At 39.1% G+C, this 288,358-nt stretch overlaps 9 protein-coding genes and 1 long non-coding RNA gene across 17 annotated transcripts in view; 3 read left to right on the plus strand and 7 right to left on the minus strand.

The window, feature by feature from the left end:
• Window positions 1-18,012: 18,012 nt before the first annotated feature.
• Window positions 18,013-29,200, plus strand: adgrf3b (adhesion G protein-coupled receptor F3b). Its single transcript, XM_017456664.3, has 18 exons — window positions 18,013-18,140; window positions 20,620-20,680; window positions 20,801-20,813; window positions 21,102-21,233; window positions 22,563-22,718; window positions 22,818-22,870; window positions 23,066-23,127; window positions 23,266-23,384; window positions 23,480-23,695; window positions 24,597-24,815; window positions 24,943-25,086; window positions 25,170-25,357; window positions 25,445-25,618; window positions 26,515-27,828; window positions 27,968-28,009; window positions 28,129-28,161; window positions 28,375-28,427; window positions 28,517-29,200. Exons 1-17 carry the CDS (start codon window positions 18,127-18,129, stop codon window positions 28,423-28,425), a joined length of 2,991 nt encoding a protein of 996 aa, XP_017312153.1. The 5' UTR covers window positions 18,013-18,126; the 3' UTR covers window positions 28,426-28,427; window positions 28,517-29,200.
• A 920-nt stretch (window positions 29,201-30,120) lies between these two features.
• LOC128629138 (uncharacterized) lies at window positions 30,121-30,906 on the minus strand. The gene is made up of 2 exons (XR_008393431.1): window positions 30,759-30,906; window positions 30,121-30,621 (listed from the first exon to the last, which is right to left on the minus strand). It is a non-coding gene; the product is annotated as an uncharacterized LOC128629138 (long non-coding RNA).
• On the plus strand, window positions 30,896-44,319 carry pla2g7 (phospholipase A2, group VII (platelet-activating factor acetylhydrolase, plasma)). Its single transcript, XM_017456279.3, has 11 exons — window positions 30,896-31,381; window positions 32,319-32,463; window positions 34,329-34,479; window positions 35,158-35,251; window positions 35,679-35,747; window positions 36,464-36,635; window positions 37,005-37,118; window positions 37,250-37,341; window positions 40,931-41,101; window positions 41,239-41,387; window positions 43,638-44,319. Exons 2-11 carry the CDS (start codon window positions 32,365-32,367, stop codon window positions 43,736-43,738), a joined length of 1,212 nt encoding a protein of 403 aa, XP_017311768.1. The 5' UTR covers window positions 30,896-31,381; window positions 32,319-32,364; the 3' UTR covers window positions 43,739-44,319.
• Window positions 44,320-44,522: 203 nt separating this feature from the next.
• On the minus strand, window positions 44,523-59,973 carry tdrd6 (tudor domain containing 6). 5 transcript variants are annotated; one of them, XM_017456275.3, is made up of 23 exons: window positions 59,874-59,973; window positions 59,271-59,367; window positions 52,985-58,318; window positions 52,770-52,873; window positions 51,914-51,971; window positions 51,732-51,808; window positions 51,576-51,630; window positions 51,164-51,225; window positions 51,031-51,073; window positions 50,861-50,931; window positions 50,722-50,781; window positions 49,212-49,274; window positions 48,492-48,546; window positions 48,334-48,395; window positions 48,176-48,215; window positions 46,624-46,691; window positions 46,506-46,560; window positions 46,338-46,408; window positions 46,198-46,257; window positions 45,516-45,564; window positions 45,309-45,367; window positions 45,152-45,206; window positions 44,523-45,054 (listed from the first exon to the last, which is right to left on the minus strand). In XM_017456275.3, the coding sequence occupies exons 3-23, from the start codon at window positions 58,248-58,250 to the stop codon at window positions 44,909-44,911; spliced, it is 6,579 nt and encodes a 2,192-aa protein (XP_017311764.1). In that variant the 5' UTR covers window positions 58,251-58,318; window positions 59,271-59,367; window positions 59,874-59,973; the 3' UTR covers window positions 44,523-44,908. The 5 variants fall into 5 exon arrangements, with proteins under 5 accessions (XP_017311764.1, XP_017311766.1, XP_017311765.1 ...); XM_017456277.3 differs by lacking the exon at window positions 59,874-59,973 and having other exon boundaries at window positions 51,756-51,808; window positions 59,271-59,546; XM_017456276.3 differs by lacking the exon at window positions 59,874-59,973 and having other exon boundaries at window positions 51,741-51,808; window positions 59,271-59,546.
• Window positions 59,974-62,155: 2,182 nt separating this feature from the next.
• sf3b6 (splicing factor 3b, subunit 6) lies at window positions 62,156-64,985 on the minus strand. The gene is made up of 4 exons (XM_017455372.3): window positions 64,826-64,985; window positions 64,356-64,474; window positions 62,668-62,806; window positions 62,156-62,530 (listed from the first exon to the last, which is right to left on the minus strand). The coding sequence occupies exons 1-4, from the start codon at window positions 64,853-64,855 to the stop codon at window positions 62,441-62,443; spliced, it is 378 nt and encodes a 125-aa protein (XP_017310861.1). The 5' UTR covers window positions 64,856-64,985; the 3' UTR covers window positions 62,156-62,440.
• Window positions 64,986-74,494: 9,509 nt separating this feature from the next.
• LOC108258163 (G-protein coupled receptor family C group 6 member A) lies at window positions 74,495-80,796 on the minus strand. Of its 2 annotated transcripts, none has more exons than XM_017456621.3 (6): window positions 80,522-80,796; window positions 80,103-80,394; window positions 78,622-79,398; window positions 77,764-77,970; window positions 77,500-77,617; window positions 74,495-76,743 (listed from the first exon to the last, which is right to left on the minus strand). In XM_017456621.3, exons 1-6 carry the CDS (start codon window positions 80,743-80,745, stop codon window positions 75,824-75,826), a joined length of 2,538 nt encoding a protein of 845 aa, XP_017312110.1. In that variant the 5' UTR covers window positions 80,746-80,796; the 3' UTR covers window positions 74,495-75,823. The 2 variants fall into 2 exon arrangements, with proteins under 2 accessions (XP_017312110.1, XP_047006901.1); XM_047150945.2 differs by having other exon boundaries at window positions 80,671-80,794.
• A 4,891-nt stretch (window positions 80,797-85,687) lies between these two features.
• On the minus strand, window positions 85,688-87,692 carry zgc:112001 (uncharacterized protein LOC550384 homolog). Its single transcript, XM_017456622.2, has 2 exons — window positions 87,607-87,692; window positions 85,688-87,513 (listed from the first exon to the last, which is right to left on the minus strand). Exon 2 carries the CDS (start codon window positions 87,502-87,504, stop codon window positions 86,668-86,670), a length of 837 nt encoding a protein of 278 aa, XP_017312111.1. The 5' UTR covers window positions 87,505-87,513; window positions 87,607-87,692; the 3' UTR covers window positions 85,688-86,667.
• An 11,400-nt stretch (window positions 87,693-99,092) lies between these two features.
• Window positions 99,093-240,697, minus strand: lrfn2b (leucine rich repeat and fibronectin type III domain containing 2b). The gene is made up of 6 exons (XM_017455439.3): window positions 240,132-240,697; window positions 226,858-226,914; window positions 153,791-153,888; window positions 142,058-142,159; window positions 111,116-112,512; window positions 99,093-106,234 (listed from the first exon to the last, which is right to left on the minus strand). Exons 5-6 carry the CDS (start codon window positions 112,489-112,491, stop codon window positions 105,310-105,312), a joined length of 2,301 nt encoding a protein of 766 aa, XP_017310928.1. The 5' UTR covers window positions 112,492-112,512; window positions 142,058-142,159; window positions 153,791-153,888; window positions 226,858-226,914; window positions 240,132-240,697; the 3' UTR covers window positions 99,093-105,309.
• A 38,416-nt stretch (window positions 240,698-279,113) lies between these two features.
• Window positions 279,114-283,046, minus strand: ileu (leukocyte elastase inhibitor). Its single transcript, NM_001200497.1, is given in 7 exon segments — window positions 279,114-279,601; window positions 279,960-280,127; window positions 280,235-280,377; window positions 280,499-280,616; window positions 281,499-281,636; window positions 282,450-282,638; window positions 283,012-283,046. Coding segments are annotated over 6 exon segments (1,143 nt in total). The 5' UTR covers window positions 282,618-282,638; window positions 283,012-283,046; the 3' UTR covers window positions 279,114-279,193.
• Window positions 283,047-287,864: 4,818 nt separating this feature from the next.
• The window catches only part of mylk4b (myosin light chain kinase family, member 4b), a 28,661-nt gene continuing 28,167 nt past the window's right edge, over window positions 287,865-288,358 (plus strand). For all 3 annotated transcript variants that reach the window (XR_006981078.2, XR_006981079.2, XM_017456028.3), the window contains exon 1: window positions 287,865-288,051. Coding sequence is in view for 1 of the 3 variants with exons in the window: in XM_017456028.3 (XP_017311517.1) it covers window positions 288,005-288,051 (47 nt within the window). In the remaining 2 variants the exon portion in view is untranslated. The remainder of the gene's footprint in view (window positions 288,052-288,358) is intronic.

The raw sequence follows: 288,358 nt of genomic DNA on the forward strand, positions 1-288,358 counted from the left end.
ACTGTTGTGTGTACACGTGTGTGCTGGTAGAAAGGGTTAAGGAAGATGATTTGTGTTGGACTCCGGTTGCAATAACATCGTTTTTTCCCTGTTTTTTTTTTCTTCATAAAAATGACTCATTTACATATATGCACCAGATTTTTTGCACCTGTTTTCCCAAGGATTTTTAAAAAAATAGGTCCCCCGTACCTCCCCTCCCCCCTCCCCTCCCCTTCAGGGGCTCTCAAGTTTAGCTTTCCTTGCCTACATACAGTGTAATACAGTACAGATGTATTTTATTATAATAGAGTGATGTTATCATTGGGGGGGGTTTCGATGGAGTTTAATAAAAAAGCAGGACAGGTGGGTGTGTCTCACAGATGGTGTGGCTTTCAATTCCAGTTGTAATAATAATAATAATAATAATAATAATAATAATAATAAAGCACAACGGATGGTTCATAAAGCTAAAACAGATAAAATAATGGCTTTTAGTTTTGGGAGAAGTAGGGGTGGTGTTAGAAGTCTTAAGGTCAGGAAAATAAAATGAAATGTAGTCCACATCTAAATATGGAACAAGATTTAACGTAGCGCATCCTTTATTTATTTATTTATTTATTTATTTATTTATCATTTTCGTATTTTAAACATTTGATGGAGAGAAACAATTAGTAAGCTGTATTTGTCCCAGGAAGTTTTGTATATATTTTGTATTTGTTTTGTATGCAGACCAGCAGTAGGGGTGGTTGGAGGGTGAAGCTTCAATCCCCAACCTATAGCAGGAGGATTAGTGTACGCTTTGGTTGTCTGGATGTTAGAGTCAAGGTAAGGCAAGAGTACTGGTTGTTTTGTTTTTTTTAATTGTAGAGGTATAGGTCAAAAGCTGAATGTTTTCAATATAAGCCTAATATTAAGAATTCATTTTTTAATCAATGTGACTTTTACATTGAAGTCTTTTGCTTGAAATTAATTTCATGTCTGTTTTTATGGATTCCTGCTGTCCCTGTTTAACTGAAGATGAATTGTTTTTTGCTTCGTACTCTCAAGACAATTTTATCATAGCATAGCATATCATTAGAGAACTACTCACTGAACCTGGACGTACAAGACAATCAGGGTATTTGTGCTTTTCATTTACATCTTGATATATATTACACATTAAGCTGATGTTTATGATTATTTTAGTCAACAATATTTGATCTGTTGATTTGTAGTTTTCTGTTTCTGATTATTAGATGAGTTTGGTCACTTTACATGCACAGTATTTTATGTGGACGTAAATATATATATATATATATATATATATATATATATATATATATATATATATATATATATATATATAGCATTTAAATGACACAAATTATTATATGTATGAATGTAATAAATATAATTAAGTATAAACATCTACAGTTTCAAAAAATACATTTATTTTAATAATTTGATTCCATACCTTGACTTTTGTGACAGGATCTGGGCTTTCTGGGTATCAGAGGAGTGCCATATCTAATTATTGTGTGTCTCCAAGTTATGATGTTTGACACAAACACTCACGGTCCCCTTTATTAGGTTTTATGATTTGTATGCATCGTGCAGCTGCCACGTGATTGGCTGATTTAGAGAACTGCATAATATTGCAGGTGTACAGGTGTTCTTATTCAAGTGTACCGTCCATATCACATCACATCACATCACATGATATATCATATCACATCACATCACATCACATCACATCATATCATATATCACATCATATCACATCACATCACATCACATCATATCATATATCACATCATATCACATCACGTCACATCATATCATATATCACATCACATCACATCACATCATATATCACATCACATCACATCACATCACATCATATATCATATCACATCACATCACATCACATCACATCATATCATATATCACATCATATCACGTCACATCATATCATATATCACATCACATCACATCACATCACATCATATCACACATCACATCATATCTCATATCACATCACACATCACATCACATCACATCACACATCACATCACATAACATCACACATCACATCACACATCACATCACATCATATCACATCACATCACATCATATCTCATATCACATCACACATCACACATCACATCACACATCACATCACATCACATCACACATCACATCACATCATATCACATCACATCACATCACATCATATATCATCTCATCTCATCACATCACATCACATCACATCACACATCACATCACATCATATCACATCATATCACATCATATCACATCATATAACATCATATCACATCACATCACATCACATCACATCACATCATATCATATCATATATCACATCATATCACATCACGTCACATCACATCACATCACATCATATCATATCACACATAACATCACATCACATCACATCACATCATCTCACATCACATCATCTCACATCACATCACATCATATCACATCACACATCACATCACATCTCACATCACATCACATCACATCATATCACATCATATATCATATCATATCATATCTCATATCACATCACATCACATCACATCATATCATATCACACATCACATCACATCACATCACATCACATCATCTCACATCACATCACATCACATCTCACATCACATCACATCTCACATCACATCACATCATATCATATCATATCATATATCATATCATATCATATCTCACATCACATCACATCATATCATATCATATCATATCATATCATATCATATCATATCATATATCACATCACATCACATCACATCACATCACATCATATCTCACATCACATCACATCACATCACATCACACATCACATCACATCACATCACATCACATCACATCACATCACACATCACATCACATCACATCACATCACATCACACATCACATCACATCACATCATATCTCACATCACATCACATCACATCATATCTCACATCACATCACATCACATCACATCACATCATATCATATCTCACATCACATCACATCACATCACATCACATCACACATCACATCACATCACATCACATCACATCATATCTCACATCACATCACATCACATCACATCATATCATATCATATCTCACATCACATCACATCGCATCACATCACATCATATCACATCATATCTCACATCACATCACATCACATCATATAATATCATATATCATATCATATCTCACATCACATCACATCACATCACATCACATCATATCATATCATATCACACATCACATCACATCACATCACATCACATCATCTCACATCACATCACATCACATCACATCACATCATATATCACATCACATCACATCACATCACATCATATATCATATCACATCACATCACATCACATCATATCATATATCACATCATATCACGTCACACCATATCATATATCACATCACATCACATCACATCACATCATATCACACATCACATCATATCTCATATCACATCACACATCACATCACATCACATCACACATCACATCACATAACATCACACATCACATCACACATCACATCACATCATATCATATCTCACATCACATCACATCACATCATATCTCACATCACATCACATCACACATCACATCACATCACATCACATCACATCATATCATATCATATCTCACATCACATCACATCACATCACATCACACATCACATCACATCACATCACATCATATCTCACATCACATCACATCACATCACATCATATCATATATCACATCATATCACGTCACATCATATCATATATCACATCACATCACATCACATCACATCATATCATATATCACATCATATCACATCACGTCACATCACATCACATCATATCACACATAACATCACATCACATCATCTCACATCACATCATCTCACATCACATCATATCACATCACACATCACATCACATCTCACATCACATCACATCACATCATATCACATCATATATCATATAATATCATATCTCATATCACATCACATCACATCATATCATATCACACATCACATCACATCACATCACATCACATCATCTCACATCACATCACATCACATCACATCACATCACACATCACATCACATCTCACATCACATCACATCATATCATATCATATCATATCATATCATATCTCACATCACATCACATCATATCATATCATATCATATCATATCATATATCACATCACATCACATCACATCACATCATATCTCACATCACATCACATCACATCACACATCACATCACATCACATCACATCACACATCACACATCACATCACATCACACATCACATCACATCACATCATATCTCACATCACATCACATCACATCACATCACATCACACATCACATCACATAACATCACATCACATCATATCATATCATATCTCACATCACATCACATCATATCATATCATATCATATCACATCATATCATATCATATCATATCATATCATATCTCACATCACATCACATCATATCATATCATATCATATCATATCATATCATATATCACATCACATCACATCACATCACATCATATCTCACATCACATCACATCACATCATATCATATCATATCATATCATATCATATCATATCATATCACACATAACATCACATCACATCATCTCACATCACATCACATCATATCACATCACACATCACATCACATCACATCACATCATATCATATCATATCATATATCACATCACATCACATCACATCACATCACATCATATCTCACATCACATCACATCACATCACATCACACATCACATCACATCACATCACATCACATCACACCACACATCACATCACATCACATCACATCACACATCACATCACATCACATCATATCTCACATCACATCACATCACATCATATCTCACATCACATCACATCACACATCACATCACATCACATCACATCACATCATATCATATCTCACATCACATCACATCACATCACATCACATCACATCACATCATATCTCACATCACATCACATCACACATCACATCACATCACATCACATCATATCATATCTCACATCACATCACATCACATCACATCACACATCACATCACATCACATCACATCATATCTCACATCACATCACATCACATCACATCATATCATATCATATCTCACATCACATCACATCGCATCACATCACATCACATCACATCACATCACATCATATATCATATCACATCACATCACATCACATCACATCATATCATATATCACATCATATCACGTCACATCATATCATATATCACATCACATCACATCACATCACATCACATCATATCACACATCACATCATATCTCATATCACATCACACATCACATCACATCACATCACACATCACATCACATAACATCACACATCACATCACACATCACATCACATCATATCATATCTCACATCACATCACATCACATCATATCTCACATCACATCACATCACACATCACATCACATCACATCACATCACATCATATCATATCATATCTCACATCACATCACATCACATCACACATCACATCACATCACATCACATCACATCACATCATATCTCACATCACATCACATCACATCACATCATATCATATATCACATCATATCACGTCACATCATATATCATATCACATCACATCACATCACATCACATCATATCATATATCACATCATATCACATCACGTCACATCACATCACATCACATCACATCATATCATATCACACATAACATCACATCACATCACATCACATCATCTCACATCACATCATCTCACATCACATCACATCATATCACATCACACATCACATCACATCTCACATCACATCACATCACATCATATCACATCATATATCATATCATATCATATCTCATATCACATCACATCACATCATATCATATCACACATCACATCACATCACATCACATCACATCACATCATCTCACATCACATCACATCACATCACATCACATCACACATCACATCACATCTCACATCACATCACATCATATCATATCATATCATATCATATCATATCATATCATATCTCACATCACATCACATCACATCATATCATATCATATCATATCATATCATATCATATATCACATCACATCACATCACATCACATCACATCATATCATATCTCACATCACATCACATCGCATCACATCACATCATATCACATCATATCTCACATCACATCACATCACATCATATAATATCATATATCATATCATATCTCACATCACATCACATCACATCACATCATATCATATCATATCACACATCACATCACATCACATCACATCACATCATCTCACATCACATCACATCACATCACATCACATCATATATCACATCACATCACATCACATCACATCACATCATATATCATATCACATCACATCACATCACATCACATCATATCATATATCACATCATATCACGTCACATCATATCATATATCACATCACATCACATCACATCACATCACATCATATCACACATCACATCATATCTCATATCACATCACACATCACATCACATCACATCACACATCACATCACATAACATCACACATCACATCACACATCACATCACATCATATCATATCTCACATCACATCACATCACATCATATCTCACATCACATCACATCACACATCACATCACATCACATCACATCACATCATATCATATATCACATCACATCACATCACATCACATCATATCATATCATATCATATATCACATCACATCACATCACATCACATCACATCATATCATATCTCACATCACATCACATCACATCACATCACATCACATCATATCATATCACATCACACATCACATCACATCACATCACATCATATCATATCTCACATCACATCACATCACATCACATCATATCATATCATATCATATCTCACATCACATCACATCATATCATATCATATCATATCATATCATATCATATCATATATCACATCACATCACATCACATCACATCATATCATATCTCACATCACATCATATCATATCACATCATATCTCACATCACATCACATCACATCACATCACATCATATCATATCACATCATATCTCACATCACATCACATCACATCATATCTCACATCACATCACATCACACATCACATCACATCACATCACATCACACATCACATCACATCACATCACATCACATCACATCATATCTCACATCACATCACATCACATCATATCATATCATATCATATCATATCTCACATCACATCACATCACATCATATCATATCATATCATATCATATATCACATCACATCACATCACATCACATCACATCACATCATATCTCACATCACATCACATCACATCACATCACATCACATCATATCTCACATCACATCACATCACATCACATCACATCACACATCACATCACATCACACATCACATCACATCACATCACATCATATCATATCATATCATATCTCACATCATATCACATCATATATCATATCATATCATATATCATATCACATCATATCTCATATCACATCACATCACATCACATCATATCATATCACACATCACATCACATCACATCACATCACATCATCTCACATCACATCACATCACATCACATCACATCACATCACACATCACATCACATCTCACATCACATCACATCACATCACATCATATCATATCATATCATATCTCACATCACATCACATCACATCATATCATATCATATCATATCATATATCACATCACATCACATCACATCACATCATATCTCACATCACATCACATCACATCACATCACACATCACATCACATCTCACATCACATCACATCACATCACACATCACATCACATCACATCACATCACATCACACACATCACATCACATCACATCACATCATATCATATCATATCATATCATATCATATATCACATCACATCACATCACATCACATCATATCTCACATCACATCACATCACATCACATCACATCACACATCATATCTCACATCACATCACATCACATCACATCATATCTCACATCACATCACATATGTCATTAAACGGATTATGTTTATATCATATCATTTTGTATAGCAAGTTATCTACCACATGAAATTAAGCAGATGGACATACCATCTTTCCTAAGCTACATTAAGCTAGCTTAATGATATCGGTGACATTGGAAAGTTGAAATGTTCTGCTCATTTTCTAATAGAAACTTCCACTTTATTACATATAAACTTTTAAGTCCATAAATAATATTGTGAATTCTTTATATTTATAGATTTCTTGAGTTAAAACTGATGTCTGGTGAAAATTCAAGGTGGCATGACATTCAAAAAGCGTACACAATAAGGATATAGTTTAAACTGTATGTGATTTTATATATATATATATATATATATATATATATATATATATATATATATATATATATACTGTAATATTACAGTGGAAATACTACTAAGTTTTGGAGGAGATGCTGAAGGGAAGGCAGGCGTATTAAGGATAAATGAATCATATCTGTGTCATTTTAGGAGCTCTTATGAGCATGTTTTATTGGGATCTGGCAGACTGCTTAGCACCGGTTGTGCTCTTTTTCCCCTCCATGTGCATTATCAGTGAGGCATGCAGCCTTTTCCCTCATGAAGATCATTAAGTCCAAATACCGTTCCACAATGACTGATCATCATTTGGAGGCCTGCTTGAGGCTGGCTACCAGCAGCTACTGTCCGGACTATGCAACCCTGGCTGATTCTATTCAGAGTAATGACCAAAAATGTACTGAATTGTAGTGTGCCATAAGGGCTCGTGTAGTTATCCAAGGTACATGAACATTATTGTGTGTGTGTATATATTTGAAGTATACTCAGTATATATATATAAGTAAATATATGTTTCGCATTTTTAGTGTAGGTAGATCTCTTTGACTGGTCCTGTTAAAAGTAGCTCGCAAGTCAAAAATGTGTGGGCACCCCTGGCCTAAAGTGTGTCAGGTCATTCACAGAGATGACAGAAAACTCATCCATTTGGTCATCTTCTATACAGTATGCACAGAAGTGGTCATCATAGTACATCGTTTTTACATTACAGGAAATTATGAAAGCACTCTCTTCATATATTATTATCTCGCAGATCTTTTTGAACACAGGGAGATCACAGGTACATCCAGCGCATATGAACACACCAACCTGATACTCAGTACTCTGTCTGACCCACTTTGTACTTGTAACACTCAGACAGGCTTCTAAATATAATGTCTGACCGAGTTCTTCCCCACCTTGCAAGTTACAGATGGGTTTTGATGTAGGACCAAATTCAAACCTTCTAAAACAATCATTTTCACAGTTAAATGCCAACTGACGTTGATGTTGCTCTACTAGTGATTTAATGAGATTCTTAAAATTTTTGCCACATCTTTTGAATATATGGTGCTGAGCTTCAAATCGCATGCACCACATATGGATAAGAGGGCCAATTTTTTTATGCATCTCTGGATAGAGTATCATCGAGTGGTGCTTGGGAATCGATCGCTTGTCAGGAAACAAGTCTTTGAATAGAGTATGGTGATCACAGATCATAGGTTTTAAGTAACACATCATCCCATCAGTTCTGGTGTAGGAGAACACTATATGGACAATCTGCATCAAAAGCAGGAGAAAGGTGCAGTGATTGTTATTCCTTTCAATGACATCACCAAATCAGTGGAGTGTTGTGCAGAAGACTCCATGACTGAATGGCATTCAAACCCAGGTGTTTGCTCTTATCATCCATTTTTAACCCACTTGGTTTGTTTTTACGGTCTGTGTAACCTGAATCAAAGCTCTGTATCCTGTTTAACAAGGTACTCAAAAACCAGTTTAAGTTCATACTGTACCACACCCTCTAGCAGATCATGCATGATGTCAACAGAATAGTTATCAGTACAATGGAAATACTGTAATGAATTGAGCACACATGACTTTTTGACACCATATATTGACCGCAGTTCAGGATTTTCATTTAGTGCCTTACAATGTTCAGTATGAACCTCTTTGGAACGGAAAATTAAGCCAGAACGATCTTCAGTAAATATAAATCGAACTTCTAATTAAACAACACCTACAGAAATTAGTTGCACTGTAAGATTCCCAGCAAGCCATTTAAAGCTAAATTATCTCCTGTTACTTGAATTACTGAGCCAAACAATGGTGGTTCAAAACAAGGAAGCTGTATGCCTTCGGGTTCTAAGATTTTCAGGTCATCAATAAGGGGCTTTAGTACCACATCAAAACCATATGTCTTAAGATCTTCCGTGTAGAATAGAGCTGAAGGATGTACATTAATCAGTACAGAGTTACACTTGGGTGGAAGATTCTTTTTTTTTTAAGAGTAAAATAGATACAACCAAGTTTGTGGATCCCCCTCTTGGGACCTAGAGGGTTAGCAGTTTCAAAATCGTCGTGATAGAGTAGAATCTGTAAACCGTGCTTGTGCTGCGAGAACAGTGCATGGTTTTGGAAATACAACCCATCATTAATGTCTTTGTAAACTCCAATTCCACTCTGTTTGTCCTGTAAAAAGCTCTCTCTAACTTGACCGTTTTTGAATATGGATTTCAGTGTACCCAGAATGGGTACGTACATGCACTTGTCCGTTACGGGAACCTGACTATAGACACCTGTAGTTCTATCTCTGCGCAAATCCATTCTCACCCCAAGAGCACATTCTTTAGGTTCAACTATTTCCCATTTCTCATCATAATATTTATGCCTCTTTGACTCAGTGTCTAATGCTGAAAAAGGATTACATAATTGATCAAAACAGTGTTCTACTCTTCTACAAGTGTCTGAACTTGTACTGTCAGGAGTAACAGTTTTAAGAACTGGAACTTTGTGAAGGATGTAAAGTGGCAACAGAATTTGGGCGATCGTTTGAACATTCCGCCTCATATTCTCCCTGAGTGGAAAGATCCTGATTAGTATCAATCTCTTGATCCATAGTGTGACTGTGTATCTTGCCGAGATGTTTTCGGAAGCCACTATAAGTACAAAATGATAACGGGCGACCTGGCTCTCTACATTTTAAACATAACTTTTTGCTAGGATATAATCCATGTTGAAATTTTAAATGTTGACGAAGAACCAAACAAGTTCTGAGGTGCGCTTTACATACAAAACACGTGAACATCTTCAAGGCTGTTAATCTCGCTGCAGCAATCGTGCTCGAAGTTCTTTAACACGCGGGCTCTACTTTGCTCTTCTGACATCGATGTTATAGATGGTGGTTTGGATCAATGTGTAAAAATAACAAAGAGCTTCATCATATGAGAGACTGAAGACATAGTGAACTTTGAACAGTTCATCAAAAGCTGCCACTGATGTGTGCGCCTTACATGGGATCGGTTTTGGGTCGATAATAACGTAGAACTTCTGGATGTCCTTCTTTCACTCACCGATGCAGAGGAGGAATGGTTGTCTTGTGTCAGCACTCTCAGTGAAGGTAGTCACACTGGCTCCTTCCTGAAGGTCAGCAAAGGGACATCAAATAAATATGAAAATAAAACTCTTTGCATGTTTTTTACATTATCACTAGCACCGTCACATCTTGTTTGCAAGTGGAGTAAGCAAAATGAGATGCAGGTCTCAGAATCCCACAATAATCTACACCTCAAGAATTCCTAAAAATTAAGATCTGATGTTTAAATATTAACTTTTGCATACCTTAAGATATCTCACAAGATGGCTGGTTGCTTGAGCTGAACTGATCTTGGATGTTTTTTTTCTGGCCTCTTGAGGTTAGAGGGAGCAGATGCAGCAGCAAAAGGATTGAGGACATGTCGCTGTCCCATCGTAAAGACATCACAAAATAATTAAATGATCTCTTTTTGATAATTTTTTTAAAGACTGGAACATTTTTAAAATACAAAACAGTTTATATTGACCATCGTAGTCCTCAGATTCAGGTTCAGTTCCTGACAGCAGCTCGCCCATATTCTTAAGAGTCTTGCAGTCTGCAATGATTTTTGACTTGAAGAATGTTGACGACTTTGCCAGGAACTTCTGAGACACTTCATCAGCAAACATCATGGAGAAATCCTGGTCGATCAATAAACAAGGTTTATACAGGTTTAAACATAACGGACATAAATGGATGAAAGGTCAAATACTAAAAATTAAGATCTGCTGTGTTATTTATGCATACATTTGGGATATAAAAGATTAGAACGTTGAATTTCTCAGTTTGGACCGGCCTGTTGGTGTTATGGTGATCGTTGAACAACTCCTTTCTCTACTGTACAGAGAAGGTCATTTCCTTTTCAAAACTACCTCCAAAGCTAAAGATTTTCTTACCAATCCAGGTACAGCAAGGAAACGAGGTTAGGGTTAGGGTTTCCTTTAGTATGCATGAAAAACCTCGTTGTGAATGAGTTCTTCAAATTTCACGCATTGGGTCATCTAATACAGTGGTTTTCAAAGTGGGGGCCGCAGCCCCCTTGGTGGCCGCCAGGGGGCGCCCGGGGGCCTCAACAATTTGGTGGAAAAATAAATAAATACATGATTTTATTTTTCTCACTCTCAGACACACACACACACACACACACACACACACACACACACACACACACACACACACACACACACACACACAATCAATTCCTAATGTAATGTAATGTAATGTAAAGATGTAAGATGTAAGTATTAATTTAAAAAAAGGGGGATATATTCAGAAGTCTGTATTATTAATGTGTTTTAAAGACATCTTGCAAAAGGGGCGCCTCGGTCAAATGTTTATGCCGTTGTGGGGGCCTTGCCCTGGAAAAGTTTGGGAACCCCTGATCTAATAAACTGTTACTTACCAACACAATGCGAAAAGTCTTCTTCCACAAAATATCCTTCCTTCAACCTGCTGTGCATTCCACTAGAGTTAAGGGAGGGGTCTATTAACCAAACTCCTGCCAGAAAGACGGACGGATCAGCGACCAGTCTGATCTAGGTCGGTCACTCCTAATGGTGCGTTCCACCATAGCGGTGACACTATCAGAGTTGATTTCTAGAAAACAGTTATAACACCCCATTTTGACACCAACTCTTTCATGGCACAGTGTGAACGCTAACAGATTAGACAACATACAGAGTTAGATCAACTCCAGGTAGAGATAGATTGACTCTCTGTTCATCAACAACAGAAATTTATCTCTGCTCAATTTGCTATCTGTGAGTGAGTGTGCTTTCAGTATGTGGTGTGACCCCCTTGTGCAGTAATAACTGCAGATAAGCGTTTGGTGTAAGTGTTGATCAGTCCTGCACATCGGCTCGGAGGAGTTTTATCCCGTTCCTCAGAACAGAACAGCTTCAACTCTGGGATGTTGGTGTGTTTCCTGAATGTGTGCAGAAATGGTGCCCTGCGATGGACACTGAAGGAGGCCATCTGTGGAGAATTCTTCCACCTTGCTGGATGTGCTTCAGATCCACCATGACAAGTTACTGAAGATGAACAAATGAATAATCAGTTGTCATGAGAAAAGGGTTTGGGAAGTGTTTACTGAGACAATTATCGCCTCAACTCGAGTTATTATTATTATTATTATTATTATTATTATTATTATTATTATTATTACGAGTGCAAATATAGTTCAGTTGAAATGATGTTTTGATACGTAACAAATTACTGAGTTTAACTCTGCTCCTAAGCCTTCTGGAGAAGCTTTCTTTAATGTTCTGTAGATTGAAACGCCTGCTTAAAAACACCTTTTAAACACAGCTCTTGTTTTTAGTGCTAAGAGTCGGAGTAACTTTTCTACACGTAATTTTTTGGGCATGTTTTTACTCCGAGCAGTCTAATATCTCACAGCCATGGCCCACTGTTGAATCCTCGATGTTTCTCAGCGCCCTCTGTTGGGAAATGCGAGCATATAACAGCTTTCAGAGGAAGAGCTGCTCTTCACCAGGTTGCCAGTGGTAACAAAAATGCGCACATTATGGCCAATGCCTTGTTCACTTTGTGTGTGTGTGTGTGTGTGTGTGTGTGTGTGTGTGTGTGTGTGTGTGTGTGTGTGTGTGTGTGTGTGTGTGTGTGTGGACTATATTGTGTAATTGTGAGCAAGGTTCAGTAGGATGCATTTGCAGCCTCTCTTTATTCAAAGCAGTGGCCAGCTCACAGGCAGTAATCCAAGGCAACCTGAGGTCAACACCAGACAGAATCTGAACGTATGAAGCACTACAGTATGCTACAAAACAAAGAGAATGATTTTAATAGTAGTAAATGCTGATTGGTGTGCTAGGGCATGGTGTGTAAACTTTGTCCAGTGTGGGTGCATTCCATCCAAGCAGGAGCCACACCTTAGTCTATTGAAAGCCAAGATCAACTGATTAACCAGAGGAATCAGGCGTGGCTCCTGCACCGGCCCTTTGCGGATAAGATTGGACACCCCTGTCCTACAGGCTTTATTCATACCCGTAATTCCTTTTTATCCATGCGTCTGGTCATTTCTCGTGAGCAAAACACTTTGCACGACACTGAACTGAGATTTCAGAGCACGCTTAAACTCAAACGATGCGCATGAACGAGAACTTTAACATTTAAGTGAAGACATTAAATACTAATAAATACCGAGCGTTGTAGAAGGATGAGCCGGGGGTTTTTGTCAGTAGATTGTACAGATTATGTGCAAAAACATGCATCTTTGGTTCGACAGCAAAACCGGCAGCCTCAGTTTGAATAAGCACACAAAGCAGGGAGGTTGCCATGGATACCAGTTTGACTAAGAAATGAATTTGAGGAACACTAGGGCAACTCATTTACAAATGACGCTCAGCACGATTCCTTTGGTGAAGGCAAAGTTTTGTTTTTTGGTTTTTTAGCTGCATTATAAACACCGAAAAAATTCTGTACATTTCCTGACTTCTGTGTTCTTGTGCTGCCTTTTAATATTTATCAGAACAATTAGCCATTTTACTTTTATTTTATTTGTGTGTGTGTATAATATATATGTATGCATACACACACACACACACACACACACACACACACACACACACACACACACACAGTGTCCTTCCTTGGTAAATATGAGGAATAGAAGGCTGTGAAAAAGTTGAACCTTTTGATCAAATATTTCACATAAAGACTCTGCTCTCATGGATATCAAACAACTGCAAACACAACACGGGTTTATCCAAAACATCTTTGTTAAATATAGGTGTGCAACAATTATTGGCACCCTATTAGTCAATACTGTCAAGATAACAGCTCTGAGTCTTCTCCTATAACACTGATGAGGTTGGAGAACACATGGTGAGGGATCTGAGAGCGTTCCTCCATACAGAACCTCTCCAGATCCTTCACATTTCGAGGTCCACGCTGGTGGACTCTCCTCTTCAGTTCACCCCACAGGTTTTCTGTTTCACATCGGTGTTCATTTCCACAACAAAAACATGTGTTGCTTTCATTTCATTTCATTTTTTTCATTTCGAGTTCTCTAGGGGATTTGTATTAGATGGAGACGTTGACTATTCCTTCCAGTATTTACAAGGTGCCCTGGGTGATCATGCCCACACTGGGGTCAACATGAAATGAAGCTTACAATTATGCCGCTCTATTTTCATAATCATAGCGTCTATATGTTTAAGCAAATGTTTGAGGAATACAGAGTGGTGCAAGGGGTAACCCTTACTTTGAGTACACTACCACATAGCAGCTGGTGTGGTGAGGACATGACTAACGGGGACCTGACCACAAAATAAAAACAGCAGCTTTTTCGTTCTTGGTTGCAGAACAACAATTATTCAGAGAGAAACTAATGACTCTTCTTTACTCTCATTCACTGTCTAACTATATTATTTATTTATTTATTTCTTTATTTGAGAGAGCATAATACATTAAAAAACCAGCAAACAGTAGTCTGTTTTAAATAGATCAGATTCATTCTGAGGTTCCAGACTGAGATTTTAACCTTATATCAGGAACAGAATTTCAACAATACTTCCGAATTATGTGAATTTCAAACAAAACAAAAAAAGATAAAAGATTTGTTCAATGGAATGTAGATTAAATGAATCTGCCCCTTAGTATAAGGCACTTTGCATTTATACTCTGCTAAATGACAAGAAAGGTGAATATAATTGAATCTAAAGAACAAACAAACAGATCCAATCCTGTGTGTTCTCATACACGTTATTAAATCCAACGTGTGTACTGTTTTTAATTGACCAAATTTCAGTTCTTGCTGTTATGGAGTGTTTACGCCCGATACAGCCATTGAAATCAAATCATCCTTACGTTTGCCTTGAATAGATTTGAAATGGTTTCAAACAAATAAACAAAAGAGACATTTGACAAAAGGATTAGTATATAGTATTTTTTTAAAAATTATTATTCTCTTCCAAGTGATCGTGACATGGCACCACTTTCTAAAACCCGTCTTCGTCACGATAACATGCAAATCACGTACATATTATGCAAAGAAAGCTTTTTTGTGGGGAATCATCTTAATCAAGATCATTTTTGTATTGTAAAATAATACGCCACACACTACATCAAATTGGTCTGCATGGCCAATCTGAAGACAAGCAGACTAAGGACATGGACTACTGGAACTATGTCCTGTGGTCTGATGAGACCAAGATAAACTTATTTGGTTCAGATGGTGTCAAGTGTGTGTGGTGGCAACCAGGTGAGGAGTACAAAGACAAGTGTGTCCTGCCTACAGTCAAGCATGGTGGTGGGAGTGTCATGGTCTGGGGCTGCATGAGTGCTGCCGGCACTGGGGAGCTACAGTTCATTGAGGGAACCATGAATGCCAACATGTACTGTGACATACTGAAGCAGAGCACATGCTGCCGCAGGGCAGTATTCCCGCATGATAACGACCCCAAACACACCTCCAAGACGACCACTGCCTTGCTGAAGAAGTTGAGGGTGAAGGTGATGGACTGGCCCAGCATGTCTCCAGATCTAAACCCTATTGAGCATCTGTGGGGCATCCTCAAACGGAAGGTGGAGGAGCACAATGTCTCTAACATCCACCAGCTCCGTGATGTGGTCATGGAGGAGTGGAAGAGGACTCCAGTGGAACCTGTGAAGCTCTGGTGAACTCCATGCCCAAGAGGGTTAAGGCAGTGCTGGAAAATAATGGTGGCCACGCAAAATATTGACACTTTGGTCCCAATGTGGACATTTTCACTTAGGGGTGTACTCACTTTTGTTGCCAACGGTTTAGACATTAATGGCTGTGTGTTGAGTTATTTTGAGGGGACGGCAAATTTACACTGTTACACAAGCTGTACACTCACTACTTTACATTGTAGCAAAGTGTCATTTCTTCAGTGTCGTCACATGAAAAGATATAATCAGATATTTACACAAATGTGAGGGGTATACTCACTTTTATGAGATACTGTACATACAGCAGGAGGAAATCTCGTCCTTCTGCTTAATCAATGCTGTTATACTATTTATAAGCATTAGTAAGAGCTATTGTTTACAATTAAACCATCATTTTAATCCATGTGTGTTCAGTTCACCTTAGTTCTGGTGTTAGGTTTATAATCTAAAAGAATAATGAACAGGAAAATGGCTGTCTGCTGCCTTACGTAAAGTCATGGTCCATGAGCAACAATACTTAGTGATAATGTAGTAATGATGCAGTGGAGTTTGGGGGTGTGGTAGTTTGGGGGTAGACACAATTCCTCTGCTAGCATTAAAAGTAGTCACTAACTGTAATTACTGCTCGTAATTAAAAGTACTTTCGTCATTCCATTAAAGTCACAGCAAATGTTCTTATCCTGTTCGTAAAGCCCTTCAAGTCCCAACAAGAAGGCAACTTTATTTGTTAACCAAATTACAATGGAAAGCTTGAACCAATAAATCTTGAGCAGATGGCATACGAAGCTCCAGCATGCGAAAATGCAAATGCAGGTGAGGTATTTGTAAATTTTGTTCACTCTGTCCTCTTACCTTCTCAAGTTGGCCAGGTTTCTTCATTACGGTTCCCTTTCACTCAGGGACAAGCTCAGCAAGGTTATGACATAGCAGCACGTTTCGAATTCACTTCAAAATGCAGATCATAAGGTCAGTATTGTTTCCTTTGTGTATTTATAAATTTTTCTGGGCAAGTATTTTTTTTAATGATCACATTTGAAACCCTGAAAAAAAAATAACACTGGCGCAACGGTCCTACGAGTAGCCTACTAGTTAATCAGTGGGGAAAAAAGCTTTGTTTTCATATGGTAGTTAATATATTGATGCACATGTGCTGCTGAATGAAGTTTTCTGTGTTGGGAAATGACTGTGTGTACGTTTACGTGTTTGATTATTACCTGGATAACACTGTAATCTGGACCACAGCTGTGGAATTGAGCATAAGTAAAGCCTGACCAATCCATGGACAAACTTATTACAAATTCTGGAAACGTAACCGATGTTGCTGTACTTGGAAAACATTCAGCTCTCGCTGACAGTAACAATCTGGATTTCCTGAAACCATGTTGTGGATCCGATCACAAAGGAACATCATTTTTTATGTTTCAGTATGTGACAGACTTCAGGGGTCTAGTGTGGCGCAGGTTAAAGAGAGACCAATGTTCTTAGTTTCCTATTTTGAATATTTATTTTTTATTGATAAGTTTCGAAAATAATAATTGTAATACAGTTACTCGCTGAAGTAACTTCTTTCTCTGATTAGATGATAGTCAAGAGACCAGTGATGTAAATATAAAATTCTTTAAAAAAAAAAAAAGTCTAAAATAAACAAAAACACAATATCTAAAGTGTAGCGATGATTCTTAACTAAAATCTGTGTCTCGGTTACCGCTACACGGAGCTCTGTAAATCTATGAACATATATTTAAAATCCGCGACCCGGAAAAAGGAGTAAGCGTTTGAAGATGGATGGATGGATATATTTAAAATTATATATATATATATATATATATATATATATATATATATATATATATATGCACAGCAAGATCTCAAATCTATCACATTTTTATCAAACAAACAAATAAAATAGATCATGACGTGAACATTGCTTGAATTTACCAAGATCAGGCCATTCAAATATTTTGGGATGACTGTGACCAGACATCTCGGACAACACAAACAAACTCGGACGTTTTAAACAAACAACAACAAACTATATATATTTATTATCAACATGCTAAATCCAGTCAATCTGTCATTTAGTGACCAAAGAAAAAAGCAGATCACGATTAAGAGCCTGTTAAACCATCATGTTAATATCTATTAAAACTGATTCCACAAGAAGCAACTTTTGTTTAAAACCAGCTCAAGAAATGTACATGGAGCTTCAGACTAACGGCTAACAAACATGACCAGATGTTCTGTCTGACAGTTGTGGATTGTTATGAAAAAAATTGATCAAATCAGATCGTAATGGCTTGAGGGCAGATTGTACTAATGGATTTCCCTGAACATTTAGAACCTTTTGAACTATGTGGACTTTGTTGTAAAAATGACAATAAAATAATAATAATAATGATAATAATAATAATAATAATAATAATGATAATAATAATAATAACGCTACTGTACATAAGTGAAATAGACCTTACAATGGACCAGTGTGGGAGTGCATTTAGAGCCCTTTCTTCATTTAACAATGAAACCGTTCTGAATACAGACATCACTGCTTCAACTCTTGGCTGCGTTCATGATAACATATGGCTGGTTACGATTTCCCTTTACAGCAGTCTGAGGTGATTATTCTCCTAAAAAACAAAACAAAAAAAGAAATCGAAGTAAACGTAACTAGCAACTTTTCTTGTTTTATAAGCTCGTTTCATTCGAATTTGATTTCATCCAAACGTTACCATTACATAACGGTTCCAACAGGAAGTTCCCCACACGAACTGGCAGAACTCCAGGATGAATAATTAACTGGCTGAGAAACGTAACGAAAACTTTACAGAAACACTTCACCTTTCAAAACTTTTCATAGTACAAATAGTCTTAGGCCTTAAAGCTGGCGCAAGATTAGATCAGTTCAAAGTCCTGTGAACACGTATGGAAATCAAAAACCACGCCCCACACTTAAATATGCAGTCAAGAGTTCAAGTAAACATTACATTTTCTTTTTCTTTTCTAGTTTTGTGAGCATTTGCAAATAATAATAATAATAATAATAATAGTAAAAGTAACCTGGTGAAGTAAAGTAAAATAAACCCTTTGGGTTTTAGCCACATATTCACATGAATTCATTTACTATAGAGCTTAAAGTATTTAAGCAATTCTAATTATTAGGTCTTTTTTGTGTAAAAAAAAAAAATCTGATTTGTTTTCATCATATTTACTGAACCACTCAGTGTTTGTTTCAGTGTATTTTAAATGTCTAGAAATAGGTTTAATAAGTTTGATAATTAGTAGATTTGACTATAATCAATATATTTTCACTTGCTAAGATTTGTCACTCATTTGTCTTCTCTCATATTGTTTCAGATTTTTTCATTTGCAAACAAAAAGAAACTTATAATCATACAGTAATCATATGTATTGATATGCCACTAAATCTCCCTCATATCATTCTCAGGAGCGAGACAATAAAATGCACAAGCATGCTTCTCTGTGGCTTACTGCTAATCTACTGCCAGGTAAAGCTCACCATGTTCTCACTAGTCCTGTACAACATCTACAGTAGTGGACCTGTACATTAGAGGTATAAATTCATCACCTTTTCTTTTCTGTTTTTTTTTCTTTCTTTAATTCAACAGATCACACATGTTGGTAAGTATAGTGCATCAGTCTGTGTTTATACTTCATTAATAGGTCACATGCAATATGGGTTCTTTCTACCCTTGAAAAAGGGCTTAATGTATTGATAAAGATTGATTGACTGATTTATATTAGTAAATTGACAACGGATCAATATTGAGCATAATTACAAACTTTTCTATATAACAACATTCGATTGTATGAGCATTATTTTGTTGTTGTTGTTGTTGTTGTTGTTGGAGGGTTGATTTTCTTTATTAAGAATGAAAACTCTCTATTGTATGCTTTTATTTCCAAAAGGGGCTCAAGACACATATGTGGCAGAGGTGATGATCGAAGGGAACGCAACCATGGATGTATCTGGATTCATATCTGAAATGATCATGGACATCACAACCACCACGTCCATCGTGGACGCTGAAATAATCGGCGGTAAGCATGACAAAGAAATGCGTTCTTCTTTTAGAAAAATGTTACACTTATAGATTTAAATATAGTTGTTTTTGTACCACCGGCATGTACCTGTCTATCGCTCAGGATACATATACATTGTAGAATACAGAAAGCTGTTCTAGCGGTTGTTAGACTCAAAGCGATTATTTATCATTATTTTGACCGGGAAGCTTTTAAGATGTTTTCTGAATGAAAAATGTTGATAGTAAAAAAATTGTCTTTTTATTTGCATATGAAAAATTTGACAATGTATAAGGTGTAATGCTTATGATGACGGTTATGGTGTCAAGAGAATTTCCGTGGTATGTAGTAATAGCAATAGTGGTGTTCGTAGTAATGATAATGAGTCTTTATTGGTCACATATACATTAGTGCACAGTGAAATTGTTTTCTTCGCATACCCCAGCCTGTCAGGAAGTTGGGGTCAGAGCACAGGGTCAGCCATGATACAGCGCCCCCTGGAGCAGAGAGGGTTAAGGGCCTTGCTCGAGGGCCCAACAGTGGCAGCTTGGCAGTGCTGGGGCTTGAACCCCTGACCTTCCGATCAGTAACCCAGAGACTTAACCGCTAAGCCTCCACTGCCCCACTTCTAATACTACATTTAGTAGAAGTAGTAGTAGTAATAGTAGTAATAGTTCCAATGAATAACATGTTTAGCAGCAAATAAAACATCTGATTCTTCCTCATGCAGGACTTAATTTTCTGCAAATTGTATTACAACTCCATCTAACCTAGCCACGCTTCTATTCTCCTACCAACATGATTATTTTATATATTTACAGCATCGATTTGACACTTTCTGTCCTTCAGACATCTTTCTCCTTAATATTTCTGTTCCTGATGTCCATGAGTAGGACATATTTTGAAAAAGAAAAGTTGTAAGCACATCAGGACATCTTTTGTCTGTCATTAGTTTGTTGTTTTGATCTTTCTTTCTTTAAAAACAAACAAACAAAAGAAAACAGGAATTTTGACTTCCCGGACTTATTGTTATTATGGTGTTTGCAGAATTCTGATTAAGATAAAGGAGGTAGTAAGTGGAAATTCTCAAGTTGGTTGGATTAATATTACTGATCCGGCTTCTTTCATTGTTCAGCTTGATTTAGAAAATGAACTGAATGCAAGGACTGTTTTTTTTCAAAAATGCAGAAATAGAATTACATTTACGTTTCGTAAACATTACATCTTCTAAGGACATCTTATTATCCTGGAAACAGATTGATAGAACTGAAGTAAGACGTATTAAGTAGTCACATGGCTTGCAGATGTGATTCAGTGATGTGATTGGATTCCTGTGTGTCGATGCAGAATGTGAGCTCGTTGGTGATGAGACAACATGCTGGTGTGAGCCTAATTACATTTGGAGTGACCTAGTGTGCGACACTTTCACTACCTGCTGCAACACTATACAGTGTGTGGCGAATGTCTCCGATTTCACGCCGATGTGTGTTCCCCAAGTGAACGGTAAGCTGACAGCTCGTGTATTTCCCAGCAAAAACAAAGTAATAAGGCCATTGTTGTCACGTTTCAAACATTCAATCCATCTCTTCTCTTTCTGTACAGTTACTCTTTATGGAGTCCTCACCATGTCCTCCGTAACCACCCTTCACACGCAGGTCATTAGGAAACTTTTCTTTGTCCATGTTGAAATGTTTGTGATTGAGACTCTTTCCAAAGGCAAACTGAATCATATCGAGTACCATTTACTTCTTGCTCAGATTTCATTCTGTCAGAAATACACATATATTTGATCCAAAACCTTCAAATATAAACAAATACTTATGCTATTATTTTTCTCTCATTTATTTCAGCTGGAAGCTGAGTTCAAGCTGCTGAATGGGTTCAACACGTTCACCAGTCTAATAATTACTGGGTACTGAAAATAACCCCATTATTATATCCATGCTATGCCTGGTTAAGACAATGATTATTATTTATTTTTTTATATCTTCACATCATTGCCACGTTCTCTGCACTAAAATGCATGTCCTGTGTTCTGACACACAAACAGCGGTCAGACTTTCACTGTGAGTCTCAATGCCACGTGTAAATCTGCGAAGCTTCAAAACATAATCTCATACATGATAACGACCTACACGTACATTACAAATTTCAACATTACAACGACAGGTAAGGAAAGCATGTCAGGTATTCGTAAAGTATTTTTAGACTAATGTTTAATATCTTTTAGAAGTGTTGTTAACTGTGTATTTGAACAACCACAGGAATGGCCAGTATCGAAATTCCTCAGGGGAAGGTGTGTTATAATTCACAGTACAAACTGAACTGCAGCACAGAGGAAACCATGGAGACGTGCACATGGATGATTGCTTATCCTAACCAGTACCCACAGATAATTGGGGTAGGGTCAGAAGTGGAACTACTGCCTTGTTCAAACCAATCATCAATCAACCTTCTGAACATAAAAGGGAATTGGGCAGGTGAATGTCTAAATCCTTGTCATTTTTACCAAAGAACTTACAATGAGAACGAGACGCTAAAACAAAGCATTGTTGTCTACAACAATTTTTCATGTTTTTGAAAGCACACCTACGTATATTATATCGGAATATTGGAAGATCCAGTTGCAAACTGAGCATAAGTCAGTTTTACACACCGTTAGATAAATGCACACAAGATTTGGATTAGTTCTTGCAAAAACAGCATTAAAGTACCTCCAAAATGTCATTCCATATAATTACAGATAATATACGTAGGATAAAAAAAAAAAATATATATATATATATATATATATATATATATATATATATATATATATATATATATATATATATATATATATATATATATTTACCCTTTTTAATAAAGCAGTGTCCTCCAAGTAAAATCTATTTAAGACTAACTTGTCATATATATATATATATATATATATATATATATATATATATATATATATATATATATATATATATACACACACACACACACACACACACACACATACCAAAACCCAAGACTTTAGTGCCGCTAGCTAACTTAGCAGGCTGGTTCTGTAGCTAAACGTTTCATACTTGGACCGTCACAAGTTCAAAGTTGTGCTGTGCTATTTCATGACATCACTAACTAAACTTGAATGAGGTATTCCACAGTAATAAGGAATCAGACTATAATAATTAGACCCAATCACCATTTATATATCACCGGAATCCGCTATCCCTCAAACAATCACAGTTTTGAGTCCATGGGTACATGGACATGGTGCTCATACATTCATTCCTGAGTGTAAAAGATTTCGTTGTGCGGTCCTGTCCTTTCTATCACTGCATCCTTCATGTTGTTGTTTTTTATTTGTAAACATTCTTTCTTTTTGCTGTATTTCAGGAACATACACCTGCCTGTTTACTAATGGGTCAGTGTCACATTCAGCCTCAGGACTTCTTGAGGTCGCCCTCTTACCAGATAAAATTAATATCACCAGCATGCCACCAACTGCAGATTGTTCTGTGGGTTCATCCACGTCAGTTATCGTGACATGTTCCATCTTTCCGAGTCAGGAAAATTACACAGTTATGATAAACAATTTACCAGTACAGACGACAGGTATCCGTGCCTTTATTGTGTCATTCTACATGTTAATTAACATATTAACATATAGCATATACATATGGTTTATACATCATCTTTATACTACTTAGTTGGTGTTTATATGATTCCAATTCTTTTTCAGTGACCCCCCTAATACAAAACTACACTCTAACTGTGCCCATCAACTGCGTGGCAGAACCGATACCATCAGCCAGTGCTCTGTGCCAGTTCACAAACTCTTTAAACCAGATAAAAATCACCAATACAACCATACCAATAATATACCGTGAGTACTGGTACAAATTTGTGATTTTTAGCACTACAACTATTATGCTGACGACCTGTATCTTAACTACAATGTTTATTCAGCTGGGGATCCATTTTGTCAAGAGAACGGCACATGGCCAAAAACCAAGGGTGCAGAAGTAGCAACTATACTCTGTACCGAAGCGGGTAGAGTAGGAAATATGGAGCGAATGTGCAACGGCACAGTATGGGCTGACCCAGTTGATCTTTGCACTAAAGAAACACTGAACCTATTACTCACTGCAGCATCGGTAAGACAAATATATTTCTCATACTGCTATCGGAAAGTAATATCTAGAAATGTGCGCAAATCTGTTATTTTCTCCGTCTTATTTCAGGATTTTGAACAAGGTATTGGGGCCACAACAGAGGGCGCAATTCTCATATTTGAAAGTCTAAAGAATGGTACTTCGACCACAAACTCCTACGGTGATGTAATGGCCACTGTTTCTATTTTTACATCAATGAGCCTTGCGTCCGGAAGAGTCACACTGACCGATTCCCTACTGCCAGTAAGCATTTTCTAACGAGCAGTTCTCATCTCTAGTTTGAGATGCAAGCAGTCCATTGACGATTAGCTAAGAAACTAATCAGTTAGGTGCACTGGGATTAGGAAACACTGTTAGCAGGTCAATGGTCAAAGCAATAGTTTTGAGAACCCATGTTCTGCAGATTTACTGCAGTGCCACAAACATATACGCTATAATAAACTTTATTTTTCAATTATATTTGAGGGAATTACTTTGTAATAGGGATGCAACCCATTTTTAAGAAACCTGCCCAGAACCTACAGCAGTACAACAAGTATCAGGATGTTTTACTTTCCTGTGGCGAGCAGCCGGATATAAAGTTCACAGGCTTTAGTTCATAAAACTAAATTTGTTAAATTTTGTTAAATATCACAGGCTGGTATTAACAAAAATAGTTGAGCAAATATAATAGCATATAATAGACCCGTTATGAACCTGTTTCCCAGGTGCAGAACTGTAGGGTTCAGATTTAACACCAGAACAAAAAAAACAAATAATGGTGATTTCAACAGCACCAAATAAACACATCATTTAATACTTCCTTAATTCATAAAACTCTATCATAGACTATGAATAATTAATTTGTTAAAATATTCCAATACTAGATCTAACAGGAATAATGAGTCTTGGTTTAGATCGGATTAACTTTTTAGTTTGTAAATACGAAATTATTTCATGTTTCATGTGTTTCGACTTATTTAATGAATTATTTATTTTTTAGATCCATTTAGATATTTAATAACGTAATCATCACCAACATAGCCACAAGCTGTTTAGTAGTGTTCTGAATAAATTATTCCACTTTACAAATAATTTTTTTTTTTAAAAAGAGTGATTTAATTATACCAACACATAACTTACTAAATACTGTCTTTCAGAATTTCATCGAGTCTGCAAGCAGTGTGCTGAACACGACCTGGACATCAGGAAATGTAAAGCGTGACTATAAAATCGCTACCACATATCTATCGTCTGTTGAGAACCTGGTGAAAAACATTCAAGTTAATGAGAGCGAGGGACATAATTCTTCAAACATCCAACTTCAATTCTGCCGGAACAACACCGTCTGCAATAAAACCCTTTTCAATGTAGAGCTTGAACTGAACTCAACTTCTTCTTTGGTGAAAACGATGGGAATTCAGAGCATGGCAGCACGTCTCCCAAGGGGCATTTATCAAGATGCAATATTTCCGTCCCTAGTTGTCAGTGCTGTAATCGAAAACAACGGCCCTGTAAACATCAGGATGGCTTATCCAATACCTGAAAATGATTCTGCTGGCAACTCACCATCCTGCATATTTTGGAACATGACAGAAAATCAATGGTCACAGGTCGGCTGTACCCTGGTACAAAGTTCTGAGAACATGAGCTACTGTGATTGCGATCACCTGACCTCCTTCTCTATGCTGTTGTCCAAGACCCCTGTTAACCTGCCTTTCCTAGACCAGTTAACTTACATTGGGTTGGGAATCTCCATCTGCTCCCTGATAGTCTTCCTCATCATTGAATTCTTGGTATGGAACGCAGTGGTCAAGTCCAACCTCTCTCACTTCCGTCACACTTCCCTGGTCAACATTTCTCTGTGTCTCCTCATAGCTGACTGCAGCTTCATTGCCTCGTCCTTCCCGAACATTCTGAATGACACTTTATGTCTTATGTTGACAATCGCGAAGCATTTCTTCTTCCTGGGCATGTTTTTCTGGATGCTCTGCTTGAGCATGATGCTCCTCCATCAGCTCATTTTCGTCTTCAATCCACTGAGAAAAAGCGTGTACATGCCTCTCGCCATCATTGTTGGGTACTTTTTCCCAACGGTGATCGTGGGAGTGACCTATGTGTACTACAACAACAGAAAAGATGTAACCTACTACAGCCGTGCTACCTGCTGGCTGACGTATGTATCATCAATGCAAGGGTCCCTCTACTCGTTTCTCCTCCCTATCGGCTTCGTTGTGTTCGCCAACTTATGCTCAATGGTGGTGGTCATTTCAACTGTCATGAAGCCTGCTGCAACCGAGAACACCAAAAAGGATGACAAAGAGGCAGCCAAGAGTGTCATCAAAGTGATCGTTTTTCTAACACCAGTTTTTGGAGGGACCTGGATTTTAGGGCTTTTTGTGTTTCTGATGAACGACAACAAGTTCACCAAGGTTTTAATCAATTATGCCTTCACCATTGTTAACTCCTTACAGGTAAACGTTGTCATTATAATTACGGTACAAACTTTTGTATTACATTTTATTCAAAGCATGAAAGGATCTCATTTTTATTTTTTTAAAAATTTTTTTAATTGTTTTTCCTCTCTCCACCGCCCCACCTCTTTCTTTTTAGGGATTGTTCATTTTGCTGACTGGATGTTTTGGAGAAAAAAGAGTATGTTTTTTCCTTTCTTCTTATTAATATCGGCTTAAGTGTAGCTGCTGAAGATGTTGTTATGGTGAATTGCAAAGCAGAACATTAATTTTTATTATTAATCTGCTGTTTTCCATCAGGTTCGAGATGAAATTGTGAAACTCATTTCATCTGTGAGTTAATCAATTTTTGAATTATAACAAAAAAAAAACCCCAAAACAACCATGTACATTAATTTCTTCTTTTTTAGAAATCACTGTTTTTTTAAAAAAAAATCCATGTCCAATTCTACACGAGTCCACAGATTCACGTAATTTATGACGACATATTATAAAATTCCAATACCGTATTGGTCATTTTAAACCATATCTATGTCTATTCTTCAGAAGGGATCCAAAAGCGAAAGCAAGACGAACCTGACTTCACGTCAAAAGTGAAGGTCGGTATGTGAAAATGGATTATCTTTACACTTCCTGCAGTTTGTTGACTTAAAGTACAAGTTACCATGTTTTCAATCTTACGTTGCAGGGATTAAACTAGAATAGATCGAGGGCTGAAGATGTACCAATTTTACAGCAGGAGTACACAATGCGACAGACACAATGGAGACACACACAATGGAGAGCAACAGACACAATGGACCTGCAGGATGCTGCACAGCACAATAAGTTCATCACAGAAGATAATAGAGACTCATTTAGCAAATATCCGACACCACTAGCATCCATGCTGCAGTAAACGCTTTGCATTAGCAGGTTCAGGTCAAGTGATTTGATGGAGTTCCCTTACTGACAGCAGATTTTAATTTAAATTAGATCTCTTTGTCAAAGAGCTGATACTGTGTGCTTTATATATACACACGTTTTCACCTTTTCATGCCTTTTACCTGTAGTTTTGCTTTGTGTTCTTTTGCTATTCTGAAAGCAGTCTCCCTGCAGTAATATAATTGTTCAAAGTATATATATATTGTACAAAGTATGTTTTTTTCTTCCTAAACATAGAATGGACACTTATACAGTTAATAAAATTGTCAATAATACCTAGCAAAATATTTTCCAGTTTGCACTTTCTGCATTTAGCGTATGGTAAAAATGTCAGCGAAAACATGTTTATGAAAAACATATGGGATTTGTTTGTGTTTATTTATGAACATAGAATATAATTGCACACAGAATTTCACAAATTACCAAATAAACCCATATTTCTGCCTCAGTACCTGTTCACTAGCCTGATTTTATTATTGGAAATGCAAATACCTTAAAAGAAATACCTACAGTTGCAATCAAAATTATTCAGTTTTGTCTAGTGAAATATAATATTTCAGGAATATTGGACTGTCTGTAAATCATTATAATAATGCTATATTATTATTATTATAATAATGCTCATTATAATAAATACTAAAGGTGAGCTACTTTGCCTGCAAAATCCTAGACAATCAAAATTGTCCTGATAATTAATTCTCAGCCCTATGATGGACCGGTATTCCCAGCTGGGGAGCAGATCCATCATGAGCCTGATCAAGATAAAGTGGTTACTGAAGACTAATTCAACTAAGAAAACTGTGGCATTTAGATACATTACAAGAAGACAAATCAATATATAATATAATAAATAGTATGCAGGTGGTCGCTAACTAATTAGCAGGTCCATCAAAAGTATCAAATCATTCTGATATGTTGACCAAGTAGAATGCTGATCTGTAAGAAACACACAACTTCAAATAAACAAAGAGAAGAGGTGTGATTGAACCAACAACCTACATATAACTTCTGCTTCGGGGGTTTCCTCCGGGCACTCAATTTTCCTTCCCCAGTCCAAAGACATACGTTGTAGGCTGATTGGCGTTTCCAAATTGTCTGTACTGTATGAATGTGTGTGTGTGATTGTGCCCTGAGATGGGTTGGCACCCGCACGTATGAATTCCCCTCCTCCTTTACATCTGCCACAATCTCAAACAAAATGTCCTTTGATGATGTGATGGAATTTAGTGTGAAATATGTTGAAATAATACTATGCTTACAATGAGTAATGATCCCTGCGTGTGTGGATATGCAACGCTGCACAAAAGATGCGATAGCTACGTATTGTTCATTAATTTGTTGTTGAATAACTCAGACATTTCACATACCATCAGTACATTTTGCTTTATTAAGAATGTTGTTATTAACCGAACTCCAAGAACAGCACATCAAAAAACAAAAACAAAAACAAGCGTAACGGTAGATCGCTGAAGCGCAGGGAGGTCATCCAGCTGAGCACGGTCAGCATTCACTGATGTCGCTTTGAAGTGACGCTTGAGACAGCGAGGATATTCGGTTCCTTTCTCCTCGCATCTCATCCTCGTGTCCTTCTCTCACATCCTAAGGGGGTGGAGCTAAGATGCAAGGAAAGGAAATGAGGATGGACAAATAAAACATGAGAAGCACCCAAGGTGTTGACTCGGCCTCCGAATTCCCCAGATCTCAATCCGATCGAGCGTCTGTGAGACGTTCTGGACAAACGAGTCCGATCCACGGAGGCCCCGCCTCACAACTTACAGGATGTAAAGGATCTGCTGCGAACATCTTGGTGCCAGATCCCACAGCACACCTTCAGAGGTCTTCTGGAGTCCATGCCTCGACATCTCAGAGCTGTTTTATTGCAACACACACGCACATTATTAGGCAGGTGGTTTTAATGTTATGGCTGATCGGAGTCCATGTATCATCCAGACTCTCAACCAAACAAACCCACAGCAATAAACTACTAAACTACTACTCACACAAACCTAAACAAGTGTCTCAAAGCTTCTTTCACGTGTGAGCTACTGCAGCCTTAGAAGAAAGAAACCCTCAACTCGAGAATTCCTCCTCAGAAACTTGGGATGGTCTTCTCGACTCTGAGTTCAGGAAGTGACGTCAAATCAACATGGCTGCGCGCAGCGTGGAGAATAAACACAGTCGCACGTCTTACCTTTAAATACATGTGCAGAGGTTCTCCTTAGACGAAGCAAACACACCGACGTTCTGAGACAGTACGGGCTACACGTCACGTCATGGTCGCGGTTAGCATGTTGCTAACAAAACACGAACTTTTGTCGCTCGCACTTTGTAGCTCGGATGCACGGAGGTCGAGGATGACGTCATTCCGAGCTACGATGTACCACTTCCGAGGTCTGCCGAACACAGCAGTGTCAGATGTGTGTGGAGCATGTAAAGGTGGATCAACGTGTTCATTCTTCTGACAATACCGCTGCTGTCTTCCCTACACCCACTTCCGTTGTGCAGAACCCGGAAGTTAAAAAAAAAAACCAACAGGTCTGCAGAACTGGATGTATAGGAAGCACCTGAGTTCCACACTGATTGTAATCCTGATCAAGAAGATACACGACTGGGTTCATTCCAGCAGCAGGTAAAGCTTTTTAAACACTGATCTTCCATGTCAGACTGTCTGGAGGATGAAGGATAAACCTTTGACTAAAAGTTGGTTAAGGGGAAACAGTTATTCTCTTACTTTTACACTAACTGTATGTGTGCTGAAAGTTAACAGTGTTAGTTTTAATGTTGTTGATATTATACTGTCACACAGTCTGGTGTTTCTCTTAAAGTAACTGAGGGACGTTAACATTTATGTACTTAAATAAACGTGGTGTGTAATCTGACTGGTGTGTTGAGCAATTGCCCCGAATCTGTACTGTATTATTCACCCTTCGGAGGGAATGGGTTGCCAGGTCTGTGTGAAACACGCGCTGTGTCTTTTATAAACGAGATTTAAAAAAAAAAAGTCACAACCAAAACTTAAAGTATATCTTTTCGATACATTACAAAATACACACACATACATACACACACACACACACACACACACACACAAATATATATATATATATATATATATATATATATATATATATATATATATATATATATATATATATATATATACACACACACACTCACACCAATGAGAAATTTAGCATACCGACTCCAATATGTATTTGGGACATGGGAGGAAACCAGAGAACCCATATGGGCAGAAGGGAGAAGGTATAACAGCACAGACAGTGATTGAACCAGGACCTCAGAGCTGTCCGGCACTAGCACTATCTGTTGCGTAACAGCGCCCCTAATCCTGTGTACTCAAACCTCAAAACTCCAACCTGCTACAGCATGAACCGTGTCCTTGTAACACTGCCGCTATATGAGACCGTTACACCAAGCAGCCATAAAAACAAGCACATGATGCTCAGTGTTTGAGCATTGATGAATGAACTGTGATAAAGGAAATAGCCTCAATATCTCAATATATTGACTGTTGTGTGATAAACTTTGTTTTCTTCTGATAATAGAAAATCACATTGGGGAGATTTGTGGAAACACCCAACATTTGCTTAAATGGGGAATTCAGTGGGGCAGAACAGCTTGGGAATTCCTCGAGGAAAAGGACCACACCAGGTGGGATCCACAGACTTAATGGTGGGCCACACAATACAGGTAAGTGAATAGCTCTGCAACACTTCCTGCTTTAAAATGCAAATGAGTTCTGAACAAGGATGGGCAGGCAGTCACGGGTTCCTTTATGAAACACCTCGTTCATTCACTCGTTCAGCTCTCCTTCGTTCTTTCATTCATTTGTTTGTTCATTTGATTTGAGACCGTGTGCACAACCATCTGACTTTCCCACCAAAATTCACTAATTCCTTTATGTATTGCATAGACAACATGACCAAAAGTTTGTGGACACCTGTCCATCACACCCATACGTGCTTCCAGTATTACATATCTGTGAGTGGCAAAAGTATGTCTACCCTACTTTTACTGATATACACATAACTGTGGCTAAACGTTACCGGTAACTGTTGATCAGTCCTGCACATCAGTTTGGAGGAACATAGAACATTTCTACTGGATTAAGGTCAGGACTTTGACTTGGACGTTCCAAAACATGAACTTTATTCTTCTTTAACTGTTCTTTGGTAGAACGACTCGTGTGTTTAGGATCGTTGTCTCGCTGCATGACCCACTTTCTCTTCAGATTCAGTTCATGGACTCATGTTCTGATATTCTCCTTTAGAATTCGCTGGTATAATTCAGAATCAATGAGTCCCAAACCCTGACACTACCACCACCATGTTTCACAGATGGGATAAGGTTCTTATGCTGGAATGCAGTGTTTTCCTTTCTCCAAACATAACGCTTCTCATTTAAACCAAAAAGTTCTATATTGTTCTCATCCTTCCACAAAACATTTTCCATTAGACTTCTGGCTCGTCCATGTGATCTTTAGCAAACTGCAGACAGGCAGCAGTGTTCTTTTTGGAGAGCAGTGACTTTCTCCTTGTAACCCTGCCATGCACACCGTTGTTGTTCAGTGTTCTCCTGATGGTGGACTCATGAACATTAACATCAGCCGATGTGAGAGAGGACTTTAGTTGGTTAGAAGTTACCTGCGTTCCTTTGTGACCTCGGAGACTATTACACGTCTTTCTCTTGGAGTGATCTTTGTTGGTCTCCACTCCTGGGGAGGGGAACAATGGTGGTAAATTTCCTCCATTTGTACACGATCTGTCTGACTGTGGATTGGTGGAGTCCAAACGCTTTAGAGATGGTTTTGTGACCTTTTCCACCACGATGAGCTTCAACAACTCTTTCTGATGATCAAAGGTTTTCTTGTCCAAATATGCCAGAAAAAGCCATCAGTTTCCATGGGGTGTACTTATTTTATCTTCAAATGTTATCATAGTCCTAAATTATAGGGTGTTCAAGGCTTGGGGTGGCAGAAAATTCCTAATGTTCATTTGGGGTTGTTTTCCCAAAACTGGGGGAACCCTATCAGAAGCATTATGAGAGATCTATTGTTGAACAAGTCCCTTAACCCTCAACCGCTTACCTACAGTATATTGCCAAAAGTACATGGACACCAGGTCATTGCCCCCACATGTGGATCTTCCCCAAACCGCTGCCACAAATCATCTAGAATGTTTTGTATGCTGTAAGATTTCCCTTCACTGAAACATTGACAATACCCCTGTGCATAAAGCGAGCTCCATGAAGACATGGTGTGTTAAGGTTGGAAGAAGGTGGAAGAACTCGAGCCCTGACCTCAACTCCACTGAACACCTTTTGGGATAAATTGGTGTGTACTATGCCTTCTTGTACGCCATCAGTGCCTGACCTCACTAATGCTTTCGTAGCTGAATGAACACCCCAAAATCTAGTGGAAAGCCTTCGCAGAACAGTCGATCTTATTATAAAAGAGTGACCAAGTCTGGGTATGATGGTCAGGGGTCCACATACTTTCGGCCATATAGTGTACATGACTGGATTACCTTTCAAAACAGATATTCATGCATTCACAGGGAACCTTCTTCAGACTTTACTACCCATGCCAAGCTGAAGAGGGTTCAGATGAGCTGAACTGGATCCCATGCAGAGAGTACTTCAACGGCCTCGCGGACTTCATGAAAATGAGCCGAGCATTGAGCGAACGGATTTTTAACTTCCTGTTTGGTAAGCTCCTTGTTCAGACACCGATAATTAACACGTTCATGTATTGAGAAGACTTGTTACTGACGTAGATCAGTTGCTGCGTATATTCAGCGTATAGATCATCATGTGTGTGTATATAAACTTACACATACACTCTATCTAGTCTGCTGATATACCTAGATTATGAGAGAGAGAGACTTTGACTCTGCCGGCCAAAGGTCTGGACACAAACTGCATATAAAAGGGGTTTCTTCATTGTACTGCATCAAAATGAATATCCATAATCCACTGCAGTTCTTTCATGAATTCTTATATACTGGCCACTTTAATAGGAACCCTGCGCATTCGATGCCGTTATCTAATCAGCCAATTATGTGTAATAACTTTTTATTTTGTGCTATACCGTTGCTCATAAAAGACCGTCATCATTACAGTTCCATATTTTACTGTCTCAGACATCAAACGATGAGGTATGGGAGAAGGACAAAGAAAGTTTATAAACGATAAATCGTCATTTTTTCCCCCCGTATTACTAGGATATTTATTATGACAAACTATTATTTCCGTCATGAAGAACTGTCATAAAGGTATTGCAATGTTATTAAGATGACATGAAATGAATTCCTGGCTATGCCACTGTATACATATCTAAGAAGTTCTTTAAAAATGATTGAACAACTTTTCTTCTTTCTTCAAAAGGGTCTTACAAAATCCCAGCAGCATGGAACGCCTCTTTTAAACCAGATGGAAAATACCCAGTCGTTATTTTCTCTCATGGTCTGGGAGCATTCAGGTACATTTAATTCACAGTAGTCCAAGCGAGGCATGTGCAGGTATAGTAATTCTTATGATAAAATGAGCATATTTTGCTAGAAGCTATATATAGGCTCCTCTAGATGTACTGAAACGGTTACGGTTGTTTAACATGTCTAGTAGTACGAAATCTGAGCTATTGTCTCGTATTCATGTTTTGATCTGAAACCCAGTGTATAACGTCAACAAACGAATTGGCCTCGCCGTTCCAATACGTTCAGAGGGGGACTGTATGTACCTGTCTTTTTGGGGCAGCATTTTACTTGTTAAAGGTCATCTTTAACATCTTGAAATGTCTTTAGTGTTAAAATTTAAAATGTTGCGCACAGAGACAAACGTCGACGTGTCCACGAGTGTCTGAACTGTGGTCTGCAGTCCCTTGTGATCTTCTGTGGTGTGTTTCACAGGACACTGTATTCAGCAATATGCGTCGAGTTGGCCTCACAGGGCTTTATTGTTGCCGCAGTGGAACACAGGTAGGGTTTGTTTTTGTTTTTTAAACCAGGACTTAAACACGGTCATTCACTCAGTGGGACGCTGTTGACACTACGGCATGTTGGGGTTCGTGAAGAATAGTTTTGTGTTCAGCGACGTCACAGGGTGTCCGGTGCAAGCGTTGAGGTCTCTGTGGGTGTGAGTTTGTGGGGAAATGTATTTTGTAACACGTTATAGACCATATATTAAATGGATTTCTAGAATTTTGCGCACCTTTTAAGCACTTCAAGAAGTTTAAAAAAAAAAAAACTGAATCAGGCACTACAAGCAGCTTCGGTTCATTTGAGACGTTATTACACAATTACCAGGGTACTTACTTTCTTTCATTCATTCATTCATCTTCAGTATCCACTATATCCTGGTCAGGGGCCTGGGAACACTGGGCACAAGGCGGGAATACGCACACTGGATGGGACACCATGTTTTTGGGAGGTGGGAGGAAACCGGAGGACCTGGAAGAAACCCGCATGGACGTGAGGAGAGCATGCGTAGAAACCCCACACAGATGGGATTCTCGTGACGTTTGAGCTAGCGGGTTGCCTCCTCCTTTAACTGAGGAATATTAGAACGTCAATATGACCCCCCCCCATTGAATGTGAATTTAAAATCGGCAAATGAATTATATTTATTAATTTCAGATTAAAGCAAACGTTCATCCTTTTCCAATTTCCCTTTTTAAATTTTTTTCTAAAATCAGAGATGAATCAGCTTCCGCAACCTTCTACTACAAAGAGAAGTCTGAAACGAAACAAAGCCATCACGCGCCACGGGAAACGTTCCGGCCTGTGTCCGATAATTTGGTGGAAGAGTGGATGTACTACAGACCACTAAAAACAGGCGAGAGTGAATTACTTCTAAGAAGCAATCAAGTGAGAGACTCCCCATATTATTGTTACTGTAAAAAATATATTAAAGGAGAAGACTCCGAGTTGTTATCTTGGCAAAGGGAGCTAGCACAAAGTATTGACTAAAAGGGTGCCAATAATTGTTGCATACCTATATTTACCAAAGATATTTTTTTGTTAAACCTGTGTTGTGTTTGTAATTGTTTGATATCGTGAGAGCAGACTATTTTTGTGACTTTAAAATTTATTTATTTTTTTTAAACAAAAGATCAAAAGGTTCAACAATAAAGACGCTTTTTCACAGCCTTCAATATTAGTTGTATTATAAGGGTGCCGATATTAGTGGACGGCACTGTAAGCTATAATATATTCGTTTTATTGAATTTTCTTCAGGTGAAACAAAGGGCAGATGAGTGCATCAGAGCTTTGGATCTTCTGATTGACATCAATTCAGGAAAGTCTGTGGAAAATGTCTTGCTGTCTGAATTTGACTGGTCAAAACTGAAGGTGATTACAGAGAAAAAGCCTTCATCTACAAACACGAGCGTGTCCTTCGATATGTTTACGTAATCAGAGCATAAATGATGAAAAATCCCCAACAGTTTTTACAGTACAGTGCTTTGTATGCTTCTTTACAGAACTGTATGGACATGTGTAGAATAGCAGTCATGGGCCACTCCTTTGGTGGGGCCACAGTGATCGAGTGTTTGTGTAAGGAAGTCAAATTTAAGTAAGTATTCCTAACGTAAGAGGGTCTTAACGTGTTCACCGGATCATCACACGTCATTAAATTCATAAGATAGATCATACACTCTAGTGTAGGACATTTCCAGCAGATAAATCAGTCACTTTTAGCATCATTTAAATCAGATTTAAATTAGATGTTAAGGTCTGGAAAAACCTTCACGTGGTCAAATCTCAACATTTCCTAATTTATATATATATATATATTAGTTCAAGTGGTTTTATTGTCATTTCAACCATATACAGCTGGTACAGTGAAATGAAACGACGTTCCTCCGGGATCACGGTGCTACATCGAACAACACTCTAACCACACGAGACGACACGGACGTAATCTCGTTCTGAAAACCACACGTGTTCCTGAACTGTAACTGGTGTCTTATTTGTACACATCTCACTCACAAATAAAGTTAAACATTTTAGCACCCGGTTGCCTCAAAAGCAGTGCTTAAAAAAAAAAAAAGTTTAAGGGTCCAAAAGTAATTGGACAAACTATCTATCACCAGACGCTGGGTTTATTCCCTGGTGATGCTCTGCCAGGTCTTTACTGCAGCGGTCTTCACGTCTTGCTTGTTCTTGGGGCGTTTTGTCTTCAGCAAGTGAAATGATATAGATTCAGGGCAGGTGACTGACACGGCCGCTGCAGAACATTGCACTTCTTTGCCTTAAAGAAGTCTTGGGTTGCTTTCCGAGTAAGCTTCAGGTCATTCGTCTGCACTCTGAAGCACCGTCTGGCCAGTCGTGAAGCGTTTGGCTGAACGTGAGCAGGTAATGTGGCCCTGGTACACGTCAGAATTCTTCCCGCCGCTTGCGTCAGCAGTCGCATCATCAATAAATACAAGTGAACCAGTTCCACCGTCACTACCACACTATAACATGAGGTGGCACGCTTCAGACCATGAGCACTTCCTTTCCTTCTACATGCTCTTCTCTTCCCGTCATCTGTCCACAGGGTGTTCTTCCAACACTGTACTGGCTTTTTGTTGTTGTTTTTGTCAAACTCTACCCATGGTCGAGGGTTACCAGTGAGTTACCTCGACTTCATTTTGTTTGAGGCTATGTCCTGACTAACGTTAGCCTTCACCGCTAAAACGTGTGGTCACGAGCTGCTGCTGGTTACCAGTGTCTTCCAGAATAGATTTCACAATGCTTTGACATGTTTTAAAGCTCTTAATGGCTTTAATGGCTTAGCACCCGTGTACCTCACTGAATGTTTTTCCATCTGTACCTCAGCACGTGACCCGAGAGCCGCTAATGTCAGCCTTCTTAAAACCCCCTGTGTAAAGTACAGACGCGGGGAGAGGCCCCCCTTTTGTTCCTACTTTGTTTCAAAACTGTGGAACTTGCCCCCGTTTTCATTACTCAGTTAAGATCAATACTTTTTTTTTTTTTAAAGTGGCTGAAAATGTCAAATTAATATCTTTATTAACTTGGCATTTGATTGAAAAGTTCATATTCTGGTATTCATGGTTACCTCGTTTGAATTGTTTATCGATTTATTTTTTATACATGGTTCATTTTTCATTTCTATGTTTGTGTTTCTGTATTTATGCACATTTTACCATAAAATGTCAACTATCTCTTGTATCAGTCAATAGTGTGTGTGTGGGGGGGGAAGTACACCCGATGGATATGGTGTTTTTTTTTTTTTTTTTTTTTTTTTACATAGTTGGACGAGTAAACATCTGATCCTCTTTGAAACAGTGCCTGTTAATGACGTCGATATACTTGAACAAAAGCACAAGGAAAATTCACTTTTTAAAATTATTTATTCAACAGAAATATCGATAGATGTGATTCTTCTGTGGAAAAGTAAGTACACCCTTGGCCTCAGAAGCTAGCATCCCTTTAGCAGAAATAACTTCTTCTAGGTGTTCTGTATAATTGTCCACCAGGCTTGCTGGAATTCTTGACCACTCTTACATGAAATTCTTCCAGTTGTAAGATCTTTGAGGGTTTTCTTGCATGTTCTGCACGTTTCACATCCCCCCACAACATCTCAATGGGATTCAAATCCGGGCTTTGACTCGGCCATTCAATAACGCTCCATTTCTTCTTCTTGAGCCGTTCCTTTGTGGATTTGCTCGTGTGCTTAGGATCATCATGCTGTTGAAAATCCACTTTCAGTTCAACTTTTGGATAGATGTCCTCACGTTAGCTTCACGCACTCTTTGATGTGATGCAGAATTCATAATTGAATCAATGAATGCAGCTTTTCAGTCCCTGAGGCAGCGAAGCAACCCCAAACCATAACATTTCCACCACCGTGCTTCACAGTTGGTATGAGGTGTTTCTCCTGAAAAGCTGTCTTTGGTCTGCACCAAACATGTCTGCTGTTAGTGTAGGAAAACAACTCTATCTTTAATTCGTCTGTCCAGAGCAAATTATTCCAAAAGGCCTGGTCTTTGTCTATATGCTCATTGATAAACTGTAGTCCTGCAAAAGCTTTTTCCTGACACGCCTCCCACGCAGGTCAAATCTGTGCAATCTCTTTCTGATTGTAGAAGCATGCACTTTCACCCCAACAGCTGTGAGACTCACTCGTAGATCCTGTGATGAAATTTTCTTGGTTCTTGGAGACTTCTTTTTGCATCAGACGGTCTGATCTTAGGCTGAATTTGCTGGGACGGTCAGTCCTGGAGCTTTTTAAAAAGTCCTTTGCCAGACTCGTAGGCATCCACAACCTTTTTTTTTTTCTCTCTCTCTTTTCTTCTCCTTTTCCTGAAGGTCTTACAGAACTCTTCTGTATGATGACACCAAACACCTCAATAACAAAGATTTGTTATATAAAATAACACAAGATACTAGATATGAGAGGGGTTTAAATAAGCAGGTTCTAATCACTGGCACCTAATCCTGAAAACCTGACACTTTACAGATTTGAAGGTGTGAACTAACTTTTTATGTGACTTTTTTAAAATTTAAATTGGGACAATTACTACAGGATAGTAATTTGATAGTGTATCCATCCATCCATCTTCAACCGCTTACTCCTTCTTCAGGGTCTCGGGGAACCTGGAGTCTATCCCAGGGAGCATGGGGCACAAGGCGGGGTACACCCTGGACAGGGTGCCAGTCCATCACAGGGCATAATCACATACACACTCACACCCATTCACACACTACAGACACTTTGGACACGCCAATCAGCCTATACCATGCATGTGTTTGGACTGGGGGAGGAAACCGGAGTACCAGGAGGAAACCCCCGCAGCACGGGGAGAACATGCAAACTCCACTAAGCCACCGTGCGCCCTTGATAGTGTATCAACTTTATTAATAGGCAGTGTTTCAAAGATGAGCAAATATTTGTGAACAAAAAACAAAACAAAAGCAGAAAAGCATCTCTGTATGCACAAACCACCAGACCTCGAGGTGGATGCGCTACAACAGCAGCAGACCACATCAAGTTACTCTCCTGGGCACAAACTTTTCATTTGTCCTGTGCATTCTATTACATTGTGTATCATTTAATTTTACTACTTTATTGCACTGCACTTTGAGGTGTTGTACATAAGAAAAGTGCTTTCTACATACTGTTTTTAAAATGATGATTATGCTCGTCTCTCCTACAGGTGTGGCATTGCGCTGGACGCGTGGATGTTTCCCCTTGAAGAGGAAATCTTTCCAAGTGTGAAACAGCCAATATTTTTCATTAACTCTGAGAAGTTCCAGTGGGCTGGGAATATAATTCGCATGAAGAAATTAGATTCTGCAGTCATTCCAAGAAAGATGATCACCGTCCTGTCAGTAATATGACTGTTTGGAGCGTAAATTATTCACAGTTCAGAGCTAGTTCTGCTAAGTATATTCTACAGTAGCAAAGAATTTTTTTATGCAAATGTATAGCTAAATTCATTTTTTTTTTACGTTTTCTCTGTAGGGGAGCTGTGCATCAGAGCTTCCCAGACTTCACCTTTCTCACAGGTCACTGGGTTGGGAAGATCCTGAAGCTGCACGGAGAAATCGATCCTCACATAGCAATGGATTTGTGCAACAGAGCCTCGTTAGCATTCCTTCAACAACACTTATGTAAGTTAGAAATGCTTTCGTAGAATATACTTTCAGCAGTTTAGTGTCTTTCGTGCTCTTTGCTTACACGTAGCTTTCATCATTAAGAATAAGGCAAATAATTGTACTTTTAGGGCACATTAACTTAATTCTTCTACCGTACCCCTACAACAAAAGTCAGGCTGCAGCACGCTCCTCACGATCTGGTAGATAAACAGGGGAGTGATTTATTTATTTATTTATTAACAAGTCAGAATTTGTTGTCTAAACTGTCGTGTTGTTGGCGTTTATGAACACTTTTCTGATTCTGATACCCTTCATTTTTTACCACACACACACTGTACAGTCAGACACCTTTCTAAGCCAACGGTTGTGGTTACAGGCATTTAGGGGGCATAACTGGTCTGTGTTTGCAGCACCCAGTTCAGTGACGTAGCGATCATACTAGTGAATTAAGAATTCAACAGCCTTAGCTTGCTCGTTATGTAACATACCTAATTTATACTGCTTTAACAAACCTACAACACTTATTTACAGTCCTCTCGGGAACTCTTGCAACGACAAGGCCAATTCATCATTTTTGCTGTAGAATGAAGACATTTGGGTTCGAGATCAAAAGATGATTATGAGACGAGTTTAGAATTTCAGCTTTTATTTCCTGGTGTTTATACGTAGGATAAAGGACACAGAACATAACACATTCTGTAGCAGACCAATTCGTAGGCTTGTATTTGAACAGGTGACTGACGGGTGTGTCCTGTTAGATTGATCATTAAAACGCACAGCTCTGAAAATCTACTCTTGGTTTGAGACTTCTGTTTCACCGGTGAAGACTGCATTTGTTGTTAAAAAGGATAAACCAACATGAAGATCAGAGAGCTGTCTATGGGAGAAAAGTAAGCCATAATCAGAGGCATTGCACAAACATTGGGTATAGACAATATAACGATTTGGAATGTCCTGAAAAAGTACATTCCACTGGTGTACTGAGCAACAGAAACATTGTGAGAGCTGTGAGGGAAAAACCCCAAAACAGTCAGTGACCAACAACCTCCACAGGGCAGGGGGAAGGTCTCACAATCCACCGTTCGAAGAAGACTTCGAGAGGAGAAATATAGAGACCGTACCACAAGATGCAGACCAGTCATCAGCAGTAAGAATCAGAAATCCAGACTGGAATCCACAATGAAATACACAGATGATCCACAAAAGTTCTGGAACCAAGATGAACCTCTACCAACGTGATGGAAAGGCCAACGTGTGGAGAAAGAAAGGATCTGCTCATGATCCAGAACATACAAGCTCATGTGTGGAACATGGTGGAGGTAGCGTCATGGCTTGGGCTTGCATGGCTGCTTCTGGAATATTCTCACTAATCTTTATTGATGATGGAACTCATGATGGTAGCAGCAGAATGAATTCAGAAGATAAATGCATCCAAATGAATCAGAAGGAACTTCATCATGCAGCAAGACAACGATCCGAAACACACTTCCACCTCAACACAGGACTTCATCAGGGGGAAAAGTAAACAAAAACAACAAAAACTGCAGTAAAATCCTGGAAAAGCAACAAAAGAAGAAACTAGCAGTTTGGTGTCAGTGAGTCAGACTTGATGCGGTTATTGCAAGAAAGGGATATGTACCCAAATATTAAAGTAAATAACAACATTCCTATACTTTTGCTCACATAAAAATCCGGTAGTATGACACAAAAGCTTCTGTGTTTTGTTATTCATCACATGTAGATGCAAACACCAGGAAATAAAAGCTGAAATCCTAAACTCTCGTCTCATCTCCATCTTCTGATCTCGAACACAGATGTATTTGGTGTACAGGACACACTAATAATAAACTGGCCTTGCAGTTCTGATAGTTTCAGAGCGGACTTTAAATTAACAAACGACCTAAAACCTATGTCGAGATACTAGCTAGCTACTGCTACATACTTGGGTTTCATTCTTATTGAGAAGTTGCCCATAATACACTTTAGCTATGTAAGGTCTTCAGTTCAGATCCACACAGCGCTAGGCTGTATTCTCCTAATTATTTAAAATGTGCTTCTGTGGGGCAGCATGACTTTAACCTACACTAAAGAACATTCTGGCTGAGGTTCTGTACCAGTAACTGCAAGGTTGTTGGTTCAAATCCCAGGATTGCTAGATTCTCACACACACAGAGCCATCACTTCACCAATTAGGTATGCACTTACATTTTAGTTTTACTTGTAAATCAGTTTTATCCAAAAGTAATCAGATGTATTGTTTCACAGCTCTGGAGAAAGACTTCAATCAGTGGAATCATTTAATTGATGGAAAAGATGTCCACTTGATTCCAGGCACCAACATCACTCTGCTTCAGTCCTCCATCTAATCCATCCGCTTGTTGTACTGCTTATCCTACACAGGGGCGCAGGGAGCCTGGAGCCTATCCCAGGGGGCTTGGGGTGCCACCAAACCCTCGCAGGGTACAGGGGAATCCCCGATTCACACACTACAGCTATCGAACTCTAACCACTAAGCCACGGTGCACCCAACCCCACCCTGATCTAAAAGTACATGCATCACGGCTCTGTTTGTAATAGTACAATCCCAACGTGCCAAACTAAATTTAATTTCAGCTGTATAGCTGAACTTTGTCTGCGGTGTATGAAAATCGAGCAGGTCGGACCAGATGAATCGTAAATATTTAAAATAAGAGCATTATTTAAATTGAGTGACGTGCAAATGCTTATACTTATTCCCTTAAAGGAAGTTTATTAACCACAGAACGAGAGTATTTTCTGAAGTTCTACAGCTTGGTGTCCCAGCTGGTCTCGTGCTTTGCTTCTACAGCGATGTTACACAGCACTGATCGGTTATAAGGAGGATCACAACCCCCATTGAATATTAATAACCTGCGACACCGCGGTTACAGCAAAATAAACAGATCACAGTTAGACTGGTTGGGACTGAGAAGAAAAATCACACAGTCTGAAGATTCAGCTTTAAAATGATCTATAAAGCCTTTACACTACAAAATGCCTACAGTCAGAATGAAATATTCCACGACGTCATTTTATATTTGAAACCATTTATAAGTTAATCCATGTATTTCAATTTGAAGTGTTTTGTCGCTTGTCTTGTGTGGGAATAAAAAATAAAAAATAAAAAAAATACTGACACAGGAGAAGCCTGACTTTAATAATTATTGTGTAATTTATATCCGTTTTACATATGGTTTATAACTGGGCAACAATAAAAAAAAGAATTGGAATGAAAGATGTTTTGTGTGCATTGTATAATCACAAAAGCACCAGTGAAACTTGCACCTTGTTGATTTTTTACTGAAATTCTGATGTGGAACCGTAAAGAACAAGAACCAGGTCCACCATTTTGTGCTATAAGAAATGAAAGAAAAAGTACGAGACACCACTAAACAAAATGGTGTTTCGATATTTTTCCTCCTCACAACACATGCACTTTTAAGCTCAACCGTCAAACTGAACAAACTGTTTTGAATACATCTTAAAAAAAAAAAAAAAAAAAAAAAGAGTAGCCGCAGCTACTCTTTACTACCGGGCTCACTCGCCCCGGCCGGGGAAACCTGCCACTCCGTCACGAAGATGATGTCATCGGACGTGTCCTCGATTTTAACGGACAGATGCGTGACCGTGGAAGCTCTTAACTCATCAGCTGGTTTCTGCAAGTCTGCAGAGCACATGACGGTCATCCGTATTAAAAAGCCACAGTGTATATATACACCTGCTGATGGGTCTGTGGTTCATAATCAAATGTAAGCACTTACCAGAAGAGGCCGTGTCAGCAGCAAGACGTTCAGTCTCCACCATACTGCCTTGAATCTAATATTCAAATTCAACACAAACACACAGCACGCGTATATAAAGAAATAAAAAAAATAAAGTTTAAGTGCATCAACACTAGTGGGAGTAAACGATCCTCACCGTGTCTGATGTGATATCTGAGCCCTGTTCGGTCTCACTCACAAAGTCAATAATGTTATCTGTAAAACCAAGAGCCAGATCAGCGAATGTTAGATTTCTTTAATAATAATTAAAAAAAAAAAAAAAGGAAACGCATCCTCAATGAAAAGGTACTGTTTTGCCGTTTGTCGTGTGCAAGTATGTTTTTTGCAAAGCAAGATAGCGTACCAATCACAGCAGGGAAATCAGGATCAGCAGCAAGGTCCACATCCAGAGCCTACAAAACATCAAATTACACCTGGGATTAACACGTGTCCTGGGCGATCCGAGCGCAAGTGGTCAGCGTGATGTACAGGGGCGAACGAGGTGTCCGACGTGTCTCACAGCGTGATCCGGGACACATACAGCCGCTTAACATCCGTAGAGTGGCCTCAAAAAAGCATCCGAATGTGTCTTGGAGAGTAACGAAGGACCGCCTAATCAACTGCTTCATTACAATCGCTGGAAAATAAATACGTGATCATTGTGACAGAGTTCTCCTCCTCTGGGCCAATGGAGAACGGTGACGCGGTAACAGCAGTGCTGAAAGCAGCCGCTTCTCTTTGCGATCTCATCTCCCGTTTATTTACAAGTTTTGTTAAGAAGCCACGCGATCGAAACGTTTTAAATGGAAGACCGGTGTAATAAACGTGCACGACACCCTTCCTCTAGCCGAAATCTGATCTCAAGTGCCTGCTGGAGACACGTTCAAAATGCCATGTATAAACACCAATGTGTTCTGGCTGTCCACTTGTGATCGGATCACTTGAGACAGATGTTAATACCAAGTATGAGCAGGGCCTTAGACAACCATATACATAGTTTATACTTACTGAAATAACTAAATTAAAATAAATTTAAAAAAGCGCACCTTCTCCGGTGACGTTACGCCGAAGGTATCCAGATCCGCTTCAGCTTCCGTCTCCTGGTCCTGTAAGATGTTAAAGCGTTATATCTCTGGTCCATGTGTGCACTCGGAGTACATATTAACTGGAATAAAGACAAAAGTACCTTCTCCAGTGGCATCGCAGGTATGAATCCCATCAGCTCATCTACCTGCTCACACGTCTTAGTCACACGTTCTAATGTTAGTGGACAAGATTAAAATGAGTATTAGTTCAGTTTCAGACCCTTTTCCAGATTAACATTAGATTATATGTTCATAAGACTAAAACAGACCTCTCTGTTCTTCTACTGGAGGACTCGTCTCCTCAGCTTCTTCCACAGGTTGTACCTGATGAGAAACGTCAGCGTGAGTTTATGCTTTTTAATTGAACCAAAGTCTACATTAATTTACCTGGACTTTCACAGCACAGCATAAATCTTCTGCTAATTCTAGTGTCGGATTCATTTCCATGGCAGGTTCTGCAGGAGAAAACAAACTAAAATCATACCACAGATTCTTTTCAAATAACGTGTTAACATTTTACACTGAGCAGTATGAGCATATGAAGTCATTTATAGTCATGTGGCTTTCACCTCATAACCAAATACCTATTTAAAAACGTATTCGGTTACAGTTACAAATTACTTCACCGGAAATGTAAATGGTGGAAATGTTATGGTTTGGGGTTGCTTCACTTCCTCAGGGACTGGACAGCTTGCATTCATTGATTCAACTATGAATTCTGCATCATATCAAAGAGTGTGAAGATAATGTGAGGCCATGTGTCCAAAAGTTGAACCTTTCAACAGGATAAATCACCTTAAACACACAAGCAAATCCACCAAGGAACATCTCAAGAAGAAGAAATGGAGGGCTATGGAACGATCGAGTCAAAGCCCGGATTTGAATCCCATTGAGATGTTGTGGGGGGATGTGAAACGGGCAGAACATGCAAGAAAACCCTCAAACATCTTGCAACTGAAAGAATATTGCATGGACGAGTGGTCAAGAATTCCAGCAAGCCTGGTGGACAATTATACAGAACACCTACAAGAAGATATTTCTGCTAAAGGGGGCAATACTAGCTTCTGAGGCCAAGGGTGTACTTACTTTTTCCACAGAAGAATATCACATTTCTATTGATATTTCTGTTAAATAAATGATTAAAAAAGCAAATTTTCCTTGTGCTTTTGTTCAAGTTAATCAACATCGTTAACACTACTGTACTGGTACTGTTTCAAAGATCATCAAATGTTTGCTCATCCAAATATGTCAAAAAAAACAACCCAACAACAATTTCCAATGGTCCATGGGGTGTACTTATTTTTTCACATGAGTGTATATTTCAAAAAAAAAAAAAAAAAAAAAAAAAAAAAGGCTTTTGCATACAGTTAACTAGTTTCAATTTCAATGCGTCAACACTACGCTAGTTCCGAGTAACATCGGATTTTTGCCATGCTGTTAAATTTGCCAGAGATTTTTCAGGCGAAAGTTTGGTTTGACCAATACTTTGTATCCTCTATTTTTCAATGTGCAAAGAGACCACAGTTCCACCTTCTTGCTTTCTATTGGCTCACAAGACAGCGGGTCTTCAATTCACTGCTCAAAGTGCACCAGAAAGCAAAAGGACACATTTTCCCCCTCTTTCAATGAATTGGCTTTTCCACGTTTTCACATGTCTTCGATATCGGTGTAGCAAGAGTTTAAATATGGCAAATGCTATGGTTAAACAGTAGATGTTGACAGGTGTGTCAGGAGCAGTGATTTATATTACACTTGTTGTGGTATTCCGTTTCGGCCTGGATCCACTTCAGAAGTGACATGACTGAAGGTATTAACGCATAGCCGAAACCCATTTGTAGTACTCCATGTTCTGGTGTAATGTGAATTCATTAAATGTCACGTGTTACATTAGAAGAACCATGCTTATACAGTGTTCTTGTAATGGAAGTGTTTATCTTACCACTTTGCTCAACTGAAATATCTGCAACAAACATTTTGCTCTGCAGAAAAACAACAAAATCCAACATTAGAAGCTGATGTTGCTGGGTTTTTTTTTTCCTTTTTTTAAAAAAAAAAAAACACCACATTTAATATGAAAAGGAATGAAATAAAGCCCACCGTTTCCTGAGGAGCATCGAGACCTGAATCTGGACCTGGAGTCACATCATCTTGCACAGGTTCTGTTCATTAAAACAAAATGGTTTCAGATAGGTATTCACACAGAAACGTATAAGATCTTCCCCTGAGAATGATCCAGATCAACCCATATTACTTACGTTCAGACTCTGCCACCAAGTCACCTAAGCAGCAGTCGTGCTCTTTATCTTGAGGCTGCAGTAACAAGTAAAAGTAGTATGTAAAGGGACCCTGACCAAAATTTAAAGTGTCGATGCATATAGTGTAAGCATGCCTACTCTGTGGTCCCAGTCTGAATACCGGGGAAACCCCTTCCTAAAGACGCATGCTGCCTTGAAAGCCTATAACAGTTATGGGTGGATATTTGGGGTGGGGAGGGGGCAGTCATCACTAGTTAATGGAACCAATCGTGAGGGGAATAGCTCAAGGTTCAAGAAAACTAGATATAGTGGATATAAAAAGTCTACACACCCCTGTTAAAATGGCAGGTTTTTGTGGTGTCTTTTTTTTTTTTAAATTGAGACAAAATCACGTCAGAACCTTTTCCTCCTTTATTGTGAAATTTTAAGCTACACATTAGCAAGCATCATGTTGAGGGCTGGGTGTCGATCACTAAAGGTGAAAAAGGATCTGATTTTTTTTTTACATCACAAAAACCTGCCATTTTAACAGGGGTGTGTAGACTTTTTATATCCATTGTAGCTAGCTGATTGGCTACTGGTAATGACTATGTACATAAAAGTACTGCAATAACAGGAATGGATTCCTTAAGCAACAGAAGTGAGAATTTTTAAGGGTTGCTTGTTATCACTAGAGGCAAGGACAAGCACTTGCTAGCAGACATTAACTCACTCTCATACCTCGGTGTGGCTCCTTCTGTCAGGTTGACCGGGTATGGGGTTTCTCTGGTCCCTTTTTTTGTGCTAAATACAAACAAAATTGCCGTTTTCTTTAGCATCTTCTTCAGCAAAAGACCCAGTAACACTTTCAAATCTATTTCATATTCTTCTGGTTGGAACTGCTGGCTGCACACTCGGAAATATCCACCATTTTTCTGTGGTGTAAAGACTAATTTAGCTCAACCTGATTTGCAAAATGACCCGATTACCATGATGCAACTTGGTTATCCCTCCTAATTATCTGTAACAACAACCATCTTGTTATTAAAACAGGTTTGTTTATCAACACGTTGCACATTCAGAAACTCAACAGTACATGACATTTTAGGAAACATTTTAGTTCACAAGGCGCAGGTTTTCCTTTTTTTTTTTTTTTTTTTAAATGTCAGAGTGACACGTCTCACTCGGGGAGGAGGATTGGTTGATTACAGCAGGGAATCCTGCTGTGGTTGGCTGAATTACATATTGGTGTACAGCATGCTGGGTATTGTACTTTCGCTACATGGATGTGTGAAACAGGAAACTGACGCAAAATCCTGAACTCCGTTAAAATGGTGACACTAAGTGACACAAACCTGTGCAACAGAACACTACATACCATGACGAATAATATACAGTGGTGCGTGAAAGTTTGTGAACCCTTCATAGTTTTAAATAATGAATAAAGTTAATGTTTTGGAACGTCCAAGTCAAAGTCCTGACCTTAATCCAGTAGAAATGTTGTGGAAGAACCTGAAGCGAGCAGTTCATGTGAGGAAACACACCAACACCCCAGAGCTGAAGCTGTTCTGTTCTGAGGAACGGGATAAAACTCCTCCGAGCCGATGTGCAGGACTGATCAACACTTACCCCAAACGCTTATCTGCAGTTATTACTGCACAAGGGGGTCACACCACATACTGAAAGCACACTCACTCACAGATGTGTCATATTAGATCATTTTCCTCCATAAATAAGTGATAATATTTTATAATATTATATATAATATTTTATAATATTATAGTATTTTTTGTCTCATTTGTTTAACTGGGTTCTCTTTATATACTTTTAGGACTTGTGTGAAAACCTGATGTTTTAGGTCATATTTATGCAGAAATGTAGACAATTGTAAAGGGTCCACAAACTTTCAAGCACCGCTGTATGAAACTAGCGTTATGCTGGAATGCTCCTTAATGCACTTTTCATGATCAGGAAAACGCAGGTATGAAGCAACACGGATTAAAATAAAACCTCTCGGATAATGTGACTGCTATAGGTAAGGTTCTACGTGAAGTAAAATATAGATGCGAGGAGTTTTCAGTTTTCAGTTAGGAAATATTAGGAATTATCAGAATTAGGAAATATCAAATTAAATTCAGATTTCGGCATGACTTAAATGCTGTCAAGTGAACAAAACGCACGTAAAGTAAAAGTTTCGATGTGTGTACGTATAGTATATATTTAATGAAACACACAGAATAAAAAAGCGCACCTTCTCCGGTGACGTTACGCCGAAGGTATCCAGATCCGCTTCAGCTTCCGTCTCCTGGTCCTGTAAGATGTTAAAGCGTTATATCTCTGGTCCATGTGTGCACTCAGAGTACATATTAACTGGAATAAAGACAAAGTACCTTCTCCAGTGGCATCGCAGGTATGAATCCCATCAGCTCATCTACCTGCTCACACGTCTTCGTCACACGTTCTAATGTTAGTGGACAAGATTAAAATGAGTATTAGTTCAGTTTCAGACAATATACAGTATATATTAAAACATACTGCCATTCAATTGTGCAAAACAGACCTCTCTGTTCCTCTGCTGGAGGACTCGTCTCCTCAGTTTGTACCTGATGTGATACGTACATGATTGGTTAGACTTGCGCGTAAATGCATTCTTTTATGACTACACAAAGACACAAACTGGGACGTTAATTTACCTGGACGGTCATAGCACTGCATACGTTCTGTTCTAGTTTTGGCTCAATCTCCATGGCTGTTTCTGCAGAAAGATAAAAATCGTACCACAGATCCTTTTCTCCCAACAATACTTTTTTTTTTTTTTTTTTAATGAAAAGTCTATGGACATAAAATCTTAAACAATACTTAGGACAGTAAGTGTTTTCTAGTCCCATGTTTCTTTCATAGAACAAAACCATTTTGAAGCTACAACATTGTTCTGCGACTAGTCGGCAGTCATTCTACAGTCTTCCCTAGGAATGAGATATATATATATATATATATATATATATATATATATATATATATATATATATATATATATATATATATATATATATATATATATATATATTTCCTCTGAGGATGATCCAAGTAGGCCCTATTACTTACTTTCAGATTCTGCCACCAAGTGACCTAAACAGGAGTCCAGCTCTTTGTCTCGAGTCTGTAGTGACAATTAAAAGACGTCATGAGGCAATGTACAAATCTTTGTTTAAACTCTCATAAACATCAAGACTGTTCTCGCTCAAATTCTTGAAACCTCACCAAGTTTACCTGTTCATCACTCACCAGATCCATCCCAGCACTAGGTTCTTCATCCATCTCTTCATAACTACCTATGACTTTAGATGATAAAGACTTTCAGAACATTCAAGCAAGCCAAACAATATTCTCAAGTTTAAAAGAAGAAAATTTCATAAATGCTGCAGTCACGTGATGAATCTTACCAGAACGATCTGGAGAAGCAGAACAGGTCACGGCTTCGTGCGCCGTTTCCTTTTCAGCCTGTGATGAATAAGGAATACGAGTAATGCAATACCGTCCTACCTTCAATTACACATTTTAGTTGAACCAGCGCGAGTAAACGTAGCGCTTCTTTCCTCAAACCTCATTTGCCTCCTCTATTAGATAAATGTTGCGGACTTATCAATAAATTAGATGAACAAATTCCATTAAGACTATTTTATATTTCAGTAGATAAATATACATTTAAATCCTCTTAAACATCAACACAAACATCGTCTAACCCTTCCACTGAGACGCGTGAGGCCAGCCAACTGCAGCTTTTCTGACTGCTGCATCACAGGGCATCGTAAAACACTTGGAGGAAATCCTCCGGCTATCTGCCCTCTTCTACATACATGAGCTCACAGATGCCTAGTGTAGCTGTGATTGACAAGGTAGAGAGAGAATGCCCCACCCAACAATTTTGTTCCCTTTTGACACCCAGCCACGGATGGCTGTGGCAACGTCGTGACTCGGGAGCCGGGAAACTCGTTCATCATCATCATCAATTACATAAAAAAATGATAATTGCTTAGATAACTGCTTTACATTTGAAGGATTTTTTACAGCGTTTTGCTCCCACCACTGCTACATTCCTACATATGCATAGTTCAACAATCAGAACAGCACTTCTACGGATGGTTCATACCTGCAACGATTCTTCTGGTACAGTTTCAAAAATGTTCACCGGATCCACCAGCATCACAAAACCACGGTCCAAATGCTGTACTTGTATGTTATTTTGAATTTAAAACATTGCTGTTCATGTGACATTCACAGTCGTGAAAACATGCTTACCGAGGTGGAATCATCAGAAATCTTTAAAGCTTGTTCTCGGGGCCAGATCGCACATTCTGACCTGACTGCACCACTTTCTGCAGCCCTTCTTACGTTTCCCAAGGCTTTGGAGAAACAAAGAATCTCCATCATGCATATAAACCGTCATGTATAAATAAATAAATAAATAAATAAATAAATAAATAAATAAATCCAGATTTTCACGTGACACTTACCTGATTTAATGATCTCATGATCAGACCCAGTCTTATTCTCATCGTGTTCTGAAACCAATCCATGCACTTTTTCGCAGACCTCATCACAAGACTGACCTTCTGGACATGCAGTTTCCACTTGGTTCTCATCAGTATACTCCACAGAACCTGTGAATGCTCCTTCACGCATAACGTCTGTGGAGTCTAACAGGCACTCCCTGAGAACATCCACAGGGTGAACTGGATGAATGCCTACATTTATATTTGTATCCTTTACACCGACACTTCTGCCATAATTCTCAGGCTTTTCCATGTCTGCTGACGTCAAGTAGCGATCTTCATCTAGAGAAAATCTCTCACTCACAGCAACATTTCTTTTATCCAGCATCTCTGTGGGTCCAGCTTGCTCCGCATGCTCAGTCAGACCATCGCATTCTACCTGCAATTTGGGAGGAGAAATGCAAGTGCCACTGTGCAGATTCTCCGTGGCTATAAAAAGGGGGTCCTTGGGCCCTTCTATAGGTTCAGCTACACATGGAGCAGACGTTTCAGGCACATTAGTCGAATCACAGACCGTTGCAGAAGTTGCTAGTTCAAATGATGTCCTCTTGCTATTCTGAGTCCAACATTTTTTCATTGCATCATTGATGATAAGATCGTCACATTCCAGCTGAACAAAATGAGGAGTCACCACATCGCATGAACTGGACAATTTCACAACTGTGACTTTCAAGAGTTGGTCATTGATTAGCTCATAGAACTGATCAGCTGCCTTGTCGTCCCAGGACCCATCCAAAACATTAAAACCATCGAGCTGACAAGCAAACGCCTGAGGAGGTAAATCGGATACCTCAAATGGCAGTGGTCTAATGTCGCACATTTTAACTTTTGATTCGTTTCCATAGTCAACAAACAGAACAGAGAGTGTGTCCTTTTCAGCTGAAGTCACCTTGGCGCGATACCATAGTCGGTCCTCATCGAAAAGGGCAATGCATCCGCTTTCAATCGGTAGGGTTTCTATACTCAAAGGGCCACTTCCCAAATTACTACCAATCTTTTGGATTATATCAGAAATCTCCTGCAGCTTTTCTGTCTCTGCATACTGACACCAGAAAAGCTGTGGCCCAGTAATGACTGAGGCATATACAGCAATTACCTGTCCAGTCCATATCTCAGGATTCTTATAAGCACACAGATTGAAGTCAGTATCTGGGCTCTTGGGTGCACCTGTTGCAGTTATGACATTTGTATCTTTGGAGAAAGCAGATCCCAACGGCTCACCATTGACCTCAAGTTTGACCTCCCATACAGAACCTGACTGCTGGATAAATTTACATAAAAATCCATCAGCATTTTTTTTAATTGCCATTTTGAAATTCGAGGCCGCGTCACGGTCGACTTTTACCACTCCAGTCAGTGAGCAATGAATGCTGTACCTTGGCTGGGAGAACACTTTGTCCAGAAAGCATATTTTTGAGAGTGAAACTTCAGCGGTGTTTCCGAAGTCAATGAATTCGACATCAGCCGTGACACCGACGGGCACATTTCTCACAACTGCACGGTACCAACAGTTATCTTCAGGGTACTCTGCACTAACCAAGTCACCTTCACAGAGATCACCAGGGTTAACAGGTATGTGCTTTGGCTGACCAGCATTCAACTTTTCCACCAGAGACCAAATTTCACTTTCATCCGTTACCAACTGGACAAAGAAGCTTAAAGGACTATTGCAATGTGAGATGAACACTTCAGCTTCCAGACCTGGCTCGACTACTTTAACAGGGAGCTCGGCTTGTTTAAGGACACCGGGTTTGGCATTTTCAAATTCACTAAGAGTTTCTCTGTGAAAAACACTGTGCTTCAACTTTATTGGGGCGATTCTTTTCGTGCCCCCGTCAGGAAATTTTCCTGCGCTTTCTTCCGAGTCAGCACTTTTCTGAGATCTCCAGTGTTTCTCTGGAATCCACTGCGCTACTTTTCGTCTTTCAGCACATGACTGAAATTGATCCTTGACTTCAAGTCCTTTTACAGTAATTTGCTCGTTTCTCTCGGCTTCAATGTGAAATTTCTCTCTGATTATTGCATTTACTGGAGTTTTCCCATCATATAGCTCAACAATTAATTTACCAGATGGTTCTTTGGATACTACCAAGGCTTTGAGCTGGCGATCTGTCACAAAACTTTCAAACCAGCTATTCACTTCACTTGGAACCTTTTCGGGCACATCAGAAAGCCCACACTCAACTGCTTGCACAGGTATCGCCATAATTTCAGCAACTTCAAGTGGAACTGGTAGGACATCTGATTTCTCAACTTGCTGTGTGTCACCATAATCCACAAAGTGGACTACAACCGAAGGCTTTTTAGATTTAAGTTGTCCTCTGTACCACAGTCCATCAGTATATTTTGCAAAGCAAACATTTCCAAAGATTTTGGGACAGTTAATGCTCTGTAACTGACTGCATAATCTGTTGACATTATCTGCAAGTGCATCAATCTGCACCAAGTTTCTTTGCGGATGACAAAAGAATTGGTTGACACTTTTCACACAGGTGATGCTTACAACTTCTTCGGACCCAGTTCTGATGCTGTGTGAAGAGTAGTAGTATGTATCTAGCCTTAAAGATGGCAGAGCTCCCTTTTTAGGTGCATGGTCAGCCAGACCTCTCTGGGCAAGAAGTCTGCAGATGCTTTGGAATGGACTCTCTAAATCCACTACATTAAACACCACATTCTGAGTGTCGCACATCATGGCATACACAGTACATTTCAACACCACACCCATTGAGGCTGCCTTGTCCACAAACTCTTGAAACTGCAACGTAGCATCCGGACTCCATACTAAAGTGGAACGAGAGACCGGAGAGTTCAAGTTATACAAGCAGCATCGGAAAGCTTGTCCTTTCAACTTAAGGAATTCTGGATCAATGCGGCGAAGGTCGTAAATGGGAACGCTCCTCGTTTCCCCATAATCGACAAAGAGTACGGTTACATTAGAAGCCTGGTGCTTTTGGACGACCAACGCTCGATACCACATTCTATTTTTAGGGTGACGAGCAACACAGGCAGCTTCCAAAGGAGGCTGAAATTCAGAGTTTGCATAGTACCTCTGAAGATCTTGCATTAGCAGTTTCAGGCATTTTGCATCATTAGCTTTCTGGCACCAAAAGTCATTCGGATTCTCGATGTAGGATACCGTAACGTCAAATGAGCTTCCAACTGGAATCAGGTACTCCGTGAAAGCAGACGTTACAGCAGGCGAATTGGATGACTGTGAAACAGCACTCGTCGTGAACACGTCAGAAGTCTGTACCGCTTTAGTGTGTGGTGTGATCACAGGTTTATCCATATCGGCAAAACCTGCACTACAGAGCAGCTTTGAAAAATCTTTTTCTCCATCAGACATAGAATCAATGACCTGGACAACATGTGTGTCTTGGGACTTTGCAAGTATATGTACATCAAGGACTTTGTCCACAACAGCTTTAGCAAAGAATAATGTGGCATTTAGATCCCATTCTTCACTTCTGGGTTGAACACCGTAAAGAGCACACTTAACTGCCAAGGCTGGTAGGTTTTGATAACTGAGGGGCAACTCGCGAAGGTTACTACAATCAACCAATTCTTTGTTTCCATAATCAAGGAAGAAAACCTCTGCCTTCGTCTCAAAGACTTCACAAATAGCAGCCCTGTAGAACACATCATCTTTGGCTTTGGCCACACAAAGTCGACCAGCTACAGGCTTTATAATCAGTCCTCTGGCTCTGGTCAGATCACTACACATCTCCGTCAGGCCATCCATTAGCAGGTCAAACTCAGCAGCATATTTCTGTGTCTGGATCCAAAACTTTGAGGGGCTATCAACATGCTGCACAACAGCCACATGATCGGTATTAGGTAAGAGACTTTCTGTGAAAATCCCTTTCAAATCCTGGGTTCCTTGTGTCTCACATTTAACTGAAGCCTGGCACCTCCGACTCATTCCAATCTTGTGCATGGTATCATCTTTAAGGCACCTCGAACCTATTAAGCACTTCTCTCTGGAGCCAAATAATTTGTTTAGATTTTTGTTTTCATGTCCATACAGTGTGACGTAGTGGACACCCTCCGAGAGGCTTTGATACTCGAATTTGGCTATAACGGTTCTGTTAAGCAGTAAGGATTTCAGATAATCAATCTGTGAAACTGTCCAACCATCTCCTCGATCAATAACTCCATGCAGAGAGCAAATATAAGTCACAACAGGCATTCTGACGAATTCTGGGGCCAGTGGTCGAACATGCTCTACTTGAACAAATTGTTTCTTCCCATAATCCACATGCAACACTTCAACTACACTGTTGGTGGACATGACCTGCAGCAAAACAGAGCGATACCACTTTCCATCATCTCCTCTTGATGCACAAGGAGCCCCCAAGTTCTCAGGTCTTGCAAAATGAGATTCAACTGTTCTTTCATAATGCTGAGTTATCTGCTCTCTCAGTTTCTTGAGTTCCTGGGAGAAAACCTTTAGCTGACAGAAGACACGTAGGGGATTTTTTACCTCTGTGACTAGCACAGTCTCGATGGTTTCAGCTTCTAGCTTCGGATACATGTAACACAGCTGTGTCTTGGTTTGTTCAAGTGGTTTACATCCGACGGATGCAGTCCTCAACGGCTCTACAGACCCAGCATCAGACTGTAAAGACCTTGAAACAAAGTCTTTGAACTCGTCATTTGACAATTTCTTTGCAAATCCCATCTCGTACATTTGCCTAGACAGACATGGAATATCAAGTAGAAATGCACACTGAGGGATGGAAAAATCCAGAACATAGGCAGTTACTGTTCTCCCACAGAATGATTTCATGTACTCCAAGGCCAATTCTGACCATCTATTTTCAAGAGACAATGGCAGGACATTGGAAAGAATGCACAATTCAACTTCAGGAGGTAGGCTGAAAAAGTCAGTTTGGCCCCATGCCAAAAGGCTGATATGAGCCTGAAGTGTTCTGCCTTCATCAATGAGAAATACTGTGTAGTAAGTATCATTTCTTGACACTATACGAGCTCTGTACCATGTTTCATAGACCCGTATAAGACAGAGATCACCAGGCTTCCCTTCTCCTTCATGAAATACTTCTTTGGGGTACTGAATCTCTTTTTTCATTTGTTGATATGCAAGTTTCTGATCCTGGACAAAATTACCCCAAAACTCTACCAGAACACAGAGACGGCTCACGTTTATTCTGGTAATGAACACGGTCACGTTTGAGCCAGGTGACGGGAGCCCAGGAATTGAACACATTGTTCTGTTGTCTAGGTTTCAGGTTTGGAAATAATTCAAGAGGTTTTCAACATCTGATGACATGGTACCTATAAAGAAAACGCAAAAGAACACATTTTTTAAACCATTTGATGTTGGAATATAATCAAGAACATACGAGTTTCATGTTTTAATCAGACAATAAAAGACCAGTGCAATATCTGGGGTTATGGTAGGGGCGTCCAAACTTTTCTGTGACCCCAAACCTTGACCTCGCTCATTCCATATTTTTATAATATGATTCTATTGTAATATTTGAAATTTTTGTCCAAGTGACTAAACTACATATTCCTTACACTGAACTACCATTTTAGTGGGATTTGTTGATAACTGAAACTTAATGATGACAGTGAACTTAATGATGATTGTGATTTCCAAATCTGGAAATCACAGATCTGCGAATCTGCGAATGTTCAGAGATCTGCGAATGTTCAGAGCGTCATCACAAACACAGCTTGAGGAGTCCTAAATGCATCGCAGTGCACACTGGGAATAATCTGGATGCTCAATCAGCTACACGGCAAACACTACGGTTGAGGATGTAATACCCATCAAAACGGTCAAAAACATGGGTTTAAATGCCTTTTAAAAATTCGTGATCCATGTTACCATGTACCCAAAAGTGCACAAATAAACCCCTGACATTGATCACTGCTCAGTCAGTTGCAGTTCACACTGCACGAGTCTGGCCTTTTCTAAACCAGTCTTTTTAATAGACAGTTGTATGTCAAGAAGCCAGAAGTACTGATCATCCTAAATTAATCTGCATCATTACTGACAGATTAGATTATTTTTAATCCCAGCATTATAAAAGGTCAAGTTTTCCCTCAAACTTCAGCTAGTGTAAACCACACTATCACTTAAACTGACTGCCTTACAGCCTTGTGCTTATAAACCACCACAAACTACTAGTTCAGACGATGTTTAAAAACCTCACAATTACCCAGTGAACACACACGCCAACACATTTTATTTTATTTGATTTTATTTGAAACATCTTACCTCAGGTGTTCTCTACAGAAGCACGAGCAGACGCTTCAACCGGTTGCTAGCTATCAGTTTACAGCTTCAAGACTTCGACACTTTCTCCACTCCTGGCCTTTGAGAATAGATCAGACTAGTTAATTTTAAGTGTTAATCGATTATTAAAGCACAGGTTTGAGTTACATTTTCTTTTTAAAGTTGTGTTAAGAATAATATCAGTCAGTTAACAGGTGCTAAACTAAATGGCGCCTCTCATTTGAAGCCCCGCCCCCCCGCCATTTTGTGTAAACTAACAGCTACTGATTGCTCATGGATTCATCTACTTGCTATATTTTGTATAGCAAAATACATGACTTTTTTTTTTTTTAATATTATTAATAAAAAACAACAACAACAACAAATAAAAACTAATAAATAGAGGCGTAGACAGTTTAAAACATATCATCCGGATAATTATTAGTTGGCGGTGAACGGATACACCGATTTTGCGCGTTAATTCCACTATAATCACGTCTATATTGTCTGTCTAATCACACTATATCGGCTATCAGCTGCTATGATGTGAAATTTATCAATCAGTTTAATTACTACAGATAAAACGCTGATTTTCTACTTCCTCACCTTTCCTCACTTTTATACTTCCTCACCGTTATATGCGCGGCTTTTACACACTTAGCGGTAATAACAGCGGCGCGGTTTTTACACACTTAGCGGTAATAACAGCGGCGCGGCTTTTACACACCTAGCGGTAATAACAGCGGCGCGGCTTTTACACACCTAGCGGTAATAACAGCGCCCAAAGCGGAACGCGAGCGTGCACGAGCTCCTACACAATTATCATTTTTAAATAAATAAATAAATATTAAAACCAACACACAACAATTCACAATATTTATGGGTACATTAAAAAATGGACAAAATCGAAGAGACGCAATAAAGCATTAAGCCCAATAAAAATACATTTATTATTATTATTATTTTATTATTATTATTAAAATACATCAAACCATACATTTTTTTTAGTGTAGATGGTTCATTTCACAGAGGAAGCTTCTGACACCAAAATATTAATAATTTAACCCACGAATTAGTTCACAGTGAGCTAATGTATGCTTTTACAATAGATTCATGGCGTGAGTTATACAATGATAAAAATAATAAGACAGTTGGGTTTTTTGTTTTTGTTGTTAAACGTGTTTAGTAAATGTATTTTATTTGGATTTAAAAATGCCATTTTACACCATAGGGTACAACTTGTAATTACAAAAAAACAACAACAACAACAACAACAAAAAAACAATGCCATGATATCCAAGATGTCCGACATAACTTCAGGAACATCTTTACAATCCTTCTATAAAATATCTTTTTTTAAAAATTATTATTATTATTATTATTTTTATAAAAGATGAACCATTAATTAATATTTATGTTCAGCTATTGATTTAAGGATTTTTGAAACCTATGATTAACCACTTGTCCACTAAAGAGGACATCATGCATTAGTCAAGTTATAGCACAGCTTTATTGGTGTGAACATACTTATTAATTTTTTATTTATTTATTTTTTACTCATATTTATTGATTTTTCAGTTAACTGATCTATCATTATAGTACAATTTAAGGATTTTTAAAAGCATTTTCTGTAGTTAGCTCTATTGTGTAATTAGTATCTTGATTTTTGTATTTCGTAGAGTTTGAGAGTAGCACGAAATAAAGAAGTGTACAGGACTGTAGATGAGATTCCAAGTCAGTCAAATGAGGATAGTGACAGTGATGATGATGATGATGATGATGGTGGTGATGACGAATGGCAGCCAGGTAAAGAAGGGTCAACAAGTGCTAGCAGTAATGAGAGTGGAGCTGAAGATTCGACAGCCATTTCCAGCATTCAAGAGCAAAATAAAAGAAGGAATATCTGGAAAACCAAAGATAAGCAGTTTAAAGGAAACCTGCCTCCTATGTTTAATTATTATTATTTTTTTAGGAAAGTGCCAACTGAATGTTGAGAGAACAGAACCAGTACTCATGTTCCCAAATGACCTGGTAAACAAAATAGTGCACAACCCCGATCTGTATGCACTCCAAAAAGGAAAAGAAAACCTGGCCCTAACAATTGAAGAACTCAAGACTTTTCTTGGAATAAATATGGTTATGTCATATGCTCATCAGATGAATGTCTTCATCTTGATTTGATAGAAAATGCCATGCCTGTTAACGTTAAGATCCTTAGGTACCTTAATTTTGTGGATAATTACTCATGAGTAAACAGACCAGTGTTAGATACTCTTAGATTTTATCACATAACATCACCACAATTCACTCATGCAGTCATTCTCTCTGTTGGTTTTTTTTTTTTTTTAAACTTATAAATAAAACTCTTGACTGAACGTGACATTTTTGTCATTTTTTTGCTGTTTAGAGGTGAAGTCCTGAATCCTGTCTTTGCAAAGACTTGGACAATCTGAATATAACGCCAGTTTAACTTGGTGCGGTGAATAATCGGTCTGGATCACTCACTGCGTGTGTGATGTGTGATATATATATATGTGACTGAACGTCATTACCAGCTCGTTTCAGAGGAAAGTAGCTAAAGCGTGCACTGGAAGCCACTAAAAGGAGTCACAAATAATTAACATGCAAATTAGTACACCATGATCATTGGCATATCAAATCCGGAAAGGAAGATATTCCCTTTGAATACAATATTTGGTTCCATTTGAAAGTTTCATCAGGGTAGAAACTAATTTCAGTTACATTCAACACCCAGTTTCTACGAAGAGCAACGTATCAAAACACTTAAATCTTAACCGGTAAAAGTTTCAGCCTAGGGTTAGGTTATTTAGGTGACATTTTAGATTGTTTTGTTAGGTGTGGTTAATAACACAGAAATGTAAAACATGTCTGTCTCATTGGTGGTAAATTTATTCACGAATTCACAATAAAACCCAATTACAAACCAGCCACTTTAATCCAAAAGTCAGAGTAAAAATCCTAAATAACCATCTGGTGGTACATCACTCGTACAAATAAAAAGCTTTATAGCAGGAGAAAAAAAACAAAAAACATCTTAACAGCTCAGTGTTTATTACATAAAAGTTAAGGTAAATTAGCTGTACAAAAAATGTGGTTTATTTGCGTCCTTGTTTAAAAGTGTTCACTTGGGGAGCAGAGGGATAATCATCGCGTTACTTCGGGGGATCCGTATTTATGCCATATTTCTCCTTGAGAAGTTTCAGCTGCTCTTCTTTTTTCTTCGTGTCCATTTTCTGGAATGCCTGAAAGGGGGAGAGAAAAAAAACAAACAAAATCAAATGTAACCAAAGTTTGCACACCCCTTACAAAAGCAGAGGATTAATACTAAACATTAGAGGACAAAAAGCCGTTTGTACTTCAAAGGTAAACTCAAACGTACTCTGTTCGCGTTGTAGTACAAAACAACCAGGTATCTGTTGCAAACGTTGAATCCGGAAAGGTGGTCACAGGCATTCTTGGCATCAAAGATGTCCTCATAGACTACGTAGGCAGTCCCCCTGGTCTCTGGTGTGTTCCCGCTGTATGCACACAGTTTATTATCGTTAAGACACGGATATCATTTTGTAAAAAGCATCTCCAGACATGAACTAGAACACTTAAGTACAGTTTATTAAAACCTTCATATAAACAAACATAGCTGAAAAACATCTGTCAGAGTGCCGAGCGCATGTTTATACTTTCAGCAGACGCTTTTATCCTTACAAATGAGGAAATACGAACAGAGCGATAGATCAAGCGGAGAACAATACTATTAAGTAAGTAGTGCTACTGTACAAGATTTATAATCGAGTTCTAGAGAAGCAAAGTGCACAGAGTAGAGGCGTAAGAGCCAGTCATTTATTTATTTATTTTTAAAGATAATGTGGGGCTGGTGTTTTTATAGGGGTTGGCTACGTGCTCAGTAGGTGGGTCTTCAGCTGTTTTTTGAATATAGTGACAGATTCTGCCGTCCGGATTGAGGTCAGAATTTCATTCCACCGCTGAGGAAGAGTTAGTCTGAAGGTTCTGGAAAGGGACCTTGAGCTACGTTGTAAGTAAATTGTAAAGCTGTACAATTACAGCATTAAATGTATGTGAATTTGTCCTGACAGAGTATTTAACGGTTCAGTATTTCAGGAGAAACACAACCCTACTCTGGATGATGTAGAAATGATGGAGGAGGCCATGAAGCTGCCCTCTAAGGATCAGGATCAAGGCTTCCAAGAAATGACTTTGACAACTCGGGTTACACATCTTGCCGTTACAAAACACACTTCCCAACTGTTATGGAAATTAAAATATGACAAGATGAGTACCCCTGAGGTGAAAGGTAACCTTGTACTAGCTATCATTCAGTTTCCATTGTGAGACTGGTCCACACATCAGCAATCTCCCTCACCACTCTGCCTCTAGATGCTAGACATACTGATGCCAATATTACAACAGGGACAAATGGCGAGACGCGATCATTAGCGTCCCTTTGACGAGTTGTGGGGGAGGCGACAGTATAAACTCTGTCCAGCAATAGACACTGAACATTAGAAATAGGCTTACATGGGAAACGGGTCTCTCACATGCTGAGAAAGGATGAGGAAAAGGAAAGAAACAAAGTGTCTCCCTTTTCCAATGCCCTGTATTCTGGGATAGTTCGGGTATTTTGTCCGGTAGGCGGGATGGAAATCTTGGTGAAGAAACCCGTCAACCCTGATCGATGATATTATAAGCACAGTTAAAGAAATATAAACGAAAAACCGCTCTAAATGTTATCGACTCTTACTTTTACTTTATTTGCTAGATAGCCGACCATCGTGTAACTCCGTCGGTTATTATTAATACCATCTCAGAAGGGTTGTGAAAACTTTTTCAGACCCACAGTAGGAGGTTTTACTTGCTTAATGCTTTTATGATGTTGTTCACTGCTTTTATTCAGCAGCAATACACTGATCTAGGACACTGGAGTGACTCATCAGCATGTTATCGAAAGGTGCCACGGGAAAGACTCAGGGACAGTGATTAACTGTGGACTGTAGAAAACCATCCTGCATAAACAAGACTACGAGTAAAACAAAACATGAACTGGGAACTTACACTCTAATCTGCCGGATTGGACCGTACTTCCCGAAGATATCGTACATCTCTTCTGCTGTGATCTTGTATGGAAGGTTACGTATGTACAGTATCCTGTTCACCTCTGGAGGTAAGCGAATCTGAGGGGAGAAAACAGGAGAAAGTTTATGACGTTATTTTTACAGTGAAGAATTAACGCATTGACCCTCTTTCTGGTACAGTCCGCTCTGAAACTAGTGGAAGTTTGTGGACACCTGTACTTATAAAGTGCTGGCTTCATGAATGATTCGTTTAGAATATTTATTCCTCCTTTGCTTTAAATTAGTCGTTCAGGACACTTCAGTTGTGTTGTAGCTTAACAACATCCCCTGTCTGAGTCTAAGACGTTACTCAAGCTAACAAGCTAACAAGCTAACTACACTGCTACGGTCTTGGATACAGCGGAAGTGCTCAAACAATTCGCAGAACTTGACGGATTAAACTGTACTTACATTCGCACGCTTGGCTGCTTGCATCGCCATGGCTGAAGCTCTTTTCCCGAAAAACACCTTATACTTTAAAACAAACCTTTAACACGTCGAGATTGTTTTCACCAGCGCCCCGTTCACGCAGTTTGTAACGTATTATGGCGCAGATCAATGACGTAGTTCCTGAAACAGGCCAGTGAGTTCCGGTTCCCCTTCAACGCGCATGCGCGAAATCACGACGCTTTTCTCCTGTGTTAGTTTGTAGTCTTATTACATATTTTCTATTAGCGTTAGGGGAATTTCACATTGTTTGTTAGCTCAATTGCAATTAAATAGATGCTTTAAAGTATTGCATTCTCTTGTTCGGACAGTCGCTCATATTTTAGTTGTTGTTGTTGTTGTTATTATTATTATTATTATTATTATTATTATTATTATTATTATTATTATTATAGTGTGTGTGTCGTTTTTGTCATACAACCTTGGGCTTTATTCCAGAAAGCAAGGTCAGTTTACCGTCACATAAACCCTGACCTCTGAAGTTTGATTAACCCAAACCTTGTTTACTCGGAGTATGTCTGCTCCAGAACACCTGTTAGTATAGAATCTATTGACAAAGTGTAATCAATATGTGTAACTAATATTTGGATATGTTAATAAAGTATAATCTAATATGTATAACCAACATTTTGAATTGTTACTTAGAGGCATAATATAAAACTATAAAAAACACTTTTTAATTAAGTTACATTCTAAGTGTGTAGATTGAGTTAGAAGAACCTTGTGTTTTGTCTAAAGCAGCTTTACTCTATGGCAATAAATTAGCAATTGGATATTCACCAGAACTGTGTTTCCAATCAAAGCCCTTTAAGCTTGCAAATGAGTGCCACAATTACAGTATTATATATAATAACACTATTGTGTTCTGTTACGCTGCTCATCTCAGTCTCTGCCGTGTCCAAACACGTTCTGAACATCTGAACAACGTATCTGCTTTTCACAAGCCGGTCCGGCCTTGCTTAGAGACTGCTAATAAACAAACCGATTCAGCAGCCCATCCATGGCTCTATAAAGCAACACAACCATAACTACAAGTGCTCTACAGATCTGTAAAGCATCAGACCAATCCAGCTGCTTCATATGGCTCTAAAACAGCAAACCCAGCAACAACTCTGTAGATCAGTAAAGCAAATAGGGTGAAGTCAGATAAAATGGGCCACTTTTTGGTAAATGATTTATAATACCATCAAATACCATCATGCGTGATATTGAATATTTTTTTTTATAAATTAGCATGGGTCTCTTCAATATAATTTCCTTTAAAAATGTGAAAAAGTATCATTGTTTTAAAATTATGAGAGTTAGAGTATCAGTACCTTCTTGAGCCACAACACAATGTGACAATTTTGTTTAATTAATTATATTTTGTTGCAACGCTGTTGTACTTTTTTTTTTTTTGGTTGAGTCATTGGTACAGTTAAGTGATGAAATTTGTGTTCTCATGCACATCCCTGAGTACAAAAAGTATGGAAACGTACGTATAAAATATGATTTGCAGAGGCAGCTGGCATAAACAGTTAGCAGGGCTTTGGACTTTTCTGTCCAATTAATATTAATAATAATGATAATAATACTAATACATTTTATTTATAACGTGCTTTTCTCATACCCAAAGGACTACAAAAACAGGAAACGGATCAAATACAAAAATACAGACATAATACAATTCAGTAAGACAATAAATATAAAGCAAACAATAATTGACTACACCCTATTGAAAAACGCTAGATCAAATTAATCAGTATAAGCTGTTTTTTTTAAAAAAAAAAAGTGTTTTCAACATTTTCTTAAAACTGCTTAATATGGGAGCATTTCTGACTGTAAAAGGAAGTGCATTCCTTTGCACATTAGGTAACAGTATTAAAGAGCGCTGAGCCTGTTCCTGTCCAAAAAAGGGTTTGGAGGGATCTTGAACGTGCGTTAATCTGTGGGTGCCTTCTTTAGTTCAGATGATAAAGACTTTCATTCATTCATTTATTCATTCATTCAGTCAGCTTCAGTAACCCTATTATCCTGATGAGATTACTTTAAGATTACTGGTGGATCCAGAGTCTCTGTCAGGAGTTTAAGACCTACTCGATGGCTCTTTCCGCATGATACCAACCCCAAAAACAACTGTCTTCAGATTTGACCCCTACTGAAAATATTTGAGGATGGGACCATGATGCAGTGGATACTGTAGTCGCCTCACAGCTTTGGAGTCCTTGGTTTGATTGAAACATCGGGTTGCTGTCTGTGTTGAATTTCAAATGTATGTGCATATGTGTGTGCATGGTGCCCTACCACAGATGGGATGCCATCCAATGTGTATTCCTGTCTCGTGCCCAGGATTCCCAGAATAGCCAACCAGTTTTTGGCCTGAAATATCTTGGTACAGAATTCATGATGCTATCAATCAAGAACTCTTGGACCACCAGCTTCAAGATAGCTCCGAATTGTCAGTGATCCACCACCATATTTTACTGTAGCTATGGGGGAATTCCTATCTATGCACTCCCAAAATACACAATACCAGTGACCAATGATAGTTCTTAACTCTTTGGTAAGTTTGGTAACTCTCTTGCAGGATGCTCACTGAAAGGGATTCTTTGTGCATGTGTTGACATAAGGGCCCATTCATCCCTACCGCTTATCCTACACAGGATCACATGAAGCCTGGAACTTATCCCAGGGAACTCGGGCACAAGGCAGGGATACCCTGGATGGGGTGCCAGCCCCATTCACAATTTGGAAATGCAAATCAACCTACAGTGCATGTCTTTGGACTGGGGGAGGAAACCGGAGTAGCTGGAGGAAACCCCTGAACCATGAGGAGAACATGAAACTCTGGACACACAGGGCAGAGATTCAAATCCCCAATCCTGCAGGTGCGAGGAAAACGTGCTAATCTCTAAGCCACAGTGCCTGGCTCCTCAGGGCCCAGTTTCCTAAAAACATGAAGTCAAAACCATATTAAGAGGTCAGTGTGATGCTGGCCGTACGATTTTATGGTGATCTTTGTGCTTCAATGCTTCCGAGAGGATCAGCCCAATTTTCACGTCTTGGTTCGGCTTAGGATTGTTCATGTGATCAAAATCCCACAAAACTATGACTCCCAAGTCAGGGAAGGCTTCTGAGACCTGCAGAGAGGGTGCAGTTGTAAAGGTTTTAGGTGGATCGTAGACAGCAATCAGAATATGTGGGTAGATAGAAGGGTCTGCACTTTATAATGAATTTCTCCAATTCAGCAGCACGAAACCTAATGAGATAAATAGGCACCCGGCTGCCTATTTATTTATGTATTTATGTATTTATTTATTTATTTATTTATTTATTTATTTGTCTGTCTGTCTGTTTGTTTGTTTGTTTGTTTGTTTGTTGGTTGGTTTCAGTTGACCACCAGGTGGCACTCTGACATTGTCTACCATTTTTTTTGCAGAGGTGTGCACAGTCCTGGGAGCTGGTGGTTTTTGCTCTCATGTGGGTGATCAGTTATTTAGCTCGCAGGCCAAAGGAGTAGGAGTGTATTGGACATGGCACAGTGTTTAATTTATTGTGAATTTTTATTTATTTATTTATTTATTTATTTTTTACAATGTTCTTTCTTTCAGCTTCAGTAAATATTTTATCTTGTTTAGGGTTCCTGTGGTTTTGGGAAATAGAACCATCCAAGAACCAAATAACTGCAGAAGCTGGTAGGATTAGTCAAGAGTGTCTCTGAGTAGTTGGGATTGGTTAGAATTTCTTTGGGAGTGTGATTAAAGAAAACATTCCCACACACACACTTATAATGCAGTTTACAAGTCAACATATGGCAATTGCTTCATAGGCAGCTGCACTATATCGAAAAGCACAAAATCATCTGTCCTGAGGACTTTACTGCATTAGAAAATGTACTGGAACATCATTACCACTGTTACAAAGCGCTGACACTTGAGACTCCTTACATACATTTTCAAACTTGCTGGGTATATGCTCTGCACAGTAGACCTAGTAGTTAAATTCAGACCTTAACCACAAAGGTGAAAGGTTAGCCTGTACAAATTTCTAATACCAGGGACGTGGGAATACATTTTACACTGGTGGTCCTGGGCTTTTAAACAGCATTTTAGCAGTTGTTCCTGCAGTTTCAGTTAAAGGACTCTGCACTATATGTAAAGAATAAAGCCACAAAGTAATACTGATAAATGATACACAGTGATACACAATTGTGGTTGACATTTCTACATGACCCAAATGTCATTTAAATATTCTATTACAAAATCATAACAAGGAAACAAAACATCTGACATTCGTAAGAGTTATAAGCACCACCTAAACAAGTTACTGCAGCACATTTCTACATCTACATCATGATATATTTGAACTACTCAACTAAAAATAGCTATCAAAATTCAGAGAAATATGTTAATATAACTATAGAAGACTATAAAAGGTCAAGAAAGTGTCAAATCTAAACAAATTATATAGGTATATTTTAATTGTTAGCAAAAAGTATATTTAATGTTGGACAGGTTTTCACCTGTAAGATGTCTCCAGATTAATTCATTTATTCATTTATTTTCCAGTTTCCCCTTACAGAATTAGCTCTCTCTTCTGAAGAGAGGTAAAGAAAATGAAAGAAAGAAAGAAAGAAAATGCTTTAATCCCTTTCATCCGTAATCTTGGCCTTGGCCTTCTATGGACCAAAGACTGAGTAGCTTGCTGGGATTTCCTGCTTTGAGCGCTGGACTGTTTCAGCTACATATTCTTTCCTGGAAGAGATCAGAGGCAATAGTGAGACTGGAATGAGATAAGCAATGAGAGAAAGAGAAAGAAAGAGAGAGAGAAAGAGAGATAGAGAGATAAAGAGAGAGAACCTTAATCTGGTGGGATTAGACCGAACCACACTAATCTTAATGCTATTAATAAACTTAAGTTTAGGGGGAGTTTTGTTTTGTTGCTCCACTGCTGTTCGTCTATACTGTACATATAGTTGGCAAGTTTAAAACTGTTTACCAGTGATTTAAAAAGTGTCGTGAAAGCATCTCAGAGCATTGTGCGTACAAAAGGCTTCTTTATGAAGAGAATGTCAGTAACCGAAACTAACTTGATTTTTGTATAATCAGAATAAGATGTGCATTACATATGCATTACATCGTTATGTAATTATGACTTACCATTTCAAATTCATCTCTTATAATGTATACATCACGTTATTTTCCCCACTTTTTCCATTCAGTCTACTGAATGTTTATCCAGCGCAGTTAAAGGGTAACACTTTCAGTCTTAGGTTTTGTGATAGCTGTTTTTCTGACTTCATCCTGACTCCTAATTTGACTGCTTGCAGTAAACTGCTTGAGAGTTTCGCCTGTTTAAACCTTTCATACAAGAGGACTTAATTAAAAAAATCATGTCAGTTATTTTAAGTTATTAGACACATGAGGCACATTCCAAATGAAAGCATGTCAGTGTCAGTGGAGATGCAAACTTTTGACCTTACTAATAAAGATAACTAGATAAGTAGAGATCTATATTAAACTAACATAAAACGTATAGTAACTGTCAGACTCGGGACAGCTTTCTGTTTCAACTAGTTGAGGTTTTTGTTTAGCTTTTACTTCCTCATACAAATGTCATAAAACTGGCTGTAGAAACCCCTTACAGGAACAGAATCCCTTTTTCTTTTAAGGTAATTACTAGTTGACTGTAAATGGAATCACATGACACATAACAGCAAGTAATAATACACATAGGTTGTTTGACATGTGTTCCTCCGAGTGAATAACAGTTATTTCTACCAAAAATCTCATAATTTGTTTATGGAAATATTGCAAATAGATTGCTTTCATTTTAATTATTAATTTAAAACTCTTATGAACACCTACATTTTAAAACTTAGTTAATTTTTTTATGCACTTGTTTCAGAGTCATGTATCTGCACTATTATGTAGTCCTGTGCTCTGTGCTATTGTAATGTTGTTTTGCACCATGGGCCTGGAGAGCATTTAATTTCATTACATTTCATGACCATGGAGAACATGGTCATGGAGACATGCCATTCCAATGTGTACAAGCTACCGTATATAGATGAAGGACAATAAAAATCCATTGGATATGCAGACTAATGTTACACAGTTGGATCATATAGCTAACCGAGAGATAGATTTTGTGTAATCTAAATGTTTCATCTGCAATTTGTAGGTAATTTGATATTGTGTACATTCTATCACACAAATAAATTCACACTGTCTGTTACAGAAACATTCAAAGCTATTGGTATGATAGTAGTAAGTGAGGCATTTACCTCCCTTAGTGGTAGATTCACTGTCCAGGTAGTGGGGCTCTGTGAGACTAGGTAATAACAGTTGGTGGTCAGAAAGAGTGGGCCTACAAGGGGTGCTTCTTTGGAAGGTCTGGGGCAGGCGTGTAGCTTGTAGTCTCCCTCTGAAGACCTTTGGCTCTCCCCATGGTCTTGGTAGTGTGGACCTACAGGAAGGCTTGACAGACTGGGAGGCTGATTGGTTCTCTTGACAAAACACAGAGCGAGCATCACAGAATGACATTGAACTAGAAGCAGCCTCGAAGCCATTCTCATCATCACTGTCTCTCCTGGTCCATCTCTGGATTTGGAAAGAAAATGAGGCTGTGGATGTTTCCCCCTGACCATTGACAGGACAGGAAGGAGATGAAGGTAAAATAGTAGGACGTGGAACTCTGTGGCATGTAGAGTAACTTGAGGGTGGGATTCGAGCTCTGGAGACTGGTGGAGTAGTTGGAGGGTGGCTGTTAGCATAAAGGGTTGATGTTTCTCCCTCACATGAGTCCCTGTTTCCCAGTCTTACTGTTCCTCCCACCCTCTCAGATAAAGGCTTGATATTACCTTCATCCCCTGAGCCTAACTTGGTTATAATGTCAGTGGAATGACACAAATTATTAATCGTTTGAGAGTGCTGGAAAAAGCCAACTGCTTCATCTTTCTCTTTGTCTGTATCCCCAATTGGTTGGTCCCTGTCCTGCTCTGGGTGGCTTTCGTCCACAAAATCCTGTCCATTAGGACAGGATTCTGAGATATTCAGGGAGCCCCTTGAAATACAATCCTGGCTGGGGAGTAAAGATTCTGTGTTCATTGGTGCTCGGGGACACTGAGAAACACAGCACTTCTGTCTTTGTGTTGAACATCTCTGATTTTGGGTTTCACTGCCATATTCATTACTAGTAAGACTTTTCTCAAAGGAGTTGTCCATCAGTAGCTCAGGAGGAGGAGGTGGAAGGCTGTTTGCATCCACATCAACAGGTCTCTCTGAGAATTGCTGGTCAAGTGGATAACTGTTGGTATTGTTGTTGCCATTGGTGGAAACTCCTGCCCTGCAATTGGTTATTATAGGCAAAAAGCTCCTTTTCTTTACTCTTAATCTTGTGGGCCCATTAAAGTGTTTTTCGTTGGAACTGTCACAAACCCCCTGGCTAAATGTATTAATGAGTCGTCTGACAGCATTTTTGCCAGGGGGTACAGGTACAAAGGCAGGAGTCAAGCTAGGTGTTAGCCCAGGCTTAAATGGTCCATTGTTCCCATCTTGGCGACAATAGAATTGTGATGGATTCTGTCTTTTACTAATCCATTCTGGTTTTTGGTTATCGCTTGGAAATCTGTTCTGCCCTTGGACAGTATAGTCCTTCACTCTTCTACATAAACAATCTGCTGATTGTGACCGCTGTGCACCCCATAATCGAGAATGTCTGTGCTTTCTTTGACAAGATAAAGACGAATCATCTGCAGTTTTGGGCCGACTGATGTTTCTCTCTTTTTGGTCACTGCATTCAAAGGTACTATTGGTTGGCCTCTTGCTCTGCAAATTGACATGTCGTGAATACTGACTAGGGTCTGCCTGAGACCAATTAGACATGTTCCTGTCTGTCAAATCAGTTTTGCTCCCCTGCTCATGTTTTGCCTCTTCATCATCATTGCTATCTTCAGCATCATTATCTTTGTCAAAATCATCATCTTCATCCCGATTAACATAGGGCTGATCTGGTAAACTGCCCTCAGGACAACCATATGATGACTGAGTGCTAGCTTTTGATCCAGAGCTCTCCTGATGGCTGCAATGTCGCACTGAGCCATTGTGGCTCTCGTTCTCTACACCAATGCCACTGTCCTCACTGTGCAGAGCAATATCTTCTGAATTCGTCTTTCTCAAGGCATATGATTCCACACAAGCCAATACCTGTTTCACGCGCAACTCTGCTGCGCTCTTTGCCCCCAGCTTTCCTGCCATCAATTGGGAGAGTGAGCCAAAGTAGTCACCTGTTTCTTCTAAGGATGTGTCCCCCAGCCCTTTTACAGAATTCCCTACTAACCTCATTTTTTTAATCAAGTGATGAAGCATAAGCTGCAGCAGGTCTGGAGAACTTTCAGTAGAGGTTCTCTCAGCCTCGGGTATGTCTGGGTTTAGCAGAATATCATTGTGTGCTGCTTGCAAAGCCATGTGGTTTCCATGCATTTCGAGCAGCTGCTCTCCCTCATTTGCAATTTCTTCTAAGGCCTGGTTTATCTCCTCATACTGTAATGTTAATAAGCTGACCATAGTCTGTAAAGAAAGTTGGGTCTGCGTTGCTTTTTCCAAGAGCTCTAAGAGGGACTCGTATTTAGGGATATTATGTTTCAGATAAGCATAGGCAGCCTGGTGAGCTTTTACCATGGCTTGCGGAGGATCCAAATTTGACCGCATGTAGACAGTTTTTCTCAGTCTCTCTCTCTGTCTGCTTCTTTTGCATCCATTATTTTTCATTCTGCTGTCATCTTTCCTGTCTGTATTTTCTTTGGTCAGTAATTCCCCTTGTGAATGCGCATTTGTCTCTACTATATCAACACTTCCACTAACTATATCACAAACTGGGAGTGGTACAGCAGTGTTTTCTTCTTGTAATAAACTTAGTCCACTGGAAACTATTTCTGTCTCGGTTTGGCTCTTAATTTCTGTCCCACCTGAGAAGTGATGAATGTTGCTTTCGTATGATCCAAACTGCAGAGCTTTGTCTTGGTGGTTATAGATTCCAGCCAAGAGTTGACCTTTGGAAGGTGAGCAGCCCATCACGGTGATCAGAATGATATCCTTATGTTGATTTTATGAAGTGCTCAGAGTTGTCTAGAAGAAAAATAGCAAGTCCTTAATAACATTTATGCTTTCTCCACCATGCCCACTGATGCTGTGTTCTTGCTGTTTTTGGATTTTAGCTTTCGAAAAAAGATGATGCTCCTTTAAATGATTTAAATCTGCCCAAACTCCTTATTCTTTAGGCTGTCATTTTAGTCTTGGTATTTTTTATTAAGATTTTTCTCCCCAGTTTGTATTCACCTAGGAATAGAAACAGTGCATTCTCATCTATGCTGTGCCTTCGAATGGTCAAGTGGCTGAGCGGATAAAGAAGGATTGGAGACTCATGCTCTTAGGATGCACAGATGGCCACGCTAAAAGTATAAAGTGCACACGTAAGAGCCTAATCTCATGAAAAAACAAGGTGGCTGTTGGTTTACTTTCTTCATCCTAATTACTACTAGTATGTAATACTAATAACATCTAATGAACACCTGTATACCTCCACATGATGTTGTCTAATCAGTCAATCACGTGGCAGAAGCACAATGCAAAAAATCATGCAGAAACATTTTATGTTAAAAACTTAAAAACTTCATTTAATGTTGACATCAAACATCAGAATGGGGGAAAAATGTGATCCCTGAGACTTGATTGTGGCATATAAAAGAAAATATTTTAAACTGTTTACTGTATTTATGCGACATGTGTACAAATAATGAACATGTTTCAGCACAGAAAAAAAGATTTTCAATAATATCCAAAAACTTTAATTATGCAATAACTGTTTCATACAATAAAGGCAAACACTGTTTTCAGATTTACTGCACTTCATGTAAATGAAAAACACCACACAATTATTAGCACCCTTCATGGAAAATATAATACAAAAAAAAGAGTAATTACTCATACTGTGACATTTAAGTACAATGAAATGCTGTATACTGTTATTTTAAATATCTCTTCCTATACTGTTTAATAAGGTTGATGAAGGATCTTAGATTTTGTCCTCTATGCACAGCATTTCAAGAGGCGTTACATATTATGTTTGTGCTTTTCAATTCAGACCAAAGATATTCAATACAGTTAAAATCCTGCAATGATATGACTTTTGATAAACATTGTTTTTGTGACCTGCAACTACTACTGTATTGATTTTATAAGTCACACTTTGTTAATAATACTATCTACAAGCATGAAAATACCCGTTACCCCTGTTAGTGGAACTAGATATACAATTAGTGTGCCTTGAGAAATATATTCTGTTTTAAGATCATTTACTTCTTTGGAATATTATTATTATTATTATATAAAAAGAATATACTCCTTATGAATATAATATTGTTACTGTGAAACTGGCTCCATGCCGAGCGCATATATAAGCGACATACACCGGCATTATTTCCAGGGATACCGCCCTGTCTGAATGTAGGCCGAGTACTTGAGGATCCTGTTATATCCAGAGTCCCGCAGTTATTTAATGGTAGATTAGTGTTCTTAATAATTTCCAGAGTTGGTGTACCGTGTTACTGTATTCCAATGACTTTCTCTGATAACGCAGTAAAGTAACACATTACATTTTAAATTTATGTAATTTGATTAGTTACTGATGTCAATAAAATTACATGACTTGTGTCACTAATTTATTGTTAAGAAAACAATATTAAGTAAAATGCATTCCAAAGATCTCAATCTGATTGAGGATCTGTGGGATGTGCTGGACAAACAAGTCTGATCCATGGAGGCCTCACCTTACAAGACTTAAAAGATCAGCCGCTAACGTCTTGGTGTCAGATACCACAGCACACCTTCAAAGGTCTTGCGGAGCCCATGCCTCGATGGGTCAGAGCTGCTTTGGCAGCACAAGGGGGACCTAAACAATTTTAGGCAGGTGGTTTTAATGCTATTACTGATCGGTGTATGTTGATGAAGACTCTTGTAATTCCCCTTTGGTACATAAAGACACTTGTTGGGATTTAGTTCGCTTCAATGTATTTTCAGATAATATCCTGTACCATCTTGGAGTGAAGTGGCAGAGCATGACTCCGTAGTTGGAGACCATAATGGCAGAGAGCTGGATAGTGGGTCGTTGTTCCTTTAGTGTGACAAAGAGTGGAATAGCACAAAGCCAGGCAAACAAATGAAAGAGCATGCTGAAGACTGTAGGCTCAGTCTCTCTTGTTCTCACTTTGAAGGCCAAAAAGAAACAAAGTATAGCTAGAACAGCAATGTATATATGCATCATGGCAAAGCCAACAAATGTAGACCCTTGAGTGCACAGACGGATCATGGTAATATGGTCTGTTGCGTATTCATCAACTTTGAGAGGATCAAATATAAACCAGAAGAGGCAAATCAGGACTTGAACACCAGTAAGGAGGCCTATGTTGACAAAAGCCCTATTAAACTTGCTTAAGAAAAGCTGTCTATTTGGGTCATAGGACATGAAGACTAAGAATGAGCCAAAGGCCTTAACCAGAATGCATGATACAGTGAGAGTGAATCCAAGACCATACATGGCCTGTTGTACCATGCACTGATGGGAGCTTGGATTGCCTAAAAAAGCTATTACACTTCCAAAACTTACAATCAGACCTACTGCCATGATGCATAACAGAATGAAGTTGATCTTTACTGTTTCATGGTTTCTGTATATAATGAATAGTATAATTGAGAACACTAACAGTAGTATGCCTATTACTGTTCCAATCATCACCACAATAGAATGCGCTGCAGACCACTCCAAAATCCCGAGCTTCCATTCCACACATTTCGCTGAATTAGGAGGAGAAGTTCCATTTATACACTTGGTACAGGTTGGTTGATCTACGTGAAGAAAAAGTGGAACATCATAACGGTAAATACAGGAGGATTAAGGCAAACATTGTATAAGTGTGCGCACCCCTAAAGTAATACTTAGTTGAAGCACCTTTAGATTTTATAACAGCATTCAATCTTTTTGGGTAAGAGTTAATCAGTTTTGCACAACTTGACTTGGCAATATTTTGCCATTCTTCCTTGCAAAAGCATTCTAACTCTGTCAAACTGGCTGGGCGGCTTCTGTGCACAGCCCTCTTCAGGTCGCCCCATATATTGGATTGGAACATGTTTTGGTGAAGCCATTCCTTTGTTGATCTGGAGGTTTGGTTTGGATCATTTTCAAAACTTGATAAAACCAAAATTTTGATGAGAGAGGTGTGTGGTCCTTGACTTTATTTTGAGATTTTGCTTTAAATATGATTAGTTGGACTGAGGTTTTTGAAAAATTGTGTAAAACAACAGATAGTGGGGACAAGAGAAAGATGGGTGTTGTGGAGTGTAATTTGTTTTAATTCTTAGTTTTCATATAAAGCAATGTATGATATAATTCTTAGCCATGTTCAGCTATTATTGTTTACAAGGGAAGCCATGTATCTTCTGGGCAAGCTAAGCATGAAATAGCTCCCCGAGAATACAAAGAAAATGGTTTCATAACCTTTTCTGAAGTGATAACCTTAAGAAAATCTCTGCTAACCTTAAAATCTTACTAGGTTCTGAGGTCCTTTATTTTAGAATGTTTTATACACATTTAGTTGTACTCACCCTCCTGGTCAGAATAATATCCAGCACTACAGTCGGTACAGGTATAGCAGCATGTTATATTTAATATGTGCTTGTATGTGCCAGGTGGACAACGCTTTGAACACCTGGACTCAGGAACCTTGATGTGAAGAGAGAGGTGTAACTTCATTAAAATTCAGTCCTTAACGATGTAGTTGTGTTAATTATATACATAACATATGAATGCTTTATATATATATATATATATGATGTTTCTAAGCTGAATAGCATTTATTTTTCTCTCACCGTGTTGTTAAACCATGAGATTTTGTCCTCATAGACATCAATGTTGTTACTGCTTATAAGGAATTTTCCCACCACATCAAGTACTCTTTTATCACCATCCTTCTTCCACGTGATGAGATCATAACCGTTTTCAAAATCACCATCCTTATTAAAGAAATATGTCTCGTTGTCCAAGGTGAAGCGCATCTGACGAAGAATGCTTATAAGCTGAACATAAAAAAGGATGAAAATATTTTTAAAACATAAAAAACACAGTTTTGAGTGCAGTAACCTAATCTGTCGTGTCAGCTGTTTTGGACATTGCTTCTCTTACATTTTTATAATCTTTTTCTTTTGTATAATCCGAGCTAGTGTGATTGAGTCTCCACCCAAGTATTTGCTACGTTCTGCTTTCCAGCACCAATCATAGGCAGCATTTGCTGGGCCCCATGCAAATACACTCGTCAGAAAACCTATGACCTAATTATTATCAGAATTTGCACTCTGATAAGCGTCTACACACTGACACCTGTCACTGGCAAGAATGTCCTTGTTTCTGTTTACTTTTCAATGTACTTCACTTTTCCTGTTTTTGGCTTGTGGTTAAAGACTTGCCTGTGTTAATCCTGTGAGCTTTTGTTCCCTTTGGTACAGTTCTAGCTTCGATTGCTGGAAATGCTCTAATAAATGGTGTATGAATATAAATATGATCAACGGAGCCTCCTAATTGTTATAAATACAGTTAGCTACAGTAAGCATTGAGTTTCTTCATCCTAAATGTTTTACTGGTATTACACATTGACTATCAGTGTTATCAGGGTAAATTACTCAAAAAAATTAACTTTGTAACGTGTTACACCCGAGTGTGTTGACCATTACCTTCCAAGGCAGGAAGTTAGTGTCTTCAGTACAGGAAGTGCTGTCACATTTTAAAAGTTTCTTGATGGCATGAGCAATGGCATAGACTGCCACTCTCTGACCATAAGTCTCTGTCAGATCCACATTGTGAAGATCCATCTCATTGCAATCCAAAAGAAATGAGTTCTTTGATTGCTGACTCTGGGTGCAGTTGGATGACATTTGTTTGTACTCACTGATGAAATCATTCCTTGCTCCTGGACTTGGTCTAAGGTTCCGCAGGTAGCCTTCAAAACCAGGAATGTACCCAGTGACAAAGGTAAAACCAAATATGTCTCCCACTTTGTTAATGTCTGTCATCTTCATTAAGAAGTGTGTTGTAGACCAGGCATCACCAGCTATCCAGACCCGCCTAATGTTTCTCTTAATCATCTCCTTAAAGAGCATCTGCACAAGTTCTGGTCTTAGAATAAGCAGAACAGCTGTGGCATTTGAGGATTCGATACGATCAGCTACCATCTTTATCTTCTCGTCTATGTTTAGAAAACCTAGGTAATTCGGTAACACTTCATGGAACTGGAGGCACACCTGTTCTTTTTGTGCGTCCTGCAAAAAGTTCTCAAGGACTGCTCTGCCATATTCATCATCAAGGGTAACCACCCCAACCCAGTTCCAGGAGTAATGTGTCATGAGCTTTACCAGTGCCTGAGTCTGGTACACATCACTTGGAACAACGCGTAAGAAGGATGCATAGCGTAATTTATCACTCAGTGCTGGTGCAGTAGAAGTGGAACTTATCTGTTAAAAAAAAAGAAAGTCATTTTCAATAAAGAGAAAATAAATCAGTTAATTTGTTAAATTGAATTGTTGAATATGTTACAGGGTTAAAATATCTTATCACACTAAATAAAAATGATTATATTTGATTATACACAAACAGTTCAAATGTACATGAAAGTCAATGATGAGGTCAACTTTGTGCAGAATCTTGTGGAAATCTGAATGACCAGGATATAAAAAATCTTTTTATTAATTATTTTATTATACGCTAAGTTTTATTAAGATGCATAAATAAAGAAACATTTCTATAAATAAACAATTAAAATGGAAACAGTCGTTATAGGATAGGATATCATTCATACATGCTCAAACATTTTACAATGAATAATAAAAAGAGCTATGTAAAATTGCATTTGTATTGAAATGATTTCTTTACATGCTGTTTTACCTTTTAAATACCTAGTTGTTCAGATGTTGTAAAGCATAAAAATTATGTGCACAAACCCTTTATCGAAACATACCCAGATTCAGTGATTTTCTGCAATTGCAGTATATTTTCAAAATAAGAACTGTGTAAGAAACATTCCTGGAAAATAGAATTTAAACTACTGAACAATTTGTGAATAAATGTAAACAATTTTCAAAAACATTAAGGCGGGTGATAAGATGGAGCCAGGAAACTACAGAAAAGCTGATAAGAACAGTGTCTCAGTATATTTTACCTGCGGGATCATGTAGAGACTGAGTAGTTTTGCCACAGGAATAGACAGTTCTGAGTATCTTTCACCCAAGAATGCTTTTATGGGTGAAGTGAAGTTTGAGTAGTCAGAGAGGACTGTAGGTGACCCATCAACAGCAAGCATGTGCTCCACACACTCTAAAGCTTTGGTCCCGTATGCACAAGGATCACATATCAGATATCCAAGCTTAATCCCAGGAAGAAAGCTAGAGTTATTGATCTCTTCAATTGTGTGAATTGCAGCTAAAGATGACACAAATGGTATTAGATCAAAGCTAGAAGAAAAGAAAAAAAAAAAAAACAAGACCGGGTTAAAATGAGGCATAATTAAAAGTAGCACTGTTGATTTAACAAAACAAAAACAAAATGTAATAAGAACATTAAATTCTACTCTATACTGACTCTTTGCAAGTATACATTTCTGGACATGTCCGATCCTGAAGGTCTTTTATATTAGAATGAACTGATGCCAGAATTCCAAAGACAATGTCCCCATGTAAATAAGCTCCAAAATGAGACCGATTTAAATCACAACGTGCCACCAGTCCTACCATCACAGTTACCCCCAGCACATAAAGACACAGACGAGGAACAAAGGTAGTCATGTTGTGAAGCCGTGAAGACATAACCTTTCAGTCTCACACTGCTGCAATGAAAAAGAAATCTGAACTTACTAGCAGTCCTTGAAAGATGTGTTTTCCCGTAATTTGGTGGAAGGTGGTAGAACAGGAACAACAGCCAGTGACACACTGTTAACTCTTACTGTGCTGAATACAGTCACTTACTTTAAAATGGGCATTAAAATACTGTAGCATCATCATACTGTAGAAAACTGTAAGATGTGTTGCATTATGGGAATTTTATGTGATATCAGTAAATTACATTATGGTTCAACAGAAAAGCTACAATTGGGTTCAGTGTAAAAGTCATAGAAGCTCCAGGGTCCCCAGTGTCCTATCTCTGAGGATTTAACATGTTTTCTATGAGGCACCAAATATAAAAACTTGGCTATTTCTTTTCTATCTGCCATTTTTGAACATTTGTGGCTATACTGATATTTTAATACATTATTGCTTTTTAAAACATTGGTTTAAAAATATTTTTGGCCACCAAGATATTCTTTTATAGCAAATAATCAGAACAAAATGAAATCAGATTCTTCAAAAATATATACTTTGGCAAACAAAAATAAATGTTAACTGCAGATAGTGCTACTGCTACATGCATCCATCCATCCATCTTCTACCGCTTTATCCTTTTCAGGGTCACGGGGAACCTGGAGACTATCCCATTAGAGACTATTTACAGGATTTACCAGTCGTAGTGATGACATTACTGTCCCAAACAAGCGTTCCGAACCATGACGCATCACAGTGGCTTCAAAAATGTGAGATAGAAAGAGCACTAAACTTTCTTCATTTGGCCCCCATGGTTTTTGCCTTTGTGGAATGTAAGAGGTTACGTTTGAATGCAAGCCACAGTTGAAGTTGTAGATAAAATGAACGTGGTATCTCAATGCTGCATTTATCATGCAGTCCTTCTGCACGCTGTATTTTCAGTTCATAAATGAAAGTGTTTTCTGTACACCACATTACTTGACTGACCAGAACAACTACATACATCGGTGGCAGATTGAACGCACGATGATCACCAAGATTTTTAGTTTTTTGTTCTTTTGTTTAGGTTACTTTTGTTTTGAGCTTATTATTTAGAGTACACACCATGATCCACTACTCTTAGAGGACACCAACATTAAGTTTTATTTTTTATTCATTTTTATTAAACATCATTATTTTTGTTTGGTTTACTGAAGATTATATTTTATTACCATAAAACACACACGCACACACACACACACACACACACACACACACACAATACAAGGTATAATACAATGCAGTGTATTTCATATACATGTCAAAAATAGATCCATGTTATATTTCTGTAGAAAACAGTCATGGAGTGCAAGGAACAGTGTCTATATAACACTTTTCCTCACAGATCATTTATTTTATCCTTATTGCTAAACTTCAACATTGTTATCGGGTCGTAGGTTAAACATGCTATGGTGTTCCTGAGCTGTAATAAGTTGCCCTGGAAATCTTTTGGGCACATACATCACATGTCATTTCAGATACAGAATCACATCTCGACACTAAAAGTGCAGCTTTACACAGAACTGCTTGTAGAGAGGTACCTGGATTATTTTAGCTAGTGAGATAAATTGTGAGGTAAATTTAAGCCAGTGAGCTATAGGCCAGAAAACACAAATACTAACAAAATACACAGAGAACAGATTGATTAGTACAGTTTAGGTCATAAGTTTACAAATGCCTTGCAGAATGATAATAATTAAAAAACAACAAAATAAGAGGAATCATAAAATATCATTTTGGTTTTTTTTTTTTTAGCACTGCCCTGAATAAGCTATTTCACACAACAGATGTTTACATATAGCGCACAAGACAATAATAACTGAATTTACACAAATGAACCAGTTCAATTGTGTCCCTTATTTGTTGTCATATCACAGCAAACCAGTGACTACATTTTCCATCCTGCACACCGGCCTACAAACATGGCCGTCATGGACTGCAATTCCCAGAACACTCACATTCACTCTAATCATGCACACCTGCATCCTATTCACAGCACTCACAACCACACGTACAAGAGACTGGTTCTACGCAAGAACTTTGTGAAGTATTATGCTCTGTTACCTAGTCTCTGTCGTATTTCCAAGCCTTGTCTTATGTTTGCTTTTCTGGTTATAGACTTTTTTACCCTGTTGACCCTGATCCTCTGCTCTGCCTTGTTTAACCTGTCTGCCTGATCGTTTAACCCTAGCCTGATCCTTTGTACTCCATATTGTTTGATTAAACTACCATACCTGCATTTGCTTCTGTCCTGCGCCTACATTACGTGACGGAATACTTTGCCTATAACATGGTAGCAGCAGGAAAGAGGAGGAGACGTCATGCTAGGGAAACCAAGCAAACTGTCCCAGCTGTGGATTCGATCCAGTTTCCTCAGTGGACTGTCATAGATCTCCCAGAGCCATATGATGGGTTATCAGGCTACCCTGAATAGTTTCTTGTTGACTGCCAGATCTATTTTGCAAGCCTAGCGGACCCCAAGCCCGGTGAGAAGCAAAGCCTAAGGTTCCTGTTGTCCTGGTTTTATGGCCCAGCACGCCAGTGGGCGAAGCGTCTAGTGGCCATGGGATCTTGAGAATGTAACGCAGTTTGTGGGACTATTCGTGATGTGTTCGGAAGTTCAGAATCCTGCGCCATCCTGGAGGATCTTTTGGGGGAGGCCTGCCTCAGAGATGAACCTGACTTGCCGTTCACCACCTACTATGAGCAGGCAATCTGGGTGACCTCCTTCTCAAAGCTCTTGCCTAAGTCCCACTATGTGGTTTCCTCTGCAGAGCTTCAGCCGTAGGTCAACGTGGTGACCTCCTCCCCAGAGCTCCAGCATGAGATCCATGAAGTGGTCTCATATACAGAGCTCCAGCCAGAGGTCAACGAGGTGACCTCACCTCCAGGGCACCAACCTGAGAGCCACGAGGTGGTCTCAACTGCCAAGCTCCAGTTGGAGGTCAACGTGGCGATCTCCTCCCCAGAGCTCCAGCATAATGTCAGGTTCCTGGTAGAGGTCAACAAGGTGACCTCCCAAGCCACATTCCTGTCCAAGGTCGAAGAGGCGATCTCTCAAGCCAAGTTCCCATCCGAGATCGAAGAGACGACCTCCCGACCTTCACAGTTCCATGGAAGACAATGCCCTTGCTACATTGGAACACAGATTAACAGAGCTAGCAGAGGGCATCGGGCAAATACCCTGCTGGTAGCTCAACATCAAAATACACTGTAGATCAGAGGGTAAAGAAGGAACACAGCACAGCAATGGCAATGAATACATCACATGGTAGGCAAAATTAAAGTTGGATCCTCTACCTCATGTTGCTGGACAAGTGCCCAATCCATTTCATGCTACATCAGCCCATGAGATTGGCAGGGCTGTTCTACAATGCACCAGTGTTCAAGCTGTGGAACTCATGGCAACAAGGTGGGCAAATCACCGCACTTGAGCAGAAAAGGTTAGTTGGTTCAAATGGCATCATCAGAGCCTGGGAAAAACACTCCAGCCGCAGTTATTACCTGGATAGGTCTTAGGTGCACAGGCCCAGTAAGCATGCAGTGATTATTCTCACTGCTCCTTCGAAAGGGCAGAAAATTATGTATTTACATTTACAGCATTTAGCAGGCACTCTTATCCAGAGAAAAGTGAACTGATATATAGTCACACTAATACAAATAAGCTGTGGTCTAAGAATACCATTAGGCTAAATCAGGAGTTACTGTGAGACATTAAAAAAGGTAATTAATTCATGTGAGTATAGTTCCTGATCTAATTTTATCCAGATGACAAGTGTCAACTTGTCACAAAAAGAAGGCCCTGAAATTCCTCTTCGAGATTCGTAAGGGAATCTGATGGAAACCATTAAGCCAATTCTTATTACTTGATGGAAACCATTCAATTTTCTTGCTTTTTTTTCCAGGACGGAAGTGAACTGTAACTGGTAAATGCAGAGATGTATTTACTGCTTAGTTCATTAGTTCATTATTACCTCTTCATTCTTAATTGTGGACAGAAGTGTCTTTAACGAGCGTAGGCCCCAGCACTGATCAGTTTAGGATGACCCTTATCCACACACAGACAGCGGGAGAGGTGCTGTTGTGGAACTTAAACTCAAAAAAGCAAGGAAAATTTAATGTGCAGGTTTTTTGTTTTCATTCATTTGTAATTTGTATGTATGTGTCATCTTGCCTTTATCATTATTTCAATAGGCACCCTATTGTCATTCTATTTTCCATCGCCTGAGGCTGTGAAACTAATTTGGTGACAGCACCACATACTGGTCAGAAGGTAAAATAACACGTTAAAAACGCTTACATCTAACTGCCATTTTTGCTACTCCTCCACATTTTGTCCAATTTTCACCAAATGTGGCTCAAATTATCTTGAGACCTGTCTGAACAAAATTTATCAAAGGATCTCTGATATTCAAAACCGTTCTCCCATTATGGACTGGCAAATGCATAAAACTACTAAATCATTCTTGAATCACTTTGCCTATAGTTATGGCTGTTTTCCTTTGATTGTTATGCAACAGTTATAGCATATCTGTGAATGTGCGGATCACTGAGTCTGGGTGCTTGGCCCCCGAAAAGCTTTTATTATTATTATTATTATTATTATTATTATGATTATTATTATTACCTACATAAACATTTTTCAGGTATGTTCCATTGTTTTGAGGTCAGGTAAGACAAATGTACTCAACATAATAAACAAAGGGATCATCAAAGATACTACTTAAAAAAAAATTGCTCCGACTAATTCTTTGCTGTGTTTAATCTGAATTTTGGCAATGCAATTGTAGTTCATAAAACACACATATAATCAAAAGGCGTCTCATTCAGGGCATATTTCCACCTCATGACCAGTGTTCCCAGCACAGGCTCTGGATCCAGTGCAGGATCAAGTGGTTGATGAAAATGTATTAATGAATAAAATGAAAGGGGAAAGGATTAAGAAAGCTGTCACAGATTAGTAGTTACTCATTCATTTATTCTCTCTCTCTCTCTCTCTCTCTCTCTCTCTCTCTCTCTCTCTCTCTTTTGTCCACAATGAGGTAAATAACTTAACATAATAATGGTTACAGTTAAACCACAGCTGGACAGTACAAAGAAAAAAACAAAACACTTTCAGATTTGCATATTAAATACTGTTGACAGGCATGTGATCAGATTTTCATATAATAATTGTCTCCCTTTCAATAGTTGTATGGTCATAATTGTATAATGATAATATAGTGCAAAACAAACCTTAAAACTGAAAATGAAAAATGATATATTTTATAGCTCTGTCCAGTGAACAGATTTATGGGAGTAAGTCTCTGGGAAGACATCTGTCTTTTTACTGCCTTTCAGTTGGACACATTATGCAGCACAAAAACAACAACAACATTATAATGGTATAACGCGTTTCAGATCAAGATCAGTCTTTTGTCTTTTGACTGTTTACAATTTTTTTTGCATTTAAAGCCATGTAGATAAAAAGTGAGGAGGAAAAGTCAGCAGGATCATCCAGTTTTCCAATAAGACACATACAAGCATGTTCTCAAAAGTAAAACCCGGAAAGAATAAAAGTAAAATTTGATTAGTTTGCATAATCATTAAAACCATAAGGAATTCATACATTTCTTGTTCATATATTTCTAGTCATATAAAAATATTGTCTTTTTTTTTAATAAATAAAAAAGAGGTGTTTCCATGATTTAATCCGAGAACAGGAAGACGTTTTGTTTACTCAAGTTACAGTGACAATTTTGATCTTCAATTCATGACACACCCCGCCCCCCACACACACATACAAACATGTCAAATTCATGCGCGTCACATTGATATAAATTAGAAACAAAACAAAACAAACAAACTCCAAGCAGTTTCCAAGTATGTTTCAGTGGGACTGTCAGGCCACTGTTAGGACTGCAGTAAGGGCTGAGTTAGGGGTTTCAGAGAAGCCGGAATGGGTAGCTTGTCCAGACTTTTTGGAAATTCTTCTGGTGGCAGTTGAGACAGGATTCTTTGCATAGCTATGAGAAAGAGCGTTCCTGGAATCCTCCCGACGAGGTAGTTAAACTGTTCCTCTCCCAGAACTTTAGACCAGCACTGTGGATCCTTTTCTAGTGAGCTCTTCATTTTGAACCGCACCTCAGGCATGAACATGAGCAGGTTCTCAAGGCACAGCTTCCTGGCACCTGTGTTCACTTTGGAGGTCCAAAGCTGCTCAAGGATGAGATCCAGCGGTGTCATACCATTGTGGTCCTCAGCTTGCGGTGAAGCCCCATTTCCCAATAACATCATGACGGCGTCTGAGCGTGATAGCTCACATGCTAGATGAAGTGGAGTTCTGCCATCCTCCATTTGGTCACATCCACCTCGGTTCATGTATGAGCGCAGAGTGGGCATTCTATGTGCCACCTGAAGGATGAGAGCCATGATGTCCTTCCTGTCATAGCGGACAGCCATGGCCAGGTGTGGAGCAGATGATGAAGAGCAGCAGAAATGCTCACCTGGCCTGGCAAGAGCGCTGTCTGAGAACTGATTCAGCAGATATCGTGCATAAGCTCTGTGGTCGTGCACGATGGCATACAGAAGTGCTTGGGAAGGAGTGTATGTCCGTTGCCGGGTGTCTTCTTCCCAGTGAAATGTCTCCATGTTGCGCATGTCCTCCAACATCCACACAGGTTTATGGTCCCGCACAGCTTGGTAAAAAAGAAAAGAGAGGAGTTTGCCCTCCTTGAACGTGTCATCCATCTCTCCAGCCTGCACCACGTATTATATTAGAATTTAGAACACGTTTAGTTGTCAGTGTTAAAAGTCGCGTTCAGTCATCACATAAACACATGTAATCAATACCTAATGTTTACATAATGCCTAATGACTGGTTTCTCCTGCTGTGATATCACTTCATCGTGAACTCGTGCTTTCTCGGCATTCAGGAGCAGATATCACTGTCAAGATAATGACGATCATGATGACGTTTCTGCAGTGCCGGAGCAGTGCGCATGCGCAGAGGCGTCGTTGGCGCGAGAGCGTCGCGTGTTGCCATGGCGATGCAATGCGCCACATTTCGCCTACTGGCCTGAAACATCAAAATATTCCTTTTATACATCATGTTTTATTTCGTTTACCAGCCATCTAAACTCATAAAGCCCATAGCTTTCTCGAATAAGTGCACTTTTTTTTGGTAATCTCGCGATATTTATATTTGTTTATTTTGTTTTATTTTAAAAAAGTGTGACGTACTGAGCTGAAGTTGGTGTGTCGTTGGACGTTCGATATTCGATATTCGCAGAAATTAAGGGACCGTCTGTAAAGTCACACACGACATTGTTAAACACGGTTCTAACTTCAATAGCATTTGAAGGGAATGACTTACAGTCATATAACCAACTGTACAGTGTTCATCAAGGTGTCAGCTATAACGCACACCTCTTAGATTTCTGATATTTAACCTTACAATGCATGAACCAAAAAACCCTTCACGAATGCATAAAGGGGGTCAAAATGACCCGTACTGGATTGAATGTTTTTTTGTTTTTTGTTTTTTTAAATAGATGTCCTATTAATGAAATTATATATATATATATATATATATATATATATATATATATATATATATATATATATATATATATACACACACACACACACACACACACACACACACACATATACAGTATCTCATAAAAGTGAGTGCACCCCTCACATTTGTGTAAATATTTGATGATGTCTTTTCATGTGACGACACTGAAGAAATGACACTGTGCTACAATGTAAAGTAGTGAGTGTACAGCTTGTGTAACAGTGTAAATTTGCCGTCCCCTCAAAATAACTCAACACATAGCCATTAATGTCTAAACCGCTGGCAACAAAAGTGAGTACACCCCTAAGTGAAAATGTCCACATTGGGCCCAAAGTGTCAATATTGTGTGTGGCCACCATTATTTTCCGGCACTGCCTTAACCCTCTTGGGCATGGAGTCCACCAGAGCTTCACAGGTTGCCACTGGAGTCCTCTTCCACTCCTCCATGACCACATCACGGAGCTGGTGGATGTTAGAGACCTTGTGCTCCTCCACCTTCTGTTTGAGGATGCCCCACAGATGCTCAATAGGGTTTAGGTCTGGAGACATGCTGGGCCAGTCCATCACCTTCACCCTCAGCTTCTTTAGCAAGGCAATGGTCGTCTTGGAGGTGTGTTTGGGGTCGTTATCATGCTGGAATACTGCATACTGATCACACTCTGCTTCAGTATGTCACAATACATGTTGGCATTCATGGTTCCCTCAATGAACTGTAGCTCCCCAGTGCCGGCAGCACTCATGCAGCCCCAGACCATGACACTCCCACCTCCATGCTTGACTGTAGGCAGGACACACTTGTCTGTGTACTCCTCACCTGGTTGCCGCCACACACGCTTGACACCATCTGAACCAAATAAGTTTATCTTGGTCTCATCAGACCACAGGACATGGTTCCAGTAATCCATGTCCTTAGTCTGCTTGTCTTCAGCAAACTGTTTGCGGGCTTTTTTGTGCATCATCTTTAGAAGACGCTTCCTTCTGGGACGACAGCCATGCAGACCAATTTGATGCAGTGTGCGGCGTATGGTCTGAGGACTGACAGGCTGACCGCCCACCCCTTCAACCTCTGGCTAATTGGGCCCAATTTGGACATTTTCGTTACATATTATGTTACATATTATGGCGTTACATATTATGTTTGTGCTTTTCAATTCAGACCAAAGATATTCAATACAGTTAAAATCCTGCAATGATATGACTTTTGATAAACATTGTTTTTGTGACCTGCAACTACTTCTGTATTGATTTTATAAGTCACACTTTGTTAATAATACTATCTACAAGCATGAAAATACCCGTTACCCCTGTTAGTGGAACTAGATATACAATTAGTGTGCCTTGAGAAATATATTCTGTTTTAAGATCATTTACTTCTTTTGAATATTATTATTATTATTATATAAAAAGAATATACTCCTTATGAATATAATATTGTTACTGTGAAACTGGCTCCATGCCGAGCGCATATATAAGCGACATACACCGGCATTATTTCCAGGGATACCGCCCTGTCTGAATGTAGGCCGAGTACTTGAGGATCCTGTTATATCCAGAGTCCTGCAGTTATTTAATGGTAGATTAGTGTTCTTAATAATTTCCAGAGTTGGTGTACCGTGTTACTGTATTCCAATGACTTTCTCTGATAACGCAGTAAAGTAACACATTACATTTTAAATTTCTGTAATTTGATTAGTTACTGATGTCAATAAAATTACATGACTTGTGTCACTAATTTATTGTTAAGAAAACAATATTAAGTAAAATGCATTCCAAAGATCTCAATCTGATTGAGGATCTGTGGGATGTGCTGGACAAACAAGTCTGATCCATGGAGGCCTCACCTTACAAGACTTAAAAGATCAGCCGCTAACGTCTTGGTGTCAGATACCACAGCACACCTTCAAAGGTCTTGCGGAGCCCATGCCTCGATGGGTCAGAGCTGCTTTGGCAGCACAAGGGGGACCTAAACAATTTTAGGCAGGTGGTTTTAATGCTATTACTGATCGGTGTATGTTGATGAAGACTCTTGTAATTCCCCTTTGGTACATAAAGACACTTGTTGGGATTTAGTTCGCTTCAATGTATTTTCAGATAATATCCTGTACCATCTTGGAGTGAAGTGGCAGAGCATGACTCCGTAGTTGGAGACCATAATGGCAGAGAGCTGGATAGTGGGTCGTTGTTCCTTTAGTGTGACAAAGAGTGGAATAGCACAAAGCCAGGCAAACAAATGAAAGAGCATGCTGAAGACTGTAGGCTCAGTCTCTCTTGTTCTCACTTTGAAGGCCAAAAAGAAACAAAGTATAGCTAGAACAGCAATGTATATATGCATCATGGCAAAGCCAACAAATGTAGACCCTTGAGTGCACAGACGGATCATGGTAATATGGTCTGTTGCGTATTCATCAACTTTGAGAGGATCAAATATAAACCAGAAGAGGCAAATCAGGACTTGAACACCAGTAAGGAGGCCTATGTTGACAAAAGCCCTATTAAACTTGCTTAAGAAAAGCTGTCTATTTGGGTCATAGGACATGAAGACTAAGAATGAGCCAAAGGCCTTAACCAGAATGCATGATACAGTGAGAGTGAATCCAAGACCATACATGGCCTGTTGTACCATGCACTGATGGGAGCTTGGATTGCCTAAAAAAGCTATTACACTTCCAAAACTTACAATCAGGCCTAAAAAACTTAGCTTTAGCTTTTGTTTGCATCAAAAGCATAAACATAAAGCGGAAGCAGAAACACAATGGACACCGAGATCTTTCAAAAGGAAATGATTACTATCCACCTGTTCAGTTCAAGTGGTAGTTCAAGTAGTAATAGCCTAGACCTAAAATAATAAATAAATACACAAACAAATACAGTTAAGCTTGTGTTAAATGTTAGAATGACTAGGAAAAAGTCTTTATCTCCTTTCTGAAAACATAATCCTACTTGCATTGATTTGCCAAAATGAAGAATACTTTTGTGAAATCCATTCAGTGGTCAGTGGGCTAACTACCAGATTCAGCACATCTGTTTAACAGGAACATTTTCAAGATGTTCTAAAAAGCATTATAAATATTACTCTCTTATGTGTATGGAATATATTACTGCGTACAAGTAGAACATGTGAGTGCTTTATTTGATAAGAATATATGAACAGGAATTAATGTGTGTACATGTAATTTTTGATTTAGTCAGTAGAGTATTAATCATATTTATCCCATAGCACTGTTGAATGATTAATTCACAATTTATTTATTCATTTTTAAAGAGCAGATCTGAGAGTAATGCAGGCTACAAGGCATGCTCCTCTGTAACATAACATGCAAACATTTTTTTGTCTTCTTAATTTGAATATATAGAGAAAAATCTGGGAGGATGGTAAAGGAATGACTCTTTATGGCTGCTATAACGCAAGCGATAACAGGAACGAAATTGTTTCACAGATGTTCTACAACATTAAAATGAAATATAAACAAGCAAAAAGCATGTACTTCTATAATTAATAAAAAAATTTATTGTAAAGAGTGTTTATTTGAGTTACTATAGACTTCCTGTCAGCTCAGATCAGTCAGGTCGTTCTCCTCTGATAAGAGTATCAACAAGGTGTTCCTAATAAAGTGGATGGTGACAATTTATTTATTAATTTATTTTGACCAAATCGTGCTAAAAATAAAGAAAGGCAGTCCATGTGAGGTGAAATCTTGCTCCATGGACACCAGAGGTCAGTGGTGCACTTTCTTTACTGTTGACCATTTCGGACTCACTTTTACAACACTGGACAAGCAGAACCTGCATTTTGCGTCATTTTAAGTGAATTTTATATTGGCAAATAAAAAGAATTGTATGGAAACAATAGGAATGTGAAAGTGCTAAAGAGTGATAGAAGCCTGTGTCAAGCTCCCATTTGAGCCCTTATTTAGCAAGAAGTAGTGCTGTAACTTCTGTGTTAGAGCTTTGCACGAAGCCCACAACTGTGAGTGAGTGGCTGCTGCTCCTCTGATCTCATTGTCTTCTTGCTGCTGTTCCACAGAACAGTATATGATGAAAAAAAAAAATCACACAGCAATTTGCACATTATTTTGCTGACTTGTACAATATTTTTGTGATTATAATGTTTGTCTGTGATTAGCTTTTATCTCTTTTCCATTTTTCTCCTTCCTTCCTGTCTTCCCTTCATTTATTCATACACTTTATTCATAAACATTAATATTTTTTAACCTTTGACTACATTGCGATGAACCCCCCCTATTAAAAACTACTAAAGCCATTAGCTGTAGCTATCCTCATAAGCTATCCCTTAGGTTGTTTTTTAGTGATTGTTGCACTCAAAAATGCTCCATTTTGTTGTCTTTTTTTAAAAAAAATTTGTGATGTGATTTGCTGCATTTTTGTGGAGAACTACTCGAGTTGGTGAAATTGCACTTCCATGAAATTGTTCTGCACTTCATGCACAAAAAAGGACAAATTGTCTTTTGCAGTGATGTAAATGAGACTTTTTTTTATTTTATTTTATTTTTTTTATCTTGTACTCATGTTCAACGTACATGAATCAAAGAGGGCTTTGACCAGCAGTAATGTGCATTGTGATGATCTGCGACAAATCTGTGGCAATTTTGAAAAATTGCAAACTCCTCAGAATATTGCAGTTTGCTTAACTTCAGGTTTATTTCTGCAATTACAAAATTGCGAAAGCCTGTTTCATTTTTATGAATTGCACTCACTTGTTTTGTCTCCTGAAATTCGCATGAGATTAGCCTAGATTATAGGATAATGCTTCAGTGTTTTAACACAGAGTCAGTGCAGATCTGCTTGACTGAAATTCCCATACAGTGCTATCAATACAACAGCCGATATACTTTCCAACATGCATTGATTTCCTGCCTTAGTCTGCGAGGATGTGAGCGACAGCGAGAGATACCAATATAGGTATACAATTGGAGTAATCACCCTTAGTGCCAAGAAGTACTTCAAAGAGTCGACTCTCTTAAACGCATTGAAATTGCAACCAACGACATTCCCAATTTAACTGCAGCATTTACAAAGACCAAAGTGTCTTAGCTTACAAAAGAAAGTGTGAGAAGACTAAAATTGATTCCTGAGTGGAGAATGCTTGGCTTTGAAGTGGTCTATCTCGAGAAAATTATGGTTCTATTCCACCAGAAGTGGATAAGAATAAAGTGGATATAACAGAGTAATCCCTATATCTTATACTAATCTAACACTGTAGGAGGAATTTAGAGTTGCCAGTCCACCTACTGGCAAGTTTTTGGACAGTGAGCTAAAAGTGGAGAACCCCTTGGAAACCCATGTGGACCTAAGGAGAACAAATAAAACTCCACAGAGTCAGTAACTGAGGCTCATGATTGAGCTTCTTGTTTCATTGCATTCACTCTCTAATTATAATTGCAGAATAAGTGCTATTAAGGTTAATCAAGATAATTGCTTCCTACAAGCTTAGCTAAATAAACCATCTACTAGTTAGATAATGTATTTATCGAATACTGGAAAATGTACAAAGATTGGACATGCTGATAAAGTAAAAGCTGTATAATTAATCACTTTCTTTGCTGGGCCTAATTTACTGCCACCAACTGGTAATTCTGTAAACATTATTTTAAAAGAACAAAACACAATTTCATACTTACTTAATTCCAATCATGGATGTGTGATTCACACTGTGATCTCATTACAATATTAGAGCCTCCCATAATGGTTTTGTGGCACTGAAAATGGATTTCAGGTCAGAAAAGTACAACACTCAAACATTTGCATATATTTACTCATTACATGCTTTTATCCAAGGACATTTACAAGTGTGGTAAAATCAAATGCAAGCACAGAAGAGCTGAGGATCATAATCCTCCTATCATAAACCACTGAGCTACCACTCACAGGTTTCTGTATCACGATTGCAAATTCATACCAGTTTGTAAGAACCAACAAGCATAGAAAGTTAATCATCTATGCATTTTGGTCATTTATAACTGAAGCAAGTAAAAGCACACAAACATTTAATGAAAAGCTGCAACAGCTTCTCACATATCCCCTTTACCAGTGAAATGAATAGGACCTAAAAGACAATAAAACACTTTAAATTACATATAACAGATGGCATACATTAATTCATTGGGGAAAATGATCTAATATTCCTTATCTGTGAGCAGTAAAAGTATGTGAACCTCTAGGATTAGCAGTTTAATTTGAAGGTGAAATTAGAGTCAGGTGTTTTCACTTAATGGGATAATCAGGTGTGAGTGAGCGCCATGTTTTATTCAAAGAACAGGGATCTGTCAAAATTTGATCTTCACAACACATGTTTGTGGAAGTGTTTCATGACATAAACAAAGGAGATTTCTGAGGACCCGATGCTCATCAGGCTGGAAAAGGTCACAAAACCATCTCTACAGAGTTTGGACTGCACCAATTCACAGTCAGACAGATTGTGTACAAATGGAGGAAATTCAAGATTATTGTTCTCCTCCCCAGGAGTGGAGACCAACAACGATCACTTCAAGAGCACGACGTGTAATAGTCCACAAAGTCATAAAGGAATCCAACTTCTAACCAACTAAGGCCTCTATCACATTGGCTAATGTTAATGCCAATTAATGTTGGGCGGCTGTTGATCAGGTGGTAGAGCGGGTTGTCCACTAATCGTAGGGTTGGCGGTTCGCTTCCCGGCCCACGTGACCCCCGGTGCTGAAGTGTCTTTGGGCAAGACACTGAACCCCAAGTTGCTCCCGAAGGTAAGTTAGTGCCTTGCATGGCAGCTCTGCTACCATTGGTGTGTGAATGGGTGAATGAGACACCGTGTAAAGCGCTTTGGATAAAAGCACTATATAAGTGCGTCATTTAATGCTCATGAGTCAACAACAACAATGGTTTGCATGGCAGGGTTGCAAGGAGAAAGCCACTGCTCTCCAAAAAAACATTGCCACCCTTCTGCAGTTTGCTAAATATCATGTGGACAAGCCAGAAGGTTACTGGAAAAATGTTTTGGCTTGATGAGACCAAAATAGAACTTTTTGGTTTAAATGAGAAGCGTTATGTTTGGAGAAAGGAAAACACTGCATTCCAGCAGAAGAATCTTATCCCATCTGTGAAACATGGTGGTGGTAGTGTCAGGGTTTGGATCTGTTTTGCTGCGTCTGGACCAGGACGACTTGCCATCACTGATGGAACAATGAGTTCTGAATTATACCAGCGAATTCTAAATAAAAATGTCAGGACATGAGTCTGTGAACTGAGTCTGAAGAGAAAGTGGGTCATGCAGCAAGACAACGACCCTAAACACACGAGTCGTTCTCCCAAAGAACGGTTAAAGAAGAATAAAGTAATGTTTTGGAACGTCCGAGTCAAAGTCCTGACCTTAATCCAGTAGAAATGTTGTGGAAGAGGACTGATCAACAGTTACCCCAAACATTTATCTGCAGTTATTGCTGCACAAGGAGTCACACCACATTTACATTTATTCATTTAGCGGACGCTTTTATCCAAAGCAACTTACAAATGAGAAAAATACAAGCAAAGCGATATATCAAGCAGAGAACAATACAAGTAGTGCTACCACACAAGATCCATTAATTGAGTTCCAGAGGAAGCAAAGTGCACAGAGTAGAGGTGTACGTGCAATTTTTAAAAAATTTTTATTATTATGAGTTGGTTAGGTGTTGACGGAAGAGGTGGGTCTTTAGATGTTTCCTGAAGATGGTGAGAGATTCTGCGGTCCGGATTGAGGTTGGAAGTTCATTCCACCACTGAGGAACAGTTAGTGTGAAGGTTCTGGAAAGGGACCTTGCTCCACGCTGAGTAGGATCTACTAAACGTCGGTTGCTAATCGATCGCAGATTGCGAGAGGGAACGTAAGCCTTCAGGAGAGAGTTGAGGTAGGGGGCGCTGTTCCAGACAAGGTCTTGTAGGTGAGCATCAAGGCCTTGAATTTGATGCGGGCGGCTACAGGAAGCCAGTGGAGGGAGATGAAGAGGGGTGTGACATGGGTTCTCTTGGGCTGGTTGAAGACGAGGCGCGCTGCAGCATTCTGAATCATCTGAAGGGGTTTGATGGAGCTGCTGGGAGGCCCGAAAGCAGTGAGTTGCAGTAGTCCAGTTTTGAGATAAGAGCCTGGACTAGAATCTGTGTAGCCTGTTGTGTGAGGTAGGGTCGGATTTTCTTGATGTTGTACAGGATGAACCTACAGGACCGTGCAGTTGTTGAGATGTGGTCTGTAAAGGTCAAGCCGTCATCAAGAATCACCCCAAGGTTTCTGGCCGTCCTGGTTGGCATGAGTGTGAGTGAGCCGAGCTGTACAGTGAGGTTGTGGTTGATTGAGGGACAGGCTGGGATGACGAGAAGCTCAGATTTCGCCAGGTTAAGTTTAAGATGGTTTTCCTTCATCCAGACCGACATGTCCGACAGGCAAGCAGAGATTCGTGCAGAGACGGATGGATCGTCAGGCTGGGAGGACAAATAGAGCTGGGTGTCATCAGCATAGTAATGATATGAGAAGCCATGAGACTCAATCACCTGCCCTAGAGATGTAGTGTAGATAGAAAAGAGCAGTGGACACAGAACTGACCCCTGTGGAACGCCAGTTGTGAGTTGCTGAGTTTCAGAAATACCTCCCCTCCATGATACCTTGAAGGATCTGTCAGAGAGATAGGATTCCACCCAGCGCAGAACCGTTCCAGTGATGCCCAGGCTGGAGAGAGTTGATGGGAGGATCTGATGGTTCACAGTGTCGAAAGCAGCAGAGAGATCAAGTAGGATGAGGACAGATGATCTAGAGGTTGCTCTTGCGAGTCGTAAGGCTTCAGTGACGGAAAGCAGAGCAGTCTCCGTGGAGTGATTGCTCTTGAAGACAGACTGCTTGGTGTCCAGGAGGTTGTTCTGTGTGAGAAAATTGGAGAGTTGATTAAAAAACGGCTATTTCAAGAGTTTTGGAAAGAAAAGGGAGGAGGAAAACAGGTCTGTAGTGGTCAACCGCAGCAGGGTTGAGTGAGGGTTTTTTAAGCAGTGGGGTAACCCGGGCCTGCTTAAATGAGGTAGGGTATGTGCCAGTATAGAGCGATGTGTTAAAGATGTGTGTGAGTGCAGGTAATAGTGTGGGAGAGATGGACTGAAGAAGGTGAGAAGGGTTTAGGGTCAAGGGGACAGGTTGTGGGATGGCTAGAGAGGAGGAGTTTAGAGACATCAGTCTCTGAGAGGGGAGAGAAGGAAGTCAGTTGGGAGTTACATGGAGGAGGAGTCGGTCTATGCATATCTGGGGTTGAGAACTGGTTCCTGATTGATGTAACCTTGTTGGAAAAGAAAGTGGCGAAGTCATCTGCAGTGAGAGAAGTAGGGGAAGGGGGAGGAGGGGGACAGAGAAGAGAGGAAAAGGTTTTGAAAAGAATGCGCGTGTTGGGAGAACTACCGATCTGAAAGCAAAGGTTCACATACTTTTACCCCTCACAGATATGCAATATTGGATCATTTTCCTCAATAAATAAATGACCAAGTGTAATATTTTTGTCTCATTTGTTTAATTGGGTTCTCTTTATCTACTTTTAGGACTTGATCATCAGAAAGGACATCATCAGAAAGTCTGATGATGTTTTAGGTCATATTTATGCATATATATATATATAGAAAACTTTAAAGGGTTCACAAACTTTCAAGCACCACTGTAAATGTTGAGTCAGAGTGCATCATTGTATCTTGGATTCTTATTGCTGCAGCTTCACTAAACATCTCTGGGAAAATAATTAAATCTCAGCAAATGCATAGATGTATTATTTAGTTTCTCCCCAGGACCAGGAAGAAAGAGCGGTGTATTTTCCTCCAACATGTTTTTTTACTCCGATGTCCCAAAATGACTCTGACTGCAAAGTTCAAAGAGCTTGCTTTTTCTGTCTCTCTGGCAGTTTTCAAAGTGGCAACCTGCTCACTACACAGGATCTTGTTTAATAATAGTGCCTTTCCACCAGCCACTGTGGCATGGCTCAGCAAATTACCCATAATCCCCTGTGTTGTTGCTATTTCCAGTGCCAAATGAGCCATGCCATACTTAAGTACCCATGCTAAATTTGATTACTTTATTTTACTCAGGTACCATGCTGGCCGAGACAGGACATACGGGTGTAGCTAAAAATAGTGCAGACCATCGATTGAGCAGATGCACAGACGTTCTGATTAATGTCTCCGCCTTGTTACTTCTCGACTGGCACAAAATCTTCACTAGAAGGTGAGAATACTTTCACGTTTTTTTTAGTCCTTTTTTTCTGGTAGATTTAAGAGACCTGCAATTTAAATGATACAAGCAATTAATAAAATCTGTGTGTGTGTGTGTGTGTGTGTGTGTGTGTGTGTGTGTGTGTGTGTGTGTGTGTGTGTATTTAATGTTGTCTGGTATGGTTTGCTCTCTGTTTAAAGATTAAAGCACCGGCATGCTTGTTTGAGTGTGTAGGCAGCTATTAAATAAAATAAATTAATTAAATAAAATAAATTTTTTCTCCTCTTATTGTCACATTCGCACACCACCATTAAAATAACTTCATCGTCTGATACCTAGGACTTCACTATGAGAATTAAACATGTATTTTAAGATCACCTGGTACCTGGTTTCATTTCAAATTCATTTATTTGATATCAAAATCATATATTTCAAGTAGCCAAGTATTTTACTACTCAGAGCTACTGAACCAAGTCAACTCCCAGTAACCTCCAGAGAAACTTCTACTTTTATAGGTAGAGTTACGCAACGGCAAAGTGACACACGGTGGGATCCAAAGGTCTGAGACTACCAGTGAAAACACTTCTATTTTGCATCTTTTCTAATTTTAATACAACAATTTTCATTACAAATTATATTACGGACAATACCTTGCAATTCAAATAAATGTGATTTATACTTACATTTTCAGTTACTCATGCCAATTATATAATTAGTGTCCTTATATTGTAATTTACACCTTCCCAAAACAAACAAACAAACAAACAAAAAACAACAACAACAACAACAAAAAAAAACAACAACAACTGTAATTTAATTAATGACACTCATATGAATGATTTACAAATAAATGTATTCATGTATTCATATACAGGTTGATAAATGAAGGCCATTGTTGGTTGGTGAGATTGGCTGAATACAAATTGCAGAAAAATACTTGCTTGATTTTACTGAGCATATCCTGATCATTTGGCCACAGAACATTTTAACAGAACCGTGCTTCTGAAATATGCTCAGGTTGTGTGAAAAAAAAAGAAAAAGAAAAAAAGAAAAACTACACATGTCGTCCCTAGCATTTATTTGCATTTAAACACACATTCTTTAGCCATATGTTCCTCGATAAGACTTCCATCTGACAATTCAGTCCAACAACACTGTGATGTTTAACACTGTGTCCTCTACTAATATCGGCACGCTTGGTAAATATGAGCAAAGAAGGTTGTGAAAAATTGTCTTTATTGTTTAACCTTTTTGTTCTTTTGTTCAAAACAATTCACAAAAATACTCTGCTCTCCTGGATATCAAACAATTGCAAGCAAAACACAGGTTTATATATAAAAGAATCTTTGTTAAATATAGGTGTGCAACAATTATGGACACCCTGTTAGTGAATACACAAACAGCTTGTGGTGATGGAGGTGACCTCGGATTGTAGTTTTGGAGACTTTCTGACACCAAGACATAACTAACATCTGCAGTTCTCCAGCTGTGATCCTTGGAGATGTTTTATCCACTCGAACCGTCCTCTTCACAGTGCGTTGAGATGATACAGACACACGTCCAATTCCAGGTCGATTCATAACATTTCCAGTGGACTGGAACTTCTTAATTATTGCCCTGATGGTGAAATGGGCGTTTTCAAAGCTTGTGCTGTTTTCTTATAGACACGCCCCATTGTGTGAAGCTCAACAACCTTTTACTGCACATCACAGCTATATTACTTGTTCTTATCCATCGTTATGAATGACTAAGGGAATTTGGCCTATGTGTTACCTCTTATTTATACCCCTGTGAAACAGGAAGTCATGGTCCCTGCTCCTAGTCACCCAGGTGTACTAAAAAAAAAGTAAAATATCAATGGGAATACACTTCATATATATATAAACCTGTTGTGTTTGCAATTGTTTGATAACCATGTGAGTATTTTTGTGATTTTTTTTTTAACAAAACATTTTTTTTTTTTTTTACCAAGGGTGCCAATATTATTGAAGGGCACTGTATTTTCTGCTGTTCAGACTACTTGTTCCCCCTGATCAAATCAAATATGCAAAAAATCTAAACAAACAAACAAAAACAAATACTTTTTATAATCATATAAGCACTTTTTATTCATAGAGATTTCAACTGTATAATTCAGTTCCAAAACACTGGAGAATGTGACGACTGTGGAGAGAAAGGCTCGGGACAAATAATATATTATTATGTGAAATGGTATTTACCCTTTTTGTAGCAAAAACAAAACGTGATTGATCAAGTCTCACAGTTAACAAGAATTGTTTAGATACAGATACAACACAGTGAAAATACTCTTCTTTAGATATTGTGTCCCATGAGAATAAAATGCTACTATACAATTCCCCTTTCCCCTTTCCCCTACCCAAGTGTACAAAACCCTCCCCAGCTTTTATAGTGTCAAGCAGCCTGTCTGAATTATCTGTGAATATGATGTGTAACTGTGTGAGAGATGATAAAAACGGCTAAATCTCCAAAAGATGAGAGAAGTCTACATATGAGTTCATCTTGCACAGAATTTGTAGGAATTCAGGGTATAAAGCAACAACACTGTCTGTATATGTGTTTGTTTAGTGTTACAAATATCTGTATCTGTATCTAAACCCAAAGTGGTCATGGCCTAAAATGTGGCTTCAATATGAACCCTAACAATATACAGTCCCCTCCGAAACTATTGGAACGCCATGGCCAATTCATTTGTTTGTGCCAAAGACATATGTATTTACATCTGGATGTGTTAAACAACATAAAACATACAACCTTTTGTATCAAACAACCCAAATTATAGGCGAGCAAAATTATAGGAACAGATAAGTCCACATTTCCACATTTGGGGCAGTGAGATATACTGGATTAGGACAGGGTTTGAGGTCAGAGCTGGAGGCTCTCTGCTGCCCTCCCACCCCACCCCACTAAGACTGTCCATCCCGCCTGAGGTGGTCGCTCAGCTTCCGGATACCACTGAGGATGTGATGTTGCTCTGCTTCTGTGTTCCGAGGAGGACAGCGCTCTGCTTCATGGTCCTGTTACGGCCTGTTGGTTTATCTCTTTTAACAACAAATGCAGTCTTCACAGGAGAAACTGAAGGATAAAACCAGGAACAGATGTTCAGAGCTATTTATTGCTTAAACAATCAATCTAACAGGACCCACCTGGGTAACAAGAAACACCTGGTCAGTCATAAGTCCCAATAGTTTTGTTCACCTACAAATTGGGTGGTCTGATATAGAACAGTTTGTGTCATTTAACACATATACATATAAATACCAGAAAAGAAAAGCTGAAATTCTAAACTCTCTTCTCATATTTATTGTTTGATCTCCTACCCAAATATCTTCAGTCTACAGCAAAAAAGAGAGAAATCACTACATAAATAAATAAATTGGCCTTGCTGTTCCAACAGGTCTGGCGTTTTAATCTGAAAACATTGGGGAGGAAAAAGAGGTAGACGTGGCACCACTGTCAGCATGGTCTCTTGTGAATTCTATCTCTGACAGTTCCTCAACATCAGCTACATCGTTCAGGTTCATAATTAGTCTCAGCTAGAGATGTGCGTGGGGCTGTTTTTTAATCCCACTCGCACAGTTCTTAGTAATTATATTTTCTAGTGAATTTAGTTGGTTCTATTTCCTAAAAACATAAACAAACTAGTAACTGAAGGTAGCCACCATGACCACTATCCCACAAGCTTCAAATCGGACTGAAAATGAATGAAAATAATTAACAACTAGCATCCCGAGTATCCCAATCATGAGGCACACCTCTAATCTCAACCAGAGGCCTTGTGAACCTTTCTGCCAAAAAAATCCAAAATAAAACCCCACAAACAACCCCAACTAGTGCACCCCCTGCTCATATCTCAGACTGTTTCTGTATGCAACAAAATTATTCATTACATTACTTGCTTGTTACATTCAAATAAGATCAGATGGTATGGCTTTAATTGTGTTATCAATGATATTAACAATTCGTTTCCATGCAAATTGTTATACATGAGTCCTAAACATTTCAGACACACTGCAGGTTATATTAGTAACTAAGTAGGTGACTGGTGTATGTTTTCAAACTTCATGATTAATTTTAATTAAAGTAGTGGTTCACCATCTTGGTAAACATTAATTCTACTCATCATCTAATAATATTAATGAAATATTACAAAAAAATTGCACAACGATCCCCTTATTCTGATTGTCAGCCAAAATGTGCTAGATGTCGGACATTTGTTTCACTGGTTATTCAGTGGAGTTACAACTCCAATGTAGCTGACAAATAATGGTAGGGTGTCTTATGTTCATAAATACATACTCAAAACTTTATATACAGTATTTGATCCAACAAACATTGTTAAGCTCCATAAAATAATTTTTAACCTCTTAGAACCCAAACCAGAAGGAACAATGAATGCTTCTACTTCTCATTCTTATAAAGTCATGTGAAAAAATAAGTACACCTCCCATGCAGGTCAAATTTGTGCGGTCTCTTTTTGACTGTAGAAGCATGCACTTTGACACCAGCAGTTGCAAGCCTTACTAGCAGATCCTGGGATTCAATTTTGGGATTCTTGGAGACTTCTTTTTGCATCAGACTGAATTTTTGCAAATTCAGCTCTTGGGCTGAATTTGCTGGGACGGTCAGTCATGGACAATTTGAAATCTGCACCATTTGTAGATGATTTTCTTTACAGTGGAATGATGTGTTTCAAATAATTTGGAGATCTTTTTAAATCCCTTACCAGACTCACAGGCATCCACAAGCTTTTTTCTGAAGGCTTACAGAACTCTTTAGATCTTGGCATGATGAGACCACACAGCTCAGTAGCAAAGGGAACACCAGACACTAGATATGAGAGGGGTTTAAATAATACAGGTTCCACCTGCACTCCCTGAGCAGGTTCTAATCCCTGGCACCCGATCTTGAACACCTGATTCTGATTTTATTGATTTGAAGGTGTGATAAATGCAGGGGTGTACTTACTTTTTTCATGTGACCGATCTATTAACTTAAATTGTGAAAATCACTACAAAATGTCAATTTTATTTGTCATTTGATAAAGTGCATCACCTTTATTAATAGGCACTGTTTCAAATATGTTAAAAAATAAAAAAAACAAGAATGCCCATGGGGTGTACTTATTTTTTCACATGACTCTAACTGTAATACTAGCTTAATATTTCCCCATGTTCTTTATGGATAATAGGTGTTGTTCAAGATGTAAAGGAGCACATAGACTATTTTGTAAAATAGCACAGAAAGTCCATATTTGCCAAATGAAGATGGAACTACGTTAGCATCCGTGACTTCTATTTCTACTTAGTTTTCTAATACTCAAACCTAAAAAAAAACAAAAAAAACAACAACAACAACAACAACATAACATGAGTAGGTTTGGGGTAAGGGGAAAATTGTGTTCACTTGTTGGGTACACTTGTGCCCAGAAGTCCTTCATGAAATGAATGACACTTTAAGACAGGAAATACACTCAAATATGCAGTGTGTCCAGTCCTCAGTACTGGGAATCTGAATCATGGCAATGACAACACAAGTTTTAGCATAGCATGCTCATTTCAAGTCCACTCCTGCTTGACTCCAATCCAATGTCTGCCACTTCAAACATATTTGGACTGTGACATTTTCACACATCCCTCTGACACATATGATTAGTTTGAAATGATTGACATTGGAGATATCTCTCACTGGCTCCTGAAGGTAACTCTAAGACATTTAATATTACAAATATTACCCAGTAATTCAAAAGCAAGATAATTGTCCTGATTTCTTTAATTAGAGCTTAGTCAAACATATGTAGACTTCTCTGGTGGATATGGCATCATTTGTAGCTGTGTGAATGTGCCGTTTTATATAAGAGTAAATTCTGTTTTAAAGGACATCACAGAAAATGTATGTAGTGTTCCAGGGCTTGATGTGTGTTTCTTGGCCAGAAGCCAGGAGTTCATTAAAAAAGGTTCTTAACACTTCATTAATTTACACAGGCATCATTTCTTATGTCAAAAATGATGTGGTATTTCCCAGCTCCTTTGTACATATGGGCACAGAGAAAAATGTATACTTTCTATGTGACAGAAAATGTAATGGGACGTTAGAATGTAATATTCAGTAAAAAGTTGAATTAAAGATTTGTGAATCTTTCAACAGAAACCTTCAACTTCTGCTCTTTGCAGATGATTCCTTCAGGACATGAGTGGGATGAAAATAACAGAAAAGGGAGTGAAATAAAAAAGGTATGAAAGTTCTCCAACTTTTTTTTTTTAAAGTCTTCCCTTTGAGAAAGAGTTGGTATGACACTTGAGATAAAAATATAAAACTTTAACTTCATTAAGTTTATAAATATTATTTGTACCACATATATATCTCTATACAGAATGAATTTGCAGTACTTTTCTGTAGAGAACGCATTGGCAGTTTTTTTAAAATTTATTTTAATTTGTTAACTGTCATTTAACAGTCATGTATCTGGTCATACTATAATGATCCTGATGAATGGCAGAATCCCAAGGGTATATGACTACACACACACACACACACACACACACACACACACACACACACAAATGCACTTATTCACCAGAACATAAAGCGTATAACTGTCTGCCCAATACAACACGTTGTATAGTGGATATATGTTTTAATATTCGATGAAAAGATATGTAAGTCCATGCATGGGAAAACAGAGGCTTTATTCCCTTGATTTTTCTTTGACACAAGGGCAGGATGTCAGCTTGAAAGTATTGTACACAGTCTACACAGTGCTCTCCATCACCCACTCCGAACCCTCCAGAGTGCCCCTGCTGCTAGCCATGTCATCCTTGAGCAACATACCATTGATGGAGAGGCTACGTTTGGTCCAGACACCACTGATTGATGTTGCAAACTCACCGGCGTCAAATGAGTGACTCCGTCTGAACTTGGAGTCCAGTGTTCGGCCCAGCAGGGGCTCCTTATCATTAGTGGGCACCGATGCCATTGCACGACCAGATTTGTTGTTTCCCAATGGTGCCTGGCCCTTAATCTCTAGAGCATTAATGGCCCCCAACAGATGGTCCAGATTTCCTCGCGGTTTGAGAGACGCTGACCTCCAGATGTTGGCCAAAGCACTGTTGGGGCTGCAGGAGTGCAAGGCATTCACAGAATCAGCAGAGGATGAGGATGAGGATGAGGATAGAGAGCTCATACTACTCTGAAGAGAGCCACATTTAAACTCCACCACCTCATTTCGTAGACTCACCTTGGGTTTGGCTTTGAGTTTGGCTTTGGAATTTGAAGGGGGCATAAAGACTCCATTCTGCCCCAGACACCCATCATTGTTCTGTGAATAGGTATCACCAATGTCGCTTAACTTGCTAACAGGAAGCTCAGCCCCAACTGCAGTCAATGTCCCGCCCTCACCAGCCTTGTAGCGCACCATTAGGATGACGATGAAGACGAGCAAGGTAGCCACGATCACACCTCCCACGACCAGGATCATGGTGCCACCCAGTAGCTGCCCATGCAGAGAATGACACTGTGGGTACTCATCTCTGGTGAAGAACTCAACGCAACCCACAATGCTGGTGGCTGTCAACGTAGTGGCCGAGTCATCCCAGGCTGCCAAGATGCACAAATCGTAGCGGGTTCCGGAGACCAAGTTGTTTACTAGGAATGCCTTACTGGAAGCAGGGATCATCCTTTAAAAGAAAGAAACAAAGTTTTCAAACCCAGTGCAAAACACATATTCTCAAAAAGAGTGTTATATTAGCATGCCAGGATGCACACCATCGTTGTATTAACTATGTCCTTATCTTTCCATTAACACTTAATTGGGATTTCAAATGAGCATTAAAATAATGCCTTTAAAAGGGTGCCATAACCTGCTCTGGAAATTTGTCCTACTGAAATTTTGCTCTTTGTGTGGGGAAAACACTTCAGAATACAGGAATATTTGACAGGATGGTTTAAAAAAATTTTTTTGTTAGTCCTTGTTAATTTGTAGATACATCCGAAAAACAGTATGGAGGAGTTTTGAGATAACTGGCATTATCTCTTTAAGCCATCTAGCCCCAACCCAGTGAACAGACGGCCTAACTGATATCGCTAGGATCCAGGATAAATAAATAAAAAAGGCTGAAGAGTGCTGAGAGGTAATAGATTTGAACAACCGGCAGTAGACAGAGTGCTGGTGAGCGTTACTTCCATATCATGAACTTTTATGAATCCATAAGAATTACCCTTTGGGAGTCTAGCTGACTGAACATGCGATGAAAGTTTCACCATCATCTGAGGAACTTTGTTAATCCTACTGAATATAATGAATTTTGCATAATTCATCCATTACATTAAAGGTGCTGTAAGTATTTTTAGTAACATTTTGCTAACTATCACTAAAATAATTAGCTTGAGAAAAAAAATTATCAAAAGAAACATCTTGGTAAAATAGAGTGCAATGGAAATGAAGGTGAATGGGAAGAGGTATGAATAATTGTCTCAGTAGTTAGTCGTTTTGGATAAAAGCCTCAGCCAAATGAGAAAAATGTAAATGTAAAACATCAGCCTGGCTTTTCATTGTGAGAGACCGGGTTGATTTTACAAACTTTAAAACTGATGCTGAGCTCACTTTACTTTGGTTGAAAGCTGATTAATTTGCTTATTAAGTTCTGGCATAATTTATTCTATTAATGTGTTACCTACAACATCTTGACAAACATCGCGTAGTTAGCTAGCTAATCCTAGCTAGCAACATCAGCTGAGCTATTGTACTTTAGTACAATCACTCACTCACTTTCACTTGGTCAGGGTCACAGTGTATCCGGAGCCTGTCCTAGGAACCCTGCGTGTTAGGTGGAATACACCCTGGATGGGACACCTGTCTACTACAGAGCACCACGCACACACAATCACACACCCATTCACATTGAGGGGCACTTTTTCTTAGCCAATCCACCTACTGGCAGGATTTTGGAAAACACCCAGACCAAGGGAGAACATGCACAGGAACTCCACATCAGTAAACCAAGCTCAGGGTCAAACGTGGGATTTTTGCGTTGTGATGTGGCTGAACCTTGTGCCGTTGGGTTTCAACTCGTCAGCTGTAGCGTACAAAAGCATTGGCACAAATGCTACTTTTTGAAATGATAAAGCGGCATACCACTAACTAATCCTACAAATGTAATTAATGCAGGCAAAATCGTTTAAGTCCTTGCATGGAAGAAAAGCATCGCTGCTCTTCTGTCCTTTCTTTTCATTCCACTCTGCTTGTGCATTTTTGAGTGAGGGACTATGGAGAGAGACTGACATGGATTTAATAGCTCAGATAACTTTAAAATCAAATGACAGTTCCAGTTGCTTTATCATCTCAAAATGGCACTATATGACTGAAATACTTCATAGTCTTATGATCCTCCATGGCAATCCGCTCAGTTGCCACTCATTCATTCACAGTGGCAGGATAAAAGCTCCTTTGTTTACATGCACTTCATACTGAGAGTATCTGATAACAGACATTTGAATGGAATCCATTACTAGACTGTTTTGGATACCATTCCCGCTCTATACATCACCTCTCTACCTCTAGTTCTCTGTAATACTGTACACAGCACATTAGAGAGCACATCTGTGCTTCCATGGCATAGAAAGATCTATATAGGATGTGAAGATGCTGTGAAATTTCAGGGCTTCTGGTGATTAGATCTAGTATACTAGTAGGCTACACTCAGAATTTCCTACAGTACATATCGCTGGCTATTTCAAACTCCCATGCTCCCCTGCACCCATTACAGATTGATCTTGTCCAGCAGTTAATTCAGTTTAATTCAGAACTTCAGACAAAGTGGCACATGTTTGGTTCTGCTTATCATACTAGTATGGAAAATAAGTGATAGTTGAAGATGGGAAGAAATGAAAGTTTTAGCAGGCTCTAGGCACTGAAAGGCAATTTTGAAAGATCGAGACTTTGCTTTCGAGACAGCATGAGGCCATAACGTTAATCATGGAGAGTGAGTCACGAACACAGCTTGCAGGAAACAGCTACTACAATAGTGAGCAAATATTGGCTCACTTTTCCCCTAAGAGCTTTATGGACCTTGTCTGCAGCACCTTTGACCCATTTGAACTTTTAGCCATAGACCTGATCTAATAAAACTTACACACCAATAAACAAAATGTTCTCCTCTTTCCTCCCTCTCTAATCATTGCACCATTTCGCGGTTCATTTTTACTCCCTCATTTCTCATTAGACGCTTCCAGTTTCAGACATAACTCCTTCTTGCCCATTACCTTGCCCTGGCTCTTTATGGACCAATGTCATGCAAATGTACTCCTGCAACATTGATTCCTCTGTAGCAGGGAGATTTGATTGTCTTTATGCAGGCAAAAATAGTAAACGGGCCTGGAACCGGCAGAGAGAGAACAGAGAGCGTGCAGAGTGAGATAAATGGGTCTTGACATTTGTCTGGTCTGGCCGATGAGCTGTTCTCAAATGCAGCACGAACATCACTTCACAATAACACTAATGGATGGATGCATTAAAAAGAAATAAGGAATCAGAGTGAGATTGCCTAAAGAGGCTCCTAAGACACTTTTTCTGTGTTGGTGTCAGATTAACTCTGTAATAGGGTAACCAAACCAAATAACATCTATAGAAATGATACACACCACAACACAGCAACAGATATCTTATGGAGTTCAAGAAATAGATAAGGTTAATGAGAGAAGGTGATGTATTCCTTTGTGTGCTGAGGAACCACACACCTCCTAAATTAAGGTCGTCCCAGCAGTAATTACCCAGATCACAAGCTTCTAGTAGTGTTTTCATGGTATAACACTTGAGGTATTTGCTTGCTGTATAACAGTCATGCTGTAACACACTATAACTGAGTTTAATAAAATGACACGACGAACTGTCTTTGTTTACTGTCAATCAAACATGGGCTTTAATAAAGCAGACAGACCCAGAGCAATGAATAGCCAATGAGCAAAATTCCCCAGACAGCATGGCAATATATATCACAAGAAGAGACAAGCCAAACACACTAAATCACACAGTGGGTGACTATGGACAATGAGGGATAAAAGAGCGTCATAGATGCCTTATGGCAATCTAGCTGAAACATTACTATGGCTTTCCATTTAACATGTCACTTCCTATCTATAGTTAACTTATATCTGCCCTATGGTAGTATGCTAGATGTCTTTAACCATCCTGTCCTGTTCCCTGCTTAGTGATGCTGGGTTCTATTGACCTTGACGTTATCTTTGTAGTACAACTGTACAATCTATTTGAAAAATTCTCTAAATATTTGATTACAGGCCTTCTATCCATCCATCCATCCATCCATCCATACATCCATCCACCTACTTGTTACTGTGGTAACAATGGTGTCAGTGGTACCACTTGATACCACTTAATAACACCACATGGATATTATATGCAGTAGAATACACCAACTTTATATGATTAAACCACAATTTTAACACAGATGATAAATACATAATGCCCTAAGAGACGAGACAAGTACAGTTTCCCAGCCAATGGACTGAGCAGAAGGGAGGGAGCTGTCACGCATTTCCCCAGATACTAATGGATAAATGATTTAAAAGGCATTAAGTAATTGGATTTTCTCTCTGCTTGGGTTTTTCTACTCTTGCTCAGATTTACAGCAGTATTCTTGCATGCTGTAAAACACTTTATATCATTATCAGGGGCCTGGGGACCAAAAGACTCGAATGCTACTCGTGAGATTTGAGAAATGCTAAGAAATAAAAGCAGAGTTGAGGAAACAGGAAAAGAAACCAATGTTTTTCACCCACACTGTAAAAGTGTCAGTAAAAGAAAATGTATTGACTGACATTCGACACAAGGGAATGTGTGTGCAGTAATGCCAATTTGTGCAAAAGTACACAATAGTATTGTATTAAATACGAACCATGGTGTATTTGAAAGATAATATTACACTTCAATTATCCTAATAGTAATTCCAGCTACTAGTCCTTAATATAGATTAATAGTTTATCTAGTGTTAGCTAGCTTGCAAATGATCTCAGCTAACAAGCTGATGTTTTTATTTGTTGTCACTTTAAATCAGGAGAAAAGCTAGTGGAAAGGAGCTTATTTCTTGCTGAACCAAGGAAGCCTGGAAAAAAAGACCAGAGTGAAAAATATGATATAAAACTGCTTGATTAACTATTTAGCGGGCCTGATGATAGATCACTGAAAAATGCAACAAGGTTACATTATCAAAGATAATACTTTTAGCCCTAAGCAAATTCAACACTTTCTGGTTTAGATAGTGATGTAGGTGATCAAACGAATAGGAAGTCCCTTATCTCATAGCATGTCAAAACTGGCAGTGCCTCCTGAAAGAAATTTTTCCTCTTCAAATGAATCGAGTCACCAACATTTAGCAAACAAGCAACATATTCTTACTTTTCTGTTCTGTTTGCTGTTTACAGTAGACTGTAGGAGTATTACTGTACAGGTGTGCTGCTTTTTTAGTCTATAACATTTTGATATGAAATATATTGAACACTGAGTCCCGAACCCTGTACATGTTGCCCCTTTTATAATACTGTACCTGTAAATGAGCACTTCGTCATCGGAGCAGTTGTACTGCAGCTGGTACATTTTCACTTTGGGAGCTGCCTTGCTGATGGACCATCTGATGAGGGCAGAGTCTGCAGTCACCTCAGAAACCCAAACTGGCTTGTCCTTTTCTGGTTGGCCCTTGGGCGTGGCCTTCGAGGTTCCTGTAATATCAGAGAGGCGGGATTTGGGTTGTCCTGTTCCGTTGTTTATGTGGGGCAGCTGGACGATTGACAGTTCCACTGAAGCAGTGGATTCACCGGCAACGTTGGCAGCAATACATGTGAATGTGCCAAAATCTTTTGATGTAGTAATGGTGATAACAAGTGTGCCATTGCCATACACTACAATCCGAGAGGAGTTGCCAAGGAGACGGTCATCAGGGGCTACCCAATGGATTGTGGGAGTCGGGTCTCCAGTGGCCTCGCATCTTAAGCTGGCTGTTTGACCCTCTAGAACTAACATCCTGTGTGTGTGCTGTGTGATAAGGGGCTGCTCACATATAAACTCCTCCTCCCTTATGGTCCAGAAGTAACGCCCCTTCAAATTTGAAGGAGAAGCACAAGTTTCCAAGTCATTTTCACGCTCCAGCCTTCGAAACCAGAGCAGCTCACAGTTGCAGTGGAGCGGATTGCCACCGATGCTCAGCGAAAGCTGTGGTGCAAACGGCGTAGAGACTTGCACCAATTCCTGCAGTGAATCTTGTGCCCGAGCAAAAATTGGGTCTGGCGGAAGCTTCCGAAGGCGGTTAGATGTCAGGTCCAGACGTGCAAGTCTCTCCAGTTCAGTAAAGGTACCTTCAGGAATGTATTCCAGCAAGTTGTGGTCCAGCGTGAGCTGGTGCAGGTTGACCATGTGACGCACTGAATCCCAGGGCAGCATCTGCAGGTTGTTGTATGACAAATCAAGATCCTCAATTGCAGGCACCAAGTCCTGGAAGGCATGTTCAGAGATGCGGCATAGCTGGTTATTGTTTAGAATTAGGTACTGAAGGTTTACAAGTCCCCGTAGATCATCCGGTCCCAATTCTGCCAGCCGGTTGTTATCCATGTGCAGTGAGCGCAGTGTCTCAAGGTCAGCAAAGGAGAATGGCTGGATGGAACTGATGCTGTTGCGTGACAGTGTCAGATCCACTAATTCACTCATATTGGCAAAGTCTTGCTGCGTAATGCGTAAGATGAAGTTTCCACCTAGACGGAGCTCTACCGTGTGCCGGTTGATGTCAGTTGGTACGAACAAAAGGCCTTTAGCTGGACACAGTGTCCCAAGAGACTCAGACAAATTCTGGCACACACAGTATTTGGGACAAGCATGAACAGCCACCACAGTCATAACCAGGACCAGCAGCTGCCAAAGCACACGGTCCATGGTCGATTCATAAAAAGGGGCCTGTAGGAGGAAGAGAAAGAGAGAATTTAAAAATGATTAGTAATTTAAAACGCTATAGACATCATTAAAAATCTTATCCAACACTAACTAAAGAGGAACAAAATAGCATTATCTTTGGAGCAAGTCTCTGTGGCAGATGTTCATTTACTGTACTGTATATGGCTTGGCACAAAGAAAGCACAACGACCATGGTAGATTCACACAAGTGGACTGAACGTAAAAGTATGTGCATCTCCAACGCCCCCTTTCCCAGCACGATCATGAATAGATTGTGTTTGTAACAATATACCATCAGTTCGTTAAAAGATATGAGCACATACAGAACAAAATAATTTACTTAAGTTAAAAAAAAACATGTTTGAAATTCGTGTGTTAACTGCATTTAAAGCTGCAGTACGGGACTTTTTTGTGGTTAAAAATGAACAAAAATTTATGATTGAGCAAGTACATAAAAATCAGTGTTCAAAACTGTCTCCATACCTGACACCGATTCGCAATGGGAAGCTTAAAATAATGATTTATAACTTGAGCTCTCGGGTGGGATTTCGTGGGAAAGGTCAGTTTGACATCATTTGCCTTTGCGTGGATATGTCACGTCGATAAACAGAAACAAGAAGAGCCGGCTACTATATCATGTGTGTGGGTGCTGAAGATTGTGGCGTGTTTATAGCATGTTCTTGTTTGTAGCTTGTTCGTAGAACAGTTGCTTAGAATTAAAACTTGTCCTCTATGGTTGCTTTTAATCTGGATAGTTTTAAACGGCAATCACCGATAACATCTGGGTTATCAGCTGTTGTCAAAACCAAGAAACTTCGAACTGTCAAGAGCCTGTAGTCAAAAAGGGAAAGCGACAGAGCCCGTGCTAAAACGAGAATAAATATCGGCATGGGGTTTGAGAGGTTTCGAAAACTCTGAGATCTGAAGGGATTGAAGACTGACACAGAGATGGACTTTTTTCTGCTGAACAGGTAAGACACTTCAGTGACTCAATAGATAGCTAACTAACATTAGCACACTTGTTCGCTTGATTCAGCTAGTTATTGAGTTTCCTATGTTGTTTTCTTTTTGTTTGTTTGTTTGGCTATGGTCAGTGTGGTAAATTGCACTTTTTTTCTGCTAGGTATGAGAGAGAGAGCAATTCAAGAAAACCGTATCTGCCGTCACCTCCATTGTCAAGTTATGTAGCTAACAAAAAAACAATACGTATATCTTAAACCTTCAGATTCAGCCGCGCAGAGGAGCAGCGCCGAAGCACAACCCACGTAAAGAAATAACTCCACAAGTAACTTGCAATTTTATGTTTCAAACAGAGATGGCGATAGAGAGATAAAAGTTCAGTACTGCAGCTTTAAATATCTTCCTAATACAATAAACCAAAACTGTGTTTACATTAATTCATATGACAGATGCCTCAATAACTTACAGTTAACTTACTCAAATAACTTACAGTTTGAGAGCACAGAGCTAAGCAGATGAGGGTTAAGGGCCTTGCTTAATGGCACAAAAGTGACTGTCTGATGGTCATGGAATTTGAACTCACAGTCTTCTGATCAAGAGATCAGGAGCTCAGAACATTGACTAAGCCATCACTGCATAGGGCAAGTACTCAGAAGTTTTCTTTGTAGTATATCAATTCCTTTTTTCTTTATAGTAGGAGAAGGACTGAATGCTACATTAGCCAGTCGATATACATCTAAGAAGGTTACAGCTTGAAATTATATAGGCAGGACAGTAACATAGACATCATTCATATTTCTGGGTGTATGTGTGTAAACTTAGAAACACATGCTTGAATCAACAAAAAATAGCTTGAAATGAAACTACACCGTCTAGAAATAGGATTATTCATAATTTGTTTGCAGTATCATAAAGAGAAATATTTTGACTATATTCTATTTTAACTATATTTTTGCAGTGTTTCTGCATTTCAGTCTTTGTAAATAAACGCATATATTCAACTATATTTCAAATTATAGATGATTTAAAAGCTGTCAGTACCATATAATATAAGCAGTCGCTACTTAAACCCATCTCGGATTCAATTAATGAGTAAGAAAACAGCATTATCTTTAGAGCAGTTCTCTGTAACAAATGTGTGTGTGTGTGTGTGTGTGTGTGTGTGTGGGGGGGGGGTGTTCACAGCTACCCAGGGTCATCCCTATGGCCGCTGATCCTCTTCTTTGATCATGGCTGTTTCATCTTTTGGTGTGTGTATTACTGTGTGTTCAAAAGCTACATAGGAACAGGGGGAGTCCAACAAAGCACTGCAGCCAAGCATTGTGACTTAATGTGAGCATCTCAGCGTGATGTTATTTTTTCACACCTTGGTCTTTACCTTTATTTATTTATTTATTTATTTTTTACCCCTAATAACACAGCAGAGACTTCCAGAAACTTTACAGAATGCTAAACTTCTCGCAACAGCAATGCTAAAAACAACACTGGAACATTCAGTAGTGCTAGAAGTGTTCATGCGATAGTGAGAGAATACACTCACACAGTGTCTGGCCTGACACAGATAAGGAGGAAAATGTAATCAGACACAAGTAAGCAGACTGCCCACCTGGATAAAATTGCAAAAGACAAGCCAGAGCCATTAAGCAGAGAGGTTAGTCATTCCACACAACTAGGTAACTGCTGAAACATGACAGGAAGTGGCACTTCCTCTTGTATCATCTCCCCACTAGGCTGAGTGCATCACTGATCCAACATTACTCTGTCACTCACTGCACACACACCAGTGTTAGTTTTTAAAACGAGTTCCAAGTGTTATGTTATTTTCAGTTCATTTGGATTTCAATTTATTTTTTAGCTTTTCTCCTTTGTTTATATACAATCACCAGCCAATTTAATAGGAACACCAGTACACCTGCTCATTCATGCAATTATCCAGCCAGCCAATCATGTGGCAGTAATGCAATGGATAAAATCAGTTCTGTGGGTGGAAATGCCTTGTTGATGAGAATGGCCAGACTGGTTTGAGCTGACTGGATGTTTACAGTAAGTCAAACAACTACTCGTTACACCCACTGTGAGCAGAAGAGCATCTCAGAAAGTACAACAGGTCACTAGCTGAGACGCATGGGCTACAGACCACACTAGGTACCACCCATGTCTACCAAGTACAGGAACTCACAGAAACTGAACATTTGAAGATTGTAAAAACATTGCCTGGTCTGTTTCCAAACTTCAATTGTCCAGTTTTGGTGAGCCTGTGCCCACTGTAGCCTCAGATTGATGATTTTCCTGAAATACTCAAACACTTGTCTGGCACCAACATCCATGTCAGAGTCAAAGTCACTGAGTTCACATTTCCCCCATTCTGATGTTTGATATGAACACTACCTGAAGCTCTTGACCTGTATCTGCATGATTTTTTGCATTACACTGTTGACACATGATTGGTTGGTTGGACGATTACATGAATGAGCAGTTGTACAGGTATTCCTAATAAAGTGGTTGATCAGTATGTGTTAGCAATGACACTGTCTGTGTCTGTACCTCCAAATGTCCATATTTGTACATGTGGACATGGCCTAAACTAGAAAGGTTTGTTAATATTAAAGATGAACCGTATCACTAAGGAAGACACTGGGGAACTGTTTTTCGAACTGTGTGTGAACTTTGGTTCTGTATCAGGTCGTGTGTGATGTGATGTGTAGCAGTCTCAACAGGAAATGTGCGTGGGACCAATCCCACTTGTACGATTATTATTTTTATTTGTACAGTATCTGTGTGCAATATTTCGTAATGAATTTATTTATTTCACATGATTTTTTTTATACATTATAATTTTCCTTCACCATGTTCACTTATTTTTAATATGTTGAAAACGTTCTGACACGATTTATCTTTTTATCACAAAAACTTGCCATATATACGGCCAGGTCCATAAATATTTGGACAGTGACGCAATTTTCGTAATTTTTCCCCTGTACACCACCGCAGCGGATTTTAAATGAAGCAATCGAGATGTGATTGAAGTGTAGACTTTCAGCTTGAATTCAATGGGCTTTAACAGAAATATTGCATTAACCGTTTAGCAGTTGCAAGCCTTGAATTAAAGATGAAAGTCTAAACTTCAATCACATCTTGATTATATCTACACTGTATACACACAGATATGTTTACACACGTATGCATAAATAAATAGAGGATTCTTCTTCCACAGAGGATGAAAATCCATCTTCCCAAGAAGAAGATGGCAATGTCAGAAGTATTTTGGAGAGCTTTTCAGAACAGTGGAACAAACCAGGCCCTTTCTCCAGATCATTGAGGAGGAAGTCACCACACCACAAGTTAGCAGACAGTATTCATGTGGATGCTGAACCATTCATGTGGTGGAAAAAAATGAATGAAAGTTCCCCCATGTAGCAAAAACTGCACAACGACACCTTTGTGTTCCAGGAACCTCTGTTGCGAGTGAGAGAATTTTCTCCACTGCCGGAGACATAGTAAGTGCAAACCGCTCTCGTCTTGCTGCAGAGAATGATGACAGGCTTATCTTTTTACAGAAGAACCTCAAAATACAGCAATAGATAGCTGAGCTGATATTGCCCTGACAGTGATATTACACTTTACATTCTGAATGGTTAATTTATGATTACTGAAGTAAAGGTATGTTTATGTGAAATGGTCAATTTATGTTTACATGCATGTTTATTTTTTAAATTTAGGAATATACATGTTCCCCAGTTTGTATATGGGCTACCAGCAGCTGTGAGCCGCCAGTGTTAATTTATATATATTTATATATAACCTCTTACCTTACCGGTCGTATAGATGTTCCTAAGTATAGAATAACAAAAAACACTCTGATTGATGTGCCAAGCCATCAGAACCAATCCAAACCGAAAACCGTGGTTAAAAAACTGAGGTATGTATTGAACCATGGGCTAACTGGATTGTTGCATCTCTACGATATACGCACGCACAGGGTTGGGAGGTTATTTAAAAAAATTATTCTGTTACAGTTATAAATTACTGCATTTTTTTTTTTTTTCATAAGTAACATACTCCAAGTATCACCCCATGAAAGTAATGTAATCTGATTATTTTTGGATTACTTTAAGGTCATATATGCAAATAACGTCAAGAGAAAATCAATATGATCTATAATACTTTTATTTAGAGCTTATAACAAAAAGAGGACATCTTTATTTATTTATTTGTTTATTCTTTTTCTTTCTTTGGGGGGTGGGGGGGGGGTAATATCATTCAAAACAGTGTTACTATGAATGCAGACTTTAATACACTGAAGAAGACACACTATTAGCATCACATAAATATATATAAATTCCTACATTCTTTTGAATATCCATGGAATAAAATAAAATATTAGATGCTATGAGTGTATCTTCTACCTTCATTTACACATTTGAATGACTATGTAATATGAAACAATGTGATCACATGAAATTAAAAATGACTGTATATGGCCGTGGGCGTTGTTTCGGCTCGGGACAGATGTCATTTGCTGCTATTGTCAAGCAACCGTTTGATGTCGTACACAACAGCGCTTCACTTTCGCGCATTCGCTGAAAGAAGGCTAACGGTTGACAGGCAGGAATTTGGCCAATAGTTGCTGCAAGCCTTTTATAATCGACCAATTGGTGTGTGATGAATTACAGAGCGGGGTTAAACAATGCAAACATGCGCACACACGATGCAGTATTAGACCATAAGCACATCATAATGAAACTAAAGCCGAGTCCCAGACATTTACATAAATTTAGAAATCCTGGCCAGACACTTTTTTAAGATCCGAATGTCCGGGAAAAAGAGGACGTATGGTCAGCCTAACATAAACATTTCAGAGAACAATGTTGGCTAATATCTACGAAATTAACTTTGCGCAAAATTTATTTGCACATGCAGCAGGAGGTTGCTCATGTAAGCAAAGACTAGAAAGAGAGACCCAGAAATATAATCAAGTAGCTGTCTATATTGTGTGTAGACTATGTCAAAAGATGGATTTAAATTAAAAAAATAATTTTATTCAATGAAATTCTGATAGTATTCCTATTTTTACCATATGTACCTGTTATCTGATTACTTTGTTTTTTGACGTAACTGTAATGGATTACAGTTACCAGTTTTTTGTATTCTTATTACGTAAAGCTGTTACATGTATTCCGTTACTCCCCAAGCCTCAGCACAAGGTAAACAACAATGAAATGCATTGAATATCACATGAGATCATATATCTGATTATTGAAAGATGCCGATTTATGGCTGATGAAAGTAAACCCATCATTTGGTGTAGTATGTTCATAAATAAGGTCGTTCCATTAGAAGGAAAGGATTTGGATGCTTTAGAGCAGAACACACAGTGTCTGGCACCCCATAATTCCTCACGACTAAATGGGTTCATTTGCTGAAAGGCCAGTACAAGCCAGTTCCTGCCACCCATGTAGCATAAATCACCAAGAAATCACAGGCAAGGACACGGAGGCTTTGGCGAATGGACAAATCTTCCATGACCATTTAATTTGAAGCCTGGATGTGGATATCCACACACACACACACACACACACACACACACTCCTCCTACTGGGCTGGAAGCACTTTATTGGCTGCAGATAGAACAGGATCAAAAGGAGCTTGAAAAAGTAATGGTACTGCTCTCCAGTTAGTGAGAAGAAGCTAATCCACATAATTTTATAGTTTGGCCACTTTGGAAAAAAAAATGGTGGTGGATTGATGGTAAGGAACAACTGTACAATATACTAAATACAATGACAATTTATTCCATTTAAAGATAAATAGATAATATAAATAAAAACTGTGTTGTTCTGTATATAAAATGCCATCTCTATTTGTCCTGCCATTTCCAGCTTGGGCTTTTTCTAACAGCACAAAGAGAAAACGCAAGAGATAAAGATGTAAAAACATCTGGTTTAACCCTGTCCCCTGAAATGGGAATGAGACGTTGCCTGAGCTTCACGCTGTTGGAAGTGCCTGCGCATGACCGGTATCTGAAGTCTGTGTGAAATCATGCCTATGTATAGGCCAGCCATGGTCAGGTGACGTGGCAATTACACATGTTGCGTGACTATAAAAATGCTACCTGTGAACCATGTCCTCAACCTCTATTATCTGAAGTGAAGACGCAATTCACAGGCATGCCCCAGTATGACAAAGGTATGTAATGTCTTGTTCCATTCTCGGGGAACAGGGTTACAAGCATAAGCCAGACGTTCCCTTTCAAAGGGAACTCAATGTTGCGTGAGCTTCTAAACTGTAATATCGAATGAATTTGAGTGGCATAGATCCACAGCACACATATCCTGTAAGGGCACCCCTTTGTATTAAGCCTTCAAGGAGGTGACCCCCCTAGTGGAATGAGCCCTCATAAGCGATAGAGGTTGATTCCACTATCCAATTAGAGATGTGCTAGTTTCGACACAGCATCACCACTACTGTCACCACCAAAGTAGACCATCAAATGCTCCGACTTACGTCACTGGCTGGAACGGTGGACGTAAGTACAGAGAGCCCTTACTGGATACAGAAGGCGCAATTTCTCTTGTTCCGATGTAAGGAATGGAGGAGGGCAAAAAGCCTGCAACACTACCAGCTGGGCAGCATCCTTAGGTTCTTTAGGAATATAATCCGGCCTAGGATATAGGAAGGCATCGGCTAATCCAGGGGCAAAGTCAAGACAGGAAGGGGCAACAGAGAAAGCTTGTAGAGCACCTTACTCACTTAAGAGATATCAGGGCCAGCAGAAGAGCTACCTTTCGAGTCAGAATCTTCTCTGAGGCTGATTCTAAGAGTGACTCACACATAAACCTTGATGTTAGAGGATGTTGCCCCACAAAGGCTCCATCAATAGGGGTGTGGCTGGCTGACATGGCCATTCTACATTGTAGAAGGAGCCAACCCTGCTGAGAAACGTCCCTCTAAGAACTCCAGGACTGTAGCTATTGTGCAGTTCCTCACACCACAAGACAAAAAGTCACCACTTGAGCACATACAATTTTCTTGTGTTCAACATGGTCTCTACAACCTCGGTTGACAGCTGGTGCCCCTCAGGGGACAGACCCACAGTTTAGCTGTAAAAACCTCCCTCCCTCAGAGAATGGGGTACATGTTCTATGGCCCCTTTTTCCAAGAGGGATCTTATTTCCTGCACTAACGCCAGTCTCTGCTCTGTGCTGAATTCTATGGTGAGCACACCTCTGAACCAGTGGGGTCGAGTTCTGAACTGGACCTGGTAACCCTTTTCAATGGTTGACAGAACCCATGGAGACACATTTGGCAGTAGTTTCCATGTCAACGATAGCATTAACTGTGCAGCTGAACAGGCCAGAAGGTTCAACAGGGTGTCCAGCAGGGAGACCTTATCCTATTCCCCCTTCCCTGAGAGGTTGGGCCATAAGTGCCTCTCTGCCACAACCAAGCTACCCATAGGACAGCCGATATGATCATTTGCTTGGTCGCCCGAAGAAACAAATCCATGGTGCGGCAAAGCTCTGCCACTGCCAATTCCATCCCTGCTGTCGAGCTCACTCAGCAGGTCCGTTTGGTAGGCCTGCAACACTGTCATTGTATGCAGTGACCCACAAGCAAGACCCGGTGCCTCATAGGCTTTGCCAACCAATGCCTATGTGGCCTTACACTGCTTGGATGGCAAAGCTGGCCCCCCTAAATTTGCCGTTAATGGAGAGAGGTAGTTCACAAGCACCTCCTCCACCTTGTCCTGTTCATTCCCCACAATGGCCAAATAATTAGACATTGTGAGGTTATAAATTCAGCGTGTATGGTTTTTCCTAGAAGCATGATATTTCATCATGCACTTCTGGAAAAAAGGGGAGTTTTCTGCGGTGTGAGGGAGCTTTATATTCACTGGGGAGATTTATATTCATCCAGCTTGCTGCGAGCCACTTCCTCTTCCCCAGGCCAGTCTAGATTAAGCTTCTCTACAGCCCTAGTAATCACTTCAAGCAGCTCTTTATATACTTGAGAGGTGCTGTCCATTTTTGGTGCAATGGATCCCCCCTCTGGCTCCTTAGACTCAGAGAGGGTGGGTTGGCTTTGCATACTGGAAGGGGGAGTCGCAACATGAGCTCCAAAATCCGGTGGAGAGTCGGACCCAGAAGACAGAACAAGAGATAGAGCCATGGTTGTCTCCGGCTCCTCTTCCAGATCCCTACGGTATCCCGAGGACTTGAGCCGGCTGGCTGCCTCAGCAGTGGCCGACCCAGATCCGTGAGGCTCTGAAACCCAACTCCCTTCGGCTGAGAAGAGAGATCGAGCCATGAGTGGAGCTGCCTGATTGTAAAGCGCTTACAATGTACACAATAGGTGTGATGCACACCGGTCCTGCATAAGGGAGCTTCCCACAGCATGAAGCTCACCCAACACTGAGTTTCCTTTCAAAGGGAACTCCACTTTCTTCATGTCCTCAATAAACAGGGATGGTTGATTATCATAATTACCAAATCAGTACTCGTTAAGTGGCAAGTAGTGCAAGACAATTAATACAATACAGATCATGCTATAATGGAGGATGAGGGAAAGCAAGAGATAACAGAGGGACAAATTTCTCATTCATTCACTTTCAGTAACCACTATATCCTGGTCAGGGTTGCAGTGGATCTGAAACCTATTCTGGGAACACTGGGTGAACCCTGGATAGAACACCAGTCCATCGCAGAGGCCCCATGCACATACTCGTTCACACCTAGAGGAAATTTATTTTAGCCAATCCACCTTCTGGCTTGTTATTATGAGAAGAACACTGGAGAACCCAGAGGAAACCCACACAGACATGGGGAGAACTTGCACAGAAACTCTGCATAGACAGTAACCTGAGCTTAGGATTAAACAGGAGACCCTGGGGCTTTGATGTGGCAATGCGACCCACTGCACCACCATACTGTCTGGATAGATTTCTGTCATTAGTAAATAAATTTAACTGAATAAACTTATCCCTAGGAGGATGACTATCTTTCTGGCCATATCAACCATCATAATTATGTCATCATTATCATCAAAGACATAACATACATCAAATGCCTCTCAATATCTTCCAAAAATTCTGCCCAATTTATATCACCTCTGGTCACAAGCTCTCTGTCATCAACAAAGATCACATTCGTGTGCCTGAGCTCAGAACTGCAGGGTCATTAGCAGCTCATCTCTTCAAGAGAGGCTTTAAAGACTCAGCTGCAGATCTTCCATGACGCTCCTCTGCTGCCTGATAATATTGCCTGGGAGTGAGCGCTATTGTGCTAAAATAGAAAAATGTTAAAAAAGCCCCATAAAGCATGTGAGCCATGAAAAAAGTTGCTGTAAGATGTGTTAAGCTGCTCCGAAATGTCACTGAACTTATGGAGAACTGGATTAGAGGAGAGTACTCGGCAGCCCCACATGTTAGATGGCGTGTGCTCATAACTCCTCTCGCCAGGGAGCATCTATAAAAATCCAAGCCAAATTGAAAATATAAAATATTGAATCTCCAATAGGAATTAGTAATATGTTGACACCGTTTACTAAAAATATAACCTAAAGAACTCAAATTCTGCTTCAGTGTACGTTTCTGCTTCCAACACCAATAGTTATGTTGGTTAATAGGAGTTTGGTTTTAATAATTGGATTAGATAAAGAAGAGGATGAAGACTGCCAGTATTATACTGTTCATGTATAGTGAAATGCTTCTCTTTGCACATCCTAGCTCGTTGAAATGTAGTGTTAGGGAGCAGGATCAGCTATGAGACAGCACTGCTAGGGCAGAGACGATTAACGGTGGCAGCTTGGAACTGTCGGGGCTTGAACTTTGAAACAGTAACACAGATCCTTTAAAAATTGAGTCACCACTAACACCACTGATATCAAGACAAGTTGAAGTGGAGGCTCAGTGGTTAAGGCTTTGCGTTACTGATCTGGAGCTTGTATTTCTAAGCCCCAGCACTGGCAAGCTACCACTGTTGGGCCCTTCAGCATGGCTCTTAACCCTATCTGCTCCAGGGGTGGTGTATCCTGGCTGACCCTGTGCTCTGACCCCAACTTTCTAACAAGCTGGGAAGAAAACAATTTCACTGTGCTATAATCTATATGTGACAAATAAAGTCTTCTTCTGAAGTGTCTCTCGGTGGCCCTCAATATCAGCAAACTTTCTTTGCTTAGGAAATTTTCATAGTTTTTGTGATCAGTACTATGTCTGGGGGTTGGTGATCACATTAGGCATGTGGGCCATCAATATTTAGTCAAATCTGACTTTCATATTAGTAACATGAAAAGGTAACAAACATTGCAAAAAATACCTGCGTCCATCTATTTATCAAGATGCACACTGTAAAAAGTGCATGATTCCATCTCAATAAATTTGTACATATAAACATGCATTTGTATTATAATTGACAAGCCCAGACTTGTGTAAATTAATTACATATAGTTACTATGTGTAAATTGATTACACAACAGTTCCAGCATGCAGAACATTGATTCAGTGTCAGTTATTATTATTATTATTATTATTATTATTATTATTATTATTATTATTATGTGGTAATGACGCTCTTATGGCCAAGTGTAACACAGAGGGAAAAGATTTCCTAAAGAACCCATTGTATGTATTTGAGCCAAATTTGGTGTGTATACATATAATATAATAAATAACTTGTTTACAAACAATGTAAGTTTAGTCTATAAATGACAAGATGTATGACAATTTAAATGTATAACGAATTTAGATCTCATTTAGGCTTGGCGGGTTGATGTCAAAAATAATATTAACTCAGCACATTTTACTTTAATGCTATATTTTCATGTATTTTCTTGTGAATCAAGAGGGAAGTATTCATTTTCCTGTTTTCCTATCTACTCAGTCAAATAGTCTAGTTAACTTAATTGATTTCATCCATACTATTATAACTGGACCTAAACAATTTATAACTCAGAATTGTAGTCATTCACAAATCATATTACATTCGGCTACACATTAAGAGAAAGGTAAAGCACTCGCAGGTTGGAATATTGTTGAAAGCCAATGACTGGATAAATTCAAGTGTTAACATGTTCGACGACCATTAACTTCATTTTTCATCAGTGAATGGCTGTCATTAAAGTTACATTTACATACAAGTTACTATTATTAAAAATAATCATGCTTTATTTTCCCTCAGGTTGGACTGGGTCCAGACGGACTTTTGTTGTAACAGCATATAGCTCAGACACAATACCCCTGGGTCCCTGGCTGTGTTTCAAAATTTCCGCCACGATTAGGGGTTCAATTAAAATCTTCAAAATAAATCAAAATTAAAATATTCGCTCGTCATGCTGGTTTACAGGATGTGTCCACTTACATTTTGCCAAACTGCATCCCATTCATCAATAGAGTACTCTGACAGATCTGCACAGCACAATCTGGCTTGCTGTTCATCAGGAAAAAAAATTAAACTTTATGCAAATGAGTGCAGCCAATCAGGCGATGGCTTCACAGAAGGGAAGACTGCTAAAACAATATAATCAAATCCATGTAAATGTCATACAAATGACAGTTTAATAAATCTACGAACTGCTCATTTTAGTACGACACAAATGTTGATGCTAATACACTTGGATACTAAATCTACTGAAACCATGTGGAATTTGATCTGTATGGGCACTCTCTCGCTCAGCACCAGCACATCTGAAAGTGTTAATAATCACAATGCCCACAATGTCTCATTTCCAGTGTTACTGTACAAGGCTACATGCTAGCTAGGTAAATTGTTAACCACAGCCGTTAGGTCGCTTGTGCTCAGTGTGTGTATTTTCACTGTGGTGCTGCCTGCATGACTGAGTGGAGTGTACTCGCCACACTGCACTCATTTATCAGCAGTGACAGTAAACTTGTTTGGGTTATTGAGTGAAAGAAAACACACTTCTTTTTCTCTATTTTCTGCTTGAAATCACTCGTCTTCTACCTGCCTGCTGCCTCTGTGGTGCCCTCTTGAAGAGTTAATAGCCTTTAATTGGGGATTAATTGTGAATGCAGAGGTGACACAACTTCTGATTGTGAGTGCAATTATCCACACTGGATTAGAATGCACACAGCGCGCACACACACACACACACACACACACACACACACACACACACACACACACACACAATGTGGTAACATTTTAGCAACTGCTCCACATGGGACCCTATATTCATTGGAGTGTATGATAATAATAATAATCATAATAATAATATTTAATAATATTATTAACAATTGCTAGACCCAGTTTATCCATCACCGGTCTATCCTTCTTTCCTCCACCCACTCATATCTTTCATCCATCCATCAATCTGTAATTTATACATTCATCATATGGACCGTTCATCCCATTTATCAACCCTCTACCAGTCTATTATCCATCCATCTAATCATTCTAATCATTGTCTGTATCCATGTAGACAGACAGACAGACAGACAGACGTAAACTTTACTGATACAGTGATAGACAGACACCTGCTGTTTTGTATCACTGACGAATCTTGGAGCACAGTGTCAGGTATTCAGGACAACAGGTCTTTAGGGAGGGATACCACACACATACATACACACACACACACACACACACACACACACAGTAAAAGTATAATATGAGCTATATTACACTTTAACAATCTTTTTACCTCACATTATTTCTGTTTTTTTTTTCTTAGAAAAGCTCATTTTGATAAGACCTGTAAACACTGTCCATTGAATTTATTTTAACAGCATGCTTGCAACAAACATGTGCTCTGTGTGTGTGTGTGTGTGTGTGTGTGTGTGTGTGTGTGTGTGTGTGTGTGTGTGTGTGTGTGTGTGTGTGTATAATGAGGAGTACAGATAAACAAATGTCGAACCAACCTGCTGGTCTGTCTCTATGAATAAATATTTAAAGTTTGAGGGCCCCTGCACACGCACGCACACACACACACACACACACACACACACACACACACACACACACACACACACACACACACACACACACACAGCATGTTTGTTGCATGCATGCTGTTAAAATAAATTCCAAAACTCAAGGACTTTTAATACAAGACATGCCAAAATAATTACATCACGATATCGGATGCATCATACACCAGGGCTGTGCATTTTTAACCGCAAAGGGCCAGTGTGGCTTCAGGTTTTCATTCCAACCAAACAAGAACCACGAGTAAAAGTTAATTCAACTGGCCCTTTGCATATAAGATCATACAACCCTGTCACACGCTTTTACAATAGAGCAATCCGAGACCTCCCTGTAACCACGGAAATGGAACTGAACATTGACCTTGGTCCAGCAGTCTCTGGGGAAAACACTGTGCCATGACTGCAACAGTACAGTAGGGCTTGCTATATATGTTGCAAGCTGACGGGCAATATTTCTATTGAGATGACAAAAATCTCAAATGAATGCCATTAATGATACTCTCTCAGAGGATAATCTGAGCTTCTTTCAGTCTTTCTTTTTCATAAAACTGCAAAACCATGCTAACACATGGGATGCCTGGTGCTTTCACAGAGTACTGATAAATCATTGATCTTATCTGGCTGGGTTTTCAAAAAAAAAAATAAAATCAAAAACGAGAGGCAAAACTTATTTTTACTCATCTGATAAGCATTACATAACCTTTTCATTCGGAGACTAGAGATTTGGGGGGTTTCCACCCAGAGGCTCTCATCGCTGTGATATCGCAGTGTCAATCAACTCCTAAGGCACACTAAGTCCTGGGAAGGTCGCTTGCACTAGCAGATAAGACTTTTATAAGTGGGAGAAAAACTTATTTGCCTGGAGAAGATCGATGAACCTCGCAGTGTGCTTTTTGATGCCTGGCTGCTCGTTAAGCTTGTTTGTTTATGTTCAGCAAGAAGCTCAACAGGGAGGGATATAACAATGGCAACATGTAGTTAAAAGTAGATTTGTTATCCTATAAAATACAGAAATTACCATTAGAAGCATACTGTTGTAATGAGTATGAGGAAACCCACCAGTGATATTACCAGAGTGTGATATTACTCCTCTGGAGTCCGCAGAGTAAAAAAAAAACATATGTTTGCATAAGAACAGTATAATAAATGTGCTTAAAAGCTGAAAAATGTGAGCTTACAGAGCAGGCAGAATAATTCACTAAGGAAAGGAAAACGAAACAATTCCAAGTGGTTAAGATCCCAGAAATATACACCGATCAGCTGTAACATTAAATGGTTTAAGGAACATGACAAAAGGTCTTGACTTGGCCTGACAAATTCCCCAGACCTCAATTCAATAGAGCATCTGTGGGATGTGTTGGACAAACAAGTCTGATCTATAGATGTCCAACTTCACAACTTACAGAACTTAGGGAACTTGCTGCTAAGTTCTTGGTACCAGGTACCCGAGCACACCTTCAGAGGTCTTGTGGAGTCGATGCCTCGATGGGTCAGATCTGTTTCAGCAACACAAAGGAGACCAACACAGTATTAGACAGGCGGTTTTAATGCTATGGCTGATTGGTGTAGTATTGTAGCGTCTCTGTACCTCAGTAAAGTCTGTACGTCAGGTTTGAACACCTGTGAGCCTCTGCCCATTCTTTTGAAATTCAGGGTCTGTGCTTTGTTAAATTAAGTGTTTATTGTTAGTGTAGGAATGTTAGTTTGGCTGTGCCAGCACATTGTTTTATATTCGTTTGTGTCTTTCTTCCAGTAGAGTCTCAGGGCGGCTGTGGATCAGGTGGTAGAGCGGGTCGTCCACTAATCGTAGGATTGGCGGTTCGATTCCCGGCCCACGTGACTCAGCATGCCGAAGTGTCCTTGGGCGAGTGACTGAACCCCGAGTTGCTCCCGATGGCAAGTTAGCGCTTTGCATGGCAGCTCTGCTACCATTGGTGTGAATGAGACACAGTGTAAAGTGCTTTGGATAAAAGTGCTATATAAGTGCACCATTTAAAGAAACTGTTATTTGTTCCCAGTTGCGCTGGCTAGTTCATTTCTACAGCTAACCACAAAGCCTGTTGTTGTTCCGCCAATAAAAGAGCAGGTGCAGTGTTTTAATGATGTTTCCTGGTCAACCTTCATCCTTGCTGACACAACAGTAGAAAATGACATATAAATTTATTTATTATCTGAAAACCTGAGTGCTATTTTAAACCTCAAGCAAATTCTAAATAAATAAACAAAAGTAAAAACAAGACAGAAATGTGATGAAACACTTCGTAAACACCAACAGAATATGCTGATGCCATCAATCTGGGAAATGTTTGGCTGGGCGTGGCTACTCTTCTCATGAGCATACACGATCGACACCCTTCTGTCCATGACTCCCAGCCTGTTTGTTCTATTACAGCAGGAATAAACATAATTGCACATGCGGTGAGAATTTATCAAGCTGGCCATTACTGATCACAGTAGGCTAGCTTGCATTCACCTTTGAGCTGTTTTTTTTTTTTTTTTGCTTGTTAGTATTTTGCATGTTATCACTCACTGAGCTTTAGGCCATTAGCTTGCTTTCGCTGGCTATCTATCTTTCCTTGTTAGTTAGCTTTTGATTTCTAGATAACCAGATCTGCTTTGACCTGAGAGTTTTCCTTTGCCTCGTTAATTTTCGCTCACTAGTAAGCTTTTACTTTCACTTGCTGGATCGGCTTTAGTTTTCAATTTTACTTTCACCTTCATTTCACCTTCTCATCTATAGTTTGCTTTCAGTCTAGGTGAAAACTATGTATACTGCACTGAAGACCATCCGAAGGAGAGAAATTTCGGTGCATTGTCACGCAGACATGAAAATTCAGCTGAAATTTGTGCTTTGTACTGCAGGTTGCACCCACAACACTAACCTCATTTAAATCATCTTGGGTTTCATCATCTCCTTCACCCAGGCTAAATATGTAGGTAACACTATTTTGTAGATTATATTTCTCCATTTTTAGTCAATATGAATGCATTGTATGGGTGTGATATTAGTGAAGAGTGGTGGGGTTTGTTTGACAAGTGTCAATAGCTTTAGAATGAATACAAATCAGCACTCGGTAGTGGTCTCAGAGTCAGCAGTGTGTTCGCAGTAGGAGTGTTGGGGAGAGCATGGAGAGGTCAGGGAAGTGTGATTGTGTTGTCGCAGCGAGGAAGAAGAGTTATGAGGGTTGCACATTCTATGACATATATACGATAACGCATAAAACTACACTGCAATCCCAAGGCTCAATTCCACTGAGAAAGCAGTCAGCATGAAGTGCAGTGCACAAGTGCAATGTCCACACACTGGACCAGGGCCATTCGGTTCGAGGCCTGTGTACAAGATCTGACCCTTGAGTACATTGTTTTTAATCAGCTAATTAAATGTAAGATTTTGTATGCATTAAGGGATTTTCATCTGGAAGGTGACACTCACTCATCCCCCATTCATTTTCAATAAGAGGCAGCTGGTAAAGCAACACTGTCAGGTGGCAGAGACAGGTGCAGGTAAAAGACTTTTTATTTCTACAACACTCAAACAGATCCAAAGTCGAAGTCGGTATAAACAGGTTGGTTTATCATCAAATAACCAACAAACCAGAAACTCACTGTTGGTCTAATGTAGCCATTTTCTGCTTTCCTGACCACTACTCCTGGTTCTACCTTATTCAGTCCATACAGAGGAGGTTTTAGGGCACACGGTGGCTTAGTGGTTGCATGTTCGTCTCACACCTCCAGGGTCGGGGGTTCGATTCCCACCGTGACCCTGTGTGTGCGGAGTTTGCATGTTCTCCCCGTGCTGTGGGGGTTTCCTCCGGGTACTCTGGTTTCCTCCCCCAGTCCAAACACATGCATGGTAGGCTGATTGGCGTGTCTAAAGTGTCTGTAGTGTATGAATGAGTGTGTGAGTGTGTATGTGATTGCGCCCTACGATTGGCACCCTGTCCAGGGTGTACCCCGCCTTGTGCCCCATGCTCCCTGGGATAGGCTCCAGGTTCCCTGCGACCCTGAAGGAAGGAGTAAGCGGTATAGAAGATGGATGGATGGATGCTGCAGCCAAAAATGCTTGATTTTCAGAAATGCAGGTTTTTTTCAAGTTGTTTTTTTTTTTAACCTTTTTTTTTTTCTTTCAGAAAACTACTTGAATTGGTGAAATTGCAAATGCACAAAATAGTTTTGCACGGTCTTTTGCAGTGGTGTTTGTTGGTAAATGACACCTTTTAGCTGTACTCATGCCCGACGCACGCGAATCGAAGAAGGCTTTGCCTGAATGTGCGTTGTGATGACGTCACATGGTGCGTCTCGGCCCAAACCTGTAGAAAATCTGCAGTCATTTTTTAAAAAATTGTAAGATCCTCCTAATATTGCAAAGTTTGCTTGATTTTACATTCATTTCTGTGATTGCAAAATCTCTCTATTTGCTGTCCTTCCACCCTTGCTGGCCACTGAGTAATGAGCAGAGCCATCTCTCCCACAGCAATTACCCATAATTATCCTCAGCTCTTCTGCATATGCTTGGCAATGTGCTGCAGCACAGCGATTCCTGAGGCTTAAGTACTGCAGAGTCTCTCAAACAGTGGACACGTACAGCGGAGATGATAGAGAATAAATGAGGGATCATATCCGACACCATAAACAGCTCTAATAAGAGGAAGCACGAGAGAGCACCCGAGTGACACTCAGATGTTTTTAGAACACTTATGTGCGTACATTTGTGTATGCATTTGTTCACATTCAACCCTGGAATGAATATCTACATTAGGCACCCTATTTGTTCAGTACAAACTTTGTTATAGTGTTTTATTTTGTGATTTCTACATTATCGAATCAGTAAAAAAAAAAACAACACATTTTAAATTCCCAAACATTACTTTCCCTGCACAAAATGAAATGCTACAGAAAAAATGTTGTAAAGAAAGCAGTGTATTATGTAAGAGGCCACTTAATAATGATGGCTGCTGGGTTTTGCTGCAAAAATCAGAAGCGAGTGCGACAGTCAAAATCTCCATAAGAAATGTGGCTGGTTCTGCAAGATACTCAATAACACTTACAGCTCATTTCCTTATAAACCTGCACTAATTCTACCGGAGACTACTTTTTCATCAAACCAAATATTGCCATTGTTTCATTTAATACGGTTTACTGATATTTATAGTATTTTTCTTTCAATGGAGAAACATTTAATCGAATTATTTTTGAAGACATCTTTGCTCTACAGCATTTCTCTTTGCATGTATCCAAGCACTGGGCCTAGCCACTACAAGAGTTTACAATGTCCTGAAAAAACCCCCAAAACATTGCCATCACCATAACACAGCTCGTTCTTATGAAGCATCTAATCATTTTTTTGTTTATTAGTGTTTATTTATAATTAATATTTTTGAAAACTGACAAGTCTAAGAATTTATTAAACTGTGCAATTCTGAAACGTTGACCTTCGGGTTCATCTTTGCTTCCCTCAACATCCTCCTCAAAGTGGACCCAAGAAACGGGTCAAAAGCAACAGTAAAGTTTCTGGAGACTGGAGACAGAACAATACAATTGTTTCCAAGACAAATCTGTTTGTTTCTTATGGGAATTTGTGTTAGAGGGAAGGTACATATTTAATTTTTCCTAATGCATATATGAACATGTTTATATTTGTATGTGTTTATATTTGAATATTCATAGGTTTATATATATATATATATATTTAGATTTGTGTATATACATCGTTTTAACACTCATTTGGCTATCTAGCTCAGTCTCGCTTCCTTGACAGCACTGCCCCACTTTCAGGTGTTTGTAGGTATGAAAAGTGGTTTACTAACAGTCAATGACAAAGTTACATAAATCAAATGTATTATTATTAAGCACAGTGTGCATGAGTGTGTCTGATTGTGGGTGTGTTTGAAAAGCATACATAAGGGAAGCCCACTCTTTTTTGTCCCAGGATGAATAGCACATGCAGAAGAGCGAGTGTTCCTCCGTGTTCTGCCACCCACTCTCTTTAACTGCTTGCAGGGCGACTCAAATTACAGTTGGCAAGGATTAGGAAGCACTGCACATTTTAGCACCAAGGAAAACAGTAGCTAGGAGAGAGGAGTGAAGAAACCCACACACTCTGCTCAGGGCTTCAAATAAACTAATCCCTTTTAGACGAAGACCGGGCGTAAAAAGAGCGACGACGGCAAAATGAAAGCTTTTCAAATGGCACACTCATTATGACAAACTCATAATCAAACCAACACACAAACTTTACTAAATCGGTTAGGCTTCAGTTAGTGTCGATGTTTAATTCCTCGCTGAGAAATTTAGAAAGAATGCTGAGTGCTGAGTATAGGAAAAAGCAGCATTTCTGGCAGTGTTTTCATTTCAAGCAATCAGTGCTAGCTAGGATAATTTGTTTGGCTTATGTCCAAAACCACATCTTATTGCACTAAATAGTCAGTAATAGGACGCTATCAATACAGTGACACTGATACATCATAGAGCTGTCAAATTCTTTTAAACGTTTACATGAAAAATTTCATTCCTTAAAAGGTTCAGTATGCAAACATTCAAATATTTAGCCTCTAATGTTATACTGCCACAGACAGAACGAACATCAGGCGTAGCGCTATGGTATGCATTCATATTACACATTCAGAATGATTCCAATTTTCACCATGGAAGATGAAAGGGACGAAAAGCACTATAAACGTAGGCTATAATAACACAAGTTTCAGTTGCAGATACATTTTTTTGTTCATTTACACACAGCAATGCTTTTGTGTTGATATTTAGAATGATTTTACGTTTCTTTATGCAGCCACCTAAGCGTGGTTTTTACGCAAATGTGATTTTCAAGGTCAACTTTTCACAGAAGACAGGAGGTGGCAGGAGGAGATCGTCCGTCAGCCTTAGTTGGCACTACTTCTTTAATACTGACAGTCTGAAATGGAATATGGATTTAAAGAATGTACTGAAAAGGGACATTTTGGGTTGGACGGTTATCACACCCTGAACTTTTCACACTGTTCCACCACTTATGCTGAAATAAACCCTCAGAGTTACTTATTTTCAGCACAAAGAAGGTACTTCCTACTGTGAGGAAGAGAAAAAAGCTTTCACACACTACGGCAACGCAAAACAAACGAACGAACGGGAAGGAACGATAGAGAAAGGAATGTTCTGCATGCTTTTCCACATTGAAACAAGCAAGTCAGAGACATGAATACAAAACAGGCACAGGTTGAGACTCAGCCAGTCAACTCCGCTCAGTCACATCCTACACTTTCCCCATGACCTGATTATCAATTGAAGAAAAGTAGGTCAGGCAGGTGCCATCCTTTAAAAAGGCATCAGTGATTCAACACTCTGCTTGAATCTGTTAATGATTCACGTATATGATGTACATTATGGCAGTGGTACTGGACCTGTGTTAAAATCTTTAAATAGTTTCTATATGATTTTACAAAGCAGTGGGAAATTTTCCAGCCTATAAACACTGTGTGTACCGTAAGTGTTAATTCATCAGGACAAAGCTCTACAGTAACCTGAAGGGGAAGGGCACAGTCTACACTTCACACAGTGAAGAGAATTTAAAAGAAGAATAAAGGAGGCCCTCTTGGACAAACTGCACAGATACTTATCCATCTGTCCATCCATCCATCCATCCATCCATCCATCCATCCATCTATACATCCATCCATCCATCCATCCACCCATCCATCTATACATTCATCCACCCATACATACATCCATCCATCCATACATCCATCAATCTATACATCCATACATCGATCCATTTATACATTCATCCATCCATCCATCCATCCATTAATCTATCCATCCATCTATACATCCAAACATCCATCCATCTATACATTCATCCATTCATCCATCCATCCATCCACCCATCCATACATCCATACATCCATCCATCTATCCATCCATCCATCCATCCATTAATGTATCCATCCATCTATACATCCAAACATCCATCCATCTATACATTCATCCATCCATCCATCCATCCATCCATCCATTAATCTATCCATCCATCCATCCATCCATCTATACATCCAAACATCTATACATCCATCCACCAATTTATCCATCCATCATTGGGCATGTATTTACAATGCTATCTGTACGTCAATTCATACCTCCAGACGCTAAATCCCATCATCCAACCCTAATGAGTTCTATTACATCACGTTTCAGACATCACATACAGAGATTTAATATCAGAGAAATATCCTATTGTTTTTACCATTAGTTTTATGAGTACGAATCAAAAGAAGCGATAATTGACTGTCAAAATTGTCAAAATTACGTCACCACGGTCACAGGCATTAATAGATGAGTGAAAGATAAATGGATCGCACACACACTGTGGTGCTGAAGTTCGCCTAGCGGGATGCGAGCAGGCTTTTCATGACTTTTTCCACTTCATCCATACTGATGTCTGCTTTGTATTTTTAACACGCTCATCCACTTTAGGGACCCATTCCTTACATCACCGTCTATGGATGAGTAAAAGAAGTACAGCTTACTGTAGAAATCGAAGATTTCTTTAGAAATCTTATCAGCGTCCGTACACTGTTGATTATTAATTAGCAGTTCCTTTACAGCATTCCGCCCTTGTTTATTTTATTTTTTTTTCCAATCTACAAAAATAGCCTATGCTGAGCTCCTTTCACCCGCTTTATTCACTTCGCCCTTGATCTTATATATGCTCCTTCGGCTTCATTAATTTAAATGTTGCCTAGTGAGTACTGCAAAAAAAATTCTCACTTAATGAAAATTTTAAATAAATATAGTTTATTTCTTTAATAATTTCCATTTCTTTTTTTCTGGCCCTGCTTAATGATTTGTAATTTGATATCGAGATCTGACTTAAATGGGAATATTTAAAAAATAATTTATCTATATAAATTGTAAAATTAGAATCTTCAAGTAAAGCATTAATTATTTCCATAACTTCTTTAAGAAAGGGTTCACTTTTTAGGAGGTTAGAGTTTCAGTATCTTTTTTTTCCCCTTAGAGAAGTGTTTGTAGCTCTAAAATGAAGTTTAATTAAACCGTGATCTGTTAGAGGTGCTACAGAATCTACACAGTTTACTCCAGACTAGACCAATCTTCAGACTCTATAAGCAAGGAAGTTCCTACATGCTGTCTAAGGTAAGGTTTTTGTTCTTACCTGTTTGAGAATTGTCCATGATATCGTCGTATTTTACACCTGTTGTGACAGAATTCCCGCTGATATCGTTATGACTCGCCAAATTTCTCAAAAATACAGCACTGTATTAAGTCGCATAAACCTAACCGGAGACGGTGTGTGGGAACTTCATTACTCATTAGCCTGCAGCGTGGCGAAAAGCCTTCTCACGTTCAGCTAGGTGAGGTTCAGCACAGTGTGTGCGCGGTCCATTCATCTTTCACTCATTTAGTAATGCCTGTGACCGTGGTGACGTAATTTTGACAGTCGATTATTGCTTCTTTTGAGTCGTACTCGTAACAGTGGTAAAACTATTTGTGTGTAAACTAAACCAGTCATAAATTTTGGATCTGTATCTATTTTGATTGTAGATTTATTTATTTTTTAAAAGAGTTTTTTAGATTGACACACGTACGGTTTGGTCTCTGTTGTCTCTAACCCATGGCCTCTGTTGTGTGTCAAGCATGATATATACTCTGCCTATCTTGGAATAAAATCAGAGACCTCGACATTTGAACTTTGTGTATCTGTGTGTTATTTGGCAAACTCTCCTAAGCGCTTGGTGTGGGAAGTGTGTGGTGGGGCGAGTGTGCCGTCTTTTTGTGTACTTTCTCTTTCTCTCTTCTTAAGAATCATAACCCTGCGATTCTCTATTCCCAAATCCTAAAAGTTTTCTGGGGGCTCGTTCCGGGATATCGATTCAAACTCCTAACAGGTTATAATACAAGTCCAATTAAAAACCCGAGACTTAGTACAGCCAGGCACTTCTGGTATTAGCACTGACAGAGGTTAGGAGGTTATTTGACTAAAAACCATTGGTCGAAGTGAACAAGCTGTCTGTTGAGTGCGGCTCAGTCTTGTCAACCTCCTGGGACTTGCAAACGAGATTGTCATGTTTTCATGGAGAATCTTTAGTCCAAAGACATAACCCAGATATTTTAGGCTTTAAACTTTAGCCTAAGGTTTCTATACATGCCTGGGTACAAGAATTTTATCATAGAGGAGACATTTTACTGCAGACGGACCTCTGAGAAACTAACATTGGTAGATATGACTATACTGTTACTGCCCAGAAATTTTAGTTTAGGAACCCCAAAGGATGGGGCAGTTATTCTTGTCCTTCCATTGTCAGAGTTGGTCTCTCGGTCACACCAGAGCAGTTAAGGGTTAAAACACAACCATGAAATGTCTGGGACATTGACAACCTTCCAACCTCAATTTCACCACAGTCAACCTCGTGGTACTCGAACTGATGTTCTTCTGGTTCTGGGTGTATTGTACTAACCACTGACCCACCATGGCTTACCAACACTAAGCATATAAAATGAAGGACGATAATCAACAAGACAGATTCTAACAGTAGGGACTTCTCCAACAAGGAATTTTAGCCCGAGTATGAGTTTCTACCCAAGTCCTGTTCAAAGGAAAGGACCAGGAACACACGGGTCAAGTATGAGCACCAGAGTTGACCCTTAGTGGAACAGAGACTAAAGCTCATGGAAGTGGGAAGACAGCACTACCCTTTCACAGCAGTCTAATTTCCAATGGTTGTCAAGAATTAAAAAGATGCATTGAAAGTTTTCCACAGATTCATTATCAAGAGAGCGTTATTAGAACAACAGGGCTCGTGGAAGCGCTCTGTTAGTGCACACTCATCCATTTCCACCCGTGTGTAAGTGACTTTTTCTGCATTACACTAAATGCCCCGCTTTTAAACCAAAATCGATCTGCAATTACTTTTAAAGAGGGAAGTTTTACTGGAACTGTGCTATGGATTACTTCAGCATTTGCCGATATTTTATGAAGGATCACTTTTGATGCGTTTCATCCACTTTTCTTCTCTCTCTCTGTCTCTCTCGAACAAAAAAAAAAAAAAAAAAAAAACGAAATAAGGAAAGGGAACATCAGAGCATATTCATCTTAAAACTGGAGATGAAATGCTACATCAGATGTTACGTCAGAACGGCTTCAAAGTCACTTCTAAAAGGTCCAAGATCAAACATCCTTCCGTTAGAGCCACTTGTTTACTCGAGTAAGGGTCATATCCGGCAGCAGCCGACAATGACTTCGGATGAAATCATTCTTCCACATCACAGCACCCACTACTTAATTCCCCTTTATCTATATACGCATTTTAAAGACACACATCAAATTAAGACTTTTTTCCCCCCTTGTTCCATATTTCATTTCATATAAATCAGCTACATTTTACTCAGAACCTGCCAGGCATTTTAATTAGGTCTACTTACAGATGGGTGGTAGATTAAAGGAAGATGTTTTAATAATGTGTTGTGCCACGTTATTGTTGACACTAGCTGACAGGAGGACGAGGTGATCCTGCATCGACATTCAGTCACCTGAACAGCAGCAGCTCTTCTGTCTTTCTTTAAATATCTCACTAATGCATGAGCATCACAGTCACTGAACGTGTTTGTCCGATCACAATTTTCGACGTCGCGTAGATGTCACTTTAGTCACTGATTCTATTAAAACAATGAGCAAGCTAAGCGGTTTTCATGACCGGAACTCCCGCCATTTTTACCCCAATAATGAACCCTCTAAAAGTTTAAGTCTCTAAGATGTATTCCTCTTACAATCTTGATTCCAAATCAAGGTGAACTGGACCTGGTCATCATTTTTATACTGATCACTACGCACAGTAGGATGTTCATTTGTTAATTGTACGGTGCAGTATACCTGTTTGAAAGATATATTTAGTATTTTTCAGCCAACAGCATGTGGGTTGTAAGTGTTTCTATATTCAGTGTGTACTCATGTTTCCATTTATCCATCCATCAATTCAGCCTCAGTTTGGGTGTAACTATATTTTTAAAAAGTGCTGGAGACAAGAAAAAAAACAAAAAACAAAAACAAGCAAGTAACCTGCCAGGTTTCTATAAATGTCTGAATCCAAATGTTTTATCACAGAGGAGGCATTTTATTAGCGATTCCACTCTGAGAAACTAACACCCTGAACTCAGACGAAACTAAACTGAGAAAGTGTTTGGACCAGTTATGTCTATTATTAAAAGAGATGTGTATGATGTCTAAACTTTATTATTATTATTTTTAAAAAGTCTCCATCTTTTAAGCTGCACAGCAATTTACAGAAAACAAATTTTAACTACATGAGACTGCATTTTCAGCTGCTTTATCAGTCCACATTTTTTATCTGTTTTTTTTTTTTTTTAATGAAATGTAAGCACTTGGTTTTTAGAGGGTGTGCTAGACATTATTGAAACACTCCTGCCCTAACACATCCATGCAAAAATAATGGCTATATGCTAACAAGAACATTTCTGAGAGGATTATTAAGTCACATTCCTAATGTAAACCAATTTCACTGATAATGTTAGCTAGCTAACAAACATCCGCGAACTCATCAGGCCGTTTAAGAGGAAACATTAATCATTTCCATAAACGTTCACAATTTTCACCGCATCACGGTGTCTTAAAAATGCGACTACTTTCAACAGACTTTTTCATTTTAACCAGGCATTTTCTTCCATAATGTCATTCTATGGCAATGTTTCCTGTTGGCTGCAAACCTGTTTTGGTAAAATTACTGGGGTTTTTATCTGCACATCTAATTTATGAAGCTTAAATAACCTTTCTCTTTCCTCAACCAAATCTTTGAACTGCTTTAAGACTCTGCAATAGGTATTAATTACGGCTATGTCAGAAGTCAGCACTAAAACTGACAGGTGAAACTCGGTCTAATTAGAGTGTACTGTGCTGTCTTAATGACCACAGACCATAATTAGTATCCACAGCAATCTGAATTCAAAGTGAACATGCCTAATGACTTCACCTCTCACTTGCTAGGATTAAACTGTAACATTTTCATTAGCATGGCATAAAAATACTGCTTTCTGTAAAGTTTTGCTGTCCATACTGTTGGATCTGTATTTTAGATCAATATTAAAGGCTTTGCTAGCCAACTGTTCTCACTAGCCTGCTGATGTCTGACCTCTAAAGCACAAACGAAAGGATCAGGTTCCTCCATTTAATAGCCTGACTTCTTAGGCTCCAGATAAGCAGGATTTGAAGTGATCAGGTTATCCCCTGCAACCCTCCAGAAACAGAGGAAAAAAGGGGAAAAAAAGAAGAAAAAAGCCTAGTTCAGGCTTTCAATAAACTGCTTCCTGAGGGATGTGTTTTACAACCACAATTCCAAAAAAGTTGGAACATGGTGTAAAATGTAAATAAAAGCAAAATGCAATGATCTGTAAATCTCATAAACCCATATGTTATTCACATAAGAACATAGAAAACATGTCAAATGTTTAAACTGAGGAAACATTAGTACAAAAAGGAAAAAAATACTGTAATTTTGAATTTGAAATGAATTTATTTTATCCTTAAAATGGTACATTTACATTTGATATGCTTTCTATGTTATATCGTGAATAACATATGGGTTTATGAGATTTGCAGATGATTGCATTCGGGTTTTATTTACATTTCACACAGTGTCCCAACTTTTTCGGAATCGGGGTTGTAAAACAGCAGGGTAAATTTGGTGCTCATGAAACCTCAAGAACTGGACTTTTAGAAATAACAAGACTGTTTGGATTCTGCTCTGTTGGAAGTGCTGAAATAGAACCGGTAAGCCTCTCGTGCTTATAAAACCTGGAAATGTTCCCATAATCCACCCTCACTGCAGTGGATCATCACTGCAGTAAAGGATTTCAAGAAATATTACAGTAAATTTAAAAAATATATACTTAGGATCAAATACAGGCCCAAAAGGATCTGTCAGAGCCATATAAGGATCTGGTGTAGATTGAATATTTTAAGATTTGCAATTTTAAGCAAGTTCAAATTATTTAGTGATTAGACGGTATTCTGTGTTTGACTTGATAGGAAAACGTTATGTAGAATATATGCAAGAGTATGGTATAAAGACCACCCCCCCTTTACATAACATCACATGTCTAATCTGAACAACTGTTAGTTTGAAAACGGAAGTTGAGGAAGAAGTGGCCCTGGACAGACTTTTGACTGTATTCACCACAGACAGTGTGTTTATTGGGATTATATTTCATTTTGAAAACTTGCGGTACGTAGTTCTTATGCTTGACGTCCAATTTATTTTGCTCTGTGACAAACGGAAAGTATTTTATGTATACAAGTTCACAGTGTCACATGTCCAGTGCGTGCAACAACCCTGAGGAATGGCAGAGTTAGCAATCGGTTAGACCGCCGTTACAGGACCATTACCCTGTACTTAATCTTTATAATCAAAACGGCAGTGTGAATGAATTTAATATCTTATTTCATTGAGCTTTTAGCCAATAAACTGCTTATATTTAGCTAGCAGACTCCAATTGCAGCCCTAGCTTTCTTATAATGATCCATAGTCATCAACACAAGCTAGCTATCTTTAGTTTAATGATCTTAATGATCAAAATATTTTTCAATTCATTCCAAATTGGTATAAGAGTTGGCTATAACCATTGTGGGATACAAACATCTCTGATTTTTGTCAGAATTTTAATTTCTGCTTCTTATTATTATTTTATCATACAAAGATTTTGTACAATAGGTTAATATTTCATGGCACTGTATATGTGCTGTCAAACAAATCATTAATTTGATATTAAATTAATGCAGGTATGTACATACAAACTGTATGTGAATATACATTTCCAAAACTAACATTCTAACCCAGGAAGCATGTAATAGTGCATTCATGTCATGTGTGAATTATTATAATTACAACATGAGGCCTTAAACGTTCTACTCAAAGCTGTTCTTCTGCTCTGACGTGAGAATTAGCCAATTAAACTGCACTACATATCATGTGGTTAATACTAGAAAACGACAGGGAATTTTTAACAGATACATACAAAGTTAAATCCTAACATTACACTCTTACCCACTCTAGAGCTACTGCATATACAATTTTTAAATAAATGATATCAAGCTAGACCATTAACTATCTAGCTGGCTAAAATACAATTAAACTCCATCATGCCTGAATGTATTTTCTTCTCATTTCTCTCTCACTCGCTCTCCCCTGATTGGTTGCTGGCTCTTGGGTGTCACCATGTAGTCAGACTTTTTCCATGCCTAAAGTAGGGTTTGTTTTCCATTTTTAACAAAAAATGTAATTCAAATAAATAAATAAAATCGAATGCCCTGTAACTTTAATTGTGCAAGTTGCATGCTATATATATATATATTTTTTGTCATGGTTGTTATAATGTGATGGCATTTATTTAGAGCTTTTAGAAATGTTTGACTTTGTTGAAGACAGTGAAGGCATTTTGCATGTTGAAAGTTCTTAAGTAACATAATTCTGAGAGGAAAGCATAAATGTGTGGCTTGAGAAATTGGCCTGTAAATATACTGCTAATGAGCTAATTGGTGTCCTATCAGGATAAACAAAATAAACCAAAGTCTGCACTGCTGTTTTAGAGAAATGCAATATTAAAAGGAAAGAAAGGGCTCTAGATGTTTACCTGTATTGTACTGCTGCTGTGCCATAGGTTCTGGCTTGTCTTCAAGGACTGTCAATTAAATCCCAATTACCTCCCACCTGCACTGTAGGACGGATCGCTAACCTTGACAAACGAGAAGAGAGAAATGTCATATTACCTTAGTGTTTCAACCGAATAAAATATTCTTCACACAATGCCCCAGTACTGTCAGCCCATGTTCAACCTATTTATTGCACTAAATTCGAAGATCACTGAGCTAACAGGAACTATCACACAGAAGAAAAGAAGGGATAGAGGAGAAGCATTTATGCAGCACTGTAATTCCCTGTCTTAAGGAAGGTAAACAGAAGAAAAATGACGCACCCATGTCTCTAAAATCAAGGGTGAAGCAGAAGAAGATTTTTCGTCTATGACACCTGAGAATTACTCTTCTATGTATGAATCAGTGACCCTTCGTACAGCTGATGAAATGAAGGGACTTTTGATATGCAAGAGTCTGTGTTTTCCCTGGATGAAGTGTAGTGATCTAGGTAATCTTAAAATGCACTCAGAACAATAATTCATGTGAAAGTAAATGGCAAAATTTATTAATAGAGTAAGGATTTTTTAAAAAACAACCCCAAAACAGTCCAACTTTATTGGTAAAAACGGTTTTATTTCAGGTTCAGGAACACAGAATTTTAAACTGAGACGGTCCATTGTTTAGCTTTGCAAGAAACTGTATCATTTAAATCTCTCCTCAATTCTATCTACAGTATCTCCAGCTTCTTTCCCAAACTTTCCCTAGCTCCTGAACTCCTGGTTAAGTGACAATGTTTTTGAAAACACTAGCTTGCTTCAAGAACTCAAGATCTATTGAGAATATTTATCATTTAGAGCACCAAGCATCAGGTTTTTTGACTGTACACTCTTATTTGTTACTGGACCTTCAATGCTTGCGATCAATTATAACACAGTGTTTTGGAGTTACATTCTCGATTGTGACCGTTATGGATGTAATGATCTTTAATGATTTAATTGATACTTTGTTAGTGTTAGATATGTGATCATGAGTTGGTTAACTAGTGTCTCAAGATCACCTCAGTATATATATATATATATAATCATAACAGTGACTGAGTGAAATAAAACGTCCCTCAGTTGGTTTTCACTGCATTCAGAATCTCATAACAATGAAGGATTTTGTCCCCTGCCCTCAAATTGTATTATTGATTATGTGACAATAATTGCCACCTGACACACCTGAAATTGGTACAATATCTGGAACAATGAAATTACACAGTGACCCAAAAGGCCTTCAGACATCCAACATGCGATTAAATAAAAGGTTTCGGCATGATGAATGCTCAGCAAAGGGGATTTATTGTTTTCTAATGAATTTGATTACAGGGATTAAGAGGCTCAGAATTGATTTTGAGACACCAAGTGCATCCAGGTGGCAAAATGTGAGATTATTCAAAGCCTGTTCTTTCTTGAAAGCTCGGCAAATAAAGGATTGTTGATAAGAGGGTGATTGTGAATATGAATGTCAGCTCATGTTGAAAATATGGATTTAGATTTTTCAATTAAATAGCTTCAGACTTTTCCCATCAAGATGTGTAAAAAAAACAAAACAAAACAAAACAAACAAACAAAAAAAACCCCCGCAATCTTTAGCATACAAACAATTAAGAGGCTTTGAGATCAAATGAGAAACTCAATATTTCTAATATATATATATATATATATATATATATATATATATATATATATATATATATAAATAATTCATCGGCTAGTAAAGGCATTTCCAGAATAAAGTCAGAAAATATTTCTTGCACTGGTTATTCATATTTGATTAAGCAAAGGGTACATTACGTTAATTTGATTTGAGCCTAATGACAGAGTAATCCCATGCATCTTTGGTGAAGCATGTTTAAATGGAACATTTCCTGCCATTAACTCTGATCTGTAGCAGATCCTTATGCATCATCAACATCAGTTACAGAAAATACAGCTCAGATTCACATGCTGGTAAGAAATCCATCTGTTAGCTCAACGTGATCACACATTTCTCATTTATCAGTGTCATGTTCACACTTTTAAATCTGGACTACATTTTCAACAGAGCAAGGGACAGGGAAAAGGAAGGAAAAGATTGTGGTTGAAAAAGATATGTCTAAATTATTACTGTTGGAACCACCTGTGCCAGCTGAGAAAAAACTATTTTGACTATTTCCCGGTCATAATAACTGCAATGCAGTATACAGACCAGGTTCGCTTGACATAACAGTGCAAGATAACATGCTTCTGTGTTATGCATTTCTAAATTCGATGTTGTTATTGAAACTTACAGTTACGCTGTGCTACTTCGGCAAGTGGGTTTAAGGCAGAGGTATTCAAACTGTGGGGTGTGCCGACTGTATCAGACCTGCCATCGCTGGATCACTCACAAATATGCCAGTTTCTTCTTTTTCATGATAAAAATAGCAAATTAACCAACCGACGTATAAATCTGGAATGTCCGATAGTCGTGCAAGTGTTCTGAACCCTCTGATATTAACTGACCCTACCTGGGAGTCTCGTTCCCTTTCCCTTTCCCATCTCACATTAGTAATGTTTTGGCTGGTAGAACATTAGATGCACTGATGTGGAATTCTTGTTTACTCTAAAGGTAAATGGAGAATGTTTGTTAATGTGAAATAAAATGTGTGTTTGACTTAGCTAATATTAGATATATATAGGTAACACATATAGTTGACATTGATTAGCTATATTTATTATGGAAATCACCAACATTTTTCAGTCATTCAGTATTTTAAAAAAAATTAAAAAAAAAAAACCTCATTAAAAATAATTTTAATTGTAATTATAATTGGACAGTGATTTAAAATGCTGTTTATTTGTTTTCAAAAATGTTCTCAAAAACTGGGAAGTGGGATTCATGGGGGAAAAAGTAAAAAAAAAAAAATCTGTTTTAAGGTGAAAGTACCTTACAACTGGCCTGTGGTTAACATCGGGTTATTTTGTAACCCTTTATAGACACTGTAGCACCGCAAAATATCCTTTCGCAAAACAACCTCCACATGGCAGGTGTGAAGGAATCACAAATCAGCGTTCGAAGAAGACTTCGAGAGCAGAAATATAAATATGAATACCACCTGCACCTATATGACCGGTATTGTACTGGACTGAATGAGAATGCAGATTTTGGTGCTTCATTTGGTTGCCACTTTAATGCCTGAACTGTTGATTAAAATATTTTGGTCTGGTGCTCCGAAACAGACGTAAGAAGCATCATCACCGCACGTGATCACGAGTTAAATTATACTGCATTCATGTGGTGTAAGAATAATCAGAAAAATTATTTCCCGACTGAGAAAATTCACGAGAACGCAAGTCGGAACAAAACAACACGGGAAGTCGAAGCACATGGCAGACAACAGTGACTGGTTGATGGTAGGAGACTTTTGATTAATGGGGCAAAATCACGTATTGCATATAAATGTTTTGTTGCTTTGTGGCTCTTTTTTTTTTTAAAGTAGCGGTTCAGGCACCGTTCAGGCACTGGGACAGTTTTAAAAGTATCGATTTGTAAGAATTTTTTTACATTCTTACATCAGCAGTAAGAATCGGAACACCAAAGTGGAATTAGAAAGAAATACCGAGAGGAGTCACAAAATTTCTGGAACCCAGATGACCCTCTACCAAAGTGATGGAAAGGACAAAAAGTGGAGAAAGAAAGGATCTGCTCATGATCCAAAACATCTCAGCTTATCTGTGAAACATAAACCTTTTTTTTTAGGGTTTTAATTTTTTTTTTAATTTAAATTTTGACTGGTTTTGGTAAGCATATTTTGATGATTTAGTACATTTGGAAAATTGTTACTAAAGCTAATTAAATGGCTTTACAACAAGGGGCTGTCAGTGGAGTTTGTTAACCAAACCTAACAAGCTAGTTAATTTCAGCAAATATTGTAAGATATTAAGATTCTGTAAGATCACGACATTATAAATAGCCAGTTGGCTAGAATTATACTAAAAGGTTGTCATAGCTTCTAAAACACAAAATAACAGCCCACAAAATAAGCTTATTTTCAGTCCACCACTGCTTAAACATCCTAAATCCTGGGGAGAGAAATCTCGCTTCCATCTAATGGGAATATGAGCAGCATTTGTTATGATCTGATCTTGGTAGTTAGGCCACTGAACATATTCAAATAATAAGATGAGGCCCATGTATGGATTTATACAAACAGTGATACAACAGTGATCCGGTATTTTCCAGATGATACAAACACACTAAAAAACCCACTCAGTGTCAGTGAGTGAGGTGATGCTGAAATATTAAATTAAAATAAAAGGCAACCCCTGTAGATTTTTCTCCTTTGCAGTTGTATTATGCCTTCCTGGAAAGTGTTATTGCACAAGAGCAAAGGCCAGGAGAGCTTCCTGCACTACACATGAAGTCTTACAGCTTCTCTCAGCAGGAATTTTACTTTTAGCAGCCATGGTCTCGCTCTTTGAAGGATGAAGCCGAACTGCCTGCAGCATTTCTAAGGTTGACAGATGGACACCAGACCAAATGGCTCTCTTATAATCAATTATTCTGTATTACCATTTGAAAAATACCATCCAATTATATCTAAAGGTACACTGTACACAACCACAGAAGTGGGGAGGATTGATTTTCTCTTTGAACACAGTCACGTCTGAGTCATCGTTTTCAGTTGCGGAAATATAAAAAAAACCCTTAGTAAAAAAACAGTACTCCTTTTTGACTCCTATTCCTATCTTATCGATCTAATAAATTGCTAACTCATTGTGTACTATGACAAATACTAACGTCACTCACAGTGATATTCTGCCACAAATTAAGTAATAAAAGAGTGGGTTGATCAAAAAACCTTACTGACTCAACACTGAGACTCATAAAATCCTCAAACTGATTCAGATGATCATCAATAGGTCTGCAGTGGCCTGAGTTTTTTCTTCCTACAATAACTGCTATCATGGATGGTCATGACATGCAGTAAAGATTAGTGAGCCACACCATTAAGTTCTACATTAAAAAATAAATACTTGGATTATTTGCTCCAGTAGTGGCAGCTTGGTTGAATTTGAACTCATGACCCTGAGTTCAGTAACCCAGTAGCCCAACACCTTATCCACTAAAATGCAGTCAGGTGCTTGATATTCTGAGGTCAATTTATCTTAAAAACCTTACATATCTGTGGCCAATCTAAAGTGGTAGGACATATTTTCATTTGTATATAACAAGGTCTTTAGGTTTCACTCAGCAAGAGCTTTAACTTCTAATACTTCCAGCTGTCTGAAAGATGCTGCCAAATGTCCTACTGGGTTTGAAGTCTCAGGAGAAGAACACAGGGTCTGGATGCTGCACAGATCGAGGATAATGTTGGATTGAGATGTTCTTCATTGGATTCATTAATTAAAGGCAGGAGGGCTAGTCCATCTTAACGTTAGCGGAACCCGATAGATAGCCTGATATACCGCATTGCTGCAATTACTGAAATCACAGTATTACATTCTGCAATAAAGGCATGCTTGCAAAGTCCTGAAGTTGTAGTGTACACATTTCGGTTCATGTAACGTTTCCTATGGACTGAAATAAAACGCATCAGTAGGTCTCAGGTTTATTGATGGGCACATCAGGACCATGAATTTAAGAAATCTTAACCAAAGCCACAAGCGAAACACACTGTGATAGCACCATAGGATAGGACTTAAACCATAGAAAAACAAATCCATGCATTTGTGGACAGAATTTTTTCCTGCATAGATTAAAATTTAAGGGGGAAAAAAAACCCATAAACCCTTCCCTAAAATGGAGCAGTAATGTTCATTTAAAATATTGTGATTGTTTACAGTAGCATTAGAAATGGGATCTGCGGTCTGATTGGTTACAGTGGCCTTGGAGGCAGGAACCAAAAGTCAATTCATGTATAGATAAACAACAAGGACTTGTCTTACTCGAGTATAGATAAACACTATTAATTTCTTAATCATATATAGTTAGTTCATATACACTTGAAGTTCAAGTTTAAGTGGTTATTACTGTCATTTCAACCACACAGTGCATCCGGAAACAACTACAGGACAGGACACGTCTGTGAATGTCCTTGAGTGTCCCAGCCAGAGCCCAGACTCGAACCCGATTGAACATCTCTGGAGAGATCTGAAAACGGCTGTGCACCGACACTCCCCATCCAACCTGATGGAGCTTGAGCGGTCCTGCCAAGAAGAATGGGAGAAACTGCCCAAAAATAGGTGTGCCAAGCTTGTAGCATCATTCTCAAAAAGACTCGAGGCTGTAATCGGTGCCAAAGGTGCTTCAACAAAATATTGAGCCAAGGCTGTGAATACTTACCTACATGTGCTTTTTTTGTTTTTTATTTTTAATAAATTTCCAAAGATTTCAAACAAACTTCTTTCACGTTGTCATTATGGGGTATTGTGTGTAGAATTTTGAGGAAAATAATGAATTGAATCCATTTTGGAATAAGGCTGTAACATCACACAATGTGGAGAAAGTGAAGCGCTGTGAATACTTTCCGGATGCACCGTATACAGCTGGTACAGTACACAGTGAGAGGAAACAACGTTCCTCTAGCACCATGGTGCTACAAAACAACACACTAACTACATGAGATGACACAGAACTAAATAAGATCTACAAACATTCTACATAAAGTGCACGTGCAGACGTGTGCAAAAAACACAGGACCGTTCAATACTACTTCAGACACTGTCTTTAAATTTTGCCGGAATGCTCAAGCCCTTACCCAGGATCAATTCTGGCCTAGTTTGAGGAAGCGTGTCATCAACACAGATTTGTCTTCACACAAATTATACTTTGTCACACCATATATCAAGAAGGCATTCTATGGAGTTTATTTCCTGTCAGAAGTGAGTGCATATAACATATTGTTCATGGTAGTTGTAAGTACATCCTTCTAACTAAAACTGTAATTTACATCTGTACCTTGTTTATGTTGTGATCACCATCACTTCGAAGTTTCATGCTACATTTAAAAACTACCGGATAGCAGTGACGTGCAGTGAGGTTCGTGTCTGGGAGGCACTGACTCTTTCAAAGTCAGATTTACAAATTAATGAATTCAACACAGTAGAATAAATTCACCATTCAACTGGCTGCTTGTACTGCTACTGGTTATGTTTCATATCCCATATCAGCATTCTTTACACACACATGGGTAAGGTACATATTTGGCCAAAGAAGAACGTCAAATTTATAGCAGCTCAGAGAGAGAGAGAGCATTTGCTCTGCACCCTCCTTGTGTTCTTAATTTGCCATCACAATTCCACAATTCACACTCATTCAATACAAATGAAAGTATATACAGTCCACAACAAAAAGACAAATGTAGTTTTATTCTTTAAAATAACAATTATTGTCTTATCTTGTTTTATATCATTTTTTTAGTTATTGTTAAAAGGGGCTGGTCTTTTATGTTTGTCGTGGACTGTACAGCAGTGTACGCATGGTCTTACCTTTACTCGTCTGTCATTACTCACATCATCAAATCCCAAAAACACCTCCCTCACTTCACAGGACACCTCACTTCACGCCACAGAACGCAAAATGACAGATCTGGGCTTTGTTTGTGACACCCGTTGTCTCGTCTACTTCTACAGCAACAAACAGAACTGCATTAATCTCCTTTTTTATGTCATTTCTAATCACATCATTTATTGCTTCAATTAAATCGTTCTTTAACGTTTGATGAGCCAGAAAACACAGTGGATGTCTCCAAATGTCTAGCTAACCTACCATCTTTCTCAGCAAAAGCATGTAATAGCTCTACATAGTTTCCACGATTAGAAGAGGTCATACTCTCATCGTTAGCACGAAATGCTAATTGCTGTTTTGCTAGGAAGCAAGTTGCATTAATGAGGTCTTTTAAAATCTCTCGGTTTTCCTTTACCTTAGCACTGTGGACGCTAATATTTAGTCTCCACTGTTCGTTCAAAGCCAAAACTATCCTTGCGCTACCCAAAATTTTTAAACAAATTTAGCTTTGAATGTGAGTAGTTGAACTTTCATGTCGAAAGGCAGGGGAAGCAGAAAAGGCGGTTTCTCAAAGCACAAGCACACAGCCAGTGTTTTCAGGCGCACCGCTCTGTTTGAAAAGAGCGTGTTATCTTCTGTCCCGTTGTTTGAAGCTAATCTTTTAGCTCCGGCATCTGTCTTCCATTATTTATCACTTCCAGTTTTGAGAAATGTTTTAGCTTACATATATAATCTTCCATTTTTGCAGTCAGGGCAAAAATGAAATAAACGGACTGATGCGGTGCACTTAACTTTCTCTACTTGACTTTTTTAGCTAGCATATTACCCACAATGCCATTTGTCTGTAATACGTGAAGAAGAACAATAACAGAACAAGCCTGTATGCTCACACACGCCCCCTTCGGTGAGGCAGGGGTACTGACTGCCTCCCCTCCTGCTTTTTCACTGCGGCGTTATGTCAGATCAGCAAGACTTATAAGTTATACACATATGTGAAATACATGACCTAGACTATGGAATGTGTGGACATATAATAAAAGTGTGTACAAACATTACATTGGTGACATACAGAGAGATCAATTGCACGTGCTCAAGTTGAGCAAAAAAAATAAGCAGCTCAATCCAGTTTGTGAGGGATTGCGCAATCTGAGAGGAGGATCAGCTCGCCTCCATTCGCGTCTTTCCCCGTATTTGAACAGGAAAATACGCAAATTCAGCGATATTGACTCTAAAACTCATTGGAATGATTGGAATCATACAGTAATTACATTTCTATCAGAAATCAGTGGACAAATAAGCTGTCGATCAGGTGGTAGAGCGGGTTGTCCACTAATTGTAGGGTTGGCGGTTCGATTCCCGGCCCGGGTGACTCCACATGCCGAAGTGTCCTTGGGCGAGACACTGAACCCCGAGTTGCTCCTGATGGTAAGTTAGCGCCTTGCATGGCAGCTCTGCTACCGTGAGTGTGTGTGTGTGAATGGGTGAATGAGACATAGTGTAAAGCGCTTTGGATAAAAGCGCTATATAAGTGTGCCATTTACCAAATATTTATTTATTTATTTTTAATCATCATTTGTTTTTTACATTTCATGATGACACTGACCGCACGTCACTGCTGGATAGGCCAACAAAAATTTTTTTTTAAAAATAGTTTTGTTCAGAGTTTGGATGAGGGTCAACCCCTATCAAAGCATCCATCCATCCATCTTCTACCACTTACTCCTTTACAGGGTCACAGGGAAACCCAGGGAGCATCGGGCACGAGGTGGGGTACACCCTGGACAAGGTGCCAATCCATCACAGGGCACAATCACACACCCATTCATACACTACGGACACGCCAATCAGCCTACCATGCATGTCTTTGGACTGGGGGAGGAAACTGGAGTACCCGGAGGAAACACGCAAACACCGCACACACACGGCCCTGGCGGGACTCGAACCCTGGAGGTGTGAGGCAAACGTGCTAACCACTAAGCCACCGTACGTACCTTCACCCTATCAAACCAAATCTGGAACCAAGATGTTTGATGCTTGATCAGCCATCACACCCAGCCCTCCACATTGTAAAAGAAAACTTGATTCATCGGACCAGGCCAGCTTCTTCCATTGCTCCATTGTCCATTTCTGATGCTCACGTGCCCAGTGTAGATGTTTTTGGCGTGTCAATGTTATTCACATGACCCGTCAGTGGTTTTAATGTTATGGCTGATGGCTGTGTATATTTCCAAGTCATAAAATTCTGATTTCGGCAACTGTGTATGATTTCTCGGTTCCCTGGTGGATTAGTGGCTAGCATGCTCTGCTCTCATCACCGCAACCCGGGTTTGCAGCCTAACCCCTGGCACGAGCCAGTGAAGAGTACCAGTGTCCAAGTCTGGAAAATGAGGAGGGTTGCGTCAGGAAGGGCATCTGGCATAAAACTCGTGCCAGAATCAACATGCGGACGCATGATCCGTTGTGGCGACCCCGAAAGAGGGGGAAAAAGAACTGTATGACGTCCTCAGACATGAAATGAACTCCATTCATCTTCTCTGCAGACCACAACATTCCTGACCTTGTGAAACACAAGTTCAAATAACAAGTATCACGTTCCTGGGAGTGGATTGCTTTCCTGCATGGTGTGGTCACACTCAAGTTTACTTAAAGTGAATGCCAGAGTAAGAAGCATTCACTTCTTACATGTACCAAAAATTGGTTTCCTGGACTACACTCAGATTCAAAACCGGCGTTCACACGTGAACAGATTCAAAGCAAAGCCAACCTCTGAAAGACATGTATTTGAATACAGATAAGCACCATGGAGTCAGAGATATTTGTAAATGGATCAGTTCCATGGACAGAGACATAGTTGTGTACAGCTCAGTATCAATTTCTAGGGACATGACATAAGCATTTGTACAAGCTTCAGCACTGTGAACTGAGGCACAAACACATGAGAAATCACAGTCCTAGTGTCTAATGACCATTTTGCAACTGAGGAAGCAGACAGAACAGTTTGATTTGGACTGCAGCTGAAACGGACTCCATGCGTGTTAACAGTCTCTGCTGAGCTGTCCATGACAATAATTTTAATACACTGCTCACTAAAACACTGATTCAGAGTCCAAGGTCCAGACACTTACCTCTTACAATCTCAAATTTTCTGTGTCCGATACAAAGGGCTATAACTGTTTTTAATGCCTCATAGCTGTTAACATCTTTTGCTAGACCATATAACAGATAGTTGCCTGATGGGTTTCTGTTGCCTTCAACTACCTACAGTATTATTCATTTTGGATTGTTAAATACAGGACAATTTCAGCCCTTTATGACCCTGTTTTCTGACATGAGGCAAGTGGTGGGTCTGGAGAGCAACTTAACCTTTTTTTTTTTTTTTAAATACCCGGCTTACATTTCCACCGGTTTGACACCCAGACAATTCCTACAGCATGACGTTAAAACAACAACAACAACAATGATCACGATGGACCGTGCATTTTATATTTATATAACTTGCAGGTGTTCCTGGCATTATTACGTTTTATCATTCAGATCCAAAAGTTCTGAGTCATGTCATTGCCTTTGGATTTTTTTATATTTCGCTCTTAACTCTTAGGATTACGCTGTGTTTTAGGTGCAACTTTAGCCGACTTCAGATTTTGGATTTTGCTTGCCTCACTGTAATACTCATTTCTCCTCTTAATAAACCTTCTGTACATGGATCCACACATCCCTGCTGTGTCAGCATTGTAACTACTGTCTATGCATGTCTAACAGTTAAGCGAAAGACAACAGACATAAGACGTTTTAGCTATTTAATTTTAAAAAGTATCTGCTCAAAGGGATTTTTATATAGTGAAATATATATATATTTTTTCTTGGACCATTGATTCATGGTTATGAGGGTAATTTATCTCATTTTCTCCCTTATAATGTTCATAACCCTACTCATGTCCTTCACTCTATTTTGCTGTCATGTAGACAACTTGAGTTGTTGTCATGGCGATGAAATAACCTCAGGTCCTGACGTCACTACTTCTTTGGTTCCAGTCCAGCAGGTTTCAAAAGCGAATTTGCCGGCTGAGAACCAGTGAAAAAGCATGGAACAGGTCAAGATTAGACACCTGCTCCAGCACCATATCAATGGGAAAGCACTATATGTGTGTGTGTGTGTGTGTGTGTGTGCTGATTAGATGTGTGTGTGTGTAATACTGCAGAGAATCAGGTGTGCCACTCACAGGGAAATAGATGGTAATAATTAGGTGTCCCTTTGGATCAGTCTGCTGCATTTCTGAGACTCTGCTGCTGGATTCATGCTGCATAAAACACACTCCTCCTGCACAAACATGAAAACACAGTCAATATTATGGATTTACAATTAGCCAGGTCCTGTTGCTTTTTCAGCTTTAGGCACTCTGCTGATATCTACATGCAACACCATGTTCATTCCAAAAATAGGACAGAAGTTGTGCTCATATGACAGCAAAAGTTAGTCTTGGAATAAATGTTATTTTTTATTTTAGTGCCATTGTCACAGTCAAGGTCACTTTACAAGCTGAAAAAAAAAATTATGCTTTTTATGCTAGGAGAAAAAGAGGAGATGATGCAAAGGGAAAAATCTGTTGTATGTTTTAATTGGAAAAAAAGATGAACAGGCAGCGAGATATAATTAAATAACACTACACTCGTGTCAATGATTATTTTTTTTCTCACACAAAAAACAAAAAAATTTTTTAAATGTTAACAGATAAAGTGATCGTTAGTTTTGCTTCAAATACTCATACTATTTTGGAAGATTTCTGACTCCATTGGCTTTTCTAAACTTCAGACAAATTACTTAAAAAAACAACATGTTTTTAAAAGGATTTATTAACTGCAGCCCTGATCATTTCCCCTCTTCACTCTCACAACCAGCAGAATGAGGACTAAGTGTAGGACAGGCTGAGACTGAAATGTGGAATCGTACACAATTGTAATTAGCCTTTATTCAGGTACAAGTGTACAGTATGAATTAAGTATACACGTGAGGTCACGGGTATTATTTTACTCAACTGACTACAAAATATTCTTAAATACTGTATTAAAGAGTTTATTTACAGATTTTGCACTAGAAATAAATTAAATAAAAAATAATAATAATAATAAACCAAAGAAAGCACTGTTGGCTTTGTCTGTCTATCTTTATGACTTTTTTCTTTCTTTTGAACATTTGTTTGAACAGTCATGATCGTTAACATTCCCAAAGTGTTAGGCTATCGTGAGAGCTTGGATTTGGTTTTTATTACATATTAAAGACAGCATTTTCTTAGGAAAGACACATCTAGTAGTAAATGAATATGATGCACCCAGTCACACCTAAATGAAACCTTATTTAAATACATATAACTTCAGATTGACTGGGGTGGAAAAAGACTGAGAAATTATACTTAAGTGAAAATTAAAAGTGCAAGTATGCAACCAAAAGTGTACTCAAGTGAAAGTAAAAAAAAAGATAAATGCACTCAAGTATTAAATATAAAGGTTTTAAATGATTAAAATTAAGGAATGTCATGTTTTCATGTAAAAGGTCATTTTTATTCCATAACTAAATGTGTCGTAATCTCTGTAAGTTTGCTTGTTATATGCAGGGATACATACTACATATGCTACATAATGTAACATCCAGCCCAGACGTTTCTCTGCAGGGCCAAGGAAGGGTGTCCTCCCTTGAATCTTAAACATTTTTTCGGTTGTCATATTCATTTCCTGTCAGGTCACAATAAAGCATGTATGAGGCCTTGAACTTGATGCAAGGCCCTGCACCTTGTTCTGAGCCGTTTGTTCTGGACAGTTATTATGTGTATGATCTTTCTTGCCTTGTCTAGTCTTTGCTTAGCCCTTTGGCTTTGATATTTCTGATTTCTGGTATTCTGACCATGCCTTGTTCGGTGATAAAATTTTTTGATTATGTTTTAGACTGGAAATACCTGGAACTTTATCTGAGTTTAACCATGGACGTTTTTAACCATTCCAATTGCATTAATAAATCTCAAGTGAATGGATCCATCTGACATGTCTGAGAGCCCTTTGTTACAAAAGGCATTGGCATATTAACACTCGATCAAACATTCGCCAACTTTGAGATGGAATTCCAAGAAGTGTTCGACCACCAAGAATCTGGGAAAGGTGCTGGAGACAGACGGCTTTCACTAAACCAAGAAAAACAATCCACTTCAGATAATGCACTAAGCTTTTGTACTCTGTCTGCAGAAAGCAGATGGAATGGGCTGCCATTAACAACCTTTCTCAGACAAGGCCTCAGCAATCTGAGTTTGCATACAGAGATTACTCTATCTCCTGCAATTTTCTCAGATCCCGTAAACCTTGTCAAAATTACAGATCCAGTCCCAGAAACCCAACCGTCATAGCACATACAGAACCCATGGGAGACATGCCAGTAACACTTTCCACTGAGGAAAGAAGCATCATAAGAGATTCAGTCTTTGTACATTAGGAATAAAGGGCATCCTTCAGCAACTTGCACTCTGAGACCTTTCATCAATAGATGTAACCAGGTGAGCCCCGCTTTGATCAAAACTAAATGTATTACTCTGCCCATAAAGCTTTCATGGTGTTCTGAGCTCCACGTGTTTTCCTCCTCTAGTTGACTCAGGGGCAGTTGGTAATTTCATGGATGAAACTGTGGCTCAATTACTTAATATCCCTCTTGTCCCTCTCACAGGCACCTAGATGGTATCCCTTCAGGAGGTGAAAAAGGTTGTGAAATGCACTGTGCACCCCTTAAAATGCACACGGGCACATCACATGTTGAAATGCATTCATTTATGGTAACAGATTCTCCAAGCAACCCCAATGTTTTATATTCACCATAGTTATCTACTCATGATCTGCAGATATCCTGGAAACAAGGTGAGTGAATCACTTGGGGGTAAATCATGTTATAATAACTACTCTTCTCTGTCATGTCTCTCCATCTATATTGAAAGTCATAGTGGAGTGGGGTTTTTCGAACCCTACTCAGACATTGCCAAAGTCCTCAGAGAAACTGGCACCACACTGCAATTGGGATTGCACCATAGACATCCTGGAAGGTACTATGCCCCCTAGGGGGCACACTTACCCATTGTCACTTCCAGAATCCAAAGCTGTGGAAGACTACATTGCCGATGAACTAACATAGACCTAAATTTTCCCTCAACCTCACTAGCTGCAGCTAGCTTCTTCTTTGTGGGAAAAAATATGGCAGATATTGGCCCTGCATAGTCTATCGAGGTTTGAATGCGGTCAAGTACCGCTACCTCCTTCCACTGGCTGCTTTGACCATATACTTTCGAGGTGCTTACAGTATAACCTCATATGCATCAGAGAGATTGATGAATGGAAAACTGCCTTCATTACTAACACAGGTCACTATGAATATCTTGCATGGTATTACCTGGTATACCCATGTAAACTATGACATGGGGAACTGGGGACTACTAGCCATCAACGCCCTCTAGTAGAATGGCATCAATGGTTAGAGGGAGCTCTAGTTCCCGTTTCTGAGCCTCATAGATTATAAAAACTTTGAATATGTCAAAGCCACAACACAACTGAACCCTCATCAAGTCAGGTGGGCCCTCTTTTCCAAAAGATTTAACTTCACCTAAACATATAAGCCTGGTTCTAAGAATGGAAAAGCTGATGCCTTGTCATGAATATCTGAAAATTCCCACTCACTAGACAATAATTTCTCAGTCATGCATTCCAGGCCTAGTATGAAGGGAAATTCTTGAGAACATCCGTCCACCTCAACAAGATGAGCCCGCACAACCAGAATGTCTCAGACTGCCTCAAACCCTGCAAGGTATAGGCTTAATGAAATAAAAACCTAAATATAAAAAAAATATATGAGGCTTTATTTTAGCATTTCCGTCACAGAAACAACTCAATACACCCTTGTTGTGTCATGTTGGTGCAAGGAGAAACAGCCTGAGGGCGCTGTGGCATACCGTATTGTGATTGACCCGTGTAGGAGAGGAGAAGAAGTGAAACAAGCACGTTTCTCTGAGGAATACTTTATTTCTTTTACAAGTGTAATATACCACAAGCCTATCAAACGTTGAAAAATACCAGTAGGATGGTAACCTAAATAATATGTTAAAAATCTAAATATTAAATTAAATAAAAAACGCGGCCGGGTGTCATGCCTGGAGATGGATCCTGAGATTTGTAGGCTAGTGTTTACCCATTTAACACTTATTTTGTTCCCACAAAGCCGACACGTGGCTTCATCTAAATTTATCAGTTCAGCTTTTCCGTTAGGCACGAATCCAAAAGATCGCAGATGTAACATTTGGTTTCCCAACAAGATCCATCGCTGCGGCAGAACCCGAAGTGAAATAGCAGAATTCGCCTGACTGGCTTTTGCCACACTTAAACAAACCCGCGCCAAATTAGCAGACAACACCCTATAAGGTTTGATTATGATTACGTAATTTGTAAATGAATATAAAATCTCCCACTACATGGTAGACTATAAATACAAATTAATATAGCAATATTATTATTACACTTGTATACAAAACGTTGTATATTGTACTTGTCATAGTGTCCGCTCAAGCAGGAACATTAACATGGTGTGTGATATGACACCACCGCAGGTGCCACTCCACCACCGTGGTGGCAAACTACAGCCCTAAACCACTCCTGATACCTCACAACCCTGGGAACACATCGCCCTGGATTTTATCACAGACTTTCATAAGGTAATACCACCATACTCACGCTCATAAACAGGCCAAGGAGATTACTTATACATCCGACTGCACACAGATAGCTATAACATTAACTAGATTGTGTAGCGTGAGGTCACCGCATATGGTGAAGTGATTGATATGATTCCTGATCTTTTTTCTACATTGATGAATTTGATTAGACGATAAAGTGAAATGATCGGACGCTAAACTGAGCCCATTTAATTGATATATAGCATACAGTCATTGTCTGAGCGAGAGGAGACCTCTGAGATTTGTAACAAGTCCCTTGAAGGTCTAAATAAACATATAGGTAGTGTAATGTAAGTTTTTTCCCCCCATATAACTGTAACTAAGCAAAAGTACTTCTTCAATTTCAGAAACATTCAACTTAAGTATAAATGCCACAAATTAATATTCAAGTATAGTAACAAAGTATAATCCCCTAGGTATTTTCCACCTTAGCATATTAGCCAATATATTTAGTGATGAATTAGGAGTGGTTTATTCCCATCTATTCTGAACAATAAAGAGCATGGAACTTAATAAGTTCCTTCTACAGTTATAAATCATGCTAATGTAATGAACTCTCCAAACTCCCAGACTGATTACCTCCCCCACACACACACACAGTACACCAACACAACCCACTCCATCAGTTTTTGCCTACATATGAAATCATGTTACTCCTTTGTGTTTTTACTTTGTTATTCCTGCTGATTGTATTTGTTCTGCAAATGTAACAGACGTTTGATCTAGATACTTTGTAAGCCATTTCTGAGTGATGCTATCTTGCCTGTTGGTTTTAATTAATCTAAAATAATTGAAATAACCTTGTGGGAGAAATTCCTTCTAGCTTGTGCTGCACCTGGTTAGTTAATCTTGTATCAGTGTTGCCAAATAAGTGGGGTTTTTTTCACTTAGGCATCACAGGGCTGTCTCTCCACCCTAGCTAATCAGTTTCACTACTCTCATCATGTTCCCAGATTCATAACGATATCATGTCGTAAACAGCGCAGATGTCTAAGGGTCAACCTTATAATCAGGACATAGCAAAGCTGAATCCTGATGACTTTTGGTGAAACGCTTCTGAATGAGACAAATATAACTCTTTAAAGTACATTTTCAGCCCGTTCTTACTCACTACACCTCTCCCTTCAGCTCCTCTCCATAGGACACCATTTCAAAACCTGTCAACAGATCCAAATTTACACACCACAGTAAAGCAGTAACAACAACATCATCATCATCATCAACAACAACAACAACAACAACAATTAAAGGATTCCTATTCATTCCTATGTGAAAGACAAAAACCTTTTTCTATTTGTACTGTTCTTTTAAGTTCTGCTTTAAAATAAGTGTGTCAAGTGTATATGTGTACATATTCATATATATATATATATATATATATATATATATATATATATATATATATATATATATCTTTCTTTCTTTCTTATCTAACACTTTACATGAAGCTCTGACATGGCACCAGTGGCTCTCAAAGTGGGGATCCCCAGGGGTCCATGAAGCATAACCAGGGTGTCTGTAACTTTTTATATTTTTTTTTATTTTACTACAGTGGTGGAAGTTACAACCTGTGATTGCCAAAGTTATTATATTTATTGGGTTTTTGTTTGACTGGTCACTTGAATTGAATGGGTTAAATCCTACCCTCCTTAACTTACAATTAATTCAGCCTGTACATGGCACAGCTTGGACCTAATGTGTGCTGCAATAAATAGCCAGAATATTGTAGTGAAAATTTTAATATACTGATGTTTGAGTAGCTGGATTTTCATGAATAAATCTGTCTCAGATGGTCTGTTAACAGAATTTATTTGACAGTTAAAAGGGTATCCGATTGCATATATTTGACGACCCCTGGCTTAAAGTTCCTAACTGGTTTCACTTTTGTTGGTGGGAGTTTATGGTGAATAAATTGCTTTATACAACAGTTAGTTCTGATCAATTAATTTGATTGGTCAAGCGGTGTTCCAACAGTGTTCAGTATAACTGCACTGAGACGTTTCACTCTTTGTATCGCTCCCCCGTCTGTGTTCGCCCACATAAAATTCCACTTCCCAGTTTGAAACTTAGTACTTAGTGTTAGCAACATCATCGGCAGACATGGTAAACAATACTTTTCAGAAATATATATTTTTTTAAACTTATGACTTAAAATACGAGAGCTCATCAGATGAATATGAAAAGGAAGAAGGGACGCCAATTTCATTGGAAGCACCTTCAACGGAAATGTACAAATCGGTGTGCGCCACCGTGTCAGGCAGCCAATGTGTTATAATGTGAGCGCGGCTTCTTCGGGATCTATTGGGACACAATATGGTCAAATGCTTTGTTTATTTGTTCCACTAGCACGTCAGTCAGTCATATAACGTCAGTTACACTATATTCATTTCTTTGTTAATTAATTTATAATAATAATAATAATTAAATTATTCATAAATCCATATAGGACATAGCACTTGCAATCATGCTGAATAGTGGAACAGCTTTGATTAGCTATGGCACTTGCCCTGCGAGTGCAATATTGCTTAATTAAACACAGTGATAATAAAAAAGGTTTGTAAAATACACACACTGACTTGTTGAATGCATTAAAGTATTGATGTTATTGATGTAATGGATGTTTCCTCTTTGCTACAGGTGAAAAGTAGAGTGTATGTCTGTGTGTGCGTATGTGGTGTGTGTTTGTGTGTGTGTGGGCGATACATGCATTATTGATGTGCTCTAAGGTGGCCCCTGCTCCGAGGTCTACTCCTCTTATCTTAACAAAACAGTAAGTGCCATAACTGTAACTTGCTTCTTTGGAAAGTCCATGAGCGATCATAGAGATCATCAAAATGACCCTGTAGCACAGTGGACAAAACTTGGTGAAGGACCAAAGCATGCACTGATTATACAGCTGCAATCAAAAGTATTCAACCCCCAGTGCAAATCAGGTCTGTCAAAATGTTCAGACTTTCAGCTGTTTGCGATGAAAAAAATCAAACAAAAGCGATGGAAATAGTTCGACACGATGAATGCTTCAAGCGGTTTCCCCCAAATCCAACTGAAAACGCAACTTATAATGACTTCTCCAGTCTCAAAATTATTCACCCCCCTGAATAGAATCCCTCACAACAGCACAAACATGTAGAACAGGTGTTGTCTCAAGCACACCTGATATAAACTAATCAAGGACCAGGTGTGCTTGAGCTGGAAATACATGAAATACCTGAAGTGGCCACGGGCAAAAAATGTATGAAATACCTGGACGGGGCAGAAAGAGGAAGCTATCGATGGCTGCAAGCAGATTTCTGAGAAGGCAGGTTGTGAAAAACCCTCGAGTGACTGTAAAAGACCTGCAGCGAGACTCAGTGTAACAGACACTGAGGATTCAGTGAGCACGGTAAGGCGTGTAGTAAACGCAGAAGGTTTCCATGCCAGAACTCCAAGACGTTCACCACTACTGACCCAAAAGCAGAAAATTCACTCAAAATGATATAAATAATACACAGAAGGTTTGGGATTCTGTTCTGTGGAGCGATGAAACAAAACTGGATCTTTTCAGCACGATGGATCAGCGGTATGTCCGGAGGAAGAAGAATGAAGAAAGAACACTGTCCACAGTCGAGCATGGTGGAGGCTCGGTGATGCTCTGCGGCTGCTTTGCATCCTCTGGCACTGGAAACCTGCAGCGTGTGGAAGGTGAGATGGATTCAGTGAAGTATCAGGAAATCTCAGGAGAAAACATCATGCTGTCTGTGAGGAAGCTGAAGCTTGGGTGTCACCGGACCTTCCGACAGGATGACGATCCCAAACATACCTCAAATTCCAGCAAGGCTTGGTGCAGAAGTAGTCCTGGAAGATTCTACAGGGCCATCACGGTCACCTGACTTGAACCCCATAGAAGATCTCAGGTGGGATTTGAAGAAGGCGGGTGCAGCACGCAAACCCAAGAATATCACTGAACTGGAGGACATTGCTCATGAGGAACGGGTTAAGATCCCTCAGGAACGCAGCAGAAGCTCTGCACCTCATTTGCAGCAGGTCATAACAGCAAAAGCGTGCTCTACTAAAGTACTAAAGACGCTCGCCATGAAGGGGTGAATAATTTTGAAACTGGAGAAATATTATGAGTTGCATTTTCTGTTGAATTGGGGGAAACCACTTGAAGCATTTGTTGTGTTTCAAGGCTATTTTTCAACTATTTCAATCGCTTTTGTTTGAGTTGTTCATTGTAAACAGCTGAAAGACTGTAAATTTTGTCAATAAACCTGATTTGCACTGCGGGGTTGAGTAATTTTGATCGCAACTGTACACCGATTAACCTGGTCCATAGAATAGCACATCATTCACATATTGCTCCTGGAGCGTAACCGTAGCCATCATATTTATCTCTAAAAAGCAGCAGTTCAACCAAAAATGAAACTCATATGACATCATGTGGCTTGGTCATTTTCCCCCAAAAAATAGAAGAATAGGTTTGTTTTAAAAATGAAGTATACAAACATCATTGGAACTTCACATGAACCCGAGTTTGAAGATTTGATTTCATTCACAGTTTTAGTTCTGTAACCATCCATTTTTATTGATAACAGTCTGTCAACACAGGGTCATAAAACTACACAGATTTTGAGATCATAGAACAACTTGATAACTTTAGTCTGTGCACAATGCTAAACTGGAGGCTTCCTTTATGTGTTAGCTATATCAGCACTGTAGCTCCAGTGCAAAATGAAAGAAGAAATCTTCAGACACCAAGCCTGTTTTGGTTGAGTGACTACATTTGTCTACATTTTAGGTGACAGCATTGTGTACATTGTGCCCAAAAACTTTAGCTTGAAGCCTGAGCCGAGTCACTTTCAAGGAGTGAGACACCAAAAAGACTGTTTCTAATGGGAAAGAAAGCCAGCAGTGCATTTCTTTCTTTCTCTCTCTCTCTGTCTGTCTGTCTCTCTCTCTCTGTCTCTCTCTCTCACACACACACACAGACACACACACCAGCCTCACTGGTGCCTGGAATCCATCCGTCGAACGGATCCATCAATTTACTCACAATTCCCATCTGAACAAATGAAAATAAATGGCCCGTGGATGCAAATGTACCTGCTCAGCAAAATCTCCATCATTCCCCATGTGTGTATAAGAAGAATAGACAGAGGTATAATAGGAGAAAATAAATATTTAGCATGTGGAAGTGTTTGGCGAACTCTTTTCGTGACTGGGCCGTGTGCTGAATATAGATGAAGTCTTAAGAGCCTGAGACGCGGCAGGGATTTTTCTATAGATGGTGAAAGCAGAAGAGAGTGAAAAGGAACATATAACCCTTGTGTATGTATAACATATACATACATACATACACACACACACACACACACACACACACACACACACTCAGCAAAAAAAAAGAAATGTCCCTTTTTCAGGAGACTGTATTTTAAAGATAATTTTGTAAAATACAAATACGCTTTACATACAGATCTTCATTGGAAAGGGTTTAAACAATGTTTTTCATGCTTGTTCAATTACTGCACATGCAGCTGTGGAACAGCCTTTAAGACACTAAATGTTTACAGGCAGTAGGCAATTAAGGTCACAGTTACAATTACTTAGGACATTAAAGAGAACGAGGGACATTTCATTTTTCGCTGAGTATATAAATATTATGCAGGTTTAAAATAATGCTATCGCACTGCTAAGCAACAACACAAAGATGCACAATGCAGTGTTTATGTTTTCTCTACAACTTCAGTCAAATACGCTTTTGCTTGTACATTTAAGGGTCAGTGGTGAATGCACTGAAGTTCTGTTAAGCTGTGAGTCCATACTTTCCTTTTCAGTATTGGATCTCGGTCTGCAATATCTCTACCAAGGAGATATGAAGCATATGCATAAATTTGGTAAAAAGCTTTGAAAGGCAGTGGAGTTCAGCTGTCTTCTATCTCAGAAATGCAGAAGGACTGCGTGCAGAAATGATGACTTCTGAAACAGATCTTTACCACCTTTAAACTTGATATTATTATTTGCATTTGGTCATATTTAGATTTTTATTATACAGAAGTTTAGTGCTAAATCATCTGTCAGTCTTTGTTATAATTGTGTTGTCCTTGTTTCATGGATGGATGTTTTAATTGATTGTAAAAGTCAAGGATAGTTACAAGACCTGCATAGAGGACAGTGCGTAAAGATCGATTTACAAGAAGAGCAGCTGAAAGTTGTTGACTAGAGGTCGACCGAATGACCGGTTTTTGCAGATTAACCTGCATGATTTCGGATCGGTTATCAGCAAAAATCCACACTGATAGTATTTAAGTGCTGCTGTCATTATACGGTACGACAGCACCCTCTAGAGGCAAAATAAAAAATATCACAGATTTTGTTATGTCATTGAAATGTTTTTTTTTTTTGCATGTTTCTATGTTTATTTGTTATTTGGAGGGTCACTTCATAGTTCGGTTGGATGTATATCTTTTATTGACATTAATATTTATTAATAGTTAATATATATTAATATTGATATATTTATCATGGTACAGTCAGTACTGTTTAATTTTGTAATGAAATGAATACGTTTTTATTTTGAATGTTATGTTTTCATTAAATATCAATTTGAAAAACTCTTCTGCCCAACTTGGTTATCGGCATCGGTAAACTCCACTATCGGTCGATCTGTATTATGGACATTTGGAATGTGCTTGAACATAATGTTTTGACTGACTCCTGTTAATTTGCACAATAACTGACACTAATGTAAATAACAACAAACATTAAGCTAATAAATAACAAATAGGCTAAGCAGTGATAACCAAGGTGCCACCACTTTATTTACTAAAATTACCGAAGAAAACAATTACAAATACTCACATTTCTGGCTGTTATGTGAAATAGCAGCAAACCCCCGTAACCTACAGCACAGAGATCATTACTTTCAGCTGCTTCCTCGTTTCAGTTACAGTTCACCATTACTCAATGCAGTGTTTCATACTTGAACTTGACCTACATTGATCGGTAAACAAATTTAGCCATACAAATAATGCAAAGAATCTTGGGAGCAAAGTGTCCAGTGGCTGTTCTCTGTGAAAATGACTATTTTGGAGAGACAATAAAGCATTAGGTTGAGCTGAGTTCATGTGTCATGTGGCATTTTTGTGCTACGCCGGAATCAAACAAGTAAAATGATGCATCATTACTATTTTATTGCAGGTTATGAGTAAAGGAAACAAGAGTGGAAGAAGTACTCATGAAGCTGAATATAAAAATAAATTGGGTTTCTTTTAATAGAAGCAGCATGGAGTCTTGGATTAATATCAGATTAGCTGCAATCCCTAGGGTGTGTGTTGCCTGTGAGAAACTGCTGTGAGTGTTTGTGATGGTGTATTTGAAAGGGAAAATAGGCCTGTCAAATGCGAGATCTAATTGGGCAAACACTCAAACACATATGCACACACATATCCACGCCTCAATATCTCTTTGATCCATAAAACATGAAGTTCATTAGGTTCACACACACACACACACACACACACACACATACACATACAGTGCACCAATTAAACATTTCAGGAAATGGGAAGGGAACGTCAACAACAACAGAAGGTTTTATGCTATCATGACTTTAAGAATGAATCCTTTTTTGAGAAGTCAACGACCGGTGAGATTCTTAACATTTCTGAAGCTACTGTGATGAGTTTAATGTTCTTGTTGGTTCTGGAGCTGCCATTACTCACTTGACGTCATCCTCCACTGGTGACATATTGTAAAACGCTAGCATTGAGAATGATTTGAATACCTGCAAGACATGTGACTAGCCAACGACCATGAACTGAAGGACTCGTCATTCATTGCAACACAGCGGCATTGTTTTTCATGCCTACAGCACATGCAGGTCGATATCCACAAATGATAAGGCAAACCACATACAGGTGACCCCAAATTAAGCAGCTTGTACAGGTGTAAATAGTCGAAAATGGCGTGTCTACATTGTTGTGATGAGATAATGAATATTCAGAGTCGTCCTTTTAGTCTCCTTAATAAATATTCTAGCACTTTCCCTCTTGCACTACTCTGGAGCGTTACCTTTCATAAAGCGTAAAGTCCTCATATAAAAATAGAACGTTTAAAATGCTACACTGTGAAGCACTGAAAACTGCTTTGACTGTTAAGCAGCAAGCGGCATGACTTTCACACAAACCCATATAAATAAATCGAATGGATTCAATACACCTCGATGTGTAACCTGCATCAGCAAAGTCAGATTACAGGATTTTATCACACAGGTTGTGAAGATAAACAATAATAGAGCTCATGACTAAGCTCGACTGTGGAAACACATTGCACTAATCCTTCGGCTCTATGATGTAAGATTTTCACCAAAGGTGTCGTTCTCTCTTTCTAGGAAAGTGTCTGAAGGATCGTTAAAGATGCTCACCATCCAAAGCACAGCCTGTTCAACCTGGGACATTCTGGTAGGCCATCTATCTCACCTGTAGTTACTGACGTGGATATTTGTCTAGCACAAACACAAGAAAAAAAAAATTGTGAGAAAAAACTGTCATCGCATGAATTCACATACTGTGAATGTCAGGAAGTCAGGGCACAGGGTCAGGCATGATACAGCGCCCCCTGGAGCAGAGAGGGGTAAGGGCCTTGCCCAACAGTGGCAGCTTGTCAGTGCTGTGGCTTGAACCCCCAACCAGTAACCCAGAGCCTTAACCGCCAAGCCTCCACTGCCCCTTTGTGAGTTGTATAATAGGATTTGAGAAGGTTTAACTGTTGTGTTTGTGGGAGAGAAAAAAAATTCTACAAGTGCAAATTCCACTGTCATGGGTGCTCCTATGTTTTCCTCAAATAATACCTTCATATTGGGTCAATAAGTATTTGAAGAGTGACAAATTTTTTGTCATTTTGCCTCAGAACACCACCATGATAGATTCGAAATGAAGCAATCAAGATGTAATTGAAGTGTAGACTTTCGGCTTGAATTCAAGGGTTTTGACAAAAAATTTTTAGGGTTTAGGAATTACAGCCATTTTTACAGAGTCCCTCCATTTCCACAGGCTCAAAAGTAATTGGATAATCGACCGATAAGCAGTTTCAAGGCCAGTTGTATCATTTTTCCTCATTATTTCATGACAGATTAATGAGCTAAAAGGTCTGGAGTTGATTCCACGTGTTGAATTTGCATTTGGTAGCTGTGTATGGGAACTCTCAATATGTGGATTTGACCGTACATCAAATCAACACAGAAGCAGTAGCAGAAACACAAGACTACTGCTATAATAAGAAGTTGTTGTGGTCCACCTGAACCTATGCAAGTTTTCTGAGTTCTTATCTTGCCTATGTCATTCCCAGTGTGCTAATTCTGTGTCTGAATACAGACTTTTTGAAGAATCTTATGAAAAATTCAAATGAGCAAAGTTGTACGACAAGGTACAGTGTCCTCCACTAATATTGGCACCCTTGGTAAATATGAGCAAAGAAGGCTGTGAAAATTTGTCTTTATTGTTTAACCTTTTGATCTTTTGTTCAAAGCATTCTTTGCTCTCATGGATATCAAACAATTGCAAATAGAACACAGGTTTATCAAAAAATCTTTCTTAAATATACGGGGTGCAACTTTTAGTCAATACTTTGTGCTAGCTCCCTTTGCCAAGATAACAGCTCCGAGTCTTCTCCTACAACGCTGATGAGGTTGGAGAATACATGGCGAGGGATCTGAGAGCGTTCCTCCAGACAGAACCTCTCCAGATCCTTCACATTTCAGGTCCACGCAGGTGGACTCTCCTCTTCGGTTCACCCCACAGGTGTTCTATGGGGTTCAGGTCAGGGGACTGGGATGGTCAGGGCAGGACCTTGATTTTGTGGTCAGTAAACCATGAGAGTAGAGGCTTTTTTCTTGAAACTCTTCCAAACAACTAGTGGTGATGTCGGTGACTTCAGATTGTAGTTTTGGAGACTTTCCGACCCCAAGACAAAACTTCTGCAGTTCTCCAGCTGTGATCCTTGGAGATTTTTTGGCCGTTCTCTTCATGGTGCGTTGAGACGATATAGACACGCGTCCGATTCCAGGTCGACTCATAACATTTCCAGTTGAAAGGGTGGAAGGGTGCCAATATTAGTGGATGGCACTGTATACTATTCTGATATACTGAAAATAGGAGAAGAATCAACCTTGAAAAATCCACTCCATAGTCAGCTAACTTAATACTTTATATTAAATGATTATTCAATATACAGGCAGAACCATGGCCTTGATATGATTCTTTAATCATTCTTCACATCTGGAGGTATGCAAACATGTAAAAGGATATCCCCACTGGTTTCATTAATGCCACCTCACATTTGAGCAAACAAACATCCTCCATCCCTCTTTCCCCACTCATTTCTCCTCCATCCCTCTCCCCTTCCTCTCTCTTCCATTATCCACCTAATAAACATCACAGCCCTAACAACATGTTTACTGCAAACAGTTACGAAGAGCAGCAACAAAATGCCATCTCAAGTGAGCTTTTTAAACATACAGTCAGTGACTATGTTCCAAACTACATACTACTGTTCCAGCTGTTTTCTTGCTGCAAGCGGTATAATTAGTAGCTTAGGGCCTATATCCCCCAAAAAAGTGCATTTAAATATCCTTTGATGAAAAGCTTAAAGTACTGGGTAGTCGCAGGGGCCCCATTGTGGTGTGAAAAGAATAGAAACGTAATGTCACAAGATCATGAAGAGGTAGCAATCATGAAGCATTTGTATTTATCTATGGCAGAAATTGCAAAACAGTTATTAATGGTAATTAATTGGATTTTGTCACTCTGTCTGCTTTAAATACATTAAGTTGCTAGCTCATTACTTCTATCTATGACAACAGTAGCCTGTTGAATTTAAAGATATTTACCACACTTTTAAAAACACCGGGTTAAAAACAACCCAAATTGGGTTATCTTTAGCCCAACGGCTGGGTCAATACAGGACAGAACACATTTTGGGTTAAACTAACCCGTCAAGTCGGGCTGTAAATTTTAACCCAGCAAATGTGTTGTTTTTCAATCCAGAGGATGGTTTCATTTTTACAAAAGCGCTGGGTTAATTTTATTTTAGAAATGGGTTAATATTTTCAGAGTTATTTTTACCCTTTGAAATGTCATATATACCACATTATAAACAAACATGTCAACATGGTGTCTCCTTTATTTATACACAAGAAGGGGTGCAGAAATGTATTGCTAGAGCTGCTAAAGTGGTGTTTAGGTATAGACTTTGAAGTAAATGACTCAAATAGGTCATATATTTAGGATGAAAACATCAGATTTTGATCAAAGGAGACGTGTGAAACCATCTAAAAAACATCGGGCATTACAAACAAGTAAGCCAACGCTAATGAATATAGCAGTGCGTTTAATGTAAACTGGACTGTTATCACACATTTCCGCTTTTTCTAGCGTACAGTAACGGTTTTATGGATAAATATACTGATACGAACCTTGTTTCTCCAAATAAATATAACCATCTATCCATGTGAAAACCGCTATCTCCACCCGAGGCGAGTTCAAACGGAGTTGATTTGACCCAAGGAGCTGGGCTGAGGTGGCGGGGTGTGGGTGGGGTATGGGTGGGGTGTGGGTGGGGTGTGGACGGGGTGTGGGCGGGGTGTGGGCGGGGTGTGGGTGGGGTGTGGGTGGGGTGTGGGCGGGGTGCATTGATTCAGCTGTCAGTGAAAATGACCCAGACATTAACCCAGCAGTTGGGTTGCACAAAACTACCCAAAAACTACCCAAGCCCGAGAAAATTATTCAATTAAATGACCCAAAAGCTCAACCCAGCGTTTGGGTAGAAAAAATAGCCCAGCATATTTTTTTTGAGAGTGCACCCAGGTGATTGAAACCTAAATCACCTGCAATTTCTTTCAGAACTAGAGCAACTCAGATTATCACAACCAATGAAGAAGTTATCTTTAATGATTAATACATAATTAATTAATTTCATAACTGAATATCTATTCTATTTCTATTCATTTTCTATGTATATTATGTACGTTTTGATATTTACTTCCTTATTTTTGTTCAGTTGTTTTGAATATATTGTTTATTAAATTGTTTTTCTCTTGTCTAAGACAATGTAGTATTAATTCTGTATATAAAATACATTTACGGCATTTGGCAGACACCCTTATCCCGAGTGACTTACATTTATCTTATATATACAACTGAGCAGTTGAGGGTTAAGGGCCTTGCTCAAGGGCCCAGCAGTGGAAGCTTGGCAGTGCTGGGATTTAAACTTATGATCTTCTGAGCAGTAGTTCAACTTCTTAACAACTGAGCTACTGCTGCCCAAAAATGCTCTCCCCCAAATAATATGATTGGTATGGGTAAGGAACCTGTCATGCTGTAGAATACAAAGACATATACAACTTTGTTGCAAAAGTTTAGGGAAGTACCAGAAGGTGTCCACATACTTTTGATCATTACTTTTTTTAAAATAAAAAATTGTAAATCTTGCAAAAACTTCTAGTTTGGTTTGGCTAACACAAACATTTACACACAACTTTAATAAAAGCTTGACAAATTCAGCCCATTATTAGTATGCTATTTAGCAAACACTGCCTACCAACTACAGTTGCAATCAAAAGTATTCAACCCCCAGTGCAACTCAGGTTTATTGTCAAAAGGTTCAGACTTTCAGCTGTTTGCGATGAACAAGTCAAACAAAAGCGATTGAAATAGTTTGACACAACTAATGCTTCAAGTGGTTTCCCCAAATTCAACTGAAAATGCAACTTATAATGATTTCTCCAGTCTCAAAATTATTCACCCCCCTTGAGTTCCAGTCAGGTGATTGTGAAGGCCCTGTAGAATCTTCCAGGACTTCTTCTGCACCAAGCCTTGCTGGAATTTGAGGTACGCTTGGGATCGTCGTCCTGTCGGAAGGTCCGGTGACGCCCAAGCTTCAGCTTCCTCACAGACGGCATGATGTTTTCTCCTGAGATTTCCTGATACTTCACTGAATCCATCTCACCTTCCACACGCTGCAGGTTTCCAGTGCCAGAGGATGCAAAGCAGCCGCAGAGCATCACCGAGCCCCCACCATGCTCGACTGTACACAGAGTGTTCTTTCTTCATTCTTCTTCCTCCAGACATACCGCTGATCCATCGTGCTGAAAAGTTCCAGTTTTGTTTCATCGCTCCACAGAACAGAAATCTTCTGTGGATTGTTTATATGATTCTGAGTGACGTTTCTTGTGCTTTTGGGTCAGTAGCGGTGAACGTCTTGGAGTTCTGGCATGGAAACCTTCTGTGTTTAATACACGCCTTACCGTGCTCACTGAAACCTCAGAGCCTGTTACACCGAGTCTCGCTGCAGGTCTTTTACAGTCACTCGAGGGTTTTTCACATCCTGCCTTCTCATAAATCTGTTTGCAGCCATCGACAGCTTCCTCTTTCTGCCCCGTCCAGTTATATCATGAAATTTATTCCCGTAGCCAGTTCAGGTATTTCATGTGTTCCAGCTCAAGCACACCTGCTGCAACTAATGAAGCCCTTGATTAGTTTATATCAGGTGTGCTTGAGTCAACACCTGTTCTACATGTTTGTGCTGTTGTGAGGGATTCTATTCAGGGGGGTGAATAATTTTGAGACTGGAGAAGTCATTATAAGTTGCGTTTTCAGTTGAATTTGGGGGAAACCGCTTGAAGCATTCATCGTGTCGAATTATTTCAATCTCTTTTGTTTGATTTTTTCATCGCAAACAGCTGAAAGTCTGAACATTTTGACAGTAAACTTGATTTGCACTGGGGGTTGAATACTTTTGATTGCAACTGTACAGTATATGACAACAAATGAGTCATTCTACACACCACCAATAATAAAAAGCATTGTTGCACTCAAAAAAAAAAAGTCTTGAATTAGTGCTGTCAACACAAAGTGAAGTCAAACACACACCATCTAATCGCTTTTCAAGTGTTTAAAGGAGTGATGATTCTGTTGTTAGGTGACTGAAATGCAAAGGCTGAATGCTTTGTGTCAGTTGTATTGGTGAGTTTCTACCAAGTCATGACTCATTTGTTCATTCATTTGTTTATTCATTCATTCATCTTCAGTAAGCACTTTATCCCGGTCAGAGTCCCGGTCAGAGTCCCGGTCAGAGTCCCGGTCAGAGTCCCGGTCAGAGTCCCGGTCAGAGTCCCGGTCAGAGTCCCGGTCAGAGTCCCGGTCGATTCTGTGCGCCCGGTTCAGGGAGACATTCATTTATTTCTTGTTATCTTCATTTTATGTTGTTATTTATTTTTTTATCTTTCTCAGAGTCCGTGTCAAGTTCGAGTACAAATTTACCCGAGTGCGTGACAAGTCCGAGTTCGTTCATAATTAGACTCGAGTACCCCGACGTTAGTACGTGGGTCGGCAAGCAAGCATAGATAAACACTCTTGCTATATCGTTTACTCCAAAAATCTGTTTCCCTTGAGCACAACTTCTCTTCATCCATATGACAAATTTATCTACCTGCCCCTCACATGCTGTCTCTCCGCCATGAACAGCCGCGATAGAGGAGCACTAATCAATCACGCTTTCAAATAATCAGAGTCTAAAGCACTATTGCACAATGAATTTGAATTGATTGAGGAAAAGTGGGAAGGGGAGAAGAGATTCATTCACGGAGAAGGTCGATCGTTAGCACCAGCAGATTGCTCAGGGTTCAGCTGCTGGCAGAGAACATTAATAATGTAACACAAAAGCTATATCTCACGCCTGATATTTTCTTCATGTTTCCTTTTTAAAGCTTTTGCAGCATGGACAGAAAATTCACTAGGAGGGTTAAAACTGCAGGTCAGTGCAACCTGCCAACATGCACCACTGCGCTGTGGGACATAAAGACAGTCAAATGGGGATTATAATTGCAGCAATAATGGCTAGCAGACGACTTTGAATTCCTCAGTTAAAGCTGATCACTTCAGTCCTGAACATTAGGTGCAATGGACTGGCAACCCCATCGAGGGTGTATTCCCACAACATGCCCAGTGTTCCCAGGATAGGCTCCAGAACCACTGCAACCCCGACCAGGGTAAAGTGGTTACTGGAAATTAATGAATGATTCATTCATGAAAAATTATTCTTTCTTTTATCACCCTGTCACCTTCAGCTCTCAGTACCGCAAGAGCGGTACTTTATTATTATTCTGCCACAACCGTCTCGCCCGTTTCTGCCCTACTCAGGTCAAATAGACCCTTTCTCCGAAAATGGAACAATACCAGACATGACTTTTACCTAACACGACATTTTAAGTACATGACACAGCTTATATGAGCTGTTGTTTTTCACTGAAAACTGCAATTACAGCTACATTCTGAAACAAGCGAGGCGTTTACCACATGAATGAAATACAACATATGGCAGTAAAAATTTATTTAAGATATTATCATAGAGCAAAACAATGGCTTTGTCTCTGTGTTAAATAGACGTTTACAAGAGATGTTGATTAATAAAGATCAACTCAGGAAAAAGCTGCACTAGCTGCTGTAAATGAATAAATCAAAAGAACTCTAAATACAATTCACTGATCTAATACTCTCTATCCATATTCTCTATCCGAGCTCAACTGGCCTGAAATGCTGGATCTGAATAAAATGGCATGAAAGAGCCACAGAAACACTACGATTTCAGCATTATGTACAAAATAATAATAATAATAATAATAATAAAAGCTACTCAACTAATTGGAAGTGAAATAATGTCTAACTAACTAATGTAAGTTGGAGTGAGGGATCAGTCAGAGTTGGGCAAAGCCCCTGAACATTAAACAATGTAGGTATAATAACGCCTAACACATAGAAGAATGATTAGTAATGGGGTCGGTATGAGGTGTTAGCCATTAAGAGATGATAACAGTTAACACTGTTATAGATGTGCATGGTCTTACCATTTAAATAAAATATACAGCATCGCACTTTGACAATTTGAAGAAAAAATATCAAATGTCGTGCGCACAGGAGACTCGGATAGGATTCGTTTTATTCAGGAATATTTCTAAAATAAACAATCTTTCTCAGTTTTAAATAAATGATTAGCTGAAAATAAGGATCAGCTGAGTAGGACAAAGCCTGAGGGTACTGTCATCACCGACAACGAAATACAATCCTCTCAGCCTTATTTTGCCTGGCCAGGAAAGGCAATTGGGCTCAGGCAGGATGTGAGTCTGCTGATTAAAAAAAAGATGAGGCCGTGGCTTTGATCAACCCCTGCAGTTTCCAGCCCTGCTAATGGATTCCTCCTTTAACAAGGTCGATATCGAGAAAAGAAACATTTGCTGCTAAGCTCCAAACTGATTCATTTTAACTTAAGTTTAACCCCTTGTAGGGATTTGATATTTTGGGATTATAATATATTTATTATTGTTGTCATATTTGCTCATGTTTAACCAGTGAAATGAACATTACTCTCACCTCACACCCAGCGTTCCCAAGACCGTGACCTTGACCAGGATAAAGTGCTTACTGATGATAAATGAATGAAAATGTACGTGTATTTTCACGTTAAGCACGTGATGGGGGTTAGGAAGGATGCAAATGCTAATAAGAGCTTTATTAGAGTAGAGGGGGGCAGACAAATCCAAAACGTGAGACAGTAGCATTGGACAAAAACAGGCAATAGGTCAGGCAATAGCTCAGGCGATCAGCAAACGGGCGTGAACAAGGAATCGGAGAACAAGAGCGAGAACAAAACTATGAAATAAACACGACGAACAAAGGCTCGGTATACGGAAAACTCCCACAATACTTCGCGAAGTACAAAGAGACACGAGGGGTTTAAATGACAAACATATAATCAAGGGTGAACACAAAACAGCTGAGACTAATGATGCACATACGGGAAACAACCAATGACAATACAGGGGCGGAGACAGGACAGACATCACAACAAAACACACGTGTCAGAAGTAAACAAGTAAACTCACACTGAGCTCGTGCTTCGGGTATCAGAGCGCCGCACGCTCCAGCGCTGTCGCGAGGACAAATCATGACCTGTATCAACATAACTATTTCTATCAATGAAATTATTGCATTAATATGTTTCGAAAAATCCATTTCATATCATATACAGATTTTTAAAAAATCTTTTTTTTTTTGTACTTATTTTTTTCCCATCTAAATTTTGTTTCTGAATTTTGGTTTACTTTTGTGGAAAAAAACGACTCCCTATTGCAATGTGTTTGTAAGAGATTATCCCTCAGCAGCCCGGAGCCTGACGGCGCGCTTCAGGGCTTTCTACGACTTTGTTTGCGTTCACACGTGTGTTTTGTTATGGTTTCTGTCCTGTCTCCGCCCCTGAATTGTTATTGGTTGTTTCCCTCATGTGTCATCATCCATGTTACCCCTTCTGATTAGTCTGTTTCTTTAAACCCCAGTGTGTCTTTGTTCAGGGCAAAGTATTGTGTTTCTGTGTGTAGCCGCCGGAGCCGTACCAAGCATTTCGATCTTTGTTCTTTGATTCATGGTTTTCGGTGCTTGTCCTTGTGTTTATTGATTCCTGTTTCGTCTAGTTTTGCCCGTTTGTTGGTCGCCTCACCCACGCTTGGTATTTGACTTTGATGTTGCCTTTTGATTTGGATTTGTCTGCCTGCCTGTTAATAAAGCCTTTAACTGCAGTTGCATCCATCTTCACCCTGCTAATCGGACACTGTTGTGTTTTTTTTGTTTTCACCTGAGCTCACTTGTTTGTTTTTAGAAATTGGTGAGGCCACACAATTGTTATTTATAATAAAAACGTAGAACTGAAGCGGTTCTACTTTCTTTTTCTGTATAAACATTATATATAAACTATATTTCATGTAGGAATTAATCGAAAGCACCAACATTTTTCTGCCTTGGTAGTTTACATATGTGTGTGTGTGTGTGTGTGTGTGTGTGTGAGAGAGAGAGAGAGAGAGAGAGAGAGAGAGAGAGAGAGAGAGTGGTGGCTTAATGATAATGAGCTGATGATCTGGATTAGGTGTACTTGGAGTTATGGAAGCTTGAGGATAAAGGTCAGCGGGCACTCAATTTTACACCTATTCAGAGGTACTCTCCTCTGCAGGTGGCCTAATTCACAAGCCCTGCTTTTGGAAATAAAGTATACCTAATTCTAAATCATTACAGTTTCAAAATCATAAAGCTGGGTCATTCCAGTTGTGAAGTCATAGAAAAGGTCTAATTTGTGAATCTACATAAGATACAGTATATGGTTAAAAGTTATACACACACATTTGTGGTTCTTCCCCAAACTGCTGACACAACGTTATTAACACACAATGTGTATATCATGTCTTTGTATGCTGTACTTGTAGCATTACAATTTCCCTTTACTGGAGCTAAAAGGTCTAAAAGGTCCAGCCCAAATCTGTATGGCATGACAGTGCGCCTGTGCACAAAGCAAGGTCCATGGTTTGCCCAGGTTGGTATGGAAGAACTCGAGCGTCCTGCACAGAGCCCTGACATCAATTCCACCGAACACCTTTGGGATGAACTGGAAGCCAACCACATGCCAACTTCTCACTCAACATCAGTGCCCAACCACACTAACGTTCTCGTGGCTGAATGAGCACGATTCCCTAGAACCATCCCCCGAAATCTAGTGGAAAGCCTTCCCAGAAGAATGGAGTAAAAAGGGGACTAAATCTGAAATGGGATGTTCAAAAATGGGTGTGATATCAGGTGTCCACAACCCCTCTCACTACTCTGGTGAAAGCATCAAAGCATTTAAGAGCACAAAAAACGAAATTTTTACTAATGTTAGCAATATTCGCTCCTAAGACAATCTTCCCAGGTGTTCCATAATGCAGTATATATTATGTAGCTAGCTAATCTAGCTACGTGCTAGTATGACGGGAAGGATCTGCTACACTGCTCTTTGTTCAAGACCACTGTTAGAGACGGCTAACTGCCCTATTCTGTATGCATTTGCTTACAAAGGCCTGTGATTGGCTGATGTCACTCTGATCCACAAAAAGACAGAAGGTCATTCTCTCACCCAGAGAGCAGGACAGTCAGTATGTCCCGATTTTGCAGACCGACCGGCGTCCCCGAGGTAACAAAATCAAATCGTTTTACTTTGTTATTTTGTTTTGTTTCATTTTAATTTAATTTGTTAAACAAACATGCATCACCATATGATGTCGACACTAAGCCTGCTTTTCATTTCGTCAACTTGGCATAGCAACGAATAAATGAATAAATAATTTCCACTTCTAAAAAGACGTCTATTGCACTTGTTCTTTGATGTCAAAATCAACGTTTGTTATAAAGCTACATAAGATTAGCTAACTATATTATCGAGTAAATACAAACAAAAAGCAGGTTCACTCTCAAGCTGGCCAATGTTAAGAAGAATGTTTTGGTGAAGTTATATGTCAGGAATTCAATTTGTCATCTCCCATGTGACAGGCCACAAGCTTTGCTTTCTAGCTCCCCTGAAGCGGAAGGATGCCACCGACATCACCTGTTTCACATCTAGATACATCAGACCTTTAAAAAAAAAATCCCTTTTATTTACCCTCTTGGCTCAAAATGACCTTAATATTACCCTCATGATAGAAGCACTGATGAGATTTGGCAGTATTATGAGACAATGTTCATGACTGTGATATTAATGAAACACATTATTGAGTTAACGTTCCAAAATGACAAAATTTCACAGATATAGAATCCCTTCACTGGATTGCAGCCAACAGTGTTATTAATATTATAGCACATCTGCCATTCCATTTCCCCAGCTGATATTCACAATAGGTCGCATTACTGACTAAGTTCTTTTCAGATAATGTGTCCTGTTACACCCGATCTCTCCAGTCCTGCCTACTTGAATACAGTGCAAGCAGGAGTGTGCCAAATGCCTGATGTATTATCCAACCCAGTTTCATATAAATAAAAAAAACAACATTTACATAACTTATTTGCAGCACTTTGTATATTATGAATATTAATGTTCTGTTTCAAAAAAAAAAAAATAAAAATAAAATCAGGCTTGCAAATCACTATGGAAGGGTCTTTTTTCAGTATTGTATATATTCAGTACACAACTGTTCAGACCTCAGATCAGAAAGGATGTGTTTGTCTATTATTATGATTTGGAATATGATCAGGATGGCACAGTGGGTAGCACTCACAGCTCCAGGGTCCCCAGTTCCATCCGGCGCTTTGGTTACTATCTGTGCAAAGTTTCACAGAGAGTTTGTGTGGGTTTCCTCCAACTTCCCAAAAACATGCTGACGAAACTAACCTCAGCTATTTTCTTTTCTTAAAAATACATATGAATAATGAAACACAAGGCAGGAGAATGCAATATGCCGTATTTGCGCCTTGATGGCCCTGCACAAAAATATGGCTGCTGGAGGCGGCAGGTATTTTGCATTGAAGCGTGATAAAATTAGGCCATGAAAGATTTGTCTCAACCAAGCAGATCAGCTAGAACATCTCAGTTTGGCTCATGGGTGTGAAAAATGAGGCGAGCTTACTCACACACGTCTCACACACTGCTTTAAAACTCCATTACGGAGGTGTGATGTCATTGCAAGCAAAATGTGTGCAAGCTGGAGGGAGAAGAGTGAGTGAGTGTGTGTGTGAGAGAGAGAGAGAGAGAGAGAGAGAGAGAGATGGAAATACAGGATGATGATTAAAAGAGACTGGAAAGAGTAGGAGAGAGACACAGAGAGAAAGAGGAGGATAAGGGAGCCAGGGAAGGGGTTTAATAATTGAAAGAAATTATTGAGGGAGACAGAGAAGGGTATGATGTAAATGAAGTAAATCTCGATGACAGTGGTGTCAACCGGGAAGTCAAGTCTACCGTGTATGCCAGAAATACCCTTAAAATATTCTTCGTGAGGAAATCTATTGATGAAAAGCTACTGCAGCTATCTGACCTTGCTGTGACCTTGACCCTGTTTGAAGCACTTCTAAAAACCTAATCTGTTCGTCTGCTCGGTACAATGATAAATTCAACATTCTGCAATTCTGCACTTTGAACCACTCATTCTTGAGATATAGCACTAATGATAATCCCAGACAGATGCATGGATGGACAGATGGATGGACGGACAACCCAAAAAAAAAAAACAATGCCACCACCATATAAAGACAGTGCTGTGCTCATCCTAGGAATCTTAGTCACAATATGGTCATACTGAACATCCTTTCAACACACTTTCCTCTTTTACACCTATATATCGGAATTGTTTAGAATTCCACTCTCTGGTGTCAGCCAGAAGAGGATTCCCATTTAACTCTGGTTCCTCTTACAGTTTCTTTATGTTGTCACAGTTTTCCTTGCCACTGTAACATCTGGATTCCTGTACTGTCATGGTCCAGGTCAGAGCTGGGGTAATACATGGGGTATTTTCCTGTTTTTACCTTTCCTGGTGTTTCCAGTATTTCCCTCCCTCTCATTCCTGTTTGTGTGTGTGTGTTTGTGTGTGTGTTTGTGTGTGTGTGTGTGTGTGTGTGTGTGTGTGTGTGTGTGTGTGGGTGTAGCACTCCACCTCACACCTCGCCTGATATATAGCATATATAAACTCCAGTCTTTCAGCCACTCTTCACCAGATTGTTCCGGCTTTCGTTGCGGTACACTGCCGGCTGTACTCGTGTTATTGTTAATGGTTTCCCACACTGTGCTCGTCGTGTGTTTTCTCTCCTCGTGCTCCAGGATCACCGCACCTGCTTCCTGCCTGCTCACTGCCAACACTGCTCACAGGTCCATTTCGCCTTGTCTTCCCCATGGCTCTCCTGCTCTGCACTCAGCACTCACGCTGCTGACCTGAGTTCAAGCCTCGACAACATAAGCCAGCATCGCCTGTGCACGCTCACGTGGGCCCGGGGTCGAATCCTAACCCCGACTACACATTATCACACTTCTATCCCACACACCCCAGCTTCCACTACCCTTCCATAAATCCTGTTAACCTTGTGCCTGAGTTTTGCTTTTGGGTCCCCTCCTCTGTGTGCTTCATAACATGTACACCTACCGCTTGTGACAGCCCGGTAAGTGCGCAGAAACACAAACATATCACGTAAACCTGCTAAAAGTTGGGTTGAACCAGCTCCAGGTGTGTGTGTGTTTCCACAAGTCCCATTGAGCGTAACCTGGTGCACTGAGGAGAAGATCTCCCCCCATACAAAGATACTACACAAAGATATAATGTTCTTCACGTGATTGGCAGCGAGGTGCTGAAAGGACAGCGTCACTTCAGAACCTCGATTGTTTTGGACAGCATGAGAGTACATGGCTGCAAAGCGGGGCGGCAGAAACACACACAGCTGGCAGCCACTGATGACAGCAGCCTCTCTTTACCCTCCCGGAGCAGAGGGGAGAGTATAAAAGGGCATCAGAACAACAGCCATGTGAGCAATGTTCCTCAACACATATCAGCTGATATATTTTTCTTCCTTTCCTGCAGGAAGCAGACACAGCTCAGACGACAAGGACATTCCCTGGCAGCCACATCCAGATCGATGCCTCTGAGGTCTTCAACTGAGTTCCTTGGTTCCCGCCTCTCACCTCCAGAGGCCTACTCCTCACGCTCTGACTCCAGAGACCTACTCCTCACGCTCTGACTCCAGAGGCCTACTCCTCACGCTCTGACTCCAGAGACCTACTCCTCACGCTCTGACTCCAGAGGCCTACTCCTCACGCTCTGACTCCAGAGACCGATGCTGATCTGCCTCTGCACCAGAGCACTGCACTCCCCACACCCAACCACACTTCTATAAATAAAAGAGCACTCCAGTCTCCCAGTGTCTGTGTTCTGCCTGCTCCAGCTTTAAAAGCCACACCCTCAAAGAATTTGTAATGGTTTTAATGTTCATGATGGGAATTGTATTGGTTTTAATGGAAACTGTAATAGAACCTGTGGGTCTCTACTCGTAATTAGTTGCCTTCTATTGGTGGCATGTTATGTCTAGTGGATACCATTAAGGAGCAAAAATGGTAAGGGCAATGATTTTAATTGTTAGGTGATGGTTTGTAATGGTATTTGTAGTGGAAACTATTAGAATTTCTGTATTGGTTTCTATTGTTTTTCTCAGCAAGGAAGAATAACTAGAAGGGAAATGTTCGAGGGGTTTAGTAATAGAGGAGTGAGATACCGTACTGAGTACACTACAGGGAAATTCTTTACTTCACATAACCTAGCTTGATATGCCTAGTGAACACTAAACGACTTTCAAAATCGGCATACCACTCACATTACGTAGCTTTAATTACGTCTGATGTGTCTTTATGGATGTAGCTGTGTTCACATTATACAAGCATTAGCAGATAACATTCACACACTGCATAAGCTTTCACTCGGAGAGATCAAAGTGTGTCTGATCTCCAAATCCTGCTTTCTCTCAAAAATGAACATGAGAGCTGTCTATCAGGTGATGATGTCACAGTGGAGAGTAAGAGGCTGTGGTGGTTGCTCTGGCACAATTTTCTAAGAAAACAAGAAGAAAGAGAGAGAGAAGAAAAATGTGGAGGAAAGACTAGTTGGGGAGATGTGTGCACTGAGGATTTTGTCTGCAAGAAGAACTGGAAGTATGGTGTGAAGAAACATAGCTATTTTTATCCTGTGTGTCACCAGGAGTCATGTGTTTGTTTGTTTTTTATTTTTGCTGCTCCTAACATCCATCCAGGCATGGCATGCCAAATTATTTCTTATTGAAGCAATATTATTTTGTTGACAACAGTGGGAATCTCACTGGCTGTTGATCATAGACGTTCTTACTACTTGTCATAGAGGTGCCTCCTCTACATGATTGAAAATATGGAGGATTGTCTTAGGTCCAATAAATTTGTCTGCAGCTTGGTGTTAGAAAACAGAAAAGGAAGTTAAACCTAGAATTTAATAGATATATGTATATTTTTTGGATAAACCTGCGTTGTGTTTGCAATTGTCTTACGTCCATGAGAACTGAGTATTTTTGTGAATTTTTTTTGCTCGTATTTACCAAGGGTGCCAATATTAGTGGAGAGCACTGTATGTAATATTGTATTGTAATATTCCTCAGTAAATAAATGACCGAGTATAATATTTTCGTTTAATTGGATTCTCTTTATCTACTTTTTGTACTTGTGTGAAAATCTCATTTTTACATATGCATAAATGTAGAAAATTCTAAAGGGTTCACAAACTTTCAAGCACCATTAATATATGGTCGGCGGTGTTCTTAAAAGCTGACTTGCTGTATGACCTGAGTAGCAGACATCAGGAGAGGAAAGTGTGTGTGTGTGTGTGTGTGTGAGTGCACATGGTGATGCCTTTGATGCCTGAATGTGTGTGTCCGTGAGTGAAAGGATGCACCGACCTGCCTCTCTATACTCCGCCACATTCATCTGACCGTAAGGTTCATTAAGACTGTTCAATCCTCAGATTGTTCCACATACACGTCCTGATTTTGCAAGTGACAGGGTCAACCAGTTCAGTTTGTTCAGTCAGGTGCAGACTTGATCATATCACCACGACATTTTATCTAACATTAGCTTGCTGGTAAATTTGGCCTCATATTAGCCTAGTGCAAAATAACTCCCCCAAAGTCCTTTAACACATTACTGTATTCTTGATGAAGTATACGGGCATATTAAAAAAAAAAAAAAAAAAAAAAAGATCTGTAGTGATACCGGCTAACCAGCATTCAAGCTACTTATTTTAAGCAACCCTAATAACACCTCCTTAGTCTTACCTAGAGAGAGATGTTAAATACCTCATGTTCTTAGCTAGCATGTCACTGACAGCCCTACTTTGTTATGCTAGCTTAGTTTTTTTTTAATAGCAGGTTAACAAAACCTAATCAGTAGGTTGTGTGTTCAAATCCTGATGATGGCAAGGTTTTGACTCATTCTATTTCTATTTCTTCAAAGGAATTTTAGGAGAAACATCTGTTACAAAGTTGATGTGTAAGGGTAAAAGATCATAGAAAAACCTTTGTGCAATATATGTGGACGCCAGTGATTCTGGGAGGGGAATTAAAAAGATCTCCAAATTATTAGAAATACATAATTTACTGTAAGGGATGGTATATGGTCTGCACTTATAGAGCGCTTTTTTAACCTTAGCGGTTCCAAAGCGCTTTACAAAGAGTCTCATTCACCCTTTCACACACACACCAATGGTCGCAGAGCTTTCCATCCAGAGCAACTCGGGGTTCAGTGTCTTTCCCCAGGACACTTCGGAATGAGGAGTCACGTGGGCCGGGAATCGAACCGCCAACCCTACAATTAGTAGACAACCCTCTCTACCACCTGATCCACAGCCACAAATCATCTACACACGGCGCAGCTTTCAAACGACTGCCAATTTGTACAGGGCTGGTCGTCCCAGCAAATTCAGCCCAAGATCAGACCGTCTGATGCAAAAAGTCGTCTCCAAGAACCCCAAAATTTAATCACAGGATCCGCTAGGAAATCTTGCAGCTGTTGGTGTCAAAGCGCATGCTTCTACAATCGGAAAGAGATTTGACCTGCATGGGAGGTGCGCTAGGAAAAAGCCTTCACAAGACTACAGTTTACCAATTAGAATATAGACAAAGCCCAGGCATTCTGGACAGACGAATCAAAGATAGAGTTGTTTTCCCACAGTCACAGCAGACATGTTTGGTGCAGACCGAAGACAGCTTTTCAGGAGAAACACCTCATACCAACTGTGAAGCACGGTGGTGGAAATGTTATGGTTTGGGGTTGCTTCACTTCCTCAGGGACTGGACAACATGTGTTCATTGATTCAGCTATGAATTCTGCATCATATCAAAGAGTGCGTGAAGATAATGTGAGGACATCTGTCCAAAAGTTAAAGTTGAACCGAAAGTGGATTTTCAACAGAATAATGATCCTAAGCACACGAGCAAATCCACCAAGGAACGTCTCAAGAAGAAGAAATGGAGGGTTATGGAACGGCCGAGTCAAAGCCCGGATTTGAATCCCATTGAGATGTTGTGGGGGGGATGTGGAACGTGCAGAACATGCAAGAAAACCCTCGAACATCTTACAACTGAAAGAATATTGCATGGACGAGTGGTCAAGAATGACATAATATCCAAGTTATTCTGGGTGGATTTGTTGTGTGGATGTGTTTGTAAAGCTATGTTTTGCGCATCATAGTAAAAGTAGAAATAGTAAAGAAGAAAAGGGAAGGAATTCTTTTGTAATGCTTTTATACAGTGGAATGTCACCAATTATTCCGACTTTGTACTGTGTATTTTGTAATGTGTTTTTAACCTAAAAACGAGAAATCACAGAATTTAGGCCATTGGAATTTTTTAAATATTACACATTTTAAAATATTACATATTGCTGATTTCTGAAAGGGTTTTATTGCTCCGAGTCCTCGATCAGTAGATGACAGCAGATGGACCTTTTATTACTAGCTACATAGCAAGCTAATTTGATTCTGTACAGTGATGTGGCTATGTTGTCCTGCTTGAGATGTGAAGAGCGTTTCTATTGAAAACTCTACTTTATTTAATATAGGCAGCTTCAGGCTGTAACGGTAATGACCACAATTTTAGGGCAATAAGTGCCTGATGCTGATACTCAGTGTAAACATCAAAAAGCTGCACATGTATATGTGTGTCAGCTAAACTCTACTCTCAGAATGAGTCATACTGGAGGCATTAATGACAAAAGTGCTGAAAAAGTATGATTTGTTTGGGTGTGACCCAAATCCCCGCTCACATCGTGAAGCTCTAAAAGAAGTCAGGTCCAGCTAAAGCTCACAGTGAATGCTGATCACAGCCACTCGACTCCTTTTTAAACTGAAACCCTCGTGTTTTTAATTCCATTACTCATCCATCCCACATCTCTGAACTCCCTCCCTCCTGAAAGATGTCAGATTTCTGAGGATGACAGAAGTATTCCAAACTTTATTGGCCATTTCAGTTCTTTGGGGGATTTTGAGGACTTTGGGATTCTGACTCAGACTTCATCTCAAAATACGGAAAGGCTGGTCAGGGTGTCAGGTTGTTTTCTCACTTAGAGAGTGTAAAAATAAGTATGGGCTGTGAGAGCTGTGTTAAGAACTTAAAGGTAATAAGTTCAAATCAGTGCCACGGTGTTGGCCCTGAGCTCTTTACCAATATTAAAACTCTTAATCATTATTGAGCCTGGTTTATGAGGCAGTTGAAACAGAATAAAAAAGCCTTTCTGGGCAGGAGACTGAGCTTTCAGACAGTTGGGTCATATAACCAAAATGAGAGAGTTACTGACTGTGCTGTCTGGCTATCAATACCCTTTGTCTCTCCACTTATTGTATCGCTTATAGCTCACTATCATTGCTGAATTCAGAGATACAACTAAGAAAAAGCAGACTGATATTGTACAGGGTGTGTAGATAGAGTGATGTTCAGCTCTTTAGATAGTTATGACATATGAAGAGGTCACTTCCATTAATTAACAGACAGCCTGCAAGTTCATCAACAGCTGAGAATGGCCTCCTGCTTTGACAACGTGTGTGGCCGGTTTCACCCAGTCGTTGCACTACCAGAGTCACCACACTGGCTCAGTTCGTTTACAGCTTTCAGCATCTGATATTATTAGCAATAGACATGCTAAGGAGACCTTTAAATACAGTCTGATACTGTAATTTATTGATGGTGTTTCTGTTGAGGATAAAAATAGTTCTGAAATCTGATACCGATCTCCAGTGAGGATAAGAATCGCTCAAGGTGATGATGTTGTTCTCCATTGAGGATAAGAATTGATTAAGGTGCTTATACGGTTTCCTGTTCAGATGTAGCCACTGTGTGCTGACTGTCTTCAGTAAAACAGACTTTATCTCTGAACAAATTGCTTAGCACCAAGACCAGATCTTCTGTACCATTTTGTGACTTTCCTTGCCATTGGCGAAGTTCTGACCAGTTTATGTGCTCCCAGTGGCAAACCATTATATATACACACGATATACATTTTTGGGGAGGCAGAATCAGAAAGACATATTTACTGTATATCTGACTCTGCATAGAACATCATAGAACAGCACAGTGTACAGGGCTTCATATAAAGTGTTTCACACCATAGTAAGAAATTTTGCACTTATATCATATAAGTGTGTCTCTAACAACTAAAAATCCTGGAGTCATTCCAATGGGCCAGACTGCTGTGCCACAGCGACCTGTTCATGTGGAATGCCAGGTACAGTCTGATAGCATACCAACAGACGGAACCATGGCCTGTTTGGCCAGAGTGGTGCTATTAATACATCAGTTGCACCGGCTGTAGGACAAACTGTAGTGACATCCACATCAGCAGTAGCAGTGGAAAAGCTCACTGCTGAAGATTTGGCCAGTCATGCACACCCTGGACTAAAGCATTTGTCTCTGCTTTGTCTGTTAAGTCTGCACAGGAGTCAAGTGACTTTCTTCATGACTGACTTTTAGTCCTAGTGCTTCTGCATATGAGATCAGGAGCTTTGTCTGGCTCATCACCTGCTGTTGTCCTCACAGCAGCCCAACGTTCTGATAAGGGAATGCGCACACATCCTGGCACAGCAGGGGCTCTTCAGTGATTTGCATACACAGTACTTTGTGAACAAACAGTGTGCCAGTGCTAACACTAAGCAAAGGGTATGTCGGTCCTGAAAGTGCCTGTATTCTAAGACAATTAGGATGTGGAAATGCATTTGTCAGGTCTACGATCAAAACCAGTCATGTCTGTTCACTGCTCGCAGTACTTCTGGTTTGCAAAGAATGAACAATTTATGTTCATAAATTTATACACACGGCTAAACGCTGACATAAACAAAAAGGCCATGTGCTTGTTCTAAACACATAGTCAACCATTGCATGAATAGTAATAAGTCAAACACTAGCATTACTGTCTACGTGTTAGCAAGAAACAAAGGATCAGAGCACTATACTTAACATCTTTGAATCCATTCGACATGACAAAAATGGAAAAAGGAGGAATGATGTATAGTACCAAGGACCTTTTATGGGCATTGAAACAAGCACAGTTCCATTAACCATTAACGGTCCTTAACATATGGAAGTAGAACTGTTAGTGATTAAAAACCTCTTTTTTTTTAATTACAAGTGCTACAACACCTACTTTTTGCATTAAATTGATTATTTAGAAAAGTAAAATCAACAGGGACACAATATATCTATTTCCTGGGGGCTTAAATGTATGGACTATAAACTGAAAACAGGCTGAAAGGTGAAAAATAAACTAGTTTTTCTCATTTTTTCCCCCCTGAGGTGTAAGTATAGTCATCCTTTGGGACATAAATATACATCCGACCTGTCCTCAGTGGATGGGTTTTTGTCAGAAGTGTCCTCACAGTTGCACACGTAGACTGACATATTCTGCAGTTACACTGACATTTCTGGCTTTCTGTGTCACATCTGATTTCACATCAGAGAGTCTAAATCTCGTGCTCTTTCTCAGAGAGAGCGCAATGAAAAGTGCCCATTACCTATGACAGCCAAGAAATCACCCAGAGAATCCTGTGCAAAGTTGCTCGCTGTTCAAGGACATAGATAACAAGCCGGAAACATCGTGTCACGAACGATAATTAACAGGACTGAGTATACGTGTATGTGTGTAAGAGAGAGAGAGAGCGAGAGAATAAATATTCAATCTGTAGTCAACACTGTATACAATAACCAACAAGTGTACGCTTGGTCCCTCTTCCACTTTGAACATGGCCTCTATTAAACTCATTACTCTTCTTATCTGACACTTCTTTAAAATGATAAATGCAGAGATATTGAATATTAATCCCAGCGCTAATGCACATTTATTCACACTGACAGTCTAGACAGGAGCTCCATTACACTCAGGTCAGAAGTGTGAACCGGACATGGAAAAAAAATAATGCCTCAGTGTAATGGTAACGTGGAGAGCAAGCACTGCATAATGCCCCCTGCAAGATCCACACCATTATTTAGTGAAAAGCTGTGAGTGCGCTGAAGATTTCCTGACCCCTCTTGTACCCAAATGGAAAGGCGAAAGAGAGCTGATGAACAACCGTCCCGATTTACACAGCGTCAGGTCCCATCAGCAAAGTAAAAATTAGGCGTATTTTTCTCAGAGAAGCTGGTGAAATTAGACCCGACGTCGATGGGTTGCCATCAAATGCAAATTGCACTCGCAGTAAATTGGTCTGAGACCTTTCAGAGCAGAGGCAGTTATAACACCTGAAAACACACCGTGTTAGAACGGTCCAAAATAAAACTGTTACACGTCTCCTAACCTGTATGGAAAAGCAATATAGATTTGAAACAGTTTACAGTGGCGCTTGAAAGTTTGTGAATATCTGAACATGGGCGTTGGAGCCATTATACATGGGGGGGGGGGGGGGGGGGACACACATTTCAAAATCTAGGTTTTGTCCCCCCGTACTTTTTCCTAATCTCACATTTTATTTAGCACTGCCTGCCTGTCTCAGAGGATTTGTGAGTTGGACAGTCTCCAAATGATCCCATTCCACAACTTTTAAAAACAAAATTCAATTAAAAGTAAAACTTTCACTACAATAAGTGCAGGGGTCAGACTTGAGTAGCTAGGGCTCGATGAACCAGTTGCCTGATGCCAAGCTTGACTAGAGCAAAGTGTCGGCCACTGCAAGGAAACAAACGACACCTGGAATGGATTTTCAGAGAGGTGGCTACTCTTACGCAATGAAAGCGGAATGGATTCATTTGGAGATGACTCTCCGTGACCATCTGTGGGAAAAAAGACTCACCTCCTGAAGTGAGGGCGGTTACGACACAGCATTCAGACGCTCTTCAGCTAACGTATAGATGAAAGATTTACCACTTTGTATTTGAGGTAGGATATTGTAGCTATTTCAGCTCGGGAAATTGCTGATTGTTTGCTAGTTTTGATTGACAGTTCTGTTCTTGAAATAATTATTTAGCCTATGAAACTGTCAAATATGAATAAGTTTGTAAGCTTCATACAGCAAGACAACGACCGTAAACACACGAGTCGTTCTACCAAAGAACGCTTAAAGAAGAATAAAGTTGATGTTTTGGAACGTCGAAGTCAAAGTCCTGACCTTAATACAGTAGAAATGTTGTGGAAGAACCTGAAGCGAGCAGTTCATGTGAGGAAACACACCAACATCACAGAGTTGAAGCTGTTCTGTTCTGAGGAACGGGATAAAACTCCTCCGAGCCGATGTGCAGGACTGATCAACACTTACCCCAAACGCTTATCTGCAGTTATTACTGCACAAGGGGGTCACACCACATACTGAAAGCACACTCACTCACAGATGAGCCATATTAGATCATTTTCCTCCATAAATAAATGACCAAGTATAATAATTTTTGCCTCATTTGTTTAATTGGGTTCTCTTTATCTACTTTAAGGACATATTTATTCAGAAATATATAAAACTTTTAAGCACCACTGTATATTTATGAATACACTGCAATATAAATAATGTATTTGGTTATGATTGTGAATATTGTTTCTTAAAATATATGTCAGTATATATCAAATGCAAGGCAATATACTTACAACCAGAACCAAATGCATTATTTATATCACAGTACATTCTTCTAAAATGGGCCAACGTATTTATATATTTACATATAATCTAAAACACACACACACTATCTAAAGCATTTGTTTAGCCGTATGAGAATTCCTGTACACCCCAATTCCGAAAAAGTTGGGACAGTATGGAAAATGCTAATAAAAACAAAAGTTTTTATTTGTAAGTGTAATTTGACTTGGTTTTAAACAAAAATTCGTATAAAGACAAGAGATTTGATGTTTTATCTAATCAACTGCATAGTTTTTTTGAAGATAAATTTTTTAAAAATTCGAAATTGGACTTAAATATGGATTTATGTTTATTGTGAAAATGGACTGTGATGTTTTTTTTTTTTTTTTTTTTTTTTTTAAACTGTTTACTGCACATTACTGAAGATTCACCTAAACATGACCCGGAGTATTTGCGTTTGACACGGCCAGCAAGCAGTTCCTGACTGCACCATTAATAATATCATGTCCTCCCCAACTGTCCTTCAACCTGAAGTGGTGGAAATGCTTATTGTCCTATCAGTTCTGGACAATTATTGTATCCTCACAAGATTTTAAATGCTCTTATAGCCAAATGTTGTCCAGACTGAAATCCAGGAGCTATAATGTGTGTTAATATGCAAGTTAGCTCACTGCATCCAAACACCAACTTCCAGTGTTGTCTAAGATGCATACAATGACCAAGTATAAATGGGATCAAAAGTGGAATGCTACTTCGTCACAGTATCAGACAACAATCTTAAAATCTCATCAGGACTAAAGTTGCCAGATATAAATAGAATCCTATATTCAAAGATTAAAACATGTTAAGGAATTTAGGTTTATAATGACAAATGTGGAAATAGGGAAAGAGAAAAGACTGCTATCTATAGACATAAAATGAAAAAGTACAGGAAATATATTTTGCCTAAACTAGATGATAAAATAATAATGATTTCAATATTCAATACATGCATCCCTAATTCTTGGTTTTGTAAACCTTTGATCTTTACTCTGCATGTACATTGTAGACTCGTAGATCTTGGAAGGCACTTAACATCAGGGTAATAAACTCACACTGCAATTAGAGAAGCATGAGAGATTATCCTAAAGCACCACGCCTCATTCAATACCCATTACTGACCAGCTCGCAAGACACCATCATCATCATCCTGTTATATGGGTAGGCACGGGCTAATGATTTTCACATTTTGTGCTATTATCATGATAATTTTTAAATTACTTTGTGTTTACCAGTAGTTGTTCTCAGAGGGCATGATGTTTAACCATCAGCACTTTAAGCGTCTCATCTACGTGGTGGTGTGATGGTGGTGGCCCCTTTATTATTTCCCTAACGGCATGCCCAGAATTATTTTATTCCCGTTATATGCTAACATTGACATATTTTTAATAATTAACAAATGACAGGTCGAACCTTCTAGCTGTTTAACTTTTAATAGTTACATTTTAATGTTGTGGGTTGACATTTATTACTTACTGTACCTTAAAAAGATATGAACAGTCGATCCGTTACCAGCCTCATTTTTTCTCTCTCTCTAAAGGAGACCTTTGAGCCTTTTTACAAGATGTAATATAAGTCTCAAGTGTCCCCAGAATGTGTCTGAAGTTTCAGCTCAAAATACCACACGGATCATTTATTATACAATATTGAAAATGCCCCCTTTTTGGGTGGAAGCAAAAACACGCTGTTTTGGTGTGTGTCTCTTTAAATGCAAATGAGCTGCTGCTCCCCGCCCACCTTTCTGGAAGAGAACAGCTCGTGCTTTGGATACTACATTATTCATAAAATCCGCTAACAAGCTCGTTTCGAAAGGCGATTTGCAAACATTCACAAAATATAAAGTGCAATATTGACATCTTCTGGATATGAAGCTGGATCACGAACGGTCGATACTGATCTATGCTTGAGAATCAAGTTTTTAACAAATCCTGCTTTGTATTGACCCGCGTTCACAAAGCAGTCTGGTGTAAAATGATTTAAGGTGTTTTGGGGGCTCATTTCCTTCAAAAATAAAACTTCTCCACTGCGCCTTCAGTGGTTTTGAGGCCGGGAGTACATGAAGACTCTTATGTTCATTCTTACGGCCAACAACATGGCGGACTGTGTGCAGCTCACTCGGGGAGGATCTATACTAATAGGGCAGAGTCCGTGGGCGGGGCTTGTTCCAACAGGTCATTTTGAGACCCTGTTTAAGATTTATTGGGAATTTTAAAAAACGGAGTGGGTGGATTTTTACCATTGTAGGGTGGTTGTGTACACACTCTGCCAACACAGATTTATGTTCAAACACCATTTAAAAGTGAATTTTGCATAATAGGTCCCCTTTAAGGGATAGCTAAAACAAAAAAGCAGCTTGTCATGTTTCTGACAAATTGCAAAACACAAAGTCCTCTATACTGAACAGTTTCCTTTGGTGGAAAGCCTGAAGGCACAGCTGTTAACTCTGACTGTTCATACTTCCATAAATGGTAAATTAACTTCGCCTGTAAATGTCGTCTATAGTATTCTAGGAACTGCATCATCTTAAATGATCCAATATTCTTGTGAGCGTCATCGTCAGCATCTCATTCGTTACTTCATCACATCTTTATATGTCACTTCACTCAACTTCCAAACTCGGTTATCTCTTCCACTGAAAAGCAGGCTGGTTAATATAGCTCGCTAATACTAAAATAACAATAACGTTAGGACCTTGGGTAAAGATTTACCTGTTAGTGTATGAATGTCACAACTAAGTAGGTTAAGTACTGCATGTAAGTTAAATACAAAGACACACACTGAGCACGGGGGTAATGAGACACATCACAGGATGCACAGCAGGTCGGTTTAGGCCACACACACTTGAATTAATGTAAGGGAAGTTACAGACTGTCTGTCTCTGTCTAACGTTAATTTCTTCGTCCAGAAGGAGAAGATTGTTCATGTGTATATTCTATCCTTGTGTGTGTGTGTGTGTGTGTGTGTGTGTTTTTACCTCATGAGGTTTCCATCATGAGGTACAGCGTCCTCGATCCCCTTAGGCTTTGATCACACATCACACAGTCCTGCACACTAAAAGCTAGCAACCACACATGCTGTAAACCCCTCCCCCCACCCCTCCCCCCACTCCCACCCCCACCCCCGGATGAAGAGCAGGAACTGCCGTTTGTAATGAAAATAGTACCGGCAAGGCGACGACGTGTGCTGCCAGGGAATAAATATAAGTGAGAAACAGGTTTGCGTTTGCTATTTAGCCAGCAGCAAGATGAGTTCATCAATTTCAGTCCAGATCTGCACAAAATAAAACCTGCATTTTCCATCTGTCTTGTAATAATCTGAATTCTCCAAATGATCATGGTAAAAAGATAAATCTGTAAGGACATGTTAAGCATAAAATGCTGCCCATTTGTCAGGATATGAATGAAACAGTGGTGGGTCAGAAGTTAAGCTTCTGTGCTGAAGATTAGAAGGTTATGAATTCAAATCACGGGGATGCCACAGTGCCACTACCAGGTCCTTCAGCAGGATCCTTAATTGGCCATATACAATCTCTTTTATACATCTGCTAAATTTGACACATAGTAAGACGTGAGGTCATATCTACATTAATATAGATATTTTCAGAAAAAGCTATATGACTTTGCCCTTTTTCTGTGCACATCGACAGCAATAGGAAAACCTCTATACAGATCATACAGGACATTCATGTATTACTACAGGATGATGAACATTTATGATTGTAAATACTATCTACTATCCATACTGGTGCGTGAAAATGGAGTTTTAGTGTGAATGGATGGCCAAAACAGGGATATGTATATTTAAGAAAAATAAATATGTTCAAATAAATACATAACAGGTTTGATTTACTCCCGACAGCTAAATTGTGTTGTCACTGCAACTGAACTGCATTATGATTTGTTTAGATGTTTGGATCCATGCTTGAGTAGGGTCGCTGTGTCCGGATCTGTCCCACGGAACCTCACCATAGGAGGTAAATGCACCACGGTTTGTTTCAAACAAAGCATATGTGAAAGCTAGTTATGGTTACGCTCTTCTGACTTCAATTTTCTTTTGGGTATGAAAATTATTGCTGGAGATGCACTGCTTCACACACCACCTGTCTACTGTGGGCCTTGTCCCAAACAGTTCACACTGTGTTGCCATGGACGTGTTGGATGCTGAATTTTCGTCTAGGTTTGTTTTGAAGCAGGATGTTAAGAGCCAGGGTGTTATTTGACTACTGCACCCTCACTGTTGTTGCAGATTGCTACAGTGCACCATTTGGTAATGGCATTCCTGTCTGAGAGGAATCAACATCTAACACTGAATATCTCAGCCTGTGTGCTTCACATCCAAAAATGCTTTGTACTGCACCCAATATGACCTCTTGTCATCAGACCAGTTGGCAGAGACTGATCAATGGTGAACTTGACCGTATTGTATCCGTCTCTCGGACAGCCGGCATAGTCCAGCAAATAAACCGTATCTTCCATAAAGCAACATATTGCTGCTCTGGATCTGTTTGATATTTATTTAACTGGAATGTTAAGATTCCTGGTCATTCACGAGATTTGATGTGCACAACTGGCAAGGAAGAGTCGGTGTCTGATCATGTCAAATTGGCATTGTCAAATTCCTGTGTTATTTCTCCTCAGTTTTCTTATTCCCTTTATTCATTTAGTCTGTTTTTACTATAGCTGTGTGGATGAGGAATGAGGTCCCATGGTGTATTATGTATTGCACCATCCTGGAGGCTGCACTCTTCCCCGACCCTGATGAATTTCTGTTTCTATCCCATCATGTTTGCTGTCTGAGAGACAGCATGACTGCTATAAAATCTACAGTTTTGATCAAACACCCACTGGCTTCAAATGACCCACGAAACACCTTCACTTCACTTGCATAGTGACAGAATCTGTGATAACATCTATATATTAGGCAGAGAAGATAAACAGTCTGAGAGTTAAAGAGTCTGTCTGTTTCACAGTGGAACAAACCACTCCTGAAAACAGAGGGAGGTCCTCACATCCGTACACCTCCAATCTCATATAAACCAAACAAACTGCATTATAGCACACACATACACACACACATGCACACGCACACACACACGCACACACGCACACAGTTTACAGTTTGGATTGATGGGCACGGTTAATTTAAAAAGTATAGGCACCTTTCATTAATGTGAGAAGTATTAGATAGGTCCATTCATCTGCCATTTTAGTAAGAACACCTCTTGTTCATTCATGTTAATGAACGTTAAGTTGATGAGATCAGCAAATTATGAAATGCTCAAACCAACCGACTGGCACCAACAATTCTGCCAATGGTCAAAGTCAAGGAGATCACATTTTCTCACCGAGATCACATTTTCTCACGAGATCTCACTTTCTCACTGAGATCTCATTTTCTCACCGAGATCATTTTCTCACTGAGATCTCATTTTCTCATTTGCTCCCCGTGACCTTGTGTAGGATAAGCGGTACAGAAAATGGATGGATAGATGGATAGATGATTGTTTCAAGGATTACAAAACACTATTATTTAATAAAAATGTTCTTATGAGAAATCCAAAAGGTAAGTAGTTTGAGCTGAACATGTGAACCATTGTGTGTAATGCTTATTTTATTCTAAACTGCTTGATTTCTTGAAGGGTGTCAATAATTCTGGAGATGACATAAATAGGCAGATAGACAGAAGTTTGCAAATTGACACATAACTCTGGCATTTAAACATGGTTGGGGAGCAACATCAAATATATAGAATTGTTTTCATACCCCATATGAAGTCAACCATTTCGGACAGGTTTGGCGTTTGAGACTTGCGTATTTGATTTTGCGCTGGAGATAAAAGGCTGGTGTAGCCAGCAAATTCATGCAAATTGTTGCCAGGGATTTTCAGCCCATACAGCAAGCCTACAATTACACATGCCACAGTGAGCCAAATATCTTTTTGACAGCTTCTAAGTGTTCAAATGACTATCTACCTACAACCCCAATTCTAAAAAAGACAGTATGGATTATTTTGTGAATTTATATTTGAAAATATACATTTCAAATCTGATGACTGAAGCACACTCCAAAAAAGTTGGGACAGTCGACTGTTTAGCGCTGTGTAACATCAGCTTTTCTTTCAATAACACTTATTTAGCATTTGGACGCTGAGTGAAGACACCAGGTGTTTAAGTTTAGCGAGCGGAATTTTCCCCATTCATCCATTATGCATTTCTTCAGCTGTGTAACTCTACAGGGACTTCGTTGCCTTATTTTGCGCTTCATAATGCGCTACACGTTCTCAAAGGGAGATGGGTCAGGACTGCAGCAGGCCATGCTCGCACTCGCTCTCTCTGCTTACGCAACCATGCGCTTGTAGTCCGGGCCGAATGTGGTTTGGCGTTGTCCTGCTCTGGATGGACGCGTATGTTGCTCCAAAATGTCTACATATCTTTCTGCATTAATGCTGCCCTCACAGATGTGTGAGTTATCCATACCATGGGCGCTGACACACCCCATACCACAGGCACTGACACGCCCCCATACCATAGGCACTGACACGCCCCCATACCATAGGCACTGACACGCCCCCATACCATAAGCACTGACACGCCCCCATACCATAGGCACTGACACGCCCCCATGCCATGACAGACGCTGGATTTTGGACCTGACGCTGATAACAGCTCGGACGGTCCTCTTCCTCTTCGCCCCGGAGAACACGACGGCTGTTTTGTCCAAAAACTATTTGAGATGTCGACTCGTCGGACCACAAAACACGATCCCACTGTGCTACTGTCCATCTCAGATGAGCCCGAGTCCAGAGAAGTGGGCGGAGCTTCTGGACAGTGTTGATGTTTGGCTTCTGCTTTGCGTAGTAAAGCCTTAACCTGCATCTGTGGATGCAGCGGCGAATGGTGTCGACTGACAAAGATTTACCAAAGTATTCCCGAGCCCATGTCAGGATCTCATTACAGACTCATGAGGGTTTTTAAGACAGTGACGTCTGAGGGATCGGAGATCACGCGCATTCAGAAGCGGTTTTCAGCCTCGCCCTTTACGCACCGAGATTCGACCGGATTCGTTGAATATTTTACTTATATCGTGCGCTGTAGAAGGTGAAACGCCCAAAATCCTACCGATTTGTCTTTGGGGAATGTTCTTCTCAAAGTTTTGGATTGACGCATCTTCGACCCGTCCTCGCTCTTGAAGAACTAGGCCTTATTTGGAGGCTCCTTATATACTATGAATAGACGATCGCCTCACCCGTTTCACATCACCTTCTTATTTCAACTTCTCACATCGCTATTAGTCCTAAACGACCCCTGTCCCACTTTCAAAATAAACAAAATTATGCAGCTGATTAGGTAAAACAATCAAATACCTTTTCTGTATATGTTTTTTTGTTAAGTCAATGTACAATTACAGATCACTCCTCTTTGTTTCTATTAGCAGTTTCCAGACGGTCCCACCTGTTTCAGAATTGCGGTTGTATAATAGGGCTGGGAAAATAACTATATATTATTGATCGTGTAATAAATGTCACAATACATGTCTGTATGATCTGTGTGTATTTATATGTCTGCATGTTATTGCCTAAAGCAGTTCAGAGTGGTGGGAAATACGGTATTTGTGTATTTATAACACTTTGTACAACACTTTATTCAACTGAAGTTGTTCTAAATGCATGAACTAACATGTACTTTTTTGTATTACCTTTATTTTTTTAAAGAAAACTGATGATTGAGGAACTTTTAAAATATATTTTAAAAAGATCTTTTATATTTGTTGTTGTCCGTTTTAGTATTACAGAAGTTTTTTTAAAATATAAATTAAATGAAAGCACCATGAATTTTTTTTATTTATTTCTTTTATATATGCAACAGTACAGTTTTGCTGGCAGTTTGTTAGCAAACCTATATACATGATACATATTGCATATTGTCTTCTAGAAATGTCTTCAAGTATCGTCATGTACATTTGTCACATCGCCCACCCATACTGACTGATTTCCAACAGAAAAGCGCAAACAGTGCAGAGAGCAGCTTTATAAATGCTCAGTCTTATGACGCATTCTGAGTCAAACATCACGGAATACACTTGAAACGTGATCTGATCCCCTACAGCAGGTTTTATTTGAGCAATTAACAGTAAGAACAGTTTTATCTGACACTAAACACTGATCTAAATGGAGGAAACATAAAATGTCTGAGTAGAGTCTATGAGACATGATAATAATCACCTTTCCTCCACAAACTCACCGCATTATCCTTTATTCCATACAGTTTGTTTCCACCCCCTTCATCACATCTTCTCTTTATCCAGACCTATAGTCTAACTTTTATAGTTCATACTTTTACACACATATAATGAAGGGCTCCATCAAAAAAAATCATATAGCTCTATACAACTCTATATATTTGATCTACTATTTACTACAGTAGCATGACATCGTGTGACGTAGCCATGGACAGACTGTATGATCATTTGCTGCAAACACTATTTTATCTCCCACCTTCTCTTTCACACCTCAACTTTTACACCTCTCTCACACACACACGCACACACAGTCATGGGCTGCATCTCAAACCACCTACTTGTACTAAACAGTAGGCTGCGTCAAAATAGTTCACCATCTGTGCTACCTCTAATTTAACAGGCGATGTTATTAAGCTGAGCAATGACCAGACACGAAAACTCTCCGTTACTGTAAACATTCGGTCGTGGCTGTACGTGACAGGGTTAGACAGTATGCCAGACTACTACCCCACTATACTGCCTGTGCCTGTGCTGTTTAGTAAGCACAGGATTTTACAGTGAAGGAGCTGAAACATACAGTTGCACGTCCTTATTTATTCCAGACACGCTCTTTCCATCCTCCTTTATCACGCCTTCTCTGTATCTACACCTCAATTTTTTACAACACGTCATTAATAAGATTTACACTTTCTTGTTTTTCTCGTTAATTCCTGGTTCAGCGTAAGCTGGCATTAAATCCGTAGACGGAAACCACAGTCATGTTCACCTTACTCACATGAATGGACTGAAATGGCTCTTTCCTACATGAAGCATGGCAATTGTTTGCTGAAGGGAAAGTGTCTGCAGTCTGCAGTGCTACTGAGAATGACAGTAATGGGTTATTTGAAGGCAGTTTCTCTATAAAAAGCACCTGGAATACAGTCTGGATGGTAAACGATCATTTAAAAAAAAATACAATTTAGTCTTACAGGACATGATAAAATGATAGTCATGATTATTCTACTTAATATTGGAATCAAAACGACTTTTAAATCAATTCTTTATGCATTCATTTCTTCGCATAGACATTAGAACAAAAGAGCTGTACTGCGCTTTATTATTTCACCTTTTTAAATCTTGTAAAAACAAACAAACAAACGACGACAACAACGAATATATATCAGCAAGGTTATGATTACAAGAGTATGCAATCAAGCACACCAGCCACACATGTGAAATATGGAGCTTTGATTGAGAGGTAGCGCATCATGTAAGATTAGTTGTTCTCTGCACTGATATATCGCAGTGACACGTCAACACCGGGTAGATGATCGTAAATATAATCGCAATTCAAACGTGATGTTCTGCGTGCTATGAAGCAATATTGGAACGTTCCCAAATTAACGTAATAATTTAATGATGCAGAAAGGGAATACGGGCTACAGTGTGTGGAAATAGTGTTTTAAAGCCCACTGCAGAATGCTGTGCTGACCGTCAAGTCTCCTCCCAGGTTAAACAAGGATACAGATAAATTGCATCAGCAAGCTGCTTGTGTATAAAAGAACCCGAGCGCATTTCAGACTGGTGTGCTCTCTATGGCCACAGATTTCGGAATAAAGTCACACTCGGACACAGTGAAACGTTTCATGCATTTTGATGTGTGTATTTAAAAAAAAAAAATAAATAAATCATTGATGGTGAAGTTTTAATGAACCAAAATATGTCACAGTTTATCTGCATCGTTTATATCCTTCAGTTCTTGGTATTTAAAGTGTTAAATACTACATTTAAATACTACGCCTGACTGTGAATTACTACAGGACTGTCAGGGTAGCTGACAGCTCAGGAACATTGTTGAGTATTTTTTTCTGCCTTGACTCAATAATTATGTGGGTTTTTATTTTTTTTAAAAACTCATATGCATTATACATTTAAAGAAAAATCTTTAGGTAAAAACTACAAAGAAAAATCATTTGGATTCAGAAATAATTTAACTTTACTGTTTAAACTGTCTATTTCCACACCGATGCTAAGACAGACCCCTGCCACTTATCATTTTCACTGGTTCTTTTCTTTTTGCCTTCTGCTGCTTTCTTGTCTCGACTCTATGATGAAATATGGCACTGGGTGAAAGTTGGGAATCCTTCGGTGATGTATGCTTTTCATGGGCAGATCTAGTTTGACCCTTGCTGTCAGGCTTGATTGGACATGTACAAATTTTTGCACTGTGTGTGTGTGTGTGTGTGTGTGTGTGTGTGTGTGTGTGTGTGTGTGTTTCGAGTTTCTTACAGCTCCGATCAAACACATGGCTGACAACACAGTGAGAAAGAGAAGAAACAAAGTTCTTTTCTTCTTTTCACCCAAGGGATGTTATGCTTTAAAGTGTTCAGTAATGTAGGCCACAGAATCAGCAGTTACCGGTAATACTGCATGGACAGGTCATTTGTCATTGTGCATTTTTGTAAATCTATAATGCAAAACTTTTCGACAGGAGAAAATACTAAATTATCCTCATTATACACCACTTCTACAAGCAACCAGCAGAGTGGCACAGCTGGACTGTGGAGAGTCGAGAACCTTTCTGAATTAAATTATAGAGAATAACTTCAGGTATATTATTAGATGGGACGCTGCGGCAGTTTCTCGGGATAAGTTGCACAGAAACACTGTGTACAATTTTCAATATACATGAAATTCTGCATGCTTTCTTGATAAAGCAAAATTGAGACACCGTTTTACTGCAGGACGGCTCCATTTTTACATAAAGCAGTTATTGTGCAAAAACCAATCCGATGGAAATGAACTAGAACCAGGGCACACGGTTAGTACGTTCGCCTCACACCTCCAGGGTCGGGGGTTTGATTTCCACCGTGGCCCTGTGTGTGCGGAGTTTGCATGTTCTCCCCGTGCTGTGGGGGTTTTCTCTGGGTACTCCGGTTTCCTCCTCCAGTCCACAGACATGTCTGGTAGGCTGATTGGTGTGTCCAAAGTGAATGAATGAGTGTGTATGGATGTGACCACTCATTCATGTGTATTTGACTGTTTACACAATACTGAATCACACTGTATGACACCGCGTTTGTTATACACCTCTAAATTATATTATATTAAGTCGCGATTAAACAAAAGTCGAACATTCTGTCATGGCCCTACTTCCGATGGAAAGCAGTTCCTGTAATGTTGAGAGTAATCAATGCCACCGTGTCCAGTAAACGCAAGGAGGGTCAATAAAGAACTGTGATCTAATGCCGGATAATCACATTTTATAAGACCAAACCATTCCTGATTCAGAAATGGAGCTTTAAGCATCGGTCCAAACTTAATCTGATTAAATACAGAGGGCCGAATCAGAGCTCAATGTGTCCTACTGCAATTTATGATCTTACCCTTGTGCAACCCAAACGGTTTATTTACCATTTCTACTTGCTAAATTCTAAAACTACAGCACCGTCAAAAGAGCACACAATTATGAGCATAAGGTATATATTACTATACTAAGCCTACACCCTGTGACAAAATGTTAGGGTGAACTCATATTCAGAGATTTATTGTCTCAGCTTTCTTGTTATTAAGCAGACAAAATACTCCCATCACACGGTACATTTCTGAAAGTGGTGACTATTTAGCATTTACATGGTAAATGGTGCACTAATATAGCGCTTTTATCCAAAGCGCTTTACGCGGTGTCTAATTCACACACACACACACACACACACACACACACCAACGGTAGCAGAGCTGACATGCAAGGCACTAACTTGCCATCGGGAGCAACTCGGGGTTCAGTGTCTCGCCCAAGGACACTTCGGCATGTGGAGTCACGTGGGCCGGGAATCGAACCGCCAACCCTACGATTAGTGGACAACCTGCTCTACCACCTGATCCACAGCCGCAATCCTAAAGAAGCATATCCTTTTGTCAAATCTGACTTAAAACAATTTTTTTTATGACGTTTGGTAATGTGAGACACATTTTCACTGATTTAGGCCTTTACTTTCATCCACAATGACAGGTTTCAAATATTACTTATTTGTTATGTGTACAGTTGTTATAGCATCAGTACACCAAATCCCAATGACAGGAATTAATTGGAAAAAAAAAAAAAAGAGTTCTGCGACTTCAACATAGTCTTATATTGTACACAGTAGTAGCATGACTACATGTAAAGATGCTGGCCTTTGTAACATTCCATACTTCATTTACTATAGCAATAGCAACAATACGAGGGTTTAGAAAATCTGTAATATTTAAAAAATTCATAACTAAAAAAAAAAAAAAATAGAAATACCATAAACATCTAAAATGATAGAAATGCAGTACACAAAGTAAAAATCTCTCTATACTCAGTAGCAAGCCTCAGGAACATTCACTCTCTTCCATCTACCATCCATCTATACTTCATAAAAATAATATTTAATGCGCATAAAGTCAGTGCATCATTTCGCCACGGTTGTGCGGTGTTTCATGTGTTTATTAATACATCCATTATATATCTTCACTATTGCTCTCAGCACTTGAAAAGGATTCAATTATTTAAAAAAAATATGCACATGATTTAATCATATTTTGTTAAAATATATTAGTCTTGACAATTTTATAACCTAACAAAACGTTTGCAGTCGACTCCATGTTTGATGCCGATCAAAGCCCTTAATATGCAGTCACGAATAAAAGCAGGGTATTTCTATTAAGCAGTTCCACTGCGAGGACTCGGTAACATAAGTGTTGACTTTCACTCATCAGGCCAGAAAATAAATCCTGCTAAGTTAAACTGTCCTAATTTACCTGACGTTCTAATATACTGTACCTGAATTTATAATAATTAGCCAGCAAGGTAAGCTAGCGAGCTAAGCATAGCCACAACTGGCAAGTCTTTCCATTTACCATGATTAATGGCCTCTCCTTGTGGCTGCATCCTGAACAACATGCTACATTGCTGAATATATTAAAATAGCACCACTACAAGTTTGGCATACTATTTAGTCACTATTGAAAGAGTGACACACACTTGTCGACTTATTGACTCGTGCTTCAAAAACGTGCTTCAACCCCATTATCAAATCCCTACCACCACTATTCACATCACGCAATACTCTTCCTCTTATTCGCTACATCCCACGTCACAATCTCGCACATCTACAGTGAAAGTGAGGACTATAATTTCTGCGGTGTGTGTGTGTGTGTGTGTGTGTGTTTGTTTTCATAGCCAAGAGTCTGGAGGGAATTTGGTTGGCGCGCTTCCCGTTGAGCAAGGGGTCACGTGGAGGAGGTCACTGGAGAGCTAGAGAGATCAGTCAGGTTTCTACACAATCACACAATAATTGGAGAGATTCGGTTCTCTCCTATGAGTCTATTGAGGCCCATAATGCAATGCAGCTACTGGCGGCAGACATCAGACAAAATGTGTGTGTGTGTGTGTGTGTGTGTGTTGCCTTTGCAGCTTTACAGAAGAAAAAGCCAACAATGAAAAAATAAAGGATTGTAAACTATTTCTGAGATGACTGTCATATTAATGAATATTCAAAACGTTTACAGTTTATTCGAGCTAGCTGTATAACAAAAAAAACTAACCTGACAGAATATCTGAGGAAACGTTACCTCTCTGAATGCAATCATAATAATACATTTGAGGATTGGGTGTGTACTCAAAAACGTTTGAGTATCATGAACATTGACGTTTTTTTTTGTTTTTGTTGTTGTTTTAAACCACATTTATTATATTAGCTTTTTGTGTTCTGTGATAGCCTTAGGAGGTAAAAAGCAATATCATAAGACTGATGTTATGGTGTTTATGAAAAATAGCTGATATTTCATTAAAAAAAAAAAGTAAAACTAGGAGAAAATGATGCACAATGTGTATTTCAGGCCAGGGAGGGCTTGATGATGTCACGTCACAGAGGTAATGGAGGTTAGGACAGATGCAGGTGGAGTAAAAGACGTTTATTAGAGAGAGAGAGAGGCAGACGAATCCAAAACGGTAATCCAAAGCGTGGTCTAATAACAGGCAAAAGGTCAGGCGATATACAAACAGGCATAAACTGGGCGAGGCTAGAATCGAAAACGAGAAACAATGAACAACCGCTTAGTAATGAGATAAACTCAATACTACGCAATGTGCACAGAGACATAATCATGGGTTAAACACGGGACAGCTGATGAAAACAATGATGACACACATTCGGAAAACAAACAATGACACGACAGGGGCGGAGTCAGAACATAACCATTACAAAAGCAGGTGTCCAGCGTAAACAAAGTCAATCTATCGAAGTCCGAAAAGCGTGCGTTCGCTACGGGCTCGCGCCCCTGGCTCGTGCACGAGCATGCGCTTCGGTTTTCCGAGCACGGTAGAAACTCGGTTATTAAGATTCGGTCTCAGTGGTTAGAGTCGAAGCTCTTTTGTCAACCGGTTTGAATGTAAAGTGCTACTTTAAATGTATCCTTATGTTCTAACTTAACACATACATACCCCTGAGTAGTTACATCTTCTGCCATAACAAAACTACGCGATTTTATTAAAAGTGCAACCATGTGCAGAGTCAAAACAACATTTAAGCCAACTATAAATGCATTGTTTTCTTTTTATTTTGTAAAGAGGATCATGATTTCTTCATATTGGTGTTTTTTTTCCTTTGTTGCCCAATCATCATTGGACGAGGCCATCTTAAAGAAATACACTTGAATGTCCGATATAAACAGGATATAAACAGTCCCATATAAACACCTTCGATAAAATGAATTAATAGGAGACTTGCAGTGTAATTTGCATGCATAGATTTTGCCATCAGATTTGACTATATGCAACAATGGTGAATAAGAGCCACTGAGATTATAGGCAAGGTACAGTGGTGCTTGACAGTTTGTGAACTCTTTAGAACTTTCTATAGTTCTGCATAAATATGACCGAAAACACACACACACCTTCCTCTCCTGAAGTCTGCTACTCACGTCATACAGCAATGAATAATAATACAGAATAACACAAAAGAACGCACACACACACACACACATATATATATACACACACACACATATACACACACACATACATGTCATATATCAAGGAGGTAACTCTGGACTTCATTTCCCAGCATCCACTGCACCATATTACATCACTGTCTAGCTTCACCTTTGTCCCTGTACCATGTTTTGTTTCCTAGTTTATGTTTAGCCTTGACCACAGTATTCTGCCTAGTTGTCTTTGTTTTGTTGTTTGTTTGTTTATTAAATGTTTGGAGATCTGCACTTGCTTCCGTATCCTTCTTTGTAATGTGACATTTTTTATATATACACACATATTATATTATATTAATGGTTCTTGAAAGGTTGTGAATTTTCTACATTTATGCATAAATATGACCTAAAACATCATTAGATTTTCACAAAAGCCCTGAAAGTAGATAAAGAGAGCCTTATTACACAAATGAAACAAAAATATCATACTTGGTTTATTTATTGTGAAAACCTGATTATGTTTAAGGTCATATTTACGAGGCATATAGGAAATTTTAAAGGGTTCACAAACTTTCAAGCACCACTGTACATCACAGATTATTTGAAATAACTGTTAATATAATGCGATATTTTATCGTTATGTTGAGAATATCAAAAGGGTATAAATACCATTATATCGTTCATTCATCTTCATTGACTGCTTTACACCCGGGATTGGGATGCCAATCCAAATACATGGATCCTTTAAGTTAATTTATTGTAAAGCAGAATACATTTGGATTTTGTTCATCTATGGTTAAAATAAAGACTAACTCGATCTTGAATAAAATTTGTTACACTGAAGAAGATAGGAGCTGCTTCCCCGAGTTACGATCATACTTGTAGTACTTCCTGCTCATGTCCAACTGTGTTACTGATTGGTTGACTGTAGATCAAAACATTTCCTCACCATCACTTTACGAATTACTTCTTACGATGCCTCGTAGGTGTCTGGTGCAAAGAAACGCTAGCTTTACATTAACTTCTTTCAACTTTACATTATTATGTTCTGCAGGTGCGACTGGCTGCTGACGGTTATGATCTTAAATCCCAGGACTGCCAGAGAGCCACTGCTGCACTTGCAAGTGCTTAGATTGGATTTTGCCTCACTTGTAAGTCACTTTAGATTGAAGTGTCTGCCAAATGAATAACTGCAAATGTCACACCATGTTTGACTCATTCCTCAAAGTTTATTCCATAACAGAGCTTTCGGTCTCAATAGCCTTAAGCTTCACTACAATTGACCCAGCCCGCTCACACAGCTGAAACATGTTCTGGCAGGTACGGACGACTATAAATAAACAGAAGATTGATTTATGAGCTACTAAAGTTCAGTAAATTAAACAAATATGCATCATTTCATTATTGAGTAAAGATAGTTTTTTATCATTATAAAGCTCTATCTGCTAAGGTATGTGAGTAACTATAATACAAAAAGTGGAATGGATTTTTTTTTAAAAAAATCTGATATACTGAATACACCATAAAGCAGTATATTTTACTAAATAAAATGTCACATCATCCGTTATAGTTATTGATTTTACACTTGCACCACTGAACAACTTAGTATCAATTTAGTTTTTTTCTATGCGGTACTTATAATGGAAAGAGAGTAAAGAGAGCCATAAGTTAATATCAGTATTAAGCACATCCTAAATAGCATGGCATGAAGCATGAGGCATTGAAAATCTTGGTTATTTTTCACAGAGGCGGAAGTGATTTGTATTCCCCGATCGCTACCGGTAGCCTTGGCATTTTTGTGAACTGCAGATTAAATTCTTGGAAGCTGGCTTTAATTTTGAAGCCAATAGATCTTATAAATATTTCATCGCCTGTACTCTCCAACACGACTGTGAGTGCTCAGCTGCTGTTTTCTCAAGGCTCATGAGGGTGTAGGGGTTTGGCATCGGCTTGCCAGCCTTCCCTATCTACCAATAAGCCGTGATCTGACTTAGTAATGAACGGCGAACTCCATCGGCACTTGGGCAGGGGAATCAAAACAGTCATTTCTAAATAGGGGGTAAACATGATATTATAAATTCCCGGTATATTATCCAGGCAACCCAATGTCACAGCTTTAAATGGTTGCTACAGCTTCATATTTCCAAAAAGAGTAACATTAAAGGCTTTTTAACTCTTTAAAGCTGGGTGCATACTACAAGACGTCAAATTTTGAAAAGAAAATCACCATGCAATTAACATCTTTTGATCACACACACACACACACACACACACACATATATATATATATATATATATATATATATATATATATATATATATATATATATAGAGAGAGAGAGAGAGAGAGAGAGAGAGAGAGAGAGAGAGAGAGTGCCCTCCACTTGGTAAATATGAGCAAAGAAGGCTGTGAAAAATTGTCTTTATTGTTTAACCTTTTGATCTTTTGTTAAAAAAAATTCACATAAATAATCTCATGGACATAAGACACAACACAGGTTTATCAAAAAAAATATCTTTGTTAAATATAGGTGTGCAACAATTATTGGCACCCCTATGAATTCATATGAGTAAAATATATTTGAAGTGTATTCCCACTGATATTTTATATTTTTTTAGTACACCTGGGTGACTAGGAACAGGAAATTGATCAACCATGACTTCCTGTTTCACAGGAGTATAAATATGAGGTAACACATAGGCCAAATTCCCTTAGTCATTCATAACAATGGGTAAGAGCGAGGAATGTAGCTGTGATGTGCAGCAAAAGGTTGTTGAGCTTCACACAATGGGAAGCGTCTATAAGAAAATAGCACAAGCATTGAAAACGCCCGTTTCACCATCAGGGCAATAATTAAGAAGCTCCAGTCCACTGGAGATGTTATGAATCGACCTGGAATTGGACGTGTGTCTGTATCGTCTCAACGCACTGTGAAGAGGACGGTTCGAGTGGATAAAACATCTCCAAGGATCACAGCTGGAGAACTGCAGAAGTTAGTCGTGTCTTGGGGTCAGAAAGTCTCCAAAACTACAATCTGAAGTCACCGACATCACCACAAGCTGTTTGGAAGGGGTTCAAGAAAAAAGCCTCTACTCTCATCCAAAAACACACTCGAGCGTCTTCAGTGTGCAGACACTACTGGAACTTCAAATGGGATCGGGTTCTACGGTCAGATGAAACCAGAATAGAGCTTTTTGGTAATAAACACAGAGGTGGTTTTGGAGCACACAGAGAGGTAGCCGTATGGAAAAGTCCCTCATGTCCACGGTTAAATATGGAGGAGGATCTTTAATGTTTTGGGGCTGTTTTTCTGCAGAGGACCTGGACATTTTGTTAGGACACATGGCATCATGGACTCCATCAAATATCAACAGATATTAAATGAAACGCTGACTGCCTCTGACAGAAAGATTCAAATGGGCCGTGGTTGGATCTTCCAGCAGGACAATGATCCAAAACATCATCAACATCAACACAGAAATGTTTTACTGACCACAAAATCAAGCTCCTGCCCTGACCATCCCAGTCCCCTGACCTGAACCCCATAGAAACCCTGTGTGGTGAACTGAAGAGGAGAGTCCACCAGAAGGATCTGGAGAGACTCTCTATGGATGAATGATCTCACATCCCTTGCCATGTATTCTCCAACCTCGTCAGGCATTATAGGAGAAGACTCAGAGCTGAGGTGATCAGGAGCAGCTGCCTTTCCTTTACTTGTCAACAGCAGTTCTCACCTCTACTTCTGACATGATGAATGGTGCAGACAAGATTAGCAGGTCAGGGACAAGGGTAGCAAAGTGGTGCTTTATTCTGTACTGCATATCACAGACAGTGTTCAGAAAGAATCTTAAGGATAAGAGTAGCTGTTTTAGTAGGAAAACATGACAAAAATAAAGCTCCTAAATAAAAAATTAAATCTCCTAAACCTGTGAAAATATTCCAGAGAACTCCTAAGTCACTAAGGCCAAATCACAAACATTACTGAACATTTGCTGCTGGCGATTAACACCACAATCAAGCTTCATGTGTTGGATATGCGTGAGATCATATTACAACAAAACAGTTTATATAAAATAGGGTGGGGTGGGGGGTGATTTCATATTACACAGAAAGAAAAATCCAAAAGCTGTCACGTATGTGTTCTTTTAAATGTCTAACAACTACAAAGTCATGGATATACTACACTGTAATCTGCTACATGAAGAATGTAAAAAAATCTATATTTAAATTAAATGCAATTAGCCAAAATTAAACGTGACGTATTAAACGTCACGTCACAACATCAATGATATATGCAGAATATTTATTTACGAGGAGAGCTTATTGTTACGGACCTACGTTTGGTCAATGACGTGAATTTTCAGTTATACTCTGAACATACAGCAACACAGTGAACGTGAGGCCATCCAAAGAATTACATTCTACACTGAAAGAGTCGAATGAACTCCTCACAAACTATAGACAAACACCATTTTGACTGCAGGTTAAGTTCTGAGCTGTCTGTTGTTATGTCGAGATGTTGTTATGTTATCCGCTCTCGCAGGACGTAGTTTGGCAGCCAGGTTAAAATCCCCCCCCCGGAGATCACCTTTGCTTAAGAGATGATGCAGAGTTAGGATAAGAATTCAGAACTGAGGAAATCTATATAGAAAGTTCACATATAGCAGTGCATGTGTTAACGTGTGGATGTGTTCAAATAGTGATTAAAATGGCGGCGCCAAAATGAAATGGGTCTGTGAATTACACTGCGAGTTTACATTACATTGGAGAGAACATGTTCAGTGCACCTCTGGATGATTCATTATTAAACAAATACTACTGCATATGGACTTGAAAGACGGACAACCGGTCACTCAGTGGAGGGTGAAATCCAGCGGGGATATCCTTGAATCTGGGATTAGCCGATCCGTCCATGTTGGGATGATCTAGAGATTATGTCGGGGACAACCTGCACTCTCGGGACTGCTTTATCATGTCATTGGTGATTTGCATAAAGTTGAGAAAGTCTTAATTCAAATGTCATTATTGTTATTGTCAGAATTTTGCATTTTGGTTTATAACAGCTGGTTGCTCCGTTCTGCTTCTGGAAAAAACGCTTTACAATGCCTCCAGAAAGTATTCACCCCCTTGTGTCTCACTGTATGTTTGCACAAGAAATGTCACTGACTTTGGGAGGTCTTACAACTAAAATGTCTCCTGCAGTCATGAAAATCAAGGAACTGCCAGTGAAGCTTTGATGAAGTTGTTAGGAGGAAATAAAATGGAGAAGGCTAGTAAAAAACATCTGCAAAGTTTTGAACCGTCTTAGGAGCACTGTGAAATGCACTATAACAAAGCAGAAAAGTATGGCATCCTCCAAACACTACAAAGATCAGGCCAGACTGAGTACTCGGTCAAGAAGGCAAGACTCGTCAGAGAAGTGTCCGAGGGTCCAATTACAACACTGAAAGGGTTACAGAGCTCGCTCAGAGCTGAAATAGGAGAAACTATTCAGACATCAACAATATCAATAGTTTTTCAGATACGGCCAAAAGGTAGCCACTTATTAAAAAAAAAAAAAAAAAAAAAAAAGGCCGTGTTAGAAAATCTGAGAGCTTTTGGAAAAGATATTTTGCAGTTTGATTAGACTAAAGCTGAGCCATTTGATCTAAAACCACAGAATAATGTTTGGCACAAACCAAATGCAGCTTAACACCCAGGTAATAGCGTTTCTGTGAAGCATGATGGTGGTAGCATCATGCTGTAGGGTTGCTTCTCAGCAGGAGGAACTGGAAAGTTTGTTGCATTACAGGCAAGATGGACTGAGCAAAATATTAGCAAATTGTTGAGGAGGACCTGATCCAGTCAGCCAGACTGCTGCATTTAGGGAGAAAATATAGCCAAAGAACAGGGCCAAAGCACAGGACAAAAATGACAAAAGTAATGAACTGGGGGGGGAGGGGGGGGGGGTTGTGTTTTGGAACGGCTGATTCAAAGCCCAGACTTACAGCCAATTAAAAAAAATTGTGAAATGACATTAAAAAAAAATGTTGTCCACTAAATTCATGTAATTTGTCAGGGTTGGAGAACATTTCCATTGAGGAGAGGAAGCACACGTGCAAAGCTCATATAGACACATCAGAAACAGCTCACATCTGTAACTGCTGCAAAATGACAATTCACACCGAAGGGGTGAATAATTATGCAATTTTTAGAATTTTTTATTTTCAAATCATTCGGATATTCTGAATGCGTGCGTGTGTGTGTGTGTGTGTGTGTGTGTACTTATAGCTGTATGTACTATGTGCATACTTGTATCTGTAGGTGTGATTTATGCGTGTAAACTTTCAGTCACTAGCTTAGTGTTTAAGATTCTCTTCAAGTTACTGGAAGGTTCCGAGTTCAGATCGTATCAGCGCTACACTGCCGCTATGGTGTCCATGAGCAAATGTTTGGCTTTATGCATGGATTTGATTCTGTCTCACTTATAAGTCACTTTGAATAAAAGCGTCTGCCAAGTGAATAAAAGCAGCCACTCTTCCATCTGACAAACACTTACGAATCAGCTTCCACTTATGATTTCGAATGATTTTCGCACCAGATGCCTTGTTTGTTGTTCTTGCCAAAGCTGATTCTGCTGGCAGCCTCAGACCACGGAGAGCACATACTAGTACACATTTTCATATCAAAGTCGTAAGTGTGCAGTCTCTCTGATCGCATATGTGTTTTAATGACAGTTTGGCAGAAGCTTCTCCGTCCCGGACCAGCACGACCGCAAAAAGTTGCAGACGAAAAGGCGACGAGAGGCGTACGTGTTTTATACGTTCTACTTACAGACGGCATATCTAAATAAATAAAACTATATTAAGGTAATTGTCTAAAGAACATCCAGTAAGCAGAAAGTAGGTGTGTGTCTGTATTTTATTTAGGCCACATATTTAATACATTGTGCTGCATTACTATTTTTGGCTCTCATGGCACAAATGGAGAAGCATGGCACACAGTGGCTGTTTTTCCCAGCATGCATTGCTAACGCAAAATAATTCCGTTAAGAGTTGCTTTGGTCGCCATTAATATTTGATACAAGCACTGAGTGTGTGTTATTAATGCTGCAGCCCAACAGTAACATTACGGTGAATTATTATTTTAATGTGACACATTGGCAATAAAGAAATGTTGTTCTTTTCTTTTTTTTTCTCCCTTCTTCTTCTCATTATTATTCTCCTAGCAGATGTTTACAGTAGACTTGTGCATACTTTCACCTTTTCATCAGTCTCACACGGTGCTTGTCAGCATTCTTTGAACATCAAATTAATTGGGTAAGGCTTTAATGAGAACAAAATCGTCCAAACAACATCAGCATGTACAGCATTGCTCGGTCTGCTGCAGAAGTCGGTACGTCCTCGTTTAATTTGTAGCAATGCAGAAATGTAGTTCAATCGACACGTTGGCCAAAAAACGTCATTTATACACAGCGTCTACTTACTGTAAGTGTAATCGGCTGTCTGTTTCTGAGGTTTGCTTTTTGCACTGGAGCTACGAGTCCGGTGTTCCTCCGAACAAGTAATGGAAGTCTCTCATTCCTAAAATCTGCCCCGTAAACACACAGCCAAATTTTCAGACAATTTTCATAACTTTGCTTTCAATTACCTTGACATGCTGCATAATCTCGTTTCAAAATATACGATTTTGTAAAATAGCAAGGGTAATCCATATGTAAAGACTTGTATTTAAGTCTAAAGTGGAACCACCAGCGACATTTCAGTTAACAGTGAGATTACTCAAGTAAAGTACTTTAAAGTGCTGCCTTTTTTTTGCCACGGGAAAAATCCAACATCATTCTTCAAATAGAAAAGAAAATGAAGTGCTGAACTGGTAAAAGTGCTGCATTTGCACTTGCACGCTTATTTAAGTCCCTATTTAAAAGCTCTGCCGGTGTAAATTGCGTCTCGGCACAAGGTGCGCTGTGCAAACACAGTTCAGTAGTTCAACGTCACTCATACCTTCTCTTCCCTTCCAGTGCTCTACCCTCTCGTCATCTCCTCCTGGTTAAAATCCCATCATCATCATCTTTAGGGCAGCAGGACCATTTTTCGGCTCGAACGAAGCGTTAGATGAAGGATCGAGTACGCATCACTGACGAATTCAAAGCCACAAGTCACTTTCTGCTGCCGTGGGTGGTCACAAAGGACGGCACATCCCCAAAACAGATTATGTCCAAGTCTCACCCTTTCTTTAGAAGATAATCTCACCTGGATACTATAGACTTGTATATAAGAACTGCTGCTGTAATCATAAAGACTACAAAGCTCATACTGGACATCCTTTCATCACATAGTGAAAAATATCAAGAATAATGATTTACAATCTGTCGTTACTATCAGGTGTCGCCCAGAAGAGCATGGCTTCCCTTTGGAGTCTGGTTGCTCTCAGGGTTTCTTCATGTTGCGGAGTTTTACTTGATACTTTGTCATCTCTGGCTTGCTCATTAGGGATCTAAATCTACATCCAGATTTCTGTACAGCTGCGTTAATGTTTACTGTTGAACACAGTATGCAATACAAACAAACAAACAAACAAACAAAAAATTAGTTGAATTACAAGAAAATTCATTGTAATTTCACAAATGTCATTTTGGAAGAAAAAAAAAATGGGTGCAAAAATCCCTCAAAATAATTAAATAATATTAATAATTATACTAAGTAAATATTTTTTCTTCAAAATAACAACAGTATGCTGAATTGAGTCACTCACACTTCACTAAGTAGTTAGCATTTTGGTTAGTTAACAATCATGCTAACAATTGTATATATAGTTTTTTTTCTGTGGTATACAACCGCTAAAAAAAATAACATTTGTGATGGTAAACTTGCCCATGCTAGCCCCGTGCCTTTGTTATTTAAAGCAGCTGACTGGACATGAGCAGCGCTCACACTATGAATAGCAGAAGCATTATTTTAAGATGTGAAAGCTGGTATGTAGGTTAATTCCCTCTGTGTCGTCTACTCCACTTCAAAGCTCTTTCCTTTTTTTATTAGGCTCCATCGTCTTCGTTTCAGGGTCGAACAATTCAATTAGAGATGGAAAAATTAAAAAAACAATCGGAAACCTGACTAGACAAGTGCTCAAGCGATAATCCATCAAGACAACACAATAAATTCCAGAGTAAACTTTCATGTTTGTTCGGGGGTTTTGTTCTTTTTTTTTTTTTTTTTGGACTTCTTTAATTGTATTTTTTCAGCAAGTAAATCCAAAGTACTACAATTCTTCCACAAATCATTTAGCATTTTGTGACTGATTGCAGTGGCAGAGTGTGTGTGTGTGTGTGTGTGTGTGCGTGTGTGTGTGTGTGTGTGTGTGTGTGTGTGTGTGTGTGTGGGGAAACTGTAGTTCAACAGGTTAACAGTAAGGAATTACAGTCTACAGAGATAGACAGATGACCGGCGATCATTTCAGAGCTTGAGACTTGCGCACCGTCGCTAAAGCAAGCTAGCTAAGTATGAAGAACTCACAGTAACTTTGGGAAATACACTATATGACGCTGTCACCACACCATAACCTCAAATGAACACATTGTCAGAAGTCAAAAAAGATGCTAGCCAGACTCCGTTAGCGACTTTTATCTCACCGAAGCATACATGCAAAGCTCGAGCTGAGAGAAGACAGCTAACAGCCGAAATATTCGGTTGTTTTGTCGTAGGTGAACTAACGACAGGCTCGGGGTGAACACTTATCTTATATGTAAGCGGTAAGATGGAGATAAAAACAGATTTTCAAATATAACCGCTACTGTAGCAGATGCGTTTGTGTCTTTCTGTGGCTACACGCTAAACAGTGTGTCAGTACAGCACACCGCCTGTCACAAACTCCCTCAGTGAGCGTCGCAGTTCCCGGTGTGAGTGCTGTAAGCTTGTCATTTATTATCAGCTCGCCACATGATTTTGTTATCGTTTTGGCTTTGTTTTCTCCTCCCTTGTAAGTACCTTCTTCTCCTCCTCATTATTTCAGTATATTAACCATGTCACCCGTACCTAGTTATTAGTTAATCATACAGTGTCTATATTTCCGAGTTATGTTCTTGGTCATGTGTGTGTTCTTGTTTTTTGCTTTTCGCCTGTCTCATGTTACCTCACATGATTTCTTAGTATTCTAGTTTCATTACTTTTATTATTAAAACCTTGTGTCCAGTTTCCAGCATCTCCTTGCGTTGACTCATCACACGGCGTAAACTCTGAGCACAGTGCCACCATTTCCAGCTTGCGATCAAAGCTGCCTGTAAATCACCAAGCGTTAAAAGGCCTGAAGTAAAACAAGGCAGCCGTTTTATATTTTTATCTATCATTTGTAATTAAAGTGTTTTGTCGAGGTTTTGTTCTGCTCATCTGTTTAGTTTAACCCACAATGTTACAGATCCTAGTGCAGTATAAGATTTTGCTAAAAAAAAAAATTTTTTTTGCCAGATATCAGAAACATGAAAACTTTCCCATTTGTACATAAATAAAAACTAATCTGATTAATAAGATTGATGATGATACTGCCTCTTTCCTCCATGTAGCACTATTGCTAACGTTTGTTCTGGTTGGAAATGCAGGGGAGAATGAGAAACAGTGGGGAACAGAGAAACACAAAAATACCCAGACAGGTGGAAAATAGTTTGAGAAAACAGCGGGTGGTTGCCAGAATAATTTTTGCGGGTGTGTCTTGGTACCAGCGAGTGTAAACTCAGCTGAGGTCTTTTATCCTCAAAGACAACGATCTGGTAGCAAATCTCTGAAGAAAAATTTTACACTTCATTCACATCGCTAACGGAAACAAATGACAAATCTGCCGTGATCTGTGAAGGATGAACGCATCCGAATGACACTCTAAATACCGGCCTATTTAATGAGTACGTCTCAATCCCACTTGACACACAATGGTTTAAAACCAGCATTTCTTAACCCATACCCCCCCCCCTCCCCCACCTTTTTTTTTTTTTTTTTTTTTTTGCTTATAGTAACAGCTGCTTTGGCTCATGAAGAACTTGATAATTAATTGTGATGATTTAACGGCATTAGTGATATAATTCTCAGCTCAACCCTGATCTTTTCACTGTTGATTTATTCACATATTAGATTTGAGCTCTCCGACCATCACGACCCGCTGTCCCTGGTCCATCACTTTGAATATGCAGTAGGGCAATGCATAGAATCCTGCAGATACAGGTCAAGAGCTTCCGTTAACATTCACTCCAGCATGGGGCAACATATGATCTCAATGATTTTGAAAATTGCATGGTTGCTGGCTAGTTTGAGTAATTCAGAGACTGCTGTTCTCCTGGGATATTCACACACACACACACACACACACACACACACACACACACACACACACACACACACACACACACACACACAACAGTCTACAGAGTTTAGACATAATGATGTGAAAAAATGTCTACGGAGTATTCTGTGGGTGTAACTGTTGATGTTGGTGATGAGAGAGGTCAAAGGAGAATGGCCAGATATATATATATATATAATTAGAACAGCAATTAGAGCAGCAGTGTCCTCCACTAATATCGGCACCCTTGGTAAATATGAGCAAAGAAGGCTGTGAAAAATTGTCTTTATTGTTTAACCTTTTGATCAGCTATCTGTACTTTACTTAAGTAGAATTAATAGTGGATACTTTAGATTTTTACTCCAATACATTTTGCAGCAAATATCTATACTTTCTACTCCACTACATTTCTATAATGCATTCTGTTACATATTATGATCCCCCCCTTTTTTTTGCCGATATGTATACATTTAAGAATAGGGAGAGCGTTGCTGGTCCACTAAAGTTTAAACCAAGTAAGTACGATTCCTTCTTCAACGAGAGCAGAGTGCGCCTTTTACAGCAGCAGGAGCCTGACACTCAAAAAAATGGATTCGGAAGAAGCAATCTCTCAGCCATCTGATATGTGCCACCCATGGCCCTATTCAAAAGAGTTATTTGAGATAACAGGTTCTGAGAACGACTCGGAGATTTCGGTGCATTCTTCGTCTCCCTCGAAAACACAAGTTGCTGGCTTTCAAGAATTCGCATTCAAATTTGAAGAGACATGTTGTGGTAGAATGTTTTTTCATGTAAAAGTTAATGTGGCAAGAATATCCGTACAGACGTTACAGAAAGGAAAGGTTTAAAACTACTAATACTCACTAGCGGTGTTTAGCTGTGTTTAAATTCTCATTTCAAATTCATTCATTCTCATTTTCTCATTCTAAGATCTACCGTCGCCTTAATTAGGCTCAGATCATCGTTCCTGCATGGCATGCAAATCCAGTGCCTATTCCCAGGTTGTTTAGTAGTGTGTTGGATTTGTTTTCTATACTGCAGTCAACAGAACACAATCATTTGCATTAGATGGCTATTTTACAGTTAAATAAATCTTTTTAAAAAGGTATAACCAGGCTTCTTTGTTGTTTTTGTTTAATGGCGTTTAACTCTTCAGGTCAAACCTGCGGGATAACTCGTCCTCTGCTGAACTGTAAGTCCGAGCGTGAACTGTGCCACAGAGGGTAAACATAAGTTCAACAACCTTTCCAATAATCAAAAGAGATTGCTTGCAAGTATTACCAGTAGCATCATCTTTAGCATTCTTTATTAAAATGGCACAGCCCATACTATGTTTTAATTAAAATAGAGATAGATGTAATGGACAACCCATTAGGCAAGTACCATCCATCCATCCATCCATCTTCTATACTGCTTATCCTTTTCAGCATCACGGGGAAACCTGGAGTCTATCCCAGGGAGCATGGCGGGGTACACCCTGGACCGGGTGCCAATCCATCGCAGGGCACAATCACACACTCACACTCCCATTCATACACTACGAACACTTCAGACACGCCAAGCAGCCTACCATGCATGTCTTTGGACTGGGGGAGGAAACCGGAGTACCCGGAGGAAACCCCCACAGCACGGGGAGAACATGCAAACTCCACACACACACACACACACACACACACACACACACACACACACACACACACACACACACAGGGCCACGGTGGGAATCAAACCCGAGCCCCAGACCCTGGAGGTGTGAGGCGAACAGGCGAACATGCTAACCACTAAGCCACCATGCGCCCCTTAGGCCTACTTACTTTTACTTAAACAAGGTGGTTAACGTGGTACTTCTACTTTTACTAGAGTACATTGTTCTCTGGTTATTTGTACTTTTACTTAAGTACCAAGTTTGAGTACTTCCTCCACCACTGCTCAAACTACCCAAAACACTTGTCCTCCTGGAAGCGCACGCAAAATACTATTGATACCACACTATCCGAAACCATATCCGTAAGTGTGTGACATCACTGAACAACTGAATGGAGCTTGAAGCGACATGGAAAGGAGCTTGATATGGATCAAAGAAATTAATTTGGGTCAGAGGACTTTCATTAGTTCTTAGCAACATTAGTCTTGTAGCTCCAATGCAACCCTAAAGAAGCAGATGTGTCTTGGTTGATGAACTAATTTGCCCCATTTCAACTGGGAAACCAAATCATATTGATTCACATAAGATGAAACTGACACTCTGCACTACCCAATCTAATGAAACATCCAATTTGCTAACTGTGTGACTAAGCCTCTCCGCACCTGCAGTGATAAATAATTGATTAAACAGCGTCTGGTGATTGAAACCCTCTGGTTATGACACATTTTATTAAATCATTTTCTTTATGAAAATGTAACAAAGTAACTGTAATGAAAACATCACAAATAAAAATCAAAACACGAGAAATTCCAGAAAAAGCATTTTGGTTTGTAGTGTGGAAAATAAGAAGGCGTGATAAATACGAATTGTCACAGATTGTTTGGAATAAACAAGTGTGTGTTAAAGTCACACCATCAGTGTATGATTGGCTGGTGCACATTTTATTAGCCATGATGAATAATAGATTAAATAGTGCCTTGTTACTGGAGCCCTCCTGTTAAGCGCTGGTTTTATGAGAACAGTTATCAGTGGAGTGGATCAGGTTGTCTTTGGAAGGAAGGAAGGAAGGAAGGAAGGAACTCACACAAGGAGAGCAGACTCAAGTCTTTATACATCACCTTGAATATCAGCAACATGACATGGTCTGTAAGCTCTGATTGAGAGTTCCACTTAAATCAGTAATAAAGTGCTGACCAGTGAAGGCGACAGGAGACTGAGGACCACAAACAAACAAGCGTCCGATACCATCACTAATTTGCAAATGATTCTTGATGAACACTCGAGATAAACGTCTCACTAACATGATCTTTTCTCTCGAGCACTTAAACAGTAAACTTTGCCATCACAACACCAACATGCATACCTCGATACTCATACTATGTTGAGTGTTGTAATATTAGCAGTGACACAATGCCCTGGTGTATGATTATCCTGGAAAACGTAAGGGGAAATGTATACTGGACAGACTATTGAAAATGCATAACAGATTATATAATAACAATTGTATGCAGTGCATTCATAAAAATGCACAGTCATATAATAAGCATATAAAAGAATGAAATAGCTTGCATGAAAACTCAGAACATGAACAGATTCAGATTCTTATGCTTTTTATTCTATTAAAAATATGGTAAGTCTATATCGTGTTGGTGATATCTGGGCGATGGCCACCCAAGAACAGTCATAAAAACTAAAAAAAAAATAAGTACACCCCGTGGGAATTGTTGGGGTTTTTTTGACATAGCAAACATTTGATCATCTTTGAAACTGTGCCTATTAATAAAGGTGATATACTTGATCAAAACTGCAAGAAAAGTATATTTTTCAATCATTTATATCGATAGATGTGATATTCTACTGTGAAAAAAGTAAGTACACCCTTGGCATCAGAAGTTAGTATTGCAGTCATACAGAGCCCTCCACTAATATTGGCAGCTTTGGTCCAATTCCAGGTCGATTCATAACATTTCCAGTCGACTGGAACTTTTCATTATTGCCCTGATGGTGGAACTGGGCATTTTGTTTGCAATTGTTTGAGATCCATGAGAGCAGGGTATTTTTGTGAATTTTTTAAACAAAAGATCAAAAGGTTAAACAATAAAGACAATTTTTCACAGCCTTCTTTGTTCACCAAGGGTGCCAACATTGGTAGAAGGCACTATAACGTCTGGTAGACGTTATAGTGCTGTATACAGTTTGCATAACTGTCCACATACTGTATTTTTCCATACAATATTCTTTCAGTTGTAAGATGTTTGAGGGTTTTCTTGCATGTTCTGCCCGTTTCACATCCCCCCACAACATCTCAATGGGATTCAAATCCAGGCTTTGACTCGGCCGTTCCATAACCCTCCATTTCTTCTTCTTGAGCCGTTCCTTGGTGGATTTGATTCTACAACTTTCGGACAGATGTCCTCACATTATCTTCAAGCACTCTGTGATATGATGCAGAATTCATAGCTGAATCAATGAATGCAAGCTGTCCAGTCCCTGAGGAAGTGAAGCAACCCCAAACCATAACATTTCCACCACCGTGCTTCACAGTTGGTATGAGGTGTTTCTCCTGAAAAGCTGTCTTTGGTCTGCACCAAACATGTCTGCTGTTACTGTAGGAAAACAACTCTATCTTTGATTCGTCTGTCCAGAGCAAATTATTCCAAAAGCTCTGGTCTTTGTCTATATGCTCATTGGAAAACTGTAGGCTTGCTCTAATGTTCTTTTTAGACAGCGAAGGCTTTTTCCTGACACGCCTCCCACGCAGGTCAAATTTGAGCAATCTCTTTCTGATTGTAGACACATACACTTTGAAACCAATAGCCGCGAGATTAACTCGCACATCCTGTGATACAATTTTGGGATTCTTGGGAGACTTCTTTTTTCATCAAACGGTCTGTTTTTGCACTGAATTTGCTGGGACAGTCAGTCCTACACAAATCTGCAGTCGTTTGAAATCTGTGCCGTTTCTAGATTATTTTCCTTACAGTGGAATGATGTGTTTCAAATAATTTGGATATCTTTTTAAATCCCTCGCCAGACTCTGAGGCACCCACAACCTTTTCTGTGAAGTCCTTATAAAACTCTTTAGATCTTGGCACCGCACACCTCAATAACAAAGGGAACACCAGAAAGTGGATAAGAGAGGGGTACACCTTGAACACCCCGATCTTCAACACCTGATTCTAATTTTATGGATTTGAAGGTGTTATAAATGTAGGGGTGTACTTACTTTTTCCATGTGACTAATCTGGTACTGCTTGTTCATTTAAATATGTCAATTATGTCAATTATATGTGCCATCTGATAGAGTATCACCTTTATTAATAGGCACTGTTTCAAAGGGGATCAAATGTTTGCTTGTCTAAATACAGGCATGTCAAAAAAATAAATAATTTCCATCAGCTGTTTTTTCACATGACTGTACATTCTCTCCTGTCAAAATAATATCACGTTTATTAATAAAAAATCTGGAAAGCAACAACAAACACTGCCGTGTTTCCAGTTTGATGGTGAGCAGAGGTCATGGGAGAGAGTGGGAGAGCGGAGAGGCTAGAGGTATGGGGATAGTGGCAGTACCACACAGAGCTGGTACAGGTTTTTCCTCCATAGTAATGCTAGTACATTAATTACCCGGTGAGATTCATTGGTCGCTAGTATCATGCAATGCTAAAGAAAATGATAAACTGTGGTTAACACGCTTGCCTCACACCTCCAGGATTGGGGGTTCGATTCCCACTTCCACCCTGTGTGCACGGAGCTTGTATGTATTCTCCGAGCTTCGGGAATAAATATATTTATAAAATTTAGACTAGTACAAGTATGGGATACTACAGACATCACACTGTACATGTCATCATTTCATAACTATTTTACATTATTAGTGAATGGAATACTAGTCCCAAATAATCAGATTTTTCATCTTCATCTCTGTGTTGCTGTGTTCTTGTGGGTCCATGAGGTCAGTGCAGGCCGTGTTAGTTTCTTGGTTGGAGTCTAATATACTGATAGCAATGAGATTTCCATTTCTGTGATGGTTGGCTGGTGTTGCTACATGTAGTATTTTTTAATATACTCAAACACCAATAAACTGCCACACTTGTCTTCTTTTAAAGACAATTGGCACAACTCCCGCACCACTAAATATCAGTGTGTCCTTGAAATATAATGGCTGAGCAATTGGATTATATCAATGAACTCACTGACAACGAACCTCACTTTTGCCAGAGTGGGATGACGACATTCCCTCACCATTCTGATAAGAGCATCTGGCTAATCTAATGCTAGAGAACTTCTGTCAACACAGTGGTGCTGTTTGTAAGGTACCATATCCTACACTGTTTTTATGAAGTCCAGGTATAATATTTGTGTGGCTTTATGCACGAAAAACAATTGGATTCGTTTTTTCCATCCTGAATGTATCCCTCGGGCTGTGTCTTTAGGACTGTGATATTTACATGACCTCTGTTCTGAGTGGATGGTTTCACAAGTGAAGAAGACTCTGTAAGATAAATAATGGCTTGTGACGGTCCATAGCTGTTAAAATGATATAAACATAGGTGAATGTTATTTGTACTGTTATTAACTTAATGACTAGCGACTGAATTTACAAACAGATTAGTAAGGTGAAAGCTAGCTAGCATGAGTGTATTGAGAATGGTGTGTACGTCATTCTATTTTATTACATAAAATTGCCTTATATTCAGTGTTCATACTGAATTGTCCTGGGTATATAAAATATTAGGATGCAATAACGCTATTTACTGGTTGTTGGTCTGCTCTCAGCTCCAATATAATGGGAATTGCCTGGTCCTTCAACATAAAATTTTTGAAACCGGTGTAAAGTTACTGATTAACAGTCAGTGATATCACCCATACCCTCCACTGGGCAGGGGTAAAAGTATCACATTCCACCATTTGAACAAGACTTCAAGAGCAGAAATATAGAGACCGTACCACAAGATGTAGACCACTCATCAGCAGTAAGAATCAGAAATCCAGACTGGAATTCACAATGAAATACAGAGATGATCCCCAAAAGTTCTGGAACCAAGATGAACCTCCACCAAAGTGATGGAAAGGCCAAAGTGTGGAGAAAGAAAGGATCTGCTCATGAACATGGTGGAGGTAGTGTCATGGCTTGGGCTTGCATGGCTGCTTCTGGATCATTCTCACTAATCTTTATTGATGATGGAACTCATCAAGGTAGCAGCAGAATGAATTCAGAAGGTTACAGGAACATGAACAATTTGGGCAATGACTCGCAGGCTTGATGCAGTTATTACAAGGGCTAGGCAACCGAATATAAAGTGTTCCATCCATCCATCCATCCATTTTCTGTATCACTTATCCTTACTGGGTCACGAGCAAAGTGGAGCCTATGCCGGGGGCGTGTGGCACAAGGCGGGAACACCCTGGACGGGGTGCCAATCCATCACAGGGCACAATCCCACACACATTCACGCACCCTGGGCACTTTTGGACACGCCAATCAGCCTACAATGCATGTCTTTGGACTGGGGAGGAAACCGGAGTACCCAGAGGAAACCCCTGAAGCATGGGGAGAACATGCAAACTCCACACACACAAGACTGCAGCGGGAATCGAACCCCCGACCCTGGATGTGTGAGGCAAACGTTAATTTACTTCAAGGCTTACCTGTTTCTATACTTTTGCTCACCTAAAAAATGGGTGGTCTGATACAAAAGGTTCTCTGTTTTATGTTTTTTAACACATCGAGATGTAAACACCAGGAAATAAACTCCCGTCTCATATCCATCTTCTGATCTCAAACCCAAAGGTCTTTGGTGTATAGCACAGACAAATGAATTGGCCTCGCTGTTCCGAGAGTTTAGGAGGAGGAGTATTTTAAAGATGTTTGTTTCTGTGATGTCAGTGAAACAAGAAATCCAAAATGTACTGTTACAGCTTAGTTTCCAAAACCAAGGTCCAAGTGTCCTCACAGAAGGGTGAAGGCTTTATACATATTATATTAAGCTTTTTAATTTCAGAAAATTTGGGGTTCTATGATAGGAGCCCTTTAATGTTTGTGATTATGCAATAACAAACATAATGCAATGAGCCTCCAGGCTTTCATTCCAGTCAAACAGGAGGCAAACCTGATAGCTGATTGGAGACCGAGACAAACAGATTAAACAAGCGGAATCTGGCTTGGCTGCTGCTGGGTTGGAATGAAAACATGCAGCCACACCAGCCCTTTGTGTACAAGAGAGAAGACCCCTGCAATAACGTCCAAACTACGGAGCAACAATATGCTCCATAGGTGCACAGCAACTATAGCAACTATCCTTAGCATCAGTTCGGAAAAACTGCAGTATAACAATATTTTCAGGAACCATGATTCAGTACTGGAATCCATGTAATCCGACCAATTTCTCATAATTGTCATAATAATATACAGTATACATTTTGAATCCTTCAGTTTTAATACACCATTTATGTCCATTTGCATACAAATGGCTGATCTAGGCGGATGATTTGGTCATATTCATGATATATTCATTGAAATTTTTATGGATTGTGCCCCATTATGTATTTAACTGTTTAATGCCGAAAGCCCTGCTGTACAGATACTGCTGCTTTACAATGAGGGTGATTCATCTGACAAGCTCTAAAGACGGTCCAATTCTCTTAGTGTCTTATTTACATTGTTACCAATACTGATAACTGAGATGAGAGAATATAGACTGGGGATTTTAATATAAATGTAAATGTAATACAAACTAGCCTAGGACATTGGGACACAATGTAGCTATGTACTGAACTACTCGGAGCAGATAGGATGGAAAACTCTCTTCAGATCTCAAAAAGAGGCAAAGAGTGATTAAGTGAGCAAATGGAGTGAGCCAAGAATTTGTAATTGGCACGGCATGGGTCATTTGTGGCATGCTGACATCGACTCATACACACTGCCTCTACACCAGACACTGCTAATGAGAATCTTAGGAAACTTGAAATAACTCTTTCACACCCTCAATTTTTTTTTTTTTTTTTTTGCTGAACTCTTGTTCTCTCTCTTTCACACTTCATCCATCTTCTCACGCTCTCATTCTCGCACTTGCATTCATGTTACAGCGTCTGTTCTGATTTTTGGAGATCTGATAAGAAATGCACTATATGGCCAAAAGTTTGTGGACACTTGACTATCACAATCACATGTGCTTTTTGAACATCCCAGTTCCATATATAGTCCCCCCTTTGATGTTATAATAACGGTCACGCTTCTGGGAAGGATTTCCACTAGATTTTGGCTGTGGAGATTTGTGCTCATACAGTCACAAGAACACTAGTAAGGTCAGGCCCTGATGTTGAGCGAGGAGTGCTGTCACACAGTCAACTTTTCAATTCATCCCAAAGGTGTTCAGTGGGGTTGAGGTCAGGGCTCTGTGCAGGACACTGAATTTCTTACGCTGCAACATTGGCAAACCATGTCTTCATGGAGCTCGTTTTGTACACAGAGACATTGTCATGCTGGAATGTTTGGGCCCCTTAGTTACAGTGAAGGGAAACGGTAACGCTAAGGCATACAAAGACATCCTATACAATTGTGTGCATCCAACTTTGTGGGGGAAGAACCACATATGGGTGTTATGGTCGGGTGTCCACATACTTTTGGCCACAGTGTATTCATAGACAATTTCTACATATCACATCATTTAGCTTTTCTTTAGAAAGTGTTTGGAACTAATATTGTACATACACACTGAAGTCCCTTCTGCAGCTGCTCTTAGACTTCAAATCCAAGTGTCAAATTTCCCTATTGTACTTTACTTAGTCTTTTATACATTTCATGGATTTATGCATTCTTGGCAGCTGTAAGTAAAAACTAGAGGATGTTGAATTCCACATTTCATGTTGCTATTTTTGCACTGCATCACAAATAATTACCATATAATTGAGAATATATAGACATAATTTGCTGCGATCATCTGTCATTTTGTTGCTTTCTAGTGTAAACACATTAGTTTATGTCAACCTGCCATCATCTGGACTTATATTGTCACACACACACACACACACACACACACACACACACACACACACACACACACACACACACGTGCAGTTTTACAAGCTGGCTTAAAGCTAGAGCCATGGCACCATTCCAACATAGTTCAGCATACCGAAACAAATACGTCAGCGTCATTGCAACATTTTCAAAAACAAGTTTCTTCTGACTCATGATTTTGAATGGATGGAATATATGTGTGATTAAATTATAAACTAGGTTAAATTATTCATCTATTTATACATATAGATGAAGAATATGTTTACACACATTGGCTGCCACATTTATTAGGGAAAATCTAATTAATCTGTGTAATTGACTTGAATGAGTTATTAGGCAGATTCTTAATGGACTCTTCAGTAATTACTTACTGCATTGCTTATTTCAATTATTTACCATGTAACCATTTTATTTAATAACCCATAATATAATTTGTCTATTCATTTGGTCAGGATGACTCCTCCAGTTCAGTATTCCTCTTTTTCACAGCAGATCTGGTCCACGTGGCTTCTTTACCACTCAGAACAACAAAGCAAAATAACCAGCAGTACAGACTTTTGTTCACGCAAGACACGGACGCTGCAAACTTCACAACAGAAAGCAACACCACAGTATAGTTTACAAACGGTACGAACTATACTAAATGTACTTTTAAGGGTAAAGTGGTGGTACTTAAATTATAATTCCATAAATTAGTTACTCTACACCTTCTAGGTCATCAAAGTTAATGAACAAAAGACATACCCTTAGAAAGGTACCACCATAGTGACTAGTGTTTATACCCATTTGTAAAATTTAGTACATTTTTAAGTGAACAACAAACTTAAAATCCTCATTTTTTATGATGATAATAGTTAATGTCCTGCCTAAATCACCTTAACTCCCGCTCAAGCACATATTGAAGCAACAATGAAAATTTAATAAAAATCTAATCCACTTACCTGAATCCTAGAGATGGTTATGCTATGGCTCATTTTTTAGCCCAAGGCAACCTTAACCTAAAAAGAATAGGACAGAGGGAAATATGTTGGCTTTAGTAATACGCAGTTTAACAGCAAATGCAATAACAGCCAGAGGAAAACATTACTAAATATGTACAGTGTTCTGCAGAGAGCTCCTTGGACTTCGTGGCTTGGTTTCCAGTCTGACATGCACTGTGAATTGTTGGAGCCACAAGTGTGGGCCTTTCAAAGTCATGTCCAATCAACTAAGTTTGCCACAGGTGGACTCCAGACAAGTTCTAGAGACATCGCAAGACAATCCAAGCAAACAGGATGTACCCGAGCTCAGTCGTGACTGCCTTCAGCCAGTTTTACACTGTATCATCTATTACGGTCTATTAGACAGAATTCTATACCAGATGACATGTTCTTCAAGTCAGATTGCATGATGAAGAAAGTTACTACATTCTGCTATACTGGGTGCAGAGTGAAGCGGCACAGGTGTGTAGCTCTTCAACCGGAAAGCATGCACTTGGTTCCCTTTGTCACAGGAGTAAATAAACTCGACGAACAGAATGTCTGCATGCTAATTAACTAGCCACATACCTGGAAGCTGCAATTCATTCTCTGTTTCTTTCCATGTCGTGTTTCTGTGAGTGTGATGAGACATTACACAGACATTCTTACTGCTGCCACAATTCAACGAACCACTCTTCTTTTAAATCCTATAAGTTTTGTTTATATTTCGCCGTGATCACTAGTGTATTTGTAGCAGTCCTGTGAGTTTTGTGTAATCATATGCCGTCCATCTATTGCAGGTTTTTGGATGAGTGTCATAGCAGCTGTCACACTCGGGGATTTTAATCAAACTTTTCTGACACTGCCAGAACTTAGCAGACATCTGTCTTTGGTGACAATTAAATCAGCCGCTGGTGAGCATGTCACATTATGTAGTGTAAGACCACCTATCTCAACTCCCGACCACATACTGTCCTTTACGACGGGCCACTGTGCCTGCAACAGCAAAATGGTGATGAAAATCGTAGTGTAAAGCCGGCTTTAGGCAAGGGTCTAAACACGTGTCCAAATGAGAGATTTCAGTATTGATGTTTCATAAATTCACACAAAATCTTTCAAACTTGTTTTTGTTTTGTCATTGTGGATTGTTGTGTGTTGATTCATGGCCAAAAAGTGAAATTAATCCATTAATACATTCATCTATAACACAATAAATTGTGCAAAATCTCAATGGGTCTGAAGACTTTCTGAAGCCACTTTAGATCCTTGTCACGAAAACCTAGTCTTTGGGTATCATTTGAGAATAATAATCTAAATATGATTTAAAATATTCTAAAATATAATAATACTATTACATAATCGATTTCACTACCTAGTGAATAGAGATCTGCGTGCTTTCCTCTGCCGTGTTGTTTCAGAAGTAGATCTGTATCTAATTTGCTACTGTAAATTTATAGCCTCTTGTTTGTCACTGGCGAATCTGCTGAAAAACTAAGCCAACTGATACAAACATTTGTCATTCATACAGATACTAAATTTAAGGAGCTAAAAACTCCAGGCTTCTACATAAAACATATTTATAGCCATAACACATGAGAAAAATTCCAGTCTGGAAGAAGACCCTTGCGAAAAAGAAAGTTGCGATCATGTGCTTTGGCAGAGTAATCAGTTATCGGGAAATGTAGACTGTAAGTGTGTAAAATCATGACTGCTGCACCGTGATAATGTGTAACTGTACAGCTGACAACTAAACGAAACATTCTTCATCCCTAATTACTATCTAAATCGCAACAATAACTGAATAGTATGTTTTAAGAAATAAATGGTGATCTGTGAATACAAATGATTCGGTAAACATTGGACGGCTTAAAACAAAGCTGTCCAGTCTCATTAGCAGGGAGCTGATGTGGCTTCAGAATCCGACTGAACATATTTAATCAATTAGTCTCGGTCTTCAAAAAGCTGATGAGCTGTACTGTGGATTTTGCTTGGCTAGAATAAAAAACCTGCAGCCACATTGGATAAATGGATCAATTTGGACACCCCTTGTCCAGAATTTTCGTTTAGAGAGGTAAGTGGCTCTTTGTTTCCTTGGCTCTGCACACTATAATGTGTTTCCTGCTTTAACACATCTGATTCAGCTCATCAGCTCAATTACACACCTGAGTGTTGTCAACTGTGTTAGAGTAGAGGCTGCAAACTCGTTTGGGGTTGGATGCCACATTGGTTAAAATTTCACAACAAAGCGGCCGCATATCAATGCATCCAATAACTTGTCATTAATGATATTTGCTTTATTGAATTTATAAGGTTTAATCACATTGCTTTCAATGTGATTAAACCTATTCTATTCATATAACCACAACAGACAATGCAGGGTATTAATATTTTGTACTACTGTAACTTTTTACCAATAGACACAATGCTAATGTTTGCTAGAACCTCTTCTTCATAATTATTAGTCTTCACAGCTGCATCAAATCATCCCATGACTATTACTGAAAATAGACTTGCTTTCTCCTGGCTGATTTTATCTGGTATGTCTGCAACTGCCCATTATACTGGTCCTACTTTTTACCAGGATTGGTTTCAATGTACCTTCTAATATTGCATTCTTTAAGCGAAAGAGTTTCTGCTGTAATTCCCAAAAGAAACACTCTTGTCCATTTCTCCTGGAACCCTGTGCACCTTCTATGCCGTTGAGATATTTGTTCAGTGTGTTGCACAACACTCGCCTGTACGTGTAGGTTGAAATGGTGCCAAATAATAGTGCCACTGCATCTGGGTGTCAGTGTCACTAAAAGCTAGATGATGACAATAAATCGATAAATCCGGAACTGTAATGAGTTTTCCCAAATATAAAAGCATCTTAATTATTAATTAGGTCAAATCGTGTCTTAATTATGACACAATTTGGTGATCTTTAATTAATACAGTGTTTTATTACAAATTTAATGCATGCCCTTCATAGATATTCATTTGTGCACACAAACGCTGTTCAATAAATGACCTTCATGCATAACTTGATTAGCATCGCATCTTCAGCTAGAAATTCACCAGAGTGCACACTGATTAAGGGAAACACACAAAACAACACATGCTATTCTGGTCATGTGAGAGACACAGTCCTCTGTAGACCCTATTACTGAATAAGCTCTCTGGGTGTCTTCGAGGTTGCACAACTTTTTACACACACACACACACACACACACACACACACACACACACACACACACACACACACAAACACCTTTGTTAAGCGTAACTAGGCTTAAGACTGTTTCTTCATCACCTCCTTACTAAAGCCTACTGCACTTCATTAGGGTGACCTGAGCTTCCTTTATAAAATATTCAGTTAGCACCCCCACCTACATTTAAAAAAAAAAAAAAAAAAAAATTTATTAATCAAATTAATCATTTGTTTACGCTACTGCTGAGGAGGATACCTGCTCGGTGGTCGAAAAGCTGGACTCTTTGCTTATATGCTGATGAATTGAAACAATTAAATGCGCAGGGACACAAAAGCATTAAGAGCGAATTGTGTTTAATTATGCAAACAACATTAAATGCAACAGGATTTGAGGCGGTGATTCGATTTGCCGGCACAGAGTGATTTCTAGCACAAGCAGTGACCGGAACCTGCCATATGGCCTGGGAATTCAGTGAAATAAAACCCTGACCTTCATCACGTCCCAGTGGTCATATCAAAAGCCTTCGGGCCAATTGCCTGAAGCGTGGATGGGGTAAAGAAAGATGAGAGGCATAAACAGAAGCTAGAACAGAAGTCAGGAGAAGCAAGAAGTCCACTGACTGTCAGAAAGCACTTAGTGAGCATTGTAGGGCTTATGGGACCAGAGCTGAGTGACATGTAGCATTATTTATAGCTAAAAGATCTTGCAGGCGTGGTATTATTATACCGGCATTAGTCTGAAACCTGAATACATGTCCAGACTGTGGTTAAAATCAGCATTCATTTGCACAGTGAACAAAACAATCAAAACTTTTTCTTCGTGATATCAATATCACCAACAGAAAATGCACCGTCTGTCAGAACGCTATCAGAAAGCAATGAGCGAAAAAGCGAGGATCGTTCTAACTCATCTGAACATTTTTAGAATCACAAAGGTCAATGCACTGTCAATGACCACATATGTCGTGCCTCCCCTACAGCGAAAGGTGATAGACGAGCTGGAGTGGTTCTCAGTGATTCCAAACAAATAATAAATGGAAAAATAATCATTTTGGAACACAGAAAACAATTATCCCTGTTTCCCACTTGCAGTCTACAGAATTATTGACACCCTTCATTAAAATGAACAAAAGTGAGAAGAAGAAAAAAAATTCTGGAATAATGATATCTGAGAATAATGACGCTTTTCCTGTGATGTCTAACAAGGCTGGAAACAGTTGTAGAGGGATGTTTGACACAATTTACAAACACATGTACACATTTTTACCATTTTTAAGCTCTTTTATATTTTAGGAAGGCCTTCAAATCAGACCGTAGACTTTCAATGGGTTCAATAGAAAACACTGTTCAAGGCCTGATAGTTTCTTTCTTTTTTCTTTCAGTTTTTCTTTTTTTTTTATAGCCCTCGGTGTGCGTAATGGTATTTTACCATCATTTTTAATCCATTGCCTCACCTGTGCACGTCAACAAACATCTGTCTATTTTCTGTGCTATAATCTGTTGTATTTTCCTCATGGTGAAAGATGACTACGCTATGTCCCATCTCATATTTATGTCAGTGGTAATCACACACAGTCAAAGGAAACAATAGGGGTCCTACTGAAACTAAGAACAATTTAAAACATAGAAATGTTTATAAGCGTTATCATTTGTTTCGTTGTCTAATGCTACATCTCAAAATATTTTCTATCTACAAGAAGATTCTGTTTAAAAAGATCTCAGGTGAAGTTGTTTCCTTAATTATTTGATTGAAAAGTTTGAATCATTGAGTGTACTCTTATACAGTCATACTCTTTGAGCTAACTCTTGTCTTTCTGCAGAGGTCTTTAAAATTCACTCCACTTGGTGAATATGAGCAAAGAAGGCTGTGAAAAATTGTCTGTATTGTTTAACCTTTTCATCTTTTGTTCAAAAGTATTTTTTTCAATTGCAAACAAAACACAGGTTTATTAAAAAAAAATTTTTTTTATAAAATTAAAATAAAAATTAAATTAAAATTACTGGCACCCTTTTAGTCAATACTTTTGTGCTAGCTCCCTTCGCCAAGATAACAGCTCTGAGTCTTCTCCTATAACGCTGATGAGGTTGGAGAATACATGGCGAGGGATCTGAGAGCGTTCCTCCAGACAGAACCTCTCCAGATCCTTCACATTTGGAGGTCCACGCTGGTGGACTCTCCTCTTCAGTTCACCCCACAGGGTTTCTATGGGGTTCAGGTCAGGGGACTGGGATGGTCATGGCAGGACCTTGATTTTGTGGTCAGTAAAACATTTCTGTGTTGATGTTGATGATGTTTTGGATCATTGTCCTGCTGGAAGATCCGACCACGGCTCATTTGAATCTTTCTGGCAGAGGCAGTCAGGTTTTCATTTAATATCTGTTGATATTTGATAGAGTTCATGATGCCATGTATCCTAACAAAATGTCCAGGTCCTCTGGCAGAAAAATTGAAAAACAGATCCTCCTCCATATTTAACCGTGGGCATGAGGGACTTTTCCATACGGCTACCTCTCTGTGTGCTCCAAAACCACCTCTGTGTTTATTACCAAAAAGCTCTATTCTGGTTTCATCTGACCGTAGAACCTGATCCCATTTGAAGTTCCAGTAGTGTCTGCACACTGAAGACACTCGAGTTTGTTTTTGGATGAGAGTAGAGGCTTTTTTCCTGAACCCCTTCCAAACAGCTTGTGGTGATGTCGGTGACTTCAGATTGTAGTTTTGGAGACTTTCTGACCCCAAGACACGACTAACATCTGCAGTTCTCCAGCTGTGATCCTTGGAGATGTTTTATCCACTCGAACCGTCCTCTTCACAGTGCGTTGAGAAGATACAGACACACGTCCAGTTCCAGGTCGATTCATAACATTTCCAGTTGACTGGAACTTCTTAATTATTGCCCTGATGGTGAAATGGGTGTTTTCAATGCTTGTGCTATTTTCTTATAGACACGCCCCATTGTGTGAAGCTCAACAACCTTTTCCCGCACATCACAGCTATATTCCTCGCTCTTAAACATTGTTATGAATGACTAAGGGAATTTGGCCTATGTGTTACCTCATATTTATACCCCTCTGAAACAGGAAGTCATGGTTGAACAATTTCCTGTTCCTAATCACCCAGGTGTACTAAAAAAATTATTTGTTTTTATAAACGTGTGTTTTCTTTGCAGTTGTTTGATATCCATGAGCGCAGATTATTTTTGCGAATTGTTTGAACAAAAGATCAAAAGGTTAAACAAATAAAGGCAATTTTTCACAGCCTTCTTTCCTCATATTTACCAAGAGTGCCAATATTAGTGGAGGACACTGTACAGTATGCTATATGCCAATCCTGATGTCCAGTCACAATCAGAGTGCTGCGAGAGAAAATCCAAAGTCAATTTCCCATTCATCCCATAAAAGTGAGCATCTGACTAGTTGACGATATAAAAATCTGATAGAATTCTTTCTGACTGAAGACATTTTATTGTCTCGCAGTGCGGACAACATATCACACGGCTAAGTTATCACACAGCCTGCCAGAAAGAAAAAAAGTACTCAAGGAACATGTGAAGCACTGGGAATTGGGAGTTTGTGACTTAATGCGCCAATAAACACAGACACCTGCTTTTTTCCCCATTTACTTTGTTAGACATCTGTTTATTGTGTAAGTCAGTGACCTTGACTTACATTATTTCTATGAAAATGACCCTGAGCACTGAACCCTTCCATATACAACAGGGTAAATCATGCATTCTTGAGAAATACCTCCATGTCATATCAGCCATTTTGATATATCACAATAAACAGATGTCTGACAAAATAAATGGGGAAAAAAGGTGTCTGTTGTAGGCATTTTGCTGGAAAGGGTTACTGGAAATCAATACAAAGTTACTCTGACGGATCACCTTTATCCTGGGATGAAACATTATTACCCTGATGGGAAAACTCTCTTCCAGGATGTCAATGCCCCAATCCACAAGGTACCAAAACTTATCGAGTGTTTTGATGGGTCTGAAAATAATAAATCACATTCTATTCACAAATAATAAATCACACTCGAAGGCAGTCACCAGATCTAAACCCAACTGACCAGCTATATGAGACTGGTGTGTTAAACCGCGCTCTGCACCACCATCGTCAGCACAGATCCTCACTTAAACACAGGATCGATTTATTTTGCACAGTATTGTTGACAAGGGAACTTTAATATGTCAGTAAAGGTGATGTGCCTTTACATCTGTATTGAATTCTATTTGATGTCCTATTTCTCTTTGTGTACTCTATAGTCTATATTTCTGTATTAGTATCACAGAGCGGTTGAATTCTCTAATCTCATAAGTCAGAAGTTGTGCATTATTTATATATATATATATATATATATATATAAAACAGCATGGCTCAGACCAGAGCTCCGGGTGTGACATGAAAGGCAGGTTAATTATTGTGCTTGTTCTAATGCAGCATTGTTTCTATAGTAATAGCTCATACAAAGTTGTGTGCTGGACGCGCCACCTACACTAACTCATAATGTAAGTTATAACAGGAACTAATTTATCTTGCTGATACTCAACAACATTAACTCTTAACTATACACTATAATGCATGATGTGTGATTTATTAATAAATCAAACATTGCACTTGTTGAGAAATCACTGTGTTATGAATGGAATAACACTCAGGAGATTCTAGGCACGGAATTGAGCAGTTACAGGCTCTCTGGTCACTTGAACTTCTGTTTTACAAAAGTATAATCTTAAACACCAATCAGCGGTGTGTCACGGATATCCCGGAAGCTAGTCCGGACTACAGTTCCCAGCAGCCACTGCACCACACCATCATTGTCACATGACCACCTGCACCTGAATCTGATTCTTGCTAACGCGCCCGGTGTATATATAGGCACAGTTTTGCACTGCACAGGTTATCTTGTGTTTGTCTTTTGTCGCTGTCGGTTCTGGCTTTGTTATCACGGTCTTTGTTTATGTTTATTCTTCGCTTCAGAGTTTTGCCACAAGATCATATTGTCTTTTTTGTGTTTTGTCTTGGTCTCTATTAGCACGTAAAATCTGCACTTGCATCCGTCTCCGCCTCCCAGCCCTGACACTGCAAAATACAATAAACAAATACCCATCAGTGCATAGACAAGTGAATTTAGTGTTCCTAACACACCTGATTGATCGTATGAACTAATTAATCAGGCCCTTAATAAGTTGAACAAAGTGTGTTAAACAGGAAATAGATGGGAAGATTGTTCCTGTAACAGCATTGTTGAGGCTCCGATCACACTGATTACACCGATTACACTATTATACTCTCATTCAACAATTCTGCTCCAGTCTTCACATGCAGCAGTATCGTGCTGATACATTTGCGCTCAGTTTAATTGCGAACTACCTGCATTCGTTTACCTTGTTTCCCAATTAGGTATGTTAATGCGGTTTAGCTCGTTTACCCTGAACAAAGTCTGGATGCAGAAAATACATATATTTAAAAATATTTATCATTGAAAATAAACATACAGTTATGGTTTAGTGATATGTACGGGAGGGCGGGGCACAACCGAACACTTTTTGTTTTCTCAGGTTTGTGGAAAAGTACTTAGTGCTCGGGGCATTTTTGTTTTTTCACATTAATTTTTACAAATGTCTGGTACAAATATTTGGTCTTGTTTTATGAATAAAACACATACTTTGTACGCGCTGTTACCTGTGAGGGGTACGTTGTAACGACCATACGACAGCTTAAATCCCCCTCTAACAATTTCATCTGATTACATTTTTAAAAAAAACAAAAACACACAAGATAAACTGTGATATTATTCCATTAAAAACATTTCTTAACTTATCTTATTCTTAAGCATAAAGTCAAATGACAACGACAATGAACACAGAACAAAACCAAAGTGAAAGCCAACGTAATGAAGGCAAAGAGATGACACACACACACACAGGTGCACCCCGGTCTGTCTTCCTTGGCCTGTTTCTCATGCGGCAGTGAATAAAAATCATTAAAGGGAATTGTGTGAGTTTACATGGTTAATTTACTCGGTGTGAGTTTTTGTGTTTAGCTGCACGGAATAGCATAGTTTCATGTAATAGCAGGGTAAGTTTTAACACAGCGTTACAACATGACCCCTGTGCGTAACTGAGATCCGGACCTGGATAGTCCATTCTGCGGGCTTTATAAGCATTTAGTGACTATGTAGGATTCTAACAGAGAGAGATATTAAAGATTAAAATGATACTAACTTTGCCTAATGCTAAACACAGGGCTGTGTGAAATTTTACTCACGCTATGATAAAATGATCTTCTCTTGATATCTTCCAAAGTCGTTTGAATTGCGGTGGAATTTTTTTTTCTTTTCCCGAACGTGCCCCGTGTTAGACTGTGTCCCGCTCTCCCCCGGACACACTGTACACTGTGGTATAATGATACATACAGCTGCTAAGTATTTCAAAGTTAAAAAGTTAATGAAGAGCTTTAATGAGATGCAGCTTCGCTTTAGTGCTTTCTGTACAGGTTTTTCTGAAGCGAGAATTTTGACAATTTTGAAAAAGACTGCTTTACTGTGGTGTGGAAATTCAGTTGAATAGCATTTGTCTACTGTGATTAGGTGGGATTTTGCAGAGAGAACAGGAAATGAAGTGTTATTTACACAGGGACCATTCTGCAGCGTCGTTTCAGATAACCATGGCTCTGGTATATATTTGTTTAGTGAGAGCAGTTTAAACGGCATTATTATTATTATTATTATTATTATTATTATTATTATTATTATTATTCATTGACTTTTTCCATCCAAAAGTGAGACAAGCTAAGTTGGGTAGTTGGGTAGTGAGTCCTTGGGCACAAGCACCAGCAGTGGCTCTATGGCAGTTTTCTTACAATGTTCCAGACATTAGCACAGAATTTTAATCGTAAATGCTTTATCATTAGTCTGTCTTAGTTTTAGTTAAATATTTCCAGTCTCAAGTCTAGATTTTTCATAGATCATTCTTTGCATGTGGTTTTTCCTATTGTGGACCGTTAAGGTGCTGGTGTTAAGATAAACCGTGTATAGTGTGCCATATGGCCAAAGCTCGACCTTTAAGCTGGATTTCCTAAAGCAGGCAAGCAGTTATCCCAGACAGCAAAAGAGTGACATCCGAGTGCTTACCACTTTCATCTGCCCCACTTACTGCTGCAGAATAACAGTGATGAACACATGAATGTGGCTGGTAGAACACCAAAAAAATTTTTTTTTAAACAAATCCTCATAATGAGATAAACTCTCATCCGTGTTATAGACCAGAGATGACCTGAAATGCTGCAGAATTACATATGAGTTATTGTGCTTGGGCCAGATTTCAAATGATGTGAAAACCTTAAATGTAGAGCTGCACTGGCACATCAGCCAATAATTGGCATAGTCCAATAAGGCAACGATATCTAACAGTCAACAATCAGCAGACAAACATCCTCTGGCTGTGATGGTTTGGGCATAGATGGTAAAAATCTATGGTGCATGAATATGTTTTGTGATAAACAGATAGCAGAACTGCTATTTGCAAGCAATGTTTTACTAAATATACAACTAGGCACAGCCCTGGTTAGTCATCTGTGAAAGGACATGATGGGGTTCTTAAAGCTGAAGCCGAGCTACCACAGAGACAAGTTCCATCGCAAGTCAGAAACGTAACATCACTCCCTCTGGGTGGCACAAACAGCTGAAACGGCTCGTAAAAGCAAAGTTTAAACGTTTACATCGATGTTAAATAAAGGTCGTCCTAAAACACGGACAAAGAACCACCAGACTATATGCACGTGCTGCGTTGGATTGCGGTAGGGTTTTTCTGTTGTTGTTGTTTTGTTTTGTTTTTTTGTAAGTGCATTACTGCTTAAAGATGTAATAAGATATAATGATGGTTTTACCAGACGTTAGATAAAGCGAGCTGTTTGACAAACAGAAATTGAAATAATACATCTCTTCCTTTCAGTGTTCCCTGCCCAGTCACTCACATGCACTGCTGAAGCTCGAGCACCCCGAGTGCTTTCTGAACTAACAGGAAATATGATTGGCAGGCAAATACAGATGCCTCCTTGTCCTGGGTGGTTGGTTGGATGTTGGTGGTCTGCATTTGTTTTTTATACTGTTTACAGAGCCTGGGGCGCCACGGAGACCACAGAGAAAGCTATTTTATTGAAGCTGCTGAAATATATCCAGAATTTTGCCAAAAGTGTTCTGACTCGAAAATAGCTGACCCCACCTTCAAAATGGAACTGTTAACTGTCGAGCTACTTTTGGTGCACAATACACGATCCAGCGCAGACAGCAGACGATTCTGGGTCAAATACCGCTGTGTGGCGATGGTGTACAGTGTATTAACATTGTTCTGACTTTAAATAAATAAATAAATGAATAAATGAATAAATACCTATCCAACCTTTTAATAGAGCTGCTTAAAGTCAGGTCACTTTCGGTCCACAATCCACCAGTGCCACACAACCATATGTGACCCAGTATGATGGCGTGTCTGTGCCCGAATCATGTGTATGAACATACAGGTGGGATTGATGCACACATCCAACCTACACAACACTGTCATAAGCCAGATTTAGTGCAGAGAGGTAATATATCATACCTGACTCCGATATGCAATGAAAGCAATTCAGGGTGTTAGATCAGCTCTAGAGGGAAAATACATCATGGTATCAATGTGTCAGAAAGCAGGTGGTATAATAGCACCTACACTATGTGGGCACAGAGAGTAATCAGATTTACTATTTCTGCATGATATACTGTAATGAGTGAGAGGATACAACCATTCTGCAATCAAGATGAAATCTGAGCGGTGAAGGAAGTTAGTGCACACTACACACTACACATTACACTACACACTACACACCACACACAACACACTACACACCACACACTACACACCACCCACTACACACCACACACTACACATTACACTACACACTACACACCACACACTACACACCACACACTACACATTACACTACACACTACACACCACACACTACACACAACACACAACACACCACACACTACACACCACCCACTACACACCACACACTACACACCACACACTACACATTACACTACACACTACACTACACACTACACACCACACACTACACATTACACTACACACTACACACAACACACTACACACTACACACTACACATTACACACCACACACTACACACCACACACTACACACAACACACTACACACCACACACCACACACTACACACCACACATTACACTACACACCACACACTACACTACACACTACACACAACACACTACACACTACACACTACACACCACACACTACACACCACACACTACACATTACACTACACACCACACACTACACACCACACACCACACATTACACCACACACTACACACCACACTACACACCACACACTACACACCACACACCACACATTACACTACACACTACACACAACACACCACACACTACACACCACACACTACACATTACACTACACACTACACACCACACATTACACTTCACACCACACACTACACACCACACACAACACACCACACATTACACACAACACACTACACACTACACACCACACACAACACACCACACACTACACACTACACACAACACACTACACACCACACACTACACATTACACACCACACATTACACTACACACCACACACTACACATTACACACCACACATTACACTACACACTACACACAACACACCACACACTACACACCACACATTACACTACACACTACACACAACACACCACACGCTACACATTACACACTACACACGGTACTGATGGTGAACTGAACATATATTACAGGTGAAAAGTTCCAGTTGTGTTGTGCTCTTGTGTTTACACATCTTACACACCTTACAAACCTTACACCCCCCCCCCCACACACACACACCCCTTAACCCCCCCCCCCCCCCCCCCACACACACACACACACACCCCTTAACCCCCCCCCCCCCCGTCTTCTGGCCATAAAACCATGCTCATCGCCCATTCAGCACATCGAAGCAACCCAAATGATCCTACCTCTGATCTGCCCCCAGAGCCATAATGATCCTCCGATGTGCTCCAGTGCAATTATTTAACATCTCCGATAAACAAACATCGGCATGTTAATCCATGTCTATTCCCAGTCGTAAAATTCAATCCATGAGGAAAATGGCTGAGAGAGAGAGAGAGAGAGAGAGAGAGAGAGAGAGAGAGAGAGAGAGAGAGAGAGAGCCGGAACAGTATCCGTGTCTCTCAGTACTGGACCCCTCGCATCCTCTATAATAAACCCAGATAATCACACCGACCACTTTAAGAAGAATCGAGTCGCATTGTTATTATTATTATTATTATAATTATTATTATAATTATTATTGTAGGTTAGACTTCCACGATGCGGGTCTGCACAGTCCTCCTTCATCAGCAGTTCCTGGAACTGATTCTAAAAAAAATAACGAATAAATAAAAATACAGACGCGCACACAAACAGAACAACTAATCACAACCGTATAAAATAAATAAATAAACAAATAACTGCAATAAACCCGATTTCTGGTACTTGGTAAAGGGAAAGTCGGTGCAGTCTGCGGTACCTCAGACCAAAGTAAATCGGATTATTACTCGCACTGGAGAGACACGAGAGTGCGCGGATCCGTGTGGAAAGCCATCAGAGTCATAAACGCCTCAAACGCGCGAGCCCCCCCACCCCCTCCAAACCAGATATATATATATATGGATATATATATATCCACTTGGAGCAGTTTGTCAGGTCAGTATGTAACTGAACGACAGTAAAAGAAGACTGTCGTATCTAAATCGACTAGGTTGCTGAATTTCCTCAGATTAGTCAAGACAATAATCCTCAATTCACTGATCAAAATGAAGCCACGGATAAGATGGATGAGAGGAGCAAAAATACAGTTTATTGTTCCAGAAAACCAACATGAGGTCCCCTCAGTGAGACGTCCCAAAAGTGATCTGAATCCGAGCACAGACTCAATGCCCTATTTATACAGATCTTTTTAATACCTATCTTTTATACAGTCTTATCTTGAGGTCACGCCCCATTATCTCATTCTTTTGGAATCCCAATATGCTTTAGTAATGTCTTTTTCTGATTCCCCTTTAAACCTACTTCTCTGATTTTAAAATACCATTAGAACAACCTTTTCTCGCTCTGAAATCCCCTTAACCCCCATTTTCAGCCATTGGATATCCCCTTATCTTCATGTTTTTCTTTTGTGTATTTGAAACATTTTCCGAGGCCCTTACTGCCGTTCCCACTTGCGGTAACTCCCACCGAGCTGTGCGCATCTCATCGCCCCGGGGTCCTGAACACTTTGGATATTTTCATCACTTCTTCATGATGGGTGAGATATAGTTTTATTATTGCTTAATGTTACACACATTTCTTCTCTAATTCTAAGTTTGTTTATATGTTTTTGGTGCTTCTGAGACATTCTTAGATTTTATCGGTCAGGTAGTCCTGTAAACAGTAATAACACCCGAGCCAAGTTTTATGATAACTCCAATTTTTTGTCCAATTTTCTAATTTTTTTTAAGCAATTAGCCCTCACATGCAAGAAAAAAAATGTATGCAAACTGACTATTTAGAAGCATGCTTTTAAAAGTTTTTGATGGAGAAGAATCTGAACTCAGCTCCGGATGATTAACAGTTCAGCTCACGCCCCTGCCCCAAACCCCTGATTGTATGTATTTAAGGTTCCCCAAACACCATATAATCTTTATACTACTACTACTACTACTACTACTACTACTAATTATAATAATAATAATAATAATAATAATTATTATTATTATTATTATTATTATTATTATTATTATTATTATTATTATTCCAAAAAATCAATAATATGTGTTTGGTATAAATTTTAGTATAAATATGTTAGCCTTAAGGTAATATAAAACCTAGGGTGCTCCAAAACAATGACATGATTCACATTTAGAAAATATACGCATTCAAAATTTAGTCTCTCTTTGCTACCAATATGGATGGACAGTTTTGATGACATCACTCTGCACTCTGGTGTCCTGACTCCAACAGTTGTACGTTTCCTGGCTGTACGGTAAGCTAAACGCTACTGGCTGTTTAAAAAGAGGAAGACTCGATATGTCCCGCCCTGACTTCCTGTTTCAGCGGAAATGAAGTCAGCACTGAGTAATGCTAGTCATTATTACAAATTTGATTTTATTGCTTATATTAAACTTTAAACAAGTTTCTAATTACTAGACTGAATTATGTTGAATGAGCGTGATCAATTCATGTAGTATTCTTTTAAAAACGATGAATATTAAGAACTCCTGTGAGGATGTTGGCGTTGATGGTTTCTGTATTTTGGTTTACTTTTTTGAGAAAAAAGTTGTTGTTGTTATAACAGTTGGCCCTGATAAATAAAAACTTGAAATTGATGCAGAGTATATTTTCTTTTTCTCATGACCTTATAACTGAATCAAATGAACATGCGTAAAAACAATTGTACTGTACATTAGAATATTGCGGTGGTAATGTTGCTGTTACAGAGCACCAGCAACCAGGGGTTCAAATCCTCAGCTCAGGTGAGAGTGTGGAGTCTGATCAATTCATGACTTTGTTGAAAGGTTTGTATACAAACACATGAGAATGCATCCAGATGATTCTCGCTGAGTTTACAGAACCACAGTTACATATATAATGTCCCAGATTCTGCAACCGAAATTATGTGGACTATCCAGATAATCACGACTATGAGGCATCTCTAGATTAGGCATGAATTTCCTTTTGGGATGTGGCTCTGGAGGAAACACTAAGGGAGAGAGCCCTGAATTGCAATACTTGATTGGTGGTGTATTCTGACAGTTACCAATTAATCAATTAGTTACCAATTAACCTCAAAACACTCCTATAAGAGTCTTGGTACACATGGATTCATGTAGAAATGACATCAACTAGAAAGAGGTAATCCCCCAAGTTTATGTATGCTTGAGTATTTGACACTTCAATTTGCATCAGGTAAAACGTCTTTTAGCAAAACAACATCAGCACTTTTTCTATACTTTTATAAGGACCATAAAGCATTCCTTTATGAACACTTTGGTTAAAATGTTAACTTTACATCACGATAGCTGTCAGTAAGTGGTATAGATGTGAAGCCACGCCTGATTTCACCTGTTTAATTAGCTGAGCTTGGCTTTGAATAGTCTCAGTGAATATCAGGTGTGCCTTCTGATTGTCTGGAATGAAAACCTGCACCTACACTGACCCTTTCTGGATAAAACTGAACACACCTGCTATACTGATTGTGTAACTTGATGGGTTCTGAAATCAGCGAATAAAATTTTCAACCCATACCTGTTTGTCATTGATAATGTTAATAGCAGAGTTTATATTTTGGGGCCTGTGTGGACCCTTTGGCTTTCCATATATGCCCTGCACTAGGCGGGATTTCTCAGACCTAAGACTAATGCAGCTTCCAGGGTTTCTCAACTCCACTTCACTGTGCTGCAGCTTCGGTTTCTCACTGATTTGAATCATCAGAATAACATAAAACTATGTTCTTAAACTAGATATATGTTCTTCTTAACCTAGATTAAAAGTGTTGGTGGTTGCAGTAGGTTCAAGTTAACAAAAACAACAACAATATAGTAAAATAAAATAAAAACAAATATGTTAATGGTGCAAGACCTTCAAATGATGGCATAGCTCTGTAGGCTACCTTTATGTAGATTAAAATGCACTTAATATAATATATTGGATAAGATTACTGTATATTCTCAATGATGGTGAGTAAATGTAAAATGTGACATTTTCTAATCAAATCTGAGCTGCTATCATAAACGGTTCTGCGTTGAATATGTAACTGTACAGCTCGGAAAACAGTTCGTGTGTTTTTACATCACAATTCATTGCCCATGCATCTGTCACTGATACACAATATGGCCAAAAAAAAAAGGGGACAGCTAATCATCACGCCTACAGTATATGAGTTTGTTATCCAAAACCATGGGCATTAAAAATGTGCAGTGTTCACATCATATGTGCAGCGTGCACTCACGTATTCCCCTCTAAAGATGAGCCATGGAAAGCATTTCACAACTTTCAATCAATCTCCAAAATGGAAAATGAAATCTAGAAATCTAAGCAGAAATGAACAAAATAGAATTCCGAATTGAAGCTTAAAAAATTATTTCAAAAATAGAGAACACTACGTTTCATAAAAAAAAGTATTATAACAGCATTGTCTGAAATGAATTGATCTGAATGTAATGTCAGATGAGTCGAAATACATCAAAAGGCTTAGCGGTTAAGGCTCTGGGTTACTGATCGGAACTGCCAAGCTGCCACTGTTGGGCCCTTGAGCAAGGCCCTTACCCCTCTCTGCTCCAGGGGGCGCTGTATCATGGCTGACCCTGCTATCTGACCCCAACTTCCTGACGGGCTGGGGTATGCGAAGAAAACAATTTCACTGTGCGCTACTGTATATGTGACCAATACTCATTATCATTAAGTGGGTGGTTTAAAAGAACTAAAATACACAAGTAGTAATATCACGCTGCAGCTTCTGCAGTGTGATACACAATATGAAACAAAACTTCAATCGAATAAATCGAATAAATATAGTGATCTACAATGTTTTGTGTGCATCATGGGAAGAAAGGGTCTAATAAATGATAATGTCTGTGTTCAGGGCGAAGTGATAACCTATAATGGTTTCATTTATTATTTACACACACAAGGTAATATAGAAAGGAACCATTTCAAAACTGTCTTCATTAGACTATTAAACCATTTATCAGCGCTTGTTTGATTACAGATGTATAGCAGATTGCATTGATGCAGAAATGTAGATAATCCATATCAGAGCTGTAATGACGCTAATGGGGATCTTGGGGACCTTGGCATCTTGCTAAATGGCAAATTTACTGCGACGGTCACTTTATCATAATGATTAATGTTTAAAGCGCATCAAGTCCTATACATGGTTAAGTGCTGGCTGCCAAGCCATTGGGGACAAAATGATCAAGTAAAGAATGCTATGGAGAGGGAGGACGCATGGATGGACTTGAATGGCTTGATGGGGACAGTTCATACCAGATATGCGTATGCTGACCTAGGCAGGTTGGAGCACTGTGACAAATTGAATTTCGGACGTGCCAAAACCTCAGCTTAGACTAAATCACTAAATCAACCAATCTGGATACCTGATGCACTAAAGAGAAATGGGAAAATCATCACATACATATTGTTTCCATTTCATTTCAAACTACTTGAATCAGTTTCATTTTCTCAATCGTATAATCTATCTAATAGTGATACAAACTTTGGTCCAGTTAGCAGCTGCTTGGAAGGAAGAGCCATGATTACCATCAGGGCAGTCATTTTCTACTCTTTATATCCCACTAATGATTCAAATCACAGGGTGTGATGTTAACGAAGCACCTGTGAGCTGTTACCAAGAGAGAGAGAGACAGAGAGAGAAAAGAGAGAGAGAGAGAGAGAGAGAGAGAGAGAGAGAGAGACAGACAGACAGAGCAGACACAAAAGAGTAATCACCCAGGAAGTCCGGCAGAAAAATCAATGGAGACACATCAGCCTCTATCTCCTTCATCCTCTGAGACAGATTCAAGTGCAAAGTCTGTTTATTTAAGTTAATCCAACAATCACAGTCGCTATTCGCAGTGCAGCCACTCTGCTGATATGGTACTGCTTGAGAATGCAAGGTGAGCAGAGACAAATATGAAATATTAAAACCACACAAAAGCAGCACAGAAGGCCTAAAAATCACTTTCATTACATGAGGTCCCTCATCAATTAGCAGGCCATTTGGGATACCGACACCCTCTTTGCAAACATGGCAGTGCTTGGTCTCAAAGTAAACTCCGGGAAAAAGCACCGACACTGAACAGGTAACAGCTCAGTGTAAATGCTAGAATGCTTCAGAGTGCTAGCTTCCCTGTCACACTAAAGTGTAGCAGACATTATTGTGCTTGCTAGTCAGATCCAGCTATGTCCCTGACACGGTGCAAGCACCTGTTCAGCGCACTGGGATTATTGATGGTAGCCGCAGCAATAGTATGCCTGGGTTTCCTTGAACTACAAGCTTTTCAGAAGTGTTTTATTAGACTATGGCTGACCCCAAATGCCTCAAACAGTGTCCTTGTTTCAACAAGATAGGCACAGGCTGTAGCTTGCTAGAAACATTATGCAATATGGTACCACTTGGGAATGGTGTCCTACCAGAGAGAGATAATCACCACTGATATTGTTGTATTTTTCCGTTTATAATGTTGTGAGATTTTACTATACAAACATTTTAAAAAACAACATTGTTAGAAATCATAGGCTTGCTTTTTCAATGTGTTCCCAATCGTATAAATGTAGTTAATTAGTTAAAAATACGGCTTGTTTACCTTTTTACAGTACTAGATGTAGATCATGATTTCTATCCATCCATCCGTTTTGTGTACCGCTTATCCTACACAGTTGCAGGGAGCCTGGATTTTATCCCGTGGAGCTCAGGACACAAGGCAAGGGACACCCTGGACAGAGTACCAACTGTTTGCAGGGCACCGTCACACACACTCACACACCCATTCACACACTACAGACAATTTGGAAAATGACAGTTAGCTACAACATGTGTCTTTGGAGGAAACCCTCGGAGCATGGGGAGAACATGCAAACTCCATGGATACAGGGTGGAGGTGGCATTCAAACCCCAGAGGAGCGAGGCAAACATGCTAACCACTACGCCATTGTCCCACCTTACATCATTCTTTATCTATCTCAATCACAGTGCAGCCACTCTGCTAATTCTTAATTTTACAACACTAATCAGGGTCTTAGTGGAGCCGCAGTGAACCATGGAAACACTGGTCGTGAGGCAGGTGCGCTCACCTCTGATGAGACACCAAGGCACTATGCACATACAGTACAGATTCACACACTTCTTCACACGCAGGAGAAATCCAGTGCAGCCAATCCACGGATCTGTATGTTCTTGTGATTTGCGAAACCCACATGCAGGAGACTGCACATACAATAGCCAGAGCTCAGGATTGCACTGGAAGCCCTGGAGCTATGAGGTGACAACTCGCTGTATCACCATGCCAACCAGAAGAAACGGTAAATTATTAAAAGAACACAACTTTCCGAGTCAGCATGCAGAAGTCTTTTATTTATCTCTGATCTAAAAATGATACTGCTGCTGCATTCATTTTCTACAGATAAATGGGCAAGTCGAAACAGTCAGAGCTCCGTGTAACTGAGGGAGAGTTCACTGATAAGAATTATAATCATCTTCAAAAAGAGCAAAGGCTGCCAGTATCTTTCAGAAAGACTATTCTAAGCTGCTGCTAGTTAAGTGTGATTCTCAGTTTTCCAATTAGTGTGTGTGTGTGTGTGTGTGTGTGTGTGTGTGTGTGTCTGTGTGTGTGTGTGTATGTAAATGGCAGATGTCTTTTGTGATTGAGCCCTCTGGGTCTTAGTTAGTAACAATTAATCATAATCACAGTGTGTCAGATCAAGACAGCTGTAGTCTAAACATTCTGTTAGTGTGTGTGTATATATGTGTGTGTGTGTGTGTGTGTGTGTGTGTGTGTGTGTGTACGTGATTTGCAGCTTTACCTCTAACTTTGTGTATATGTATCTACTAGTTTCCCAGCATTATACACTGCAAAAAAAGTGAAAATATATTGAATATGGTCAAATTTTCTAATGTTTCTTATTATGAGATTATTATAAATCAAATATAAGATCATTCAGGCTCTTTTAGGTGATTTAATCATTTCATGCTTTAATTGCACATACATACATTTTCTACTTATATAATATGCTTATAGAAATAAAAGCTTACATTTAGGAGGAAAAAAAAACCCCAGAAGATTATTTCATGCTTGAATTAATCATTAAAAAAAAAACAACAACAACAACAACCAAGAAATAGGTTTAATAATCATATATTTCGTTTGTTGTAATCTTGTAATATGAAATACTAGATATATTTAACTAGATTCAAGATATTTTCACTTGTCAGGACATGATTATTCAGAGTGTATAGTGTTAGGGCCATGTAGGTATGTCATTTTGGGTATCTGAAGTAATAATATGTAGTTTTAGGGTAGTTACTTATATAGGACAAGTTCCTAACTATAGCATTTGATTTGAAATGGTTTGTAGTCAGCTGGGAAATTTTTCAACTGTTACTGAACTGGAAACTGTCAATCAAATTCATCGCCCCTGAGTTCTCCTTAACCTGAAGCAGTGCAAGATCCTAATTTAACTTTTTTTACTATGAAGAACTCTTGTTTCATTCATGGCAACATGGTCTATACCGCTTCTATACCGCTTTATCCTTTTCAGGGTCACGGGGAAACCTGGAGCCTATCTCAGGGGTACACCCTGGACAGGGTGCCAATCCATCGCAGGGCTCAATCACATACACACTCATTCACACACGACAATGAAAATCAGCCTACCATGCATGGTCTTTGGACTGGGGGAGGAAACCAGAGTACCCGGAGGAACCCAGAGAACCCAGAGGAGAGCATGCAAACTCAGCACACACTGGGCAATCGAGCCCCCGACCCTGGAGGTGTGAGGCGAACATGTTAACCACTAAGCCACCGTGCACCCTGGCAACATGGTGTGAAATATGGGGTTGAAATCACAAGGTGAGATTATTCACTGCATCAAAACAACATCTAATATGAAGAAGCATTAGGACGTAGGCAGAACCACAGCAGGAGAAGTGTACTGCATCAGCATCACATCAGGAGAACACATGCAGCTTAATGCATACAATAAAAGGATTGATTTTTTTTACAACCATCATTCAAACTTAGGGCTGCGTTAGCTCTGGTTATGCCTGTTCAACAAGAACCGGAGAGACAGAAGGCAGAGCAGACTTTAAGGCACCCTGAGATATCAGCACCCCTCTACTCCAAGAAAACTTTTTTCCTTTTGTTTTTCTTCTTCTTTGTTTCATTTTCCCTCCTTCATATTCTTTGACTCAACTCTCAAACTTCCTGCTCAGTGCCAATCCAAATGCCAATCCACAGTCCTCTGCAGTGAACAGCCCGATGATGCAGCGAGAACAACAGGAATGCTGTAGACCACTATTTCTGCGGTGTAAGCTTGATGATGATGTTGTTCAGCATTTGAGTAAATCTCTATGGCCCTAGGACCAGTATGGCCTAATGGACAGGCAAGCCCCAATTATTACTGTTAAAATGGGAGCCTCAGGAAAGTTATTTCAAAATTGAAACTGAAATGGGCCTGCACACTGCAAAAATGGTCTCTTAGCAAGCAATATATAAGATATATATATAAAGGATTATTGAGCCTTTTTCTAGATATTTTTACTCATTTCAAGCTGTGAATGGTGTTGTTCTGTTGGCAGATAATTTTGCCTATAGGCATTTATTTATAGAAATAAGCAAATAAATAAATAAATAAATAATATAATAATAATAATATAATCATATAATAATCTCATAATGAGAAATATTAGTCTTTTCTTTTATCTGAGATCTCTTCACTAAGATATATATGTATATATTGCAGTGCAGTCTTCTGGTGGAAAGGCTGGATATATTATTTTTCCCAAATATATCTCTGCCACAAATGTGCCATGTACAAGTGCACGCCAACTCACAGCCGTTTCCTGTTAAAATGCCTTGCTATTCTCCGATGTGTATTATTTACAAGGTGCCAATAAATTTGTAAAGTCTGGCTTTCCTTGAAGCAAATACCAAATGCCTTTCTTTCCGATTGCATGTGTAGATAATCAATGATGTAGCTGATTAAAGCAAAGGTGAAGAACAATTGATGACTACACTCGGATATTCAGTCACAAGGCATTATTTTTCATTGGACATCTTAGAGGCATTGCTGTAATAAACTGCAAACATCATTAAATGCTGCCATCAGGGCAGTCCTGCACACTAAAAAACACCGGGTTAAAAACAACCCAAATTGGGTTATCTTTAGCCCAACGGCTGGGTCAATACAGGACAGAACACATTTTGGGTTAAACTAAATGTGTTGTTTTTCAATCCAGAGGATGGTTTCATTTTTACGAAAGCGCTGGGTTAATTTTATTTTAGAAATGGGTTAATATTTTCAGAGTTATTTTTACCCTTTGAAATGTCATATATACCACATTATAAACAAACATGTCAACATGGTGTCTCCTTTATTTATACACAAGAAGGGGTGCAGAAATGTATTGCTAGAGCTGCTAAAGTGGTGTTTAGGTATAGACTTTGAAGTAAATGACTCAAATAAGTCATATATTTAAGATGAAAACATCAGATTTTGATCAAAGGAGACGTGTGAAACCATCTAAAAAAAAACCTGAGTAACCAACTTACGATCCAATGGCCATTACAACCAAGTACGCCAAAGCTAATAAAGATAGCGGTGCATTTAATGTCATGTAAACTGGACTGTTATCACACATTTCCGCTTTTTCTAGTGTACGGTAATGGTTTTACGGATAAATATATCGACACGCTCGATCGTCTTCACTCAACCGCGTGTTCATTTTTAACACACCTGCGTGTCTAGTTAAGGACAGCACATTTTTGTGTCGCTTTTAACACAATCAGTGTGTTCGTACATTTAACACATGCTGTGTGTTAAATATTTCCACACAAAGATGCGTTAAAGAAACTACACAAAAATAACACGTGTTATTTATACTTTTTTCCCTGCAATTATCTTTAAATGATATTTGTTTGTGTGATAAAATTCAAATAAATGCTCACAAAATAAACAAACAATTGCATGAAAGTCAGGTGACATTTATTAAAATCATTTAAGCACTTGACAGATGTAAGAATTGGAGTTGACGCATCTTCTTTCAAATCTCTGGGAAGACAAGAGTCCTACTCCCTTCCATTTGAAAAGCTGTAAAAGAGCAAAAAGAGTGTTGGTTAGATGTTAACGACAAAATATGGACAAAGGCCTTTGGGCTTTAACTGAGAAATTGCGTTACACAATCCCAAATCGTGTAGTTTTGGAAATCTGACCTCCTCTCTCCTAATGAACAAAATGGCGCTGTATACTCACCAGGAGAATCTAGCTAATTTATGAATATTTATTTTTACCTAATTACTTACCTAATTAAGTCAACCAACATTACAGATAGAGCAGAAAGCATTTCAACCGACTGTAACCCCAGCGAAGAACTTTTAACCTCGGCATTACTGAGCTAGCTAGGTTCCGTTAGCCACTGACTGTCTGCACCTGTTACCCAGCATTAACATTCACCCAATACATGAAGAAACACGGCTCTAACCCCTCCTCCTAATGCTAATTACTACAGCTTGCCTTGTCCAAAACAGTTGCTAAATGTAGTTAACGTTAACCCGCTCTCTGTATTACATCATGGTGAACAGCTGTAATGCTAGGTTATCGTTAACTCTCAAAAAGGGAATGGGAATATCTAACTTTACCACGAACTGAATGCTAAAATAATGTTTTCATCTCAGGTGAGTGTCTAGGTTAGCATCACTCATCCCTAGTGTGATTGGTGAAAGCATCCAGCTAGCTAACCCTAACTCAGAGCCTCAGATAAGATGCATATCCAGAGAATTATAGAATAACCTCAGAGCATATTTCGCAGCCAAAACAAACACATGACACTAGTAGGGTAACGCCATCACTGAGGAAGCAGTACATGATATTCCCTCGCTGAGTTACTGTTTTACAATGAATACATTTTCGAGAGCTCGCTGCCTAAATATCACAAACTCGGCCAGGCATTTTCAGCAGCATCAGCGCTAAATAGTGATGAATGCTCACTTACCTGTGGTCATTTGGTTGCCTCGCCTCAAAAACTGCTACCTCCACCTGAGGCGGATTCAAACAGTCCGCACTTAGTTGATTTGACCCAAGCAGCTGGGCTGATGTGTCGGGGTGGGGGAGGGGTGCATTGATTCAACTGTCAGTGAAAATGACCCAGACACTAACTCAGCGGTTGGGCTCCACAAAACTACCCAAGACTGAGAAAGTAACCCAATTAAATGACCCAAAAGGCTCAACTCAGCGTTTGGGTAGAAAAAAATAACCCAGGATTTTTTAGAGTGTAGGGAGAAGAGAAAGCTGAATATATTAATGAGAAATAACTTCACATTATCAGTCTTCAACTACAGAATTAATTATTGCAACTTTACAAGAGTAGTACACTGGGATATACTTATATATTCGACTAATACTGGAGTATTTCATCATATCTCACAGACAAATGGGATATTAGTGCAGGGAAAACTGCATTGACAGATATCCATAGCAATCAGCACAGCTAGGCAACACGCGTAAACTACAGAACATTTAAAAGGGTCGGGTAAGGGTAAGTTAATGTTCAAAGAATTTAACCTAACCAAAAAAAAAAACAGACATGGTCAAGTGTTTCTGACCTGTACCGAGCATATAACAGTGAGTGTGTGAACAGCTGTTTGTGATCAGACATCTGGTGGCTGAGAGTGTTTCTATAAACACACCACTGAAAGGCTGTGATATGACCTACCGTAACAGGAGAGAGCAAGATAACAGGAAGCAAGACTAAATATATTAAATCAGTCTCTCAGAAAAGAAGGCATGTCAGTTTGGCTTCCTGTATCTGTTTCTCTCAGATAATGAGACTTTAAACTATTTCCTACTTCCTTTTCATGAGTTTCTGTAAACTTGTGTTGGTGTTGGGCAAGAGTTGTGGCTCATTAGTTGTAATACAGTGTGGGTGTGCAGGAAACCTTCCCAGTAGGCCTTACTATTAGTTTTGGCTGGATGGGCTCATGATGTCTACATTATTTAAATTAGGTAGCTAATTGGAAGGATCAACATTTTTTTTTTTTTTAAATACCCTGATAGCTCAAGGGATGATGTTTTAAACTTGCCCTCCTTCTTTAGTATCATCATTTGGTCAATTTGGAAACACCAATAGAATTCCAATTAGACGCAGACTTCCCACACTATGTATGTGGTCCCCATCTTAAATCACAAGTTAAATGAATTGTGATTACATTATCTCATCTTATCATACTATTACTGTTAGGAAGCATGGCAACATTTACAGCAGAACCATATCAAACTTTTCTATCGCATAAAACCATAAAAACTTTTACCATATCAAACACTAAGCAAACAGTAGGTTTTTACTATTGACAGTGAATCTGACTGTTGAGGATCTAAACAAATGCCTTCCATGATAATGATCCCTCTGTTTGAAACTGAAGGATAAGTATCACAAAATGAGCCACGGAAATTGTTCACGACGCGAATGTGACACAGCTTTATCATCCATCCATCCATCCTCTATACCGCTTTATCTTTTATAGGGTCACGGGGAAACCTGGAGACTATCCCAGGGAGCATCGGGCACAAGGCGGGGTACAATCCATCGCAGGGCACAATCACATACACACTCACACACCCATTCATACACTACGGACACTTTGAACACGCCGATCAGCCTACCATGTATGTCTTTGGACTGGTGGAGGAAACCGGAGTACCCGGAGGAAACCCCCGCACACGGGGAGAACACGCAAACTCCACACACACAGGGCCACGGTGGGAATCGAACCCCCGACCCTGTGAGGTGAACGTGCTAACCACTAAGCCACCGTGCGCCCTACAGCTTTATAATGATCTACAAATTATGTGAGCAAAAACCCATGGAAATATCGCTCTTTCACAACTCACCATTCAACCTGCTGAAAAATCTACAGCACAAACGATTGCGATATTCCCAAAGCAGGTAAAACTGACCCAAATCCGGTTTACTGACCAAATCCCATTTTTTATATTAGACTGTTCACATTATGTTTTCAAAGAACCCTATATCTGACATTAGTCTGAATAGATCACTCTCCTAAACTGACCCACGTGTGAAAAGGAACAATGTATAACATGTAAAAAAAAAAAAGGGGCGTTTATTCAACCACAGCCACTTCTTTGGTTTGCGTTCTTGGTTTCTCTCAATTTTGCTTTTAAACTTGTAACTTTTCGTTGGCACTGCACCCAGGTACTCCTACGGCTGTGCTCAACCATTTCTTTTGAGATCTCTTCAAACGTAGAGCGGTTTGCCATATGTGCCTTAAAATTTTGCTCGTACATCAACATCTCTCTAAATGTTTATGCGGTCTGTTACCACTGAAATCCTCCTTCACTGTATCCTCCATCATTCCTTCCCGGTAGAGTGACATTCTGATAAATGTCAAGTTGGATCGATGTAAAACTCACATGAATTCCGATCTGCCTGTTCAGACAGAGGTCGCACTGGTACTTACTGTACTGGATCGGATTTCAGTACCACATATCAAAGTGGCCCAAATTGGAATTTAAATGATCAGACTGAATATGTTAGTTTTTTTTTTTTGCTGTTCACACAGCCATGCACAGTATCGAATCTGCATCACATTTGAAGGATTATACCACACTTGGGCCACCTTTGCTTGCTGTGTGAATGTAGCCTTTGTGTTCATCAGGGGCTCTTACTGTTTTAACGGGATGAAAGATCAATGCATCATCGGACATTACCGGCTGCCAGTCAGTAAATCGTGGATGATCATCTCAAACTTTAACGTATTGGTGCCAATCAGAATCGCTTGGAGGCTGCCGCAGGTGTAGTTCATTTATGTGTTAAAAACAGAGAGTCCAAAGTTCTGTTCAGTTATTCACACTCATTTCTGAAAATGGTTGTTTATAAGTCTAGTTAGCTACCGGTCACGTCCTTCTTTTGGCACGAAATGGCAGACAATGCTAATGATGACCTGATTTTTAGAAAGGTTTTTTGATGCGCATACTAATGAACAGAGAATGGAAATTAAACAACAGGACAGATCATAGCCCAAGATTTCCATTCAGAAGACAGGGAGCAAAAAAGGTCCTTTTAGCTGTCTCGGTACAGTACAATTGATTGGCTGGGTTTATGATTAATCTTAGATTCCAAATCCATGTGAATGAGCAATAATGTGTTAGAATGAGTGCATTAATATATCATCTTTGCTAGATACCGAACTATGCTAGAAACATATATGAATACGCATCAGCTATCTAGCTAATGAACTTAACAAGCTACTGAAGGGTAGCATTTAGCATTTGGCTAAATTAGCTATTCATCTAACATTACCGTACTTAATACAATGGTGATAATTGAGGTGACTGTTACTTCAGCATACCTCACTTTGTTAGTTACCCTTATTGTTCAGAAATGTATTCCTCAGACTTTAAAACAGTTTCAGATTAGTTGTGTCAACTGACAACTTATTTACTCTCACCGCACTTGAGTAATTTTCTTGGACATTACTTTTACTCAAGTGCATTTATTACTACAGTAGCAGTACTTCAACTCACAACAGTGTTTTGTACTCTTCCCACCACAGGATGAAACGATGTGCTGTAACCTCCAGCCATAACAATGTAGGTGTGTCAGTATTGCATGCAAAGGTAATTCAGTACACATATTCAGTGGAAGAGTATTACATTACATGACAGATTTATTAGTTGTACAGTATTTGTTTTATTTGTTCTGCCTGGTGTATAACATAACTGCTTTGCACACACTACCTAGTGCACAATATGTATTGCATTCCGTGTCAAATTCAGCCGTGGATAAAATAAAAGCAAAAAACAGGCATACAGTTCTGTCAGAATTTACTCAAGAACGGTTGACGCTTGAAGGTTAACCCTGTTAAAACTGCATTCACATCCATCCATCTTCTATACCACTTATCCTTCTCAGGGTCGCGGGGAACCTGGAGCCTATCCCAGGGAGCATCGGGCACAGGGCGGGGTACACCCTGGACAGGGTGCCAATCCTGATCGTGCAGAGCACAATCACATACACACTCACACACTATGGACACGTTGTATCAGCCTACCATGCATGTCTTTGGACTGGTGGAGGAAACCGGAGTACCCGGAGGAAACCCCCGCAGCACGGGGAGAATATGCAAACTCCGCACACACAGGAACACGGCGGGAATCGAGGAGGTGTGGAGGTGGAGGTGTGAGACAAACGTGCTAACCACTAAGCCACCGTGCACCCAACTAAATTTACAACTAGAATTAATTTCTAAAGCCACAACCGCTCACCCTGTTTTACACCACACTTCAGTTGAGAGTCACTTAAAACTCAAGCACTGAGAGAGACTTTGCAACATTAATTCTTCCTTACATTCTTACTACACACTGTTTTCCTGAAAGTCTGCATCTTTTACAGTCTAGTAGTTAACAATAGCGTTTTTACTGAGCATGAGAATGTTTATTATTCTGTAGTCCAATTTAAATGATTTATCTACACACACACACACACACACACACACACACACACACACACACACACACACTTCAGCTTGAATACAGTATTTTTTTATATGCATCAATAAATTTCAATAGGTATTGATGTTGGAAAGTACAACCTTTACCCCTTTCTACACATTCAGGATTTTTTTTTTTTACTGTAACTGGAAATATGGAAGATGTTATGATTATATAGTGTTAAAATTATACATTAGCCCATCTATAATTACTAACATTTCGTATCAGAACCTCAAACATTGCACGCCTACAAGTGTTGAAGGTAATAGTCACTACAAGCCTGAAAGGGACAAACCTGGAGGAATAATAGAGCACTGTGATGTATTGTGGCCACGGTTGAATTGTACTAACACACATTCTTCTCTGATTAATCGTAGCAGATTTTCACAAAACAAACATGTCTCCATGTCCTCATTTTCACTTGAGCTTTGAATGTAGGTGACACTCGGATTTTTTTTCAATGGATTTTGCTCGCGCACAAACTGTGTATGACTCAATCCCACGCATCTCCCACAGTTCTTTGCAAATGTCTGAAGTTGCGGGGGCCAAAGGCCATTCCATTCCCTTCTTTTCTTTTGTATCTCACTTGTGTACTGTATATTTGAATATGCAGTTCACAAGCAATACCGAAGGGTATAATCTTTTATCTTTATTCTTATGACTGCTTTGTTTCTGCAACAATAGAAAAAGTGTAGCACTGTAAATGATGCAAACTTCCTTTCTATACTGAATGGATGCTGTGCATGACTTATAACAGAGTTTTATGGTTCTAACAGAACCGGCCACCTCATTCACGGATTAGTCATAAACCCACTGAACTTCACTTCAGATCGCAAAAAGTTTTTGAAATGTAAGAAAGTAGAAAACCTTCACAAAATTTTAAATGACTTTTGTTTGGGGGCTGACTCCCCATATTATAGAGAGTAGAGCGCTTAACTCTCAATAGGAATGTGTCTGTTTTATTATTATTATTATTATTATTATTATTATTATTATTATTATTATTATTATCCATCCATCAATTTCCTGTACAGCTTAATCTACACAAGCGCGTGGGGAGCCTGGAGACTATCCCAGGGAACTTAGGCCGCAAGGCGAGGGTATCGCACACACACTCACACAATTTAGAGATGCCTACAATGCATGTCTTTGGACAGGGGGAGGAAACTGGAATACCAGGAGGCAACAACCCCTGAAGCACAGGGAGAACATGCAAACTCCGTGCACACAGGGCAGTGGTGGGATTCGTACCCCCAACCCCAGAGGTGTGAGGCCAATATGCTATTATTATTATTATTATTATTATTATTATTATTATTATTATTATTACTATTATTATTATCATCCTCATTATTATCTGAACCATAAGCAGTCTGTCATTTGAATAAAATCTGTGTGCTAAGCACAAATCTGTGAGTGTGTGTTTTCTCGGTTCCTCTTCAGAGTGTCAAAAATATCTCAGAGAATCATACGCAGAACAAAAGCCCAATGATTCAGTGTCCACAACCGGGAAAATACAGCGCAATAAAATGGTGCAACAGAAGCGTCTTGAATAGAAAAGTCTTGAATTGCATAAAAATAATTACTTTTATTTTTTCTTGCTCTTAAGTCACTGTGGCATTTTATTATGCAGTTGCGTCCTGCATTGTTTCCTGACAATAAAGTTGACTTGACTACACTTAATCCTAAATCTCATGCTGTGCAAAGCTGCCTAGGAACTGCTGACACATTTTACACCTCTCCTCTCTCTATTAATAAAGCAGACAAACAGTGCTAAAAATAAGCATTGCAAATTAGACCGTCTCTCACATTGTTGCCCTACATAATAAAGGATGTTTTTATGCACACGTCCTCATAAGCTGAATTTGTACCGAATTAGTTGCCTCTTTTTATATTAGACTGTGCCAGTATAATAACCACTTATGGTTTGCACTAGCAAAAATTAACATGTGCTATTGCAAGAAGCCTAACTGATACACTTGAATGAATTTAATGTGATGAACATTATATGTCATCATTACATCATTTCATTATCTCTCCCCCCCCGTGTCTGTAGTGTATGAATGGGTGTGTGAGTGTGTATGTGATTGTGCCCTGTGATGTATTGGCACCCTGTCCAGGGTGTACCCGCCTTGTGCCCCATGCTCCCTGGCATAGACTCCAGGTTCCCCGTGACCCTGAAGAAGGAGTAAGCGGTAGAAGATGGATGGATGGATGAAAATGAGATATAAGATAAAATAAGATAAGATAAGACTGTATTAATCCCTCGTCAAGAAATGAATGTGTCACATTATAATATAACGTAATTATAATATAATAAGACAAGTAAGGGAAAATAAATAAATATAAATATGAGAGTAACAGTGTCTTACTGTCATAAATATACAGATTGAAAAGTAGTAGCATCTGGATGTATACAAATATGACTAATGTTAAATAAAAAATGAAGAGTAGCTGCATGATCAGAGAATATGTTAAAAAAAATAAATAAATACTGTCCATGGACCTCTGTAAATTCACTACATGGCACATGCATTGCAGACAGCATGCGCATGCTGTATATTGATGGCCGAAACACTTTGATTGATGCTTCTTATTTTATTTTTGTTAGTGGTGGTTCTCCTAGCTTTCTGAAATGGGAGCACCACTGCTCCACAGTAAAATCCTTGGTGTTGAATTAACACCCAGAGTGTTCATTTGTGTCCAGTGGACTTACATAATCACTGTAGGGTGTAAATTCAGCACTCTGGGTGTTAAATCAACACTGGGGATTTTACCGTGTTGAAGATGATTTCTAACGCTAACAGGTCCAGCAGAGGAGAAACTGTGCAGTCATCTTGTGTTATAGAATGTTGTAGAATAAACCAATGACATTTCCACACAGTCTGTCGTTATGGCATTTTTTCTTATCGATGTGGCATTAGTGGTGTGACGCAATAGCACTAGTTGTATCTGTCTCTGTTTAAAGTGTATATGTATCTGGATTCAGTTTTAAGCCAGGTGGTCAGCATGGTCTGAGAATTATGGATATGGCTCTATCTTATAATACATGAGAGATATGTGCAGGGTTGTGTTTAATCCGCTTGTGGGGTTATTATATTATTTTTGATTGTATCTGCCTGTGATCTATTCTAACGTACATAGTTGGCTTTATTTCCCAAAATATAGACAAACTAGTAGCCTAAGTTAAACCTCCACCCACCAGACCAGGACTGCTGTATGTTCTTGTTAATAAAGGTGGCCAGATCATCGTATCTGGCAACTCACTCGTCCCTGCAAGAGTAAACTCCACCATCTCATATGACCTTTTTGTTGCATCTCAAATCTCAACTCAAAAATCTCAAAAAAAAAAGAGCATCTGCTTTTTGAACCTTTCTGGCAAGTTTTCTGGAAAAAAGAAAAGAAAACAGAAACAATGAATAGTGGGCTCCTATTCATATCTGTATCTGTTCAGAACACATTATCTCTTCAATCTGAATGTATTCGTATTTGGTTTCATCCGTATGTGGTATTACACACTGAACCTGATGGAGCCGTTGTCATAATGCTAGTTGTTGCACTTTCATTAATGAAAATTTGGAAAATGAAGGAGACCACCCTTCTTCTGGTTAGACAATAAAACAAATAACCTAATGTTACCTGATTTTCTACCAGATATCATCAGATAACAATTAGTGTTGTAGAGGTTATTTTAACATTAGCTAACCTGTTTACTGGCTGATGTTAATTTTATGTTAAAAGAAAAATAAGTACACCCCATGGAAATTTTGCCTTTTATGACATATTTTGACGAGCAAACAATTGATCATCTTTGAAACAGTGTCTATTAATAAAGGTGAGATACTTGAACAAAACTGCAAAGAAAATTTTCTTTTTCAATCATTTATTCAACAGAAATATCAATAGATGTGATATTCTTCTGTGGTAAAAGTAAGTACACCCTTGGCCTCAGAAGCTAGTATTGCCCCCTTTAGCAGAAATATCTTCTTGTAGGTGTTCTGTATAATTGTCCACCAGGCTTGCTGGAATTCTTGACCACTCTTCTATGCAATATTCTTTCAGTTGTAAGATGTTTGAGGGTTTTCTTGCATGTTCTGCCCGTTTCACATCCCCCCACAACATCTCAATGGGATTCAAATCCGGGCTTTGACTCGATTGTTCTATAACCCTACATTTCTTGTTGAAAGGTCCACTTTGGGTTCAATTTCAACTTTCAGACAAATGGCTTCACATTATCTTCAAGCACGCTTTGATATGATGCAGAATTCATACCCGAATCAATGAATGCAAGCTGTTCACTCCCTGAGGCAGCAAAGCAACCCCAAACCATAACATTTCCACCACCGTGCTTCACAGTTGGTCTGAGGTGCTCCTGCTGTTACTGTGGTCAAACAATTCTATCTTTGATTCATCTGTCCAGAGCACATCATTCCAAAAGACCCGGTCTTTGCCTATATGCTCATTGACAAACTGTAGTCTTTGTAGTCTAAACTTCTTTTTAGACAGCAAAAGGCTTTTTCCTGACACGCCTCACATGCAGGTCAAATTTGTGCAATCTCTTTCTGATTATAGAAGCATGCACTTTGACATCAATAGTTTCAAGACTTACTAGCAGATCCTCGGATGGAATTTTGTGGTTCTTGGAGATTTCTTTTAGCATCAGACGGTCTGCTCTTGGACTGAATTTGCTGGGACGGTCAGTCCTGGACAAACTGGCAGTCGTCTGAAATCTGTGCCATTTGTAGATTATTTTCCTTGCAGTGGAATGAAATAATTTAGAGATCTTTTTAAATCTCTTGCCAGACTCATAGGCATCCACAACCTTTTTTTTTCTGAAGGCCTTACAGAACTCTGATGATGTTGGCACAATGACACCACACACCTCAATAACAAAGGGAACACCAGAGATATGAGAGGGGTTTAAATAAGACAGATCCTACTACGCAGGTTTAATCCCTGGCACCTGATCTTGAACACCTGATTCTAATTTTATAGATTTGAAAATGTGTTAAATGTCGGGTTGTACTTACTTTTTCCATGTGACTGATCTGATTTTGTTCATTTAAATTGTGAAAATTACTACAAAATGTCAATTTTACATCTCTTTTGGAAGTGTATTACCTTAATTAATAGACCCTGTTTGAAAGAGGATCAAATTCTGGTATGACAGTCTCTTTCAGTGGGGTCACTCTCATAGATTCTACACAAAGAAGCCTTCCGAGACATCTGCCTTCCCATGCTTTAGACCTACGCAATATAAGATTGTGAAATTGAATCTGCAAAAGAGCAAAGCACATCGGCCCTGTCACGGGATGAGTCTCTTAGCAGACTAGGTGTAATCAAGTTTACAGTGCTCTGTCAGAACAACATATAAATACAGAGACCGTTCCAGACAGTGTCTCCACTGCTCCAGGGGCTCCCCATTCCCCATGCCATAATTTCTCTGTAAGTAAATAATTAAAGGATCTAAAGGATCCAGGTGCTTCAACAGAGTCACTAAATACTTCAATATATATATATATATATATATATATATATATATATATATATATATATATATATATATATATATATATATACTTCAATATGGAAAATGCCTTGGAAACAGCAGGGTCTGTGTTGCATGCTACAGTTTGCATGGTCCTCAATTTAAAAGAGGGGTAAAATAGTACTTAGTTCATCATAGTTCATCATTTGAGGTTCTAGGCACTCAACTATTACCACCACCTTATCTTCCATCAGTACCCCACCGCACAGATCACATATTCTGGAAAATAAATGTTGTTTGGTGGTAATTAAGGTGATTTTTGAGTAGTTACAAAAAGTTACAAACACTGTTTTTTTAATGAACAGTTCGTGTGTTCCAAACAGATACAAATACAGTTAAGAATGAATTAAAACAGTCTGTTTTCTTTTCTTTTTTCAGTCGTCTGGCCAGGAAGGTTTGCAAGGCAAAATTGTGAGATGAGAGGTATACATCGGAACTGGGATTCTGTGTGATTGGGATGTCTTTAACTTTCACTCTGGTGTGTCCCAGCAGTCAGAGACGACGTTCGTTCATTTTTCCTGACTAACTGTCTGGTCAGTGTCGTGGTGGTTTAATTTTGGCTACACATTTGTTTATAGTTTGGGAAATAGGTCCAAATAAATTGATTAATTTATATACCATGGGCAGGAACAAATGAAAAAATAATAAGTGTGCCAGTGGGATTAAAAAAAAAAAAAAAAAGTTCTGCAAACATCAGTTATGAACTTGCATGATGTAGCTGAGGTTTTGTTTTCCAAGCGTTCTCCAGTGGTTTGAGGGATATAGTGGCAGCAATTATATTTAATTAAACAAACAAACAAACAAAAAACACTTTCTGATTTAGAACACCACTACTTCAGGTTCAAATATAATTACAGACACAGATATGGATATTTGGAGCACTAACAGATACTGACACACTGTAGATACAGATAGTAGCATGTGTTACACCCCTACTAACAAACATGCATTGCTAAACAGGATAACAGAGTGTATCAGGATATCATCAAGATACACAATGACCTGCTTGTTCAGCACAATGCTAACAACATTATTAACAAATGTCTGAAACACAGAGGGGGCTTTGACCGGGCCATAAGACATCACCATGTATTCAGAGTGTCTGCTAGTGCTGAAAAATGCAGTGTTCCACTTGTTGCCCTCTCTGATCAATCTTAAGTCATATCTGGTGGTTAGGTCGAGCTTATTGAAATAAAAAGTCTCTGGGCTGCTCTAAGGTTGAGGGGAGTAGTAGGTGTGTATACCTGTATTTTGCTGTGCTTGCTTTAAAACCACTGAAGTTAATGTAAGTATGAAGACTTCCCTTTAAGCAAATTTAGGAGAGGAGTATAAGAAAAGGAATCTTTGTTGGAGTGCCTCTTGGATGTATTCATCTATTGCCTTCAACTCCTTATAAGAGTGAAGATATGCTCTTGCACTATGGGGTTATGCCTTTCAGTAAAGTGAAGGGAGCTTAGGGGTTCTGTTCTGAAAACCCTGCCAAGGTCTGAATAAAATTGGGGAATTGGTGTCTCATAGAGTAATTCAGAACTTTCAGAAGTCTTGGACATGCAGACAAACATGGGATGGATTGAGACAGGAGTATACAAGTCTTTCTAAATGATGAGGTCCAGAAAAATGTCTTCTGCATTCCCAGTCTACTCTCAGATTCATTTATTTGTACCATGTGGCACTTGTATGACTGATCCCTCCCTAATGGACCTGCCATCTAATGCATGAACTGTAATGGGGATTACAATGGATTAATGCATTTACATTAACATTTATGGCAGACACCCTTATCCAGAACGACTTACAGAAGTGCTTTGAAGTCTCTACCAATAAATGCATTCCGATACTGGTGCACTAGGTCTCGGACTAAGAATACCATCGGTCAGAAAGGTAATATAGTAAGAAACACACGGACAACACAATTTTTTTTTAAAGGAAAAGTGCTCATTTAAGTATTTTAGAAAGCGGTAGGTCTTTAGATGTTGTTTGAAGACTGCCAGTGACTCAGCTGTTCGAACATCTAGGGGAAGTTTATTCCACCACCTAGGTGCCAGAACAGAGATGAGTCTTGATGCATGCCTTCTGGTTTTGTTTGCCCTGACAAATACTGTGCCCTAGATTTGTGAGGTCACCTGTTACGATACAGGGAGGTGAGGCGGGAGCAGGTGCAGATCAACGTCTTTATTTTCAACACAACAGAAAAAATCACAGGAAACACGCTCTATACTGGACAAGATTAACGGGTTCATGGCTGATGCACTTGTTCACTAACCAGCCAAAGACTACCAGACCTGCATCGTGCATACAAAGAAACCAATTTCTCAGTATATAGTAAGACAGGACCCAAGGTGCAATGAAGCAGACTGGGTAAACAAGCTTTTATCTCTAAGGATGAGATATTTCAGATTATTTTGTGAAATATGTGGAGCTGTTTTGGTAGTTATAATGCATTTTAGACGTGAAATGAACTGTAATGCCAACCTGTGTGCATGAGTAGAGAGATGTGTGCAGAGCAGGGGCGTGAGCTGGACTGTTAATCATTCGGGGCTGAGCCCAGATTCTCGTCCGTGAAAAAACTTTTAAAAGCATGCTTCTAAATAGACTGTTTGCATAGATTATTTTCCTGCATGTGAGTGCTAACTGATTTAAAAATGTGAAAACTGGACAAAAAGTTGTATTTATCATAAAGCTTGCCTCGGATGTTGTTACTGTTTGCAGGACTACCAGACTGATAAAATATCAAACTTTTTGGCTATCTAACACGAGACTAGGCTAGCTTGGTGTCGCTAGCCAAGGGGAGGCACAGCTAAGCTACCAGTGTATGGGTTTAGCTGCTATAGTGCCATGCAGAGTACATTATCTTTCCTTCTGCTCTGCTCATATCATTTTCACGTAAACTGGAACTTGTATAGACATTTACACAGCTTGTTTTCATTTATTCATTTAGCATTTTCTTGCTCAGCATCAGAGGATGTTACTGTTTCAGTTTCAACACCTTTACAGGGATTTTTATTTTTTTTAATCGGCGTATATCCATTTTTCCCCTCCTACTAACTGACTGTGTGAGCTAACATTTGGCAGAATTGAGAGCTGTCAGCCTTTTGCTATCAGAGTATTTGCACGTATTTTCCGTGAAATCTTGTCTGTTTGCTCTCGCCTCCGTTCACTGAAGATAAAAAACAACACTCTATTCACTGAAGATACACTATCACAACACTACCGTCTACTTTGACTGACGGTCAGTGGTGTAGTGACAAACTGCTCCAAGTGGAGGATTATTCGGGGCTAAAGAACAAATCTTCGGGGCTAAAGCTCAGAATGCCCGGGCCAGGTTACACCCCTGGTGCAGATTTCTGAGAACGTGAACTCTACAGTGAATAATACTGGCTAACAATTGCTGGTAATCACCAATGTCATGAATAATAGAGTTGAGGTGGAGCTTGGTTAACAGATTTTCTTAAACCCACAGTGCTAGGCTAACATTTTAGCATTTGTAACATTACTTCTGCTTGTTTATGAGCTTTTGGGGCTACATTTGTATTGACATTCTTCCTACTGCTCAAACAAAATGACCTAAACTCAGCTGATAAAAATGAAAACGGTCTCCAGTTGACCATTAATCTCAGCTCCTGTCAGATTCAGGCGGAATATCTGTAACTTCAGACCCCTAAAGCAGGAATACAAATAAATCTTGCAGTTGCAGAGCATAGAGATAAATTGCTCTGAGAGCTCCACAGTCATGACTCATAACTCATAAGCCTTTTTTCATCGTATCTATAATATTATTATGAAGCTTATACATTATTATATAGTTATATAGTTTTATTTCGTCTAATACGAAAAACAAATCTGATCAACTTATATTTCTCTAACAAGACTGTCTGACAAGGATTACTGTGTGTGCATTACTGTGTGTTTTTATTGGCTGAAAGCACTCAAGTGTAGCGTAACGTTTTTAAAAAAAAAAACCTGACGACAAAAACTGTTTACTAAACCAAGAAATGATCCATCACAAGAACTCAAAAACTCAAGACTTCTTGTTTTACGAGGAAAAGCAAAGTGCAGAACAAAGCCCCTATGGTCAATGTAAAATGTTGTAATGGTTCTTGTGGATAATTGATGCTTTGGGGCTGTTTTCCAGCTCATGATCCTGGGTTACTTGTGAAGACTGATGGCATTAACTCTGCTCAGCACTAAGATTAAGGTGATTCGACAAGGTTTTGATAGGACAGTTTACCCCAAAGCCATATTGTATATTATTTTTGTATGGCCGATCCAGCTTTAAAGCTGACTGATCTTTTTGTCAATTGCATAAGCCCAGTAGTTTCCAGTAGCAAATGAAAACTGAAATAGAAAACAAAAATGCACTTTGGGAAATTCTTTTGATTGTTAGCTTCAAAACGGTGTTGAAATTTGAATTGTAGATCTGTAAAAATATTGATTGTGAAATAAATTCTTGACAACAAACATAAAACATTCTCTTATTGACAATACTTAAATATACCCCCAGCCTGGGGGGGATTCCACAAAGCAAGCTAACGCGATAAGCCCAGCTAATTTCCGTCCATTTCTGTTCCACGAGCAAAGCTAAACGTCCTGCTGAGTTACTATGACAACACATGCTTTTGTACACACCTGTTCTATGTCAGGTTAGTTGTGAAGCTCAGTTTAGCTTGATGAATTCTATTGGCTAAGGCTTGTGCTTTGTTCTTCCATAGAGCACAAGGATTTAGGAGAAAATACAATGTATAGTTCACATAAACATAATCACTTTCTTATCAAAATATTATTTCATTCCTTATAGTGAAATAAATTTCAACAAATATCCAATCTACTAGTTTGTTGAGAGAATCAATCGACGTAGTATTAATGTGATCCAGTTAGTATCAAAATAACCTAACTCGATCCCACACGGTTCAGTAGCGTAGTGAGCACTCACATGTTAACAATAAAGGTTCCGGGGTTGAATCTGCGTGTGGGTGAGGGCGTGGTGGTTCAGTTTATTTCAGAGCTTTGAAAATACATTATAAAATCATGTGGGCTGCAACTCAGTCCATTCACATGGAAGCAATGTGGAAAAAAACTCAAAGTGACTTTGAATCAAGTAAAGTCAGTGAACTTTTTTTCTTCCAACACAGTAAAAGATCAAATCTAAAACGTTATGAAATGACAAGAACAAGGCACACTAAATACAAATCTGCCTTTAAAGTATTAAAGTAAAATAAAAATCAAATAAAAATCCTCAGTTATGTGCTTTATTAGAATCCACCATTTGTACCCGGAGATCAATATGTATTAAGATGTTAGTTTTGACTATAGAACTAAATTAAAATGATATATATATATATATATATTATATAGCTATTTGTTTTAATTGTACTGTATGGTCTTTTGACATGTAATTTGACACTTGTTTCTCTTGTTTTCAGGTTTCTTTTAGCCAAATACGTCAGATGTGTCATTTTAACATCTCAAGTCTTCATTCTTCATCCTATCATATTATTGAGTTTAAAAAGTTACTCTGATAAACCCTGCATACTGGTCAGGGGGTTTTTCCTGATGGGTTGTAGGGATCTAAATGATTCAGGGGAAGACATGGGGTCCTAGATGATTGATAATGGTGCTTGATTAAGCCACTGATTGATGCTTGATTGTCACAGCTTTACCGCTGCGCTGTTGCATCTTACTTTTTGCCAAGAGACGGTCCAGCGCCTAAAATGGAAACATTGTGTGTCGTACAATGGGCCTCATTTATCATACTTTTAGAAAAGCTGTGTGTAAATGTTTGCGTAAACCAAACAAACAAAACATTTTAATGTATGGGGTTTTTGTGTCTCACTTTCTTTATTTTTAAATTCTTGGTTTTAAGAACATTTTCTCGATGGTATTCTGTTGCGTTTGAGGGGATGCTACAATTTTTAATTCCCCGCCTTCAACCGTTAAATACAACTCAACTGGAAATTCCAACTCGTCAACTTGGGGTGGTCTTCTCTACCAGTTCCTTCCCTGATTACGGAGTGATGTGAGATCAACATGGCCGAGCACACTGTGAACAGTGTAAAGTGCCCCTTCTCTACTTTTAAATTAGTTTATATCACTATTGGCTTTAGATCAGTTAATATACTGTACAGACACTTTAACCATTACTTGGTTAAATCTATAATATTGACCATATTAATCACTGTTTTGAGAAGGTCATGTACATTTGAGTCATCACTAATGTGGTTAGCGCTACTTGTTATTTGTCCACTGTTGTTGCTGTGCTGCAATTTCAGTAAAAAATATTGCACAGATGTTTGAAGTTCACTCCAGTAGAACAGTCCCGGCAGCCACTCAGGCTTGTAACTGTAAAATTGCAGTTAAAGTATTTTTTATGAACTTTACGGGCTCTGACACAGCAAACAAATGGCACGCTTTAAAAAAAGAATAAAAGAAATTCCATGTCAAATGTGCCGAGGTGGGAAATTACATCATTACTACTTGCAAATTACCACTTAAGGCACTACGAACGCAGCATTAGTCCCTGACCTAGTGAACTAGCATGAGGATCTGTTTTTGATAGAGACTCTAAAGCACTTCTATAAAGTCACTCTGGATAAGAGGGTCTACTAAATGCCGTAAAGCAAGTTCAACTCGACAGCATTTCCAGATATAAAATTGCACTAATCCATGTAAATGATTTGATTTTAAACTGATCAAGTCAAGGTTTACATTAATTAGGCTTCTTATGCGTAGCTGTTCACACACTCGGGAGCAAGAGGCTGAGGGGTTAGCACGTTCGCCTCACACCTCCAGGGTCGGGGGTTCGATTCCCACCGTGACCCTGTGTGTGTGGAGTTTGCATGTTCTCCCCGTGCTGCGGGGGTTTCCTCCGGGTACTCCGGTTTCCTCCCCCAGTCCAAACACATGCACGGTAGTCTGATTGACGTGTCTGAAGTGTCCGTAGTGTATGAATGGGTGTGTGAGTGTGTATGTGATTGTGCCCTGCGATGGCACCCTGTCTAGGGTGTACCCCGCCTTGTGCCCCATGCTCCCTGGGATAGACTCCAGGTTCCCCGTGACCCTGAAAAGGATAAAGCGGTTGAAGATGGATGGATGGACAGTGGTTTTGCGTAAATGCTCGTACTAATGACTTTTGCATAAATCCATTCATATACAGCTTGATAGCTGAGGCCTAATGTCTATAACAAATATTATGTCAATTTATCAAGTGAATTAACAGTATCACTTAACCTGCTCGTTAATGCTTCGTTAATGCTCGTTATAAATTTCTCACAAATAAAACTCGTTACTTACTAGGACACACCTTGAGTATATTTCAGCTGGGATTTGAGCACTCTTATCTATTAGAGCTCTTGATCATTTGAGAACCAAAATGACGTCTGTGTTTTTAAGCAGTTGTGACTGATTTGCTACTCTGAGAGGTTTGATGATTGACTTTTCCTGATTGCAAGGAAAAGGTCAGTAGATGACACACACTTGCAGTGGATCGAGACAGAGTTATGAGTACTTCGAAGATGTCTCGATATTAAATGTCAGGTTAGGAGACAAGCAAACTGTTATTACTAGATGTTTAGATTTCTTTCTTTTTTGTTCATTAAAAAGTCCTGACAAAGTTACAGAAACTCAGAAGTTACATAAAACTATGACTTGACGGCGCTCGTGCTCAAAACCAATTAGCTGAGAGAGAACGTGAGTAACAGAACAAGAACCTGACACGATATGATGCTGCTGTCTTTTATGTCTGAACACCAACAAGTTTTTAATACCCCCCCCCCACTCAGAATTTCCCATGAATGCTACTAGCGTACACAAATATGTGAGAGTTATGTGAGCAAGCGATCTATTTCATTCTTTCAGTGTTGTCTTATATACCAAGTAGCATTATTTCAGTTTCTGTTGTCTCTTTCCTGCAAATATTTCACTCGTCTGCTCAACAATAATCCACTGATTGGTTGATAGTTTATCGCATTTATTTTACACATGGCATGTACAGTACTTGTGCGTGTATATGTAGAGAGAGACCTTCTTTGTTTGAATGGCTGCAAATCACACACAAGCATAGAGTCTACTCATACTATTCAAAATTATAGTATAAAAGTAATAGTACATTTTTCAGTTGTTTATATCAGACGTTCTCAATCTTTTGTAACTAAAGCCGCCCCAAGCCTCCCCTATCATGTGGCACCCCCCCCCCCCCCATATTGGAGGAGACCAAGTATAGTCAATATCTATTCTATATCAAATCTATCTATCTATATATATACCTAATCTATAATCTGTTCAAATAGATAGATAGATAGATTTTTTTTTAGTTCTCTGTTTTCGTACTTTTTTTCTTACTTTTCATAACTTATGATTTTAAATAACTTCTGTGACATTTATAAAACTATATAACGGACAGGTATGGAACAGGAAGGGTCAAAGATGTTTCTGAACACTGCAACTACTTTGAACAAGAGAACTAGGCTGTAATAATGTGCACTATTTTGCATGTAAAACATGTTGCATTATATTCGTCTTGTGTGCAAAAAAACATTTGCGTACGAATGATGAAAGGGATGAAGGGCGCGTCACGTGATGAAGGGCGCATCTTAACAATGTCCATGACATTGTTAAATCTCCGGCTCTCAGACACTCACAGAACAGAGCAGACGCAGAGAGAGAGGTGCGAGTGCAGCGGGAAAGCAGGACCTCGCGCTTGCAGGACAGAACTGCTGACATTTGGACAGTTGCTAAGGTTTGTCCAAGAAGTCGCTAGATTTGTCGCTAGGTGGGTTTTTTTGCAAAAAAAGAAAAAGTCACTAAAGGTGTCTGAAAAGTGGCTAAGTTGGCGACACGGGTCTGCACTGACAGCTAGGTAAAAGGCAGGCTAAGCTCCGCCTCACCCCAGCAGAAAGAAAATACAGAGGGAGAGGGAACGCGGGGTTTTTCATTTACGCACATTCTATTTGAAAAGCAATAAAATGCACGAGTACCCAAATGATGCCCTGTCTGTCTTTTTTTTCTTTCTTGAAAACAATTTGCGCCCCCGTTCCGATCTCTCCACGCCCCACTGGTTTATGTCAAAATGTGTTATCCAAGTTTATGCTCGTGAATGTACCAGTAATACTGGAGTTTCTCATTTCTAGTAGAAGGCGGCACAGAACTTTTGAATTCCTTTTTATTCTGACTTTGATTTATAATAGATTTCATTTAGCAGTTTTATTACCACATTACCCACAACCATGCCTGTCAGCATTAACTCTCAGATGCCCTACATTAAATATAAATGCTACATGAATACTACATAAACCTAGACTGATGTCTCTCCAAGCACATTTTTCCTTCTGTACTAGTATCACCATTAGTACTGTATTACTATCTTTTATTACATCAGTGATGGCGTCTGATCCTTTGTGTTTGATGACGGTTTTGCCACACACACACAAGATGTTTTCCATGCCAAACACTTTCCAGTTGAAAGAACTATAGCTCAGCCAAACACTAAATATACAGTATACCATGCCCCCCATACCCTAGATGTAGTTGATCAGTCGAGACGGTTGCTGGCCAACATGGTGGCTTCTTTAGTTTTACACTGTAGCTGTACAACGCTACTGTAGCAAACAGGAGGGAGCTTAAGGGCACAAGGTAAGCACTGAATAAACCAACGAAAATTCTGTGAAATGTGCTAATTTAGACAAATTAGACTAGCTATTCAGTTTGGACAGATTAACGCCATCATATCAAATGAGTAAGAGTTGCCTGTACCTATCATAGCAGATGCACTTGACAGACTGAGTTGTGTTATGGGAAGTTTAAACACAAACCATGCTTAAAAGGTGATCTTTAACAGTCTGGGCATCATTTTATGGTTTACATACAAACTAGCAAACTAGTGAAGACAGATCTTTAGCAGTCTTTGGCTGTATTGTGTACTGCGCAGCTGCTGCACAATTTCCCAATGAGGTGTAGCACAGTAAATACAACGCGACACGTTTTTACACATTAAACCCACCATCTCCGCATCGCTAACCTGAGTGCAAATATTGATTTGTGTCTGTGGCTTGATCAGTTACGGCTGTAGTGCAGTGGGAGGTCGTGGATATGATATGATGTGGTTGAGGGTGGACACTGACGGACGGCAGACAGGGCCTTTTCTTCAAAGTTAAATTATTGGGATTTAAAAAATTATTTTCATGATAAGGTTCTCAGGTGACTATTTCCAGTTCCAAGTTAAACGTGGGGTGTACCACATGACCAAGCGCTGCTGATTTACCCATCCGAAAGACTACAGATACAGACTTTTGTAGGGTTTACAGTTTGCGGTTGTATCCTTTTTATTTGTTTGTAGGAGACAGTAAGGGCCAGCCTTGGCGAGCCATTTTCATACATGTATAATCAGCCTGAAACATGACCAGCTCACTGGGAGTTCTTCTGGCCCTCCCAGTTACCATTCTGAAACTGCCTCATGCCATTATAATTAATTTCATGCTTCATTTACTGATTGCACTTTTATTTATTTATTTATTTTAAACAAAAAAGCTGGTTCAAATGGAATCAAAAATAGAACAGCGGTGCAGATGAAAACAACAACAAAGACATAAACAGGAAATTAATCACAGAAAGGTGAAGGGTCTATCACTTGTGTAATAACCTGTATCAGGGGTCATTATTGTTCTAAATGTCCTGTATCTGTGTTTATTCCATGATGCCAGGGTGAAAGGAGGAAATTGCATTTGATTGGAAAAATACACTTTTTGGCATTCTTTTTCTAGCATATATATATATATGTATATATATGCAGTAAATAAAGTCTGTTGTAGGGTTTAATGAAACTGAATAACCCATTAGAGTTGTTGATGTTTATTATTATTATTATTATTATTATTATTAATTATACTGAGATTGTTACCAGGAGAAATCTAAAAATGTCACGTTCGTGATGAGTAAGTGCAGCAATGCGTTGTGGGATATATTACTAGAGATAGCCATATAGACATTGCATTATTATAGTCTGTGTGCTGCATAGTCCATTTTTCATCAATAATTAATTCATCGATAATTAATGAGTTTTGGGGCTTTATCCAGTCATAGAGTATATCTACCTTGCAGTGACTACAGGAGGGACTTCTGTCACTCATTACCTTTAGGCAGATGAGGCCACACCCTCAGACTAATGGTAAATGTTGGAACGCCCCTCATCTACTCTGGGCCCTAAAGAGCGCCCCACAATGCTTAGTTCTCATCCTCATCCAGTGATTTATATACTTTCCTACTGACACCAACAGTCAATGGAGTCATAGCTGCTTGGTAATATAGCTAAGGATATCTGGTTGTCATCTACACGAACAGTTTATTTAGGAATTTGAGTCCTACCTGTTTTCCACTCTGTCCAGTCCTTTTACAATGACTAGGTGCTGCTTTTTAAAAAATAATAATCAGCCCGCATTTCCACAAGCTTGGGATTTTTTTTTTGCATTCTGTATGCAGATGTGGAAATTACCTACTGCAGTGCAGTATGGGAAGTTGTACTATGAGAACATATTTTACCATCCGAAGTTAAATCAACTTCTAGTCTGCTAATAATACAATGATTGTAGTTTGCTTAGTTCCCACTTTAAAGTCAACCCTATCTGGGAAAGTGGTTCATTCGTGCCATGGTTAATCCATTCCAACACTTTTAAGGTAAAGCTAAGGGGTTTATTTTTGACAAATGGTTTGAACACCCACCTCATTTCAGAACAACACGCACACACATTTGGGTGAAAGGGCCTAAGCTAATTTAAATAGGGGGCAAGTGTAGATCCACTTCAAAGTGCTTGTCTTTTCTAAGGGAATTGTGTGAAATCAAGCATGGTTAAATGCATAAATCCAGGCAGTGTGTAGGTGGCTGGGCTTTGTTTGGCGCTCTGCCATCGACACAAAGCCTGATAGCCAATTCTGGAGGAGCTTTGAGTGTGAAGATACTGTGAGCACTTCCAAGCGGATGGCAAAAAGGCAGCAGATAAGATTTCCTCTACTGTAAGAACACAAAAATGGTTATCATGAACATTCAGACACGGGGAGACATTAAGAATGGCTTAAATGCTAAGACCAGCCTGAGGGGAGGAATATTAAGAATGGCTCATGCACTTTGACTTATAACAAGTCAAACTTACCAGCTCAGACATAAGTCCTTAAAAGAGACAGAGAGTAGATCGGCTTCGTCCTCTCAACCCAGCAAGCTGAGGTTTTAACACGGGCATTAATGTCAGATCACAAAGATCAGGTGTAATCTTCCACCACAATGAATCAGGTATTCAGATTAAATATGGTTTCAGTACCCCATCACTGATGGTTTCACATCTGTGCTGTATTTGAAAATAATTTGACATGAAACTCACACTACTTAACCTAGTACAATTTTACTACGGTTAAAATGACTTTATAACGTATCATGATGCAACAGCGTGTGTTTTGCTGTGATCCGTGTTTGATGTAACTAATCCACTAATCCTTACGCTTTCTCAGCACAAGTACTCACCCTTCATACAGACAGACATGGGAGACGGTAACACGTAGGAAACAGTATTAAAATGAGGGAATTTGATAGGGGCTAAAAATATACATCGGAAATTCGAAATCTTAATGACCTAGACATTTCTGCAAAAATAAATAAATAAATAAATAAAAACGTGTCACGATGCACGGTGTGGTCAGTGAAAAGGTGCATCATGGATGAGCCTTGTATTCTATTTGCTTCAGCAAAGCTTAATTAACAAATCTAATATAATAAAGAGACTACAGGTTGTATAAATCCAGGGTTTAACCATGGAAAATGTACAAAAATACAAAAACACAGGATGATATGGCTTTACAAATGAGCTTTTAATGACCTGCTGATCTGTGGAAAAAAGAATAGTAACCAATATTTAAACCCTTGTATGTTCTTATCATGCCTAACAAGCTGTTCTCTCCTCCAGAAGCTTTCTGCACTTATGACTCACCTCCTGCTGCTGTAGATAATCTCATATACCCCAGAGACTTGCACCACCTAAGGACTAACAATATGATTACACAGAATATTCCATATTCTTTCAACACATTTGATACTGTTTGCCTTTTCTGCATATAAGTATATACGGTAATGATTTATAATTCCACTATCTGGTGTCACCCAGAAGAGGATGGCTGTCTTTTAACCCTGGCTCCTCTCAAGGTTTCTTCCTCGTGTCTTCTCAGAGAGGTTTTCTTTACCACTGTCGCCTCTGGCTTTGCTCATTAGGAATCTAGGTCTAAATCTGGATTGAATGCGTGTGCAAGGCTGCTTTCTGACAACGTCTATTGTTGAAAGTGGTTTTAAAAATAACCTTTGATTGAACTGAATAATGTATGCACACACACAAAAAAATCTATAAAAGGAACTTCACATTACTTTAAAAAAAAATGTATAGCTGCTTCACTATATTTCACTTAAAATTCCCAGCATGGCCATGGAGCAGCGATTGAGAAAGCCGGCAAGAGCATCAATTCAGTATTCAACTCAGAGACTGGAAGTCAGTCTGACAATAAAGTGTGCCGTATCTGTCTCACGGGGCCGGATGTGATCTGTAAATTGTCTGGAGATGCCAGTATTTAGAAATTTCGGTTTAAAGAGTCATTATATCTCAAAATGTTTTTAGTTAAAAGTGGAAATGAATTGCTCTGTATGAACGCACGTGAATTGCTCAAGCTTGTGATACACCCCTGCAAAATCTTAAAACAATGTAGCCTCCCAGCTGTAGATGCAGATGATGTGACATGGCACCCAAGTACCGAGACACATTAGACAGTTCAGTCAAGCGATGTTATCGTGCTCAAACCCTCTCACACCACCCCCATTCCCCAGCCCCCTGCTATTCATACCACTATATCATCTATCCGACAGAGGATTTGTTGGTTGTTTTAGGATCAAATGTGATTTAATATGATACGTGTGCCATACAAATGTACGCAGTGATAATTTCATGACTAGAATAGATAGAAGGAAATAGTGTATATAGATTTTCATAGCATGGAATCTCTCTGACAGATTAATACCGTTATCTACTGTCTATAGACTAAAACTAAAACTCTGGCTAACCCTGCAACAGACATTTCCCCCAAAACATCCACAACACCCCCAAGTGCGTCTATGAGGTAAGAGCGGTATGAAAGTTATGACCTTAAAGTGCATTTCTCATACCTGCCTCCTGGGATCCCGGGACAGGCTGTGGATCTACCGCTACCCTGTATTCTCATTAGACGTCAGTGAGACGAGTCTAAATATATCGTTTCATTACCACACACTAATTGTGAAAAAACTAATTGGAGCTTTGAACTCTATGGCAGATATGCACAGCCTCATAACATCTGTGGAGCTTAACACTAGGTGAAAAACAGTCCCCATATTTGTCTCTCATAGACATGTAGGTTTTGTTTTTGTTTTTTTGTTTTTTTGATATATATATTCTGATATGCACACAAGTGTGCCATGGATTGGCACCCTGTCCAGGGTGTACCCCACTATGTTCCCTGGGATAGGCTCCAGGTTTCCCCGTGACCCTGAAAAGAATAAAGCGGTACAGAAGATGGATGGATGGATATGAACACAATTAATGTCCAATTATCCCCTTTTCACTAATACATAAGCAATGTTAACACAGACTATTCTTCATTTTAATTCCTCATACCTCTATTCAAGTGATGAACACAAATTTGGCTGCTGGGTTTTGCTTGGAAAATATCTTAAAAATGAAAATGTCATTAAGTTTGTAGAAAACAAAGAAATGTGCATAATATGAATTTCTGTATACGATGGATATATTCTGTTTATCAGCTAGATTCGAACCAGACTCGGAATTATGATGTGCTATTTAGCTAATAAACAGTATCGTTAATCCCTCTTAGAAATATTTAGCATTGGAATTACATGAGACAAGTTTGTTGTTGTTTTTTTTAGAGAGAGAATTGTGCTCATTCTCTATGTATCAATCTTTCATTAACAAAATTGCTCTCATGCAGGAAACCTAATGTATAATAAGTAGTCTCTACTTTGCAGGAGCCACAAAGAGTTTATTTGTAGATACATCTTAACTACTGCCTTCAGGGGGAGCTATTTTCAGAAATAATAATATAAAGCCCATTTCCCAAACTAGTTGTTGAGCCCAGGCCACTCATAAGACATGTACATGTGCCTATAATGTTCTTTTTTTTTAGTTTTTCACACATCCTCTGACATTTACTTGTGATGTGCTGGTATATTTCACACAGAGAGAAGTGTACTGTTGTTTTTGCGGGCGCCAAGACATGATCTGAATTGCCCAAATTCATAGCATTGCTAGGTCTGTGTGAATTGAGTGTATAGTGCACGGTTACATGATGCTGGCTGGCCAGGAACCAGCTCAGTGCTGCGGTGACGAGACTTGGCCAGGGTTGTATCGCCCCCTTGTGGAGAACATTGAGATTGTATCTGTTGTAAAGCTTGTGTCCTAAAACAATCCATTTTCAGAAAGATGCATGATGTGCCCTGGACATACCCATGCCCTTGCCCTACTTATGGGTAAATGGCCTGCAAAACACAGTATGAGTAACAACACTTTAAATCACGATAAATCAACACAGTATGGGGAACTCCGAAGCGTAGCAGTCAAAGTCACAGGGACATTTTAGAAGCCTATCAACACCGCACCTCTTGCCATAGATTTTAGTGGGAATAATGAGTCGACTGACAACATGCACCTGAAACCTGAAAATAATGTCCCATTATCCATTATAAAATGTAAAAATTTAAACATTTGATGGAATGTATGCTGATGTAACTATGAATTAGTCTATGGTAGATGTCTGGAGCAGGCCCCAGCGGCGTACCGAAGAGGGGGCGTTTGCAATACTGAAAGGAGGCGATGACGTAACGCAAAGTATTCCCAACTAGAAAAACATATGCAGCCCAGAATCCGTGTTCTGTCGAACTGCCCTACATCCTACCATAGCACAAAGTTATAGGCTAGACCAGGGGTTCCCAAACTTTTCCAGGGCAAGGCCCCCCCAAATGGCATTAACATTAGACCGAGGCCACCCTTATACAAGATGTCTTTAAACACATTAAAAATACAGACTTCTGAATATATGATAATGAACTTTTTCACACTATCTGTTGTTACCCAGATGAGGACGGGTTCCTTCTGAGTCGGGTTCCTCTCAAGGTTTCTTCCTCTTAAAACATCTTAGGGAGTTTTTCCTCTCCACCGTCGCCACTCAGTGTCTTGCTCAGTTGGGATAAATTCACACCTTTAATATCTGTATACCGTGTTGATATTTCTGTAAAGCTGCTTTGAGACAATGTCTATTGTAAAAAGCGCTATACAAATAAAACTGAATTGAATTGAATTGAATTGAATATATCCCCTTTTTTATTATTAATAATTACATCTTTACATTACATTACATTAGGAATTATATAAATATATACATATATAAATATATATTTTTTAAAAATCATGTATTTATTTATTTTTCACACCATATTGTTGAGGCCCCCCAGCGCCCCCTGGCGGCCCCCACTTTGAAAACCACTGGTCAATGCTACCGGAAGTACAGTGACAAGATATACAACCCGTATCTCATGGACTGCGGAACGCATTTGAAATTGGTCCCAAAAAAACAGTTTGTTTCTGCTTCTTCTTCTCCTTGTGAAGCTAAACTGTGAGTCTGGGATGGCGTGGAGAGCGAGCTTAACCAGACAACCAATAACACACTGCCCACTGTCTACTAGGTCTTGATTAATGTTTATTTTACGTTTATAAATAACTCTGGCACATATTGCTGGGAGAATCTGATTAACTGGACAAGCATACAGCGAAAGGTGGGGGGTTAAGTAGACAGTCATTTATGAATAGGAACAAAAATGCCCATATTTGTAAGCGTAAACAAAGATATATTTTTTAAAAAAAGAGCTAAATTGATGAAGAAAAAAGTCTTTGAGACCTTCACTAAGCTTGTAGTAATTGTACAACAAGCATTCTGTTCAAATCATTTATTGTATGTTTACATTTCAACAGGTTCATTATGTTCTTTCTGTTTCTGTAATGAGAGAACATAGTCAGAACATATAAAGGCAGCGCACATTATCCAAAAGTGACCTCTCTAAAATTCAGAGCACATTTAACACATTTTGTTGTGGGTATTATCAATTTTCTTTTATTGATAAACACTTTCAAACAAGGTTTATTTTTCATGGCATTGTACAGTATATCTCTACTGTGGGCCTCTGTACTTCCCAAAGAAGAGGATGCTTTTAGTGGGGTTGTGTCTGATGAAGAAGAGGAAGGGGTGGTCTGCCATGAAATGCTCCTCTCGTGCCATACAAAAGTTAACCATTACAGCTGTGGCTGCTGCTGCCTCTGTGCCTTCCTCATTTACCTCCACAAAAGCTTTGTGGGTTACCGACGACACAAAAAGGCCTCCTTTGCTACTCATGCCCGTCAGATCGGCAGCACTGGCCTGGAACAAAGAGCTCATGCCCATCTTATTCAGAATATCTTTCAAAGAGTACTGCTCTTCCAGCTTGAATTTTGGCAGATGGACGATGATATCGGTCCACCTGTCCATCTTTTCTTGGTTTGTCCACTCAAGCAGTTTGTCCACCGTTAGTTCACACTCCAGCTGTTAAGCAACAAACACACCGACACGGTCAGGTACTAGTGAGACTATGAATATTGGTATAAGGATAATTTAGTGCCATACAAATCAGGGGAGTGTCATACGAGACAAAAGAGCTAACGCACCAATAAGACCAAGACATAAAATGGAATAACGAAATGCTTGAGCAGGTCAGCCAGCAACTAGCAGATAACTGGCTTCCTGTCAGACAGCAGCCCAGATACAATCCAATCCAGTGTTTATGGGATTGTGCATGCTAATAGGCAGTTTAATTTCTAGTAGATGTAAAATGGCCTTTTATAAATATATATTTTTTATCTGCAGATCATAAAGATAAAATCTTGAGGAAGTTTGTGCTGACCTTCTGAAGGGGGTCTGAGCCATCCTCAGACTCCTGAGGCAAAAGCACCACCATACTGAGTTCCTCCTCCACATATGGTAAATCCAGCACCTGCAGCCTGTACTCATCAACGTAGTTGAAGAGGAATTTCTTTGTCTGGTACATCATCTGCACTGGTTTTGTCTCATTCTAATAAACGAGCGCAAACAGTAGTGAGCAATAGGTAAACTATACAGAGAACCTGTATTATGAAGACTGAAGTACTAGAATGTGAATGTGTACTGTGTGACGTCCACCTGATTTATCTTGAAGGGCATCTCTTTAGTGTGTTCAGTATTAAACACATTCTTCCATTTTCCCTTGAAATAAATAGCATTCACCAAGGCAAGTCGAGTCATCGCTGTGACCGTCCCTGACTGCAGAATATCTTTGATTTTACCTGAACCCAAAATCAAACACAACATTTAAGACTTGGTGGTCTTAAACGCAGCTGTTGTGTCATGTGCTTTATGCTGTAGATTTTGAGATAATATTTATGTCTAAAAGGATTTGGTTCTTACCCTCAGTCTTCTCCTCCACCCAGTGGTTGATGAGCTTCCGTGACTCTTCTGATGCCCCAATGAAGTCTACCGCCTGCATGTCAGCTTGATACAACTTCAGAGTGGAGCTTACATATTCCTGCAACAAAAGGCACAACAGAATCAGGAGACATATTTCCCCTGCACAATCTCTATCAGATATTCTCGGGGAGGACCGGGACTTTTATGAACCAATTAATTCCTCCCAGATGTAGAATAGGACAGAAGCGGTTTTCTTTTTTCTGAAAAAGTAAACTCTTTGTTCTGAAAGGTGGGGTCAATATTTTGGATCATGCGTCTGTCCGAGACAGGATGAACTTGGGGCAGAGTGGCAACTTTCTGGGGTCTGGAATCGGTGAAGATTTGAGCCCCAAGACTGTTCCGGTCAATGGGAGAACTGAAGTTTGCATCCCTGCAACATGGTCATGAGGATCCACTGATCTAGTTGCTGCACAATGGGCAGATTTTTTCAGCTGTAAATTTTTTCAAGATGGTGGGGGGGGGGGGGGGGTCCACTTAGGGCCTGATCCACGAGGTAAGAGACCCAGGCACTGGTTAGTTTATTGTGCGATTTTCAAAAACAAGCCATTTTCCATTCTTTTTATAAAAATAATAGTAACTAGTTTTACTTTTTTAAATCAAAAATAAATGAGTGTCGCTGAGAAATGTGGATAGTTGCTTGCAATGTCAGTTAAATGACTGGCTAGGTACAGCGAAGGAAAAAAAATGTCCATTAGATTCTCTAGTGGGAGCTGGAAGTCTGGCTTGGAAGAGTGCTAACAGAGATGGAGGAAACCATTTTGGGTTGCAGAACAACATAGCGCTGCATATTGTGTGCCACCTGCATATTTTTTGACACAGTATGTTAAAAATTGTCGAACCTCTAGGACCTAATTTTATCCATTATTCACACATCAGAGATCCTACTCATATATTTGTAACAAAACAAAGCAAAATACAGGAAGAGTTTTGGAAGTCTTACAGATGAGAAACTGAAAGTCTTCTCTCCATAAAGCCTGTTGGCCAGTCGGAGGATGTAGGAGGCTTTGGGGCTGTTAATTGCAGAGTTGAGGGTCTTGAAATGGGTGTGAACATCAGGGATCGAACTGAACGACAAAACCTGCAATGAACAACAGAACCATAAATGAGAGTTCACCTACAGTATGTGTCACTATTCCTTCATACGCCTTAAATACACCTCAGGCATTCGTTAAAAAAAAGAAAAACCCTGCAATGCTATGTTAATGAAAGGTGCTTAAAGATTACATTTGAAAGGTTTACATCCTCAAGAGAATGTAATGCTGAAGATGGAGTAACGTGACATGGTTCACTGAGTGTCTGAACAGGTGTGGTCTCGTTATTCTCACCGAGAAACACCCTGGATATGACAGTGTAAACACTGTGTGAGTCTAAAGTTCGTCGTGAAGCTATAAACTTTATGTCTGTGGGTTTGCACAGTTAGGGTTGTCTATTATGTAATTTATCAGCCACATGCACACTTTATGATACTGACTGATCACAGATACATTTACATTCATGGCATTTTGGCAGACGCCCATATCCAGAGCAACTTAATTTAGACAACTGAGCATTTAAGGGCTTAAGGGCACAGTGGTAGCTTGACAGTCCTGGGATTTGAACTCATGACCTTCTGAACAGTAAATCACCATCTTATCCACTGAGGCACTGACCTCAGGAGACACAGGATGTGCAAGTACACCGCATTTTAACGGGTATTTCACGCATCATTCATTCATCAACCGTTCATATGATCCAACAGGTAAACATAATTTGGGGATTTGACCAAGAATAATAATCATTCACCATCGCACAAAACCTTATTAATTCCCATACAGTCACAATTTTGACATTTTGTGCACACGTTGCCGCCCTGGGTTTTTGTCCTGTATGTGTTTAAGATAAACTCTCATACCTTAGCCATTTCATCAGCAGTGGTTCCTCGGGCTCCTAAGTAGACCATACTGAGTGCGGCGCTGACGCTCAGCGGGGAAAAGAACAGGTTTCCATCCGGGTTCTCAGCGCTTATGGCCCGATACAGGTCCAGCGCGAAGGCACTATTAGCACGGCTCAAACTCTCCATCTTTGATGTATTGATATAACTCTAATTCAAAACATATACAGTTATTTGAATAGCACAGAATACCGAAATCCGTGTATATTCGGTTTTAAAATCAGGAAACTTCATGTAGGAAAAAAGATTTTAAAAAAAAAAAAAACAGATTTCAAAGCTGTCTATCCAGCTGCATTGCTTTCACATACAGAATGTTATTCAACAGCTGGATGGAACATTCTTGCTCAAAATAACAGGCTAAGCTGCACTTCACAGGAAGTATATACACTCAGTCTTTGCTTATTCAAGTGAAATGCGGAAGAGTGGAAGTTTACATTATACAAATCCTGTCCAACGTCGGCTGTATATTACTAAATTAATGTAAAGTAGAAATGTCAAGAGATCTGGATTTGGAGATACTCACATGTGGAAGCTGTGTGAACAGTGAGAATACAGCAGTGACTCCACCGGCTGTGTTAAAGCAGTGTGGTGACGCCCAGGAAGTAGTGCTAGGGAAGCGAGACAGAGGAGGGTGATATACGGGATATGAATATATGGGAGGAGCATCAGTGGAGGGGAAATTCAAACAAGAAGATAAAAGAACTGCTGTAGTGCAGCATGTTTATGTCACTGACACAGAAAACAGTCTTACTGCTGTTTATTCTTAGCGTACACAGTAGGTTGGGTTTTTTTGGCTTGTTTTGTTTTAAATCTTTACATGCCCAGTTTGAAGCCTCTCAGTCCTGTTCTTGGCTGACCGGGGTGAACTGATCAGGGTTCGTGGTGGATTTAGAACCTATCCCAGGAACCTATACCAGGCTGTCATACACTTTGGATGGGATGCCAGTCTCTTGCAGGGCACCATGCACACACTCATTAACACATAGGGGCAATTTATTTCAGCCAATATACCACCTAACATGCACAGAGACTCCACATTGACTGTAAACCAAGCTCAGGATCAAACCTGGGACCCTGGCACTGTGAGGATTGAATGCTATCCACTGTGCCACTGAAACATCACTCCATGCGTAGACATAATATCGGCTCAGATTACTTGAATAAATTAAGATTTTCCATAGAGTGCTCAGTTCAGGATACACTGTATATAACCCGTTCATCTGGATTCTGCACTCATAATGAATTCATTCAGGTTGGCAAAATCTTTTAATGTAAATACAGCCAGTGCAATATTTCGATAGTGATATGTAAAGTATTATGTGAAGAAGAAGTGCAGGAGACCAGGAGTGGCCTGGCCCATGTGTACTTTATGGGATGGTTATTGTCAGGCACGGGTAAAACCACTTATTTTCTTTTTGTTCAGATAGAAAAACCAACAATAAACCAACACTCATATTATTAAAAGTAAAAAAAAAAAAAAAAAGAGTGGGCTAAAGTGGTGATAAAAAAGATATTTGAAACCCTTTGCCTATTGATCCTTTGACTCTTTAAGTGATATTCGGCTATTCAATGACCAGTGCTTCAACTGATTAAATTAGTCTAGTCTTATCACTGTATATCTGGATAGTGCTTTCTGTCTAAAAGGCTTCTGTGAGAGATCTCTGTTCCACTCAAGAAACACCCACTGAACTCTACTTGTGTGTGTATCTATCCGGGTGTGTTCTCTTTTCCTGCCAGTGTGACTGATGACCTGCATTACTCATGATTATGGCTTGTACTCTGTTGCAATTTTGTCCTTCTCTTGACTTGTGTTTTTATGTGTTATGTATGAACTGTTACAATATAGTGCCTACTTGTTACATATCATGCTTTGCACAGGTAGTGGGGGCATGGTAGCATGGTTACCTTGGACTTCTGGGGTTGGGGGTTCGAATCCCACCCCACCCTGTGTGCACGGAGTTTGCGAGTTCTCCCTGTGCTTCTGGGATTTTCTCTGGATACTCCGGTTTCCTCCCCGAGTCTGAAAACCTGAGTTGTAGGCTGATTGGCATTTCTAAATTGTCCGTAACGTGTGAATGTGTGTGCAGTTGTGCCCTGTGAGGGGTTAGTACCCCGTCCAGGGTGTCCCCTACCTTGTGTCCTGAGTTCCCTGGGATAGGCTCCATGCTCCCTGCGACCCTGTGTGAATGGATGGATGACACATACTGGTTAAATAAACTATTTTACATCAATATATTTGTGTAAGAGTCAGTTCTTACGTAAACCTATTAAGAAATGTCAGCATTAACAGTTTATCCAGCTACGGTTGGTCAATGCCTACTCACTATAACTCTCTGCAGACTTCATCAACAGTGATCAGTGGACCTGCATAACCTGAGGATTGTTGTTTTCCTTGCTTGCTTTTACACACTTAAGGAAACAATGATTCACAGTGTAGCAAAATGACATTGAATGAACATTTATGTATTTAAGTGTGTTGATTCAGTGTTGAGTCGCCTGTGATGAACTAGAATCCCATTCAGAGTGCATTCCTGCCTTGCACCCATTGTTCTCAGAATTGGGTTAGGGTTAGATCCACCGCGACCCTGACCAGGATAAAATGGTTACCGAAGATGAATAAATGATTCGTTCTTGAATCAGCATCAGGGACGCCTTAAATGCAAAATTGCTGTTAAAATCACCTCTTGCAGCCTGAGCACTTAAAATGAATGATTCTTGATCACCTATTTCAGAAGTCCAGATATTACTTCCATAAACATCTACGTCACAATTTGAAATATCAGCATAATGCCATAATTTGACATTTTTAATTCATTAAAAAAATTTACTATATTTTATCTTGTCACTTCAGGACATAAAATTGTTACAGTGAAGAATTCTAAAGGGTTCATAAACTTTCAAGCACCACTGTATAAGAACAGTAAAATAATAACTAAACATTTCAATGCTTAGTGGTTAACACGTTCGCCTCACGCCTCCAGGGTCGGGGGTTCGATTCCCACCGTGGCCCTGTGTGTGTGTGTGTGTGGAGTTTGCATGTTCCCCCCGTGCTGCGGGGGTTTCCACATGTGTACATGTGCATTCACAAGTATCTACACATTATTAAAACACATTTATTTACATATGAAACTGCTGTTTCTTTATTAATGTGTTTCGTGATATTCCTACTGTCACAAGAAACAAGAGAGGAGGAGACGGGCGCACTGAAGGCTGCCACGTATGATATTCTGATTACTTCTATATTCACATGCAATGCACATATAATCTACACACAGTAAGAAATGAACATAACTAATCATCTGGTGAGGGTGTCACAAGATTAACGTCATGTAGGTGAGGACGGATGCAAGTGCAGATAAGAGCTTTTAATACAGAGAGGCAGGCAGACAAATCCAAATCATGAGACGATAGCGTGGTCGAAAGCAGACACTGGGTCAGGCGATCTGTAAACAGGCATGGACTGGGCAAGGCAAGAATCGAGAACGAGAAACAAGAAGCAAGATCAATGACCGTGAAACAAAATGAGGACACAGGGTACAAACGCCTGGTGCGGTGATAACACTCAATACTTCACAAAGTCACTGAGTTCAAACAGTCTCTTGATACTGTGGTTGTGAGTGCTGTGAATACGAGTAGAATGAACGAGTGTTCCATGGCGGCCATGTTTGTAGGCCACAGTGCAGGATGGGAAACGTAGTCACTGGTTTGCTGTGATACCACAGACGGAATGTCTGTTTTTTTTTTAGCTTTTATAACATAAATGATAACAGGATGTTTCATGGATGTTCCACAAGATTAAATGTAACTATTAATTAACATTATGTATGTTAATTAACATAATTAACATAATGTATATTATTATGTGTTGTTGTTCATGAGAAAATTTAAACATGTTGGCTTTGACAAATTGTTGTGGTATAAGCAGAATTATTTTCCCATGACACTCTTTATTTCCCTGCCGTGTTTTATTCCTTACTTTATATCACAATCCTAGTAGTGACTAATGGACACTTAGTGTTTGGAGTTGTGTAACGTGCATTAAGCAACACCAAATGGTCTGCTTGGAAAGAATATTTCTTTGTTCTTGTACTTGTTCTTCCACTATATGTTTTGCAAAACACATATTAAGAGTTAGCAGATGTAATCTAACGCCTAGTGAACAAACTTAAAGTTCATCAAGATGGCACAAGAGATAAAGCTATAGTACAGAAGCAACAAAGATAACTTGTTCCCTGAGGAACAGCAAAATCAGAGGAAGTCTTTAAATAAGAACATAAATAAAGACAGCCAGATAGCTACAGAGACACGACCATACTTGTGTTACACACAGACAGCAGCATTTAGAAGTCAGATTAAACCCAAAATAAGTTCATCATACCAGCAGGGTTTTACCATTTCAGCACCTCACACACCGCACGTCATCTGCTGGATCTGTGTCCGTCGGCTGGCAAGCAACCAATTCAAGTAGTTTTCATGTGTTTATCTGCTCTGAATGGGCGCATTAGGGCAACAGTGGAAAGAGCTTACAGAGTATACGTTCTTTTAAAAAATATATGTACACATTCAAATACAGTGTTCAGGCAGTGCTTCGACGTAGAAGCACAGGGCCGTTATTTTCTTTTTCTTTTCTTACAGGATTTACTTGATTTGTTTTAGTTTATTTACATTTCATAGCTACTAATATATATATATATATATATATATATATATATATATATATATATATATATATATATATACACATACACACACACATACTTACATTATATATATATATATATATATATATATATATATATATATATATATATATATATATATTTATTTATATATGCACACACACACATACTTACATATATATATACAAGTAGCAATATTAGTAAGAAAGATATCTTATATTTTGGTAGTATATTTGGTAGGTATAGTAAAAAGCACAAACAAAATAATTACAGGCAACTGCAACACATATACTTATACAAATAACACAAATTATATATATATATATATATATATATATATATATACACTTTTACAGAGAAAAGCAGAGATGGACTGGAAAAAGAAAAGATGTTAAAGTAGTTTATGAGAGACAACCAGCTCGGCTCAAATGAAATGTCCTTCTGGTTTTAAGGTTAAACTGCTTTTCACACTTAGGAAAAAAGGGTTTCTTAAGGTCTTCTTGGATAATTCTTCTTGGCTAGGTAAATGTTCTACTTGGATCTGTTTCTCTCTATCTTTCTAAGAACGTACTGTCACACACACACACACGCACACACAAAAGAACACATGCTGCTGAAATTCCAAATGCCCTTACACTCCTCCCTCCTCCAACCCCCCCACCCCCACCCCCACCCCCCACATCTCCCCCGACATGCAACTAATTCAGCCTTGTGTTATTGAGTGTATGGTCACTCTAATACTCACCTCTGAGTCTGCTCAGACTGAGGACAACACACTCTTTGACGAACAGGGAGAAGGGAAAGGTCGAATCCAAATTAGAAAAGGTGTTGAAGGAGATGGGAGGAAAAGAGGAGAAGATTTTAAACAGTGCTAAATATCAAGTGTAAGTAAAAAAAAAACGGAGTGAGTGTGGTGAGTCAGGTTTTATACTCAGTATTGTGGAAGCCCTTGATGCTATCGGGGGTCTGAGATTAAATTTTGCTTCATCAGGACATACTGCAGAGGCTTACCCTAATTAAACTTGAGCTAACAGCGGACACAGTATATATTACAAAATCAACACACACATTACCTCTAGCTTAAGCTTTTCTGGTGAATAAATGATTCCCGTGTGTTTACATGTTACTACATGTGTGTTCATGTACCGTGTGTGTTCATCCAAGGGGAACGCTGGGTCCCTGTAATTTTAC

The sequence above is a fragment of the Ictalurus punctatus genome, chromosome 25 (genome assembly GCF_001660625.3).
Source record: "Ictalurus punctatus breed USDA103 chromosome 25, Coco_2.0, whole genome shotgun sequence".
Classification (NCBI taxonomy): domain Eukaryota; kingdom Metazoa; phylum Chordata; class Actinopteri; order Siluriformes; family Ictaluridae; genus Ictalurus; species Ictalurus punctatus.

Coding starts and splice junctions, on each gene's coding strand:
- adgrf3b (XM_017456664.3), top strand. Junction 21,234..22,562: donor GGACGCTGAAATAATCGGCG/GTAAGCATGACA, acceptor GTGTCGATGCAG/AATGTGAGCTCGTTGGTGAT. Junction 25,619..26,514: donor TGACCGATTCCCTACTGCCA/GTAAGCATTTTC, acceptor ACTGTCTTTCAG/AATTTCATCGAGTCTGCAAG.
- pla2g7 (XM_017456279.3), top strand. CDS start 32,365: ATGGGGAATTCAGTGGGGCAGAACAGCTTGGGAATTCCTCGAGGAAAA. Junction 36,636..37,004: donor TACTTCTAAGAAGCAATCAA/GTGAGAGACTCC, acceptor AATTTTCTTCAG/GTGAAACAAAGGGCAGATGA. Junction 37,342..40,930: donor TGTAAGGAAGTCAAATTTAA/GTAAGTATTCCT, acceptor TCTCTCCTACAG/GTGTGGCATTGCGCTGGACG.
- tdrd6 (XM_017456275.3), bottom strand. CDS start 58,250: ATGTGTTCAATTCCTGGGCTCCCGTCACCTGGCTCAAACGTGACCGTG. Junction 49,275..50,721: donor GCGTAACGTCACCGGAGAAG/GTGCGCTTTTTT, acceptor GTTTGTATTTAG/CACAAAAAAAGGGACCAGAG. Junction 46,409..46,505: donor TCCAGTAGAAGAACAGAGAG/GTCTGTTTTAGT, acceptor CACTAACATTAG/AACGTGTGACTAAGACGTGT.
- sf3b6 (XM_017455372.3), bottom strand. CDS start 64,855: ATGGCGATGCAAGCAGCCAAGCGTGCGAAT. Junction 64,475..64,825: donor AAGCAGCCAAGCGTGCGAAT/GTAAGTACAGTT, acceptor TTCTCCCCTCAG/ATTCGCTTACCTCCAGAGGT. Junction 62,531..62,667: donor TGTACTACAACGCGAACAGA/GTACGTTTGAGT, acceptor TCCCCCTTTCAG/GCATTCCAGAAAATGGACAC.
- LOC108258163 (XM_017456621.3), bottom strand. CDS start 80,745: ATGTCTTCACGGCTTCACAACATGACTACCTTTGTTCCTCGTCTGTGT. Junction 80,395..80,521: donor GAAATGTATACTTGCAAAGA/GTCAGTATAGAG, acceptor CTTTTCTTCTAG/CTTTGATCTAATACCATTTG. Junction 76,744..77,499: donor ATATTATTCTGACCAGGAGG/GTGAGTACAACT, acceptor TTCTTCACGTAG/ATCAACCAACCTGTACCAAG.
- zgc:112001 (XM_017456622.2), bottom strand. CDS start 87,504: ATGGATGACACGTTCAAGGAGGGCAAACTCCTCTCTTTTCTTTTTTAC.
- lrfn2b (XM_017455439.3), bottom strand. CDS start 112,491: ATGGACCGTGTGCTTTGGCAGCTGCTGGTCCTGGTTATGACTGTGGTG. Junction 106,235..111,115: donor GACGAAGTGCTCATTTACAG/GTACAGTATTAT, acceptor TTTCTTTTAAAG/GATGATCCCTGCTTCCAGTA.